The sequence below is a fragment of the Apus apus genome, chromosome 3 (genome assembly GCF_020740795.1).
Source record: "Apus apus isolate bApuApu2 chromosome 3, bApuApu2.pri.cur, whole genome shotgun sequence".
NCBI lineage: Eukaryota > Metazoa > Chordata > Aves > Apodiformes > Apodidae > Apus > Apus apus.
The window spans coordinates 43,032,935-43,276,727 of NC_067284.1; the positions used below are offsets into that span (position 1 = coordinate 43,032,935).

Here is a 243,793-nt window from a genome sequence, read left to right on the forward strand (position 1 = left end):
ACAGCCAGGATTAGAGCACAAACTTCCTCATTCCCCCTCTATGTTTTGCCACAAGACCATTCAACGCTTGTTAAACAACAGACTTGTAACTCAGCCATGGAGAAAATACTGCAGTGAAGTGCTTTGTTTTAATTTAAGAATTCATAAACTCTGAAGGTAGAGCTCGCATTGCTTAGGTTGGCCTGAATTATTGCAAAAGTGAAACATTAAGCCTAAAAATCTTAGGGTCTTTGCAGTATTTTTTTTTCCCCTGGCATACCAGTCTCTGATATTTCCCTTCAGGATGTCATAATATTTCTGTTAATTCATTCCCTTATTTAAATTATATAAGGTCCCCTCTGTAAAGTATGGTATTGCATCCCTCTTCTTGTCGAAGTAAAGAGAGACCATGCATATAATTTTACTCAAATGCCATCAGGAAAATGCTTTTTGATTGTGTGTTTGTTTTTTTTAATGTGCCGTCTAAACCAATGTCAAGATCCAAGTCTACACAGCATGCATACAGTATGCTCCAGACTTTTCCAAACTGCAATAAAAGCAAACATTCTCTAAAAAGAAAAAGCCCTAGTCTTTCGTTTAGAAAATAAATATTTTATGGGGAAAGAAAAAAAAAAGTGATACCATCAAATGCATTTCACAGATTCAACTTTTTTCCAATAATTTGCTTGTATATTATATCTGAATCACAATACAAGCTAATCTGGAGCCTAATTCTTCACTGCTCTGTGCTTTTTAAGTGAATTCTGACGCCCCTATATGGGAAAGCTACCAGGAGGAGGGAGGTTCTCTGAATTGGCAAATTATTTCCCACTGCAATCCTGGAGCCTGTCAGGAGCATTTCCAGGGAAAATCAGACATAATGGATTACAATGTGCTCTATACATGTAGGTAAATATTAAGGTGAGGTCTGTTTTCTATGCTGTATGAGAGAAACTGGTCTTCGGGCAGTCCTAAAGCTGGTGAGATATAAATGGAAACAAAAGGTTGATTTATGTTTGGTACCCACACCTTGCAAAGGCTTGCACGAAATGAACAGTTTGGAAAGGGTGAGTCAGGGACAATACAATTTCTGAGCATTTTTAAAAATAGTATTTATAACTAAACAAATTACAGAGAAGCTCAAATCAGATGACTTCAAACACCCTGAAAGAACACAGACTAAGCAAAAACATTTGGCTAGTGGTAGCTAGTACTGGTTTAAAATATAAATTAGAGAATTTACTGATTTTATGTTGCTTTGTGCTAAGAATGATAATGAGATGTTGAACTTACCAGCAAACCTTATACATGTGAAAATCTGTGGTATAAGAAAAAACTGTTATTAAAGTCTGAAGCTGCTAATAACTGTAAAACCAATTGAAGAAAGTATAAACAACAATTTCAGCAATTTGAAACTAAAAAAGTTTAAGAAAGTGAAGTGATTATTACATGTTTTCATTTAAAGTGCAATCTAAGCAAGAGTCTTGGTTGTTCTCCAGTGGGTTCCTTTCCTAGTGGTTAGTTACTGTGAGTTAGTCCAGCTGCATGCCATGAAGGTACTGAACTAACCAACAAACCAAGAACTTAATCTGAACAATTATTCCCAGACTTTCTGTTTCACTTATTTGTCACTTTAAGACATAATGTAACTCTAAAATAATGAAGTATAGCAGAGAGGAGATTTTCTTTAAGCAAATACTCTCCTACTCATCAGATCTTAATATCATGTGAGTGTTCAGAATGGAATGAAAGGCTTTAAAATAAAACTACACGGAGGGAAAAAGAATTAAAGGCATAAAATGCCATAAAACAGGCAGAACTTTACCAAACAGATTATGCTAAATTAATCTGATAAATTTTTTTGAAAATACGAACTATTTCTCTGAGATGTTCTTTTCAGCATTCTACATCATGCTTTGGGAGAACAAGTTGGCTGAAAGGAACAAGATTAGAGCAGAAGTTAAATGAAAAGAAAAGGAAACAAAGAAAACACCTGAACATGCTGAAGGAAGCTTATCAGTAAAGAAACTGTAGTGGGAGGTATATAATATTTTCTTTAGTGACCTTGGTGCAAAAAGAAAACTTGTTTTAATGGAATTTACTGATGCCACAAAGATGGGAAACATTACTAAAACAAGAGAAGTTTGAAAGACCAGATGACCTTGGGGATTTGTGTAGTAGTAATGAGATAAAAATCCAATAATGCAAAGGGCAATGTTATACACTTAGGGGCTAATACTAAGAATTTACGTTATAAGCTCAAACTATTAGAAAAGGAGAGGATCTGTTTGTATCAGTGATGCCTAGAAAATGTAAAGAATACCTGTATCAGGTGAGGTATTTCCAGGAGGAGCCACTGCATTTGAATAGCTTTACACGAGGTACTGTTACCCACTTTTGGTGAATTATGCAGTATTTAAGACCATTGAGCAAAGAACAGGGGGAGAAAAAGACTCTTAGAGTGATCAGAGAACTGTGAGTCCTAGAAGAAGAGCAAAACTAGGCTTGTTTGGGGTATTCTAAGAAAACGGAGGCTAAAAAGGTATTGAATTAGTATCTATAAATACACAAGAGGGAAAAACCAGGGTGAGAAGGTTCTATTTAAACTAAAGGATAGCATTGGCACAATAACAAATGGATAGAAACTAGCCATAAATAATTCTAGTGTATAAATCAGAAAGGAGGTTTCTTGTCAGTAGGAGAAAGATATTATCTGTAATATCTTTCCAGTAGACTTCTTGGCTCCCCCACTCCATAAGTTTATAAAAGAGATTACAAAGAATAACTGATTTCAGCAGCTAACATTTAGACCCAAAAATCCAGGAGCTCCGAATCTAGGTTAAATGCCCATTCTTATCTTCATAAATAAAGAAATTATGCAGTACTTGACATGTTATGCTGCAAAACAAGCAAACAAAAAAGTTGAATATCTGTCTTTGCTGGTTAATGGGTCAAGCTATGGGGTAAATGAAGTAAATAGAAAATGAAATCACAGAATCAAAGCATTGTCACAGTTGGAAAAGACGTCTAAGGTCACCAAGTCCAACCATTTGTTTTATGCAAGATAAAGATGCCTAACTGCAAATTGCTTTATTAAGCTGCTTCTTATTAAGAGAAATTACATGAAAGAGCAAATCTTGTGGCCTAGATTATAAAAAATATAATGATGTAAACTTACTACATGCCCCTTTTAAAGCTTACGGGAAAGTTGTGCTGGCCTTGGAAAGGACACTGTCTCAACCTTTAGACCATTATTTATTTATTTGTACTCAGACTTATGTCGAAGCAAGACAGGAAGAAACACTAAACTTTTTACTGTAATGAAGCTTGGCATTTGACTTCCATTATAAGCAATGGGAACTAAAAATGCCTGGAGGCACTATACCTTGTGCATCTGGCATTTATACAGCAGATTACCAGCACTCTCACTGACCTTGGTAGCACTGCAGGGGACACACTGTATTTTCATTTAGCTGAGCTCATTTAAAAAATCTCTTGTCTATGCACATCCATATCAGGGTGAAGCTCAACTTGCCTCCATCATTGTGTCAAAAAGATTCATCTGAACTTCTTCATACTTTCAGCAAAGCACATTTGTAAAGGTGTGAAATCATTTGACAAGTTGTCCTGGTTTGAGCCAAGATATAACCAATTTTCTTTCTAGCAATTTTACTTTTCAGTAAAGTCTCTTCTGAGTAGTTGCACTTGCTGAAATTAACAGCATTTTTTTCAGTCAGTATGTACCTGTCATCTGTTACAAACCTCTCAAGCTCTTTCATGTGCTTGTAACCCACTGGTTACAACTGTGGAAGTTGTTACACTCAAGACCGCAGCAGTCCAGAGGATGTAAACATTAAAGGTCAAGCTTTCCCTAGGCTCTTCTGCAACTGTGGGGAACAGCTGAACGGAAGAAGTTCTATGTCTACCCACATCTTTTATGTAAAAATTGTCTCTAAAGCTTCAAAGAAATAAAATTTGAAAAGTAGGCCACTTCCATCAGACTTGCTGGACAGTAACAGAAGACCAACTGATGTGAAAGGTTCAGGAGAAGAAATGCAGCCCTCAAAAGCAGAGACTGCTTTCACTTTCTTTTCTTATCAGGTCACTGTACCTTTAGAAATCAGGTCTCCAAATATTCCCAACAGACGTAACACCTCTGGGCCATCCAATTTCAGAAAGACTTGAAAACTAGTCTGGCTTTTGCTGCAATGCACTGCTTTACTTGAGGTTACAGTGATAGCTGTAGCAATATTTCTAGTCTCAATTGCCCTTGCACTTAAATTCTACATATAAGAAGACTTCAAATACTAAAAATGCAAGGAATGAAAATGAGTTATTCTGCAATAGTATGTGTGTGTTTACTTCCATCACAGTTTTCATTGTAATGGAAACTTAGTGGGTAGTTACAATCCAAACCCTTTGGATTTTCTGAGAAATAAAAAAGCCAAGACAGTGAATATTGTGCTCAATAAGGATTTGTTTCTGAACAACATATATGATTACATATGGATGTATTAATATATATGTACAACATTATATCCATATTAACTTCAAAGCCTCTTAAAAGGTCTGTTTCACTACCAAGTAAAATGGATATCTACCAACACATGCTATTTAGACATAACAGAGTCTATAACACTCTTCTGAATGTAGCATTTACCCTTCTAAGAACAAGTCTGGTAATTGTATGTAACGAGTTTCCGAAGAGCTTTGTTTCATCCATTTGCCAAATAGAAGCATCTTTTCCTTCATAGAGTAATATAATGCTCCAAAGAACATGTTAAGTCAGATATAGGTGTCTAAAATGTCTTCTAAGGATTACTAAAAAAATTATATAGCCACATTTTGAAGTACACGTTTTCTAAGAAGTTTTTAGCAAATAATGAGTCTTATTTTTCCATATATGTTTTCCAGAATTTTTCATAGATATTTTTATAAGAAGTAGAAATAACCAAAGCCACCATGCAGTAACATTGTTCTTGCAGTAGAAAAACAGAAACTAAGCCCTTCTTCAGTCCCAGCAGTCTTAACAAGAAAAAAAATTGAGATAATTTTGGCTTTGCATTTTCAAAATTTTCATAATTTTCACCAGTCAAAAACACTGACCAAAATATTCCCTAGAAATAATTAACCAATTGCAAGCAATAGCAGCCTCAGTATTTCAGTCATTTGAGAAGGTTTTGTTCTTTAGACACATCTAATTTTGGCCACCAAGCACAGAATGAGCTTTCTAGTCATTTAATTACCTGAAATTATGAGTATCTTTCTGATAAAGAATGTCATGGTCACACTTAGATAGTCAGGGCAGAACTCTTGGCTTTTGTTCCAATCTTTATGTTGCTGATGCAGTGAAAAGCTAACCCACTTGCTTCAGTTCCCAGTCCCCAGTCCTTCATAGAATTGTTATTGAGGAAGGAAGTGTAGGGGCAAAGTTGGGATGAGAAAAGGTAGAATGGTGTGTCCAGTGCTCTATTGGATCCTTGGCCATGAGTAGCATGGGAAGCATTGTAAACTAGAGTATCCTAATGTCCTGGTTTGAGCCAGGATTAAGCCAATTTTCCTTTTACTCATTTTTTTTTCCTTCAGTAAGCTTTCTTTTAACTAGTAGCAGAGTGTTCTAGCTAGGAGTGATAAAAAACGGTGGAATGTTTTTTAACTGCTGGGTCTTCAAGGTCACATCTTTACTCTGCTGGCTCAGATACTATGGGGAGATCTATGACCTCCCCATAGAGGCTGAGTTAGACAGACAGCAAAACTGGCCAGAGATATTCCATTCCATATATCTATGTAAGCTCAGAGGAAGGTCAGAGATCACAGAAGACAACTTCCTTCCTGCTTCTCCTTCCCTTCTCTTCCGTCCATGGCCGGCGTTCAGGGAGGACTCTGTCCATCCATCACCATTGACCCCCAGGCTTGAGCTCTCCTGACCCTCTTCACTCTGTGCTCTCTTCAGCACCAGTCTGGAACTTTTCGGGACTGTTTGCAGCTAGGGAGAGTGCTGTGGGAGTTGCTGGAAGTGGGGGAAGTCAATAGGGGTTTTGTACATTTCCTGGACACATTTGTATATAATTGTATATATTTTCTTATATCATTAGTGTTTAATTAAAGCTGTGTAGTTTAGTTTTCAATCCAGCAAAGTCTCTCTCTTTTTCTCTCTCTCCTTTCCTACCTGGGTGGGAGGGGGAGGGGATCGAGAGCATTGTTGTCAGACCTGAGTCAAACCTTGACACCTAAAAATAATCTTAAATTCTTCAGCAGGTTTTCTTGACTAGGCAAGCATTGTAAAAGCATAGGGGAAAGTCTGAGAGGCACCTTCTCCCTAGGCACTTCTCCAGGTACATTGAAATAATGAATTCTCTACTGACACCAGTATAAGCATCCAAAATATCATTTTTCCCATATTCTAAGAGCATGAAACAATGAATGTCTGCTTTTTAAAATTCTTTACTGTTTAATGGCAACCAGGGTAGGGCTATTTGAAGCAAATGTATGTTTCAGTTCTCCCTTTGGAGTAATATTTTCTGCTAACTTAGCAGGTCAAGTAATCTTCTATTTCTCTGCTAAAACCTGCTCTGTCATGCTTATTGATATGAAGGAATTAGAGACTGGGGAGGGGGAAACTGTAGAAGATAGCAATGGCAATTAGAATGTATATTAACATTTGAAGAGTGTTATGTGCCTACGTAATAAATGAGACATAATTTGCTATATTGGTGCTATTTCTATACTGCAAGAACTCCTTCTGGTCACATAGAGAGGCATCATCTCATATAAAATGCAAGAAGGAAGAAGGAGACATTCTTTCCATCTATCTTGTTTTGAAAAATGATCTTAGTGCTGGGAAGTAAATTTATATGGTTTCATTTATCTCTCCAACATATGAAATTTCAAGAGATGCCAATTTATTTTTCATACATACTTTTAAGTGCATTCATTCTGAGTACTGGTTTTCATGTTTTTGCAAGTTCAGAGTGCCTGTCTCACACAACTTGTGATATAATTAATCACACAGGAGTAGGATTATATGTTTAACACTTTGCCTCTATTTTGAAAAAATCAAACTCTCCACAGGCTGTTGCACTTTCAATGATGTGAATAAGGATCTTTCTATCAGCAGACATGTTTGGGCTGATATACATAGCTTTAAAGTTCCTCATTGGCTTCAGAACACAGAAAAAATTGACAGGCTTGGTTACACAAATGAAACATGTAATTTACTTAAAGAAAGTTTTTGATAAGGGGAAAAAAGTGAATGAATGAGTGTTTGGTAAAATCTCTTCATGATTAAGCTATGTTTTAATTCAGTATGACTGACACAAGTATATTCACAGCATGAATATAATAGAAAAACTAACGAATATTAGGAAGAAAAAAAATTGTAATTAAAACTCTTGGAGATTATTTATTTGTTGTGGAGAAATTCCAAGCATCAGCTACCGCTCAGGGAAGTTCTACAGCAAATCAGGGTGAAAAAACCTATCAGTGTTGTGCTCTGACAGGCTATCTGCATGGGATTCATCTGAGCAAGCACAGATTTCTACATCTGAGCCAGGCTTGCTTTTTAGTCCCCATAGAGAAACAAATATTTCTATGCTAAAACTTCTCTCATTTTTAACTAAACATCTACACGTGGTCAGATGAATCATGCAACAAAAAACCCTTTCTCTCTCCACTGTGCTGCTCTCTCTCACAGTTAAAAATGACCAGCTCAGATGTAGACGTCCTTCTTGTACTTTCTGACCTTCAGGTGATGACGATCCCAACCTAAGCCTCGGCATTAGTGGCTAACTACATCTGCAGTTGCTTACAGCTCCGTCTTGCCCCCATAGTAGTCCACCTTTATCTCCTTGGGCAGCTATGCATAAAAAGTACATTCTGCAATGACCAGCCTTAGATGAGTACTATTGCTGTCCTACTCTCAATTGTCAGGTAAATCTTATAAGACTCAAAAAGTCATATGGGAGGAGCACTGACTGACTGGATAATGGTACTTTATTTCCAGTATAGTAAAATAAGAGCAATGACAAGTTAAGGTCATAAGGAAAAACAGACAGGGGAATTCAGTAAAAAGAATAAAACTACATCTAAAACAGAAAGCTGAAAAAAACCCTTTTCAACAAAGTTCATAGCAAATGGCAGAAAATTATGTTGTAAGGTGAAAAACTATAAATAATTTTGATGATTGTTATAAACCACAGTCGTTCTCCTTTATACTCTGAGCAAAAGTCATCACAAAGCTAGCCTGTACAATCCTTCTAAGGGCACCCTGAGCTTTCACTCCTCACTGTGTTTCTATAACTATTAACTACACTTCTCATATTCTTCTTTGAACTCTGTCTTCACCATGATAGTCCTTGGTCCTTTTTTGAAATTATTTTTCACACACTTCACTCAATCCTCTTTCTCTCTCAGAAACTGATAAAAATGATAAACTGGTATTTTTCTTGGACTCAAAGGAGGGAACTTCCCAATACTGCCGATGCAGCCCTCTGTCTTGTCTCCTGTTTTCTGTTCCACCTGTGCTGTGGACACTAATTGAGAGGAAAGAGCACAGCTGTTCATTAAAACAAAACACGTGCAGCAGCTTAGTCTCCTAAAGGGGTCATTCATTCAATCTGTTTCAATATCTATTCCTCTGTGTTTAAAGACAGACAGACAGACAGATAGATAGATAGAAACAGAAACAGAAAAAGAAAAAAGTAAGAGCACAAGTCTAAGGGTACTAAATTATTGTAGGGAAAGGATATTAATTTATAAATGCTATCCCATTATTTATAACAAAATTACTCTGAAAAGTGCTTTTCTATATAACAATGATAGCTCAGAAGAGAAATATGTATCAATAGCTGCAAGTAGTGGGTATGTCTAGAAACGGCAGTTAAGGAGAATCAAAATCAACCATGAATCCATACTGGGATAAAGGTATTTTCTGGAGAGTGGCTTGCATTGACAGAACCCAAAAGAGGAACAGAACACTTGAGGTGTCTCCAGCCCAGTATGGTGCCTCCAGCACTGACCTAAAGCAGATTTTAGCAGGAAAATAAGAACTAGTAATAATTGCTTTTCCCAATTAATCCACTAGACTTCGTTTTCAGCTCAGGTCGTTCCCTAACCAGAGAGGGTTTGTCTGTTTAGTAACCCCTCCAGAATACCTCTTCCAAGAGTTTATCCAGTCTCCCTTTAACCCATGCAACCACAACATCTTTTGGTGAGGAGCTTGTCGGGTCTACTACCTGAAAATTACATAATTCTAAATGCACCAGTTGTGAGGTAAAATCAGAACAGAATAGCAATACAAAACTAAGAGCCATCCATCTTTAATTCTTATAGCATATAGCCAGAATAAATACTGAGAATTTTCACAAACCTGTTGTACTTTCAAATACAACCCTTACATTTATAAAATATTTATTTGTTCTGCAGCAATATTTAGGTTATTGAAAATTTCCTGCTACTCTGTCCAAATAGCTCCTTTGCATTACTACTAATGGCCATTCTCTAAGGCTTTGACTCCTTCTGTGTAGATGTAATTAATTTGATATTAGAGTTAATGCCACTTGCCCATGAATTTACAAGGCTGTTGTCACTATGACTCTTCTTGGTTTGTTTGCTTGGTTTTACCAGAACAGTGTAGGTAGAGCTTTAATTTTTGCTGACTCATCCCTAATTCACTGATGATAGAAAACTGGGAGGGGTGGCTGACACACCAGAAAGCTGTTCTGTCATCCAATGAGATCTAGACAGGCAAGAGAGTTGGGTGAAGGTGAACCTCATTAAGTTCAATAAGGACAAATGTAGAGACCTGCATCTGGGGAGGAATAACATCAAGGCCCAGTAAAGATTAGGGGTGGTCCTGCTGGAAAGCAGCTCCATGGAGAAAGACCTTTGCATCCTAGTACACAGTACGTTATCCCTGGGACAACAATATGTCCTTGTGACCAGGAGGGCCAATGGTATCCTGGGGTGCACTAAGAAAAGTGTGCCCAGCAGGTCTAGTGAGGTTCTTCTCCCCCTCTGCTCTACCCTGGTGAGACCACACCTGGAATACTGTATCCAGTTTTGGCCTCCAAAATTCAAGAGAGGCAGTAATCTACTGCAGAGAGTCCAGTGGAGAGCTGCAAAGATGACTAAGGGACATGAACATCTCTTCTATGAAGAAAGGCTGAGAGAAGTGGGGCTGTTTAGTCTTAAGAGATGACTGAGAAGGTATCTTATTAATGCCTATATCTGACAGGTGGGTGTCTAGAGGAAGGGGCCAGTCTCTCCAGTAGTGCACAGTAGTAAGACAAGGGCAATGAATATAAGCTGTCACACAGGAAGTTCACCTCAACATAAGAATAAAACTTCTTTAATATGAGAGTGACAGAGCACTGGAAGAGGCTGCCCAAAGAGGTTGTGGAGTCTCCTTCCCTGGAGACTTTCAAAACCCTCCTGGCTGTGTTCCCATGTGGCCTGCCTTAGGTGATCCTGCTTTGTCAGGGGGGTTGGACTAGATGATCTCTAGAGGTCCCTTCCAACCCCTAACATTCTGTAATTCTATGATTCTGGTAAACTACTAGCCCCGTCCTATCTCTGGCCTTCTCAAGTGAGAGTATTTATTTTTCTTTGAAGAAAAATCAAATTGAATTTGTAATTCAACAATTGTAATTTCAACAATTTGTTAAGCTGCATGAGGGACAACCTACTAAACTGAAGTTTTAGGCCTGAACTTCACCTTCTTAGATCAGCTTTGTAATTTGCTGTAATCCATTTTCATTTTGAATCCCTTACTTTTAAGAAAGTCTACAGCCTATAAATCACTCTTCAGATATATCCATGGTGGTATGTGACAAGAAAATAGTAAGCTTTTTGTTCGAATCTTGAAAGGAAACATTTTTGGAAGGACAGTATAGGAGCTAGTAGAAGAAATGATGAATCACTTCAAATTATTTTATTCACAAAAAATAGCTTAATAAAGATTTTCTGAGAAACGATGAGAATATAATGTTCTGATTTCCTGAGTAAGCTGTAAATTATCAACAAGTCTTGCCTTAATAAATATTATTCTTCCTTGCATTAAGTTTTTTTAAGCCTCAGATGCCTGGGTTTCAAGGACTAAAGATATAGGTAGTATAGGAAAGAACACAGAGTCAGCATCTTTGCATCTTAATTATAGCAATCCTCTTCTTTCCAATACTGAACTAAGCTACACCCTGAGCATGGGGAGATAAATGTGGGAGCTGTAAGCTTGACGTCTAATATCTGCTACTGAAGATTTGGGATTTGATTTAGTGCCTCTATTGGAAGGTTTGAAAAAAACAGGTCTTCCATCTTCTTTTAATAAATTCATTTTCAGACCTGCAATTTACCTTTTTGGCAGTTTTACGATCAGAACAATGGGCCTTTTTTCAGGTGTGTAGTTTTTTTTGGCTGTTTCCTTTTTCTCTCACATTTATAAGCAGAAAGGTGGTGTTCAGTAATTTGCAGAATAGGGAAGCTGGAGACATTCATAGCTCCCCAGCTGGAAAAACCTCACCATGATTCCTGATTGCAGAAAATGTTGGAGGACTATTTGACATTTTTTTAATAGTGACAAACTGATACTTCCACATTACCAGGCCACATTATATTAACTCCATAAATGCCTGCTATATTGGAATTTCTAAAAAGTAACAGATTTGGAAGTGACATAATACAGACAGCACCCAGCAGAAGAGAAAAGAGATTTTCTGGAATTATTAAAAGAATCCCACAATAGTATGACTTTGCTTTTATTTCCCAGTATTATAAAACCAAAAATATATCAGGGCAGGGAGGAAGGGAGGCAGGAGATGTTTAAGAGGGTAATCTGTGGAGACTAGAGAGACTGATGGATCTGAGACCTGATAAACTCAGGACACCAAGACCTGGCCAAATTTGTGCAAGGCCACCAACACACAACAACAGGTTGTGTGATGACTCAGTCCACGTGAAAGAATGTGTTGGCTGCTATGGTCAGAGAAAGCAAGAGGACCACATGTTCACAAATTCTTGGTGGAGTTTCTGAACTTGCACCTAGATGCTATGAGTGCATCAGTGTGACCTTCCATTCTGATTGGACTTCTCAATTGGCCTCAGAGTGACACAGTTGTTGGGCCACAACAGAGCAGTTTTTCTATTGCACTGACCTTTTATAAACCTGGATGTCTTGAGCACATGGTTCAACCAGTTTTTAAATAGATTTTAATTGCTTTTAAATAAACTGTAAAGGAGGAAGAAAATATTCTGTATTCTACATAGACAAAGATAGCATCATGTAATCTGTCATAAAATCATAGAATCATAGAACTCTCTTGGCTGGAAAAGACCTGTAAGATCATCAAGTCCAGCCATGAACCCAACATTGCTAAGTCCAACACTAAACCATGTTTCTTAGCTCCACATGTATACATCTTTTAAATACCTCCAAGGATGGTGACTCCCCTACTATCCTGGGCAGCCTCCTCCAGTGCCTTACAGCCCTTTCGGAGAGGAAATTTTTTCTCATATCCAATGTAAACCTCTTGTGGTTTGACGACATTTCTTCTCATCCTATCCCTTGTTATTCAGTGTATATGAGGTTGTTTCTATAGGGAAAATATGATCTATGCATCAGGACCAGGAACAAGAAAAAGTGCTATGTTCTTATTCAGGTTGCTTGTTGTTCAATGTAAAGAATGTGTTGCTAGATATAGCATGGCTTTATTTTCATTCAGATCCTTTACCACAGAATGTGGGAAGAATCTTGGAATGCTTAGTGTTTATCTAAGAAATTAAATCACAGCTTTAATCATGCAATAAAAAAATTGTCTTCACTTTCTCCAGATTTCCACAACAGCTTCCTGTGTTATTATAAGGGAAACACAACTGCTTTTGTATTTCTATTAAATTTTATTGATTAAGAGTAAAAGTCAGGATTGTATACTTTGATTCTTGTAGGCAGCATCCATCCTTTTCAGTAAAAGAAAGTCCCATAGGGCATCTTTGCCCTTCCTTTTTAACTCTTTGTATAAACCAAGTAAGACTGGAAGAAACACTTAGGCTTTCAAAGCAAAACAAAACACAAAACAAAGCAAAACAAAACAACAAAACCAAACCAAACAAAAAAAGCAAACAAAAAACCAACAAAAAACACACACAAAAACAACCCCAGAAAAAAACAGAAACACACAAAAACAAACAAACAAAAACAAACACAAAAAAAACCTCACTCCAAATAATATAATTAGAACAATTAAAGATCTAATCTCCACTCACTACATACATAATTCTGATTCACATTATCAGGAAATACAGACTCACAGACTGGAGAATAGGTCCCTTAGCTCAGAAGAAAGCATTACTCTTGTATCTGAATGTGTACTTTAAAAAAATTACCTTTAAGTTTATCCCACAGCAACTATTTTCCCTTTTACTGCATATTTGAAACTATTTTAGTTTGAAGTGCTGTCAAGAAACTAAAATCTTGTTATAAAATTCCCTACAGAACTGGAACCACATGTTAAAAAATCACTTGATATTAATTGCAAGATATATGGAAATAAATTCTGCAATACCCATGTGGACCAGCTCACAGATGGCAAGGGGGCTATATGGATGTAACAGGGAAGAGTCAGTCCAATTTATGCTCCTTAATGCAACACCATACAGCAGTATACTTGGAAAAAGGAAACAGAGAATGAAAATGCATTAAAAACCAGTTTTGTCCACTTGTTTTTTTAAACGTCATGATGAGCAATAATCCATAGATTGTTTCCTGGTCTATACGCTACATTAACAATCACAAAAATGGAAACATCTAAATGCAGATATGGAGTCCAGTAAAAAAAATCTCTCAGACTATTGCACTATCTTTCTTCTGTTCCATTTTTCCACTTTGTAGAGGGAGGAAACCTATCTTTGCAAGCTATTTACTGAAACAGCTTCAAAACCTATTTCATTAACTCATGTTCCTCATATCAGCTGACAAGGAAAATATTCAAGGTTTTGCCTTCTCAGCTCTTTTGATGAGCAAAATATTACACCTCCCTCACAGATGTGCCATCAAACAAGGCTGCTTTCAAAACAGTTTAAACAAGAAATGCTGGACTGGCAATTAAATTCAATCTCTCTGTTTAGCTAACACATCCTGAACAACAATCTCTTCTTTTCACCAGTAGAATACAGATGTGTTTCTAACTTGCTGCATACACTTGAAGGCCATCAGGTCATTTCTACCTAGATATACCAGAGATAGTACATTGATACGGTACCAGGTGCCGTAATTCACTTGCGTATGTACAGTTCAATATCTATTGTATTCCTCTGTGTGAGCCCTGTTACCTCTTCACTAAAAAATAGTTGTGTTTAATCCTGGTAGAATGTGATTCCTGTGGAAAGCTTACTGAGAATGGAAAGTAATTAAATAATTGGTGTGTGGCCTAAGAAGGCTAATACTCATAGTAATCTTTACAGAAAAAACATCTACTGAGGTCAACTGGAGTCTTTCAGTTTGTTTCATAGACTTTTATGGCTAAAAGCTATCATTAAATCTTCCAGTCTGAACTCTTTCCTATTAAATTTCATCCAATTAGCTTTCCAGTGTGCTCACTAACTTGCTTTTGGCTAAAGTATGTCTTTTTAAAAGACATCCAACCTTGATTTTGGGACATCAGCAGCTGAAGGGCTGGCCACATTGATACATGTGTCGTTCCAGAGATGAAAATCTGTGAGAAAATAATATTTGCAAAATTGTGCTTTTCAAGCACTTGAATTTGCTTGATTTATGCTTCCCAAAATAGGCTGTTGTCCTTCCAAGCATTGATAAATTGTAGCTTTTTACCACCCATTATTTTCATCAGAAACCAAGTAATTTCTCTGTCCCTCTTCTAACACACAAAATACATTTGTCTGCCTTCAAAAAGTTTCATTCAATGCTACCTTGAACTAGTTTCTGTAGTTTAAAATCATCTGTCTATATCAGACATAAAATATAATCTCATTTTCTTCCACACTTTTTAACATATGTTTAGAAACAAGATTGCAAGAGTGGTTTGCGGCTAGAAGTCTGATTTAAGCCACATTAAAATGTAGGATTAACTAAATGTATCCTAAATATGAGTCATTGTGTCCTTATTTATAATTGTAAAAAATATTTTGTCCTTTTACTGTATCACAAGGGAAAGTTTCTTGTCTGCTATAAGCACTTCTCAGAGGCATCGCTTTCCAAAGTCGCAGCCACTCATTCTGTAATAACAGTTATTTACTTCAGTTTTAATTTTATAACTTAAACATATGCAAATATAAATCTAAATTATGCTACTTTTATACATGTCAGGCATTTTCTAATGATCTTAAGCTGTCCTCTCCTTCGTTTAGCAATAAACTTCTGTATTGGAAGCTAGAATGACAGTAATGCCCACAGTTAGCTTTTATCTCTGCACAAAGTTAAATCATAGAATCATAGAATGCCAGGTAGGAACAGGGTTTAGATGAGATGGCCCATCACCTTGTCAAACTGAGTTTTAAAAGTGTCCAGTGTAGAGGAAACCACCACTTCCTGGGGAGGTTATTCCAATGTCTGTTCTCATGGTGAAAATTTTTCTACTGATATCCAATTGAATCCTCCCAGGAGTAACTTGCACCCACTAGCCCTTGTTTTTTCCATGTTACTCCTTGAAAAAAAGGAGTCTCCACCTTCTTGGTAGCCACCCTTTAAGTACTGAAATGTGATGATGAGGTGACTCCTAAGCCTTCTTTTCACCTGGCTGAACAAACCAAATTCTCTCAGCCTTTCATCATAAGGAAGGCTTTCCATTCCTTTGATCATCTGTGTGGCCCTTCTCCGGACCCCCTCAAGCTGTTCCACATCTTCATTGCATAGCAGGGAACAGAAGTGAACACAGTACTTTAGGTGAGATCTGACAAGCACTGAGTAGAGTGGGATAATGACTTCTTTATCTCTGCTGGTGATGCCCTTGTTGATGTAACCCAGTATCCCATTGGCTTTCTTTACTGCTGCAGCACACTGTTCACTCATATTGAGCTTGTTGTCCGTCAGGACCCCCAGATCCTTTTCCATAGAATTGCTCTCCAGCCAGGCAGATCCATCTGTGCTTCACTCCTGGTTTATATTTTCCCATATGCAAGACCTTACACTTGTCCATGCTGAACTTCAAAAGGTTCTTGTTAGTCCACTCTTCCAGCCAGTCCAGGTCTTCCTGGAGAGGGGAATGTCTTCCTTCCGAAGTGTCTACTTCCCCACATAACTTGGTATCATCAGCAAACTTCATCAGGGTGCACTTGATCCCAGCATCTAGATCACTAAGGAAGATATTAAACAGCGTTAGCTCCAGTATCAATCCCGTGGGGACTGGTTGGCAGTTTGAAAAAGATATTTACCCACACCTTCTGGGTGCAGCCTGTCAGCAAGTTACCCACCCCACAGTCAACTTATATATTGCATCAGTTTCCCTAAGAGGAGGCTTTGGGATAGAGTATGAAAAACCAAAAAGAAAATTTAAAATAAATAAATATTGAAAATAATTGCTAGTGACTGGCATGGGTGAGTTTCAAGCTAGTGAGCTTGTACATTTGACTGAAAAGAGTAGGAAATGCTGCAATACAAGATATACTGCATCATTCTCAAATGCAGCAGTGCCAGCAACAGCAGCTGGGAAGAGTAGAAGAGTATGGGGTTCTGATTACAGATTGCATCAATCTCTGTGAACAGGAGCAGATCTCCTTCCTACGTTTCAGAATTGCAGCTTGCTTGGAGAGGGATAATGAGTTAGGATTAAATGTTCACTTACAATAGCATGACATTATAGGATGTAAGCAGATGTTGGATGTAAGCAGATGTATATTTCAGTGCACCAAAACTTTGAACTTCTAAATTAAGTCTTTATTAACCTAACTGTAGGTGTAAGGATCCCTGTCTTCATTCTGGGATGTAGAATCAGGGATTGGAACAATATTCTCTGTGCACATTAATCAAGATTATAAACCAGTTAGAAACATCTTAAAAAACATATTGGGAGAGGGTTTCCGTACAAGAATGAAACCATCAATATTGAATAGGAACAGAAATAATTAAAGTACAAAGTTAGAAGTCAAAGCTTACCAGGAGATAACTGAGGTAAGCATGTATTATTTTTCCCATCACACCATTAAGTCCCAAAGACCCCAAATGAATATAATAGTGTTCTAGTTCCTTCAGTTAGGAAATCTGTGATGCTAACAACATAACTGTAGTTCTGAGAGGTAATGAAATTGTATTCAATAATTCTAACCTCAAAGCACACACATTATAGTCCAAGAATTTGGTTCAGCCACATCTCCATTTTTTTTGCCTTTTATTCCTATTACTCTGGCTTCATTACTGCTGCTAGCTTAAAAAAGATAATAATTCCTAGTTTCTAAGGAAGTTTATTAAACAACAAAGAACCTCTTGAAATCCCCTTTAAAGGGTCTCTAAGAATCAGTAATAGGAGTTAGATGGATTTCCTCTGCATTGTCTGCACCATGAAACTGGATATACTGATGTACTTGTCCTCTCCTGTTGTTTAAAAGCCTACACCAAAACACTTAACCCTCCAGGTGTCTGGAAATCTAAGCAGAGTCTTAATTAATGGTGGCAAGGGAATAATTTAGAGACAGAAGACTAGATACCTAAGCCAGGCCTCTGTTTCAAATAGTTGCCAAACCTGAGGGATCCTTACATCAGAACATCATTAGATCCAATGCTTCTGAGCTTCTGCTGATCTGCAGGCATCACATCTTGCATGAGCATCCTCTCCTAGCAGGTCACACTGCTACACTACACCAGCCTTCTTCTGCTATAAGGACTCAGTGCTACAGGTGAAAGTTAAAACTGCCTGGCATTAACACTGGTCTTCACTATCAGATTGTTACAACTAGACAGTGGCAAACCCTCCCTCTCCTGTGCCAAGAAAAGATCTAGTGCAAGACTGTTGACAGCATCATTCACTCATAAAAACACTGTACGAATTGTCTGTTCCATTGATGCTACAATTAAAATAAAATAAAATAAAATAAAATAAAATAAAATAAAATAAAATAAAATAAAACAAGGAAAGGAACAAAATGAAATCTGAGAACATTTTAGTTTGATATTCCTAATCATTCTTCATATAGTAGATATTCATGAGCAGAAAATAATACTTTGCTTAATAAATGTTCTTGTTTATTAAAATAAAGAGAATCATGAACCTAAAAAATTTAAAAATGGCAAATACAATTTAAAAAATATTTTTAATTTAACTCGTTAGATAAATTTTATTGTAAACTCCACAGTGCTCTATAGAAGTAACCTTCAAATTAGAAGTGCAGATAAATAACGAGAACTGAAAGCTACTACTTTCTTCAGCAATTACAGTGCTTCAAAACAGAATATTATTTCCTCATTTCTCTTCAAGTAATACAACAGTCCATACATTCATCCTTATGAATGATCTGCCTTGTACACCATTCATATCAATACAGGTTTCATAGAGTGGGGGTGCCAGGGAGCAACAGGAGCTGCACTGTGAAGGCAAATGAGCAGCAGCCAAGGGTGACTTCAGGACAGGGCCTGTCCTCATCAACAGGCACCACCCTGGACTACCTGAGCAAGCAAACAAGGCAGGGTGATCACAGCAGTGGATACTATCAATAGGCCCATGAAAATGAGACAGAAGTGAGATGATGAACCTGGTCCAGGTCAAGTTAACCCAGGAAATTCAGCCAACATCACCTGGGGACGAGGCACGGATACATCTAAAACACTGCTCAGCAACAACTGCAGTCTGAGCTGGAATAGGGAACCCAGACCCATGTGTGGAGTGTGGGAGAAGGTCTTAGGTGAGGCTCGTCAGATCCACTAAGTCCTATTCATGCCTACAGGGCTTTGACACAGAGATTCTTTTTCTTTTTTTTTTTTTTTTTTTTTTTTTTTTTAATGTTAAGTACACTGTTTCTGGGATGTACTTATAATGAAATTAGTTTTCTTATATTTTGACAGACATGTACAGCTGTGCTCTTCAAGTACTTAAAATTCTTATTAACATTAGTTTATTCATTTCAATAAGAGCAATATGCAGTATCCTTAAATAAATATTAAATTGGGTCATATCAGTTCAGTGACAGTGGTTTATTTGTGCCTTAAAGTTTCCTATGCAAAATTACCCAGGAAATATGAGGGAAAATTCTCTCAGTGGTCTCATAGGATCTATGTACAGAACGTGGTGGGTTTGTCCAGCCACCCACTGCTGCAGCAATGAGACTGAACTGCTAAGCCAGACAATCTCCAGGACCCTTAAAAAGTCCACCACTCTCCAAGCGCTCCTCTCTCCCTGCTTGCCATTTGTATGCACATACCTGCTTCCAGCAGCATGGTTCCATCCCTACAGGCACTTTCCAGGCACAGTATGTTATTTTCATTGCTACGGCATGGAGGGCTTGAATTTAACACTGAGATTACTTTTATTTAAACACTGCACAGCTCAAGCAGCAAGATCTTGGCTTTGACTGCAGACCAGAGCCTCAGGCTTTGAAAATAAAAGCCAGACTTTGTTCTTTCTAGCTGCAACCCACTTCCTTGCTGAAAAACAATAACTACTCCATGCAGAGCCTGTGCAGAAGTTGTGCAGCTTCACAGTGATAGATTTTTGTTGAGATGAGTCCCTGCATGGAGATAGGCTTACTATTACTGATATATTGAATAAACATGGTGATAGAGAGTAAGGACAATTAGCTAAATTTAGAGCATAGATTCAAATTCCTTCACCTTACATTGTCCATTATGTCTGTTTCAGGAGCCTAATTGCCACCGGAGAAAGACATTTCCACAAATAAATTAGAACACTAGTGGCCTGGAAGTGCTATTTTTTCATCTACTGTCCATACGCAGTCTAAACAGCATTCCAGATTTAAGTGGTCCATTCTAGGTGATTTCATCCGAGCCTAGAATAGTAACTGGTAAAAATACTACTTCTGTAAATCTTTCTTCTTTTCAATCCATGTGTGCTTCAGTTTGGAATAAGGTCATCCATCCTTTTTTCAATTGGATGAGAGTACAAAGATTATTCTTTCCCTCGTGTAGGCTGCTCAGGAGTTTGTTTTCTGACCAACACGTGTTTCTATAAGCCTGAAACAGAAGTGGGAGAAGATGCTCTTGGTGGGATAGCCATGGTCTTGTTAGCCTAGTCCTGTTGTGATTGTCTTGGGTTTATTCTGCATTGTATGTTCTCTCTGCAAGGCAGTACCAAAATGCATAATTGTGATGGGTTTGGCTGGGATAAAGTTAATCTTTTTCAGAGTAGCTGGTATGGGGCTGTGATTTGGATTTGGGCTGAAAACAGTGTTGATGATGCAGGGATGTTTTGGTTATTGCTGAACAGAGAGTCACAGCCCTTTCCACTTCTTACACCACCCCACCAGCAAGTAGGCTGGGCTTGCACAAGAAGCTGGGAGGGAACACAGCTAGGACAGCTGACCACAACTGACCAAAGGGATATTCCATACCATATGGCGTCATGTTCTGCATAAAAAGCTCTGAAGTCCCCAACACAAGAAGGAATAGTCTCCCAAGGGCAGTGGTAGATTCCCTCACATTGGACAGTTTCGAGTTTCAGCTTGACAGGGTGCTGAGCCATCTCATATAAACTACAGCATTCATTAGAAAGGTTGGACCAGATGATACTTGAGGTCCCTTCCAACCTGGCATTCTATGATTCTGTAATTCTCTGGACCTGTTGGAGAGTGTCCAGAGGAGGGCCACAAAAATGATCAGAGGGCTGGGACACCTCTCTTATGAAGACAGGCTGAGGGAGTTGGAGTTGTTCATCCTGAAGAAGAGAATTCTCCAAGGGGGACCTTATAGTGACTTCCTACTACCTGAAAAAGGCCTATAAGAAGGCTGTTTCACAACCAAGTCCACCCTCTTTTGACATCTTTTTTACATGGCTACCCTTCTGGAAGACCACTTTTTCCCCTGCCATCCATCACTCCCTCCTTCCCTCCCTCCCTCTCTCCCTATATTTCCGTCTTGTCTCAGCAACCAGAATGTGTGCCTTTTTTCATGTTTGCTTTGACATATTTGCTTTTTAATTTTATGACTAAATTATTATTTTTTAACTTACTGAATGTCTTTCAGGATTCAGTTGACACAGCAAAAGCAGAAGGTTTATTATACTGGATTTTTAATACTACTTGTGAATGACATATATCAGACCGTGTCTTTTAAACCAGTTAATCCAATACCCCTCAAGTCAAGGAGGTTTGCTGTTCTCCTGAAGAACAGATTTTATCATCTTGCCAATTTCATAAATGTACTGTCTGGTTGCTCAGTCAACATCTCCATTAGAAATCCTATTCTTTTTTCAACTCAACCATTTTAAATTGTAATTAGACCAAAAGCTGGCCTACAAGTACTGGCCCACTTACATTGTTTTGTTCAAATCTGAAAAGGAAAAACAAAGGCCTTTTAAAGAGCTCTTATTATTTCAAATTCAAGTAAAAGACTGTCACGGCAATGGCTAGACAAAAACTATTGCCTACCCTGTCTTCCTTTCCCATTCCAAGGTAATTTTACTGCACATAACAAGTGCTGTTCTGATACTTCATCTTTAATTTAGACTTCCCAAGAATTTGTCAGCTTAAGCTGGAGACTTAACACTATTTTTATGCAGCTTTTTTGTACTTAATGACAATCAAGCCATTCTGCTGCGGAGCAGTAAACGAGCTCACTGCAAGATGCCAATTGGGAATCACAATGGGAAATAACTGATCTCCTGTGTGATATTAGCTAAAATGGTGTGTCCTACAGCCAACCTTGAGACTTTGTAAAACATTGTTTTGTGAGAGATTAACTCACACTTAATACAAACTGCAGCAAACCTCACACATTATCAGATAATACAGTGGCTTTTTTTAAATGTTATAGTTTATTGAGTGGTGATTAAAGGTAGCAATATTAATTATCTGTTAAGAGATTTCTGTGTATTTATACTTCATGTGTGCACACGCACGTGAATTAATGAAGTTAAAAGCAACTTTAAATCTGACCTCCGTTATTTTGTTGCCACTGTTACTGGCATAATAATGAGGTGCTCTTGATCAATTTGGGGACACATGAGAAAATGTAAAGGATCAAATTTACCTGTTTTCTCAGGTGAATATGAACTGCTGTTTATACCAAAACAAAATAACTGTAAATCTGAAATAACTGGCAAAGAGGAAAGTGTTGAGTTTCTGACTATTTTGCTTTAGAAAAACACTCCATAGCAGCTAAAATATGCTGGTGATGCTTGCAAGCAATCTTAAACAACAACAACAAAACCAAAACTAAACCAAACCAAAACAAACAAACAAAAAACAAACCACAAGCCCTGAGATCATATTAAAAACTCAAATCTAGGTCCAAATGAGAATTCTGTTTTGTTTTATGGTAAAAAGGGATAAGAAACAGAACTCACTTCAAACTTGACAAACTAAGGTTAATGTATCATCCTTGATTTACTTTTAGCTTATTTATGTCATGGAGAAGGTAAAACAAAAATTGGAGAAGAAGCTCAGGATGCCTGAAAAACACTTGTCTTAATTTAAACAGATTACTTGAGGCCACGCGATTCATAATCTAATGATTGTTCTTTGTGACCAGAGGAAAAGACTTGTTATTTTCAGTTGTTTCATCTCAAAGTTATCCTGAATGTTGCTGTGCAAAGCATGGTTACCTTCAGTGTGAAAGGATACTGTAAGGAAAATCAAGGAACTCCAATGGGGTAAAGTAAGAAGAATTAGCAGCATTAGCTGTCCAGGTCTCCCCCAATGTCCTATTTCATACAATCAGGAGGCTGTAACTGAAGACATATCAACTTACACCAGTCAGTGTTAACCCATTTTCTCTTGCCACCCACTGGCTGAGAATTTCTATCTTGTACTGTTCAAGTTGCTCTGCCACCTGTCAGTGTTATCTTGACAAGTACCTTGGCTTTCCCGGTTACAATGCATAGTAGGTCATGCATATGAAAAGCACTCCTATTTCTTGTAAGTTATCAGAGCACACATTATGTCCTGGGGTTATCAAAAAGCTCCTATGAGTATGTCAAACTGTTCCCCAGCTCAGGTGATGCCTAAAGTTGCACAGTACGGGCTTCAGGTATTGCTGCTATTAAATGCTTTGCTTTGACTGGAGAACTTTTATCAGAGAAAGCTACTATCTGCCTTACCTCCTGGACAACACCATAAGATTCTTTGCTGCTATTTCTACAAAGCACTTGCTACATTTTAGGTAGTTGTTCTTCCCTTTGTGTGTATGGTGAGATATATATATATAAGTTAAAGTTCCACCTTTTCAGCAATTACCTCAATTTCTTGCTTCATTGTGCTTGCAGGCACAGATTCCTTTTTAAATAACATCTAAACAAAATGTGCTAATGCACAGATATATACCGCCAAGACTCACTGTTACTTGAGGGAGAAAAAATGGCAGCAGAAGTAGTATTTCCATATGACAAATTCATGCACAATATTGTACTACAGTACAAACCAGGAACTTGACTCTTCTACTCTTCTTGCTTTAGAGGCTACCTGCAGCATAGGTTTCAGGATAGGTGAGACAGCAGCTTCAGTGTAAGGGCAGTACTACCTCCACGTGGCTGGAGAAGGGAACAGGCAGTGTCAACACAGAGAAGGCGGTGAGTATGTAGTGGACAGGCTTTCTTCTCTTTTGGGTTGATGAAGAAACAGCACCTGCTCCTAGAGATGGCTTAAAGAAGTGCTTCATGCTGGAGTTTATGGTAACTGCAGCTCAGGTCTCAGATGTGTTTCCAGGAGAACTTAAAATGCAGCAGATGCTGACAGATTGTGATAGGCTCATATTTTCTCATTTTAGTGTCAGACATGATTCCTTGTGTTGTAATGTAGGTAAGCAAATAAAAATAACAATATTCCTAGCATGCTGCAGCTTAGTCAGGCTCTACATCTAGACTAATTGAGGCAAAAGGGATGATTTGTCCCAAAGCCCATCATTTGGAAAGATTAGAGTCCAAATTTTTTACAGTAGAATATTTGATCAAAGAGACATAGAGAGAGCACATATATATGTATATGTGTTATGGAGTCAAAACTTTTGGCCTGGATCTCTTCGATACTTTGTATTTCATTACCCTTATGGGAAGTTTAGTTTTAGGAGATGTTTGTGCCTGACTATGTGGGTAGGTCCTGTTTAAAAGAACATATACACACTCAAAAACTCCACAAAAACCCCCAAGAAAAACAACAACAAAAACAAACACTTTTTTTTTTTGTTCATGTGTTGCATATTTGTAAGGGCAAAGCAAGGAGACTGCTTAATTTCCATCACTTTGCTTCATCAGGAAGTAAGAATGAATTCATTAACCTCTCCTGCATCTCCTATACTGAAATATGTCTGCTTCAGAATACACAGCCTAAGGAGTTTACACTCTATGTCCCTAATTTCCTAGAATGTTAACAGTGAAGCCTAAAGGAACTTGGCTTATATATAAACATGTTTACTTGCAATCCAAGACCCTAACCACCACCCCAAGGGGACTCTTTGAAATGAGAAATTCTTGGCAAAAAATGCAGACTTGTATTGTCCAAGTCAAGCCAACTAGCAAAATGAGGTCAAATAATGATAAGAACTCTGTTATTGACCTTCCTGTGGTTTCTCTGTGTAAGCACTGGGTAGCATAGCATTGCTGATAATTAAATTTTGTACATATTATACAGCTTTCCAGTATCAATATGATATTCTTTTTCCTTCAGATAAAGCTAGAATCAGCATGTTAAAGGCCATTTCCTACTTATAGTTGAAAATATCTGTAAATATTTGCCCTTGCACAGGTTACAAGCTCTTTAATAATGTTCTAGGTGGGGTTTTTTGTTTGTATTTTTCTCTTCATTGACTACAAGTCATGTGTGGTATAGAGGAACTGGCCAAATTAATTTTACTTTATCACTGTTATCTGATTCAAGGAATTATCTAACATGTGTTGCTTTAGCATTGGGCTTTTCAGTAAATATGCCAGAACTTGTAATTTTTCTGAAGTATTGCATGTGTATATGAAATTAAATACTTTGTACTTGTTTCTCCTCATTAGACCCTTGTCTCTTGAACTACTAAATAAAATGTCACTAAAATGCACAGTGGCAAAACCATGTTTGTCATCCCCAGCAGCAAGAGGTGTTGTTTCTTGCATGTAATAATGCATAAAAGTTCTGATCATGGAACAAATCAACAATCAAGTGTCAGGAGCGGAAGCATATGAAGTAAAGGCATCTTACATTTTAAGCAGAGTGAAGAAGGAAAAGCAGAATAAAAAGATACAAAAATAAGACAGTGGAAAAATCCCAGAAAGAAGTCAAGGCAACAGACGTGCCTGATAAGATCAGCAGCAGTCCTAGTACACTCCTTATCTAACCAAGTATATTTCCCCGGAATCCCAAATCATTAGATGAGCAAATATTTTGCCTTTAGAAAAACTCTGAATTATCTGATAACAGGCACATGTCACAGTATAATTGTCTCATGTTTTAATCCTGGCTTGTTTCACTGTATAGCTCAGGACGAATCACTTTTCACCCCTTACCATTTCCTAAGTGTGAATAATTATAGCTATCCTACTTCACAAAGATAGTATTAGGAACAATTTAATTGATGCCTCTGTAGTGTTTTAAGAAACTTGGGTGGGTAGATCAATGCTAAATTAGAGCAGGCAATTATATTCAGCCTGAGGGAGGGAAATCAATATCCATATGGCAAGGCAAGAGGGATACTTTCATGAGCCTGTTTTAAATCTCTGTTACTCCACTCTCACACCCCTATATTTTGTGAACTTCCTTGGAATAAGTTCTGAACAGCACGGTCAGACCTGGTAAGTCCATACGTGTGAGGAACAATGACCAAAATGCTTTGCATGGAACAGTAAGAGAAAGCAAAGAACCATAGTAGATAAAATTGTTACGTTAAACAGGCTTGCTTTTTTATCAAGTTCTACCTTCTAGGGAAATAATTTTATTACACTTCTAGAGGAAAACTAAAAATGCTGACACTGTGTTTTACCCATTTATGACAGAGACTTCTTTTCCTTCCTTTGGAAGAATGATTTTTATTCAGCTACTCTCAAGATAAAATTCTTTCTCATGCAAAGTGAGGTATGACCTGAACCTTCAAAATCAATTCACTGATTTTATCTTAGGGCGAAAAAGCTTCTAAAGGTTAGTTTTATGCCTAAATACATAAATTCCACTCATAAATATTTTCAAAATATTAGATCTACCTCAAAGTAATACTGAAACACGAAAACTTTGAAATAGGTTTCTGGAATACTTTTCTCATGAGCAATGTTGGGAAAAATCCTTACAAATTTTATGAAAAATCCCACTTTTTGTACAAATAAAATGCTATATAAACACAGTTACAATTAATTTTGGTTTGATTCACAGGATCCAGTTCTCTGATTGGTTGTGATCTCTGCACAACTCACTGTTTTATCCAGCAGGTGAGGACTGTTCTGGGCAGGGAAGCAAGCGAGGCGGGGAGGGAGTGATAACAAATGCAGTGATCCATAGTTATTAGGACAATTCCTTTGGGGAAAGGGGAGAAGTTGGCAGCTGGGATTACATTAGACTAGCCCTGAAGCCCTAGATCACCTCCACGTCTCAGATCCAGTGCCAGAATTAAACAGCAACTCAGATTTGGGCCTGGAGAGTACAGCACATTAATACTGACAGATGTCTTCCTGGAGAAAGCCTATACACAGGTGTACGTGTGTGCTGCTCTTCATGCTCCTGGGAACCCACAGAGAGTCTTTCAACTTAAGACTGAATTCGATTTGAATATTGGCCCTTTTTTTCTTTTGGTGTTTATTGCTAATGGAATGCATATTTTGCAAATTTTGTGTGAAACACATTGAATTTCCACAAAGCCAAAAAGCCCAGATCCTTTCACAAAAATGTGCTTCTACCTGAAATCTTTCTCTTCACTGCTACTGATAATACTGTCGTTGTTTGTGGGACTTGCAATTAAAAGTTAAGTGAGAGTTTTTGTTTATTTTGCAGTAGAATTCTTAAATATTTATGAAGGACCTTCAGTCTATCTTGCCTTGAGGAAATACAGATAAATTAATAATTTATGTAGTTGTTTTGCAGAAAATTAAAGGCTGGGAACAAGTGTTTAAAAATTAAATCATCCACAATCTAAGACAGCAGATGTTATTTTGTTAAAATCTTGCAAACAACAGAGTACAATGAGGTGTTGTCTTCTCGTTGGTCCAATTGAAATCTTAACGATTCATTACAATTGAGCAGATTCTAAAGCCTGAGGCTAGCTAATGTCAGAATAATGAAAAGGAACTTCAATTATGTCGCCTAGATTTTTTATTTGTTTTTGTTTTATTTTATTGCCTGCAGTGAGATTCTGTATCTGTATATTATGCAGTCATTTGTTAGATGTTGCACTCCCACAAAAATCACTTCAGATTTCATTAGTAACCCTATAATGGAATCCCCTGCAACTAAATTTTTTTTTTGCATCTACCTGTGTAAAAAAAACCCATATACTAAAAAGATTGTGGAGTTGTCTTCTCTAAAGATATTCAAAACCAGCCTGGATGCAGTCCTGTGTGATGTCTTCTGGGCGACTGTTCTTTAGCAGAGGGGTTCAACTAGATGATCTCTAGAGGTCCTTTCCAACTCCATTAATGCTGTGTTTCTCTGATTGTGAGACTATTTTAGATGGAAAAGGGATCCTGCAATTACATAGCTTAATAACTTAATGATTTTTATTATTTTTTTTCCAGCATAGCTCTTTTTCTTCTTTTTTTTTTCTTTTTTATTAATGATAGCTGTCTGTAACTCTCACTTACTCTGCATATCATATCTAGCCAATTTCTAGTTGACATCATAAGTCAATAGAATAGGAAAAATGGTATTCAGACTGGGTCTGTAAGGGGTTTCCTTCTTGGCTTCAGTTAACTACCCTGACAATACAGTTCCAAATTCTGCTTTTGTATGTTTAAATGCCTTCCATGATGATACCCGCATTGAGAAATTGAAGACAAATTGTCTTACTTGAAGTACGGACAGGCATGCTGTCTCTTGGTCATAAGATTTTACAGTAAAATTCTCTACAACTACAGTATTCCTGTTTGCACCAGGGGAGGTTTAGATTAGATAATAAGAAACAATTCTATACTGAAAAGGTTGTCAGGCACTGCAACAGTCTGCTCAGGGAAGTGGTGGAGTAACCACTTTTGGAGGTATTTAAAACATATGTAGGTGTGGTACTCAGGGACTTGGGTTAGTGCTGGGTTTGGCAGTGTGCTCAGTAAATATTTGGACTCTGAGATCTTAAAGGTCTTTTCTAACCTAAATGAGTCTAATATTCTATGTCCTAAACATGATCTGATGGTTAGTCATCCTTTTGGATCTGTTTCTAGTGCAAGGTTTCCAAGATCAAGACAAAACCCTAACAAAAAAAAAAAAAAAAAAGAAATGGTAACAGAATATGGGCAAATATTTACTCTATGAATGCAAATGCTATGAGGACTTTAAGTGCAGAACTTTAAAGCAAGACCAAATAAACTATATATTCATTTCTACTCTCATTTTTTGCCTGCTTGACTGTGACTCCAACTACATGTACAAAACTTGGTCGTTTTGGCAATGTAAAGACATGAGCATATCATTTTGTAATCACAACTTCAAATATAAAACTAATTTTTTACCCTTCAAATAAAAGATCTGTACAGTAGAGGAGAGGAGAGAATTTTGTACTTAGACTCCATCTAATAAGAACCCCAAGGATTTCACTGCTATTAAAAATGTAAGTTAAACAGAGACATTTTTATTTAAATAAAAGTATATGTAGGAAAAATACAGTCATAAAAGGGTGCTCTTTCAAGATACCATGTGAGAATTCAGCAATGTGATTCCCAAGATGTGAATAAAGGCAGAACAACTAAAAACTTGCCCATTGCTTGATAATATAATTCAGCTCAGCAATTTGGCATTTTCTGATCAGAGGAAGCCAAGGATTGGTGATTCATCTGCACTGATGTTAAATTATGGTTAGTTAGATATATAAGACTGTAATTGCAGAGTAATAATAAATGAGATAGTTTCACAAAAGCTACATACATAACAGTTCATAGACTCAGTCTGTTCTACTCTCCTTCAAAATGTCCATCTTCAATCAGCATTGCAAAAATCAGTCTATTTTTTTCTTGTGTGGTTTGTTTTGTTTGTTGTTGTGGGGTTTTTTCCCTGTTCTAAATATCAGTTGCTGTTTATGAGACTGAGTATTCCTAGTGATATCAGAGGAACCTAAGTTTGCCTGGCACACATATCTTAATAAAAAGGCAGCACTCTGAATAAACTGGAGTGCTTGAAAGTAGAATCATTTTTCTAAATATTAAATGTAAGGGACATAATTTGCAGATTGATTTGATTGCATTAGAAGCTTGCATCTCTTGACTTTCTCTAGATGTGCACTTCCGTATATGCAATTTTTCCTTTTTTTTAATGTTCATTTTACTGAGTGAATTAATCTCACATTCCCACTGCTGGGTTTTTTTCCTCATTTATTGTGTCAGTGTTAGTCAACATAGTCAAAATATGAATCTATTGCCTAGTTTTTAAGGGGCTATTATGAGATGCCAACCATTTTATTTAACTCTTTCCAGACACAAAACGCAATTTATGAATGTGATCAAGTTCTAGAGGCTTCCTGTGTGATGCAGAGCATTACTGTAACAAGCACTAATACTGTAAAGACAAAACACTAGAAATGCTCACATTTTGAATCAGCTGGTTTGCTTTGCTGTGAGATACGGTTGAAAACTTCAGTTGCCCAAAAACCACGGGGTGCCTGAAATTTATTCTTGTTTACTCGTGGTTGAAAGAGGAGAAGAAATAAAGTATTTTGTATTCTGCCATCAAGCAGAGGAGAACATCTAAGATGCCTCAAAATATCTGGCAACTCACTGGTCATAGAACACACCTCACACCTTAAAAGTTCAAGGGTCAGATCTTTACTCAGATCTTACTTCAAAATAAGCTGTAATAAAAATCTCTGCCTTCCTCTTTCCTGATACAATTTCTATGAAGACTTTCTATAAAATCTTTTAGTTGCAATGAAGCATTGTTTCATAACAAGGAAAGTAATTTTGGATCAACATTGTTAACTAATGCATTAAGTACTATTAAAATTCATGCAGCTGTGCCTCTGTAAAACATAGTGGATTTAAAACTGTTTAAATGTCTGCAGCTCTGTTGACTTAAGACCAAAACCCTTTAAAATAATCTGAAGTTTGGGCCCAAATGTAAGACAAACTGTCGAACATTAAATGAAAAGAAGTTATAATTGTGTTTCTCAAAAACCTCCTTCTATTTGGAAACCAAAAGTAACAGAAATGTTGTGAGAAGTTAATAGTATATTTGAAACTTCTTCTAATTTCCTGGAACTCACAAACAGCTGGTTTGCATAATATCTACAAGCATTGCAGATTAGATGCAGCTATCACTTGCAACAGGACTAACCAATCTGAAAGTGCACTCTCCTTTACATTTTAGCAGTCATGTCTCATTACACACCTAATGTTCTATTACTCTGTCTAATGTAACATGACATGACTGGTAAAATTTGAGGAAGCAAACAATTTTTCATATTAGAAACCCACTCTTCCTCTCTCTGAACTTGTTGTCGATTCCATTTTGAACGTACCAAACTGTAATCTTGCCTAAATCACCTATATAGGAGAGCTAGCTAATGTAGCAGCTATTTTACTACCAGAGGAATGAAAAGCCAAACTTGAACAGATTGACACATCACTAAAATAAATTAAAAAATAAAAATAAAAAATCCAAACCTGACATATGACATTTGTTTCCTTGAAATTGCTTTGAAAGCTTGTTATGGTTGAGTACAAGTTTTTCTCTTCTGTTTATGTATCCTACTACCCACACATTCAAAATAAAATCAAATTGTACTTTTTTAATTAAGAAAAATATCACATAGATAGATATTAGGGAAAGTATATTGCAAAGTTTTATTCTTTTTGGGACCTGAGTACTAAGACTTGAGAGCAGAGGGAAATATCTCAGTCCTGCACATATGACATATAAGTCCTTACAGAAATGCAATTCCCATTAACTTTGATAAGCGATCTCTTTCAGTAAAGCTTTTGAACTGCAATGAACAAACACTTACTTGTCACATCTATCTGGAGTATGAGAAGAAATGGCAGCTACAGCAGAGTCCTCAGGTTGATTGATGTGTCACAACCTGTTGAATTCAGCAGGGCTAAAAGTGATATAAGCTGTTACTTCAGTCTTAGGATTGAGGACCACTACACAGCCTTAGGTCGTTGAGATTTCCAATTGTCTGAATAAGCCTCTTTTCAATGTGAGGCTGGCATCCAGAGGAAAAAAAAACAAACTTTATGTCTGAACCTACTGAAATCTGATATAAGAAATATTTTAAATGAGACACAGTGAATCTCAAGAGGATTTTTCCTTAAGGAACATGGAAAAATAACCAGGTTCACCTAGAATATTTCTAATACCAACAGCCATTACCTAACACTGTATAGTCCTGAAATGAAAAGTCTCAAAACAGTCACCTTAAAAAACTGGACGTTGTGCTCTGTATGTGGGTGGGTGGGGTCCTCATTCGATAGACAGTTTTCACAAGTGAAATCTCCCATTCAGGAGGCACCCTGACAAATGGGACCCTGCCCTCATTCAACAAGGAACAGTGGCCAGCAAGAGGAGCCCAGCAGAGGCAGAGTGCCACCTTGCAAAAGACCCGCCGTCCTGTTTAAGGGCAAAATATGTGTGTGAAAATAAGACTCATTGCTCTGTCAATCCTGTTGGGGGAGTCAAACAACCACCTGGACTCTAGTTCCCCACCAACTCATTTCCAGAACATTCTTGAACCCAACAGTGAGCCTGGGCAAAATGGACCACAACATCATGCCAAGACGGCTGGTGGATCCAAGGGAGGTGATATCTTTCCTAGGCCCTTTCCTACCTCTCTCCCAACTTTTATCATCTTACTTGATTTTCAGTAAAGTTGTGTTTTGGATAAACCTCTTGTGCAATGGTCATTACCCTTAGAGTACCACACAGAGAATTCAAGAGATAATCTGACCAACTGGCTTGTTAAAATAAATTAACTAAGAGAGGGTTTACCTTGCCCCAGGGGCTGTTAGAAAAGGTTAACTCTTCCCGTACCCAACAGGCAGGACAGGTTAGAACTTTACCTTGGCCCAACTGAGCGAGCTGGGACAAACATTTCAGGACATTTTCATTATTTCAAAAGTGACCAGGTCTGATTAAGTCTTTGACAGTAACCAGAAGAGGACTACAGATTCAGTAATAAAAATTAGTCTGCTGAGTACCAACAAACTTACAAAAGCGGTTCTCCTAAGTTTGTGGTAATTATCTGTTTGGCTAGATCTTAGACATTCTAGTGCCTATATCCAGTCACACCAAGACCAGTACTTGCACATTGCTGTAAAAAAAACCCTGTTAATAAGATCATTTAGCAAAGCCCAATTGCATAAAGAGGGTCTTCATGAAAACCAATTTCTTCTTTATTCTCATGTCAAGGGCTTCTTTCATTCTCTATTTTTTTTGCTGTCAGTCAGTCAATGTCTTTGGAGACAAACTCCCTGTCTTGGTAGTAGTTGGGTTAAGTATTAATTGGGCAAAGGCATTTCATGCGATAGAACTCTTGGGTTTTGATGCATCAAATCTGTACTATCATGAAGAAGGGCTGTAACAGCTGTTTCTTTTTCTACCGAGATTTTGAAAAACTTCTGAAGTTTCTTAGAGGAAAAATAACAAAAGTTCATTATTTTCACTCAAAGACTTTAGATACATACTTAGTATGATAGCCATATTAGCATTTTCTTATTTTAAGTAAACATAAACTATATACAGAATATTTACACCTGGTACCAGGAAATTATTAGAAATAATTCAAGTTTTTATATAAAGTTTGTTGAAAAATAAATTTGGTTGTGCAGACCTCTTGTAAAAAAAGGCTATTTTTCAGTTTACAGAGGAATTTTCATGTTGTAATACTGAATACTCTAAATATACAGTATTGCAATAACCAGAACATTACAAACTTTCTTAAACTGTCAAGTTAAGTGTACTGTGCTTAAGCAAAATTAGTGCTAGTTTACATTTTATTGAGGTAACATAAATAGTAAGTGGTGGTTTAATCTGCAGAATAAAATCTCCTACATGTAAATATTTCTTCTTTTTTTTTTTTTTTTTTTCATTTGAAAGGCCATTTTGGAGCACTACCATTAGAGAATATTTATAGATTTTATCCCAGTGTAAATAAAACAGTTTTTATTGCAAGCTTTTCACAGAGGAAGGATACACATTTACACTATATGTTTTCAAATGTAAAGGAAAAAATAAAATTAAAAAAATAATTAAAAAAAAAAGGAAAATGAGAGAGCTATCCATTAAATATCTGATGTAGCCATGCAGAAAGCTTTACACAACCACTACAGCATATTCAAATTTTTTTTTTAATTCTGAAAATTTGGGACTGGAAAACATAAAAAATATATTGCCTTTCCAGCTCTTTTTTTCTGACTGACTAAATTTGTATCTTTCTCTAGATGTTGTTGCTGTTGTTGTTGTTATTATTATTATTAAGGTTTCCCATTTTTAAAAATAATGTGTTAAAAGAAAATGTCTGAATGTCAGAATCCATTAATTGGAATGTTTTGTGTTCTTTTTTATTTTATCCTCAACCCATATAATCAATATACACTCAGAATACACTATTTAATGTGCAACAAACCTGTCTTGAACAGCAACCATCAAGACTATGGACAGGTCCCAAAACATCCATTCTTGGACAACTAATTCCTTACAAATGACCATAAGGTGACATCACATAAACAGAGGCAGTAGCTATTGTGATGCTCTCAAAACAAAGTTTTTTTATTAATATCTCTCAGGTGCTTTTTGCTTACCAAATAGATCATATAGTGAGCTTAAAGAAAAAAAAAAAAAAAAAGGAAAGATCATAAAAAGTCATTCACTTTAACTACTACACAAAGCAGAATTAGCTATGCCAAATAAATTCCTGACAGTTATTACTCCACAACACTGCCCAAATTTCCAGTGAAAATTATTCCGTAACCACCACAAGAAATCTATGTCCCTATTTAACCAACAGAACTACACTTTTGCTCTCCTGGGTTGTAAGCCTTACAAAGGGATTGTTCCTTGCAGAAGAGAAAAAGAAAAGAAAATTGTCTTTTGAAAAGGTGTGTTTAAAGAAACGAAAAGCAAAAGCCCAAGCCACTCTCTGCTGTGGACTTCATCAGGAGAAACAGTGTTTTCTTCTGAAAAGTAGTTATTTACTATTCTGAGGGGGGTAATTTTTACCTCTGCTTTTCTCCAGCAATATAATCCCCAAAATAGTCCTTGTTTTCAGTAGTTGTCTCATTTTTTAAGTCTCAGATTTACTGTCTTCCTAGCTATACATATAGATGCGTGTATATGCGTTCCTGTACTTCTATATATAGATAGATAGATATTTGCACTCCAATCCGAGACATATTTTAACTCTATGAAAGAACACATCTTTGCAATCATGACAGTGTGCCAGCTGAATCGGTATCCTTTTCTCTTTGTTGCCAGGACTATTACAATGAAATTGTCTCCATTTGTGATCTCATATTATAAAGATTCCCAAAGCTCTGACAGCTCAAGGCACTATGATATACTTCTCTTATACACTGTTAAAGCAGATGTAGGGAGCATAGTTCTCTGTAGAGCATAAGAAAAGATTTATAGACATGGTGAAAGAACACTTTCCCTACTGCCCTCTTAAAATAATTATGACTTTCCATTAATCTCTTTCTAAATCAAGTGCAGAATGACAAAAGCATAAGGAAACAAGACACAAAAATACCATTTACAATAAGTTCTAGTGGACTATTTCAGCAACTTGTCACATCCTTGGGTGAAAAACATATATCATTGTCTCAAGAAGACATATCATAGAACCATAGAATCATAGAACTATTCAGGTTGGAAAAGACCCTTGGGATCACCGAGTCCAACCATCATCCCTACTCTACTCTATCTCCCCTAAGCCTTACTATGTGTACCTTAATAAGGTACTATATGTACCTTACTATGCAAAATAAGTATTTATTTTGCCTAAAACTGTTTCAAAAACTTTTTTCTTCCTTGATTGTGGTGCTACTATAGTACTTTCATACACTGCTATACACTGAAGGAGTGAACAGATACAAAGTGAGAGACACATAAAAGGTCACTATATGACATGAGAGAAACATAATAGATTGACCAGCTCTAGCAGTTCTGAAGAAATATTCTTATTTAGAAAAACAAAGGACCACTGAAATTAAATCAGCCCTTAATTTTAAAGAGACCATAGCTGTTCTTCATTCAGGTTGTTAGAGGCAACTCTGATTTGTCTGATCTACCAGTAGCAGCTCCATGGACTCACTGATACATGGGATTAGGTAGCTGCCGTGTGTTCAAGGGTGTCTGTGACTTTCCACACTGCCATTTCTGCCTAAGCCTAATATATCTTACTGTAGCAGTACACACTGCTGAATTAATAGCCTTCATCCTCCGTGTTAATTACACTGAATAAAACCATTCAAGATTAGTTGTTAACTTGTCAAGAAAAGGTTGGGACAAAACCAGCCTTCTGTTACATGGATCGTAAATGCAGAATTCCTCTCTCAGGTGTTCCCTGACTGCCTCTCTCAGCTTAACAGTGCCTTGACAGGCTGTAAAACCATCCACACGTCTGGCTGTTGAAGTGCTTCAGCTCACCCACTCAGCCCCTCACCCTGCTGGCAAGGTTGCCCCTCAGTCTCACAGACACCGGGCAACACACACAAAGCCTTCACAACAACAGGGTTATTTCAAATGGGGAAGGACAACCTGCTCATAAGATGTGGCCAGCAACCCTTTCGAAGAGCAGGCTTAATTCACAATCCAAACCAAATATTTTGCTCCTGGCTGACCTGTCCATGGCTGCTGTGCTGTGTCTGCTCAGTGGCTCCACACAGGTATGCAGGCTGGGTTATCCCCTTCTCGTGGGTTTGTAACCCTAATTTTTTTGAACTTAAAACTTCCAATGCTGCCTGTGGTTTCATGGCATGAACCCTACACCTGCATTTTAGAGAGAGATTGCTAAATATATTCTGATAGACTCCTGCTGTTATGTAGCAGTACATTCAGCTAACACTGTCATCCAGTGAAAACCACTAAATGGAGGCACTAAAAGATGATCTGGACACATAAAAGAAGTGAATAACTAGTGATTGAAAGGATTTGTATTATGAAAGTGCACTAAACGAAAATATACCAATTTGTGTGATGACTTCAAAGAAAATTATAACATAAATCCAAATGGTTTACGAACTACAAGGAGTCAGCACTCAGAGGATCTTTTAGCAGAAATTACAAAGAACTTTAAATAAAAGACCTTGTACAGTAAAATGCAAAAAAAATCTGCAAAGAAACAGAAATAACTTCTGAAAGAAAAGTTACTTTAGACCCATTAGGCTTGCTTATTTTGTTTAGCCAAACCTTCCACACTCTGATAAATTCCTGTGCCAGTGGATCTTGGTGGATGGTGAAGCTTGATTCTTTGAGATCAAGTACTTTCATTACTTAAAACAAAACATTTCTGTAATCTGTGTACTTGGAAGAGAGGTACCCAGGTACTTCTTTAAACTCAGTGTAATCTTATGCATGCAAGGAGTGAAAATAAAAGGTATGAAATGACACTTAGCTTGCAAGTGTGGTGGTGCAGAAATTTCCTACCAGTGTAGTAGTGGCCTGTAAATGTTAAAAATATTTATATTATTTAATCTAAAGAAGACAAAGCAGAGGGAAGGAGCACGATGGAAAAGAAAAATGTCCTAGCAACAGGCTTCAGATACACTTTCGTCGAGACCTGTGGATTAAAGGCAGCATTAGTTGTTGTGCTCATGTGTTTCTGATGCTTTCATTGCAGTACAGATTCTTCTCCTTTGCCAAGGAAGCAATATATAAGAAATAGCTAGAAATAACCTGAAAGAGTAAAAACTCCTGAATCTGGAGCAAAAACCCCCTGGTAAAATAGGTCATTAATGATCCCTGCACACTAGTAAAATTTGTCCCTACAAACAACTGGCCTAAGGTGGTCTTAGACTCGGTGGATCTTCAGTGAGCTCACCAACTTACATGTAGGGATGTTTTTTAAAGTCCCAGGAGCCTTTACAAAAACCTTTGGCTGAACAAAGAAGAAAAACAACCAGTCAGCCAAATAAACAACCAATAGATTTTGTTTTCTTATTCTCCGATATGTAAAGAAGATCGAAAAAAAATAATAAAATTGAAACATATTGAAATGTTTTAATGCAGAAATATATGAATATATTTACTTTATTTTGTATTCAGTTTTTTTCCAAGACTGCACTTATTTCTAGGTTCACAGATATCTAGCTTTGTTGCATTATGTATGTTAATTCGCACTTCCTCTTGGACTTAAATACAATAAAAATTGTATCATGCTCAGCAAAATCAAATAAGAAAATGCTTGAATTAACAACACTAACCATGCTTTAATTATTGAAATCTTGCCTATATTTGTACTGTTTCCCTTAAGCTAGCTGATAAAAGTTATATACCAAATACCGGTAACTGCATAGAGCATGAAAAAATTATGCTTCCTTTTTTGCTATAATATATTAATATGAAGATGTGTATAGAGACATTTTTTACTGAATGAGCAATGCTAATGATTATCACTTTCCTTTTAGACAAGTTGCATGGTAAATCATGAAGTTTCATAGTGAGCTCCCTGACAAGGAATTAAAATGAACAAGGTTAAATTCATGTCCATTTCGCTTTCATCAAATTCAGTGAAGATTTGAATGAGATAACCTTTACGATGTGTTTATTAATATGTGTGCATTTTTATGGACATATATAGAGAACAATGAATAGGTATATTATCAGCTGAGCATATATTGTTATTAGTATTCTATTATGGGGAACGTATTATTGTTTATATTAAGTAGGGATATTTCAATGAACCAATCTCTAATTTGTAATGGCAGCAACAAGTCCAATCCTACAGGATAGAAGATTAGCTCAAGACAAAGTCTTTATATAACTTTTCCACTGCTACATTTGACAAGAAAAAACTTTTTTTTTTCAATGAGTTCAAACATTGCAGGGGCTTGCTTTGAAAGTGTAGACCTCTGTTACCCTTGTAATACTTTACTCAGCAATATATAGAATATTTTCCCTTTTGCTCCACATTACACTCATGACACATGATGCCTGGCTTTTGTGTAATTAAATGTTGGACTCTTGACACTTGTACAGAAAAAAATCACATTTTGATGGGTAGCGCATTGTGAGTGAAAAAAAAAAAGACCTGTTTGTCATCCTGCATTATGTCAAATCACCACAATAAATTAACAGAGAAGAAATATTCTTGATATTTCCACTGTGCATTCTAGAGCTCTTCCCCTTCAGCGTGTTAAGAGACCAATCTCTTTAGGGAAATAGTGCAGGAGTACTTAGAAGCACTTTGCAATCTGGTGTCTGAATTACATTCTTGTAAACTCTGTTTGGCATTGGATTAATATCTAATTTAGCTCTGACAAGAATACGCAAAAGTTATGCCTGCTAAAATGCTTGTTTAGGCCTAATATGAGAACATTTGTTTCTCTCTGGGAAATATACATACAAAGCTACAGAAGAGAGGCCCGAGCTATGGAAAATAAAGCAACAAACCTCTTCAAGACTTGCTAACACTGGCAGTTTATGTAGCTGTGTACAAAAGAAATTATATAACATACACAAATGTTTTAATAATCCATTTCAAACTCCATGCAATATATATGATCAGTCACAAAAGAAAAACACATATATGAATTATGTTGACAGAAAATGTAATGGAAATGGGTAAGAAACAACATACTCCCTACATTATATGAAAAGTGTGTTCAGAGTTACATAGTTAATTAGTAAAATGATTTTACAGGAACATTGTATAATCGTTGCCATCATAGTAATCCTACCTACAGGACTTCATAGAAAATTAATGAAATTATTGTATATTGTAGATTATTCTTGGTTAGGTCATGACCTACTTCTGTGTCTTTTTTACTCTTTCTATCACAGCTGCTTTAGAATTTTTTTACTTTTTTTTTTTAAAAAAGTCATTTGGTCTTTTTGCTAAATTTCTTGGGAAATTAATCATTTCCCTGAGTCCTCTGTCTCCTCTTATGACAAAAGACTTAGTATAATATAGTCCACTTTTTAAAAAAAGTGACTTACTTATTACTACTAGTTAACCTTGATTCCACTTTAAACAGTGAAAACATCACCCTTGGGTTTTAGCCAAGAACCATGAGTTCACCTAACTCATTTAAAAATTCAGCTCAAAAGGTAAGTTTTTCACAAAGCTACAGTTGTCCACAGATAGAAAACTAGAAAGAATTAGCTTGATTTCATAGAATCCACCCATATAATTTAGTAGTTAACTATTTCAGGATCAAAATCAGAAATTTTGTTTTACTTGAATAACTAAGCAGTCACAAATACGCTTGGTGTTTTGGTGTTTAGCTTTGTGGGTTTTTTATTGTTGTGTTTATTGTTGTTTTTTTAAAACAAAGAAGCATCTTAACTGCAATAAAAACCATGTAACAACTGCCCCTTCTCTCCTTGAAGACTATTGGGAGATTTTCCTGATCCTGTCCTTTGACACAACAGCTTTTTTTTCCCAGGCAATGTGATGGATTTTTTAGTCATTGGATAATTATATTTGACATAGAAGCATTTGATATACTATTAATTTACTTATATTTTCCTTATAATATTTTCCTTATATTTTCCTATTTTACTTGTATTTTCCACTCGTATAAGTGGAAAAAAAGATTAGAATTACTAGAGAAATTGTAAGATTGTCAAGGATGCATTTTTTAGGGAGAGCATCACACAGAGGATTCAAGCAGTTATATCAAGGTGGTTCTCAATTAAGTTCCTCAGAACACATGATCTGTGAACTCACCTATTTTATTGCTTTCAATCTGGCACAATTTTAGATCCATAAAGTCTGCCCATGCCATGATGTGAAAGGTAGGTCAGAGGAGATCAGAACTGAATACCAAAGGATCTGGATGAACAGATATAGGACTAGATTGAAATGCAAGGTCACGCACCTGAAGCTAATAATAAAAAGTTCTCCAGTGTGCTGAAGGCTTATCAGCTAGAAATGTTTTGTAGGAATGGGGTGTAACAGTCAGTCTCTGAATGAGTGAACTGCCAGTATGATACAGCATAAAAAATGGATGGCAAATGCAAACTGAAAATGGATTGCAAAAGAAGGATCCAGGCAAGCACCAGCACCATTAGACTAGGTCCTGGTCAAACCTCGCCTGCAATACAATATTGAATTTTCTGGTCTAGAAAGGTAACCTTGGAATAGAACAGGTGCAGAGAAGGCTGTGGAAGAAAACAACAGTAGAGACCAAATTTTCAGGTTGAGTCTAAAGTTCTTTTGCTGGTACAAAAATGTGTAGAAAAATTAAGCAGAGAGGGAAATTATTGAAGTCCACAAATACATCAGTGAATAAATAAAAAAACAGAAGAACTCATTAAATTACACTGTGGAAAGAAAAAGTGTTCTGAATGGACATAAAGATAATGAAGTGGAAATTAAAGTCTTCTAGCCATGATATCAAGAAAATTTTGCAGTGGTATTCCAGTTTGATTACATGGGAATAAAGCTTTTAAAGAGATCTTGGCAGATCTAATCCCATTGTGAATGGGATTATTTGGCATATGCCTGATCCAGGAGGGAAATGGGACACATGACACAAGCCCATTCCATTTCCACCAGCAGCAAGATCCCAGGGGTATCAGTGCTCCTATGTTACTCCAAAAGGGTAATATATGGTTCTGTGATACCTAAATGTAGAGACTGAACCTATGTATTCAGTGTTGTGTGTCTCTTAAGGGAAAACTGAACAATACCAGATTCCCAAAGATTAATTTGTACACCAGCTTCTAAATATGGCATTTAGAAGGACGATGTACATTTTACAGGGCATCACCTGCAATGCAAGTGCACTTATATCTCTATTTCTGCCAGCTACATGTGTCATGAAATGCAAATTTACTAAGCATGTGATGCTGAGTGTTTGGATTGGTTACCAAAAAAATCTGTTAAATATGAAAGTAATATAAACAGTCACACTCCCAGGCAGCTCTTGAAATACATTATTCAACACATACTTTATATATTTTCTGTATTTTTCCATAAACCTAGACTCTGAGTAAAAGAAATTCAGCTGTTTCCATTGTCCAGAGCTTGTTGTGGATTGACAGTTTAAGGAGGAAAATACATCAGCAAGGAGAGGGTGTTGAGATGTGCATGATGATTTTTCTGAGTTCCGCAGAGAAGAGCTGAGGGCTCAGCTCTGGAGTATGTCTCCACTCTGATTGAGATCTGTGGATTCAAGCAGGCACATGGTTCAGTCAAAGTTCAGAGCAGCAGTCTGCAGTGTGGCTCGGACAGAACCAGTAAACTTAGAAAACTGCTGGTGGGTACAGAAATAACAAAAAAAACCCCCACAGTTATTCCCCACACACCTCAGATTAACTAAATTGGTCTGGGAATACTACAAATGAATGAGGTGACTGTCTATCATGGCCTGGCAAAACAAGGCTGGCCAACAAGATCCTTAACAACAGGAGATCAGTTCAGAGGAAATATTTATTTTGTGATTCTTACAAACCTTGCCACAGATAAAAGTCCCCACCAGTCAGTTTTGGAAGAGAAAACTGAGGCCCCGCTTTCCATTGTATATCAATCAGTCTTTGTTAATCTAAAGAGGTTTGGTTTCCAGGTGCAGTGGAAAAAGAATATCAAAATAACTATAACATTTTGTGTCCCACTGAAATTGTCTGAAGATGTAGTTTAGCAAAAGAAGTTTATTGTTGTGGACAGTAAAGGAAGAAATGGTAATATTTCTTTTTTTTCTTCAATGTTTCCTTCAAATCAGAAAAGAGGAAAGGTTATCCTGGCATCCCTGTTGTTCAAAAACTTGGAGAGAGAAGCAAAGGCTTCCAGTCCCCAGCAATTCCAAGCAACTTCTCTCTCTGTCTAGCTGTGCTTGGATCCTTTATCCCCCTGTAAGTGCATTATTTTAAGGGCTCAAAATAATGTGATAACAGCATCAAAAGTGAGGTAACCTGTTGACTGCAAATCTGGATATTTTCTGGGCACTTCTAGACAGTAGACAAACTCTTCCAGTTCAGCTCCAAAATGCATGTTCAGCAAACTTTTCAGCAGCAGATTGTTCTGGGACTTAGATTCTTACTATGTTTGAAGAACTAATACTCAGTTATAATCTAAGTCTAAAGCATAGATGGGTTCTAGTTAACCTCATACATCTTTTCTGTTCCTACAGGAGCTCCCCTTATCAGTACATAGGATAACTTATCTCTGGGGATAAAGTGAAATGTGTCTTATAACAATGCTATCATCTGTTTTCTCTCCTTCTTTTTCCTTTTTTTAATTTTTTTAAAATTTCAGAATGTATGCATTGAAATAAGTTTCAGTATGCATTCAAATAAAGGTTTCCTTTTAAAACCATTTGAAAGGTGACATAAAGAGTAGGATACTATTATTCCCTTGCATTGCTGGGAAGTGCCAGCAGGATCCTGGAAAAGCCACCAAAACTGAACTGTTCACATACATGTCCTATGCTGATGTAAGAAAAAAATAGTGCATGCTTTCATAATTTTAAACTGTTATAATGTATATCCATGAGTAGAGAAGGAGAAAATGAACAGAGTTAGTAAAGGCAATCAGTTTAAATATTGCCTAATAGATGACAGCAACACTTCATTGTAATAAGAATTAGAGGGTCTCCCTCTTCCCTTTCCTTTTCCTTCCTCTATCTCTCTTTCTCTTCCATTTTAAATGCCTTTTCTATTCTTCAAAGAAGAATTAATATACATATTTTTTTAAAATGGCCTAATACCAACAAGATTAATCACTGAAATCAGGAAGCTAGACCTACAGGATATATTTCTGCCAGTAAAGCCTGTGTCACATTTGACAATGGTAACAGATGGTCACCCCTTGTGTAGAGCAGTACCAGAGGAGAGTGAGGAGCACACTTTGCCAACAGGTTTCACAGGTATTTATTGGTAACAGCACAGTGCTGGGCTTTGGGATGGTTGGTTCGTTTCCAATATCTCCATAGCAGTGTGCTCAAGTATTACAGATTTTTCTGTTTCTTTTTCTGCCTTCATATCTTATTTGAGTTCTCTCACTCTCTCCCCCACTTCTGGGACTTCATTCTCATCTTCACATCTTCACTGGCTTGTTTCCAGCTGACTTTTTTCACTTAGCCAACTGCAATCTTCAGTATTTGGATTTCCTTTTCCTTATCATCATATCCAAAACTACAAACTTCTCACATAGTTTTCCCATCTGAGTGCCACACAAACAGATCCATCGTCTCTTCCCAAGCTCCTTTCCTGCAACTCATACCAAGTCATCTGAGTTCAGTCTCTTCCTTATCCATTCCTCACAGGTCTCAGATTTTTCTCCCATACTTTTTGCCATTGAAATCCCTGACACTTCACCTTTGCCAGCTCCCTGGTCCCAAGAAATCCAGGCAAGACTTCTTGCACTGCTGTGTTCTTCTCAGTGCAGTTTTGACTCTAACCAAATGAAAAGAATGAGAGGAAAGACAGACCCTCTTGCTTAAGAACTGCAGCATTGGGTAAGACAAAACCAGGCAACATTTGAATATACCTGGCTGGTGAACAGCTGAACATACACAGCTGCAGAACAAACTGCTATTTAGCATGTGTGGACTGAACTTCCAAATTTTCATGAACTGGAAAAATTAACTTGAATTTTTAGAAATATTCCAAGGACTCCTCAACTAAACTAATGTTTATCACTGTGCCAAATTACAAGTCTCTTCTTCATTACACACAGGTTCTGGAGTTCTTAAAAAAGCAAGTCTTACAAGGAATGCATTAGCAAGAAATAAAGCAAAATAATGTCCCTCAATCTCATTCTCAGGTATAATTGAGCCATTTTTTTGGATATGCTGGAAACACTCAGCCTGAGGCAGAGCTCCAGCACACAGAATTTCAGGTTGTATCGCTGAAGTTCAGCCAACTTCTGAAAAGCTAAAATCAGTGTAACTTAACGGCAGTGTCAGGAAGAAACATGGAAGGGGGAGTAAAATAGCTGAGAGTGTAATGCTAACTTCCTGATATTTTGTCAACGCTTATCTGAATAGAAAACAAGTCAGTAGGCCTCATATATTAGTTAGTTAACTGAACAGAGCAGTAAAAACTTTATAAACCTGTGAAAAGTATTGCTAGTATGGGTGCCCAATGGCCAAATAACTCTGCACATATATCCATTGATCTTGTATTAAAATTAATCTTAGATATTTGGACTTAATGTTTTTTTTCTTCCTAAAGGGAGTCATGCATGGATATTTCATGGCAGAATTTGAATCTAAGCCTGTTATCCTTGGATTATTTTTTCCCCAACATGAAAGTCTCTCTTTAACATGCTAGTCACATTTCACTACATTATTATTTTTATTATTATTTTAAATTTAATTTAAATTTTATTTAAATTAATTTATTTAATTTAAATTTAATTTAAATTTTAAATTTAAATAATATTTATTATTATTTTAAATAAGCTGCCTCTCAACTTGTTATGGTTTAGTATGTTCTCCTGTACATTTAGAAAGAGTTGTCAAGACTCTCAGGCTCTGGAGATAAGCCTGCAAAGCAGAGGTTCAACAAAATTAATGAAGGAGATGGTATAAATTCTGAAATATATCAAGGTTCGATTACCTTTGCTGTTTTGTATACCTAAGATTTGAATTGATTTTTCTGGTATGAAAACAATGGGGGAAGGGACTTCTGATGTAAAGCTTTGCAGAAACCAGGAAAGTCAATAATATGCTGACAGCTCAAAAATATAGTATTTACTGATTCAATGAAACAAGGTTTTAGTGGGTTATGACTGCAAGTTTCAACCTAACAAAACTGTATTTGTTAGTTTTTTTAAAAAATTATATCTATTCTTGTAATACAGGAGTTTACATGAACCTGTGAGATCCTTATACATCTTAACTTTTTACCAATTTCTTGAAGGGCACACATTTTTTTTTTTTTTTAAAAAAAAGGCCACCTGCCATAAATTAATAAAAAGTTAGGATATAAGACACTTCACATGGAACACAATGCAAGTTTGAAAAATTGGGATATAATTTCATAAAACATACCTTTATGGGAGACCAGATGTTTAACAAACAGAGCAAAACTCTGTTCTAATTGCCAGAACTATTACTGAAACATGAATTTGCAGGCAGAATATATTCCTATTACTATTAGTTACAATATTTTTGACAATTGAGGCCATGTATCTCTGTGTAACAAAACAGCTTTGCTTATTATTTTATTATCAAAGCCTGTTTATAACAAATTATACATACTTCTTTGAGTTACAGTACTGAAGAGTACAGTTACAGTCCAGAGGAAGGCCACAAATATGATCAGAGGGCTGGAGTACGTCTCCTGTGAAGACGGGCTGAGAGAATTGGGGCTGTTGAGCCTGGAGAAGAGAAGGCTCTGGGGAGACCTTGTAGTGGCCTTTCAGTGTCTGAAGGGGGTCTACAGGAAAGCTGGGGAGGGACTTTTACAAAAGTGATAGGATGAGGGGGGAATACACCTCTAAAGCTGTCCTCCTTGAGGAAAACAATTAGATAAAGATCCTCCAGGAAGCAGGTGATTCCCGTGAACTTACACTTTTTAACATGCCCCACAGTTTCATGTTTAGGTTTTTTGGGAGGACTTTCCCCAAGCCACAGAAGATTTAGAAGCAATGTGTGGAGGTCTTGTGAGAATGTAGGTGTTTTCCTACTCTCCTCATCCCCTAATGAGCAGTAGGATGTGTTTTCCAGCACAACCACAGGAAAGCAGATTCAGGTCTTCTTCCTTCTTGCCACCTCCTCCACATGAGATGGCTTTTTTTTTCCAGGCCCAGTTTCCCCAGTATTCATGATCATCACCCAACTAGCCCTACTCCCCATCCCCGCTGCCTTTTCCATTCCTTTTCCCCAGATCCTCATGGCATCAGTTGGTTTTTTGCACATACTATCTTCCACATCCAGATCAGATAGCTCAACTAAGCAGCAACAGATCTGAACTTCTCTGAATGCAGACTTTCCAAAACAAATATCTTGGCACATGGCAATTAGGACCACAGCCTAATGTCAGTGTCCTATGCCAAAAAAACACCATAAAACATTGTACTTACATCCTCCCACACGTGTATTTCTGTTCACTGAGTTGCTTGTGTAAAGAATAAGGTAGAATAAGAATAGCTTTCATATTCCTTCTGTATCTGAGATTCTATGGTTTCTCCTCCAAGTGGCAGGATTTTTTATAGCTCTCAGCAGGGGGCTGAGAGCTGAATTCTTAGCATTGCTTCTTTCTATACTCATTTTCTATACTAACTATTGAAATTAATTTTAAATAAGTTATTTATATAATAGATGTTTATATCAATATATAGCATGTACACGTGCACACATATTTATGTATGAATATGTAACTTCTGACAGAATGTATTTGGACTATAGATCATATGCATATATGTGAATACCCATCAATAACATATATGGAAGAAAAAAAGGGCTCTATATATACTTTTTTCATACTCCAATTTTGATTAGGTTGCGTTTTGCTTGGTTTCTCTCTGTAAAAGTTTAAATGGCACACAGTCTAAATAATACGTTATTAAATGCTGAAGGTACAGTTATCCAAAATCCTTACTATAAAGCAAGATTTTTTCATATGTTTCTGTCCACTTTTGTATGTATTACCTACATATACATTTTGCTTAACTTGTCTTTACTTATAGAACTAATGGGAAGTAGAAAAAAAAAAACCCAAACCCACAATATATTTATTTATATATTATTACTTTTTTTATTAAAGAGATCCTCTTTTTGTAACATAAGAGAGTGGAGTTTACTATGAAAAGAAAATGGCTTGTCTTTAAAATATAAAATGTTGTTGCATACCAACAATGAGCTAAAGAGGTTAATGGATCACAGGGCTGGCAAAGAGCCACACTACCTCCGGCTCGATACATTCAATTGCATAATCGGGGTTAAGGTTTGGGTTTGGTTTTTTGGGGGGTTGTTTGTTTATTTGTTTTTGGTTTTGTTTTTTTTCATGAGAGACGAATTGTTGGTAAATAAAAGTTGGATTCTATCCCATCTATTTTTTCTGTTTGCTTGGGTTTTTTCCCAATACCAGCAGCATTTTCATCGATCTTGATTTCCACAGCGGGAGGAGCGAGGGGAAGCAGGCGGCTGCCTCCCGCTCTCCCTGGACCTGGCAGCGCCCGCCGGACGGCGCAACCTGCGCGGGGGTCACTGCGCGCCCGCTTGGCGGGGTGCAAGCAGCTCCGGCCCTCCGCGGGTATCCCCACGGTGCTGGTACCCCGCTCCTCCTCCGCTGGGCACTATCTGGCCCCGGGAGCCTCGGGCGGGCACCAGCTTTAGTTGCCTCCTCCCCCGCGGTGCCAAACGTGAAAGCGCCAAACCAGGGGAACGCTCTTCTACACACACACACACCCCCACCCCAGTTCCACAATTCCACTTGTAACTCAGAAACCACCACCTGAAGCCACTTCTCCAGCAAGTTGGGGGTGGGGTAAGGGGCGGGAGGGGGATGTGCGCGTGTGAACGGTTTTGGGGGTTAGGGTGCTTTTTTTAGAGATGGAGAGAGAGAACTTCTGTCAGAGGGAAAGCACACAAAAAGTGTGCAGCTCCCCCTCTCCCATCTTGCATGTTCCTTGGGTGCGCTGTTGGAGGAGACAGGCAGCAGCAGCGTTATAATGCAAATCACAAAGCAAGCAACTTTCAATGCTGTTGTGGCTATTTTTGATTTCTCTCCCGAGAACAGGCTTTTTCGGTGTGCGTGATGCTTTTTTTTTTTTTTTTGCTTTTTTTTTTTTCTCCCCTTTCCGTGTGATTGTTATAATTATGCGCTCCCTCCCTCCTCCGCCTGCTGCCCCCCCACCCCCCACGAAAGCAGGCCGTAAGGATGCCCTGTCCTCTGTCCTCCCCAGCGGGTCACGCCGCTCAGGCAGAAGGTGAGCCGGGAGGGAGGGGGGAGCAGCGGCCGCGGGCGTGCGGTGGGGCACCGCACTGCTGCCCGCCACAGGCGGGTCCTCCCCGCCGCTTCCTCGTTCCCCAGCCGTAGCCGAGGGATCCTGCCGGCAGCTCTCGGGGCCAGCCGGCTTCCCCCCTCCGCCCGGCGCTTCCCCTCCTCCAGCCGGATCCCGGCATGGGCAGCCTCCCAGTGCCTGCGGGAGCCCGGCCGCCGCCCGCGGAGGGCCCGCCGCGACCCGCGCAGCCCCGGCGGAGGGCCTCGCCCTGCCCTGGGCCGCCGGACGAGCCGACAGCACCTGCCTGCGCTGCCCGCCTCAGCGGGCTGGGAAGGAGGGAAGGAGGGAGGGATGGAGGGAGGGAGAGAAGGAAGGAGGGAGGCTCCAGCATGCGCGGGGAGAGGCTCCAGCTCAGCTGGGCGCTATCGGCAGCGGCAGCTGCTGCCGTGCTGCACCGCGGGCGGTGGTGGCTCCCGGAGCGCGGCTGCCGCGGGACCGCAGCTACTGGGCGAGGGGCTCGAACCTCAGCCAGGAAGTAGAGATAGAGTTTGCTGTTTTGTTTTTTTTTTTCATTTTCTTTCCTAGTGACTGAGCTTTTTTATTATCATTATATTTAATCCCCCCCCGCCCCCCGCTTCCATCGCCCGCGGTGCGTGTGCCACCAAGGAGGATGCACGCCTCCCCCAGCCCCTTCCCCGGCAGCTCCCGCCGCGGCGGCGGGGCGCGGGGGGCCGCGGGGCCCGGGGACGCTGGGCCGCACCTGGCCGCGCCGCGCCGCACGGGCTGCGCCCCCTGAGCTCCCGCGCTGCTTCTCGCCGCCCCTCCGCGCCTGAGCCTCCGCTCGCCTGTCTGGCAGCGCGCACCGCACACGGGCACGGAGGCACTCACTCACTGACTCGCAGCACTCTGCCCAGCTGCCCAGGCTGCCGAGCAGCGCCGCGCCGCGCCGCGCAGCCCGCCGAGAGCGCCCTCCCTCCTCCCCTCCCTCTCCCTCCTCCGCCTCCCTCCCTTGCTCCTGCCCGCCCGCCGCTCTGAAGGATGCCCGGTGAGTAGCGGCGAGGACCGGCACCTCTGCCGGTGCGTGATCTGACGGGTTAGGCACCGCTTTATAATGCTGCTGCCCGCCGGGGGAGGGCGCGGGGCGGGGGAGGAGGGCGAGGGGAGGGGAGGTGACAGCGATCCGAGGCAGGAGGCGGTGGGGCTCGCTGGGTACTCCTCAGAAGGACTTTTAGCTGCACGGTCGGGGCTTGGATGTGGGCGCCGAGGGAAGGGGTGCGTGCACCGCAGCGGGCACCGGCCGGGGCGGGGGCGCTTCGCCGGCGCTGCGGGTTGCTGCCTGCAGCACCGCGGTGAGTAGGGGGCTCCGCGCCGCGCCGGGCTCCCTCGGGGACGGGGAAGGTGCGGAGGGGGCACTGCCCGTGCTGGGGGCTCCCTCCTCGGCGCCTCCGCTCCGCGCCTTGCTGAGGCCGGGGCGCGAAAGCCAGGGTGTCCCCGGCGCGCCCTGGGGACAGTGCCCTGCTTGAATCCCCCCCAGTTTTGGCGAGGTCCCAAGGGGCTGCCGGCGCAGTCCGGTGTTTTGGGAATCGCGGTATCGCCGTCCGGGCAGAGAGGGAGCTCCGCCGGGCGCCTCACCTGCGGAGGGGAGAGCCCAGGTAGTGCGCGGCGAGAAGAGCGGAGCCCCGGCCGGTGCCTGGCTCCGCGGGGAGAGGCTGCCCGCACCTCCCCTGCCCGCTCCCCGTCCCGGCTGCTCTCTCCTGTGCGCTACGGTGGGCTCCAGGGGCAAAAAGCTCGTCCCTTAGGGAAGGCTTAATGTTTGCAGAATGTTTGCTGTCAAATCAGTGCGTGGCTCTGCGTGGCTCGGGTTTGCGCGCGGGTAACCCCTCAAGCTGGGGTGCCACCCTGGCTACCAGATACCGGGGACACCGGGCAAGAGCGTTTTTGTTCACCTAGATTGTCTGATGCGATTTGTGGGAAACATGCGTAAAAGCTGACAGTTGCTGGAGACTTATAAGTGGATTTTGCTAAGTATTTTTTCTTACTTTTACAATGTCTACTTTGACAATTTATCTTTTCTCACTGTGTTTTGCATCCTGGCTATGAGAACTCTCCCCATTGAAGTCAGTGGCAAAACTCTCAACTGACTTCTAGGAAGAAGGCTCTGGCCAGTACCGAATACTTTTCAAATTAAAGGGAATGGGCGGAAGGCTGAGAGATGGCAAAGTGAGAGGCGTGTAAAAGAAACTTCATTTTTAAACCACAGCTTTTAAGCCAAATATTTATCTGCACTGTGTCAGAAATACCTTCTAGATTTTCATTTTCGCTTTGCAGTGGAGAAATATGAGAATGATTTCTTAACATGCTTGATATCAAGATGGACTGAAGTCCACTGTTTTATGCAGATGTTGTAAAGTATCATTAGATTAGCATCTTATACTTTTCTGGTGCTGTCTATCCTTTTTTTCTACAAAAAAAGTTGAAAGCAGAGGGAGACCAGTGAAACAATTGCATGGGCTCCCATTGACTTCAGTGGCCTGTGTCAGGCACAGAAAGGTTCAACAGAGAAGTAACAAGAGAAATGTAGTACATTTTGCAAGGAAAGGTGTTGCATAAGCGTTTAACTCATGAGCAGCCTCCCTCTAGGAAGGAGAATAATATAAAGATACATGAAATTCTTATCCCATTTTTAAGAACTCTTTCATAGCACAAATAAGAAAGAATGTTTCTGATTAATAATTAAAATACCCATATTCATATGGACTACAAGGAAGATTTTATGCAGAAAAATCCATTAGCAAATGGAAGTTCTAGTTCACAGAACATCCTCTGTTCAGTGCAGTATTTAGATTGGGAGCAGTCAGATATATAATGAAATACCAAATAAAAACATTGCCATTAAAATGGCAAAGCCTAGTCTTATTCCTGTAACCCGACTAACCACTTTCAGCTGCTTGGAATGCTGCCTGATAGTGTGAAAGCAGACTTTTAATTTTTTTCCAAATCTGAGTGTTGAAAGAACCATGAAATAGCTGCATGTGGTCAACAACTTGTCAAATATCAGCATTATGCCCACACTCCATGAAGAACATGACCATTGCCATGTTAAGAAAATTAACGTTTCTCAATCATGGTCCAATAATAATGTTTCCCTTTTAAGCACAAGTGTGTTAGTAGGCAAGTATAAAAAAAGTTTGAGGTGCTGCAGCAGCTTTATTTGTAGACATCTGGTAGAATTGTCATTGAATGGAACTGAATGTGCCACTGATATTTAACTGTGCAGAGTTTAAGATGTTCATGTTACAATGGGAAAAAAACCCCACCAAAACACTTGCGAAATGGACAGATGCCTCACTGGTTATCTTCTGTCCTTGTAATTACATAGGGAATACAGGAACTTCATTTTTTAAATGTTGTATTACAGGCCCCTTTCTACTTGCCCTGTGAATTCAAATGTTTCTTTTATCATGTGCCATATATGGAGGTAAAGGATACATATTTTATGGGACATTACATGAAGAAAAATTTTCTTTGAGTTGCTTTGTTGCTTTGTATGTTCTCTATCTGCTGTTAACGAACACATTGTAATACTACAATCTATTATTGTTGTTAATACTTCCATTTCAAGTCAAATGGGATGAAGATGGTGATTATTTCCATATTAAGAGTTTTGGACTGTTTTGTGGGGGGAGAGGTGGGTGGTGGTGTTTTTTTAAGGTCCAGAGCAATGCTTAATCTGCTTTTGTTTGTTTGTTTGGATGAAGAGAGTCAGCAGTTCTAAAAATGAGAATATATATTTGCATAAATCTTCAGTTTTGTCCTGAGAGACATCAGTTTGAAATGTTGTGTTCATTTTGGTGTTATAATGCTTATTCTTTATATGTGCTTATGGAAATGCAGCCAGATGTTCTTGTGGACAGCATGTCCAAAGTAGAAAGTTAGTTTTTTTAGGCTTACCTGTAAGAGAAAAGTAAGTTTTGAATACTTAATATGGGGTTGAAAGAAGCCAGATAATGAAGTACCAGGAAACTCCAGGAGATGGTTCTGGGTAACCATTATTCACTTTTAGCATTTTTATAGACCTCATCATGTTTTCAGGAATAAATGCTGCCTATCGTTATTCAGGTTTGTTTTTTTTTTCTAGACTACTACAATTTTACTGTTCCATGACTGACTCTGAGGTGTGTTTATATAATTGTATTGCTGTGGTTGTTAAGCAAATGGTAGGAAGTGTTCACAGGTCTCTGAGTGTCTGACTCTAGGAAGCAATATTAGTGGGATTGTGGAGAGTCACCTAAATTTTGTGATTATTATACCTTTAAAAACTTTTTTTCAAAATAAATTTGAAGGGTTGTTAATCCTAGAAAACATTTCTCAGGTTATTTAGTTAGGACTGTATTCTTCTATCCAGCAATTTAAGAACAAGAGCCTCAAATGTAAGTCAAATCAATCAAAATATTGGGTTTAGATTATACATTGTACATATGGAACCTGGCATGTAAAGCAGATGGTACATAAAATTATGCATAGCATGTCTGGAGAGCCATACAATATCTAAATGCAGTGCAAGAGAACAGGGGAAGAGTGTTACATGCAACTTAAAATATGAATTACTGGTCTATGTCTAGTCTCAACTGTGCATTGTTTTCATGTGTGTGTGTATGTGTGTTCTGTTTTCTCTTACTTCAATAAGGACGTTCCCTTGATAATATGATATTCCCTAGAAAAGCATGCAGAGTGGTATGATATGCTAATGGCTAAATTAAATAGAAGATGGATATACAAGAAAATCAAGTTTAGTTGGGTTCAGAATACAAAGCCACACAAATAAAAATAAATAATCAAGAACAGAACTTTTAATCCCTTAAGGAAAATGGCCATACACCATTAGCTCCCCAGATTGTGTTTTTCTGTATTATTTATGCACTTAGTTTGCCCAACCCAGCTATAGTTTTTAATAGTACTTCTATCCTGTTGCATGAATACTGTTAGCTCCACACATTCTCTCTCTCAAGTATTTTAAGTCTGTAAGCACATCATTTCTTCCTGAACAAACAAGCATTACTGCGCATTGTTAACACAATCAGATTAAATGGTAATTGTAGAAAGATTCACATCAGCAAAACCCTGAAATAAATATTAGTCTTTAAGCATGTGCTGACCTCAAAGGGTCCTAGTCACGTGCTTTGTTGAGCAAAGATGCTTTTGTGATCAATGACCATGAAAAGTAATAATTTTCCCAAGTTTTTTCAAGTGTCTAAATCTGTGGGTTTAAAATAGAGTCAGCATCAGGCAACTTTAATTTTTAACTTCTGAGGAAAAGCTTTAAATATTTATCCTTTTTTTTTTTTTTTTAATATTCTATATACTTTAGAAATACTGCAACCAATTAACTGTTTTTAAAAGAGTTGCACAGCTGTACTCTTTGATATTTCTAATCAAAATGAACTTTTATAAATAAGACGTGAAGAATGAAGTTTATAATGAAGGACTACCACAAAGTGAACTCTAAATATAATAATCAGGAACTAGCATAATGTAGACTTTAGTAGCCAATTTTCTAAGATCCAGCCATTTTTTCAAGGAGGCAAGTTGAAGGAACGCTCCCATGTTTAAATTGTTGAATATCCCCAAATATTTTATGTTTTTTTAAGGTACCTTAGCTGACGTAGAGTGTTTCACACCACCAAAAGAAAATGGAAATTCCTGTGCTTTTTGTGCACAAGCACCTTTAGACCTTGTGCATCTTATTTTTTGCAACAGTGTTGCTTGAGCAAATACAGCTTTCTGTCTGGGGGATTAAAGTAACACATTTGTCCTGGTATGTTACAGAACGGTGTTTATAATTTCTCTTTTGGAGATGAAAGAACTTTTATCAATTCAAATCACTGTAATGCACTCTTGTGTTATAATGGCTTGAACAATCTTGATTGTGCACAGTTGCTGGAGTCTCCAAAGGACTGTCATAAATAAAACTATTAGACTGTATTATAGCACACACATATTCAGAGTCTACCAAGGAATGACAGGTTTTTACATTATGGCACAAAGTGCTAAAAAATGTCTGTGAATACAAAAAATGTTAGGTAGAAGGACCTCATGAACCAATTTATAATTACATATATGCTATTTTTCTTTAAATTTGTAAAGGAAATATGTATTAATATATCATATTATTAATGTATTATACAATACATTATAACAGAATAGACTAATGTAATAGATACATATATATGTAATGTATTCTATATAATGCCTATTAACATTATATATAATAATATAATATATTAATAAATTAATTGATTTATTCCATGTAGAATTAATTGGAAACTGAGCCACAAATAAGGGATTTGACCTCTACAACAGGTACTTAACCTTGCTCAGCAGCATATAAACTTTCTGCACAAGCTGATGGACTTTCAACCTACATCAAAAACTCCCTTTGCAACCTGGCATTGCTACTGTTAGAAAACTGGCATCTCATGGGAGACAAGTCAGCAGTGGAAATGAATTTACACTGCATCCTGGATTGTGTACAGATAGGTTTGGTTTTATTTTTTTCTCTTAGCAGATACTGTTATAGAAGGTAAGACTTTTTACCAGATTTACAGACACAACTGAGTTTGACAAAGTTGGAAATGGTGGAGAAATGGCAAAGTGAAGTAAAAATATGTAAGGATGTGTTTTGTTGAGTGTTTGTTGGGTTTTTTTTTAAGAGAGGAAAAAATGCACTCTCTTATGAAAAATCCTTAAGACAGAAATAAAACATAAAAATAAATGCAACTGAAATTTAAAATAAAATAATGAAAGTTGAGTTACCTAACTTATTGTGGCCATAGGAGAAGAAACCAAAGTTGATGTACTGATAGGATGGGATCTTCAAAAGAAGATGAAAGCCAAAAGATAACTATTTCCCATGTTGGAAATCCAGATGTTGAGGGTATTTGTATACACATTTATCTGTATGTATACATGTGCATACACATATATTTTTTCTTTTAATACAAAAAATTGTATCATGCCCTACTTTGTTACTTGTCAAGTTTGCTCACACCAGAAAACTGGTTGTTCTTTTCTTCCTTTCTCACCATGAAGATACAGAGGAAGATGTGACACGATAAATAGCTGAGTAGTTAAACTGTTCCCTGGCGGTACAACAGCAGAATCCAGTGGCTCTCCTGCAGAATGTTTTAAACCCAAGGCTAAAATAATAGACAGTTCTGGAAAAGTAAATAAATAAATAAGTGAATTCTGAAATAAGACAAAGCAAAAGGAATTTTCATTTCAGTGTCTGAAACCAGTGTTACATTATGTCCTGAAAAACATGAATCTGAAAGATATTTAGCCAGCTACAGGCTAGTGTCATCTGCAGTCACAGTCAAGATCTTCCCATTAAGACTTGCAAAAGCAACTACAGTCTTACATTGAAGAACCGGGAAAGATTATCAATGAATGTAACATGAAGCTTTAGGAGAGCAGAAGATAACAATAGAACAGAGGAGTATTTAATACAACACTGTATTTAATACAGTAAATATAATATTTTTAATATCAACTTTTGATGGTGCAAAGACAGTTGACTGGATTGAGTACAGCTAACAGTGGCATAATGTCAAAATTAAGATTTGGGGAAAATTACTGTAGATAATAGATAGATTACTTCTGGGGATGGAGCATCCAGAATTTCCCTGGGAAGCCTGTGCCAGTGTCTCACCACCCTCACAATAAATAGTTTATTCCTAATGTTTAATCAAAATCTACCCTTTTTTATCTTAAAGCCCTTACCCCTTGCCCTATTGCCGCATGTTTTTGTAAAAAGGCCCTCCCTAGCATTCCTGTAGGCCCCCTTCAGGTACTGGAAGGCCTCTACAAGCTTTCAAAATTCAAGGTCTCTCCATTTCTGTGCTTGCTTTCAGAGCAGTTCCTTCAGGACTCCTCCCTCTCTGCTAGTGAGGTACATCCAGGAGAACACAATTCAACAGGTCTTTTCTTCTTTTAATATCAGACCTTCAGTGTTTTGACTGCCTTTGCTTTTCTCCTGGTGGCCAGCAAAGAGACTGTTTATGGAGAAGATGATTCAGAAATGTCTCAACCTTACACAATTTAATAGCAAGAAACAACAAAGGATTAATTTCATTACATAAGCTTTACTTACCAACATTACCCCTGAACAGAAAGTATTTTCTTTTAAAAAAGACAAAACCAAACTAGAAATGTTTGGGTTTGTTGTTTGTTTGTTTGTTTTCCAGAGACAAATAACACAATAACTCATCATTTTCTTCAAGTTATCTGTGTAATTTTTCTTTTTGCTTCTTTTTGGGGGAAAATGGGGAACAATTTCAGTGAGAAAAAGAAGAAAAAAAAGAAAAAGGGATAAAACTATTTTTACACAAAGTAAATATATATGATTCATGCCTCTTCATTATTCATCACCTTGAAAATATCCTGTATTAAATTTTAAAAATCATTTTTTTAATGTCAGATCAGAATGAATCAAATCTTTTACTATAAAAATCTTGTCTTTGAAGATATTGTAGTAAGCTCTCATGAAAAACTTGAAGCTGGTTGAAATTTCTTTGAAATTTCTGTTTTTGAGATGTATGTTTCTTGAAACCAAAGCTCTCTGTAGAAAAGACATATTTTCATACCTTTTCTGAGTGCTGTGATCATATATCAATTAAATGGTATGTTTTTACTTTTTTTTTTATCTATAAGGTGATTTTATATAAAAATGGGGAAAAATAAAAAAATAGTAAGTCCACAAAATATTGTCACAAGATTCTGAATTTTTCCCTAATAAAAACAATTTTCTTTCCAAACTTGTAAGATTTTTAACTTCCTTTACAACTTCCAAAAAGAATTTCAAAAGCTCCAAATATTTTTCCTGACAGGGAGAGTACTTCTTGCCCAGTTCTAGAGCATACACTGTTGGGTAGATAGAGTTTTCAGTCCAATGGATAAAGTGGAAGTATTGGAAAGGTAACCAGGTGCTTTCTTGGAAAAGCAGTTACATAGTGGAAGGCTGCTTATTGTTTTATTCCTGTATACAGCTCATGCATTGAGGATGAATTAAGGTGATAGTAGAAAGAGGAAAGTAAGCGTGTCTTTGCCTTAACCAAAGAAAACAGTGAGTGGGAAACCAGGCATATCTTTTTAACAACTTTAGGGGGAAAATGTACTCTGACTGAACTGTATTTAGGCTCAGGATGTAGGCTTAAAGGACGTTTGATAGCCAGCTGGAAAGAAATCTCATTTACTTAACCTACCATTTCAGGAATTTAAGTTGAATATGTGTTGTTTATGTGACTTGACATATATCAGTATGCAGTGCTTATGGACCAGACAGCTTGCCTCTAGACTGGGATGTATATCAGCACCAGTTCACTGGATCAATATGGGAAGCTCAGCATGGAGAAACAGTGTAAATCCCCAGCACAGTGGTAGGCAAAAGCTGGCCAGTCACTTCTGTTTATCCCCCGGGGACATAAGAGAACAGATTTGTCAGGGTTTGTCTCTTTCATTCCAGTAATAATGAGAGATTGATTGGGAGTGTTTACTGTTGGGAGACTAATTGGGGATGTTTGTTGGTTAGATATTTTTTTTCGTATTACAGCTACATTTCTGCTCCTTGCCTGTATTTTTTATGAATAAACTGAATGATGCAAGGCCTCCCTGGAGCCTGGAGGCGAGATAAGGATGGCCACTTCCATATGGTTAAGCTCCCTTAGCCTCCCAAGCACAGACTGCAGCTATCCTGCCTCTTGGGGACAGTCACCAGGCTGGGATCGTGCCCTAGCTGTGCCCAGAAACCCTTTGGAGACGTCTGGTCAAGTAGCCAAGATCAAAAGAGTGTCAGAGAGTGCCCTGAGATTTTATGCTTTAGAAAAAAAAATAAGAAATGGTTTCAGGACATAGATTCAAGCCCTAGTACTATTTCGTTCACTTGCATAGATGTAGTCTTAGTATTATTTAGGTCAGTATGACTCCAAATACATATACATTTTTAAATTCAGTTTTCTCGTTAAGAATAAAGCTCACTGATTTAAGTAGTGTTACTGCAAAACAGCATGATGTTTTTACAAATAGTGCAAAAGGAGCTTAATATTTGTTTTGTAAGCAGTCGTTGACTGTGGTATATGAAATAATGTTCTGAAAGCAGTGGAAGATTTAAATACGGTAAAATGTTTTAGGAAATGGTAGCTACTTTTCTGTGTACTTCTCATTGTTTATTGTTCAGTTTCTCATTGAATGCTGGTGTGAGCATATCCAGAAATCACTGTCATAGGAAAGTGAGTATCTTTTTACAGTGCATTTGTTTTCAGAATTTTATGAAATATTGAAAACATCTGGTTTAGAAAATTAGGGTACAAGCACTTCTTCTAAAGGATACATTACTAACTTTTGTCAGAAAATGCAAATGAAGACAAAAATCTTTGTGTGGTAGAATACTCAATATTCTATGTGTCAGAAAAAAATAATTACAAACCTTTTAGGTTGTGGTTTCAGAAATCAAACTCTGCTAAGATCTAAAATGCAAACCTTCTCAGCTAACTCAATAGTATGCTTATACAGGACAGCTGGATAAAATTTTAGATGTGATTTTATGACTGAATAGTTGCATAACAAAAATTAGTTGTGGAGGAAAAATACATTAATTTATAGTGGTTCTCATCACAGATTTCTAATTCTTGTTATTCAGCATCACTCTTCAATGTTTTGTAGTATCTACAAGTCATCTTTTCCACACTTCATCTTTTCCTGGTGAGCTCTTGCAAGGTGTTATGATTCTTTACCAATGCATGATAGCACAACCTCAAAAACAGTGAAAATTAATCTGGACATTAGTAAATAAAAATATTGCTGAGGAGAAATTCTACATCTTACTGTAATCCCTTAGTACCAGTTTTGTGGTTCCTGGCTTGCATACATACATTATGGTACTCTTGGGGGAAAGCCACCTAGCAGAGAGATAATTCTTTCCTACCAGTGGTAAAATAATTGCCTCCCAAAACCGTGACCCCAGGTGTGTGGCAAGACTGAATTTCAGGGGAAAGGTCTGACTCTGATAAATAGGTAAGAGCCAAACATCAATGTCATTATTCAGTATGAGTTATTTGGCTTGACCAACAAAGAAGTGAAATTTTTTTGTAGAAAATTGAAACTTAATTAAGCAGATCAAGATTTTGAGCTTACCTTTTGTTTGGAAGTTGGGATGATAAATCAGTCATCTATTTTGCCTTCATGTTGGAAACACCAAGCTCCCTAAAATTGTTCACACTTGGAAAACCATGTGTAATATGCAAATCTGCAAATATATTTTAAAACAATCAGATAGTAACAGATATTGAAAGGCTCCTGGTAAAAATCTGAGGAAGGTGCTGTATGATTATGTATGATATACTTTTAAATATTGATTTTTAATTCTTAAATATATATTGTACACATGCCAAAATAGAAATGCATTTTGTCTCTAGGTATAAGGTGTAATGATTAAGGAGAACTGAGTTTGTTCTAGAAAGTTTAACTTCTCTATCAGTGATACTTAAGGAATAGTTAAATAAGTAGATCTAAAGATGGTCTGGAGCTTCTTTGTTGTGTGGCTGAAGCATGTCTACTAACTACTACCATAATTCATTTTCTAAAGAGCATCTGCTCCTAGCATCCTGCTGTAATGCCTCTGGTGACTGCCTTTGCCTGTTCTCTCCCTTCAGTTTGGTCTGCAGGGATGGTAGCTTTCAACTGGTGAAAATAGTAATCAGCCCAGAAGAAGAGGAACTTTTACCACACAGTTGCAAATGGATAGTGAACTAGTAGTCAGTCTCAAATTGGGGCAGACACAGAATTTACCAGAACTTCAAGATTGCTTTAGGTGTCTTTCTTTTGAAGATGGCGCATTTTTGTTCAGCCTGTTTCTTGGAAAAAGCCTCCAAATTATGACATAGCCCTTCAAATATCTTTGCAGACTGCCTTAATAACAAAACATCATGGTTTGTGGCTAAAAAGGTCTATTAAATAGTTCAGCCTATGTAATAAAACTACTTTGAACAGATGTTAGACTGAGCCATCCAGGGAGAAAGATCATGACATGTTTGGTGAAAATGTAGTACAGGTGCCAATAGTTTCCTCTAAACTATGAAAAAGCAGCTGTTACCCTGGCCTAAATTGTGCCTTCCTGTTGCCTGCTTTCAGCAGGCAGCAGGTCTGACTCCGACCCCCGCAGCCTAACCTTGAAGCTGCTCTTACAGTAATGGAGACCTCTCTATTAGCCTGGTCCTGCACCCATTTGGCACATGCCCTATAGCAAAATTGTTCTAGCCTAACTATGTCAGCTGCTGCCTCAAAAGTGATACTGTCTGCTTATAACTCAGAGTATAACTCTGTCATACATACACTTAGTGCAGTATGGTTCTTAAAAGGCATTTTAATCTGCTGGCATTTTAGTTCGTAGGCCTCTGGGGTCAGGTTGAAAAATTACACTAATGCTGAACTTACTCTGATATTCTGGGCAGCCTTCTGAATTTTAAATAACTATCCTCAGAAGGCCATGCTTTTCAAAAATTATCTTTAAGACTGCACATGGAATTTTAAGCTCAGTTCGGTTAATAGCACACTGATATACAGGCTTAAATTTATAAAACTCCAGGTTAAGAATCTCTGAATTTATAGATACTTGCAGTTATTTTAGTTTTTATTATCTGAGTATCTGGCCCATAGACTGCTAACTGTAAGAGTTCTCTGTTACTGTAATTGTTAATAGCTGAATTACCTGTTCTGCATTTTTAGTTTTGTAGTTGACTGCCTAGTCAAATATGTGTGATTATTTTGAAACTTACACAGAAAATTATCCTTTTATTATCTGGAATTAGGCAAGGTGAAAGACACAGGTCTTTATTTCTCTGATCCATTCCCTTCTATATATAAAGACAAAACATAATTACCGCCTTTGTCTTGAGGAAGTAATTTCTGATTTATGTAATTATTTCTTATGTAGCTTATCTAGTATTTGTTGCTTCTCTTGGTGCTCTACTGGCATTTTTACTGATTCTCATCACACAGTGGTCCTCATGCCCCAGTAAAACACATCCCATGTTTTACAGCTTCCCCTTAGGCTGTGGCTTCTTCTATTACAGAACTGGATATTTTTCAGCTCAACCCACTGGGCTCCTCCTCTGGTCCTCTACCCTACCACTTCCTCCAGTCTGACCCTTTCCTTGCCCTCAGACTTTGTAAATCACAGATTGCTGTGGGCATCCAGCCATGGAATGTGACCAGATTTTGGGCACAAAATAAACCCCATTGCTTCTAGGCAGGGACCCGTTAACCATCTGTTCTGCTGGGTTGTTAGTGATAAAGGCTACCCAGAGGTAGTTTTTAGCAAAGCCTTGAGCAAGTGTACCTTTCTGGTTTATCTGAACCCTCTCTTGCTAACAACCTTAGAGGCATGATAGATCTAACCTTCTCTGTATTGAAATAAAATTTGGAAAAGCTGAAAACAGTTCCCAGCTCACAGAACATCTTCTTAGCTTGACTGGAGCTGTTTTCCTTTGGGAGGAGGTCTTTTTGAGCCAGAGGCAAAGGAAGGATAAGTTCAATATATTCCTTGTTCAACCAGCTGCCACCAAACATATTCATCTTTCTTCCAAAGAACTGTGAGTCCAGATCCATTCACACTGTGCAACCTGATGAGGCAGAGTGACATCTTACATGATAGGTGATGAGGCTGTGGTTCCAACTTCTTTTTATTAGTTTTGTCACAACTAATGAAGAATGCCAAAACAGATGTGTTTCACAGTTGTGCTTTCAGGAGAAGAATGAAGTAAAAAGCCTAGATGGCTGCTACAGTGAAATCTTACAGCATGCTGTGTGCCTGGACTGTGAGAAAAATGTGTTCTTTGGCTTCTCAGATAAGCCCCAGACATTTCTGAGCACTCCAGCAAGCTCCAGGAGGAAGGTTTAACAACTACTGATCTGTCCTGTGTTGGAAAAGACTTACTAATTTCGGCATGTGTCCAGCCCTTTGCTAGTTAGCAAAGAGTTTCTGGAATGCTCCTTCTGCTCCTTCTAAGATTGTGTATCTTATTTTTAGATTGACAGCAAACTGTGCCTGGCAGTGACATCTGCAAGCTATTCTTTCTGGGTCTGAATGGTTGCTTTTGTGCTAGAGTGTGATGCATAATACAACAGTTCTGTTCTTTGAGTAGAAGGAGGGCAGGGTTTGCTTCATAGGGTTTATTTTATCCTTGTCCTGGTCTAAAATCATTGGCTTCTTAGGAACTGGGTGACTTTTTTTGGTTATTATTTAAGGTAGATAATGGCTCTGATTCTCCACAGGAGCCTTTTGGTACACACATAATGCAAATAAGAAAGTAATGATAATGCTTTAGGTAAGTTATAAAACAAAACAGAAGGAAAAATAAGATCATACAACTCCACAAATAATCCATTACTTGAGTATAAAAACTGTATTGCCTTTTTCTTCCTCTTGGGAAATACACATAGAGTTGCCTCTCTTTTTCTGAACTGCAGTTGTGATTGTTATCCAACAGATTTGGGTCTTGAATAATGAAATACTGCATTACCTGCTTTCATAATGTTAAGTAATCCATCTCAGTTCTTCACTTACATGAAGAATGACCTATGCTTTCTTATCCTTTCCTCTCTCCCGGAGTTTGACACAGAATTTCAATGTCACAGGAAGAAAATAACAACATTACATGTATGCAAAAATAATCTACTTTATCATACATTATTCTCAGTAGCATCACACTTTCACCTTTTTCAAAATTAGATGATGGACTAATACATTGCTGTTTCTTCCAATTATAATGGAAAACTGTGACTACTTAACATGCTAGTGCCCTCCCTGTAATTGAAATTTGCAAATATTAATGAGATTATACCACTCTTCTGTCAATACTTGTTCTCAAATGAGTTCATTTATGTGGAAGTCTTGGGATTTCTGCAGAAGGATTTTGGATTGTCTCTCCAAAGATTTCATTCTAAATCTAAGAATTCCTGACTACCTTTTATAATTAACTCATGTCCTCTCAAACTTTATGTAACAGGTCGCTGCATGTAAAGTATACAGCTCTTGCTCATATGAGCAGACAGGGAGAATGCACACTGATGTGACTGTTGCTTATGAAGAGTTACAATCATTTGGAGCCCTGCAATTGCTTCCCTAGCTGCACATAAGTGAATGACAGATAATCTAGATCTATTCCACATGTAACTTGTTCCTAAACAAACATATGTCTCTCCTGGGCAAAAAAAAACCCCAGCATTGCCTCTGGGAGACACAGCCCAAAGCTCTTACCTAGTTCCTATGGGCAGCTTTGCAATCAGAAGTGACCCTGCAGTTAACAAACTCCTTAGTTACTTATGCAAAGCCACTGCAAAAAGATTATTGCCTTTACACAGAGCCCAGTATAACCAAGGCTAAACACTTGTACACACACAGACAATAGAAACACTGTATGTAATAGTACTAACTGGTGACAGCTGCCACAAAATAATCATAATTGTGGTGGTTCTAACTACCTTGGTTATGGTTAATAACTGTGAGGAGTCAGTGCTCTGTTCTGAAGAGGATCATAAGTATCAGAAAATGTCCCTGAACTGAAGTTTCCAAGATGGGCCTATTGCTGTAGGTACATGGAAAATTTGAGGAAAATGGTTTCTCATTTTACTTTTAAGAAAAACTCCACAATCATGCTAATCATTAAAAAGTGAAAAACTTTAATATTTTTAATGCCTGTGAAAACTGAAACTTCCAGGTTTGGAAAACTGAAAAAGCTAAAACCAAAACCATTGCCCAAATAAATCCTTCTTAAAATGTATTTGGTCATTCCAGTGACATCTGACTGAGGTTCATCTTTTCAAGAAGTGTATGGTGAAAGATTTTTTTCTAAACATAAATAAATGTAGTTCTGTATATATGTTTGTAATTATTTGAAATATGTCGAGCATATTTCATATAATTACATGACCATATCATAGGAATAAGAGAGATCTCTTGTCCTTTGCAATTGGTATGAAGGGTCTTCCAATGCCTACTTTTCACCTTCTCATTGAAGAAGAATGCTAGCCTGTGGATTGTTTGAGACAAGCAGTCAAATGACATTGTGTGATACACAATGTATTTCAAAGTAAGAAATATTTTTTCTCTTGTTACCTTCCTCTCTTGTTATCTATCTCTTTCCTTGAAGACAAGCCATCAGATAAACTTGGAAAAATCCTACTAAAAGTCCATCTAGTGAGGCAAAATTAAAGCCATCCTTTTGCAAAAATATACACATAGTAAAAATAGCTTGTTCTGTCCCTGGATGCCACTAAGAAGAATCTGGCCCCATCCTCCTGACACCCACCCTTCATATACTTATAAGCATTACTGATATCCCCCCTCAGCCTCCTATTCTCTAAGCTAAACAGACCCAGCTCTCTCAGCCTTTCCAGGCAGTTGCATCTTAGTGGCTCCATCCTGGACTCTATCCAGTAGTTCCCTGTCCTTCCTGCACTGGGAAGCCCAGAACTGCACACAGTGCTCCAGGTGAGGCCCCACCAGGGCAAAGTAGGTGGGGAGGATAACATCCCATGACCTGCTGACCACACTGTTTAAAAGCACCTCAGGATGCAAGCGCAAGTTGTTGGCTCCTGGTCAACCTCTTGTCCACCACGACTCTCTGGTCTTCTTTCCCAGAGCTGCTTTCCAGCAGGCCAGCCCCAAACTTGTACTGGCACATGGGGTTGTTCTTCCCCAAATGGAATACTCTATGCTTGCCCTTGTTGAGCTGCATTAGGTTTCTTCCTACGCAACTCTCCAGCCTGTCCAGATCAATACATATATATAAATATATATATATACACACATCGTCACCTTCATTGCATTGTTTTCAGAAAAATAAGTAGGTCATTAATTGATAAAATACATTCAAGAAATGCTTGCTGTAACCATTGCAACTGATTTCTCTGCCTATTCCAGGACCACTTCTACTTTTTTTTTTTATTTTTTTTTTTTTTTTAATAAATAGCCTTATATTCTAGTGTAATTATTCTATAGATTACCAAACCTATTGCAAGTTTCAATGCAGTATCAGAACAGGGGAGAAGGTAAGGCTCTCTCCAAACTGCATCTGCACATCTTCATTTTTAATTGATCATGTAATCAGAAAATTATCACATCTGTGTTTTTCATAGGACCATGTCCATGGGCTCTGCCAGTACATAAATCCTTACATGAAATTAAATGTTTAGTTGCATATTTCAGTCTTTTCCTTTACAAATACAAACCAATTCATGTACATGTTATATTTCAAAGTCAGTTGAGTTTTGGAAAAATATTCATCTACTGCTACTGTAATACTAGTTTTTAAAATTTTATCTTTAGGTATTTGCAGTGTATGAACTGCAATAAAATTCTTTAGACTTTTCTGTAATTAAAACTCATTACTTGGTATATTCCTGTAGAATGCACATTTGAGCAAACTAGGCTTTCATCTATCTGAGTTGTTGAATTTATTTTCCTCCCTTTTATATAACTGTATTTTCATTTTTCAAAATGAGATATTCCAGATAATTTTAAGGAGACATAAAATACGTAATGGAACTGAAAACGTTGAAATATTCAGTAAAAAAGAAGACTGCTCCTCTAGGAGGGAGATGTCTGTGTTAGAAATGGTCAACAGCTCCCGTAATTTTTTAATATGATTGAAATCACAAGTTTCTCTCTGATAAGACATCCACTGTTTCATAAATTTCTCTCATCTCTTAGCTCACACACCTACCAATTGAATATGTGACCAGTGACTGGAGCAAATTAATTTTATTGGACTTCATGCCACAGTATTTGCTTGGTCCAGATGGGGTTAAAAAGAGCATGGTGGCATGTCCAAAGAAGGGCAACAAAGCTCGTGAATGTTCTAAAGCACAAGTTTTATGAGGGGAGACTGAGGGAACTGGGATTGTTTAGCCTGGAGAAAAGGTGGCTGAGAGGAGACCTTATCACTAGCTCTACAACTAACTGTTGTAGTGATGTGGGTGTTTCTCACTTCTCCCAAGTAACAAGTGATAGAACAAGAGGAAAAAGCCTCAAGTTGCACCAGAGGAGGTTTTAGTTTGTGTATTAGGAAAAATTTCTTTAGCATAAGGGCTGTCAGGCACTGGAACAGGCTGCTCAGGGAAGTGGTGGAGTCACCATCCCCGGTATTTATGTGTTTAAATGTATTTAAAAGATCTGTAGATGTAGTGCTTAGATACATAGTTTAGTGAGGGACTTGGCATTGTTAGGTTAATGGCTGGTCTTGAGATCATAAAGGACTTTTCTAACTAAAATATTTCTGTGATTCTATGTTCATATATCCCATTCCCAGTGTAGTAAGAGGAGCATGGTCCCGTGATCAGAGCATTACTATTGCTAAACATAGAAGCTTTGCCTTGCTTTTGGAGGACATTGAGATCTAAAAATCTAATCTATCATATAGAAAGTTAAGTACAGCTTCTGCAGCATCAGTAGCAGTAATTCCACATATAGGAAAAATCTAGGGCAATATGTATAGGCTTCTTTATAAGTTTTTGGAATAATCTGATCCCATACTAAAGTTTTAAGTCTGACTACATTGAAAAGTGAAATATGGGGGGAAGGGGCATAGCTACAATAATGTCCATATTCATAATTCAGAAGTGATGTCCAGGTACCTTCAAGTGAAGCCATTGTTGTCATGCTTATGAAGGTTGTCTGGGACAAAGCACATCCTGAGTAGTAATCCATGCCTGTGCTCACTGTCTGTAAGGACACCACCAAAAAAGTGTATCCGTATGTAGACAGGCAATTACTAACAACAACCCATACACATAATTTCTTACTGCTTTCTGTCTTCTCAAACCTGCTAGTTCATATGTGTTAGCACAGCATCTAAACCCTCAGGTGCTCAGGTTATGCATCCACCCCCTCTGCCCAGTTTTGCAGACAATCAGGATGACCGTCGTGGCTGTGGCTCAGAGAGGAGAATGTCCTGTGTCAGCACAGAAGCATTCATAATCAGGGAAGGAGGCAAGACCCGTGGTGAACACTCTTCTCTGGAGCACCTCTCCTATGAAGACAAGCTGGGACTGTTGGGGTTGTTCAGCCTGAAGAAGACAAGGTTCCGGGTAGACCCTATAGTGGCCTTCTAGTACCTGAAGGGGCCCTACAGGAAAGCTGGAGAGGGACTTCTTACAAAGGCATGTAGCAGTAGGACAAGGGCTAATGGTTTCAAACTGAAGGAGGGTAGATTTAGATTACATATTAAGAGGAAAGTAGTTAGTGTGAGTGTGGGGGAACACTGGAACAGCTTGCCTGGAGAAGCTGTGGATAGCCCTTCCTGGAAGTGTTCAAGGCCAGGTTGGATGGGACTTTAGAACAACCTGGTCTAGTGGGAGGTGTCCCTGCCCACACAGGGGGGCTGGAACTTTAGATGATCTTTAAGGTCCTTTCCTACCCAAACCATTCTATGATTCAATGATTCTATAAATGTGAACATGAGTGATTGAGAAAAAAGGTGGAAGTGCTCTGAGGATGTCGGGAGGAGCAGACAATAGGTCAGGGTGTCAACTCAAAGAAACAGGTAATGAGTCTTTTGGTTCAAAACTGGCTTTTGTGGCTAGCTGAGCCTGTAGATACTAATTGACTAAGTGCAATTTTCCAAGCACAGTTTGAAGCTGGGTTTCAAAAGAGGCATAGGAACAGAAATCAGATTTGCAATCTGCTAATGATTTCTCAAGAGAACTTGTGGCATAACAGGGCAGGAGTTTTGATGTAGAACCAACCAGTAAACCCAGCTTGAGAGTGCAATATCCCCCATGCCAGTAATTACAACTACCTTTGATGACAGGCTTCCCTCTGCCCCTAGCTCCTGGTCTCTGTGATCTGAGATAGGTCCCACCTTGGGTGAAAACTCAGGAAGACAGTGGGCTCTCTGCAGTGGCTGCTCTCCTGTACGTGAACTGGTGTCACAAGAGCTGCACTCCCAGGATGACTGCAGTGTAGACACCCCTTTGAGATTTCCAGGTAGGACAAATTTTCAACAGCTGCCATAGCTGCTAATTAGCCCTATCTATGCTTTGATATGTGGTTCAGTCACTACATGATGAAAAGTCTTATTTACATATTTCCACCTATAGGCTGTTTTTCTATCAGCCTAGGGTTTCTGAAAGTATAATATAATGCCAGGCTTTCCCAGAGTGATAGTGTGTTTGAACTGGTACTATTTAAAGGACTCCAATTTTATTCTATTAAGACCCAAACCAGATGCCTCCCAATTTTTTATTTTTTAACTGTATTAAGTTTTCACCTTGCTTTTCCTTGAGTCTTCTTTCCCAGGAGGAATTCCTAGTAGTCCAGTGTAATAGAAGAAATAAAAGCATATCAGCCTGATGGAAGTGACTTTTTCTTTCTACTGACATTGAATATAATGAGGAGATATTAGTTCTTTGTCTAATAAATAAATAAATAAATAAATAAATAAATGGAAAATAAAAGCACTGGGAAAGTCAATATGTTTCTCATTCTCCTGATGTCATTTATACTAGGTTGTTACTCTGAGGTCTTAAACACAGAAAATAGCCAGGACAGCCAGAGGTCTAGCTGAGTCCTTCCTTGCTTTGGAAAACTTTGGACTTTAACTTCCTTAGCATATTTATAACTTTTCTACAACTGTATGCAAGTGACAGACATTTCTGCTAAGTCCTTGCAGTAAAGAGGTTTGCATCATAAGGTGGTACTTTAATTTGTGAAGGAAAAAAACAAGAAGGAGGAAAAGACAGGAAATAGATTTTTCATGTGTTAAAGTGTTCTAAAATCATCCAAAATCAAACCATCCCCACAACAGGGGTGTTGCTCATAGTCAGCTACACATTGTGGTATTGCCGTGTGACAGGGGGCTGTCATTTGCCACAGAAGCTTAACCTGTTATGCATTTATTTAAAAAATCATAGAATATACTTTAGTTCTTCCTCATCCACCATAATAACTGCTGGACTTCCTTGTTTCCTGTACTGAGTCTGCTAAGAGGGCTGATAGTTATGTCACTGGGAAGAAATAAAACCCCTGCTTGTCCCTACAGATGCATTTTGCACATTGCTGCACAGTTCATAGTGTCATATGCCACTGACCCTATGACTGACTGCAGCTTGCAAAGTGACTGTCACCATTATGTTGTTGACATACTCACTTCTTCTGTCACGAAAAATGTGTACTAGCTGCATTTAAAATCGGAAATCTGATAAATTTTTCTAGCTCAGAAGTTAGAAGTGAAAAATCTTCTCCTGGCCAAATACTGGAGGCAGACAGCCCATGTCACTTAGCCCTTCACCACAGTATAACTTTTTCTTCCCATCAGCAGCAGCACAACATTTTCTGCTGACCAGATACCATAAACTCATCTGCTATGGGACTGCAGCAGGCCAGAATAGTCCATTTCCATGTAGTTACTAGCATCTTCTTTCTGTATTGGAATGGCCTTTTTTGCTTGGCTGTCCTAGGAAATCTTGAAAGTATCTCTTTTCTTTGGCTGTGGAGTACTTGGCAGTTAATCTACACCTGTAAGAAGATGGTGTGATGAGACATGTGGTTGTGCACCACAGGAGCCTGAGTTTGTCTCTCAAACATCCAGACACTCTTGGTTCTACTTCTATCTGGATTGCACAGTGAGCGCACCGAGGGAATGGGGGAGATTCCTGCCTTGGTGCCTGTGAATGTGTACCTGGAGAAAGAGATGAGTGAGATAGCTAGGGAATCCCTGGGTTGTTTCAAGTTAAACTATGACTGAGTTTCTTACAAATGAATAACTACTTTCTTATCAATTAAGTATTTTACTTTTATAATGTCTATAGTAGAGCATAGTTCCCCAAGAAGGCCATGAGTTAAATTTAAATATCTAAACATATATTTTAATAATTTTGTTTGTCTACAGTTCTGCTTAGACATAGGCAGAAGAGGTTTTTTTAAACATTAAGAACTAATTCTGTAATTCATATATAACTTTCCATAATCACGTAAACGTACATTCTAATTAACAGTGTAGAAATCAAATTATCCTGTTAATCCGTGACATACCATTAAATCTGATATTTTAACCACGATGAACTACAATTAGATTAAATATAATTAGATCAAAGTACTCTCCTGAACATTTGGTATAAAAGGAAAAATACATGGCTGCTTACATATGCACTATTTTGATAAATTTATTACAAAAGGACAGGAGCTAGTGTACTCTAAGTTGGGTTAGTGGTCTTATTCAGAACATGGCAGGAGTAATTTAAAAGGAGGTCTCTATCTGCTTTATACATAATTAGACTGTCAAACTGAATCATCAGTATACTAATTTTGGCTCTCTTAATAACCCTTTTTGTATTGTGTAATCTTACACAATCTTACAATGATGGGGAATATATATAATTGTTGGTTGCCCTAACAGCTTGTCTGTTTAAAAAGGAAAAGATTTCAAAAATAGCCACTGCTTTCAGTTGTGCAGTTTGAGAAACCCTATTTAGTCATCCAAAGCCAGATGAAACCAAAATCAAGGATCATAATGTCAAACTAGTAACTTGTCTTTTAACCAAGCTGTATGCAAGTAAGCAGCCATATAACAAACACTTAAAATGCTAGGAAGGTTTCAGAATCAAGAACTCAAGTGTGACAAAAGGTCACTTCACTTTCAGCGAAGGCTGAAAAAGGCACTTTGCTTTTAGCTCTCTTATAGGGATGCATTATGATTCAGACTTCAGGTACATGAGTGCTTAGTATTTTTTCCAAAGATATCTTGACTCATTTGGTATGCTGATTAGAATGGGCTCTCCAGTAAGCAACATTTATTTTTTTATTTTTATTGTTTACTGAGTGAACCTGTGCTTCATTCACTTCCTGCTGTCAAGGCCTTATTTGAAGACAGAAATCCTGATTTTGTCATTTGCTTTTTCCAGTGTTCATTGCTGTCATTTGCAAGGGTTGTTAAGGTAATTGTTAATTTTCATAAATCCTGAAGAGGAAACAGGTTATCATTTGTTTGTTTTCATAGTTCAGAACTGAATTTCAAATGAAGGTTAAGATAAAAACTCCTTTTTGCTGTTCGACTTGAAAATATAAGAATGTAGACCTCAAAGGGAAAAAGAAAGGAGGAGGTAGAGAAGATGGCTGGTTTCTTTCATATAAAAAAATAAAATCTCCTGAAGGAACATACTGGCTGTTCAAATGTTCAGTTCCAGAATATGACTCATTCAAGCTTATTTCTCCTGTTTAAAACCCAAAATCAAAGCATTTATTTTTCTTGCCTAAAAAAACCAAACAACCTCCCCCAGTTCCCCCCCCAAAAAAAAACAAACAAGAAAACAAACAACAAAAAACCACCACAAGCAACCAACCAAGACAAAACAATACAAAACAACAACCAACCAACCAAATAAATCTGAGAGCTTTACTTAGTGAAATAAGGAATTCTGATAGTGTGTTGGGAGAGTGCAGTGGTATCTCTATACTACATGAAGGAGTAATCAACTCAGAAAATGTATGAGAGTAAATGGGGCAATATGTTCTACTAGTAAAATGGTAGTCTATGTGTTTTTAAATGTAGATTGACTAGTTTATTTAATTATATGATTTGGTAGAATCCATGAAAGTCCTAACAAAGAACAGATCTAGAGACTGATCTGAGGTCCATATTAAACATCAATTATAGCTTCAAAATGTCTGGAAATTAAAATGCTGGCATTTTTTTCTGTATATTTGAAAGGTGTATTTAATTGTTATGCTGGATGTATATAATACTTGTTTTCGGTAATTATTTTCAATTTCCTTGTTTCCACATACATCATATTAGAAATAGCTATTGTATAAGCCTTTTCCCTTGCCATAAATTCTCTGTTTGAAAGGAGTCTTTTGTTTTATTAATTCATTATCAATTTCAAATTATTACTCAATTTTGATGCCATTAAAGAGGACAAAATTGTTTCTAGTAGTGAATCTTTGAAGGTCTGCTTGTTTGGTTGCTTTTTTCCTTTCATAAGGAACTAATGAAGCAATGCCTTAATATGACGCTTTGTTTTGTATTGGCATTATTCTGCAAGGTCCTCAACCTTTTGTGTCATAAGAATATTATACTATGGTACTTTTTACAAGAGCAAGGATGTTAAACTCTGATGTCCTGGTCCTGTTCCAAGTTGATTAATTAATATTCTGCATAGTTTCTCTAATATTGCAAATGAAAAGATTATTCTTTATTTAGACTTGTAGCAAATATAGTATCACATGTACATTACCCTCCAGAAAAGACTGCATTTCTTACTGCAGTTTTATCTTATATAACCTTTTAAATTTTGAAGAAAAATAATTGTAGAAATATTAGTGTGTCAGAAGAAACTAAGGATGACTATTCAGAGAAATGCTTACCTGTTACAGGATATCAGATCTCTTGTGGTTAATTCAACCTCATTTAAAAGACCAAGATTTAAATGAGAGATGGGGGGTACATGTGGTAGAGTTGCATGGCAATGTTATCACATAAATATGGACTCAAGTCAAGGTTCCTGTGACCTTACTGACTCCTGTGAGGACAGGAGCAGAGTCCTTGAGCACAGATGTGCCCAAAGTTGTTAAGTGGCACTCTCAATTTGGAGGGAAACAGTGTGTTGCTCACACTTTCCTTTCTATTGAACGGCACAGCTGGTCTGTGCAGATCAGAGCATCTGCTGCTCCCTCTGAGACTCTGCTGTTGCAGTCCCCTTACCACCAGCTCTGCATTCTGCTTGATTCCCACACCTGCCACTTGGATACTAAAACTGAGAATTACCCCAGTGCAATACAGAAACTACATGATGCAATCTGTAACAGCAAGCTTACAGCTTTAAGATCCAACAGTATAATTGTATAAATAGAGCTGGAACTAAAAATACAGCAATAGAGATGTGTTTCATCTCATGTTTTAGGATAAGGATGCACTCAATGAATGAGTTCTCTCTCTTCTGCTTTCTTTTATTTTACAAAATAGAAATACTCAGTAGTCCAACTGTAAGAGATGCTGGAGATCAAAATCTTTATATTCAAATTCCTTAGGTCTTCTTATAGTATGAGTAGGAAATGGGAATTTGTGGAAGAACCAAAGGGTCTTTAGCCAAAAAAGTGATGGATTCATGTGAGTTTGGTTATCATGATGTGATTTTGAAAGAAATTCTGATGTCTCAAGACTGCAGAATTCCAACCAGACCAACCTGTGGGCATATTGCATACTTCTGAATTACATAGGCATTCAAATTAAGATAACTAAGCACTACCTGAAAACAGAGGCCAAGCACTTGACTTTTTATGAATTCTGAAAGGGCTTTGGCTGAGAGCTTGCATCCAGTCTTTGGAAGACATCTGGTTCCTCCACTCCTCTGTGCTGCCAGGGTTTAGTCAGCCCAGATTACTGTATCGTTCATGGTTATACTGGAGCCAGAAGAATCAGTTATGACTGAGAGATCTGAAAGGTCTTCCTGGTGATTTGTGCTGCTAGCCAATTGGTGCCTGAATTTTCAAAGCTACCAATAGACTAATTTTGTCTGAGTCAGTCTCCAAACAGCAAGACCTAGTGATAGATTAGCATTGCAAAATCCTGGGGAATCTCAGTGCCTCAGCTGCTTTAGCACAGACAATTAGATGGCTTGGTCCTCATCAGTCACCTCTCCTTCACAAAGCACCCTGAGGAGGCAGTGATTTGAGGACAGATTCTTGCTGGGAGATAGGGTTTGAAGATGGGTCCATGTTATAAAACAAAAAAGTAAGGTAAGAAAGGTAGGAGGCGATTGTGTGGCAGGGCAGCACAGCTCAGCACAAGCTAAAGCTTTTCTCTTTGGAGAATGAAAACGAGCAGGAAATAAAATCACTCAGAGATGTAAAATAGCACTTTTCCGAGCTGGTAGTGTTTTTTTGGCTATGAAGCAAACAGGTGTAAACCCCTGATGGCTGGAGGAAAAATAGTCAACCTGATGCCACGTCATGCTGCAGCCTATTCCAGTCCTAGCCTACAGCAAGTCAGGGTTATCAGCAGGTCAGAAGGTTAATGGAGCAAGGATATACCCCTGGCCCTGTTTCCCCAAAATCTAAATGACAGTTGTCCAAAATTGTTAATACTGTCATAATCGCTGATAATATTATGCCTTTCTTTAATACCAGGGTTTTGAGACACTCAGGTGCATTACAAATTATTACCCATTGGTCCTAACTGTTGACTTAAAGTCCACAAGAAAATGCTCAGACTTTGAAAAGCTGGGAAAAAAAATTGCTATGGTATGTTGTCCTTTAGAAGAGTGATCCATTCAGTGCAAGTGCCATGGTTCTTTATCTTGCTCTAGCCTCACTGTCAGGATAGCAGCAGAATATATTCCTCCAGCATAGACATAAGGACCTTGTGTCATCAAGCAGTCTCTTGAAAACACCATCTTCTTGGCAGGATTAATTATTGAGAGGGTATAGCAGGAATTCTTTTGTGCATATACATCTTGTCTGCTATCTTGCCCTGTTCAGGACAAAAGAGTCTGATCCAGAGCAGTGGAGGCTTTGCAGAGAGCCCTGCTGCAGAAGACCGCGCACAGGGAAGCTTGGGTACGCAGCAGCACTGTGGCTGCACAGGGGCCTCTCAGTCGGGTCACAGAGCCCGTATGACTGACAGGAGAAATAATCTACCAGAGCAGGACTCTCCTACCAGAATCCCACTCTGCCAGAGTCCCTGGTGGGTCCAAAGCCAGCTGCACAACTTAGGGATGTCTGTCACAAGGTATAACATTCAAAAGGACTGGTACCAGCCCTCTGACACACCTCACTCCTCTCCCGTCTGTTTAGGAGAGGATATAATTATCTGGGTCATATGCTACCATCCTGTATAGGAACAGAGCTGTGATGGTTAGATTTTTCTGTTATATCCCCAGTGTCTGACCCTATCTAGGGTTTTGAGCATTTTCCCTTTAATTTGTAACTCTTCACTCTGAATATAGAGATTGTGGTTGGTGAATGACAGTGCTATGCAGTCCTGCTATCTTTTTCAGGCCAGAAGAAGAAAAGACAGATATTCAATATTTTTAGGTGGCATAACTAATAATTTATATTACTGTAAATATAGATATAAATAAGTATACAGTAACAGAAATATTTGTAAATAAACACTGAAAATTAATATCACCCTCTAGAACTTCTATGGGCTAACTTCGCTTTTGTACCATCCATTACCAGTGTCCTGTTTTCTGAAGTCCCTGTAAGCATATGGCTGTTCATTAGAAAAAAATGGATATATTCCTTGACAACAAGGTAAATTATCTTAATCTGGAAAAGCTCACATTTTTATATCATAAGTCTCTCCATGAAACTGATTTGTTATCATAAAGAAAGCACTGTAGACTAATGTCTTAGGAAAATGTAAAAAAAAAAATAATCTACAGTTTTGAAAGTTTTGTAAAAGTAATTCACATTCTTTTTTGAATGATGGCAACTCTGTAAGAATTTTGCAATTTGCTTTAATGATAACTGTGGTCATTCTATTACATTATGTATTCTGTAACAGTAGCAGAATATTGTGTATTAGTCTGAGTAACTGGAAGCTGGAAGAGACATTTATGCAGTCCACAAATGCATTATGAAAGTACTTAATTTGAAGCGAACACCATTGTATGTGCTTTTGTTACATGCTCTTTTGGATTTAGCTAGGAAAGACTACCTTACAGAGCATTCTAAGATATTAGACAAAATTGAATATATTACATAGTTCATCCTAATTTTAAGTAGATATGTCTTGGAGTTTTTTTAAGAAAACTTTTCCCAGTGAATGCAAAAACTGTCATGAGGTGGTACACCATGCTACTGTTTCTTTTAGGCAAATAGCTGCTTTCTGAATGGCAATTTATTTTTCCCCTCTGAGTTTGCTTAATAATGTTATTCATAGAGTGATAATGTGTCACAGTGTGAGGCCGCCTGTTCCAGAGGAGCTCAGCAGGGGCTGGAAGCTGCTGCTGCCTCTCAGGTCTCTCCACGGTGAGGCAACAGCTTGTATGCCTATAGGAACTCACAAACATCTACCCTCCTCCCCAAAGAAATATCAGCCCTTAGTTTCTCAACCTTTTTTTTTTTTTTTTTTCCCCCAATACTGGGTATCATCTCAAAAAACCCACAAGAAAAAGGAAATAAAATTATACACATGGATATCTCTGACCAGATATGGATTTTGTGAGTGGAGAGAATGCTTTCTATTCTTTTTGAATGCGTGAAGTGTTTTTTTGACATTTTAATCTAATCTGTTAATAGTTAACCAAAATATTAAAAGGACACTTATATTACCAAGCTGTCAGTTTAAAATTCAGAAGTGATTACTGTTATTATGGAACTAAGGAAGTCTGTTGTCTGCAAAATAAATAAATAGATAAATTAAAAGCTTTCAGTGTCTTTTAACATGTCTTTTCCATGTCTACCTCACTTATCTAGATGCAGTGACTGCATATTTGGGACTACTATTTGACACTGACATGAATATTACTTGAAGTGCTACATCCAAACACATCTTTGGCACATCTACATTTTCACTTAATTCTTCAAATTTCTCTGTTGACTCTTGGAGCTTTATTTTAGTGGCCCTTGTTAAAAATAGGTGGGAGCTATTAACTTGTTTTCACTGTGTTTTATCATCCACAGGTATCAACAGATTATTAAAGGATTAGATTAGTGTTTCCTTCACCATTATAGAATAAATTGTCCTTGGCTCAGTGGTTCATTTTGTATAGTGGACATTGTAATATGTTCATTAAATAGTTCCTAATGACATTGGAGAGCTCACAAACCTAGTATTTTATTAGGAGGGACTGCAATTAGATGTGAAATGCAAAACTTAAAAACCTAGTTGCGAAAGATAAAAATGTCTTTCAAACTCTTCTGCCTTGCACAGCCTTTTGGAATTTAACACCTGGGTGTAACCCTCCTTCTTTCCTGCCTGCTTTAATTAGTGTACCTACAGAAATCTTCAGCAATAAAAAAAAAACATTGATTTGTGCAGAAGTACACAACTACCTCAGCAACAGGGTTATTCTTTCTTAAACTATATTTCAGGATCATTGTGTATTTGGATTTCCTAAAGGCCAAAAAGTTGATAATTTCAGTGGAAATGATATAGATTTTCATAGAGAGGTGAGGGGACTAGGTCATGGGCAGTGTTCTGTAAGCAAGGAATCAGGAGATACTCTAGACCTATGGCTTTGCCTGTGGTTGTGTTACTCTGTTAAGATGAATGGGAGATGTATAAGTTCAGTGACTTTGAAAATGGGGTTATATAAACTCTGTAGGGATCCTAGCTTTCTTTCATGCCCTCATCCCTAATGCCATGCAGAAGCCACTTGTGTCAAAGAGATTATAGTTTCCTGACTCCTAATACTTTGTGACTTCCATCCTTTCTTATCTTGAAATCTGGAGTTCACCCACTGTCTTGAACCAGATTCTTCACACACACCTCACAGTGTTGATTACACAGCTAAACTTAAACAGAAGCATGAACTTATTTTTTGAGGGAGGAGGGAGTACTGTGAACTGTAGTCTGTGCTCTTCAGAACTGAAGTTGTCAATAGCTTTACCTGCTATAGTGCAATTTTTTTGTTGTTGTTCCAGAAAGCCATATTTTTTTCTCCCCTCTCTATCTGAAAAAAAGTGTCAAATTTTATTTTTTGTAGCACTGAGCTGTTGGGAGAGGTGACTTTATTGGTTTATTTCAGGGCATTTCTGCAAGAATCAATAATTTAGAGTCATTTTAATTTGATGCTTAAAACTGAATGTAATTTCTCTCTATCACAATAATTACACAAAATAATAGAAATTTCACAGTGAATCTTAAGGCTCATTATATGTCATGGATATGTGTATATATGGATGCATTGTTACATGTGGAAAACTAAGTTCTTATATGAATTATTTCAGTGTGGTTGTATACATTTATATTTAACAGTGATAGTCCAATAAAGAAGTCTTAATAATTAAAGAAAACATTTGAAGACTTAAAATCTAAGCTTATTTTAATTCTGGTAGTACAGTAGACCAATTTAGGTAATATGGAGGGAGCTGAGTCTACCTCTTTTTTCTTCCCTAGGAGAATTATTTACTTAAGTTCCAGACAATTACACCTATGCAATTCTATTGCAGGCCTAATCTAAAGACAGTGGGGTAGTCTCTTCTTGGGGTTTAATTTTGCCTTCAGAATCTTTATTACTGGTGGTGATGTGTGAAAAGGAAAGAGCACAGCTTGACTTTCAGAAGCCTGAGTGAGTTTGTTTGGCTGGTGCTTAGGAACAATAACAAAAAAAGCCTTTGTAAACTGTTCACAGATGATGTGTAAGTCCCTAGAAAACAATAAAATTTACAGTATTCCATTTTAGAAAGTAACCCTAGTTTAATTTGTAGGTGCTGCAGAGTTTGTATTGTGAAGCGATTTTAAAATACATATTTACATGCCCTAAGCTAAAAAAAGTTTATGGTTGCAAAAGTCTAAATCATATTTTAAAAAACCATGCACACAGACCACATTGTTCCTCACTGAACTTAGCGGTAAAACCCCAAATGAGCATTAGACCCACAACGAATAATTTTGGAGAGGCAATTTTCTAGGAAGAGATTAGTTAATTTTCAAAAAAAAATAGCAATCCTTAAACTAAAGCTGAAGTTCTACTCTACTGAGGTTGCACCAACATATTTTATGTCCACTTAAATAACACCTTTAGCTACTGTAAGGACACTGCAGTTGACACTGATGATATGTGGGATTTTATTAGATCTCCGTAGATCTTGTCAAAATATACAAAAAAATAGTGTTAATTAATATTTGTAAAGATACATATGCTAGAGTTAAATTAACCACTTGATATCCCACTAAAGATTTAACAATCGATGTGTCTTATGGAAACTCTGAGTCAAGACAGAAGTGCATGCACTCCTCAAATTCTACTGGTTTGTAAAGCACTTCAGCCATAGACTTCATGATCTGTCCCTAACTCACATGAGTCCTGTGTATCAACTGACCTCTCCCTTCTATTTCAGGGACTCTTGTAGTCCATGCATAATTGTTTGTTTGTTTGTTTGTTTTGTTTACCTGGAGGCATGGATTGCACTTTGCTTCTCATTTCTTCCCATCCAAGCTCCCCACTTTTCATTTTTTTGTGTGATTCCCTACACATTCTGGCTCCCCTTCTCTTCCCAGACCCCCTTTCCCTATACTAATAGGCCCAATTTCCTTTTACTCAGTGTGTCTCTGTTCTGCTTTCCTTTCATCAAAATGCATCATACATCTAGAGCTTTGGGTCCCCATGGCCAGCCATGCTGGGTTCTCTGTTTTTCTCAGTTCCATGGAAGGTGCAATTTCTACTGCTGGCTAAATATTCTCCCCTCTGCTGTGGCTCTGGCAGCTCCCCTTTCCTCTCTGTAAATTGTGTCATTCAGAGCATCAGTCTATAGATATCAGTTTATGTTATCAGCCCTGTTCTTTGAGCTGCAGATAATTGGAAAGGTGCTTGTAGCTGCCTAGGTAAATGTGTGATTGTCTCAAACTGGGTAGGGCAACCCAGGGAGATTAAGATTTGGACCCCCTTGCTTTCCAAACTCCTTCTTAGAGGAGCCTAGGTTTGGCTGGATCCAGCCTTAGTCTCAGACTTGGCCCTTCCAGGGAGAGTGGTTAAAATGTTGCAATCCAAGGAAATTCTTGACCATCCAATATCCCTTGATGGGATTAAGGTGAAACAAGTACTGTGTCCAGCCCTGGGCCCCTCACTTTGAGAAAGATATTGAGGTGCTGGAGCAGGGCCAGAGGAGAGCAACGAGGCTGGTGAAGCGACTAGAGGGAAAGTCTTATGACGAGAGGCTGAGCGAGCTCGGGTTGTTTAGCCTGGAGAAGAGGAGACTCAAGGGGGTACCTTGTGGCTCTCTTCAACTACCTGAAGAGAGGTTGCAGTCAGCTGGGAGTCGGGCTCTTCTCCCTGGCAACTAGTGACAGGACAAGAGGGCATGGCCTGAAGCTGCACCAGGGGACGTTTAAGTTGGATATTAGTAAGCACTTCCTCACAGAGTGGTTGATCAGACACTGGAATGGACTTCCCAGGGAAGTGGTGGAGACACTGCCCTGGAGGTGTTTAAGGAAACACTGGATGTGGCACTTAGTGCCATGGTCTAGCCAATGTGATGGTGTTAGGACATAGGTTGGACTTGATGACCTCAGGGTTTTTTTCCAGCCTCAATAATTCTGTGATTCTGTGACGTTCAAGGTCTGTATTTGAGTATTAGGTTTAATTAAAACTGTAGAAGGAATATTGATACTTCAAGTATTTTATCAGGCTGCACGATCATAAATGCTGAATATTTAGATCACAGGAGTCACAATACGTACGTGTTCAAGCTGCTCTGTTTTATAGGCCTAGTTTCCTTATTTCACAAGGATAAGTAAACGTGATTGAGTCATGAGACTGAGCAGCTGGAGTGGACCTCCTCCCCCTCTGGCCCTCGTCATCATTATCTCTGTCCTTTTACATGTAGGTCATAGGCCATATGCAGGCCAGTTGTCCTCATCCTCTCAGGAAGACTTTTTGGGATGAAAATGAGGCTTTGTTTGAGGGGTTATAATGGGATTTAAACACCACTTCCTAAAAATGTGGGTTTGAAGGCTAGCCCCTCACAGTGATACGATTTGCTTTTTCATTTTTACAACTTTTTTTTTTTTTTCTCTGAAAAATCAATACCTTTTTGTGCATCAAGTATTTCCTGAAATTTGGAACACTGAACACATGCAATATGCAACAGTGTTATGGACAAAGAAATGTATATTACATGGACCAGAGGTCTTATAAGTATCACTGCTCAGTAAGCAAAGGTAAATCTTCCTATTTCATGAGTAAGTAGTTGCAAGGGAGTTGCAAATGATTATATTCTCCTTAGTTCTTATAGATAGTTATGGTTATCAGCTGAGCCTTGGTTCTCTTAGGGGGATTTTTGAAGCTTGCTCAGATTACCTTTTCGGTCTCCATGAGCAGTCTGTCTTTCCATTTACTGTTACCTTATATCTTGTGATGGTTATATACAGTAGACTTCAATTCATCTCACCTAACTTTACAGTATTTCACTTAGATCACCTGTATAATAGATGAAAAGAAAGAGATATTTTTAGGGTGTAATTCATTTTCACTCTTTCAAATGTCTACCTTAGGAGTAGATGAAACATGCAATGCAAGTACCTCTTGCTCTCCACTAACTACAGTGAAAAACTAGAGGCACCAGATCAAATGTAAACCTCTTATTGTTCAATTTACATTTACTCAAATTAGGAATCTCGATTTAGTGACTGGAGTTAATGATTGGCATCCACTTCAGTACAGAGTTGGTATATAAATCCTTTTATCACTTATCTTAATTTGAGAGTAAGTTTTTTCTCTCTGGTTTGGCTAGAAGGGATCTTAAAGATCATCTACTCTGACTCCTCTGTCATGGACAGGGATACCTTTCACTAGATTGTGGTGCTCAGATCCCTGACCATAAACACTTCCAGGGATGAGGCACCCAGAACATCTGGGCAACCTGTTCCAGCATCCCACCACCCTCACACCAAAGAATTTCCTCCTGTCCAATCTAAATCTACCTTCTTTCAATTTAAAAACGCTGACCCTTGTCATAGCACTACAAGCCTTGACAGAGTGTCTTTTTTGATCTTTCTTTAAAGCCTCCTTTATGTATTGAAAAGCCACAATAAGGTCTCCCCGGAGCCTTCTCTTCACCAGGCTGAACAACCACAACTCTCTCAGCCTTTCTTCATAGGAGAGGTGCTCCAGTCCTCTGCTAATTTTCATAGCCCTTCTCTGGACATGCTCCAACAGCTGCATGTCTTTCCAATGCTGAGGGCCTCAGAACTGAGCACAGTACTCCAGGTGGAATCTCACCAGAGCAGAATAGAGGGGGAGAATCACCTCACTTGGCCTGCTGGCCGCAATTCTTTTGATGCTGCCTAAGATATTGTTGGCTTTCTTATGCAATGTCAATCACTGTTATTTGTGTCTTTTGCCACAAATTAACCCTGCCTTCAGGGATAGCATGCTGTTATTGAGGGGGTAGAAAAAAGAAGAGTGACAAGATATAGCAGAAGGACAGTAGTGGGAATTGCTTGAAATCCAAAGTATGATTTAACATGACACCTTGCAAACAAAATCTAATGCAACAAAGCTTAAATAATTTCCAGCTTTTTTTTAGTAAAACAAGCAGACCTTAAAAAAGGTCTCTGACAGTTTCTTTACTTAGACCATGTTTGCCCTTGAAACAATTTACTGACGTAGCTGGGCTGGGGAAGGGTGAGAAGTTTTCACCATCCTGACTTACATAAGTATGATAGCAACTCCCTGGATGCAGAAATGCTTCTAAAACAGCAAAAAGTCCATTTTGCAAGTACAGATTATTCTATTCCTGGAAAGAAATTCCTTTGTTGGTGCTCTGTCTCCATGGTTAGGATTTACCAATGTAACTGTAGCATAAACCTTTTTCAGCAAACCCTTGTAAATCTGCAGAAGACCTGTCCCTTGGAAGACTCAGCCCATATATTCTTGCTTTTTGATAACCTTATGAATCACCTCCAATGAACAACCTTTTCTTAAGTGACCACATAAGAATATCCCCGTGCGGTCTTTGAAACAAGTTCATTTGACCTTTTGTTGAGGTCTTTGCTGCTATACAGCAAATTTATACTGGTCTCTTGAGCAGTAACTTACCAGGTAGGTATATTCATTCAATGAAGATGTGCTGCCAAGCTGAATGTGTGTCAGAATTTTATGACTTCCTCTCTTCATTTCTGCCAAACAATATGAAACTACTTAATAATCTTTGTCATGTTGTGTTTTGTCACTATATAAGACCTGAACATATCCAGACATATGTTATGCAGAACCTTTATTTCTTCCTTTTCCATGGGTGGGAGAAAGTCAATTACTTATCAGAAAACTGCCGTGTTTAATTCTTAAGGGCATTTAGTTCCAGAATATAGTAGGATTTGCATATTCAATACATTCATTTTATGCCATCCAGGCAGTACCTGTTCTGTAGCCTCATATAAAGATCACAGAAGTTGTTTGTTGTATTGAGGGAGGAAGGCACATGCTGCTCTGTGCATTGCAGAAGAGGCAGGTCCAAATCCCTCAGAGCAGCATATGTCTCATAGTGTTTTGAGTATACCAGCTCTGACTAGAGTCAGAGCATGGTGGAGTTGTTTAGCATTATGGTCTCAGCTTAGGGAAAGTAAGCCAGTGTAATCAAAGTAAGGGCTTTAAATTATGTAAGTCTACAGGTCTAAATCAAATTTGTAAATTCTCTCATTTTCATAGTTTTAAGGCAGATTTTTTTTGTGGTTTTTTTTTTTCCCCCAGTTTAAACAGAAAATACAAAACTACAAGAAAAACCCAAAGCAACCATTCTTACTGCACCATGAGAGCATTCATATGAGGAGTTATACCTTTAAGACTCATATGTTGTAAGTAAAAATATCTGTGTTCAGACAAGCCTGAGGAAGGAATATTTTATAGCTCACCAAGCGTCCCCTGCTCTTCCAAGTGTGGCAACACTCTGCTGCTGTGCTCAGGGGGATCCTGATTTGTACTCTGTGTCAGCATAATGTCCTACTGGGGATGTGGCTATACCAGGATTTCCTGTGCATGAACTTGTCTCAATGACTGCCTTTACTCTATCAGTCCAACAAATATCTCTGCTGGTGAAACAACCTCCCTGCTTTTAATTTATTTATGGGCTGTCTAAAGCAAAACAATAAGCTTGCTCCCAGCTGCCTGGACTCTCTCTTCCACCAGATTACACAGTCTCCTCAATTGCCCCAGCATGACCGTTTTACTGCTTTCTACATTAAATCTATAAAAATTATCCAGGCTAAAGTCAGAGGACAGCATGTGTTTCTGTGGGACAGAAACATGACACTATTTCAGCTGACCTGGCATTTCCCTAATATTAATGCATTTCAATATGAAGTTACTAAGCTTTTGGTGGACCACAGCACAAGGTGGAGCAAAAACTTGCTCCACAAAAAATGTGATAAGAGTGTAGCCTAGTAAAAAACAAATGAGATCTCATTCAGTTGTGTCTAATAGATTTTTTTATGAGAGGTGTGCAGAAAATCTCATCTTCTGCCAAGCTCTTAATGGTGTTTGCTCTTATTACTAAATATTGCAAAATTCCTTTGGGGCATCTCTCATACATTGCCAACATAACATCACATGCATTATCGTGAGATTCACTGTAACTTGCTGCCCCTGTTCTTTTCCTTATGCTTTCTAACTGAGTTAACTCTTTCATAGACAGCAAAACATCAAGAAAAACAAATGTATTACACTCTTATAATATTAGGTTACTGACAGCTGTCAAGTGCTGTGTCATTTAGGTCTAAAAGTATAATCCACACTACTACTGTTACAAACCAGGGTCCAAACAGAAAGGAAGAAGTTTCTGCACAAATTGAGAGTTTCTTTAGGGAATGCAAATGGCAGGAACTAGAAATATGCCATGCCACTTATGCTGATTCAACTGGAAGGTTTAATTGCCTCTAATTTTGTTATACTGTAGAACAGCAATGGAAAGAAGTATCTGCTGTATTGCTGTTAGCTAGAAGAGCTGAGGAACAGACCGAAACAAGATAAGATATTGCAAACAAGGTTCTGTCTGGCATCCGAGGCTCTTTAATTAGCCATGGGACCAAATTCTAATGAGAACGAATCACTAGAGAGAGTATTCTGGTTTTTCTTGCTTCTTGCTGTGCAAGGCTATGGTGAATAAAAGATAGAAAAGTTCAGATAGGAGTTTGAGATTTTTCCATAACAATAGGAACTATGTTTTGGTTTTCTTTCCTTTTCTCTGATCTCTGAGGTGCTGGAACCTTTAGGCCTGAAATAAGTGAAGCGGCAGCCAGGTTCTTCCTGGTTAACACTTTGCAGCTCTCGCTGCTCCAGGTTTGTCACTGCCATGCTGACTGGTGTGCATGTGAGAATTCCCTCACCAGCTTCCAGGGCAGAGTGTAACAGGCTATTTAAACAGCTTAAACTGATAGTCTGAACTAAGATGATTTTATTGTCAGTGGATTAGACAGCAGTTGTATGATCTGTGCTGTTGGCTCCACAACAGAAGCAGAATCTTGGGCTGAAGTTGAAAAAGCTGCAAAAAGTAGCAGGGCTTTTGAGTTGCTCTACAGAGCCCATCACATAACTTTTCCTCCGAGTATGTTTCATGGCTGAGTTGTGGACTACTTCTGCCTCCTTTGGTTAGCACTTAGTAAACATGACAGATCCAAAATATGTGTAAGAAGAGCCAGTCCCACATACAGCCAGTGATTTTGGGAAGTACTAACCAAAGGCTAATCTCAGACACATCCAAGCTGGTCTACAGTCAGTGGAAGAGGGAGAGTGATCTCCCAGCAGCTCCCCCAACATAAATTTCTGATTTGAGTCACCATCTAAGGCAATCACTTAACGAGGAATCCCAGTGAATCCGGGTACTCAATCGTACTGCTCTTTTTTGGTGGGGCTGAAATACCTTTGCACCACAGATCAGACACTGACTAAACTGGATTTAGAACTGTATTTGTGCTGAGTTTGTTCCAGCTAAGGTAATTGCTCTTCTCTCTGGTGGCAATCAAATGTCCACACTGACATTAAGGTGTCCACTATGAGATACTTACAGTTCTGAAAAGATATGGGTGCATCACTGAATGATTGTTCCTTCTAGCTATTGCACACACAGGAACAGAACAATTGGAGAGATCAGTGTGTCTCTATTCCCTCCCATTCATATTTTTTCATGCAACAGTGAATTGTTGAAAAAAAGCCATGTTTGGTCCCTGTTCTGGATTTATTTCATTACTGGACAGCAATTCAGGTTAGCCAAAATAAGAGCAAAAGAGCTTGTAAAGTACTATAATGATGTACTTTTCAGCCACTGCCTCAGTACAAATAATTGTATGAAAGACAGAGTAAGGACAGCAGGGTGAGCCCAACAGTGAGTCAAAAAACCTACAGGTGCTTAAGCTGTGCGTCCACTGTGTGCATCCTAGCCATATAGGTCAGGTAAAACAGTGCTGTTCAGATAATTTCTTCTCCAGTACATTCCTGCAACTCAGCTCTACAGAAGATCTTTGTGCCTGAGGCAGCATGACTTCAAAATCCTTCTTTGTATAACTTTCATCTTTAAAATGGGATTTTAGTGCTGATGGCCAAAAAGCTTTCCTCTTGGAGGATCAGAAGCAGTTGCACTCCTCTGCAGGTTCAAGGACATCAGCCTCAGCTCACTCTATTGGAAGGGCAAGAGAAAAAATTCACCATTCCCACAGCATGCTTAAGAAAAAAAAAAAATCCTCTCAAGAAAAAGCTAAAATAATGGTCTAGATTTGTTCTTCTGAGCTTAGTGTATTTGAGCAAGTTTTCCTTATGCTTTGAGAATGATTTGACCCAAAGTGATTGCATACAGTTTGGCTTCCTTTTCCATTTCGGAATTTCAGTCCAGTGAGAAAGGTAACTTTATTACTGGGGAAAGACCACATCAGTTCCACTCATGAATTATTCAATTAGCTCTTTACAGAAAGTAATGCATTCATAATATGGTTGCTTTGATAGATCAAAACCCCATAAAAGGCTAATTTTTTTCTTAAATATTTACTTTATAAATACATTAGTGCCAGTGTTCAGACATGGAAGCTTGGTCCAGGTTTCTGTGCCTGAAATTCAAATGCAAGCAGTATTTAGTTATTCTAATATTTATTTAACATTCAATTAGCTGGAGTTTTAAATAAGGACTGAATACAAGAAAGTATTTTTGTGAAACAGACCATCCTTCTTTATCTTATCAGTAATTATCAGCCAAGGTGTTCCATTTTGGACTGCATGCAGTGTGCTAGTTATTCACTGCTTGAGTTTTACACCTAGTTTTGACTGAAACCATGAGTAGAATTATCTTAATTGATTTGGATTGTAGTAAGTATTTATCTGTATGACAAGACTACCAGAGACCTAGGCATAATTTGCAGCACTTCCCAAGGTAGCACATGTAAAACTGCAAAGGTGTTGATAGACCCATTTTAAGTCTTCCAGCAGTCTTTTATGAGGAAACTTGCAATGTTGTGCCTACATTATGTTATTCTCACATCTAGTTAATTGGTTTCTCACTACTACTAAAAGGACATCTAAGAACTCCATAAAAGTCTCCAAATTCACTCAAAAATCCAAGTTTATAAATAATATTAAACTAAAAAGAGGGAAAGTCAAGGCAATAAACTGCCTTGTTTTGTCTTTTAAATAAAAACTAGTAACAATTTAAAATAAACTAGAGCAACATTGGTACAGACTCCAGAATTTGTCTGTCTCATCTAAGTTGTTTTTTTTTTAATATGAATATTATTATTACAGAATCACAGAATCATCAAGGTTGGAAAAGACCTTCAAAATCATCAAGTCCAACCGTCTGCTCTACAACCCCTAACCACTAAACCATCTCCTGAAACACCACATCTACCCATTTTTGGAACTCCTCCAAGGACTGTGCCTCTACCACCTCCCTGGGCAGCCTTATAGATTCTTCATTCTTAGGGTCATTGACCACTGTATTTTACTACTTCAGTAGTAAGCTCTGCAGTAGACCTGTCAAGAAATTAAGTCTATTTTGGCAGATTCTCTCTTCTCACATTTTTTATTTGAATTTGTGTCTTAACAAAATTTTAAACAATTTCTGAGATTAAAGGAATCCTGAAAACTTGAGAATGCCCCAAACTGAAAATAGTTCAGCTTGAAAACGGACTAATTTGCCTTTTAGCAGTGTAAGCCAGCACTGTATGTATTTATTCCAAACAACACAGGCATTGGAGACACATGATGACCCAGTTTTAAAATGCATATTGTTGATTAGAATGGTCATTTCATTTTGATGGCAGAATGAACAATACTGGACCACGTCCAGGCCCTTAAAAGAGTAAATGGTTTCCCTCCACCAACAGATGGCCACTGTGTTTGGTTTATGGGACAGTTTGGATCCATGCAGTTTACTGCATCACCGGCTTATTGCAACTAGCCCTGCCACAGTTGGAAGACCCACTTCCACAAGCAGATGACATGATGGTGTAATTTATACAAATAATTATCAGCACACAGTCAAACCACTGTAATGAAAGAATTAATTTCTAGTGACTTGAAGAAAGGGTTGGAGTTGAGGGGTCAGTTATTACCAGTTGTTCATTCACTGATGGCCTAATTTATTTTGTATTACAATAAATTTGGTAATTGTTGATAGATAAAGTCATACACACATGCCTGCTTTGATTTGTCTTAATGGTAGGGCAACATTACATTGCAGCATGAATGAAAAGCTGGTGTGTTTCAACGACTTGGCAGCCTGCAGTGACCTTCAGGAGAAGTGAAATGCTCTGTTGGCTAGAGAAACAATTGAGCTGAAACCAGTCAGGCGCAGTAAACTCAGAGGGAGTCTCTCCAAATTAAAAGCTGTTAGTAGCAGGTCAAAACAAGGCAAAAAAGTGACAGTATAACATCTTTCTGCAAGGTGATTTTATGTGCAGATTAAAACAGAAGGAAAAAAGGCGAAGTGCAGATCTAAAGGAATTCCCATTAACTTGAAGAATTTGGAGATTAGATTGAACATTCGCATCTAGAGGTAGCTGATGTATGAACACACTGTGGAAGCCATAACCTGTTGAAAAGTGCTGAGATAAATTTAGGCTACTGACCTTTTAGCACATTAGGGCATGAAATAAATCACTGGCTGCAAGTAGTAAATTTGCTGCAATCAAAATGCTTTCCAAGCACTTCTAGCTATAGAATTTTGCAGTCAAGAGCACTACGTATCTGGAATTACCTTTTAATATTTCAGTTATGCCTGTGTATTATGGACCCAATCCTGCATTGTTACATACCCAAAATTCCTATTAATGTCAATGAGTATTTCAGAGGATCAGAAAGAAAAGGTCAGACTGTAAATCAGTGAGCAATGTCCTCATAAATTAGTATTTGCAAACTGATAAAGAGCCCATATTAATACATTTCCACAGATTTCACTTGCAATGCTTAGAAATACATTATTTGGTTTGAACATACACCTCACCAGGATGCCTTTATTTATTGCACAAGTGTTGCTTCACTGGTGGGTACAGGGGAAGCCAGCCCATAGCGTGGGAACTAACTAGCAACTGCTGCAAGTTCTAGTCAGTACTTCAAATGTAAAAGTGTTTCAGAAATACATTTTGTAGCCCGGTTTGTTGGGGCTACTGACGAACACAGTTGTATTTTCATCTACTCTAGCAACACAGCTATAACAAGAACTCACATCAAGTGCAGACAATGCTTTCATCTTCTTTCTATCCTTTCCAGAGCCTTTATACAGATGATATACAAGTACTTAGAGTTTTAAAGGAAAAGAGAGTATTGATGGCTTGTATTTAGGGGAAGTAATTATATCTTCTTTTATCCTTGTGCATTTGCATGTCTCTAATGTGACTTAAGACGTATCTTTGCAGAAAAAAATAATAAAATAATCCTTACAACACATATTAATCTGTAAAGGTCCATGTACATTCCTCAAGGTGGCAAAAGCTTTATTCTTTCCCTTATAATTGGAGGACACAGAGCATTGGCTGGACAAGCGTGGGCTTTTTTAGAGGTCTTCGGTAACCACTGTTCTCTTGAAAACTCAGACAAGTTACTGGAATTCAGCATCTCCCAAGATCAAACTTTGGTAGACAGGGAGAAGAGCAGTTCCACTGCAGTGTGAGATGTTGGTTTTATTCTACTAATTCTTGTCACAGTGTCTTTGTGAGGGGAATTGAAAAAGTGTATGGAAGGAAAAGAGGTGATCTGCTAGAGAGCAGCTCCTTGGAGAAGGACCTTGGAGTCTTGGTAGACAACAAGTTATCCATGGGAAAACAATGTGCCCTTGTGGCCAAGAAGGCCAATGGTATCTTGGGGTGCATTAAGAGGAATGTCTCCTGCTGATCGAGGGAGGTTCTTCTCTCCCTCTACTTGGCCCTGGTGAGACCTCACTTTGAGTATTGTGTTCAGTTCTGGGCTCCCCAGTTCAAAAGGGGCAGGGATCTACTTGAGAGAGTGCAATGGAGGGCTATGAGGATGATGAAGGGACTGGAACACCTGCCTTATGAGGAAAGGCTTTTCAGCCTAGAGAGCAAAAGACTGAGGTAGGATCTATTTACTGTCTATAAATACAGGAGGGCTGGGCATCAAGAAGGCAGGGACAAGCTCTTTTTGCTTGTGCCCTGTGATGGGATGAGGGGCAATGGACTCAAACTTGAGGAAGTTCCACCTCAACATGAGAAAGAACTTCTTTACTGTGAGGGTTACAGAGCACTGGAGCAGGCTTCCCAGAGTGGTTGTGGAATCTCCTTCTCTGGGGACTTTCAAGACCTGTCTGGATGCCTTTCTGAGTGATTTGCCCTAGTTGTTTGTTTGTTTGGTGGTTGTTGTTTTGTTGGTGGTGGTGGGGATTTGTGTTTGTTTCGTTTTGTCTTGGTGGGTTTTTTTCCTGCTCTGGCAGGGGGGTTGGACTTGATGATCTTTGGAGGTCCCTTCTAACTCCCAGTATTCAGTGATTCTGTGATATATTGTCAGCTGAAACTCAAAGCTGAGTCACTTCTCCAGGTATGCAGCATTTCCTGATGACAGCAACTCTGCCCTGGGCCTCTCATTGGCTGGATAAGTGAATGGTCTCCTTTCTCTTCCAACTGATTGTTGGAGATTGTAGCAGGTGGTTGATTAGCTTGTAATAAAAGTAACTGATTTATTAAGTGCTATCCTGGGCAAGGTCCTGTATATTAAAGATCTAAAGAAATAACAGCAATTATTTATCAAATCATGGTTATAGGTAGTTTCTTTCAATTTAGTATCCAAGGGATCTACCTAGTCATGCCTGATTTGCACTTTTACGTATTCAAGGCATATCCTTTTAAAGGGCTCAGAGGAATGCTTCTCCCCAGACAACCCTCTTGTGAGATTTTCAGGGAATAGCATATAGGAAGTGATTTTCTGCACAAAGGTCTTAGCAAACTCAGAAGGCTGAAATTTGTGGGTTTCCTTTAATTCTGGGGTTGTAGTAGCATCAGAAGAGACAAGGAGAGGTCAGGAGCCATACAGTAGTTGATCCTTAAAAATAACTATATGCACATTAAGCTCTAGGAGTTGAATTCATACTCATAGTTTCCTGCTGCTCAGTTTAACAACATTAGGGATAATTCCAATTATTACACATGCTCCGAGATCTGCCCTTTTTTCCCTGCTTGCAGTTGAGATGCCATCTTCTGCTAGACCTGTTTCCATCCAGGGAGACCTCTTTAACTTTACACTAAGATAGCATGTGCAAGGGAAATTGCTTTATTCCACTTCATCAGTTCAGAAAAAGAAGAAAGAAAAAAAGCACCAACCCCAAAACACCCTTTCTCTCTCTATTTTCTAATTGACTACCTGGCAATTTATGAGCAACCTTTTAAATTACTTTTCAAATTTATAAAATCTGTTCATCAAGCTCCTTTATTTGACCTTTCTTCAGAGTTTGACTTACACTATGTCCACAAAAAATTTAAATACAAAAACATCATGCACCTGCACTCTCAGCATGTTGCTGGAGTTCAGAAGTCTGTACAGCTTACTTGGCTTTCTGAGTAATGCACTGTTTGGCAAAGATATTCAGATAGTATGTACCAGTTATAGTCTTCTCAAAGTTTGCTGAAGTACAGAGTGGGAGGATTTAAAAAGACACTGTGATAACACTTGACCTTGCATGCAGTGATTAAGGACATAAGTTGCAAGAATTGTGAGGTACACAGAAAAGGCAATACAAAAGAAAAGAGGGGAAGTTAAAACAAAAGGAGGCACTGGAAAGGGGAAAAAATGAAGATTTTTCACACTGAATATGATCACTGAACATATATATGCCTTCTATTTGAAACTAATTTTTACAGAGATCAAAGAAGAATTTTTTCATCTTAGCCTCCCCATCTTTTACTGTTTTAGTTCTTTGTTTGTTTTTGTTTTGGTTTGGGTTGGGTTTTTTTGTTGTGTTTTTTTTTTTCTCCAGCACTCTTCTCATCTTTTGATCTGCTTCATTGTTTTTCATCTTTCTGCTCCTCAGCATTTGGGGATATTTTTGAAGCTGCATGTAACGTGATACTTCCACATTTGTCTGTCCAACTTGGTAGCCTGCGCACAGTCAAAATTTAACCAAGATTTAAGATTACCAGGTGTTGCTTTTATATGAGTATATCATTACAGGGAAAGCAAGGGGTTTATATGTACATTTTCAGAAATATTTGTATCATTATCTAGCAACGAGTGAGAAAGAAGTAAGTGGTTGCCTGCTTATAATGTCCTCACAAACAGTAGGCTTCATAGTTAATATCTTTTTTTGGGAGGATGAGCACATCACTAAGCATGCAGGATTTGCCATAGAAAGAAAGACAATGCTCTTCATGTTATTTAGTTTCTCTTGAGTGTGTTGACAAATAGTGTCCTGAAGAACCCAGGGTACAGATGAGAAAAGGTGACCACAAACTGAAAGTCCACTAAATGTTCAAAAGAACATTTTTCCCCAACACACATGTCAAGCATCCATATTTTTGTGTTACATTGAGAATGACAAAACCATTCACAGAAGCTGGAAAAACAACACCTGAATAGGAACTCAGATGTATTCTTCATGCTTTCTTTATGGAAATATCCATAAAAGTCCAATTTTAAAGAAATCCTGAGCACAGGCCTTGCAGAATCAATTTCTTGATGTGTTCCAGTTTAGGCAAAGAAAAATTTGGGTACAAATTTGGGTTTGAAAATCTGCATAGAGACGTTTCTGTTATAATCTTGAATAGCTTTCTAAAGCAGATCACTAACACGAACACTGACTCTGTCTTTTTCCTTGCACATGTACAGTAAATTACTTACGTGAAGGTCCAAGGGGACATTAAATGTATATGATATGCCTTTGAAATTCCTGCTTTATTCATTTATTGATGCAAATGCCAAGTTTTTATAATGGTGCTTATTAATTTAAAGCAAAGTGCTTCCATGTATGTGTCGCAAGTGTCTTTTTGGAATCCCAGCAGAAGCTGCAGCACACTCCATTATTTAAACCTGCTCTACTTCTGCTCTGGGGCTCCTGTTATCTTCCATTAATTCATTCTCCATCTAAAATCTGTTGTGGGTTTTTTTTTGTTTGTTTGTTTGTTTTTGTTTTCGTGTGTGTGTGTGTGGTTTTTTTTTCCCCTGGAGGAAAACTGTCTCTTTGCTCTTACTGCTCTGGAAATGAGGAATCAGTAGCACAAAATCAAGAAGCTCAATTAAAATCAAGGCACTTTGCATGGCTAGGCTGACTGTACACTGCTATTTGCTCTTGGAAGTAAAGCATGACTGGGCCCATTTAGCAATGAGAAAGGAAACATGAGGAGCCTATTTTAGTATGAGGCAAGGAATTATGGTAGAACAGTTGGTAGAAGGCAGTCTTCAAAAACTGGAGTAGCAGAAAGGCTTCATTTAGTCTCTTTGCCATTATTAAATAAATATTTGGATTCCAAGCAAAAATCAGCCACCTTCAACCGAGACCATCCTTTCACTTTAGAAGAAGAGAACGAGAAGATACCATCTTCTCCCATGTCAGCCAGAACCTTTCCTCAGAATTTCCCAAGTTCTTCCCACCCCTGCCTATTGCTCATCCTCCCACTGAGCCTTCTTTTCCATATTGATATTCTTGAAAGTCACAGATGTGACCTTTGAAGCTCTAGCTCACTATAGCAGAGAGCTAATTTATTTATTTTTCATTTCCAGTTGTTTAAGCTCTGACATTGTTTTAGGTGTAGTATTTAAAAACCTAAATTTTCCTGAATCCAAAATGAGCAGTGGGCAGCATCTGAAAGGGTTCTAAATATGAAAAGAAAATTGAATTCATCATATAGCAGCACTAATTAAAATTTTTGTGTGTTCAGTGCCTTCATTGTTTATTTTAATATCAATATTTTATTAGGCATTGAGAAAAAAACTGCAGTTCTGGGTAAAATGCAAATTAACTTTTGTTGCTTTAAATAAAAATGCAAATTCCTTCTTTCCACTTATCTCTTCAAAAAGAGCACACAGCAATAAAAAAAAGGAAAAAAAAAATCTTTCCACCACCTGCATTTCCTTCTCTAGCCTTGGCCACATAAGAATGTTACAGAGGTATAAACCAAAAAGATGAACTAAAATGACCTTTCTAAATAGGTGACAATCTTTCTATGGACACTGGTTTCATTTTAACAGGATATTTTATGGGTCATCTGAGACCTTGCACTGATACAAAGTTGTGGACATATGAACACAGACATAGAGGTCAAGGCATAAACCAAACCACTGCACAGTAACTTCATGCATCTAAAATAAATAAATAGTAATTTCTAAAAATCCCATATGAACACTCATTTAGGGCCGTGTGGATGCCTACCCCTTCAAGAAGCTGCTTCTTGACTCCAAAGAGTGTGAAGCTCTTCAGGCTAAGGATGTAATCCCTTGCCAGAAAATAATGTATTCTTATGCTTTAAGTTTATAGGATATGTCCATAGCGTAGCTCCAGAGGCAATTTCAGTGTAATGTGGAGACACAGATCTAGAATTAAACTATATTGACTACTTGCTAAATTCTATTTATATGGCAACACAAAATTTGGGATATATTAATTTACCCTACTTCCTTTCAACCCTAATGGTCAGAGAGTTGTGGTCAATGGGACAAAATCTAGTTGGAGGTCTGTGACTAGTGGAGTCCCTCAGAGGCCAGTACTAGGACCAGTACGGTACTGTTCAATATTTTCATCAACAAGCTGTATGAGGGAACAGAGTGTGCCCTCAGCAAGTTTGCTGAGGACACTAAACTGGGAGGAGTGGCTGGCACACCAGAAGGCTGTGGTGCCATTCAGTGAGACCTAGACAGGCTGGAGAGTTGGGCAGGGAGAAACTTGATGAAATTCAACAGGGGCAAGTGTAGAGTCTTGCATCTGGGGAAAAACAACCCCATGTACCAGTACAGGTTGGGGGCTGACCTGCTGGAGAGCAGTGTAGGAGAAAGGGACCTGGGGGTCCTGGTGGACAGTAGGATGACCACGAGCCAGCAATGTGCCCTTGTGGCCAAGAAAGCCAATGGCATCCTGGGGTGTATTAGAAAGGGTGTGGTTAGTAGGTCAAGGGAGGTTCTCCTCTCCCTCTGTTTTCCCTTGGTGAGGCCACATCTGGAGTATTGTGTCCGGTTCTGGGCCCCTCAGTTCAAGAAGGACAGGGAACTGCTTGAAAGAGTCCAGCGCAGAGCCACAAAGATGATTAAGGTAGCGAAACATCTCCCCTATGACGAAAGGCTGAGGGAGCTGGGTCTCTTTAGCTTGGAGAAGAGGAAACTGAGGGGCAACCTGATCAATGTTTACAAATATGTTAAGGGCGAGTGTCTGGAGAACAGAGCCAGGCTTTTTTCAGTGATGTCTAGTGATAGGACAAGGGGCAATGGGTGCAAACTGGAGCATAGGAGGTTCCACGTAAACATCAGAAAAACTTTTTTACTGTGAGAGTGACAGAGCACTGGAACAGGCTGCCCAGAGAGGTTGTGGAGTCTCCTTCACTGGAGACACACAGGACAAGTTCCTGTGTGATGTACTCTAGGTAATCCTGCCTGGCAGGGGGGTTGGACTAGATGATCTTTCAAGGTCTCTTCCAACCCCTAAGATTCTGTGATTCTGTAATTCTGTGATTAAGTGAAATATTTAGACATATTGAGGGGTTTGGGTTTTTTGTTTTGGTTTGGTTTGGTTTTTTTAACCTCCATGCAGGTGTCTATCACAGTATAACTATCAGCTTTGACATATTAGGAAGTGACCAGGTGACAATATGTTACCAGGCATCAGCAACTCCATCATAACTGTGCATTGTGCACACTCCATTTCCTCATGATAAATGTGAAATATTTCATATGGGTTACCCTTTGTAAGGAGGGTTAGCTTCTTGACGTGTACAGAGGATGCTGCAGAGTAAGATTATGTGTAAGAACATCAGGGAAGCTGATTCCCACATTTCTGTGTTAAAGCTTTATTCCAGATTGAAAACCCATTTAAGCTAAACCAGTGCAATTCTGCCCTGCAGGTGGGACATTACGATTAGTGCATTAGTACGCACTGAAAGCTATATTGGTACAATACATGATTTAAACAGTCACCCAGTATAAGTGGGCATATATTAGTTCAATCCTATAAGGAAAAGGAATAAGTTACACCAGTCTAAGGCCAAATTGGCATTACAGGTTTTCCTGATGTAGCTATATTAGCCAAAAGCCTAACAGTGCACACTCTGGTTGACACATAGGAGTAAAATCACTTAAAAGCATATAAAGAAGCAGTGAGGCTGAGAGTATTAAGCTTTTGACAGCAGTATTCTACATTCAAAGATGCAGCGTTTCTGGTCACTCCAGATATAACATCCCTAAGTGAAACAGTAATGGAGACAGAAGTGCTAGATCAAGAGCCAGGAAAAAAAAAAAAAATATAGTATATGTTATTCTATTCAAGCTCCTGACTTAAGCTGTACCTGCAAAGAAAGCTGTTTTATCAGAGTGATCTATTTCTCTACTGCAGCAGAGTGGCTGGTGTAACTCTATCAGTGTAGCTCTTATCACCAAACCTGTTAAGTACAACCAGGCTCTCAAGATAAATAAGTTATCATAGAAAGAGGAAATGTGTGCTGGAGTATACTGGCTGAAAGTACAGGTTTGCTGATTTAAGTTGTCTTCTCAAGAGGAGCATTTTGCTTGTCATATTCCAGCACAAAATGCTCCTATAATGGCCCGGACCCTAGAAAACTTTTTAGTGTGTACATGATCTTATCAGGGGTTATACAAATATATTGCTCTCACTAAAAAAAGTTAAAGTAATTACTACAGTGGTTATATAAAATTGTAATGAAAAATCTCTGTGTAAAGCAATCTTTAGCCTCCAAATATTTTTTTTAGTTATAGCAGAATTTTTTTTGTAGATTGCCACTTAAGTGTTCTGGTCTGGTCTTGATGGTTAGCTTCCGATGTCATATAGGCTATTTGTAACTCATTCTTTACTGGAATAAATAGAGATTTTATTTTGATTACACCTGAGCTGTATCCTACTTTGCCTGAGGTCATACTCATGTACTGAGAATTACAAATTTCTGTTCACATTCTCTCCAAGACAAGTTTCACATAGAAACTTTTATATATGTACGTAAGGCTTGTCTACTTGAAGAAAAGGAGGCTGAGGGGTGACCTCATCACTCTCTACAGCCTCCTTAGGAGGGGAAAGTCCTTTCCAACCATAACTATTCTGTGATTCTGTGATTCTGTGATTCTGTGAAGTGTAGAGGGAGGTGCTCAGCTCCTATCCCTGTTGTCTACTCATAGGACACATGAGAATGGCTCAAAGCTGCACAAGGCGAGGTTCAGACTGGACATTAGGAAGCATTTCTTTAATGAGAGGGTGGTGAAGCACCGGAGCAGGCTTCTTACAGAGGTGGTAGATGCACCAAGCTTTTCAGTGTTCAAAAGACATTTGGACAATGGCCTTAATGACTTGTAGTCAGCCTTTAATTGGTCAGGCAGTTGGACTACATGATCATTGTAGGTTCTTTCCAATGAAAATACAGAATCATAAAATCATCCTGGTTGGAAAAGACCTTTCATATTATTGAGTCCAAACATTAATCTAACTGTACCAAGTCCAGTGCTGAACCATGTCCCTAAGCACCACATCCAGACATCCTTTAAACACCTCCAGGGATGGTAATTCTATCATCTCCCTGGGCAGCCTGTTCCAGTGTCCATATACGATGCTGTCCTACGCTATGCTATTCTGTACTTCATTGCGCTGTGTGTTATGAGCACTGTAGTATGATTAACAGAGCATGCCATACTTGCTCAGCTCTCAGTAATTGTTAGGTTTTGAGACATGGTGATGCCCCAGTTTTCTGCCTCACCCACAACAGATTAATCACTTGCAGATTAAAACTAACTAAATAAATAAAGTCCAGTAGTCCAGTTAAAATATTAGGTTATAAACTGGCAAATGGGTGACATTTAATAAGCTGCAATATGCAGGAGGTCAGACTTGATGATCAAATGTTCTTTCTGGCATTAAATTGCCCGAAACCAATGACACATGAGGAAGCAGTGATGGTAAAGTGAGTTAGACATACTTTGCATAAAACAATGCTGAAGTCCCATATATTGTCCAGAGTCCCTCAGTTCAAGAAGAGGAAATACAGGCTACTTAAAACATATGTGAGAATTAAAAAGTGTAATTTTTCATTCAAGTTCCATAGAATTAAACTGCAGCATACTTTATGCGAGCACAATTAAAGTTAAAATATAACTCTTAATCTAGGAATGTTTTTAACAGTCCAGAAATCTTAATTATACCAGTTCCCCTCAGCTACATTTGCTCAACCAAATGCTTAGCATGTTTTTGGCTGTACAACTCAATTTTACATTAATGACAATGTGGAGACATAAATGCCCTATAATTATAGGGCACTGTAATATTAATATTGTAAAAAGCCAAGATGCCACTAATAGAAAGAATTTTGGCAGTCTACATTAGCTGGGAAAAAGCCTAATTTTATCTGAACCTGCTGACTGTCTGTAAGATCAGCCTTCAAAGTAATTCTAAGTCAATGTCTCCCAGTTGTGACTGAAAGCAAATGTGTGAAAATGTAGTAATCATACAACCTGTTCAAAACAAGGACAACTTCTTGTGAATTGCAAAACTGAAGATAATGCATAGAAATCAGGGATCAGATAAGTAGATTTTTAGCAAGTCCTGTGTGTATATTGCTGTCATTTTTATTATATGCTCAATTGAAAATAAACTTTTTTGCTTTATAGAGACATCCAACTATTTTGAGCTGCAAAATGAATAAATTACTCAACATTAAATTGTTTTTGAAGCTGCAGGCAGTTTTTAATCTACCTCTCTACTATATAAAGTTCATGTTGTTCAATGAATTCAAGGAAGGCACAAGGGAAAACTCAAATAGTTAAGAGGCTAAAGAAGATCGTTCTTCCTCATGGGTACTACTACTCAGCTGTATGAAGGACAGAAATTAACTTGTAAGATAAGTTCAAGGGTATCCTCATTCTCTGAGCCTCAGCAAGCCTAGCTTGTTTTATCCCATAATGGGGAACTGTCATTGTGCTAGCAGTGTAACTGCTGCCAGACACTATGCACTTGGCAGGGGAGCCTCACTTGAACTTCTCAAAGTTGCAAGACAGTCTCCCTTGATTAAATCAGCTTGATTTGGGGGCTACTTAATTCCTCAGGTATGCCAGTCAAAAATTTCTGTAGATCTTCTAGTAACATCCAGTCACTTAGTTTCCGGTTAAGATTTTGACAGCACCACTTTGCAGGGTGGCCACTGCACACAATGTATTCCTACAATGAATTCCTGTTATCATGTCCTAAAATAACTTCAAAGCTCTATGTTGCTAGATGGCTTTGCTCTCTACTGAAAATACTGAATTTTAGAGTGAAGGTGGTTAATAATGGACTCCATGAGGACCACTGAATATTGGAAATGTGTTTCTTCAAATGGAGGAGAGGGACTTATCAGCACATAGTAGCAGTCTCTTCCTAAATTCTGTTCTGAAGTGTCATTTGTCTTATCAATAAAGTCTGAACAGGAGACTAGAAATATATACATCTTAGTTATTACACTTGTACATAAACACAAGCTCAGACATTTACACGTACAGTCGTATTATACAGAAACACACACACAACTATACACACACAAATTGCCCTTACACAGAAGACTGATATTCCAGGAAATGCCAAAATTACAGTGTTTGTGACATCTCAATTTCATTCCTTGGGGTGTTATCAGGATACAAGGACACACAGTCACAGCCTGTTTTCCATGCACTCTTCCAGTGCACAGAAGAACATCTATATGCAGCTGTATACTGTAGTTCTTTGTCCTCACGGTTTGGTATGTCTTTACCCACTATTAACTGTGTACTAGCTATGCTTATTCTGAATATTGTGATGTGTTTTTCCTTGCATTTATCTCTCCTCCAGTGTCCATTACTGAGTGATTCACAAATACCGGTGCTTCTTTTTTATAGAGTCCTGTGAGAACTGAGTATTAGTTCCCTTTTACAGTTTGGTAAATGATAGATATGGAAATTAAAATTAAAAGTGTCCACTGATTCTGGAAGTCAAGTTTGAAATGTTGAAAGACTAGGTCTTTTGCAATATTATACAAAGTTTAAGTCATCAGTCTTCTCCTCTGTATCTTCCATAGTCATTTGTATAGCAGGTCTGTAGCTAAACCAGACCAGGCTCCTATTAAAAAAAGAAAGCAGAAATAAAATGTAAAGATAATATGTTGCATCCTTCAAAAGTTTATTTTGTAGCATGAGATGGATACTTGAGAATACTGCAGCAGGGCAGGCACACTCCAGATTCCCTTCCAAATGTTTCTTACTTGAGGAAATGGTTCTATAGACCAGATAGTGAGTACTGCAGTGCTATACAACTGATAGAGAAGGTGAGTCGTTATCATCAGTATGGATCGACATTACAGGAGAAAAAAGCACAGATTGCCAGGTGATTTCACAGATACTTTGACAGTCATTTCAGGCTCTTCCCCTGACTTCTTGATGTTATTCCCTGGACTATTTGAGTTTCTTGCCTCTCATCCAATTTGTTAGTCTCTGTTATCTTGATTTATATTCATGTCCCATCATACTGTGAAATGTCTTTCCAGCCATCTCCAGCAGCATTTTCCCTGACTGCTTGCCTTTTAACCACCGCTTCACCCACCCAGTCTCTGTTTTTCTTGTCATAGTTTGCCTTTGATAGAAAACGTTAGAAAACTTTGCATTTCTTGTGACTGAAGCAAAGTTCAGACTATCACCTGATTAGTAGCTGTAGAGTTCGTGAGTATGCAGAAGACATAAAAATAATCAATCTCTCCATAGACTCTTTTTAAATGTAGGTTTGGCACAAATTATAATATGCTGTTGCTTTTAGAAATGCTGTATGCATGAGAGAAGGCAGGGGCAATGATCCTGCCCCACTATCATTTATTCTTTTTTTCTTTTTTTTTTTCTTTTTCTTTTTTTTTTTTTTTTCTTTTGCCTTGGCATCTAATGCCTCAAGAGGATTATCCAGGTTTTTTGGACTTTTTGTGCTTCTGTTAGGCTTTCGATCCTTCAGTCTCTAACATTGTACAAACCGCTTCGGTAAACAAGAATATGATACTGCAAATGGAGCCTGCATTTTTGGGTAAGATTTAAACAATGTAAAAAATGGAGCACAAGGAGTCATACACAGATCTAAAATATGGAGAGTGTTGGTTTTTTTAATCACCTATATTCTCAATAATATCCAACTGCTTTTTGTGCTGATATTCTTAATATCTAAAATAGTATGAAATTGCATCCATTATTCAAATGCAAGCCCAAATTTTATAACTAACTAGTTTAGCATTCATGTATGACTCTTAAATATCTAGCACTCCTGAAACTGTGACATAACAATTCAAAGGAGCCTCAAGTAACCAGATCTGTTTCACTTGCAAAATAAGTTCTTTTTAAAAAAAAAAAAAAAATTAAAAAAAATTAAAAAAATTGATGATGTAAGGAATTGGTCTCTAGAAAAATGAATTAATGGCAACAGGATTAACCTTTTTAAAAAGACACTCTCCTGTGCATCATAAACTCCTATATGAGAGCTGTGAAATGTAGAGTGTATGTCCAAATTAGTTCTAACCTCTTCTGGTGAAACACTAAAGTGGCTAACACTGTCCTACTCTATTTTGAGTATTTCAAGTATATGTGGGACTCTCCAAAGTAGCTTGAATTTTCAAGAACTGCCTGTCTCCCCTTGGACCCTGAAATTCAGCTGCAAGCCACCTGAAATGAATACCAAATATCACATTTAACAGTTGCAATGTGGTCAACTCTATAAAGCTGTCTTTTTCACAGTGTATGAAAATTATCTCTAATTACAATAGGTTTCTACAGTTTAACACTACTGACATTGGCATAAGCCAAGTACATGTAAATGTGAATATTCAAGTTTAAAATGTTTTGCTTCAAGATGAAGTAGGTATTGCTTTGTGGCTTTATTATCCCTTTGCTAAAAGAAATCTTCATGGAGATACAGGACCAATAAAATAGTACACCACTGAGGCACATTTTTGCTACTTCAGACAAAACTGCATGAATAAAGTTTTTTTAAAAAATGGAAATTATATAGGAAATATAGCAATAGCAAATATGGACAATATTTCAGAACACTCTACCAACTGGTAGAAAATAAGGGTATAACATCCTAACTCCTAAGTTCAGAAAAGCTATACACATCCTGACAGGCTTATGTTTAATCTTTTCTTAGAATTCTTCAGCAAGGAAGACTTTGCAACATCCCTAAGCAGTCTAATCTGCTGCCTGTCTATAGTGTTCACAAGTTTAAACTAATGCCTGAATTAAGCCTTAGTTTCTTCATGCTCCTGTTCTGTCAGGAGCCTATCACATGTAAAATGTGTCCTCCCCTTCCCCATGAGTGGCAATGTATTCCTTCCTCCCTTTGAGCCCTGATGGTTATTTATGCCAACTCAGCATTTTTTTCTCCTGACTGTAAATCAGATTAGTGAAATGGCATGTTTTTATTTAAAGGCAAGACCTTTATTTATTTATTTATTCATTCATTTTAGCACTTAGTTTCTCAGGTCCAGTTTAGCACACAGCCATGTGAAGAGCTGAATCAACATCACTCAGAGGAGAGAAATCTCCAAGGGGAAACTGGAATCAGTGGCTAAAAGTAGAGAAGGTGACTAGCACTTGGGCTATTATAAATGGCATGGTTACTGTTAATCCACCATCTGCAGGTCCCTCATTACAAAATTAGCACCTTACTTGTTTCTGTGTTCCCAGTGGATTCCTGATTAGAAGTTAAATTTCAAATAGAAAGTAAAAAGGATGAAGCGACATGATGGATGAAAGATGGCAGAAATATGATGGAACTGAACCAGTGTCATCACATAGATGTCATGAAAGATGTAGTTCCCAAACTGTCTACCTGCTCTGGTTTTCCTCTTTCTTGCCCCATCCTGAGCTGCTCCCTACCCCTTTTCCTTTTTATCTTGCTCCTTCCCCTGTACGAGCTCTGGCACACCTCCAAACTTATAGTAGTTTTAGTCAGCTCACTAATATGGTAGAAATGCACTCACACTTTTTCCTCAGTCTGAGCCATAAGGGGAGCATGAATGGGAAGCTGTGCTGTCGCTCTGTGCAGCTGCCCCATCAGAGAGGTCTTGAACTTTCTTAGATCATAAGTAACAGCAAGGTATTATTCATTCCTTGTACTAAATAAGGCTGCAAAAGGCCCTATAGATAAGACAGCATCACTGGCACATGCCTTTTGCAAGCAAAACCCAAAGACTTGTAATGCTCTAACTGCTGAGGTTGAAGCCACGCTTCATTCTCATTTGTGTGACTTGGCTTCAAGTAAACTCAGCCAGTTAATAAGTACTCACACTGGAAAAAAGGACTAGAGAAAGTTTCATTATTTTAATCAATAGAATTAACTGAATTTTCTTTAAATCAAACAGAAGCACGGTAACTGCAAAACAAGCCAATAAAAAAACAGAATCCCACAAACAAATAAATGAAGAAAAACAACCCAGAATAAAAGAGGAAACATAAGGGATGCACAGAAGCAAAATACTGGGCAAATATTTGCCTTGTATCTTTCCCTGAAGGCAGTAAGTGACTTGAGTTTGAGTCCAAGTCTCTCCCTGAGATGAGGGTCAGCATGTTCCAGCAGTCCACTTAGAGTCTTGGGAGGTGGTTGGCCTCCATCATACTGCTAGACCTGTTCAGCTATGAGGGAGATGGCAGAAGTCATTGGGGAAGGACAAGTACCAAGAATAAATCCTCACTCTGTAGTGTAATAAGGGTATCCTACTGTAAGGATGCCTTAACAAGGTAGATCTGGATGCTGATGCTGGCATTTTTATACAGAATCGTAGAATGGTTTGGGTTGGAATAATGAAATGGAAATATATTGCAGAGACCAATACCTGAAATCCTCCTTTCACCTGAATTCAAGTTTTTATTATAAACATTGGTGCTCTTTTCTCCACTTTTCATCTACAGTTTTAATTCTTATATTCCTAAATATCTGAAAGTCTAATCTTTGTCCTAGTGTTTAGGCTACTTAATTTTAGTCATAATGAATGCATATACAGGAAGATACATATAAATTCATATCAGATATAATCTTAAATGAATTATTAACAAAGTGCTCTTTTTTCTTATCATTTGTTTCATGTTGCTGGCAATCTCAACAGCTAAAGTTAGGATCGTTATTTATATGGTTGTTATTTCAAATTTACCCTCAAGTCTGATTTGCTTGGGAGAAGTAGATTGTACATATGGAAAGCAATAGCTAGTCTTAGTCACTGATTTACTATTTCTCTCCTTTGAAGTTTTTGCTAAAATTAGATTGGTTAGCTCATCCTACACAGTTACTGCCTTCTCTAAAACTAATTATGCATACAGTAAGATTTTTTAAAAGTCTAACTTGTTGAAATATAGAGGATGTAGATTTTTTTGCTGAACCAACAAAAAGGGATTTGTATTTACATTGTATATTTCTCTGGCGATGTTGCAGAGTGTAATAAGAGAAAAAAAAGTTTCAAGTCCAGATACACATTCTTATAGTATTATTACTAGGAGGTTCTATACTTCAATGAAAATATTGCTTCCATAGTAAAGAGTTGCTCATTTAGCATTCCCCTGTCAGCTTATAGCTTTCAGAATCCAAGTCCAGTTCTGCTTAGGGTTCTTATTATAACTAAATTTGAAGAGTGAATTTTACCACTAAAACTTGTTCACAAAGTTATTATTTGTTCCATTGACTTAATTACTTTTAAATATCCTAAAATACTAATCAAAGGAAGATCATTCCTACTAAAAATGCTCTCATTTATATTTTTATTTATAACAACTACCCACAAGTTTCCAAAACATGTCCTTCAGTACAAGTATACACCCCTGTCATTTCTTCAAACTACCCTTCCTGGTATATTTGTAGAGAAACTGTAGCAGAGTAGTAACAAGGACTCCTTCCTAGTTGCTAGTATAGAACTGTTGAAAAAAAATGCAGAAACAGATGGTAGTCATTGTGATTGCTTGCTAATAAAAGTGGATTCCTACTTGACCTGTGCAACCAAAGAAATTTAGCATAATGTTTCAAATCTAGCATGTTATACCATAAAACACCTATCATGTGACAATATGAACTTATTTAAATATTGAATGGATATACAACACCTATATCCTAGTAGGTAAGCAGGGTTTCTGAGGGCTGACTCAGTATCAGTATATAAAGGGTAGTTTAAAGCATCTTTTCTTTATTTTGCTGTCTTATGTGATTAGGTTCTTCTTAATACAGGTCCAGCTTTGCATAAAGTTCAGGGTGAAAAGTGCAGTTTGCAGAGTGTGTTTAAAATCATCCTTTAATGATGTTTTCATAATTGTATCTGGAAGGAATATTTGAATCTTCCCTTCCAAGTCTAATCAATTGCTAATTCTTCCGAGCCTATGAAGAGAACAATAGCAAAGTATTTGTCATCTTACGTCCCCAGCATGATATACAGCAGTTATTGTTTTTGGCGCAGTGAACACTTTTTAAAGTTTATTTATGCAGTGTTTAACACATCATTCTAAACTGCTTTTTGAATGTCAATTAGATAGAAGCTGAAAATGTAATAGCAATAGCTAACTACAGGAGTGGATTTGTCTTACGTCAACTTGTTGATGTCGTACAAATATATAAAAGGGAGAAGAGAAGGAAGGTTAAAAGGAAGTGTGACTCACAATTACCTACTGGATTTTAGTAATAAATAAGGGTAAACTGGAAACCTGCACCACCACAGAGAGGCTTCAGTAATTTATGCAATCAGGAAAACTGTCAAGAAATGTGCCATTTATCTTTTTTAACAGAAGTTGATCCTTGCTGCTTTAAAGTGAAAGCTAGATTCTGAATAAAAAACTGGAACAAAAAGTAAAGGAGTAGATAAATTTTGAACATTGGAAAACGATTGAAAGCTGGGCAAAATATGTGTAGATTTAATTTGTAGTCCATTTTAACCTCATATGTCTTGCATTCACTGCAGCAGAGACAAGTTGCTACTTACAGCGGAGATCATTTTATTATATATACCCTGAAGAGGTCTGCAACAAGACTCAGCTATGCTGTCTGAAGGAAGAAGGCCTTTCTGAGATTAAGAGTTCCTTTGTAAGATGTTCTTGCTCTTTTTCCTCTGTATTTAGATCAGGGAAATGGTCCTTTGCTGGTGCCAATCGCTGTACTGCACATAGTTCTTTTGGTAGGCAGAGCACAGGCTCCTACAAGTAGAAATGTGGACATAAACTTAGAAATTACGCTGTAAATTGTCAGAAACTCTCTCTACTAGCTGAATTTTCAAAATGCCTTAAGGTATATCCCCATATAGAATAAGTAGCAATTTTTAAGGGCAGAGAATTTTGTTTGAATCAAATGCAAGTTTGATTTACTTATTCAAATTGTGTATTCTTGATCTTTATAATTATTTTCTAGTATAGCTGAAATTAAAAACCAAAACACCTCACAGCAGTCTGAGAGTGAAGAATACCTACAGGGGTATACAGAGAATCAAGAAACTTCAGATATTTTGCAGATAGAAGGAAGAAAGTGTATTCTCTGAATTAATAATTCTTACTCCAAAGACTCTCACAGTAACCTAATATTTAATTCTCTATTCTAGTTTCTCTTAAAAGTTTAAGGAACAGACCAAGCCTCACAGGTACACTATATCTAACATTGCAATTTTACTGTTGAACTGGATTCTGAACTCAGTATCTGTCCTTAAAACCAAGTTTAGAATTTAAAATTTTATCTATGCTTAATCAAAAAAAATGTCATCTTTGGGATGGCAATTATTGTTTCCATCTTGTTAAGTGATGGATAAACTACATTAAAATCACCAAAACTGTACAGCTATTTCTGGGAATCCTCATCATAATTTCTTATGACTATGCGGTACCTTTCAGTTTTAGAATGGGCATGTATTTTAGCATTTCAAACCATAAATACTAGGCCTAGAAACACTGATTTTATTTTATTTTTTAACTGATGATCTGATGACTAGTCAGTTGACTTTGGATCTTCTGATAAAACGCATTGTTGTGATTATCTCAGAGTTGAGAAGACTGTGAGAATGTCAACCAAAGACAGATGTAATCAAATGTAAAGGTCATAAAGGCCTGATGATATGACAGTGTCTGGAACATTTGTCTAGTGTGTAAACATATGAGTCCATTCTGACTATGGAGCAGGTTAAAATCAAACTATAGATTGTGCTTTTCTCTAAGTAATTGCATTTTGGTTATCTCATCTCAGAAATGAAATATTGAAGTGGGGCAGAAAACTAAAATATTTTCTAAGCAAAACTAAGTAATGGAAGCAACCTGTAAGGGAAAATGATGACTTCCCATGCAAGGAGACACAACAGTCTAGGACTGTAAAAGCTGATATGATAATTTAACTATATGTAGTGGATGATGTTCAAATTCCAAGTAGCCATCAGACTGGCTGCATTCTGGAGACAGGTGTGTGGCTACAAAATGATGCTACTAAGAGGGCTTCAGTTCGCTCTATCTGAGATGCATTTCTGTGAGCAGCAGGGCAGGGATTAAAAAATAGAAAAGAATATACTTATCAAGCTTGTGAAAAGTGTACAGGTAGAAAATTGACAGAACTGAGAAACGAAAGCCCAAAGGTAATGATAAGCAACATAAACCTGCACAAAACCACAAGAAATAGGAAAGAAAAACACAATAAGAGGGTCATATGAGGAACATGAAGGATGATAATAGATCAGTCTACTGAAAATCTAAGATGCTTAAAAATATACTAATGCAGAAAATTCAGGAATAAAGAACAAGACCTGGAAATCCCACTACAAGATGAAAATTTCATTTAATTGGTATGAGAGACATAATACTTACCCCTCTTAGTTCATATGGCATAAATTTTACAATAAAAGGTTACAGTCTTCCAAGGACAGCAGAACAAGGGAAATATTCTTTGTCTAGTTCATCCCAAATGCTTCCTTTTGACTTCAGACTTGGATTACTAGAAGACAATAGACTCAGAACAGATCAGGTGGATGAGACTTTCTGTATTTTTCATGAGTATGTGACAGAATTACCAAGTGGAAATTGGGGATTTTGACTGTGGATAGAAAAAACTGCAGGGATATGATATCCAGCATTTTCTAAGAAGGTGGTCATACAGAAGATTTGGGTACAAATTTCAAGAAAGCATTTAGAGGCAGACATTTCTCTGAACTGATTCCAGCCAACAGAAAGATATTCACTGATGTTGTGAAAGCTGAAGACAACTTGGATGAGAATGACACTGAACTGACAGAGTTCACAGCTTTTTGGAAGAGAGTCCAGGGAGCAGAACAGCAAAAAAAATAAGCAGGCAAATTCAGCAAACACTGAGACTTGAGCAGTAAGCTTAAGGGAAAAGGAGTTAAGCAGAACAGACAGTTCCTTTAAGAATCCATTTCAAAAGTAGTGGCTTTAATTTTTCCATTCTTACAGAAATATAAAAATGGGACAAATTTGGCTAAATTACAGGCTGTTGAATGACTTTCCAATAAGCAGAAAAGCTAAGGAAAGGGAAAACTAGGTTGGCTGATGATGAATAAAACTGTAGGAACAAAGCAAAAATCAGAGATATACAGTACACAGAGCTACACTAGAGGGACACCAAAGCCTCTGTCTCTCTAAGAAAAAAGAGCCATTAAGTACATTTGTAATAAGATTGACAAGTAATAGCTGATATTAAAAAGATGATTCTAGGAAGAAAAAAAAGTTTAATATTTTCATAAAAATATTGACTTTAATACATTGGATATCATTGACAAAGGTGAGTGTAGAAAAGAAAAAGAAAAAAAAAAGTCGTTTAGAATATTAAAATAGTGGCATATGATAGCTTATTAATGCTTATAAATTAGCCAACCATAAAGTCTTTAGGAACCAGTTGATGAAAAGCTGACATTATTCATAGCTTTGAGAACTTGTAGAAGACAGGTATGAAACTGGGAACCTGGAGGAATGATGGATGCCCCTCTGTAATGAGGGGGAAAAAAGGAGGAATTTATTAAAAATTATAAACCTGCCCGTTCACATTAAAATTCTAAATCTAAACCCCAAACCTAGCTATTTACAAATGTCAGGCCGATAACAGTAATAGTAGAAATCAGTACAGATTTGTGAAGAATATATTGTATTTAATTTTATTCTTACAGAATAACAGCGGAAAATGATTTAGTAAAGTCCATGACATGATCTCATATGATGTTTTTAAAAAATCAGACTTTTTCTTATAAAGCCATAATAAAGTTACATGAAATACAAGAGTACATCTGGATATTTCTATTTGTCTTTGGTTGCAAGATGAGAAGTAAATACTTTGCAAACAGAATGCCTAAAAAAAAAGGACTAATTTCCAAATTTATAAGTGAGATTCAAATAAATATAGTTAGCTAAAATTAATTTGTTAATAATTTGCCTGCTTGCAGAGATCTTCCAATTTAAGCTGAGGACAGAGGAAATGTACTTTTGCTTTATTGCTCATGCATGAATGTGTGTTCATATGAAGCTGCAGTGGATTGCATTCTTCCAAAACCTTTATTTTATTTCATCTAGTACTGTGTGGGAAAGAGTAATCTCAAATACTGAGATGGTTTATTTTTGAGAGAGCTGCTACATCACTTATCTTTCTTGGTACCAGAGATACCTGCTACCATTTAGAACTTGTCTAAAAGAATATAGCACCAAACTCAGGTGGCCTTTAATATGTTTCACAGGCAGACCACTCAATCTCTGTTTTTTGTGAATCAGATACATATCCCATTCCCCAGAGGTGAGATGCAAGTAAGTCTGCATTGGACCATGTAATTGACTTGTTGTTGATGCAGGCGAAGTCCAGCCGTGACAAGATCTTAAAAACCTTCTCCCCACTTTTTTTTCTATCATCTGCTCTCTAAGTCGTTACTCTAATATCTTTGTATCTTCGATAACATAAAGTGTAAGACAGAATAAATTGAGCTAAACTGTTGGTCACAGTAGAAAATGTTTTCACCATCTAAAAGATAACTTTTGTTAGGATAATTCACTGGAGGTCATTTTTTATTATTATTATTTTATTTGACTTTACCTTAACTTTAAGACCGCAATTCTCAGGAAAAAAAATCAACACCAACAGCATCCAAACAAAAACTGAATGCCTTGTCAATGTCTTTGTCAGTTGAATATGCATTAGCAAACTGTATTCACTCTGCCTCTAGTTGCTTACCAAACCCATAGCAAGCATTAATGAATCACAGTGACATGTGAAAGACAGATTGTTCTGTGTTGCACTTGGAAAGAATAAAATAAAAAAAAATGGGGCAGATAAATCCCACAAGAACATATCTGACTTTCCTGTTCACCCTGTTCACTTGTTACAACTTATTTAATTTGGTATATACAAATGAGATTTAAATTATATTAGCTATAAGCCTAAAGCAATAGGCATTTATTTTAATTTGCAAAAGGGTAAACCGTATTTTGCTGTCTGTTTAGTTTTCTGTTATCTAATTTTTTGGCAAATATTGACTAAAAAAGATTCTTTCTACTTCCATTCTTCTTCAACATACTTCTCTTCTGACAAGAATACAGATGAAAGAGTATTAATCTTTTAATCTTTTCTTCTAAGTCCAGTGTATGGTCAAAATCTAGTCTAGGACTCAGAGCATGCATTTCAGTTTTCTGGTTTTATCTGGAAAATGAATAGTGTATTTCTTTTGTAATTTTGCTTCTACACAAATAAGTCTCTTTTTGCAACTGTCAGTGTTATAGATTTATGTTCCCACAGAATTGATTTGAGTATGTTTTACTTTCTTTTTTTCAAAAAATCAATAAAATAGTTATGATCAAGGAGTCACTAATTGTGAAGAAAGCTGCATTTTTCTTTCAGTGAAAGACAGTAGAAACAATGGTGCATTGCAGAGATTGTAGGTTCCAGGTGATCTCTATGATTAATGCTCTCCATTCCAAGCAAGAATATGGTGGTTGTCATAATATTTAAACCATACTTTTTTAACAGGAAAAATATTTAAATGTTCAATGTGGTCCTAACACACCAGGTGCCATAAAGTTGCAATACAGTTGAATCATCCAAAAAGGAAATACAGTGTAGAAAACAAGAAAGCTTTAAAAAAGTTCTAAGAAAGACAAGAGAAGAGCAAAAGCCTCATGTTCTAAAACAATTTATTAAGTGGCTTAATTCTGTGAAATATTTGATTCAGGCAATCCTAATTTGAGTGATTTTGTTGCTATGAATTTTGTATTGCAGTGTACCAACAGAAGGGCAAGAATAATACTTGCAGCTTCCAGCACATGGATAAACCTCTAAAACTAATTGAGTGGTTCATGAAACATGCCCAGCTACCATACTGCCTGTATAACCTGGGCTATCTTGAGTTATTCTACTCCTCTCATTCTTAAACCATCAGTATTCTTACTATTACAGAGCTTTCCTTACCCTAGTGCACATAATGCTGAAATAGCAATAAGAGAAAGGAGAGATTTTTCTTCTTAGCAAGGTCATCACCACTAGATAGAAATAATAAATTTTTATTCCTTGAAGATACTGGCATTATGCCTAAAATGCCTGATATTACTTTGATCAATATTTTTTTTCCAAATCATGAAAGAAATGGAAATCCAAACTTTTTCAGTCTTCTGGTTTTATGTAAAGTTGCATAAATGTTATTGCAACATCTGTTCAAAACTAGCCACCTTTCCTCCCCAAACCATAGGAAAACTTTACCATATTGGTCTTTAAAAAAAAACAGATGTAGATTATCCAATTGCATTTAGAAAAAAAAAAGAATAATTAAAAAAAAGAATAATAAAAAAAAATTCAGTGATCTCCAATTAAATCTCAGTGTGGCACTAAATTCTGTAAAACTCTACACTCTGAATGATTTATTTTCTGGTATGTTTGTTTTCTGGATGCATTGAATTTGTAGGTGTTGTGAAATCTGTTAGATGTGTGAAAATTTCACAGCTTAGAATGGCACCAAACCAGGGAAGGCTGCCTAAGGCAGAAACCATAAATTAAGGGGTCAAATAATACTGGCATTGGCCTATGTGTCAGTCTCTAACAGGAGAAAGTAGTCCCTTATTTCATTTAAAATCACACTTAAAACTACTTGAAAAAGACTAAAACAGCAGTTTTGTATTTTTAAATGTTGCTGGAAATATTTAGTCTATTATTAGAACATATACTTATTATTAAAAAAAATCCCAAACTGTAAAATCAAATAAATAAAAAAACACCAAAAACAAACAAACAAACAAAAAACAACCTAAGAAAACCCTGCACCCTGCACTAGAGAATCTACATACCTATACATTTTACTGAGGGCTCAAAAATCCCCAGTATTATAAGGTCTAGAATACCATCCATCTATTGTGTGTTCAGACTAGTATCCATCACATCAGCTCCTGTTTTCATAGCTTTCCCTTCCACTGTCTTAAAGAACACCATGCATGTGGTGTTTATATACAACAACACTGACCACTAATTTGAAATTAAAGAACAGACCTCCCCAGCATGTTTAGTCTTTGGCCAAAGCTTGGAATATCTCATAAATGATGTTACAAAATCATGCCCTACCCTGGAGATCACATAATATTATATACCTCTGTGCAAACCTTTAACAAGGTTTCAGAGTCAGGAGACTATGGACATTGAATCAAATTTCTGTTTACTCTCCCTGGGGTCAGTGACAAATCAACAGCTGCTTGTTTTCATGAATAATAGTAGCCCTTCTGCTGAAAATAAATAAATAAATAAATAAATAAATAAATAATTGCTGGACACGTCTGAATTCTTGTGACTTAGCTCAGGTGAGACAGTGGGGTGAATGACTGGATTTATAGATTTTTTTACCAGGTGCCTTGCTGTCAGCTAAGCAGAATAGATAGTGCTGATTCTCAATTACTGTGTACCTGTGTAAGTCACGGATCACACAGCACAAAGAGGAAGAAAGATTTGCAAGGTAAGTCATTCTGTTTAAAATGATATATGTAATAGCGATATTGTCTTGAGATTAGAAAGTTTAAAAAAATATACTAGATTTGTGCTTCCTGGTGAGAACTGTCTTTTATCTACTGCAGCATCTGATTTTTTCTATGATTTTCTGCAATGTGGTTGCATTTCTAGAAGGTATTAGGTCACCAGTCCAGGTAAAGACTTATGCAGTAAAAATTTCCATTGGTGATGAGAATGAAGTTCACTGATATCTCCTGTTTCTTCTTTGGGGAGTGAAATAGTGGGAGCTTTCAGAAACCTAGTTATAGTCCTCCAAATTTCAAGGTCCACCTCCAGTTTTAATAACTTATAACAATGTAAAGAGTAGCCTGTCCTTTGAACATTTACCTGCTGAGAGCTGTCAGAAGCGGTTCTTGTTCCCTGAGATTCTGCTGTAACTGTGAACTTTCTGCATGGAGAGCCCATAGTGAGTATACTAACTCTAAAATACTCCAACAGAGCAAATAATAGCCTTCTGCTGATATTTAACATACTTCAAATGTCTGGGACACATTAAAAGGATGCTGCATACAATGCTTTTCTTATATATGCTATGTCATATTACAAATATATCACTGTAAACACTAAAAAAGTTAGCATCTTTTATAAGGCCTAGCTAAAGCCTACTCAACAAGATGTCTTCAAAGTTTCAAAATAAGAAGTTTAGTGAGCTTTAGATCAGGTTATGAATTTCACCCTGCTTTCCACTATCAACTAACATTTGGTCTTTCAGACAGGTCTATCCACCAGCCTTTTGTAAATGTTTGTCATACCACCAGAGGTGTTTCTGAGCTGACTAAATCACTCTTAAAGTTATTTAGAATCTAATAATGATTATAGGTTTATAAAGAAAGGCTTTTGGAAAAAAAAAAAAAAAAAAAAGTAAAAAACCAAGTAATTAAGTGTTTGAAAAATAGAAGGCAAGAGATTAGGTCAACTCAACATCATACAGATTGGCTTGCTCAAAAATTTCCAAAGTGTGTCATAATTTATATCTTTGATATTTATGTTGTTTTAAAAAATACATAATTTTAAGGGTGAAAAAAACCCAAAAAACTTAGTAGCATAAATCTGAATAATGAGCCCAAGACCTGACCAGTCCTAAATACAGAATCTGCAAAGCTATAATTCAGTTTAAGCTGACCCAAACCCTAAATCTATGCAAACTATGGAGAAAAAGACAGCTTCTCTGGGTCTGAATAATTAGTGAATTAAAGTTCAAAAGAGTCTCTTAAATTAACAGCCAGCATAGCCTCTGAACTGTTGTATCTGTGTGTTCACAATAGGATTTGCCACATAATATTCAGAAAACAGCATTCGCAACTTGCTTTAGATTTGAAATGTTCTCACAAGTACGTGATTTCACACAGCCTGTATTTTGGCAGCCTTGTCTCAGGACGATATAGGCATAGATAACAGAATCAGTGCTCCCATCTGAAAGAAAAGTTTTTATCTCACCATACAAAGCTGAAAGAACTCACTGGTTCTTAGCTGCTATGTGAACACTGAAGAGTAATAAAAAAATGTGAAAAGCTGCAAAAAAATTGAGTCTGCATCACTTTAGGAGGCATGTACAGATGTGTCATAATCTACATTCCCAACTTGTTTGTTTCACTTCATTAATATCAGTGCTCACCCAAGTTCCAGTGTCCATATGAGTGTCCTGCACATATTGCAGACAACACACACCCTTTTTCCTATCCCTTTGAGAAATCTCATCCACCATACGATGGATAGGAAAGCAAGTTATTGCAGAATTATTTATCTGTGTTTGTCTTACAGTTTAACCTTCCACATCCTTTAAAACACAGCTGTATCTCAAAAGCTTTTGCATACCCATCTTTTTCTTTTACAATCACAGCAAAAGCTGAAAACTCAGCTAAGCAAACTCAGTAATGGACATCCATCTTCTCTTGAAGCATCAGCACCCTCATGAGTGGAATGGCTGACTGGGGGTGAGCTGGAACCTGGAAGTCAGGCATTTTTCTAAGCCTCACGTACAGACCCTGCAAGGAGAAGCCTTAAATACCATCCTTGACACTAAAGATTGGATCTGGGTTATGTCTGAGCATGGTGAGCAGTGTACTTCTTGAGTCAGCTGTATGCTCCGGCAGCAATGAAGGCTAATTACAGACCAGACTCTGTTGCCGAGTTATTGGCAGTCATTCCTTATTTCCTTAGCATTGTCACTTATGAGACTTCATCTGGAAAAACATGTCCCCTGATACATGAAAGACGTTGACCTGGTAGAGCAAGTCTAGAAGATGGCCACCAGAATAATAAAAAGGGTGGAGCACAAGAGGTGCACAGAAGAGCTGATAGTAGGAAAGGTGGAGCCAGGTTCCTCTGAAAGGTGCAAAACAAAGAGGACATGAGTTATAATGACTGAAATTCCAGTAAAATATTGGGGAAAACTTTTTTTTGATTCTTTCAAAGTAAGGGTGGTCAAACACTGCACAGGTTGCGCAGGGAGGCTGAGGAATATTTCTTCTTTGGAGATATTAAAAACTTGACTGCATCTTACCCTTAGTAACTTGATCAAAACTCAAAGTAATATCTAACTTTAAAGGTGACCCTGCTTTGAGCAGGAAGCTGAACCAGAGGATCTTTGTCTGTCCTTTCAAATCTAAATTATTCTATGATTCTGATGTAGAACTGCATACCTCCCAGCACCCTCTTTCTCTACCAGCACACTCAAATCTTTCTTCTCTGTAGATTTATGGAAGACCTCTTGGTTTCCTACCACAATAATTCATAACAATCAAAAATTTCGCATCTTACCTCTCAAAAAAATATTCCCAAATTGCTTTATTTAATACCTACAGATTTATTAAAATATGGACATAACTGAAATTTTCAGTCACCTTCTCTTGTCAATGAAAGTGTCTGCAAGCTATATTCAATGTGTTTTACCAAGAAGCTCTTTGATTCCAGACAAGCCAGCTATCTAGGCTGCCTTTTTGACCTAATTATATGCTCTAAAATCCAGAGTGCATCTTTTTCTAAAGCACACTTGATGTGATATGGATTTATTATCTGCTTCACATACAGAACAGCAGGAAATCAATGTGCACACAACTTACTTTTCTTCTAATAGATTATAATAATTAAAAAAAAAAAAAGAAAAAAGAAAAATAAAAATCAAAGTACCAACTGTGAATTCATATTTATGGTTCAAAATGTGGTCTCTGCAGTGTGGAAGAGTAATAAAAAGTAACTGAAAATTGTTTGTGAATTTTTAAGGTAAATCATCTACTAGTATAAATTATTTAAACATTTTCCAAGTCAATAGAGCTATGAAAATTTACAGCAGCTACAAACCTGTCCTTTCCAAGACTTTATTTTCTTCATTTTAGACAGAATTTGAATCAAAACACTATAATAATTTCCATTGGAGCTCAGCCAAAGCTCACTGAGGTCAATGAAAATGTTTTCAGCAAAGGCAAGGGTCTTTTGATCAGAACTATTGCATTTAAGTTACTTGCTTGCAGTTGTTACCTCAGTTCTGTCAAAATGGCTTTATTTATCTGGGGAAAAAATTAAGGAGCTCTGGAATATGCAGATAAATTATTCTAATATATATTAACAAAAGGAATGTATAAGATGTATTAAAATGTCTTTGCATCCTAAAGAATGAGATGTAATTTTAAAGCTTTCATGCTTTCTGGAAATAATTTCTATGGAAGATACCTCTTTTATCTCCTTTGTTTATATTATGCCAATATCTCTTTCTTTTTGTCTTCCACCCCACCTTTAAGGTTTAAACACACACACGCCCATAAAGTTTAGTTCTAATGAAGGTATCTTTTGATGCAATGCTGTCAGGTAGGTGACATATTGGTAGCTGAGAGGCAGTTCTAGGGTCTTCCTGCAAACAGTATCTCAGAGAGGGAGAAAAGGAAATTTCCATTAGATAAGTCATCATGTTTTGGATATGTATAATGGGAGAAATACCCCATTAAAAATCTGCATGTCACTTGTCCTGCTGCAGCAAGTTATACCTAAAAGCCTATCTTGTTCCTTTCTCTTTTTTTTTTTTTTTTTTTTTTTTTTAATCGAACTTGATCAGGTTTCCAGGTAGCTGTAAGGGAAGGAAGGATGGGATCACAGAATAGAGAGTACTTCTAATTTTTTTGTTTTTTTCAAGACCAATTACCTTTTTGATCTTAATATTTTAAAATGTTAAGTAATAAAACGGCCACATGAAATTTTGACATGATACTACACAGAAGCTTCTTGAACAAAATCTTAATTTTTACTGTAACCTAAACACTTAAGATTAATTTCACATTAAAAGCTGGGTCATGAAAGAATTGGAATTTATGTTCAATTCATACTCTGCTGCTGTGTAAATGTTAAGAGAATGATAGGCACATAAACAGCATAAAGGGAAAATTACATATATTTTTTTAAATATTTTTTCTATCTAGTTCTGTATAAATATTTAAACTAGTAGCATATGCTACGTAAGTGAAAGTATTTTTTTAGACTTCAAAAGGCAGCATTTAAATACCCTTTTCTTTTAGAGGGAATCTCATATGGAAGCAATGATTGTGCCCCCTACAATGGCTTTAGATATTGGAATTATTTCAAAGTTTTTATTCTAAAAAAAGTACTCTTTAAACATAATGAAAAAAAAAACATTTGAAGGTTTTTTTATTTCAATGGGACTATTCTCAAGGACTAATATCTACAGCATTGGGGTGACAGTTTATTAGCCCACGGTGTAGGACTGTGAAAGTCTCTTGGCTGTTAGACTTCTTCCTGCTGGTAAAATGTAACTGCAATAGATAATAGGTATTATTATTAGCCACTTGTGTTGTCCATGTTTCTGTAGTCTTGCATTACAGTCCTGAATAATGATACAGTTTGTAATTAACATCTTAAACAAGAGATATAATTCCCTTTGCATGTATCTTATTTGTCTTCTAGCTGTAATATTAATATGTATTTAATTTATAAAATTAATTAAATTAATTAACAAAAGTATGAATTTGGGATGTTTACAACAAAGAAGAAAGTAACATCTTTGGGGTTTTTTGACAATTTACTTCATTACAACTTTTAAGGTAGAGCACAGGTTCTTCAGATGTCATTTCAGGTAGATTTTGTTAATGGAGAATCTTGTAGGGATATTGATCCAGTCTGTTGTCAGCATTCAGTACTGCCAGTGGAAGAAGAGGCTGAACTTTACTGACTTGGTCTTTTTGCTAGGGAAGTTCAGTTATCCCAAGTTTGTAAGGATTCAGCTATATTTTTAATGGTTTTCTTCTTTAGCAGATTAGGACAGATTAGGACAGATCCCCTTTGAAGGGTTTTTAAGTCAGTTTCCTCTGCTAGAAGGATGATGAAAATGGGAAGGTGATGCTGAGTGACTGGTGTTACAATGGATAATGTATTTTAGGTATAGAAGTGTGTGTGGCAAAGTCTGCCTGGTACAGGAGCACAGTAACCAACAGAGTTATGGGTCTGATTTGTACACATTGATCCAGAGAAAGATTTGAATCTGCCTATTGAAACTAATGCCAGCTGTCTGCAACACCCCTGGGACAAATACACCAGATGGAGGTTGCCAGAACAGTATCACCATGTCTCTTCCCTGCCAATATGTTCCTTTACACCAGTGGGACTTGGAGAAAGCACTTGAGCTAACTATGTCACAAGGGAACTCCTCGACTGGGGCTTTCCTCTTCCTTTGTCCAGGGCATGTAACGGAAAAATAAATAAATAAATAAATAAACACTAAAAAAAGGCAGGGATTGTATCTCTGCATCTTCTTGATCATATTGAAGTTTTTATCATAATCAGAACAACGGTGCAATAGCATTGCCAATGGTATTGTAGAGCTGCAAATAAGTTTCTCCTTTGTTCTTACTCTGACAGTATTTTTCTTAGTATGTTATCAGTTAATATAGCTTTTCAGTATGGTTTCTCTGTGTTGTTTGCTTTGCCAATAAATAAGATTCCATTATAGTCTCAGTACCACAGCCTGTTATTTGATTCCTGTTTAAATTCTTTATGTGTGATTTTTCTCAGGACTTAGTTTTCTGAATTCCAGAATTACTGCACTTGAATTGCACTTGATTTCCAACTCATCAGGCAGTGGATTGTGTAAATTTGCTGCTAAATATGGCCATTCCCTTCTTTTCACTTGCATGTACAGCACTCATTCCTATTTAAGGGTAGGGGAGCACTGTGGGCTGAAGAGCTAAGGATATCCAGGTCTCTTTATTCTTAACCAGTGATGGGGTAGTGCTATACTGATGGTCATTTGGTCTGATGTAATAGAATCAGTTGTTAACACAGCCAGGCTTAAATCAGGTTAAAAATGCTTAGTACAAGCTCTGTTCTACTTTGCCCTTCTGGGACCTTGGCTTTCTGCTTTTCTACAAAGGTTTTTCTGAGTTTGCAGCTATTTAGAAAGCACAGATGTTGTTTCTTCTTGTCCCTGTCATGGGTGTATGGGAAGTGGTAATCTAACAGTGAGTTGTTATGCTAAAAAATTCTGTTGTCTGCTTCTCAGGTGCACATCACAAAAAGACTAATCTTTTATGGATTTTCCTGTTTGTTATCAGAGGCAAAATGGGACTCTGATATTCAGGTATATAAAAGTAGTTTTTCTCTTCTTTTCTTTCCTTCATTATTACAGTGAGAGAGATGGATAGATGCAATTCTTTATAGCTATCAGGAAAGACTTGTTATATTACCCTGATTGTAAGTCAATAATTTAAACTCAATACATTTGCTTTTCAATAGAGGAGTTACCTGGCTTCCAACTTAACTGTGCCATGAGTAAGGTGATGTTCTGTATGATAATGCCTCCAAAGCAAGCTTCCATTGCCATACCACTTAGGATATCTGTGGCCTGCAGTCCGTACTGTGGTGTTTTCTTTTCTCACTTACTTTGTAACGATATATCCTTACAATTACATATGCTCTGTGTTATCCATATTTTCACACTGTCTGAGGCCCTCCATTATTCCAGCAGATCAGAACCTGACTATAACTAGTCTGTGCAGATGTTCTTACAGGAGGTTAGAGCAGCAAACAGCAATACATTTCTAGTACTCAAACACTTAACTAGTGAAACCGCCTTCAATCCCATGCTATTGTGAGGAGGGCTCAAATCCACAAAGAGCAGAGGCCACTACGAGGAGAATATGTTCCCACTGCCCCATTCGCGGTGAAAACCAAGCTGGGAGCCTCCTGTACAAAGCAAAGCTGCAAGGCTTCTTGGGGACCCACAGCTGCCAATTGACCTCAATACAGCAAAGATTGTCCACAGACCACATATTTATCATATCATATCATATATCATAGAATGATTTGGGTTGGAAGGAAGTTTAAAGATATGTAGTTCCAACCCCTTGGCATGGGCATGGATATATTGCACAAGACCAGAGTGCTCAAAGTCCTGTTTAACCTGGCCTTGAACAGGGAAGGGACATCCACAGCCTCCCTGGGCAACCTATTAGAGTGTCTCACCATCCTCATAATGAAGAATTTCTTCCTAATGTCTAACCTAAATCTCCCCTCTTCCAGTTTAAAACCATTACCCCTTGTCCTGTTGCTACATGCCCTTATAAAAAGCCACTCCCTATCTTTCCTCTAGGCCCCCTGGAAGGCCACTGTAAGGTCTCCTCAGAGCCTTCTCTTCTCCAGGCTGAACAATCCCGACTCCCTCATCCTGTCTTCATAACAAAGGTGTTCCAGCCCTCTGATCTTTGGGGCCCTCCTCTTGACTTGTTCCAACAGCTCCATGTCTTTCTTATGTTGAGAGCTCCAGAACTGGACACAGTACTCCAGGTGGGGTCTCACAAGAGGAGAGTAGAGAGTGAGAATCACCTTCCTCGACCTGCTGGCCGTGCTACTTTTGATGCAGCCCAGGACACAGTTGGCTTTCTGGGCTGCAGGCGCACATTGCCGTCTCGTGTTGAGATTCTCATCAACCATAACCCGCAAGTCCTTCTCCTCAGGGCTGTTCTCAGTCCAATCTCCACTCCAACACGTATTTGTGTTTGTGATTGTCCCGACTCAGGATCAGAACCTTGCACTTGGCCATATATTTGTATATTTTGGGGTTTTTGTTTGTTTGGTTTTGTGTATTTGTATGTAACTTTGACAAATACACTTGTATATTTGCCTGTACCTATCCTTTTTCACCTTCATATGAAAGACTCTGCTGAAGTTCTGCAGTCTCAAAATACTCCCAGCTGCTGTTTCAAGGCAAGAGGCTGCATGAAAATCTCACTCCCTGCTGCAGGCTCCTTTTAACTGATTAGTCATTGCTGAAAGCAGCATTCAGTTGCTCAGCTCGTGCATCTCGCCATGCCACAATGAACTTTTCTTCCTTCTTGTAAAGAAATATAAGCAATCTCAAAGTCAAATACTAAAGTGTATTGTAGTGACTTCAGATTTGCACACTGTTGCGTTTTTTCCTCCCTGCCCTCCTCCTCCCTGTCTGGCAAGCTACTGGTGAGCTTTCTGGATTGTCTGGCTGTCTGCAGGCTATTTCCTATTGCTTCACTTTGCATTTTGAGAAATATGCAACTTCCATCTGTTTCTTTAATACAGTACTTCTGAGATCTAGGTATGTATGAGCTTTTTGTGCTGAAGAGGCAGGATTTTGACTTGTCGTTTTATGAAAGTGCATTTTGACATTAGTTTTCTGCATGCACAGATGCGTCCTACCTGCCTACTGTGTTTTAGGTGTCACTCAAGGTAATCACCAAACTTCTGTAGTGTTTGCAGTGCAACTGAGCAGCAGTGTTAAGTACAAGTGAAAGCAGAGCTGATCAAGAGTAAAATCTCAGGTTTCTGTTTTTAGCCAGGGTGTATGTGCTTGAGCTCTACAGCAGATGTTTCTGCCTTTGAGGCAATTTCAATGCTGAGCTATTTTAAAGACAGATTATTCTACATGAACAAGTAAATTCATAATTAATTCTACTTTCAACTTTTCAAGACTATTTTTTCCACTGAGAGAAAATGTGTTACTGCCTAAAATGTACACTCTGAGAGTTTATATAACTCTTGCTTCATCAGATGATGTTCAGTGGCAAAGGATAATGCATTCTGACCAGAGATGGCTTTGATTCATACCTAATGCTGAGAGGTAGGATGTGAATCGGATAACTAAAGGCTGTCATTATATAACTGAAGAGATGCGTGTCAACCAGACCCTATTAGAGCACGTTGCCTAAAAATTCTTTCTCTCTCTGAGACAAGTTATGTTGATGGCACTTTTTGCCCATACAAACTGTGTTTATTATTTAAGCCTGGGACAAGACTCACTTAGTTTGAAGACCCTGACTATGGAACCTCTCCTCAGAACTATCTGCCAACTTTGCTACAGTTTCAGAGTACCCTCTTTAGGGTAAGCGGTGCCATTTTACTGAGCAGAAATAAGCAATGTCAACATCTCTCTGCATGCACCCATACATCTCCTGGAAGAATATTTTTTACGGCTTCTTGTGGTGTGGTAAACATGACTTGCTGTGGTGACTTGTGATTACACTTTACAGTTCTGGCCTCCTGGAATGAAGTTGGGTGAAACTGGAACTGCAAAAGGTGTTATCAATGGTTTAGCCTGTGTCCTCAAAGCAAAATGTGAGAAGTGGTAGTCCAAATGAAACTCTCTAGATTTTAGGCAGTCTCTTTTAGTCATCCAGAAAGCACAGATTTAAACACCAGCAGATTTGGTTGAGCTGTTCTGGATAGACACAAAGGGAAGGGAAAAGCCACCTGAGTTGCCTTTTCAACAAAAACTGCTGAGATGCAACCCAGGTGAGCTGAAATGTCTCTATTGCTCTGTGCAGGGTTGTATCCCAGGGGAGGTACAGTTGCACCTGAGTGGCACAGCGACACATAGGACAGCTGCCATCAGTGTCCTGTCCTACTGACTCAACTACAACTTCTCCAAAGGTGTAGGTCTTTCTTAGTTCAGGTACCTGACTGGAGCTGCACAACACTACACAAATACACCTTTGAGGTTAGACACTGTTCACATCCTTACAACTCTCATTGCTTTGACTTTGCTGTTTTCTTTACCTCTTCAATGGCTGAGGTTTTGTGTATGTTTTTTTGTCCAGTGATTAAAATTATGTTATTGTGTTGGTTTTCCTTTCAAGAGTTGTTGGTGTCCAGATTACAGTATTTTGGAATAATTATTACATTGCAAAAGTTATCAGAAAACATTTACTCTGAAGAATGTAATCTTGTGGATACAAACACACCTCTGAATGGGGCAAAGTAAGATTTGGGTCTTGGAATAGCTTCTTCTTTCACTACATCAACTGAAGCTAGGCATTGTGTACAGTGTTAGCAATCAGATGTTAGAAAAGAAAGGAAAAATCACTAATGTTGACAGCAGGAGCAGTTGATCTGAATGGCCTTATGGATTAAAAATTCTTTTTTGTTTCTCCAGTGTGTTTATTTACTGTGTGTGTATTCTTGAGAGTTTGTGTTTTGGAGTTCAAATGCAACTTCAGATAGTACAGCGACATTTTCTGATCATCTCTCTCTTCCTAAAGTATAAAAGATTCTGTGCTTAATATCATATTTTATTTTCCTATAATCTTCCAAAACTTCTATATTCTACAAAGAGCAGAAGAGGGGAGAATTTGGACTTTAGAGCCTGTCATCACAGGTTCTTTTTCAAATGGATATATCATTATCTTCCATAAATATTAAGGCAATGTTGGTCCTAATAGTCAAATAAAAGTTATATCAACTAATTTAGGCTCAGTGCTGGAGCTTTGCTGCCACTATTTCCCTCCTGAGTGCCATTCTTCTGGTAGAATAAAAATTAGCAAATGAGTGGAAGATGGAGGATGGTGGCATAAAGAAGCAGGAGTATTTTTGGAAAACAGAAACTGTGTGTCACTTGGCTAAAGTAGGAAGTTACAATCAATCATATTTTACTAAATGGAAATGGAAAAGAACAAACCTGTAGATGCTGTGTCCGCATAACCCCATGTCAATGAAAGACTCGGTATCAAAGATTGTTTTTCATTTCACATACTGGTGTCTCAGACACAGGCTAATTCCTGGAGGCAGCCATTCATCCAAATGGAACTTGTAGATCTAATTGAATGGGGTTTAGTCCTTAACAGGAAAGGAAAAAAAAGAAAAAGAAAAAAAACACAACCAACCAACAAACCAAACACAAAACACAAAAACTGTGTGAAAATAGAAGATTCTTTCTCTTTCCATCCTCCTTTAAGAAAAAGTTTCACTTTGAATTGCCTTTATTAATTTTATGTTGAATGAAGTTTACTGTCAAACTTCTTGTCCAGATTTCTCAAAACAGTATTTGGCCAAGTTGACAGCTATTACAAAAGCCTTTGCTTGAGCCCAAATAATCTTTTCATTGCTGCTGAAGTGATGAAGTGAATATGAAACAAAATTGAATAGGTTGCATTTTATAACTATTAATGAGCCTTCTTTCTGGGTATATAAACTGTCAAAAATAGAAAAACATTATAAAAAATCTCTTGCCTATTTAACATTTCCTAACATTGCCAGATCCCAGCAGTTTTTGACAATCATTCATGTTATGTCAGTTTTAATACAGTTGAACATGGTATAGGATTTCCCTTGGCTTTAACCTACTTATACTCTTCATGTGAAGTAACTTTTCTTTAATATAAATGAAAGCTACTTTTTTCTTATATATTTCACAGCTTACTTTTATTTTTCAGACACATGCTACATTGGAACATTGTTTCATTTTATTTCTTGACTTATTCAGTAATTACTTTTGAACAATTGGAATAAATTAATGTGTGGCTGAGTTGTATTTTAGTGGAGTCTAAATTAGCTTGTGCAAAAGACAGACCAAGTCCCAATTCCAGAAAGTCCTTGAGAATGTCTTTAGTTTTCAGTCCTTAATCCTACTTGAGTCATACTCACTCCATTTCACTTACCTGGTTTACACCAGATTTCAGCTCAGATTTAGCAAAGCACAAGCACGTGCTTAAGCTTTGTTGTTCAAAAAACATTATAAAAAAAATTGTAAAAACAAGCCAACAACCTTTTTACTTTTGTTGCCTTCTTTACAAATTCTGATAATATTTTCAAATTTTAATATAGCTATTGAGGCCAGCAATATGCTTAACAATTATAATTCAACAATTAAGTAAAAATAGCTCCCAGAAGCTAATTATTTAAGAAAAGCACATCAGGAGACTCACAAAAAGTTATGAGCACTCTCAACATTGAATTGTCTCAAACAAACTACTTAATGCTGAATTATGGATTACATCTAATAGCAAAATGAGTAAGCAAATGTTTTAACAGGCTACTTCTACCAGGCTAGTTTTTTTCTCCAGGCTTCTCTTAGGCTGGATATGAATCAACTCCGGTCCAGAAATGACATAACTATGTCTGTATGTTGCTAATTTGCTCTGCTGTCTCACTGTCTTCCTTGTTTGGGATTCTGGTGGGTCAGCTCCCTTTCTAAACTGCCAAACTGCAGGCTTTTGTGTTTTGCATACTTAAGCTGAAACTTTTTGTATTTCACATTTCTTTCTTATTATTTTTAAAATGTTCTGTTTCTCATTAAAATCTGTACCCTATGCTGCAGTCAGTATTTTTGCAGCAGTGACTGTTTTGAACAGGCTTCCTTTCCATTAGATAACAGGTAACAAATCACTGTGCTGAAGAGACTCACCAACAGTTAATGTTTTATAAATATATGGCTATTATGTATTGCAGCATGCTACTTTAAAAATAGCTCTTTTCGTATCATCCTTATGGTACCAAAAGGAGAATAAAAGGTAATTATGCGATGCTTCACAAATCTGTATTTAAAATTATTAAAAATTTGGATGATGTTTTCCTTTGTGAATCTTCTTAGGAATGACAAATGATAATGAAAACACAAAAAGAAATTGAATTAAGTATTCCACATTCTTGTGCATATCCTGTTTTTTTCAATTGTCTAAATAGTAACTTCATTTATCAGTAACTGCTTATTTATTTATTTATTTATTTATTTATTGTGTTGTGGCTAATTATTTTTACAATGATCAAAGAAGCCTAGAAATCTTGATTTACAAGTGCGAAACTAGAGAGTTTACTTTTCACAGTTCCAATTCTGTGATTATGGTCTATTAATGTTACCAAAGACTTAAAAGTGCTTGTGAGGCTGAGACTTACTTTTAAGCAGAATGGAAGCTGTGGGAAATACTGGAAAGGCTGAGCATGAACAATTAAGTTATTCCACCAGCATAGACTGTAATCCTATTTCTACTGTGTATTGGTTACAGTCTTCAGGACTGTGCACATCAGCTAAGTATTTCAAAGTCAGATGTTAGAAATGGGCTTCTGCCAGCTGCCTCCATCTCAGCGCTGCCTGAGGGTGGGATTTGTTTGACCCAACTTCAACTGTCAGAAAAGTAGGTGTGTAAAAAATATCAGTCATCTGTTTTGGCACAAAGGAGACAGATTCACATGCATAGAGATTTATCTGGTGGGGTCTGTAGCTAGTGGCACACATTGACAGCTAAAATAGCTTTTGGGGAAAGATAAAAAACAGAAGAGGACAGAGAGAAAAGTAAAAGTGAAAACTATCCCTGGTGGCCATCAGGTGGGAGAATTGACAAGGTGCACAGCTGAGCACCCCCAGGCCCTGCTCCCATCCGCAGCAGGCGGTTTACCAACACGCACACACACACACACACAAGGACTTCTGTAGCAACTATATGGCTGTCTTCACGACCTCCTCAAACTGTCAATTGTTTATGGGCACAACATTTTTAGTGCTTCTGGAAGCACTCTTTGGGGGCAGGTGCTGCAACTGGCTAAGTCACATACATGTGGTTTATTTGGTGCACTGAGTTACCAAAGCGTAGGGAAAGGATGGAACAAGGGTGACTTCGCACTGGTGGGCCATCGTTTCCCATAGGTACATGCCATAACAACAACTTCGAGGTTTGCAGATGCAAGGATCTAAGAATAACAATGAACACATACTGCCATAAGGTTTTGGATGCCATGGTGACTTTGAAGAGAGATTTGAGCTGTGAGTGAAAGACTCTTGGTGATAGAAAACACAAAGACACTGTGCAACAGTACTTTGGGAAGGGATGGACCACTCCAGGAAGATGCCTGTCTACTGTTCCCAGAGGGATTCCCATTGAAGTTTGTTGCTTAGCTTTCAGTTAGTGCAAGTTGAATCCTACTCCATATACACACATATACAGCATGATAATTTTAGTGTGAAGTTTTATATCTGCTTTCAGGAATCCTCATAGGCCATGGTCCTGGTAATGCTATATTCTTCTTGGTATACTTATATCTGTCTTTAGCTTATAAGCTTTTAGTAGAATACTTTTATTTATGTAAAATTGATATATTGTGTAAGGAGTTAACACTTTTCTAAAATGACCTGAGAAAATGGCCTTGTCCACACACAGCAGTTGCAGCACTTCAGCTGTGCCAGGAAGCTGAAAAAGGCCAGTATGCAATAACTGAAAATTATGTGTAAATATTTCAGTAGCTCATGTTGTTATGTCATCAGTTATATCTTGCTTATCTGGGCTTATTCCCATAGGGTTTAATGAACTGCTTAGAGTGGTAGTACTTCAGTCCCATTAGCAGCTGGAGAGGTAAAACTATTTCAGTAGAAAGAATCCCTTCCATCACTGAAATAGTTACACAGGCACAATACGTCATGTAGAGCGGGGCTGAGAAACCATTGTAAGATGATTTACTGACTACAGCACTGGATTTTTTATTCTCTTCCTTGCTTTCTACCACCTGCTGTATCCAGTTTTTAAGTTGGATTCATACTTTGACAGAACATCACTCATGCAGATCACTGTCCTGTTAAGGTTATTCTGATATATTCCCTTTGTCTGTCTCCCTTTCTGAAGATCAGGCCCTTCACCCAAGTCTACAAGGCTGAAGAAGTGCCTACTGTTCTATGATCTCTAGTTCAGCAGTGAAAGGACTAGCAGGAACAAAACTAGTCCTCAGGCTCTAACAGACAGTACCTCAAGTATAGTGAACTGGTTTATCTGATGCCAGTTCTTGTACTGCTCATCTCTGCTTCATTGAAGGGACTACTCTCATCTTTTGGCAGGTGCTACATTAATCTGTATTTCATGCTACCCCATCACAGACCTACAAATACACACATGCCAACATGCAGTTGCATGAAGAAATGAAGCTCTGATGGTCAGATTGACATGATGAATAATCTAGATATCAATCATTTTTCTGTGATTTGGTGGGAGCTTCTGTTCCCAAGGAGTACAGATATTCATTATTTCTAACAACAGTAAGACATGTGCTTGATGATCAGCAATGTGCTTGGCTGGTTTGTCTGAAATGTGTAGGTATCTTCAGCAGTCACATAGTACCATTTTTTAAAAAGTCTTTTCAAATAGTTACCAGTTTTGCAGGTATAAGCATTTAACAGAATGTTTTTTGACAGCTTAACTAAGTTTGAAAGTATCAAGCATCGGAACTTAGATAAAGACACTGGCAGGAATGCTTTTACTGTGTTAGATGCCAATTAAATTACTGATTTCATAATTATAAATCAGCATGTTACAGTGAATGATTAATGTTGTCACACTCAAGCTGAAATACTGCATATAAGCATAAGCCTTTCCTCTGTTGATTTGCTAATTCAAGAACCAGAAAATATTGCATATCATCTTTTAATATTTGAATACATATCTTCTGGGATTCCTGTTTCTGCCTGCAGCCATAGCAGCTAGTTGTGCTATATAATGGCTCAAATTAATGAGTGTGGACAGTGTTCAGAAGGGATGTAATGATCTCCAGGGAGACAACTGTTCATATAAAATTAAGACTAGATTTGGAGTAGAAAAAACCCAAAACACTTAAAAATAATTGCCAGATTTATCATTTTACTAATAAGAAAACCTGTTGGAAAGAAAGGTGGTCGATAGTAATAAGGACCTGGTGCAGAAAGTTTTGTTTGTTAATGTGGAGTTGCTCTAAGTTATAAAAGAGATAATGGAGAGCTAATCCTAGAATTACATCTTCAGTCTCACAATAATGAAGCATAATGTCCCCAATCTTCTCCACAAACTGAACTTTACTGTGGCCAAGCTGATTTATTTTCCATTGGTAAGTCACACTAATGAATGTATAGAGAACCTGACCATAAAACACAGGGCAAACTATGGATTAAAACGTAATTGTCCATCCTTGAGCAGAAAATGAAGTTGATAATATATCTACTTTTTACTCAAACATAAAAAACTCATGTGAGTTGACCATGTATCAACACAATGATTCGACTTGTAACTTTAAATGTGTTCTATTGATTTGGTCTAGGAAATGGCAGGCCAAATCCTAAGGTCATTCCCATCTTCAGGGATCTTAAAATTACAGCTTCCTCCACCAGAAGAACACTATCAGACTAATGGACTTTCTTTATGAAAGCATATTCCAGCTCTCTCTTGTACTAGGGACACACTGAAACTAGGAATGCAAAAGTGGTGGGGTTAGAAGAACAAATACGAGAGACCCATATCTGGTTTAATATTGCAGACACTCTTGCTATTAGCCAGATAAGGGGTTCCAGCCTCTGCTCTCAAAGCTCTTTATACCTCTGTTATTCAATATTGTAGTATTAAAAATCGACCACAGTTCCTCTCAGCATGGTCATAAAAAATAATGAACCTTACATGGGCCTATCCAAAACTGCACATTTTGGTGTGTAAGGGGATCAGGCATGCATGGGAGAAAAATATAATCAGAAGTTGCTTTGGGACCCCATTTGTCTTCACCATCTACAGCTTCCAAGTCAGCCGCCCTGCAGCATGCCCGTCAGTGTTGCTTTACCTTCCCTGCTCTTTAATTTCTTTAGTTTTCATTCTTCACCAAATCTCAAAATTCTGATCATAATGTAGAACCACTTTCCTGACTGCTCAATAGGATCTTGAACCCTCTAAACATTAGGTTTGAAATGTGGAGCCAAGATACTGCCCAGGGTACATGGCAGTGAGAGTGCCATCTGCTGACCCAATCATCCATATTTACATGAAAGAAATTAAATAGTTGACTATGTTATAGATACAAAAAGATATAAATTCATCAGTTTATGACTTTATGATAAAGTGTTTGACTTCCAAGAGATAAAAAGTGAAAATAAAACTAGTCTATTTTAATGTAATCTTTCAGCACTAAAAGAAGGATAAAGTCATATTCTTGCACAATGTGTCTATTTTCTTTATCAAATATAGTGGAAAGGTAATTGTGATGCTTTTATGAGTACACAGGAATGATACAATGACTAATTATTCCCAGTTTTCTACAGACAAGTACATTCTCTCTTTTTGATATTAATACAACTTTGAAATATTTACTTGAATGTATTAGTTCCAGGGGTTTTTTAATGCCATTAATAATTTTGTACTTCACAACATTTAAAATTGGAAATTAAACCTATCTCTGATAATTGAGAAAAAAAAACAACACTCTCTCTATAAATATGTATGTACACCCAAAGTTAATCAGTTCACTGTTCTGGAATTAGCTGACTTGTTTGCCTTGGTGTGTCGCCAATTAGCAGGAACCCAGGGATACTGTCAGCTGACAGCTGGAAAGAGGTCCCAAGCTCTGCAGCATACGGTTTGTTATGTTGTACAAAACCCTGAGCTCATGGTATTAATGCTTTAATATTACTTCCTAGAATTTCATCAGCAATCTGTCTGCTTCTTTTTAATGAGTAAAATATACTGCTAGAATCCTCTGAGAAGCTGTTTGCCTCAAAGTCATGCTTACTTTGGTGTTTGAAAAAGCAGCTTTTTGTTTGGTATTTCTAAAAGGGGTTACTGAGAAGAAAAACAAAACAAGAAAACAGTAACAGATAAAGAGAATGGGGGTAAAGGAGGAGAAGAAGGAAGGCCTTTTACTGTCCAGAAAGCTGCATAATTCAAAATAATTTCTGAATAGAACACCTTTAGAAGACTGTTAAAAGGGTGTTCATGGAAATCTAGATTAAAAGGAAAAAATATACTTTAAGAACTAAATATTTATTATTAATTAATGGGGTTGTACTTTTGAGGTTCAGGAGTGTATTTAAAAAATTTTTTTCAATAAATAGTTGTAAATGGTTCACTTTTTTCTAGCATAGAACACACACGCACAAAAGCAGTCAACTGACAGAACAGGTACAATATGGAAATGAAGTTTCCTTCTTTTAAGTTTTAGAATAAATCATAGTGTTTTCCTACTCTGCTTTTGCTTTAAAACCTGGATAAATAAAACCGAATCACCTAATAGAATAAGAAAGCTAGCTCCATAAGAATCAGCAACACTGAAAGTACGTTATATATTTTCCATCCTTAACTTTATTCTTCTCTAGAGAAGAATATATTCTAGAGAATATATCTTCTATATGTTCTTATCTATAAGGAGAGAATGCAGTTCTCCCTTTCTTTCATATGTGATCTATAAGAGCAACACTGATGTTGCACACTCCTGAAGTCCCTGTCACGACTGGGAGAGTGCAGCCAGGCAGAACCTACAGCATGGGATATGGCTGGAGTCATAAATATAAAAGCTCCGTGAGAATTACACGTAAACAATTCAAGATTAGTATTGATCTACTTTTGCCATTATTTACAGTTGCCCTTGAGTCCATGTGCATAGTTTTAATGGAGTTTAGCTGCATTAGGATTCAAGCTAAACATCACATTAGGAGCCCCTCCCCAGGGAGAAAAGCTTTCTGAGTACAGTAATAATGGAAAACATATCTGTGGATTGGTAAATATGAGTGTATGACCTCCTGTGTTGGTTGCTACATGGATTAACGCATGACTGTGCAAAGTAATAGATACTTGTTGATAAGGTAGAGGCAATATGTGTAGTTAATGGGCTAAAATTAAAATTGCCACTTCTCTGCCTTTGTCTGGAGAAGTTTCATCACTGAATTAAAATATTAGGAGAACATAATAGAAGTGAAAAAAACTTTTTTCCCCCAGAGAAATCTGAGAACGAAACTGTAATGGTAGCGAATTACCTTCCATGTTTCACGAGCTTGAACAGGCTCCCGCTGGCAGCGCGCTGTGAAAGAGCAGGTAACAATCCTGCTGTTTGCATCAGGGATTGACTGCAATCACTGTCACAGAGCTTGTTGTGTGCTGTCTGTGGGAGCAGCAGCAGAGAAGAGTGCAGATTTGAAATCAGTGTTGTTTTCAAGAAAGATACTTCTCTGTGAGGGAGGGTATTTTGAAATGTACACATCCCTCTTTCGGGTTTTGGCAGGTTGAGCAGATCCACAAACAGAACTGCTGCATCAGCACTTTCTCTGAAAAAGCTACACAAAGATGTAGCTTTAGGAAAGATGTAGTATTAGGAAAAATGTATCTCTCCTGAGCAAGGAGGAAATGACCAGGTGCATGGATGCAGACAGTGTTCCACAGAGAAAAAAGTGTGTGTAGCAGCAGTTTAAGGCAGTGTCAGCCACTCTTCTGGATGGGGCAACTGGAGATGTGGTGCTGGTGCTCCATTGTATCACTTCTTTCCAGGCCTGATCTCCTTTTCTGTATGTGAGCTGCAACAATAGCACTTGGCAGAACAGCCTGACTCATTACCATATGATGCTCTCCCTTACTTGGGATAATTTTCTTTCTCAAGTTCTGTTGGCTTCAGGGTGCAATATGTTGCAGTATAACTAAGAGCAGGTCCAGCTTCCTGGGGAATCTAATACCCTGAGTTACAGATACAGGAAAAAGGCAAGTTCATTACAGGATAAGAACACTGGGCTTGCTAGCATGACATTCATTCATATATTTTAATAACAGATTCCTACTGAGCATTTGTAATGCAAAACAGTGAAATTATTAGCTCTGCATTTATAATATCATAACTGAAGAAAAAAAAAAAAAGTAGAAGACAGTAAGCTCTACAGATCTGTGATTTTACCACTAACATGAAGTAATCTATATGAGTGTTCAGATAATGGCCTCCCTTGCTTAAACCAGAGTGCTCTGTCTTTCTAGCCCTCTTTGTTTGCCCTACCTTTTCCAATCCTTGTAGCCCGAGACCTTACCCCTTCCCAATCATAGACCTTGATGCATTTATACTGTCAAAAGATTAGAGAGTAAGGAGAAAGTTGAGTGTTTCAGAATTGTTTTTAACACAAAGTTAATGGTTACATGTAAATGTAGAGTTTAGGTATGTTTGAGACTTGAAGCTATTTATTACATGTGGATATTCATTATAATATTTTGAATTAAGATCAAATAGGTGTTTGTTTCCAGCTGTCAAAAGCATCAGCACTGGTATGAATATCATCTCCCTGCCTCTTCTAATACTGTGTATTAAAGATTTCCCACAAGACTTCCCCTGGAACCGAAGTCCAGAGGATGTAGCCCTTCTTTTTTAGGGCTACAGAGTTGGAATTTTTGCCAGAGCCAATAGAAATTACTAATAAAACTCAGCCTTCTTAAACAGAAGTTATTAGGTGTCAGTTTGTGAGATGAGCTATACGATTGAGATACACTGTTGAGGATGAAACAAAAAAAACCCAACAAAACAAAACAAAAAAAAAGCATGACATCTTAAGGGGTCTAGAAAAATAGCCCTTTATTCTAAATAAAATTATCTAGTTGAAAAATCACAGTTTTGTCCATATTAAAAATTCACTAAGGCTTGATCACATTTTGTGAGGTTTGAGTGTTCTCTGATTTGCAAATCTTCAGCATTTAGTCTTCAAAGAATGTGGATGTCATGTCATCCAGTATTTGGGCAGCAAGAGCACTGGGACAAAATGTGCTGGGTGCCTGTGTTCCTGGGGGGTGGTAGAGGAAAGAAAGGAGAGACATGATAGGAAATGCAGTTGAAAGGTTGCCTGTTAGTTTTAGGTAAGAGTGTCCTGTTCTGTTTGGCTTAATTCTGATCACAAGTGCCTGAAAAACAGTTGAAGTATAAAAAAAGCAACAGAACTTGTATATGATGGTGATATCCTTGACTTGAGGTCGTGCATTCACTTTCAGCAAGTTGGAGGTCCTGAAGGGGAACAGCACAATTTTGCCTAAGTGAATAGGTTCTGCTGAGAAAGTCTGAAAGCATGGCTATGGATCTCCTGCTCCTTGAGCCAACTCAAATATTTCTACATCATGTTGTCCAACACATACAACTCCAAAATTGTCTTTTGGCAGGAAGTGGAGCAAAGGAGGTGTCTATCTCTGCTTACACAAACTCCTTTATGCAAGTTCTCCTTCCTGAAAGCCACATCAGCATTTTATTGGTTTCTCTATCCTGGAGAGATGTGGCAATGGAATCAGCTAAAAGTATCTAGAAAGTCAGAGGAAGATCCTGAGGGTATAACAGAGGTCCCATCATTAACAACACTGTTAAGTAAGAGAGTGGAGACTGATTTCTGCTGAGCAGACTATTCTACCAGGCAGTGAAGTCTGCCAGACTTCAGGAGTCTGGCAAGGTTTGGCCCTCACACACCTCCCAGAGCACGTGCTTATCATCAGCATCATTTCCCTGAATGTGATGTGGAACCTGAGCTGAGGTTCAGACTGCCCTCATCAAGCTGAGGAGCCACAGTACCAAGAAATCAAAAGAATATAGCTGTGCATGGTGGAAAAATAAAAGTATTTCACAGATACAGGAGACTAGTTCTTCTTTAGAAAGAATGATCAAGGAAAATACTCAATAGGGAGTTAATTTCAGTTCAGAAATATGTTAAGAGTTAGCTATGATTTGCGATGGAAAATACTGTAAAATTAATTTTAGCTACTCAGCCTATGCAGATACTAGTTTCATTTTCTGTTTTGTTTTTCCAACCTCAAGGCATTTTTCCAGCTTCTTTTTTGTTTGATCATACCTGGTCAACTTCATTTCCCCTTCTTCCTAAGTGCTCACTTCCTCATAGGTTTGTTGTAGTTTATTGCTTATATGACTGAGCTGTGCACATCTGTGCCCACTGTAGGAGCTTCTCGGTATGGACATTGACCACAGACTACATTCAGGCGGTTAATACTTTGACTCCAAACATTTTTTTTCACCAGTGGGCAGTACTGAAGAGCAGGTCTTTCTTTTTCTCTGTTTAATCTTTGGTGCTTTGTGTAAGAATGTTGTTACGTGTCTTCTGAAAATGGGTATCACTGACTTCTCTGTTACTGGAAGAACTCACACTTACCAGTCAACAGTTAAAGAGCAATTTTTGTGCTGATACTAACTTACAATTAAGCACATGTACAGAAACAATATTAATTCTTACAGTGAGCGATATTTTTATCTAAGAATACATAGGAAAACACCCAAAAAGTGTACTTTGAGGCCTTCACAGCTGGCTTTTCACAGTGTATTTATTCTTTTGTAAATACGCAATTACACTTGCCAAGTATTGCATAAGAAGCCATGAGGGACCTGAAAGATGTGTCATTCTCATCAAAATCATCTTTCACTGAGATAATTTTTTTAATTGGTCATTACTGCTCTAAGCTTAAAGCTTGATGACACAATTCAGTGCAGGGAGGTGCCTTGTTCAGAAAATGGACTCCCTTATTTTAGATGAGTAAATGTCATTATCTATTTTGAGTTCTTACACTTATCGTATTCCAAGCTCCATGGAAATTATTTTAAGAATTTGTCTTAATATGTTTTCAGATTGCATTGGAAACCTGTAATGTTACCTTCTGTCTTTAAAAGCCATCAGGTTATGGATTCTTTTCTATGAATTTTTGACATGGTGGTCCAAAACAAGGGAAAGAAGAAATAGGTAACTGCCAACTAATCCCATGAAGTCGGTATTCACTTTTTAAATGCCTGCTTTATAGGACTAAAGCAGATCATGCAAAAATTCCCAGCAGATCCATGAATATGAAATTTTTTTTTTGCTTATATATTATTTATTGCTGCAAAGCTTTTGCACTTTTTATGAGAAAATAGATTCTAGTTTATTAAAAGAAGAAAAATTCAATACTGGAAATTTTTTCATTACTTAGTTTCATCATTCAGTTGTGTCCTGTATTCAAGTGTCATATTAGACAAAGCAAACTTGAAAATGGCACGTTTCTAGCAGCTGGTCTTAGAACTGAGGTTTCCCTTGGGACCATGGGGAAGAAATCCTTGGGGTCCTGCATGCAATTATAGATGCACCTGCTGGATCAGTTGGGCTCCCCTGATCCATGGACCGTCTGTGCATACTGCCATGTAGCTCTGCCTCATGCCACCCAGCCGCTTTGGGGCCTCATCTCCTTTTTGAAAATATGAATGTGTATAAAACAGTTCCCTGTTTAGTGCAGCCTGAGTGGTGGGCAAAGCAGAAGATTGCATATGGGTACACAGCATAGACTTTACCTGATTTATCTGTACAAGTCACATTTCACTTCTCCATGGTAAGCCTGATATGCTGTATTTCTGAAGCCTACCCATTCCACATAAGAGTGTCAGCTTTCTTCCTTATGAGTAAAGCTGAAACAACTACAATACTGTTTCCCTAGTGTTTGTCTGCCCTCTGAAGATATGAAAGCATGTTAAGAGAATATTAAAAAAAAAAAGAAAAAAAAAAGGTAGATAAAATGCAAGTGGTATTATGGAACTATCACCAAAAAAAAAAAAGGTAGAAACAATTCAATGAATGCTAATCTTTAAATCAAATAAATCCAGCAATAATAGTGAAAGAAATGCTGGGCTTTTTTAGTCTTAATATTTTATCAGAGATTCATAGCAACCTTAAAGGAAAAGGAAACAGTTATTGTTCTTTTGAGGACATGTACAACAGGGCACTAAAATGTTGTGTAATATTATTTTGACAGAGGAAAAAAACAGTTAAAAGGAGTTAAATAGTTAGGGTTTTGGTTGTTGGGCGGTTTTAAACCTATGATTCACTACAGAATGTCTTGCAAAGTCTTGTATTACTTGTTACAGCCACTTTATGATTCATAGCTGTGGCAATTCAGCCTATTGATATAAAAATCACTTTGCACGGATGCTCTGTGCTGCTTTGTTTCAATGACAATATACAAAACCCTTCTTATATCACTTGGGGTGTTCCAGTATTTGAACCTCAAAATTTCCTAGCTTCAGTCATCTGTTTAATCAAGGCATTTTATAAAATAACACTGCTTAAGGATTGTTTTCTGCTGTTCCAGGTACTACTAGCATAAGCAATGACATTTTTTAATGACTTCAAGTTCAAAACAGTGTTATTACTAGTTGTTGTGGAAAACTACAATTACATTTCATTAGCGTTTACATTCAGAATATGTTCCAAAATAACTATAATTATATAGAACAGAAAGTGATGGTTATATGGTCGGCTTTTTACTTTTCAAAACTATAAAAATATTACTATAACATTACATTTCTGAGTTGCTCTCTAGAAAAGTGAAGTGTATGAGTTTCCTTCTGGCCTTAGATCAGGTTGTTTGTGGTATATTGCAGGTCAGCTTCTGTAGGTTGTAACCACTGCTTACTTGGATAATAAAAGTTTTGTACCTGTAACACTGGTGAAAGAATTTTTTAAATTTTGACTTGACCAGGTTCTAGTTCTGTCGGCGTGCAAGAGTATGATCAAGTATAGAAACATGGTACAATGCTTTCTTTAAATAAAGCCATAGCTGTGACTGCCAGCCCTGGTAGATTTTCAGCTTCTAACGAAACAAAGTGAATACTTCTGACAGGTGACAGGCAGGTACAGTGGGTGCCTGGGGCTTTGCTCTCTTCAATGGGGAGAATGAGTGTCCTACTTAAAATCACTGCAACTTAAGGAGACTCACTCCGCTTAAATTTTGAGTCCTAGATAAGGGGATAATGTCAAATAAGTCACCCAACAAGTGCTTTGTTTGGGAAATAGAACCCAAAAGGAAATTTCAGAAACTTGTATCTTTAAAAGGGTTTGTTTTCATGGAACTCTTGCATGAAACCTTTTTTTTCTTCTCTCTTATCAGCTTAGTTCTTCCTGTAAGCATAGAGTTCAAAATTTAACTGGGGAAAAAATACAGAAAAGCTTCTTTCCTAATGTCAAGATAATCTTTTAAACATAAAACCCAGAGGATAATGATATGAATGCTACCTCAAAAACTGGGTCACTCGTCACTCTTCTTAAGAAAAGTTATATTCCTTTCTCACAGTATATCAGAAAAAACATAGTACTTTGATAGGAGTGGAATAAAACCCTGTTAAAACAGCAGGACAGATTTCAAATTATTTTTATTATTCAAATCCACCTTGTTTCTCTGAAGTTTTCTTCTGGAAAGCTTTTTTGAAGAATGAGACAAGGAAACTCTTTTCCACTATTCTGTCTTCCTAAGTGCTAATATTTTTTTTTTCTATCTGGAGTCATAAAACTACCTAACTTGTTTCCCGATTTCTGCCATGGCTTTTGTAGGCAACAGAAACCCTTTCCATAACACCTTCTGTGGTGTTTCTTCATCTCTGTGCAATGCTTATCTCAATCTATAATAAGTAGAGGCACAGCAGTGAATTTCTTGTGCCCTCCTTGCACTTATGGTCTGTCTGGCTCAGGGTTTAGATGCTGAACGTACTTAACACACTAATTCAGCACTTCTGCTCCCCTGGAGAAAATCTAAATAAAGTTTGAAAGTGTGGGTAAAACCAGCATATCTTTGTTAAATGAATGCAGCATTTTTTAGGTCAGATACTCATTAGTGGAAATCAATGTATCATCATTGACTTTCATGGAGCTGTGACAAATTACATCATCTTGGAGTCTATACACAGGGATGATATTTGCATTTGTTGAGGCTTTGAACAAGAGCTGTAAAGCTTTCATATGGAACAGATTTGTTGCACTGGGAGTTCTTAAGACGTTCTGTTTGGAGTGTTTGAATTTGCTGGGTTTTAGATTTTCAGTAGTGCTGTAAACTATCATATTACTTTTTCTGCTGGGATTTCCTAATTAGCAATGCTGAGCAAAAATTGTCTTGAATGTAGTGTGATCTGCTGCACTACTGTCCATTTTGCACATTTTTAAATTAATTGGTCTGATCAGAAATATATTTATAGAAATTAATTAAATGTCCACAGCTGTTATACCTAAGTCCTTGAACCTGAAATTTGTCTATGCAAGAACTCATTTGAGAGATGTAATTCATCTGCTTAAACATATTTTCCAATAAGATTATTCTTTTGCCTTCCAGCAAATCTAGTTTGAAAAGTATAAAATTTTTATACCAAAAATACTGGAAAATATTTTTCCTAAATTGTTTTCCTTTTATTGGCTATCTCTAATTTTAAGATTATTTGATGACAAATCATCATCTACATGAGTCACAACAAGTGCAAGGGCACAGCTTTCCATTCTGGAGAAATAAGATCTAGATCCTTTGAACCATGTATCCCACAGCTCTCTAGAGAAGTGTGAAAAACGAAGTACTTTCTGGACACAGATCTTCTCAGGCATTGATTTAAGAATAGTTTTTTTCTGTGGACTCCTGGAAGTAGTCCTTCTAAATGGAATAAGCTCAATAGATTTAATCCTTTTCTCAGGCATCCATCAGTCCCTTCCTACACTGAGACCATACCTGCTCAGGGCAGGGTTAGATGACACTGAAGGGGACCTACAGAAAAGCTGGGGAGTGACCTTCTAGAAGGGCATGTAGTGATAGCACAAGGGAGGGGACAGTTTCAACCTGGAAGAGGGGAGTTTTAGGTTAGACAATTGGAAGAAATTCCTGACTGTGAGGATGCTGAGACACTGGAACAGGTTGCCCAGGAAAGTTGTGGATGACCCCTCTCTGGAAGTGTTCAAGGCCAGCTTGGATGGGGCTTTGAGCAACCTGGTCTAGTGGGAGAAGTTGCTACCCATGCAGGGGGGTTGGAAGCAGATGATCTGTAAGGTCCCTTGCAACCCAAACTATTCTATGATTCCATGACACAGATGCAAATATCTCTATGACTAGTCAGAGTTTAATTCAGCTCTGCCAGTTGCCTTTCTCATTGCCTTTATCTTGATGTTTCAAGAACATCAGAAGTAGAAATGGAAGATTTGCTGAACATCAGTAGTGTCACTTCTGCCAAAATGAAAGCAAGCATGAGAACCAGACCTGAAGTTAGCATTTTGGTAGGCACACACAACTTTTTCATTTTTCTGACATCCAGCTGCCTCTGACATCCACTGAAGTATCTGCTGCTTTATGCAGAGTGGACCTTACAATCTGGAGAATGGCTGTTGATCTTTTGGGGTCACATACTCTGACAGATCAACCCAATCTGCCAGTAATCCATAGCTAGTGTGTAACGCAAAATTGTAAGAAAACAAGAGATTGCTCTCCCCATAAGCACCTGTTTCGAAAATATAACTCTTAGCTGACAGGTATTTTGCTTTGTGTTTTTTTCAGTGTTACCAGTGTTCTTCATATTATGTGATTTTTTGTAAAGCCCAGAGTCGACTGAGCACATAAGAACCTCAGTTTTCATTGAAGAATGAATTAAAATAAGCCTCATGTTGTAGAAAAACTAAAACCTAGAAAGCATGCCCTGATTGCATAGGGAAGGCTTCATCACCAGAAAAGGAAAGAAAATAATGTCTTTTACATCATTGGGGGGGAAGGGGGGGGGAAATCCTCTAGTCTTTTTTTTAATTCAGAAGAGGTTTTTCAGCTGCAGATGTTTTTTGTGCTACAGCAGTGATGAGATATCCTAAGAAAATTCATATTCCGCATCTCTCTAAAGCTCATGGGTGAAGTAGTACACGTGTAGCTAAATCAGTGCTTTTTAGGTCCAGCTTGTTAAACTGGGATGACAGGCTAGCAGAGTCTCTTCTTAACTTCTTGCACCCCAATTGCAAGCTCTCTGTGCAAAGTATTCATATTAATGTAAGCTGAAGTCTTTTGCTGGGAAAGGCCTGGTAGGGTTGCCTTTAAGGCTTTTTAACTCCATCATGTAACATGTAGTTTCACAGATTAATTAAGAGATGGTATGACTACAAACTGGAGCTGAAAGAGCCTATCTGTTTGCCAAGTTTTGTGGCTAAACAAACCTTTTTTGCATGCACAGGAGCTCCACCATTCTCCTGCACAGCCTGCTGAAACATTATCACAAGTGGCATTATTTTGGTATGCTTACAGTTTCTGCTCATTTCAAGTTCTTACCACCCCTGTGCTCTTACCACCTAAAGATGTACTCTTAATTTCCAAAACTGATGTGTATGAGAAGTAATGTGGTTTCTCAGTAATGCTAATTGGCTTCTAACACCCAAAAAGTTTTTCAGATTTTGATAGCTTTAAAAGAAATAGCAGAAGATATTCACCAAAGTGCAAAGAAAGTCTTTTCAAGTACTCATCTTCCTTTCTCAGGGAAGCAGCTTCTGTAACTCACTCACCTATCCCTGACAATCTTCATTTATCATATGCCTCTTTTTCAGTAGATTTCCCTAGCCTGCTTATCAGTTCCAGCTGATGAAACACCACAAGCCAAAGACAGCAATTCTTCGGGGCATGTTCTAGAGGATCTGCCAGGTTTTTACCAGAGCTGGTAAACACGTGTGTAGAAATAATATAGGAAGTGAGAACAGGTTAAAATGACCCTGTTCTCATTTAAATTGCTTTCTCAATTTTTAATGAAAGCTACACCCTCTTTTTTTGAAGAAATTGTTTCCAAAACCTTTTAGTTCTTAAGCAGCTTTGGATAAAGAAGATCATATATACATGTAAAACTGAACATCAGAGTTAACTCTGTGTTTTGCTGGATTGAGACTGTTATCATTCTTCCAGGTAACTACAAAGACCAGCAGATCACTTTAGAGTAGATTTAATTTATTATTATTTTTTTTCCCCATGAGAAAGGAGGGTATATTGAAACAGTCTGAGCAATATTTTTTTTTTTGTAGTCTTAAGTAAAGTAAATATGACCATAGGGAGCAACTGTCTTATCCCAATAGGCCTTATGCTGATCTCTTTTGTGCCAAAGTAAATCAAGAATAATTTTACCAATGTCAGTACAGCCACATCTGTAAAATTCTAGTGGGAGCATGGAATATGGCACAGTATCTCTGTAAAGAATAATGAAAGATTGCAGTGGGAATTGTTGTGCCTGTGTATCTCTGCAGGAAATCAGTGGAATTTGGTATTGTAGATAGTTGAATAAAAGAAACTTCTAGTTTTAATTAATCAGGGCCAAGTTAATTAATCTGCCAAGTGACAGGAGAACACTGTGAAACTTCAACCATGTCATCTGAGACTGGACTGAATACCTCTGGTCTGGCAAGGAAAACTGCTTTTCAAATCTGCTGTTAATATGATAATGGTTGGCAGCATTTGGGGAGGATGGGAATCGACATAAAAGCAAATTGGAAATAAAGGTTGCTGCTCTCTCTCAAATGGGGCTGTTATGTGGTGCAGAGCAATTCTTCCTCTGTTTATGAAGGAAACCAGGAAACAGCAAGGTAATTTTGTTAGCACAGGCAACTTTTTTCCATTCTTCATGCCTGACAGAGTCTTCACTCTAAGTGCAGAACTGATTTCTGAAAAAATGGCCATTTAGGCTGTTTAAACAACTGACTGGGTAGTGATAGGCTGCTTTTATGGGCTGTACAAATAGATGGTGCATCCATACCCACAGCACTACCTCCTGCACCTTGGCAGCCATGCCTTGGCATGCCAGTGGAAAACCCACATTCCCACCAGCTTCAGGTGTTGGATGCAGCTGCTGCAACAACCAGGAGAGAGGAGGGGTGGGTAGGCAGGCTACTGAGATCAAAGGATTCTGCCTCTGAGGCAGGGAGGTTAAATCAGATCCCAGGAGATTCAGTGCAGGATTACACATACTAAAAACCTTCACATTGAGATGTGAAACGGTTGAAAACACAGGTGAAACAAACAAGCCATCCAGTCAGAGAACTTAGAATTGGAAAATGATAATTATTTTATATTCTTATCAGTTTGAGGAGAGGAAGTGGTCCAGGAGAGACATTTGCCTCATTTTCTAATTGGTCTGTGCTTCATTCCCAAATGAGAAATAAACTTACTTTAATAGTCAAAGGTAACAGATACTTACATTGAGAATGTATATACTGCTCTCTGCAGCCTGTGCATCTTCAGCTCAGTCTGTGAAGTTAAGTTTGTATGAGGCTGCACTTCCTCTGGAAAGCTGACGGGACTGAGACTCTTTGGGTGATGAGCATACAATCTGGTTTGGGATTTGAAGTACTGCTGTGTGGATTTCACTCAGAAGGATAAGAAACTCTTTCCTCCTTACAATATCCAGTGTTTTGTGAGAAACAGGTCTGCGAGCAGTGTTTGAACTATCAGAGGAACCAGAATCTCAGCAGAGTCACCTGAGGGGTGAGGAGCCTTGAGGTGCCCCTTGTCTGACCTCCTGCTGAAATCAGGCCTGTCACATAGCAGGTAGCTCAACCTCATCCTCTTGAGTTTAGAATATCTCCAAGGATGGAGATTCCACAACCTCTCTAGGCCTTTTCACCTTCAAAGTGAAATTTTCTTTCTTTACTTTGTTCAGAATTTCTTGCTGTGACCTGTGTTTCTCACTCTGCCACTGTGCACCATAGAGGAGAGTATGGTTCCATCTTCTCCACACCTTTCTCTTAGGTGACTGCAAACCACAGCAAGGTCTGTCATTAGCCTTCCCTTCTTAAGGCTGAATAAATCCAGTTCTCTCGTCCTCTCCTTGTATGTTGTATGCTTCAGTAATGGGTTTTCTGGTGTTTTTTCTCACCTCTTTTGAAAAAATCCAGATATCTGGAATATTTGGAAGCTGCAGTTAAGAGAATAAGACATAGGACCAAATATGCAGCTATCCTCACACTACATAACATTAAATTAAAGAAGAACTTGCCTGTGAACTTGAGCTCAAAGATCAGGAAAGACAGAGCACTCATGACATAAAAGAATCCGTTATGGTGGTTTTTCAGCTCTTTTCTCCCACTTAGAGATTGTATCAGGCACTACATGATAAGATGTAGTAAACAGCTCTGAAGAGACGGAGCAGCTGATATTCATGTATATTCAGGATTTGAAGCAAAGAACTTCCATCACACTTATCATACTATATGCTGATTTTGTTCTCTTCCTTCTGCCCAGAAATTATTAGTGTTAGGAATACCTGTATTTAAATACATGTGAACAAAAAATACACATTTTATGAGAAATATATTCATAATAAATGCCTCCTTTTAAATACAGGTACTTTCAATGCATTCAAAAAATCTTTGGACAGGACTGTGAGTTTGCAATGTGCTGATGAGCATGGACAAGTCTTACTGGCCCTCCTTGTCTTCTCACTGTCAGGGAAAGCTGCCAAGGGTCAGCATGTGTTGCAGCCTTCCTTTCCCTGTGAGCACGGTGTGCCCCTGCTGCAGGGCTGTGACTGTAGTGTCATAGCTCCAGCCACTCTTTGTACCCCTTTTCACTGTCTCTCATGTTAGTGTGGTAGAGGAGCATCTCTCTGCACACAGGCATGGATGCTGGCCCAGTGGCTGTTCTTTCTTCTGGCTCTCATGGAAAACAGATCTCCCACTGAGAAAATTCACACTGATCTTGTGTCTGCTGGAAGGGGTCTCTCCTCAAGAGGAAGGTCACTATTTACTTCCTCTAAGAACTAGTGATTTCCTCATTAAGCTGACCCATTTCTGTATATCATGTGCCAGAGCTTCAGCTTCTTTAACTGGCTGGATGGTTGTGCTAATATGTTAAATTTACATTAGTAGAGCAGTGACTCTTGTCCCAGGTAGCAATTTGTATTGAACTATTGCAGAGTTGGTGCATAAGGACTCATATAAATTGTATGTGATGCATACATATGGCATATACTGTGTATCTGTGGAATGCGATGGATTAGAGGTATATACATGCTCTTTTGTGGCACTTTGAATAGTACTCAGGTATAAATGAGGTTTTGTTTGTTATACATACCACTGTTAATGGATAATTTGAGAAAGTTTGCTCATGACTATTTTATTCCTGTTTTTCATTTTAAACATTTATTACAGCAGAACCATGTTATTTCAGACTACTGTCTCAAGAGATTCACTGCACATTTCACATTTCATTTTAGTATGAGAATTTTTTTAACTTGCTGTAACTTTCTTAGTGTAGACACACTACACTAGCTTGACACCGTAGTAACACGTTATTCAGCATGAAATGCTGATGACATTTTTTGCCTGACAGTTAACTTAAAAGGCATTTTGTTTAGACTTATGTGGTGAAGAACCATTTCCTACAAGGACGTTTGTTCTTACTTTGAAATCTGGACACACTAACACAGTATGTTTACCAGCCAATATTACACATTGATGCAAATAGTCCAAGTTGCTTTTTATCACACTCAAATTTGAGTTGAAAAGGAAAAAGGTCTCTTTTTTTAAAATACAGGTTGCTTGTATTCAGCTTTTTGGTGGCAATTTTTTGAGCTGTTTGAAAATGCATTCCATCATGCAACCAGGGTTTAACATGGAACTGAAAAGCTGCAGATGTACACAGCAGTGCAGTGGTCATGACATGTCATGTCATCGTGACACGTTTTCACGTCTCCCATATTTTGAATAACAGCTGAATAGGTAATAAGTGGCATGTCAAAATTTGCAAGAATGGAGGGTTGTTTCCCTGAGGGTAATTGTGCTTCATACATATGTGGCAGGTCGAAGAAGCAATCTATAGAAATTCCTCCCAGATTTCATCAAGAGTTCCTGGAATGTGTGGTCAGCTCTGCAGGTCTGTGCTGGAGGGCTTCCCAATGCTACTGCCCTAAGGCAATCTGTCAGAAAGGTTTACCCCAGAGACACAAATACTAGAAGCTTTGGCTTCTTAGAAGTTGGGGCAGTCTGATTGGCAGGGTTGGACAGATGCCATAGACTCCGAAATTTTAAGCTATTTTGAAAACTCTTTTCATGGAGCAGAGGGAAGTCAAGAGGTGGAAATGTCTGCAAGTGAGAACCCCAGGTATTGCAGGTGTTTCTTTTTTCTTCTTCTCTGTCCCCAGTCACATGATTATGAATTATAATTATAATGTCTTTTCATAGCATTCATGGCAAATTCATTGTTTTAGTAAAGAACCGCTTTGACTCTGACTAGGAATTGCCAGAGCAGCCCTGACACTTGCTGTCAGGACAGCCACGGAAGCAGCTAAAGCTGCTCTCTATGCTGGCTTCACAGCAGTCTTTAGAAGGAAATGCAGCCAATTGGCTTCTTCTTATTCACCTTAACTTTTACATAGGTTTCTTTCAAAATACTGAGATGTGAAATGCTCAGAAGAATGCACATTAACTATTTTATTATTAATTTATAGTATCTGGATGTGGGCTCAAAATAGCACTAAAACCAAGCAATGAAGTATTTTTCATCAGGTCTTAGTCTGAAAGATATTTGATGTTTAGAATTACCTTGGGTAGTTACTATTGGAAGAGGTCACAGTGATAAGTAAAAGAGAAAAAAACTTCTACGCTTTGAGATACAGAGTCTTCTGTCTCACTCTGTTGAATCAGCAAATGTGATTTAGATGTCATGGTTTAATCTAACTCATGATATTTTACATTTCAACAGCCCAGGTGTATGCACGTGAGCAGTTTCTGTGTGTTATTTGAGAGAAACTTTCATGTGTGAAGAAAGAGGAGGTCACTTCTTAAAATGTACAAGTGTTTAGTTGCTTGCTATTTTCTGAACTAAAAAAAATAATTTAAACTTGAATATTTCTTTTCAAATTCTGCCTTTCTAGAATCAGGACACTCTTGTAGTTTCTTTTTTTTTTTTCAAGGTTTTCTCACATTGTATTTGAAACACAAAAAATTATGCATTGAGCAGATTCAGAGAATGAAACCAGTAAGCCAACTGAAGTTCATTATTAAAAAACACAAATGTAAGGTTCAGCAAATCTTACTTTTTTTTATGCCTTGACTTATAATTTTTATCCATTGGAGTCCACAATACTGGACAGTGGTGCAGCCACACAGCTGTGCAGTGTCCAGCTGCTCTTGCTCGAAGTGGGAACCGGCTCAGCCTGGAACAGTACAAACCTTTATGCAGTGCAGGTGACTCCTCTTGAAGAGTGTCTCAGGAGAGACAATATCCTTCGCTTTGAATTCAATCAGCTTTCATCAAGTGGCTGAGTAAGGAGTTTGCTCTCTTACTTGAGAGGAACATCTACATCAATTGGTTACTCTCTTGTTGTGTAGTCCTTGTGTCTCTACTGACTAAATGGAGAAAAGGCAGGAGATGCACTGTAAGGGCACGTGAGAGTATGTGAAGACCACAGCTGGCTGAGTTACACTCAAATTGTAGGTCAGGAGGTGTTAAGCCTGGCAAGGCCTAGTCCCTACCACACATGGGGGGTGATGTCCATGTGAACTATGGCCACGGGGATGCCCAGGACATGTAGAGAATCAACCAGCTCATTTCAAAAGGGAGCCCAAGTGCAAACATAAGGCAAGTGGGAAGACTCAGATGACCAGCACCCAGCAGCAATTCATGGACCGTAACAAGTAGCTTTACATGCAGGATCTGATTGGATGCCTAAAATTTTTGCTTCTTTTCTATTGATAAAGTCCCTGGATATGTCTGAGTGTGTCTAGCTTGTGAAGAAAGCAGCTAAAAGTGGGGGGGTTTGTGCAAAAAGAGTGATTATTGGCTAATAGTGTTGATACTAGCACCCTTACAAGAAAAGCAATCAGTCTGTTGAAAGGAATCCTACTCCATGAAAGAACTAAATATCATGAGATCTAGCATGTCTTTTTGCCTTCTTGTGGGGCATGGAGACCCCTATGGAGCCTGGATGTGGAGTCTGAAAGGAGACATTGGCTGAAGAATCTAATCTACCTGAGGATAGAGCAGGTAAATGCGCATTGAAAATGGACACTCACTGAGCAAAAATCCACAGTGTTCTCATTAACACAAGAAGGAGTTCAATTAGAAATGAAATAAGAAAAACAATCATTACATTACCGCACTTAATTTGATTTTTCACTTCATATGTCTTCATTTAGTCTGTTCACAGTAAATAAATTTATGACAGTTGTGATCATTATATATAATTACATATATTGATAGTTACATCTATTCCATGTTGAATTGTGGCTTTTATTGGTAGATCTGTCATTCCTGAAAATTATTGTTTATAATCAATATGATATTTCAACAAATAACAAAAGAGAAATGGTATCTATTATTAAGTTTGAAAATAATCTATTCTTAGCAGAATATGTGTGCACATTTACGCTGAGTAATATCCATTTTGTAAGTAAATTTACATACTGTCAACATGTTATTGACTAGTCTTCTTAAGCCTGCTGGCAAACCACTCCATTCTGCAATTGTAGAATGCTTATAAAATTATAGGATTTTCAGCAAGATTATTCTTCAGGAGCTTGAGTCCTGCACTTACTGCCCTGGAAAGTTTTAAGTTCTTTAATTCATGTAATGCACTTATAGGAAGAGGGAAAATGTATATATGTAGCTTTCCTCCAAAAGCGTTTTCAGTTCTCCCTTCTTTTGTCTAAAACCTCAAAGGTAGTGAGTGAAGATTGTCAAGATACAGCCTTTAGAATACATTTCATTTTCCTGTGATCAGCTTAGCGGAAAACTCTGTAACTCAAAGCATGACTCATTTGTGATACGTCCAGAGCCTTTGAGAGCTCTCTTGTCAGGGACTTACTGCATTTGCTTCCCTCGCTCTCTATGTCACACACACGAGTAATGGCAAACACTGTTTGGATCTAATGCTACAATCTGTATCTCTAAGTATCACTGATATGAAAGGAACTGGACCCTTCTGATTTCCAAAGTCCCATTCACATATCTGAGAAAAGAGTTTGTTTGTCTGCTTCATGTGACTATTAATCTGATTTCCAGGAAGAGGTTGTATACCTGCAGAGAAGTTTTGTAGAGATTGTTTCTCTGTTTGTTTTCTGGACCCAACCTATTCAGTTTCAAATAAACTGGTTGTGGCACTAGCATGATTTCACAGAGCAGTAGTTGAGATGTTTTATTGGTTATTTCAACTGAGCATTTACTCTATGAAACTGAGCTATCAAAAGAGGGCTTTCGGGACATTATCAGTTCAGTCTAATGTATGAGCTCAAATTCTTCTGTCATTATAATATGCTGCTCTTGTGCCACTGATTTGCCTACATGTTTTAAGTTGCTCAATCAGAAGCCATTTATCTGATAAATTATTAAGAAATAAATGTTTCTGATGGAACAACAAATAATTGTAAATCATGTATCGTACAGGTGACAGCAGTCAGAAATAACCTGCTCTTGAGCCAAGTAAGTGGTTTATGTAATATAGATGAAAATTAAGTAATGAAATAAGCACTTCACTGCAAGGAGAGGATGGCTGTTATTTTCCTGGGCTTATATCAGATTCTGCAGTTTCTGTGTTGTACATTTCTACATTCTTCTATTGGTGCCTCAGACATACAACAAAACAATCTATTTGCAAGTATGTAGAGGCATCTGCAGTTGTTAGACTCAGACCATAATGTAACATGCTCAAGCCAGTCGTTATTTGTAGTATTTCTGTAGAAACATTTTTATTTAATTCTGCTTCTCCACTCAGAAGTATTTTTTTTCTGAATAATTGCAGAGTTGATCTCTTTTGGCAGGTCACATTGGTATTGATGATTTTGAGGGCTTAACTGTATTCCAAATTCCTTGGGGCTTGGTTTACTTTGAAAGAAAGTAGATATGTTCATGTCTAAAGCTAGAAAGTGTAGTACAGGGTTTGCTATTAAATACTATTTTCACAGTTGTGTCTGTGTCGTATTTCTTCAACATGGAAGCATAGATAGATTCTGAAAAAAAAACATAAAATAAAATAGAAAAATAGCAAGAACAGTCAAGCAGTTCTCACTAAATACTATTAGCATTTTCTCTGGATGGCAATGTTCTCAGTATAAAAGTAGTTTTTCCAGTGGTTTACAAAATAGCTGTAAAATACATTTCTGGTCAATGTCAAGCATAAAAGGCAGTGGAGTAGCAAGTAGCATGTGTAGCATCACCTCTTGCCAGTAAAGATCTAACATGCTTTTTCCTGGAGCCTACTTAAAATACGTGTAATTAGCAATTTTCTGTTATTTTGGATTGGTTGTGTTTGGGGCTTACTAAGGTGAAACAGATTTTCCTTCCCCTTCCTTTACCTGTGCTCCAGATCCCAGGCTGCCAATGTTTACAAGATACTGAGACAGCACTTCCAAAATCTTGAGCTGGCAAGTACTACTTCTGGGGCCCTACTGCACAAAAATTTCTTTTCAGTCTTAAAGAGAGAAACTTGAGTGTTCATTTTATTGTTGTGTTTTGGGGGTTTTGTTTGCATTTTTGGGGTTTATTTGTTTTTCAAATATGCAGCAAATGTCTTCTCTTTTCAAACAGGCTCAGTGAATTACACACCATTTCAGCAGAGATGTCTGATCTTTCCACCTGCATACCTGGAGTTGCTTTATGCCTCAACTCATCTTTTCAGTAAACTCTGAAGACTTCCTGAGACTGAACACTGGAACAGATGAGCTAAATTCTTCCTGAATGTTCTTCATCAAAAGTAGATGTACTGGGCTTTCTGGATGTGCATAAGGACCCAAAGGTTAGTGCATTCCTTAAAAGCCTGAAGTTTCAGAACTGTTTCATTCAACCATTAGAAGTGCAGAATATGTTTCAATTTGTTGCTTAAACATAGCCATGGCTGGATAAAATGGTGCTTGACACCAAATATGTAGTTGAGATCACACTTTTAACTTCCACAGAATAAATTTACTTAGTGATCTGAGGCAAACTAAAGCCCTCTGAATGACTTGCTGGGCAACAAGAGCAAGGCACTACATTTACTCTGAGCTTGATTGCCTTTGGCCACTTTTGTGGTGTCTCTTCTAAGCTTGATTTTACTGCATTTCAATCACACTCATCTGATTTATGACTGATACAAATTCTAGCTCTGTTCACGAGGTGGTTCTCATTTTTAGTCAGTGGGGATGAGGGGGTAGGTGTTTGTCCACATGTGTGCTTAGTTGTTCTGGATTGTATGCAGGCATCAGGGGAATGCTGAAGACATGCATAACGTGTTGGAAAATATTAATTTCTTCTTAATGTCAGCTATTCACTTCCTGGAAGCTCTGAGATTTTCATAAAATGCTTTTACTATGCCTTGATTTCTGTTAAAATGTCATATAGTCAATGGATATTTGTCTGTCACCACCCTGCCATCTCAGGAAATCACCATTGATAAGGAGGTCAACTCACTGACATAATTGTTCTGTGGTATGATAGAAAATGTAGAAGAAACAGTTCTGCAAACAGATACATGGTCAGAAAGGTGGTGGAATTTGTGTGGGCATATGTGCACATTGAGCCATGTCTCAAACACGTAACTGACAAGGAAAGTAGCAAGATCAAAAAGATACATCAGGATTTTCGGCATTAATCATAACATTATGAAAAAAAATTATGTTTGTAATTATGTGGATAACTTTATGTGCTGTAGAGAAGTGAACAGTCATGTAACCTTGATTTTACTATGATTGCCATCTGTTTTTCATTTTTTGCAGAATATTCTTCATTATCATTGCTCTGTCTGGGTTTGGAGGAGGAGAGGGCAAAAATATTTTCAGTTTTACTCTGTCAACCTCATTTGATTTGGCCATTAAAATAAAATAATTAGTTTTACAAATACTATTTGTTCTTCCTAAACTTCTCCACAACTTATTAAAATGGTTGCAGGAAACCAATTGGCTAAAACAGATGGAGCTCAAACATGATGCAATTAGAACCACATAAATAGAGTTCTGCTGTCTCATTTTTGTGGAGGGATTCTAGTGATGTCATCTGAATAATAGCTTTACAATCAATCTCTCTCTGTCTGCTACTCTAGCTCACATTTCTGTTTCATTCTAAATGCCTATTCCCTGTATAAAATAAATAGAAGACAAAAATATCTACCATCCTCAAAAGGAATTGTTTCCCCATTGGCACCAAATGTCTACTCCAGATAGGAGGTGAGAAAAAAAGAAGTAACAATACAGCTTTGTTTCATATAAGTTCTGTTGAAGTCACTGAGAGTTTTTTTAATATAGTTCAGCAGGAGCAAGAACATAAATATAAATATACAGACTCCATTTAAAAGAAGAAGTTTAGAGTAGTTGCAATAATTCCATGTGGAGGAGAGCTCATTACTTTTGTGGGGTGTCCTCACTGTAATGCCTAAATATCTTCCAAGAAAGTAAAATTCATATTAGGGCATATATTTTAGCTTTAATGTGTAGACTGTGGTTTTTTTTTTTTTAATAATATTACATCTTTTATACATGTGTATATACTAAGAGGTGAATAATCTCACATGGTTGCTGAGCTCAAATGTCAAAAATATTGTGAACTCCATATCCTTGCACTGCATGCCTGTGTGCATGCTTGGGGCATTTCTGTAATATGTGTTTGTGTGGACTGTTAAATATATATAACATATAGGGTGTGGGTTCTGCAAACTCAGTATAAGTTTTAACAGTCTTGCTATATTAGGATATATAATGCTAGAAGATCCTATATATCTTTCTTTTTTGTTACAGTATTGTTAGTAAAGCACACATTCGTTATTATCAATATATAAATATGGGAGGAAAATTACGCAAAAAAAAAATTTTGGTTTTTGTAGTTTATGCCACAACAAATGTTACAACCGTTATTTGATAGACTGGAAAACAAACTTCATTTGGTAGATAATGGATATGTAAATGTAAACAGTGCCAATCAAAAAGATTGAGCTAAATTATCTGACTGGCTACAAATCCAGTGTAGCTGTCCAGATTTTCCATGACAAATTTTGCTACTGCTGACTTTTACCTTTTGCAGGAACACAAGTGCAGCCAGGTTTACCCACAAGGCTGGCAGAAGCTTAAGCAGTGTAAGTAAGAAATTACCCTGATACAAAGCATATTAAGTAAAAAGAAATGCTGTGCATTTAATGAAGAAGTACCAAAACCAAAAAAAAAACAGCAACCAAAAAAACAGCAACAACAGAAAAAAAAACAAACACCAAAACAACACCAGTTACAACTTCCTCCCAGAGGTTTGGAGGAGAGTCTCCTAACAGCGGGAACACTGAATTCTGCCTTTGCGTGTCTTGGAGGTTGATTTAATATGTGGGGAAAAAATGTGTCATCTGTCAGATGTATTTTGTGAGAAGGAAAAACAGAAGTGACCTATCCACCATTTCAGAAGTAGGTCAGAGTTGTGAATCCTAATGCAAAGCAACAGAACTGCAACTCAGAACCCTTAAGTTCCAGTAAAACAGGTTGTCTTTAAAATGTGTCTCTGCCCTTGTCATCACCTTTGCCTGACTTGCTAGGTCTCCTGAGAATCATTTTTTACACAAGAGTAACCACATCTTCCTCTCAACTATTACACCTCATCAGCAGACCAAAAGCTGTATCTACCTATTGCAGCAAAATAGGGCCTGAGCATGAGTTTGATCTGTGGCTCCAGCTCATCCATCACATCTGTTCACATGATCCCTAGCATGGTTTTGCCTTACAATCCCAAACAGTGCCAGGATAGAGCAGTATGGGGCAGGGACAGTTTCCAGGAAGCAGCTAAAAATATGGCCACCTTGTTTTGGGATGGAGAGACTGGGTCACCCACACTCTGGGCAAAAGAATTAGCCCTGCTCTGTTTAACTTGCAAACATGCACACAGCCAAGTGTTGCAAAGATGGGGTCTCTTCTGACTCTATTTGTGGAGTGCTGATATTCATAAAAGTTGTTCCATCATCTTCCTTTAACTTTTTCCCTGGTCACTACTAAAAGGACACAGAATTCGAGTAGGGTAAGCTGAGCCATCTCTTCTTCCAATCTGGACTTTCAGGCAGGATGCAACACAAAGTATTTACAGTACAGTTGTTCAAATTACAATGACCTCCAATATTATCCCCAGGCCTTTTTTTTTTATCATTTCTAGCTTTAATGCGGTAAAGAATTTACATGAATAGAGTTATGTTTTCCATGCCACTCTTGTGGGAGAAGTTTACTCCCCTTGCCTGCTTGCTAGCTGCGATGTAAACTGGCAGACAGCTAAAACAACCACGCAGCCGTTTGCCCACTGCCCCCCAGTGGGATGGGGGAGAGAATCAGAAAAAAAGAAAAAGGTAAAACTCATGGGTTGAGATAAAGGGAATTTAATAAAACAGAAAAGGAAGATGGTGATGATTATGACTATGATAATGATAATAATAATGACAAATTACTCTAAAAAAAATAGAGATGCACAGCACAGTTGCTTACTACACACTGATGGATGTTCAGGTAGTTCCTAAGCTGTGGCAGCCCCTGGTCAACTTCCCACATCTTATATTCTGAGCATAACATCTATATGGTATGGAATATCCTTTTGGCTAGTCTGGGTCAGCTGTCCTGGCTGTGCCCCCTCCCAGCTTCTCTCTGGTAGGGAATGAGAAGCTGAAAAATCCTTGACTGGTGTAAACACTACTTAGCAACATCAGCATGTTATCAGCATTGTTCCCATAATACACCCAAAACACAGGACTATAGTAGCTACTAGGTTAACTCTTTCCCGCCTAAAACCAGCACACTGGTTCACAGTCTTTTGCTCATTTTTGTATAGTTTTCTTCTGGATACTTTGCATATGAGTTTTAGCTTACTAGTATGTTGAGCATCACATCTGTCAGTTGATTCTGACAAAATTCTTCTGTACAAAATATGAAACTTGTAAACATTTTTTTTTTCAGTAATAAAGTGATGAGGGTGATATGATAATAAGCTTTATCAATCTTATATTTAAATATTTAAAATAAAAGTATAAAATCATGAATTCTAGACACTTTGTCCCTGATATCAAAAATTTAAATATCAATCAGTTTTTTACAAGAGGAATTGAGTGATATATAAGGACTTTCCCTTTCTCAATAATTTTACTCCCATAATATTTAAAACATATTTTCTTTAAGAAAATGGGGGCACTTTTACTCACTTTGAAAAAATGCATTTTGAACAGCAGGATGTAATTTCAGACTATTTGCAGTCAAGAAGCCTCTGCTGAGCAAAATACTCATTCAATTTAGGAATGCAGATTATAATAATTTTCCTATCTGCCTCACAGCAGGATTCCTGCCATAGTTTTGCAAACTCATAGGCTGCAGTGTTGAGTGACTAGCTAACTTCTGTTCCAGGTAACACACGCTTCAAGCACATTCTCATTAGCTCAACTTAGTTATAATGCAAAGCTGCTTAGTTTCACCAAGTGAAATAGGATACACTTAAATTGCCTCATCTAATATAATGCTGCTTCTTAATACATGCAAAGTGGTTTATGATGGCAAAGCTTGTAGAGCATGAAAATCAGCAGGGAAAGTAAGGGTTTCTGACTAAAACTGTCAAAAAGAAGTCCTGTTTTATATAATTTCACTTTAAAGAGGTTAAGAATAAGGAAGGAGAGATTGGAGAAAGAAATAATCAGTGTCAAAAAATGTAAATTTAGTACATTAACCTTTTTTAATACATCAGCTCTACCAAACAAGAAAATTATCAAGTAAAGCTGTTCTTTCGGTAATGTGTTCTGCACCAGAAAATTAAATGTAAAATACATAGTGGCCAAAATATATGACAGTAAGGAACAATAGCCCTTATTCTATCTGTTTTATCCAGAGTTTTATATTGCACACCATGTTTCCACTTGTTACCATTATTAATCCAGCTTCCTGTGGCTGTATTAATTTGCAAGGATGCTTTAATTTCAGATATGAATAAGGAATTATTTATTTGTCTTCTTCCTTTAAATGCTAAGTGAATATATCCCAATCTTGTATACTTAGCAGACAAAAAAAGTGGTTTCAAAAAGACCCCAAAACAACACTAGTAAAATAATGGGGTTTTTTCCCCAGTATCTTGCACCTGCAGTCTGCCCATAGGGCTATAAATCCTCTCTCTACATCCCTCTCCAATACTTCCAGAAAACTGTTCAGAGAGAGTCTAAGCTGCTACAAGCTTTGCAGATGACACCCAAGTGTATATCTCATTTTCCACAGATGTAACCAGAGCCATCACAAAGATGTTGCACTGCCTAGAGGAAAGGGGCTCCTGGAGAAGAGCATCTGGCTGAGATTCAACTTGGATGGGAGCCAGACAATACTGGTTGAAAGACAGAAATTATCCAGACAGCCAGTTGAGCTAGATTCCTGGGTGCATGCCTTTAAACATTAGTTTGCAATGAGGCTGTTCATATCCTTGGAAAAAGGCAGGGATAAGCATGTTGTTCAGCCATGGCCCCAGATAATGAACCAAGAACTCTTCCGACTCCAATTAAAAGCATCTGCAACACGTTTTTTCAGTCTTAGCTTTTCATGGAGCTTAGAAAATGAGGCAGTAAAAAATGAAATAAAGTCTAGACAACTCTTCCATGCTACCCAGCAAAAGGCCCAGAGATCTCTGCGTACATTTTAAGGACCTAACTCATTGTACCCAGGGCATTACTCCTGAACTGCTCTTCTTTGCATTTGGATAGGAAGCACTAATCATGTTCTCAAAGGTACAGTTGTTTTGGATCTCTTGGTATCCATGATTACTTTGTCATTTTCCACAAATGGACAGCTTCTACAAGTAAGAATTTGAAACCCTCTGAACTAAGAAGGCATCTGAGAGTGGCACAATGCAGCTCTTCTGTTTATGCGGTGAGTTGTTAGGGTCTGCACACACTGCAGAATCCTTTCAAAAAAGAGTTTGACTTTCACAGGTTCTGTACATCTGCTGAAATTAAGACTTCTACTTTCAATAGGGGAAAGGTGAAAGACAGGAGATTTAAACTCTGGGAGGTCATACTAACCTCCCTCATCTGTGAAGTGTCATGACACAATAGTATTATGCTATAGGAATGAATAACTGGTGGGTAGGGATGAAAGCATATGTGACACGTCATGAAAGTACAGCAACACTTCTTGGGGAACCTGGAGTCCAATTTCAGGATGGAACAGGTCTTCAAGCCTGGTCCCAAACATTAATGAAAAGTTACAAGCACCTTTATGGAGGAGAAACAGCTGTAAAACTCCTGGTATTCAATGTCAAAATCCTGGACCTTCTTCCTGGCAGCATTTGTTTTCTTTTCTCAGTTCCTTCAACAGGGAGGAAGAAAAAGACAAAGACAAAGAAAAAGACAAAGACAAAGAAAAAGAAAAAGAAAAAGAAAAAGAAAAAGAAAAAGAAAAAGAAAAAGAAAAAGAAAAAGAAAAAGAAAAAGAAAAAGAAAAAGAAAAGGAAAAAGAAAAAGAAAAGAAAAAGAAAAAGAAAAAAGAAGAAGAAAAAAAAAAGGCATCCTGAGGCCTCAATCATGAGGCTTTTGCTGGTGTAACCAGTCAACTGCAGTTTATTCCCCTGAATTTTCTGAGGTCACAACATGACCCAAGTAAGACATGCTCCTATAACTATTTCTCTTGGGCATCCTCCAGTTCACATTCAATAGTAAGTAAGAATAAAATGATAACACAGATCTTTATCTTTTTCTTTTCTTACTGGTGATTTTTGGTACATACTTGTCAGAGAAATTGCTATCTCAAAAGCAAAGATGTTTTCAGACAGTACTCATGTCACACTGTTTATTTTCTATTTATATTCTGCATATATGAACTGAAGGACTAATCTTAATTGGTTAATCTCTAGTCCTCATAAGGAAAACACATTCCTAGAACATTTTTCTCCTCATAATTCCTCCCTTGTAGTCTCTTCACTGGCTCACCAGCTGTGCTGCTTATCACAACTTCATTCACTTAATGAAAACTATTTAAAATGTTCTCCATTAAAAGCTGTGTAGAAAACTCAGTGCATGTTTGTGAGGCACTTGTAGGAACATGTAGTTATTGGGAGGAATGAAATAAAAAATGCAAAACTACTACTCGGTATGTGTACAGCCATGCTGTACTTATTGCTATCATGAATAAAGCATTTGTTTTTCTAAATTGTGTGTATATTCCTAGCGGGGTACTTAAAAGAAAGAGCTTGTTAGAGAAGGCATGGGAACAATTCAGAATTTCTCCATTTTCAGTACTCAAATCATAAGACAGAATCATAAATCCTGACTGCAGTCTGACCAGCTAAAAGGGCACAGGGGAATCCTCCAGAAATCTGGGAATTTCTTTTGTTTGATTGTTTGTGTAATCCATCTCCTTTGAGGAATGACTGGCCAGGCAGTCCAGTTTAGGATCTACTTGTGCTGTCCCCACAGAAAATGCTCAGTTACTATGGGCAGCCCCAGTGCAGCTGGGGGCAGTTAACACCCCAAAATACTTTCCTGGTCAGCCTCTGCCTCCTGGAGTATGCAAACCAAAAGCTGCAGTGTGAACACTTTGCTCTCAAGAAGGTGTAGTGAAAGCTGGCATACTTTGATCTGCTAGGACACTCTCAGGAAATATGGCCTTAAAAACACTGGATTACTTGGGAAATTTATGCTTGTTGGTTTGGTTAGCATATTTTCTAGATTTTTAACTGTTGCTTTCAAGCCTAAAATTTCCTCCCTTCCCTAACATAGAATTACAAACTCAGCTGCAAGATGTGTATACTAAAGGATGCCAAATGCTTTCTGTGTGCTTCCTCATTGTCCTGAAGGAGGGTGGCATTTCCCCTCCTTTATTAATATGCTGGGATCTTGATTGAGATCAAGGAAGCTGTTGTCTTGCTGGGTCTAGCAAAGTGATCCCCGCTTTAACAGCTATTGCATAATGCTTCAAATACCTTGTAGTATTTCAAACATATAAAAATTTATGTACACACTGGTTACAAAAATTTAGTCACAAGTTTCTTTTTGAATTAGTAATTTAATAACCTTAGTTGGAAGTTTTTGATTTATTGTTCTAGCTGACTTTCTTATTGAGTAGCACGAATAACATACGTCAAAATGAAATAGCAATAGTATTTTATTTCCATAAAGCACTTCCTTTTAAAGCTGTATGTATTATGTAATTCCTTCTAATGGCAATATACACATATTGCTAAGGAAAATCTGTTACAACTTGTTTGAAAGAGTCAGCTGTGCCCCCATACAGTCATAAGGCTTGCCATAAACAAAACTTGGATAGCTGCTCTTTTAATATCTTGTAGATGTAGCATTCTAAAACTATGTAAAAATATAGTATAGATATAACTTTCTGATGCAATTTTGCTGTCCAGTGTCATGTAAGATTAAGTTATTCCTAAATTATGTCCCTAAGAATAAAAGTCAGTGTCTTTACATATGTTTCTGGATAATCAGCATGGTCCTAGAAGACTGTAAATATCTGAAACATAACTCAAGCAGAATTTGGATAAAAAGTAATTAAAAAAAAATAATCTTTATTGTTTATTTAGTATTTGAGGATTCACAAGTATCTTAGCTTGCAAGAGACTGTCACTTGAAGTCCTGTGATCACACAGCCCAGAAATACTGTATTGGCTGAGCTGTGTATTCAGCTCACTCTCATATTCCACAGGCAGTTCAGATCTCACAAGTCAGGTACCTCCAAAAACTTGTGTTCTGCATTTACCAGGCACTGAAAGTTTCTCAGCAATATTGTACTTCTCATCTGAGAACATGGGCAAGTTTGGAAATGGTATTCAACGGTAAATAGAAGAAAAACATGAAAAATAAATGGGCCACGTACTTTATCCAGCTCTACTTCCTGTCTCATATCACAGATTCTTATTTAGCATTTCAGATCTCTGAACAGCTCAGATCTGTTGATTTATTTATTTAAATGTTTTTTTACTTTTTTTTCCCATTTTGCAAAATTCAAAATGTCACATGAACGTCACCCATTTGTGGCCCAGCTGAAAAGATTAATTTTGTTTCTTTGCCATTTCATGTTCTCAAAAATGATCTGGATCTGAATTTTATTTTCTTAATATATTCTCTTAAAAAAAATTCTGAAAAGATAGGTTTACTCCACATAAATAGCTATTTCTTTCATAAAATATATCACAGAAATCCTAAATAATTTTCAGAAGATATTATGTCTTCATCTGATCCTCTTATTCACAGTAACTCTTGGAACCTGGCAGCTCAGTCAAGTGTGAAAGATAATCTCATTTTTATAAGCACTCCAAATATGCTGGAGTTTGTTTTTTCAGTAAATAGATGACATGAAATGCTTCTTTTTTTTTTTTTTTTTTCCTTAAATCAGTATTCATTCCAAGGGAGCTGCATTGCTTACAAATAACAGTGAACTAACTCAGAGGAATGTAGCATTTCTGTGCTTATAGAAACTGCGGTAGAGTCTTAAAAACATGCGTTTGGATTCTTTGCCCCTGTTGCTGAATACCATAACTTCTTTATTTAGAATATGACTATATCTCAAATATAAGCTAAAAATAAAATAAGGAAATGTTTTCCCCCTCCAAATCTGTAGATGTCACAGGCCCAAACTTGAACTGTGCAATCCATTCCTCAGCCTCATTGGAGGGACTGAAGAGTTTTCCTGCCTGGAAGCATAAGCACGTAGCAGAAGTCTCTAAATTGAGAACTTGCTCATTTTAAGCTGATTCTGTAATCAGCAGCCCAGATCTGAATCACACTCTGGAAGCATTCATCTCTTGGCATTGATTATAGAGAGATTTTAAGGTGACTTCAGCTCCCAACTTAGGCACTTAGCTGAGAAAGCTGTCACGATGGAGGGTGAATCCAGATCCTAATGTTGCTACAATCCTACTCTGGGTTCTACATGAACTCCTGGTATAGCTGAAGCTGATGGGAGTTGTGTCATTGACCCCAGGCAGCTAGAAGCTCTCTTCAGACCTTGATTCAAAACTTGCTAGAATGTTTAACCTTGGAAAATAAGGACATATGGAAATATTGACGCAACCATGAAAGCTGTAACTCAAGTGTGTCTGCAGTAAAATGCATCAAGCTTGTAGCTTTGACACAGGAATGGGATGATGCATAACTCAATGAATACAAGAGGTCTTTTCCTTTGAGACTCCAAACAGCAGTGCTCTCTCAGCAAAGCTTAACAATATATAAATATCTCTTTGTCACTCTCATGAATGCTTGTTTACAAACCACTCAAGCTCGTAGAGTGCAAGTAAAAATGGGCAAGTAACATTATAATTGGAGGTGCATGTTTATATGCTGCAGAGGTTTTTATGTGTGCAATGTTGTGTTGGGCTGTGCCAAACACACTGACGAAAAGGGATCATTTTTGCAATTATTTTAACAAGTTGTTCGGCTGCGTGTATGATGTGATTTACTTCTGAGTCTTGTGAATGCATTCAGCTTTATTTGTTAACCTAGCAGAACATTATTTATTAATGAGTTCTTCATGCTTTATTAAGCCTAATGTCAAAACACCTCTGTGGGACTCTAGACATGTTCTCTCTTTGTGTTAAAGCCTTCTAAAGAAAATGAAAAATTATGCAGCAAAGCTGTAGATAAAGCCCAATAGATATCAGTTCAATTACTCTTGATCCTGGCAGATGATGTTTCTGAGTATTTGCAAAAGCACAGCATCTGATTGTGTGCTGGCTTAAATTAAAGCATTCTGCAATCTCAAATGTATGTAATTAGGGCGCCTTAGAAACCTAACAAGGCTACTGTTGTGTCCAAAGCTGAGTGGAGTTCTTAGATGGCAAAAACTGACAAGTTCACCATGGAAGTAGAATTGTGCTTTTTTTCTATGGACTGATGTTTCATATCAGGGGGGAAAACTTCTTCACAGGAACATTAAAATTATTCGAAGTACTAACAGGGTGGATTATATGCGTTTTTCTGTAATTTGAGAGGGCTATTATGGCTCAGAAGACTAACACTGGAGTTTCACCCTTGATCTGACTGAACATCTTGTTTTCTAGCACTGACATGAGATTCAAATCCAGCAGTTCTGCACATCTTAACCTGTAAGAATATCCTGGGGCACTTCTTGTGATTCTTCTGCATGTGTTGGTATATAACACCAGTTAAGAAAAACCACATTTATACTGCAGAAACATAGGCAGAATGGGATAAACATGTCATTTTATGTAATTGGAAAAATGGCAATTCCCAGAGAGTCAATGTGTTAAAAAAGTTTTGCATGAAATAGATATAAATTTTCTTATGCAAGAAGCCTTCAGATAAAGTTTGTAGTTTGCTGTCGTCTTAGGTTTGAAAAGCAACCTTTTAAACATGTGCTTTCTAAACTGATTTTGGTTAGCAGACTTAACAATGGCCAATCAGAATAATGTGTGTTCTAATCAGCAGAAATAATATAAAAAATTAATCTATAAGAAAGAAAAAAAAATTAGAGCTCAGTTCCTTATATGAACGCACAGAAGACATCTGACATCTGAAGGAACAGTCACAACAGTCTAGTTGTTGAAATCTAAGTTTTGCACTGTGGAGATGCCATCTTGGCTTTTACTGAAGACAGAGTTTCATTAAAGGTTTTAGTGATGAGTAGAAATAAGGCTTAGAGCTTACCTTTACCCCCATTTCATCACATTAGCCTTCTTCTATGTTTCAGATAAATAAACTACCAAATCTGACCAAAGATACAGGCCAAAAAGACTGCTCATTTTCCAGCTTCAGCAACATAAATCTATGGAGAAATATTCCTGGAAGCAGCTGCAGATAAATTATTTGGACACAGCATAATCACTACTGCTTTTTTTTTTTTCTTTAATTACTGCCAGTTATTAATATTTAATATAAGCTTGTTTTGAGTTTTTCCTTTACCTTTCATCTTGCTACTTTCATCATCTTTCATAACATCTGAGAGATCAATGTAAAGCAATGGGATGTTACAGGAACATCCCATATCGTTACCATATCACAGCAAACAGATAACTGGGGGGAACAAACCCCCAGCCACTGCCTGTGAAAGAAGCTCCTCTGTTTTCTGTAGAAGCTGGCCAGTTACAGGCTGTCACACTGAGACCTCCTGGCATAGAGATTTTGGAAACATAAACCAAAGACTTTCAAGGCCCTCCTGCTGGAGTGTTTTGTCCCATTTTCTGCCAGCTAGTCACTGGAACCTTTTTTGCTTCTTTCCAAATGGGTGCCTAATCATCAGAGAAAGAGAACTGCTTGCTTGGTGCATGCTTTTTGTCTGGCACTAGCTATAAAGCTGTGAAATAAGCCAGGGATGATAGAGGAGGGCTCTGCTCTTTCTCCTCTGGTTATCTTTTGTGATAAATAATTGATCTTGCTACAGATGTTAGTCTGTAAATCCCAAAGGGACAGAAGCACCCCCTGCTAGCCCAGGAAAAAAATCTGGAATGACACAGAGGCAGGATCAAAATTTAAGCTACATCTTTTCCATTGGTGCTTCCTGTTTTTAGTTTGGATGACTGCAGAGGTTTTCTCCTACAGGGTTTGGCGGTTTTTTTCCCATGTTATTTGGCTGCCACAGTTATGGATTTCTCTCTTCCCAGTCTTCCTCATGCATTGCCTATGTCATATGTAGAACAGACAATGCAGATGACGAAAGGGTGTAAAGCACAGCATTGCAGTGCTGTGCCCTGCTTCCTCCCCTGGAACTGAAGAAGCCTTGGACTATACAAAGACCAAAGAAAATGAGTAACCTGTCTTCCTGAGAGTTGCAAGGCAGTGCAGGCTGGTCACAGACCCACTGTAGTCAGGCACATTGCAGGTTATGTTATTTAATGGCCATAATTTGCTAGTTTTGAACTGCTGCTTGCATATGCTCAGAGACTTATAAAAAAGTAGAGCCAGAAGAAGCTGTCACATTAAACCCTTTATATATATGTTTAATTTCATTTTTGTGTAAAAAATACATCAGTAAAACTGCATTTGTTTCAGATCCAGCTAAACATAATTTGTCAGTAAGACTTAACTGGAGTCCAGAAACTCAACAGTAACACATATTAGAACAAAGGGAATCTGTTGAGAGTTTGTTAGGTCCCTCTAGACTATAAGGGAGGCAAGCAAGTCTGCCTTGAACAGTTTTCCCAAGAGGACACAATTAAAAATCATCCTGTTCAGGAACTACTTTATATGCTTTTGTTTTTAATAAAGCCCTTTGCGACCAGCAGCAGTGTGCAATAGTCATCCTGCTTTTGGTCTGAGTATTGGTCTTTATGCTGCTCATCGACAGTCTACCACACTTTCTTCTCAACTGTTTGCTGTCTAATGAGCAAACTCATTATTAAATGGAAGGTCACTTGCTTCTTTACACAACTTCAGTACACACATAACACGGAGAAATGCTGCTTTATTTTTCTGATTTTCAGAAGTACAACTTCAGCTGATTAATGTGACTTTGTGATATGCACATTCTTTTGAATACATAATTTCTTCAAAACGCAGTTGTCTCCTTACAACTTCAGCTGAAGAGCCAAGTGAGCTTCCCTGGCCTCAGCCATGAGCTGACTTTGGTACAGGCTGTCACTGACATGGTGCCTGTCACATCTCCCCATGCAGTGAGAGAACTCATGGGGAATGGTGAGGCACATTCTTGCCCATGGTGTTGTTCAGAGGAGCCTACTATGGTAGGAACCATCAGCTGAGACAGGGATCTGGTGAAATTAGGGTTCAGTCCACCCCTGTGAGCTTGCAGAGCTGAAGACATATAAATCCTTTCATCTTAAATCAATGTTTGCTCTGGGAATCAGGAAGAGAACAAATACACTCAAAGAGGCTGAATTGTGTGCAGTATTATCATATAGAATTTTACTTAGTCACATAATTTTTACCCTGTGTTGTATACATGTGCAGCCTGTCATTCTGTATCACACAGTATAATATGACCACTTACATTTGCAGAAATTGGAAGGGAGAAACTGCCCAATCATGTAAAATTAATGCTGCGATGATTGGACTTTTGCTGTGTTTTGCTTATGGCTGGGGGAGAAGCATATTTGGAAAGCTCTTCTCTATCCTCAATTACTGCTGCTCCAGGCTATTTATGCTGTTGTAGCAGTTCTGATAAACTCACAGAAGAGAATTGCCTTTTCTGTTGACAGCACATTTGCTGGTATTTCTGCAGCAGTACAGTAATGTCTTTATTGTGCAACACTGTATTTTAATAGTCAATTAAAATTCCCATTGAATTGACAAAATGGACTTAGGAACTTCTGAGGATTATTTGGCTAAAAATAGTCATGAGACAGTTCTGATAGTCACTGCCATGGCACTGTTCAGAATTACTCAAAAGCCTCACTTTATCACAACAGCAAAAATAGTGAGGCAAGCGAAAACACACTTTTATAAAGGAAGCCTGTTGTTTAATTGAGTCTTATTGCCCTGTTGTGCCCATGTCTCCTCTTTTTTCTTTGTCCTCCAGCACCACCATCATGTCTCTGCTGCCTTTTGTCCATTTTCCCAACTCCATTCTGTGTTGTGTCTCTCTTTTTTTCCTCCCTGTTTTCCTCTCTTTCTCATGTTATCTAATAGTAACAAATGGTGCAGTGCCTTTGTGATGACAACAGGAAGGTGATGAATACTCCTGTAGCAAGATTTCAGGGGCTTCACACAGAGTTTGTGTAATTCTATTCTTTTCATAACAAATGTGTTTACAGCCTGCAGGTTAAAATGAACGAAAATAACAAAGAATACGTAAGAGAAACTCTGTATGAGTAAGAGCTGCACTAACAGGGAACAGGGCTTGCAAACACATGAGTCATTCCAACTCATCCATTGCTCACTTCTCCCATCTCCATAATGTTATCTTCAGTCCCATGATACCTGATGCATTTCTTAACCCTCCAGCTGTTAGAATTGCTTATTGCATTAAGACTTTTGCTTCTATTCAGTATGTTTCTCACTTTTTCATTAGAGGACTGGTGTGGGTTTTTTTTTGCGGGTGTCATCGGTAGATATTCTTTTGGCACTTTTATCATAATTTCCTCAGGGCTTCCCCATACAAAGAAGCAACAAGCTTACACAGTGTAAGTGTAAGTGCCAGATTTGTTGTGGGATCATGTTCATAATATTTAGTAACTCTTGTAATTGCTCCACAGAGGGAGCATACTGCAGCTTTTGCAATCAGACTCTGCAAAGGAGGCAAATGACAAAACTCAGGAAAAGCCAAAAATAGGAAGCTCACAATTCAGGACACAAACAAATCCATCATGTGAGAGAATAATAATCATAATTTTAGCCTTTTGAAATGACAAGGGCAGACTGAACTGCAAACAAAATTTCAGTCTTGTTCTATTGCCTCTGGCCTTTTCCTTCTCTGGTGTGCAAATAAAAGTGAATTGGCACTTTCAGATGTACTTCTGCAACCCTACAGATGTGTTATTAATGTGGATTTTTCAAGTTTCACAGAGCAAAAGGACTGTGACTAAATTATACAGAAACATAAATAGAATGGGCATCTGCTTATGGAGCATTTTTCCCTTCACTATTTACTACAGATTGTGAAGAATCATTTTGAACAGAGATGAATGTTGGAGGAGTCCTCAAACAAACTTTCTCAGGGAACAAAATCTGGGGCACGATGGGCAGGGGAGAGTGAAAAGGGTAGATTTTTTAAATGGCAGAAGCAGTGAAGCCCATGAGAGAACTGCTGCAGGGTGAGGCAAGGGCTTGATGAAGGCAAATGTAGGGGGCCTCAGCAGAAGGATAATCAGCAAGAACTGGAGCCAGCATTTTCTTGCCTGGCATTTTCTAGTCCAGCATTTCTTTTTAGTTTCATAATTTGTTCTACCCAGTGAAGCGTTTTCTTTCTCTTCCCTGGTAGGACCTACATGAGGTAGTGCACAATCTGGTTTCAGTTATACCCTTAGAGGAAGAAAAGACTTATGCCACTTGAGGAGCCAGCCCAGGTGCTCCTTTGCTGCAGTGACCCAGAGATGCTCCAGTGCACCTCTCTGCATTCCCACACAGAAAGGAGAATGCTACAGAATGCTTCTTACCTACAAGCCCAAGCTTTCTGTCACAAAAAGCTGGGATGCATGGAGAAATGACAGGTTTTTTTTTTCCTGAAAGGTGAGCACCCAGGGACTAGGGTGACCTAATGCAGCACTAATTTATTCCCTTTGTATGCACTGTAGCACAGTCTTTAGTTCATGATTACATACTATTTTTTCCAGACCTCTGCTTCATTCACTGCACAGGAGGGACTATGCACTGAGAACAAACCAGCAATACACAGAAAAAAGTATGCTAATCTCTGTAGGACGCCTGTCTCATATGTGATAAAAATGGAAGTTATTTGACAGCTAAGGCAGAAAAATGCAGGAAGGAAAAAATAAAGCACCTGAGGCTTCAAAAGTCAGTATAGCAATTTTAGCAGTTACTACCCACCAGCTGTTCATTACTATCCTTAGCTGGAGGTTTCTGCCTCCACAACTGAGTTCCATTCACTATTGATAGTTTAAAACATGTTCACTGACTTTGTGCTGAAACAGACTCTTGGTGAGGGCATTAAAACAGTGTAGCTGTGGATGTTGTAGCAGCAGGAGAGGGCAACTCCTTAAATTACTTCTACTCTACCCTGAAGAAGATGGTACCTAGACAGAAGACTTAGGCTTCTCCTGCCCTTTGCCACATGCTTCCTGGTGATGGTGAGCAGGTGACCATAATTTAAGTTTTCACAGTTGTTCACTAAGTGCATTTTTCTCCCAATTCACTTCTTTTGGCTAAGAAAAAAGAAATAACTTGGGATGAGGTGATGTAGGTGAAGTTCATGGCTACCCTCCGAGGAGGAGACCAGCAGAATAGGGCCAGGTTGCAGCCTTCTTGCACTGACTTACAAGTGAGCTGATACTTTTGACAATTTATCTTGAACCTCTGGAGGTCGATTCCCTGTCTTGTGGGAACATTAGCAATAGTCTCATCTCACATGGGCATTTTTAAGATACATGTATTTGGTTTTGTAAAGAACTTTATTGCAGAAAGTCTTCTTTTAAGGAAACTGTCATTCCTATTAGATGAATAAAGTGAAATTCATCCCATCTGTTGTGTACCACTGTCCGATTTCAGCTTTTTTCTCTCATACTTGTAATATTCTTGGATGTGACAAAAAAGAGACAACTTTTTTTAAAAGTTCCTCTTCAGAGCATGTGGCAAATGATGCTTGGATATCTTTTTCACACTTGCCATGTGTGAATGAAAAGATTTACAGAGACACTTGTCTGCCTTTCTCCTCTCCTCTCCTCTCCTCTCCTCTCCTCTCCTCTCCTCTCCTCTCCTCTCCTCTCCTCTCCTCTCCTCTCCTCTCTTCTTCTTCCCATTCCCATTCTCCTTCTTCTGAGTGTAGGATGCCTCCTTTCCCAATATTACAGAGTGACTTTTTGTGTGTGCCCTCTTTTCTGCATTGCTTAGCATTATTCTGTCGGATCTAAGCAGTGTTGATTAGGGAATTGATACAGTTATTGATAAGCTGTATTTCATGTGTTGATTTCAGGCAGCAAGACACTTTTTTTTTATACTAGTTAAGGTGATAATGTAGTAAAATGCATGGCTGATTTATTTTTTGGACATTTGCCTTACATCATCACTAAATGTAACAATTGTTTATATTGTTATGATCTAATCATCATACAGTGAACCAAGCAAGATTTATTGGCTCAGTTATCTTCCTGGGTGCTGTTTAATAATGACTTGCATTTGTGATGATAAAATAACATTTTGAAATATCCCCTGCCAATAATGCCAGAAGAAAACTGGAAAATTTCCAGAACTCTCTCATTTTAAAAACATTGCTGAATTTCTTTCTGAATATATGAATATCCATATCTTGCTTATTTGAGCAACAAGATTTTTTTTCTTCTCACTTGACTACTTTCTTCTTGTAGTACATATTGGTTCAGAAAGAGATTAGCTCTTACTCCATGCTTCAAGGAGAGAGAGAGATAGGAATTTTAGTGTTATGCATATTAAAATTAGGATTATTTTTTCTATATAATATTTTGTAAATAAGGGGAAAATTGGAGAAAAGCACACAAAATATTAAGCATGACTGAATTGCTACTGTAACAGAATAGTTTCAGAATTGGAGGAGAGTTGTTTAAACAAGGATACTGATTAGAAAACAGAGTAACAAGTCAGTAAAATTAAAGGCCTTATTGCTACAAGAATAGAAACAGAAAAAAAAAAAAAAAAAAAAACACCACAAAACAAACAGATTAAGAAACACACTTTTGTAGGCAGTCACATGTAGAGGAATGTCTATATTCTTCTTTATTTTAGGTGACATTCTGTATTTCTTCTTCTGATGGTGTAAGGCAAGCACAGAGACACACCAACCTTTGGGAAGCAAATGTCAGCCTCTTGGATCCTGCCACCACCCTCCACCAAGAAGTGGGAGAAGCAGGTACCCCTCTGAGCAGGATCCAACCTGGCCTTAACCCTGCCTGTGGGTTAGTTTCAACCCTTGTCATTGCTCAGGAATAGTAATCAGGACCAAAATTACGGAAGAACTGAAAGGGAGAAAATCTTGAAGATGACAGAGAGTTTGTCAGATGGTTAGAATGGAAGGAAAGAATGGAAGGATGGATGGATGGATGGATGGATGGATGGATGGATGGAGAAAACCTTCCTCTTTTTCCTCCCCTGCTGAGATGTCAGCCAGCCAAAAGAAATTAGAAAGTAAAAGTTATGGGCCACATGAAACCAAGAGAAGGAAGTACATTAAAATGCCCCCTGACTGCAAACCCAGGTGAACTTGATGCAAATTTAACAATGTTATTGCTCATTGAGGAGGATTTCTTGGGGATAAAAGGCAATAAGCACAGAAATATCTTTGGGCAAGTGTTAGTCTCTAGTGTGACCTGAACAAACTCAATTTTATTGTGAGCCATGTTAACAAGGAGCTGAGCATATAAGCCTTGTAATAATAACAAAAAAAAGCAATTTATGCAAAATGGGGGCAATCCTCATTTCATAGTATCTAGAGAATATGCAGTTTTATAGGTGATTAATTTAAAAAAAAAAAAAAAAAAAAAAAAAAGAGGAAAGAAAAAAAGGCTGGCTTGGTTATTTAAAAGCCCTTTCGTAGGCTGCTACTGGGGAAGTATTAAGAAAAATAGAAAGTGTATGGCACTTGAGGCAAGGCATTGTGGGAATATAGTATGAAAGAAAGAAGGATTCATTTATGTAATTATTACAGAGACTCAGTAGTCTTACAATGGTTAAAAGCTATGCCATAATTCCCCAAAATAAACTTAACTTTGTAGAAGTTTGTTTCTTCATCTCTTCTACATGGTCTTAATTGAAAGTAGAATAAATCTAAACATAAAAAGAATTAATTGCTATTTTTAAAACACTCTTCCAGGTTTAGAGTTCGTTTTCCTCTACTTTTGTTATTTGTTTTGGTTTTTTTCTTTATAACATCTTCAAAATTTTTTAATCTAGGCATTGCAAGCATAGCAACTCTTAAATAAAATGCATACTGCTGCCTTTATGCATACTAATTAGGGAGTTGAAAGACAGATAGGTTTACATTTTCAAAAGCAGTCAGTAATTCACACTGTGAGTGCTCCATTCGATATGCATAGGAAGAAAACACTGAGTATTAAATCAGTATTTAATACCAGGTTTCTTTAAGTGTGTAAGCTTAGCTACCTGACATCATTGATCAATTTTGGTATATTAGGCCATAAATATTTACATTTGTTTTGAAAATAATAGTCACATTTGCTGTTACTGTGCAAAATATTAATTATGGTTGAGACTTTCAAAAGAGGGAAAGGATAATAGATACCCTGGGTTAAATCAGCTCAGTCAGTACAGCTGGAAACAATAAAGGACTTGGAATGAATTTTAGAAAGCAGACATGAGCATTTCCACACCAATTTTTTTTAAAAAAATAAATTAAAAAATCTGCATACATTTTGCCAGTTCTGAGGTGCTGAAAGTTTTTCAGTGGCTGTTGTTTATTTCTGTTTTTAAAGTCCTTGATCCGTTTCCTGTGTTTCTGCACAGGTTCCAAAGTCCTTTGGCCTTAGAGAATTTAAATATTTCCTCTACACAGGAAAGTGCATTAACCACCAGCCTCTAGTTTTATTTTGCTGTAGCCACAACAGGGTCAGCACAAGCTTCTGCTCATATGTCATTCACCAACTCTTCAAATCACTAAAATTAGAAAAGCCACCTTCAGGTCTGAAGTAAAGCAGCACCTTTCAAAACTATTAGCAAATTCAGACCTAATTGATACAGCTTGGTTATCAGTAAATAACTCATAAACTCTGAGTAATTTTTCTTTGTTTTGGTTTCTTAGTCCAAGGCTCATGGAGGTACCTGTACATTGCATGAGTCAGGCCACTAACCCTGGGCTGGAGCAGAGATTTTGCACCTACTCCTGTGCTTGGTGTTTCCTTTTGTTTTGCTCAAGCAACCCCTTCTTCGTATGCTACCACCCCCAGGCACACAACTCTGTCTCTATATTTCATTACACATTAGATCATACATGGTATTTCTGATTGTATTATGGGCCCAGCATTTAAATTCCTAAAGAAGCTATTCCTTGCCCATGGCAGTGCTGCCACAGTTGCCTATCCCCAACAGGAAAACCTCAAAGCACCAACTTTGACTGGTAAAATGATAATTTAACCTTAACTTAGAAGGACTTGAGCCTAACTGTCAGCATTTGAAGCCCCAAGGTACTGCAGCTTCTGCTTTTGCAAACCCCACAGACGCCTAAAGGTTTTCTAGGTGGATGTTTAAACCCTCCTTTAGGCAACTCTTGGGCCACAGGGAAGTCATTAACAGGCATATTTAGAGCAAGGGCACAACCTAGGGGAGAGCCAGCAAGAGCCCTGGCTGTGGTGCGGTGATGTGTTGGCCAGTGCAATGAGAACCAAGTGGCACATCCTTCAGCCAGGAGAGGCTCCTGTCATGAGAAAAAATGTACTGACTGCTTTAGAAGTTCATGGCATGTGATAAAAAAGGGAGAGGAAAAGGGTGTGAAAAAGGCCTGCAGCTGTTGAGGCAAAACTCTGCTGCCCTCAGCTCCACTGTGGGATGTGGAAGCAGTTTTAGTCCTTAGAGAAGTAGCAACTGGAGAATTGTCTGCTGTGTTTCAATACTGAGAAAACAACCACTGTTTTTTTAACTGATCCCTCAGATTTATCCCTGATTAGCGAGACACTTGATAGGATGATTAAATACTTTTAGAATATATGTGTAATCAACTTTTCACTCGAATTTTATAGTTTGCAAGGGAAGTGGTAATTGGATAGTGTTAGGAATGTTCCTTCAAAGCATGGCTATCAGTGAATTAAATAGCATCAGCTTTTTAAAAGCCTGCTTATGGTTTAAAGGCATTTTTTTTCAGTCTAAAATATTTATTCCAGACTACAGTTTTAGAACAAGAGCAAATTATTTCTGCCACTAAGTAGTTAGTACTTTAATTTATTCCGTCTCTGTCATTATATTGTCCTTGAAACTATTTTCTGTCACTGTCAAACATGTTAGCCTCAGGACAGAAATGAAAGTGAGATAGTATATCTCCATGAGCTTTTCTGGTGAAATGTTTTTAAAAGTTTTCAAATGCAGACATTTGGATTTAAGAAGAAGATGAAAGGACAATGAAACTAGGAGATTAAAGGAACAAAAGCAATTATTTTAAATGTTATCATTCTAAATGTTCCAATATTAAACCTTGAACACCATTATAATTGCACCAAATGAGTTATATAAGTAACAGAGAAATTATTTTGTCGCTTCTCCTAGTCCTCTATTGAGAATATCGTCTCCTCTGTCAGTCTCTTTTCTCTTAATTATGATTCCCAGAAATGTGTCACCGTGACATTTTTCTAAATACAGTCTTAATAAGAGGCTTAGCTTTAATGGTTTAGTGCCTTGAAAACTTTCATAAGATTATCAAACCATTTCTAAAAACATATAATACATTCATTTTCAGAACCCTATGTAAGTTCAATGTGTGCTATTTTTCCATTTCAGAGATAACCTAAGTAGAACAAGCAAATCCAAAAAGTAAGATTTTCTTTGTTGAAATCATGTGAGAGGAAGTGTGAGGGGGCAGAGATTAGAAGATTTATGCATTTCCTCTATTTCTTCAGTGCTTGTTATAGAATTCATCAATTGTTTATTTCTCATATACTAGGATTTTAAGAGATTAATTTTTTAATAACTTTTTACTCTGCTTAGCTACTATTACATTTTCTAAACTGGAACGTCTGCCATTCAAGCTTTAAATTTCCACAGACTGACATGCTTACAGGTAGACTGACTGGCTGGCTGAAGGAAGCCATGTCTTATGCTTCAAGGAATGGGATTCAGACCTCCTTGCATTGCTTTGAGTTTTGCAGTGTTTTCTTTGCACAGATATACTCTTGCATATATGTTTGCCTTTTTGTTTTCTCTGTGCTTAGTGTGGTTCCTCCTTCAAAGGGTCCATAAAACACACATAAAGAAGAGACAGTTCAATTAAGAGACATGGGAGATGATATGCAGATGTTTTACTGCTTTATCTCACTTCCAGTTGTTCCCTGAACCAAGGCCTTTCTGCATCCCTGTTATTTTGATACCATTTCTGATGAACCAGAAATGAATACATGGTAAATGGTTTCCATAATGTTGGTACATTTGTGCAGGATCCGAGTGCACAAGCCCTTACCTCCAACCTTTAAAAAATACGAAAATTCTAGTGCTCAAAATTGTTCAGACAGTGCTGGTTTGCTTGCCTTCCACAAACACATGGACATGCAAACATCAAAATCAACCTTAATATTAATACATATATTTGCATATTCGTACAAAGACACTTCTTTTTGTAAATATTCATAAAAAGGTTTTTTAACTCCAAATGCATACATTTAAAATTTTAATTAACTGCCATACCATTAAACTGATTGAAACGGCATAAAATGTAATCTTGAAAGCAACTACTGTCTGCAAATACAGTTCTGTTATGCCAGCATGCCTTTTTCAACATTTTTTTTTACTGTCACAAGATTTTATAAATTACTGGCACCAAGAGTGCATGTTCTGTATCCCCAAACCTTTACCCACACAGTTGGATGCACGTGTATGATGACACTGAATCACAGTGGAATAAAATACTTTTCATGAAGGAAATTGTAAAAACTAGCTAGTATTTCTCAAACACTTTTTTTTTACACCAACAAAAAGTAATAATAATAATTTTAAAATATATTTTGGAAAGAAAGAAATTCAGGTGAAAACATCTTTTATAAAGCGCCTCTTACATTTGGATCACTCGGCAGTTGAGCATCAAGTTGGGGAAATGCTGCCTTTTACTAAGAACTACCTATAAATATGGTCGACCTTAGCAGGTACTGGGGGTGTTTATTGTCACTGTGAGAAACACTGGAGAGGCCGCGAAAATGTTTAAAAAGTTCCAGCAGGTGGCACGCAGGAGTCCACAGCAGTGTTCTGGTGGGGTTTCTTTTCATGTGTGTGGGGAAGAGTTTTGAAACAACGTAACTTCCTTGAGTTCCCCAGAGGACTCACTGTGCACAACTTTAGAACAATACTCTGAAAACCGAGATTTGTGATATTCTGGTAGGTAGGCAGGGAAAAATCAATCAATCAATCAATCAATCAATCAAATTGATAAATACATGCAGGAAAGGATTTGCCTGAGTCATTAAAAACAAAAAAAGTAATCTGCATTTCTGAGAAAGCTCAGTTCCTTTTGCAGATATAGATTAAAGACACCATTTCTATGCACTTTTTCTTGATCTTCACACTGGTCTTCTTTGTTGGAGTTTTAGAAAAACACATTTAAAAACATTAGTGTTGCAAAAAAGGATTTAAAAGCAACTTGTCTTACGTAAAATGTTTGTTTCATAGATGTCTGAGCTTGCACAGAAGTAGTAGAAACTGCTTCTCTGATCACTGAAAAATGGATTCTTGTCAAAGACACTAAGTGTCCTACTAGTGTGATGCTATGGCTTGCTCTATCTCACTGTCAGGCTCAGCTACAGAAACAGCGTAATTATATGAGTAGCAACAATTCCCTTATCTAATATGAACACTTGCTACTGCTAACTGCATTTCAATGTGCTTAAGATGAAGCAGAGAATTAAAATTTAAGCTGAGTTTGTTGAATCTTTCAATCCAGAGGAGTTTGTTTCTCTGTCAGGTTGTTGGTGTTTGGTTTGTTGTTGTTGCTTTTCTTTTAATTTTACACTTTTCAAAATGTGCCAGCCAGCCCCACAGCAGGTGATGATAGCAGAGCTAGGAGTTGCTGCTGCCCAGGGCACTCTGCCTGCCCTCCTCCGGGTACTCTTTGCTTCCCTGCAAAAGTCTCTTCTGGATCTGCTAAATTTCTCTTCTGCCTGACTTCTCGTGCCACTTCCATTACCATGACCTTGGTAGTGTGGCATTAGAGAACTAATTGTTTTCAGATAAACTTAGCAGAAAATCCTCAGTTTCTGTCTCCAGCTGCCCTATAATTTTATTTTCTAAATACATTACAAGTAAATCAGTCCTGATATCACCATGCTGTCCTTAAAGATAGTCAACTAATGGCCCGAAATTCATGATCCAAAACTTATTAATGTCAATGAAAGCTCTTCAAGAGAAAACTCTGAATGCAACCAGAATAAGTGTATTCTAATCCAACAAACACATGAAACCCATGTGATTTGAACATCCATATAGTGAAACAGCTGTAATTAAATTAAGAATTAGTGAACTTTTGACATTAGAATATTTGCTGTTTGAGTATGAGTAGCAGTTATTTCCAGAACACCTCACAGAATCACTGAAAGAATAAAGATATCTGTAGAAGGCACAAAAAAAATACATTTCAGAGTAGGGGGAACTGGAGAAAATCCAGCTAAGAATAATATGTTGAAATTCATTGTGTATTCAACAACCTAATTAAAGTGATTATGTTTTTTGTCATCACAGAGTTGATGAATATTATCCAGAGCAAATGGAAATTTCCATCCCACAGTCACTGCTGTTGTCTAATATTGCTGTACATTATGTACCTTAGGGCACTTTTACAGTGTCAGATATAAACAGATTACTGTAGACAATCACCAGCCTAAAACAACAAAGAGGCCTGATTATATCTAGGCCTTCAGATGATCAAAGATTTAATATACTTTATATGCTGTTTCATAAATTATGAATGTGAAATGTTTGTGGCAGTAACATCAAGGCTTACATGTTTTTGTACTAATTATTTCAAAATTAAATATGAGTAACATATTTAAAATTACTGTACTTATTAAATATAAAGCCCAAAGAGCCAAACACAAAGAAACAGCTAGGAGGAGACTTATCATCTGTAGGTCACTTGTATCCTATTTGTAATGATTCCTTTCCTGAACTAAAGAGAAAAGCTGAAACAATTTCATAAAATTGTCATCTAGTAAAAGATAAGCCTTTATTTGGAATTATTTCTAATTTGTTGCAGAGCTTCAGAAGGAAATATGCCAGCACCAGCATTTATTTTCCATTTTTATTTCGTACATGCTGATTTACATGTTATGTTGGTCTTGTTTAAATAGCATACCAGCTTCTGTGAACTAAAGAGACTTTATAAACACCAATGACAATGACTGTCCAAATTGGAATATATTAAAAGTCCTTACTATTTCACATCACAAAATAGGCACACTTATCTCTATAAACTATAGAGGTAAACAACATCTGTTTGGGCAGTCAATTTGCCAGCACTATCTTTACCTAGACTTTTACAGAAATTAGAAGAAAATTAATATATATTTTCAATATTCTACCAAAGGAATTCAGGTGAACGGTCAATAAAATTAATCATCCTCTCCACAATAATGAGGAATTAATACTCAGATCATCTATATTTGATACACTTTATATTCAGCAATGTCATTTAAACCCTAAAACCACAAGAATTATGGGAGCTCTCAAGCTAATATTGATCTAATGTCCTTAGCTCCATGGCAATGTCAATTGCTTCATTTTCTATTTTAATTTTTTTTAGATAATATGGGAAGTACCCATGCTGTTAGAAACAGTACATGACAGAAAGGACCTCCTTCCAAAATTGAAAAAAATTAATACCCTGATTTCTTTTAATTGCAGCTGATTCAGATTTTAACTCAAAACTTTTATAGGTTTTCCCTAAGGAAAATTAAGAAACAGCTTACATGTGTAAACTTCAGGCTATTTAAAGAAGTTGGTTTTGGCTTTAATTAAAAATCCATTATAAGTTACTTTTTATTTTATGGTTGAAACTATTGTTCCTTTCCCAACTGTTTCCCTGTTAGGATACTACAACTTACCTACCACTGGCCAGTGCAATGTCTGCATTGTTCCATTTGAATTCAATGCCTGAAAATGCTTATTATTTTTATTCCTTCTTTCAGTCCTTGCAAAGAAATGAAAAAACCCAGGATTGCTTTCATTGCTTTATATTATTTTATCTCTTTATTTAATACCTGCTTGCTATTTTATGTCAGGCCTTTGCTAAACAAAACTATCTCTGGGTGTAGACCACATACTTACCATTTTATCACGTGAAAGTTTTGGGGAATAACTGTATGACACTGATCTAATAAAGACACACAGGTCACTTCAGCTGCCTCTATCTAAGGCTACAATATACAGGTTCTTTGCAAAAAATATGGGTCAACACAGCATATGTGAAAGATGTAGCAGGGGTCTGCCAGAGCAGCCCTGTATGGCACTTGTCTTCTGCTTTCTCAGCAACTTCCTGAGTGCTCCACAGGGCAGGTCAGATGCCTTCTACTGGTCTGTCAGTGCCCAGACCATTCTGGGTATTACTAGATACTAGATTACTGTATATTAGCAGTCTGTTTACAAGTTGGCAGACCAGCCGCAGGAAACAGGTTTTAATTTCCAGGTGTCCATTGCAACAGAGCAAAAAGGTGTTGGTTGACTCCAGCCTGTTTCCTCAGGGCCAAGAAAATTCTGAGAGTGATGTCTAAAACGAGTCTTCTAGGCTGCAACTGTTTCAAAATGGTTACACATTTATTAATAACATACTCATAGCAGTAACGTGAAGCCTGAACCAAAGGACAGCTTAAAAGATATTTTTTCCTCAAACCTAAACTGAATCTCAGTCTCTCATTCTCAACAAGAATCAGAAAAGAAACAAAAGATGTTGCCTGGGTCTGATGTGAAAAATTTTTCAGTGTGAAGGTCGGAAAAGTTTTCTGGTGTGGGGAGTGGCTGGTGCCACAAGGATGTGCCTCAGTAGCTCTGTCCTGGCTTCCAGCTCTGAAAGGATTTCTCATGGTGGCCCACAGAGTATCACCCAGGTTACTGCTCCCAATGGCCCTTTATATCAACTTCTGATCTCTTGTGTTGAGTTATTCTGTGCCCTGGGAGTGCCTCCAGAGATAATGTGTCCACACCCTGGCCAAAACTTCTTCCTTTAGGCCTATAAGATGGCATCTTCTGGTTTGAAGTCTTGTATTTTTTAATGAGAATCACTGAAGCACAACACCAGGCCTGTCTTCGCATCCTAGGAAATGATGATTGAAATAAGAGACTGTACATCACAGTCTCTGAGGCAACCTATGAACATTTAAAGATGTTTCTCCCAGAAATGTGGGCCCTTCTTGGAGGGAGAGTTTGGACATGCTGGTTCTAACTGACAGCAGGGTTGAAAGAAGGTGGCTGTTCCTTGTTGCCTGTTCATTGGCAATATGGGGTATATGTGGAACTAGCTTTGTATTTCTGCGTTTCTGTCATTGGCTTTCTTTTACAGAGATGTGCATATTTATTTTAAAACTTCACAGCTGTTGGTTCCCTGTGATGCATTACCCATCAGCCCAGGGAAGATCAGCTCTAACCAAAATGAAAATGATAATACATTGAGAAATGTCACAAACAAGAGACACTTCTCTAGAGGACTCTTGCTAAAATTTGTTCCAAAAACATACCAGTGCAACAAGAACAGAAGATGCCTCTCACAAGACAGCTAAGCAGAGCATACAGAGCATAATGACACCTTTAAAGGGACAACTTAGTTATTCAAACTGAAGTCCTTACAATCTCACATAGTAAGTACTGCTGTCAGGGTACAACTGGGTATATTCCTCCTAAGCTAAGTACTTTTATCTGGTTGTTTGACCTATACAGAATGTCTATTTCTAAATTAACTTATACATTAGAAAAAATGTAGCCTACTGTCACCTCTACTAGGGAAAACCTGTATCCAGTATTGGCAACTGCCACAACATTTCTGGTTTGCCTTCTGACAATCTTGGATTTCTACTAGTGCAAAACTATTATTGGTGACTTTGCTGATACTGCTACAAATATTTTTCATTCTGATTGACTTCCAAGATTTCTCAGTGTCTTTTCTAAATTTTAAATACTGACATAAATACTCCTCACAACAGTTTTTCAGTACTTTATGTCCCTGAGAAGTAATATGTAAATTACCCTCTCCTTTTCATGCACTGAGTCCTGCGCCTATACGTAAATGAATTCACATGGAGTTTCTGTCTCCTAACTTTTATCCCAGCATGCTAATTCATTTACATTTGTTTTACGTCTTCCTCTGGATCATGGTACTTGTATTAGCAACACATTTCTACACAATTCTCTAGTCACTTCATTGCAAGCACTGGCTTTGTTCACCTCCTTTGGAAATGCTTCCTGAGTTGAATCTACAATAACATGAGCAGCTACATTCTCTTTTTGTCAAGTATTACATGTAATTATCAATTAAAAATACCTTGTGTTCTTTTTTATCTGATGGGTCACACAGCTGCTTTATCCAAGATTGCAAAAATCTGGACAGCAGTTAATTATGGGCCAAACTTCAGAAGCCATACTTTGCAGTAAGCTTCTTTATCACATAGAGAAGAAATCAGTTCTGTCTAGCTGTAGAAGAGCAAGACAGACTTGGTTCTGTATTCTATGCTTCATTATTTTGTAAGATCATCTGTACATAAGGTGCACCTAATGCTTTTTAAGTTTGTTTTTTTTTTTTAGCTGAGTAGGTAATACATGAGAGATTGAAAGTGCAGCAAGTATTCCTGAATCTACTGAGTCTGTGATATTATCTTCTGTAAGACATTATCCAGAAAACTGCCCTGATCTATGAAATATACATTTGTGTCCTTTTATTGTGCTGTTTCGCTTACTATGTTTTAGTAGAAATGGAATACAGAAATCCATCTCTGACATTACCTGTTAAATGAATTTATGACCTAGACATGCTCCAAAATTGATTTATAGTCATGTAATGTTTTTTATCCTATTGTCCTTAAGTAAAGCCTCATAGATGGGTAAGCAGGGTATCTCGCTTCAGCTTCTTCAGAGAAAGTGCAGGTGGGTCTTTTTGAGAATAACAGTAAGTGCAATTTCTCTAAAGAGAAGGTGCGTGTCGTGCACGCTGTTTCACATGGAAGGATGTGGATGCTCAGTCAAAGCTTAATACAATTCACCTTCTTGTGTAAAAAACTCTTCCTGTTACCATTAAATCACTCCTGAAAAATCTTGGCCAGCCAGTGTCTTCTTGCGTTGCTCTTATTTGCAAAATTCTGCCCAATCCCCCCTTCTCACATCCTACCCAACACGTTGTGTGCCCCTTGCCACAGACTGACCCTTCTTTCAGATCTCACTTTTTCCCCTTTGGATGTTGCAGTGTTCTACGTAGGGGTTTTTATTAGCTCTTTTGTAGAAGAATGCTGAGAATTTACTGCTTCACTGATGTTCTCTTCTTTGCATATATATTATACCTAAGCTCACTAATTCATGGGTATCACCAACACATACATCAGCCTCGCAGGGAGTTTTGTTTTCTCCCAAATGCTGTGTTTCCCTATATCATTCTTTCTGTACCATTAAGTGTATTGACTTCCTCTTATGCCTGAAAGCTGGTCTGCTTCTTCTAGCAATATCAGCTGGTTTTAAAATAGATCTTACACTCCCTAAAAACTTTCTCTTTTCTTTAACCAGCAATGTTAATTATGCCAGAGATTGTTTGGATGAACCATTTAAATGTAAAATCTTTGGGAAGATGTATGTACCAAACCTTTTTAAATAGGTCCTACATCTTTGGAGTATTACAAGTTCTGTACCTTTCCCTGCCTCTGAGACTAGCATTTTTCTTCCTATTTTTAGGGATATTTTTGGAGAGCGGAGGGCCTTCACAATGACCTTAATATTTTAACTTCTTCCTTTAGCAGTGCAATAAGTACTGGAAATGCTGAATTCCCACAGACGTGTTAATTGTTATCGGTGCTGTAATTTCATCTCTCCTACAGACATGAGATTTTGTCTTTCTGGCACTTTCTTTCTCTCTTCTAATTTTCCATTTTCTTCTAACCTGGAATTCCGTGGCTTTTCAGTGGAATGTATTCAGTGCTGCAGAAAGAAAAAGCTATATTCTATATTATATTGCAACCTCAGCTCCTTTCACTAGCAGGGAATGTAATTTTCATAACATTTCAACACTTGCAATGTACAAGTATGCTTAGCGTATTTCGTTTGGGAGGTTTCTTTATTTTATAGATGAAAGAAAAGAGGAGAGATGGAAGTGCTGCTTCATGCAATATGGTCTGTGAAGCTGAACTGTTGTCATAGCTGGTATCTCATTTTAACTTTGCAGGTCTTGATGAAAAAGGATCTGAGTTCAGGCAGCTATTGAGCGTATGCTCCAGTGACTGCCAGATTGATGTTTCTGTCATACAAAAATGTGACAGTAGTTGCTATGGGTTTCCTGATTCACTTAATTAGATCTTTCTCTGTATAATTAGCACATCTTTGGTCTGAACTTCAAACTATATCACCAATTTATTTTGAAATTATAGAAAGTGTTGGGGAGGATTTTATTCCTTCCATTTCTTGTAAATGTCTGTGCTACGACCCACTAGGAATATCACAGAGCAAAATTGTTAAGAGGTCAGTGTGTGATGTGGAAAAAGGCAGTTTGACCTAGTTTTGGCTGTGGCTCAGACATCTGAGCTCACTGAAAAGCAGCTGTGAGGAGAATCTTTGTTTCATTTCTCAGGATTGAGGTGAAACTAGTAGGAAAGAGTGGGATAGCTTTGCAATTATATGAAATAGCTATTCAGTTCTAGAGGTCATTGCAGACACAAAAGTATTATCATAGCACAGGAAGGACTGGCTCACCATATAGAGAGGGAAGAAGGAAGCCAACACTGCAGAGCAAAGAAAGATACATACACAGTATGAAACTTTCTAGGTCATTTTATTTATACAGGTAACCACAGAAATTCAAAAACCCTTGCTTTGTCCAGTAAAGTTTCTGTCCTTTCATGGACTCTTACAGAACTGTTGTAAAACTATCAAAAGTCTACTTAAAGAAAAAGTCCTGCTTTCATGCAACACAATATACTACACAGCTGTGACAAGGGTGCTGTTGGGGATGCTTGGCTGAGGCGGTGAAGTTAGGCTGGAGTTCACTCCATAAATCCCCAGACCTCTACTTTGATTTATTTTTAAAATAAAATCTGTTGCTGCTGTAAGGCTAAAGAGTATAACATATGCAAAGGGAAATTTGTCATTTTGAGAGGCTTCTGAAAAACATGTCAGTGCTTTGCATTAGCTGAGGCTTTGCTCTACACACTGCAGCAGCTCCTTAAAGATTTCCAATAGGCTGCTGCATGCCAATACCTGACTACAGAATTGTTTAAAAGCACATTAGCATGAGGATACATTTCAGTGGAGTGGGAAGGGGCCAGGAGGGGTTAAATGGGATTGTGACATGCCTATGCATGACCTGAACCAATACACATCAAAGGTTGAAGAAGCATTCTCAGCACTCCCTCTGGTACCCTTGGGTACCAGGCTCCGGTGGGCTCACCAGTGTTCTGCTGCCCTATGCCACTCAATTCAGCTTCCTCACACCCTCCTGCTTTCCCTTCCTTTATTCCCAGGGAATGATTTTTCCTCTACCTTTAGGCAGCCTGTGGGAGGGTGCTCCATTGGCCTGCATTCACCTGTCAGAGGAAGCGACAGAGAACTCTGCTTGAATGTGGATTCCACAAAACAGTCTGGGTCAAAAAATTTGCCTATATTTTGTCTTATCTTCCTTTTTTTTTTTTATGTGAATTAACATTTTTTACCCTTGGAACACAGCTCCTACACTAGAGAAAAAGGGATGGCAATAAAGAACTTTCTGATTTGTTCAGATTGTTTATAACCCTTTCTCATCTCTCATAGAAAAATGCACTTAAATCACTTTTGTGTCACAGGTTTATGCCACTGCTGGCAGCTTTCAGAAGCACCACTGACTAAACTTTCATTAATCCAGAACTATGATTTCAAAGCAGAAGGACTGGAACTAACAATGCTTAGGTAAACACAGATAAGCTTGAAAATCATAGAGTCATAGAATATGCTGAGTTGGAAGGCACCCATCAGGATCATTGAGTCCAACTCCTGTCCCTGTGTAGAGCACCCCAATAATCACACCATATGCCTGAGAACATCATCCAAACACTTCTTGAACTCAGGCAGGCTTGGTGCTGTGGCCACTTCCCTGGGGAGCTTGTTCCAGTGTTCAACCACCCTCTGGGTGAAAAACCTTTTCCTGATACCTGACTTAAAACTCCCCCTGATCCAGCTTCGTGTCATTTTCCTGAGTCCTGTCATAGGTCATAGAAGCGAAGAGATCAGTACCTGCCCCACCTCTTCCCCTCATGAAGAACCCATAGACTGCAATGAGGTCACCCCTCAGCCTTCTCATCTCCAAGCTGAATAATCCAAGTGACCTTAGCCGCTCCTCAAAAGTCATCCCATCCAGACCCTTCACCATCCTTGTGGCTCTCCTTTAGACACTGTCCAATACCTTGATGTCCTTTTTATATCGTGGTGCCCAAAACTGCATGCAGTACTCAAGGTGAGGCCGTACCAGTGCAGAGGTGAGCAGGACAATCACCTCCTTTGACTGGCTGGCAACGCTGTGCTTGATGCACCCCAGGACACTGTTGGCCCTCCCGGCTGCCAGGGCACACGGCTGAGAATGTTTCTTCAATTTGCCATCAACCAGGACCCCCAGGTCCTTCTCTGCTCTGCTCTCCAGCCACTCATTCCCTAGTCTGTACTTACCACCAGGGTTGCCCTGTCCCAGGTGCAGAATCTGGCATTTGCCTTTGTTAAAATTCACGTGGCTAGTGACTGCCCACCTCTTCAAGTTTTCGAGGTCTCTTTGCAGGGCCTGCCTGCCCTCGAGGAAGCAGAAAGCTCCTCCTAGTTTTGTATCATCACCATCCTTTGGAGAAAAAATGCCAAGAGATTTTGTGGAAGGCAAATGGTAAACTAAGTTGACCAACTTAGGATGTCTTTTCTTTAGGAAATTCCTTTGCATATGTGCCTTGAAACATAATGGTATCTTCAATTCTAATGATATTGATTTAGTATCATTGCACATACTGCCACTTAACAGGGAGCAACTGGTGTTAGTCCTCCTTCCTGTGAACTACAACTCCCAGTTGTACTCTTCAGCTATTTAGTTCCCAATAATATCTTCAAAGTTTGATAATAACTTATGTTGTCAGTCTATTAAGTAAATTTTATGGCATGCAACACAACCAAAGCCTGCTTATGTGAGGCCTGAAGACTACTTTGGGTCTTTGTGAATCTGACTGCTTTTATGGCTGACCTTGAAGGACAGTTCAGTTTGGTAGTTTATGGCAAACAGCATCCAGGAAGACTCATTTGCAAGATTCACTGTCACTTAGTGCTAAACGATCGCTCCTGACTCTGAAGACAATCTGAGAGCCTGACAGGGCAATCCCATAAAAAATATTGCCTGGCCACCCAGGTGTCTTTTCCAATTATCTGGAGTAGAAATTAATACTTTTAAAAGCTGCTAGTTTTTGAAAGGTTACTACAATTTATTCCAGTAGTTTATTTTACACATTATGATGAATTGGTTTATTACACTGTTATTTTCCATGTCAGCTTTTTAGAAGATTGAATCATAATGTTGAAACATTATGCTGAATGGCAAACATATTATTTTACAGCTGAGTAATGTATTTCCTCTAAAAAAAATTATGTTCTGTTTTTTAATAACAGGTAATTTTATTATTATATTGCTTAATGTTGCTTTCCCACATTATTTACTTCTATGTAGTAAGGGCTGGAGGACTTTCTTTTAAGATGTCAGCTTGAACAAGACAAAAAATATATGAAAGTAAAATAATCCAAACTGTGAACTGTGTTTGGAAGCACAGCAATTCATGACTCTTCAATATCAGTTTAATATGTGGGGCAGCTCCAGTGAGAATAAATTGTTAGCTTCACTTTAGTGGGCTTCTAAATTTAGAAGCAAGTTTTTTTTAATGTCATGTTTTCTTCTTTGAATTTTTTCTTTCTATGATAATCTCTGGGTGCTATTTTTGTTCCCCAAATCCTCTCCAACTGATCTATAAAAGGGTGGTAATTAGCATTTTAATGGGAATAGTTGAATCTCACTGTTTCCCTGCAGTGAGCATATTCGTATTTATGTAGAGCTCAGCAATACTCAAAGACATAAGAAATTCATCATTTCATTTCTTCTTTTTTTTTTTTTTTTTTGAAAGGTAGGAGAGGGGGAGCAGGGAGGAAGAAAAAAAGTGAAGCTAAAACTCTTTTTTGACACTGTATCTGCATGTAGAATAGTTTCTTTTTCCAGCATGAACTACAAATTTTGGCTCTCTATCATCAGTTCTGCAGGTGGCTGAATACTTTGAACTTCCATTGACTTCTTTCACAGCACAATAAAGTCTCCACCCTGAGGCTCACAGCAATGCCCCATGTATTTTTTAATTGGAACAATTATCTCAGAATGGTTTACTACAAAGTACTATTTCAAAAAGACAATTTCCTGTGGGTAAATGGTGTCAATTTCAAAAGTTGTAGGTTCCTGCTAATGAGTGTCTGCCACTATTTTTCAAGCAAGCACCTGTATAGCGAAAGATTTGAAACTCAGCCCAAATGTTTAGAGAGTAAGACACTTACAGCTCAAATAGTTAGATAATGGCATAAAAAATCATTTTCCCTCAAAACCAGAACTTCTTCCCCTTCACCATCAGACACCTTTCTTCTGTCAACTGTGCGAAGGACAAGCTCCTGGACAATCTGAGCACCTCACAGATATTACTGATTTTCATCCTCTGTTTCATTAGATTGATTTGCTTTGCAGCATGGAAGAGAAGGGCATAAAGTATTTCTCTTCTGTGTGAGGTAGATAAATAACTTCAGTTTACAATACGTAATGTTTAGGTTCCTGCTTCATGCCTTAGCCACAGGCCTTACAGAATGCAATTGTTCACAAAAGGCAGTGTGGTTTCATGGATAAGAAGCAGACTACATTGCTGGACAACAGGACATGGTTCCTGGTCCTGATGGGACAATCTTGTGGTCCTGTGTAGGACACTGTGGACATGGTTTGCCACTGGGGGCCACAATGAGGTGTGTGCCCCAGCATTACTCAGACTCCCCTGTGCCACCCCCTTCACCCTCCATGAGGTTCAGGTGTGGCCTTTGTGAATGTCCACACAATGTTGCTGAACAGCACTGAGTTGTGTGCACAACATGAGGTTCCTGGTTTTACCAGACCACAAATCAAGTAAATCTATGGCTATGTTGACCAATCTGTTCATTCCTAAATGTAAATGCTTTCTGACTCCATTCAGTGCATTTCCTAGACATGCTTGTGGAGATGAGTTAGGAAAGATGTTTTTTCCCAGTTCTGTAATTATTCTTCCCACTTTGTCATATTAATAGCAATGACAAAGGTCACACAGTTGAAATTATCTACATAGCAGCCTCTTTTGATTTTTTTTTTTTTTCTGAATATCAAGATTTATTTCCTCTCAAGATAAATATTGACCTTGGCTTTAAACTGGTCAGAATTAATCTTTCTGGTCAATAAATCTTGGTATTCCTTTCCATAGAAATCAATATCTGCTTAGTATATCAGATTATTGAACGAAATTAATAAATTTAGCTCCAGATGAAGAATTTCATAAACAATGAACAATCCAAGTTCAGGAGGCTTCAAAAAGGTTCATAGCATACTATATGGACTATTTCAGTTTAATGTTCAGAAACTGCTGAACTGTGCATTAGATAAATTACTGTATTGCTCAGAGAGTTACGATAATGTCTATTAAGTACTTATTTAAAGACTCGGCAACACTGAGCAACAATAAATAATTCAAGTAGCACCTCTAATCTTGTTTTCCTTCTCCTTAATTGGTTTTACAGCATTGTTATGACATTTACCCTCGAATTAAAAAAAAAAACAAAAAAAACAAAAAACAAAAAAAACCCAAACAAACAAACAAAAAAACCCCCACACCTCACAAAGAAAATGTGTGATGTGCTCTAATCCAGCTGCCAATTGAGTACTTACATACTGATGCATCAGAACAGCTCCACTTTGTCTTCAGAGATTGGCAAAGCCTGTTATTGGTGGGAAGCAGGATTACCTGAATCAAAGAATTGTCTGTTCATACAGATACACATATTCAAGCACAGATTTATTTATAGTGCATCATCATCTTAGTGAGACTCCAGAGCAAATACATAGGAGATTAGGTCTGACCTGTCACCCAGGGAGGCATCTAGAAGCCAAAAAATTGCCAAGGAGGACAGACAGATCCAGAAGAGCTCAAGAGCTAGAAAACTCAGAAATTGAAGAAAGAGACACGACACCTTTATTGTCCAGGTTTCCCCAGCCTATTGAGAACTCAGGAGTGATTCTAGCCTTCATGTTTTAAATTCAAATGGACTGTGTCCAGTGAACTCAGCTTTTAGAAGTGGAAAAATTGTTGTTTGATTTAATTTTAATTAGGTTTACAGAAAATGAGACACAATTTTGTTTCTGCAAAAATTTTTCAAAATTTTGTGTCTAAAACACTATGTGCTAATTGGCCTCAAAATTATAGTTTTATAGACAAGATTTATTTCAAATTTTTTTTCCTGAAAAGAGAAAAGTATGGAAAGAAAACCCACATTTCCTTTTTTGTGTGTTTTATTTTTGTGTTGTTTTTTTTTGGGGGGGGTGAGACTATGTGTGTGTAGGTAAATAAAAGCACATAAAGATACGAGAAAATGGATGATAGTCGTCTGTTTCGAGCAATTATATTAATATATTCAAAGCATACATTTAGTGATCCTCAAATTGGTAAAAATATGGCACATACTGCTTTTAGAGATCATATTAACACCTCATGGAACTTCAGATGGGAGTATTAACACTTTTGTCATGTACATATCACCTCCATGCATATTCATATTGAGACTTCTATGCATAGTAAGCAATTTTTTCTCTAACATACACTCTTTTGTGTCTATTCACTGCTTTAAAAAATTACATTTTCTGACACATATTTATCTTTCTTTAGTTCTAAAAACAAAATAAATATTTTTTATTTAAAACAATATTCTTACTGCATCCTAAAACATAAAAGTTAAAGAAAAAGCAACCATTAATCAATTTAAAACTGAAGAATATATTTTTGTTACCCTGAGAAAAGTGGAAATACTCTTCTCACTTACCTCTAAATTCTCAGGCTCCCAGTCTTCATTTTAACAGGATGTAATAAAATAAAAATTAATTTAAAAAAAAAAAAAATCCTGTTTCTTTTGTACCTAGTCCATCCAGGTGTTCCCAGTGTGCAGAAGCCCTGCAATACCTCCCTAGAGATATATTCTACTAAATAGTGGAAGACTGCAATAAAGTCAATATATTCCCTTCACACATTAATGAATCTCTTCCCTCTTCATTGTGATATTTGGTTGAGCTTATACCTATTCAGACCTTCTCACTAAGTCCAGACACTAAAGGTAAAACTTTCTGTTCTTATTTCCCCTTTGACTTCCTGCATAAGTCCATCAGTAAACATCCTTGTGAATCTTTATGTTTGTACCATATTGGTTTGTTCACTATAGTAGTTAATATTTTACTCACCTAATTAGTTCCATCTTTGTTTCCAGGCAGGTTATTAACAATTCATCATTTGGTTAAAGGAGCTTTTATGTACCATAGTTAGCTATCCACAAGCAAGGACGGCACTGCTAGTTCTGCTGACAGCCTGCCGAGGTGAAATGTGTTAAGTCACTTCACTCCTCTTACTCCATTCCTTCACCATGAAAGGGAAACATTTAACATTTCCTTTTTAGAGCTTGTTCTGAGCTCTGGGGAACAAAAACCCTATGCACTGTTAATATTTGTGTAGCAACAGTGTAACAGTCCCCTGGTAAAATAACTGGATGGGATTCATCTCACTTCACACTGACTGAAGAACTGAGAGTCAAGCTGTGGTCTACACAGAAGGGCAACCTTCCACAAGTGACAGGTACTATCTATCTCAAAATGTTATCGTAGGTGGCATAACTGCCTTATTTCTGTCCATCTAGAGTGCCTCCATAGCCTGCTTAAAGTTGAAATCCACAAAATTTATCAATTATCTAAAGATACATTCCTAATGCATTTTGAGGTGCACCAGAGTATCACACCTCTGAAAGGTGATAGTCCTCCATCAGTCCTGTGTCATGTCTCCTAGCTACATGCACATGAATTATCTCAGAGCATCTCAACAGGCATTAATTGCCTATGTCTAGCTGCTGGAATTATTCTTCAAAGTTTTAGGGCACTGCAATTGAAGGGATTCATCCCTGTCCCCATGTAGTATACAGTAAGTCTGATGTGTAAAGCACAGTGCTACAGTGCTTAGACAAGAGTTGCTTTGAGAACATGCTTTCACATGCAAAAGCACCATTTCCTGGAAATCAAAAACATTGGTCATGTAAATAAATCATTTTTATCAGTCAATATTATGTTTATCCATCCTACTGCACCACTGGTGCTTAGCTTGCCTTGGGTAACAAACTTAAACATGGTAGTAGACTAAAGCAATAATTGTGGTTTACACTCTTAAAATAATTATTCTGGTCTGGTTTTATTTCCTTTCTTTTTTAAGAACATGTTGTGTCTGCAAGCACACAGCTTGTTGTCTAAAAGATTTCTTTCTCTAAAAGAAAAGAAAATCAAATAGTATTGATCTAATTGTGCACTTACTAAGGAGTGTCTCAGGAAAGCAAATAATTTGGGAAAAGGAGGTGTCACGTTTGTAGTCTGGCCATATCTATTACCATCTTAATTTCATAAAACTGTAGACTGACCTCAAATTGACCATGCTATATATAAGCTCATATGGGCAGTTGCACAAACAGATCAGCTACCACTAAAGAGAGAGCAAAAGCAGTCAGCTGACCAGTAACTTAAATTCAAGTATAGATAAATCATGAACCTATAGATTTTGCATTAGTTTGTTAAAATAAGTGCCTACAGTGGTTTTGCTTTGCAACTACATTGCAGGCATTATGTGGTTTGGGCAACTTTGTCATTTCTTTTGAATTTACATTTACCAATCTAACAAGTTTAGCTTTCATATCCTTTGCAAAATATCATATTGGGAAGCTTATTCTCTCAGACAGTCTAGTTCAGCTCCCATTAAAATCAATGAAACTACCTCGTTGGCTTAAGTGAAAGCTGGGTTACATACTACACAGAGAACAGCTGTGCAGGTTAAGCTCAGAAGTGCATTTACTCCAGTAGCTCATTTCTGACAAGAATAAATAAAGTGTGCTCATGGAATAAGCTGAAGAAACAGGGCAAATACAGAATGATGCTTTAACTTGCACCCTTGCTACTCCCAGTAATTTGCATTTCAGAGACTTTGTGAGCGGTATGTTGTAATCACTTCACTGTGGTTAATAGCTTTTGATGGATCTTTCATTGAAAGTCTTCAATCTGCTTGAATCCACTTATACTGTTGACATTCACAAAGACTTCCACAACTGAATTATGCCTTTTTTGAAAAAGTACTTCCTTTTGTTTGTTCTAAACCACCTAATGATAATCTCATTTGGTTCTTCCTAGTTCTTACATCCTGAAAAATAATGGACAATCAGACTCTTCTTCAGTATCTCCATGCAATTTGTAATTTTTATAGACTTAAATCATATTTTCTTTCTACCAATATTAATTTTTGAACCTGAAGAGTTCCAGCTTATGTAATTACCCTTCACAGGCAGGCCATTGCCAACCTTATTGTTCTTTGAAGAATTTGTAATTCTATTTTGTCCCTTTTGAAGTGACACAACCAGAACTATCTGCCGAAATCAAGATGTGGGCACACCAGGACTGCACTCAATAACCTGATGATGTTTCCTTTCCTATTATCCCTTCCTTTTCTACCTTTTTTTTTTGTTATTTCAGCTACCCTGAGCACTACGCTGACATTTTGCACAGAGCTATTTGTATCCACTTCTCCAGATAAGCGGGAGCTGGTTTTCATGACCATGCTTTAGTGTGCACATATATTTAAGGTTCTTCCTACCGACATCCATTAGATTGCCTTTTTTGACACTGAATTCTGTCTACCATCTCATTTTCTTGTCGTTTAGTATCATAAAATTCCTTCTGTAACTCTTCTGAATCAGATTCAGGGGTTTTTTTGGACTAACAAGAAATGTTTGTAATACCAACTATTTCACTATTCAACTCAGTTTCCAAGTTAGTTTTCTTTCTGTCTAATGACAAATCACAACAAAAACTCTGTAGAGAGATGGATATTGCTCACTAGTGATTAAATCTGTTCATTAGAAGAACCAGAATTTTAAGGTAGTCCTTGAGATGAAGTTTTACAGTGTCCTTGCCTTCCCCTTGTCTGTGAAGACTGATCCTCTGAGATAGGTCTCTGTGTGAGTCACAACTCCTCAAAGTTTCCTTTCTCTGATATATCCTCACCCATTCTCTCCCCTCAGACAGGTGAATATGCCTTCACAATTTTAATTTGGGAATAAACCAGTGTTCACTTCTTTCAATGACCATTGTGAGCATTCAAGAGTGATGTCCTCCAGCCAGTTCAACCACCCTTAATCTAAGTCTTCCAAGTGACCACCCAAGCTCCCTCCTGCAGTGAAGCCGGACTCTGTTCTCTGCACTGAGCAAGCAGATTTTAGAGCCTCTGAGAGACCTACTAGAACTGACAACAGAGCTTATCTGAGCAAGTAATTTGCCACATTAAGTCTGGGTGGTACATTTTTGGATTTTTGAAAAGCTGTTTTTGGTAACCTGTTTGAACAAAAGCTTCTTCTCTGCCAGATCTATAGGTACTCATATGTTCTATAAGTACTCATATGATCTATAAGTATATTAACTAAGGGGTTTGTTGCAAATCAACACCTGGATTATTCAAGAATACTTTCCTTGCATAGGCAAAGCCTAAAAGGTAGATGCACAGCCAAGAGACAATAATTTTTCTGCATCTATCTACAGAACAGTCCAAATAGTTCCTAATACAGGCCACAGAGAAACCCATGCAGCAATGTAAGTGTGTAAAGGAAATGAAATGTGTCAGTAATCAGAGGGTAAGGTGAGGGCAAATCTTGCTGCACAAGAAGGATTTCTCCACATTCCAAGAAGAATTGTGGAGCTGAATCTGTTGAGTTAAGGAGTTGTGAAATAAGCAGTAGGCAAAATCAGTTTGGGGGCTTTCCAAAATATTTTAAAGCTTTGGATAAGACTCCAGATGTGAATACCAAATCATCAAGGGATTTGAATAGAAAAAGATATATGAAAAGTAACAGCAAGAGAGTTAACATACCATACACATTACTTGGTGAAAAAGCTCAGATACATTAGGTGCATCCCTGCAGGGAGCTGTGACAACAACAAAACCCTTGAAGTTAAAATACTGTTTAACATGCTTTAATCAAAAGCCATGTGTACCTTTTGGATGCTGTCTTCCATCACAGCCGTGATTAGCATCATCTGTTCTTTCTGGCAAGCAAATAAATAGATAACTAAAACATGCTCAGATGCTCTTGTCTGAAATATGACAAATATGCCTTGCCAGCAGATGAGAAGCATCTCTTTTCCAGGGATGGACCAAAATCAAAAGTTGTGAGGCTTTTTGAGTGTATATATGCATGCGAAATTTGGGAGTGGTACACTTCTTGAGTAAAAAAACATCATGCATGTAAGTCTGTCTCTTGAGTGAGAACTGATACCAAATACATCAGGCTATGTGAATTACTTGATGAGATGAATGAAACAATCTGCTTACTTAAACGTGCTGTCCATATTTGTCTGTTAGGCTCTTTTACCTTCCTATTAATTTTTGAACCCATTAACCAAACAACAGAAGTTACAGTGACAACTCTAAAGAGAAAATTAATACTTTGATTCATATTTTGTTACACTCTTTATTTTGGTAAATAAAGTGGCTATTTGCATGATTAGAATATTTGCTTCTACTATGTGGAAGTGTTGTGTAACTAGATTAAAATGGAAAGTCTTAGAAATCATAGTTATAATGAAAATATCAAGGTTTAATTAAATTTTGTCTCTGCTTTATTATCTGCTTTGTAATGGTATTTAGACTGCTGTATTTAAAAAACAAAACCAAAACCCAACAACTAACAAACAGTAGCTTAAAATCTTTTTCAAAACAAATCTCTCTGTATGTGGAGGTGGACATGAAAAGCCCAGTGCAGGCTGCATGTGCTGTAGGGTCTCTGTGAAATTTTTACATCTAAAGAACAGCTGGATGTCCCAGGTCTGTTGTACTATTTCCTTTACAGAACAGCCACAAAAAAAAAAAAAAAAAAAAAAAAAAAAAAAAAAAAAAAAAGCAGGGCTTATTAAAGGCTTGCACTTAATTTCTTACTGAAACACTGTCAATTTAATACTGTGTTTCCTGGTAGATCAGGACATATTTTGAATTTGCTTCCATGTAAACTATGAAAAACAACTAACATACTATATGTCAAAAAAGAGCTCTCACTTTCTTGGTAGTATGTAGCATGATGTGTGTGAGGTTTTGATTAAATAATGAAAACTGTCTTTCAAGCAGCTAGATACTGACACTTTTAAATATGTAATTATTTCATCGTAACATCCCCCCAAAGAATACTGTTTATTGTCATTTCAAGGGAAGAGGTCACAATTCTCTTGATTCAATTTGTTTCACAAGCTAGATCTCAGACTTCAACTTTCCATGGAGGAAAAGTTACATAAAGATTGTAATTATCTAATACTGGTGGTTTTCTTGCAGGTAATGAATTACAAAGACCTCTGATTTAATCTACCTTGGCAATTCCTATGCCCCTGTTTTTTTTCTAATCCCTTAAACATAGCATCATATGTGTAGAAATCCTGAAAGTGTTCTCGCTACTTGCTTTACACAAGAAAAGCACATTTATAATTTAAGGATGACTGACTAACACAGCAACAGTGAAGGTGAAGGAAGAACAGTTTCTTCTAACTATAGGTGTGTGTGTGTGCTGCCCATGACTATGGAGCACATTAACAACATAGTTAACAATATCCAATTCATTCTCTGCTTTCACAGGTGTTTTTACAGTTGCTTTCACAGCAATCCTTTCAGATACCCTTTCAGATAACCTTCATTCTTTTAAAATGCTTTTCCTTAAAAGCAAATATTCAGATAATTTTCCTTCTCAGAAAGTGAACACTGAAGGAAAATTACTTTGTTCAATGCCATGAGGGATTAAAAACAGGAGTTTGCTTCATGCTAAAAGATACAATTTTTTGCTAAGAACTCAGAAAAATACTCCAATGCCAGTAAAATACAATGGAGATAAACAAAGGGAGTTCACTCTGTGTTGAGGGAAGGGACTCAGCTTCCGCTACCCATGCAAGTGCAAACATCTTAGTTTGTTGGTCACATAAAATAGAATAGTAAAAGAAAAAAAGAGAAAAAAAAATAAATACATTTCTCTATAAAACTGCTTTTGAAAGTTAGCAAAATTACATTGTGGAGTAAAACTGGGTAAAAGGTTTCTGGTGAAAATTCTGTGCTTAATATTTGGGGTAATTGCAAATAATTTTAAAAATAAAGTAAGTTTTTTCCAGTCAGGAAAAAAAATATATATATCCACAATTTCTCTTTAACACTTTTTAAACAGAATATTTCAATCTTCCATATGATTGTTCCCTATTTTTCCAACCTTAATACTAGAAAGTCAGTTCATGGTTTGGAGGCTGGGAGTGGTCTGCTTATTTGGAGTTCTCCCCAGGATATGTGAAGTCATTCTGAAACCAAATGAATGGTTTGCACAACTATAATGACTTTTTTTTTTTTTCAGAAGTAGGTAATCATTTCCACTTCAACAGACTTGATAAAGTGAACAGATTTAGAGACATGTTTTACAAGTAAAAGAAACAATTCTTTAATGTTCACTCCAATGTAACCAGGAAGAGATTACAATGAGACAACACTGCCTGCTTGCCTACCCCTTTGTGGCTGCAAGTCACCTTGCACAAATTTGATAAAAGACTGCACGAAATAACTCCTAGACATATACTACAGTCTGAAAATGGCAACATGGTTAATTTTCATTTTATGAGCATCCTCACTCTCAATTCAGATCCTATCATCTGCCTCTGTGCATGCTTATTTCTTTAATACTCACTCAGCTACTCTCCTTGCTGCCTTTTAAACGTCCGCCCCTTTCTCTGCTCTCTCCATCAAAAATTCCTTGTGAATTTTTTCAGTTTATTTTTTATAAAAAAACATAGTTCATTACTGGTTCTTTTCTTCTTCTCTGAAACAGCTGAATAATTTTGACTATGAAATTAGTCCAAAATTTGCTTGAAACTGACACCAGACATAGAAAACTCAAGCCACTGTCTGCAAAACCTGAGAAAGTTTGAAGCCACAAAAAATGCTCTAGCACTAAGAAACATCAGGAACATTTTACTGAGGTCAGCAATATCTACCCCACCTTTCAGTCCTTCCTTTCTAGTGGAGCAGAGTACATGCCTGAAGAGGTGAGAGAAGAGAAGGGTCATGTACAGGTCATAAAATCATGCATCTGTTGGAAGAAAGACCAAATAACAACCCTTTCATCTCATTGCCTGACTGATGCCAGGATTTCACTCAAAATCATTTCAGGCTTGTGATGCTGAATTATTTGTATTCATACGGAGTTCAAAGGGAGCTAATTATTGTCAGCCCCTTCCACAAGTGAGCATTAACAAATAAGTTGGCCAGGCACAGATAGGACCTACAGGAGAAATCCCTCTAGACAGGGTATCCAACTCTGTAGAGAGGAGAGGTTTGCCTCAGGGTTGGCACTCTGGAAAACAGCTGTGCTGGAAAGCTGAAAACTCTTTTGTAAACACAGGTGTTGGCATCAGGCCAGCCTTGGGGCTTTGAGTAGCTTTACCTTTACCAGCAGTTTCCCTGAGCTGTTGAGGGCTTCCTTCAGGTCCTCTGGATCCCACTGTACACCTCTCTGGCTCTCATTCCCCACCACCTTCATGAGCCACTTATTGTGAAAACCCACACTACCAAGCAGGAGGAGAGACATGCTTCTGGTGGAAAAAAAGACCAGGTCCCTTGCCCCAATCTGGGCAATGTGTTTCCTCACAAGACATTACTGGTCTGTGCTACAGCACCACAACCATATCCCTTCCTGCAGCGCTCAGCGCAGCCATCTGCAATAGACTGCCTGGGCAACGCCTGGGGCAGCCACGATGCTCTGCAGGAATGTGTGCCATGGGGCAGGCTGGACGCACCAGGCTTCAGTCTCAGGTGTCACGAGCGAATGTACCTCGACAGGACTGATGCTGATGCAGATGTGTCATTTTGTGTATGCACACAACAAGGTAACACATGCTCTCACTGCAATATAATTTGCTGGATTCATTACCTGGATAAATTCAGAAATATTTTTTTCCTTATGTCTAGCAGGAAACATGTTTTGTTATGGCAAACACTGAATCACTTTAACTTGCTGGAGGGAAAAAAAAATAAAGGAAAAAAAATTCTCCAGTAGCAGTAGTTCTCCATTTTTGAAAAATTTTTAGTAGTTTAAAGCCCTGAATTGTCTGTCTTATCAGTCAGCTGTAAAAGGCAATTTGAAACAGAAAGTTTCATGCATTATTTAAAGCCTTGTAGATTTGCTATTTCCTGAAGGCCATTGTAATCTCATGATGTTGTTCTGTTACTTAGAATTTTCTCAGCATAGCTGTCCCAAATATTCAGGTTAAAAATAATACACATATCATACAAATAAGAAAAATGTCAGAAATTGGTTGAGGAAATTCAGAAGATTCTTAAATGTTAAAAGTGATGAAGTAAAACAGAGATAGTTTTTAGTTTCCAGAGACTTCAAAAGTGGGTTTCCCTGGTTTGGGTTACTGGTATTATTCTGAAAGGAGTGCCTTGTCAATCAAGTGTTAATTTTTAAACCTTCCTTGGATAGACTTGTAAGACCATGGCCCTTGAATTCTTTACACAACATCTTTTTGCATGAAATCAAAGAAGCAGCATCCCTGTTATATTCCAGATTTCCACGAGAGTAATTGCTTTTCCCTTAACAAAGGGCCTTGGACCTCCCAGAAGGGTGCTGCAGAGCTGGAATGGATCCCCATCACCACCCTGCAGCACCACAGCCTTCTGCACAGCAGGAAGAGCAGGAGGGCTCCCACACTTTGCTGCACTGAGCGCTGCAGGCAGGCTCCCCCCATCCTGAAAGGCACATTGCATCAAGCAAGGCAGATAACCACAGCTACAGGTTGTCATTTCTCATGTAAGATTCTGGTCCTGTAGGCAGGGAATTGGATGTGGGTTTTTTTCATGGAAATTCTCATGCTGCAGTCTTTATAGGACCTAGGCTTGCCTTGTATGAAAATAATAATAATAATAATAATAATAATAATAATAATAATAATAATAATAATAATAATAATATCCCACTTTATAAGTAAGGCATCTTATACTCCAAGTAACAACAACATAGTTAAAAGAGCCAGGAAAGGAAGCTAGTAATTGTGCTGTCTAATGCACTTTAACCTTAAATTAAAAACAAAACAAAAGAAAAACAACAGTAAACCACTATCTCTACCTTGATGCAAGGCAAGTGAAAAGCAATACCCTTCAAGCCACTGCTGGCTACAAATGTCAACTTCTTGGGAAATGAGAGGTACAGTCAGAGCCGCTGTGGTCCCTGCTGCCACTAGGAAAGAGCAGCCAGTCAAGAACTCCCTGCAGACATCAGAAGTAGTCAGTGACACAAAAAGGAGCTTCCAAGCATGAGTTCCATCACCTGCTCCCTGTGCTGGGGCTCTTCCTTCCTTTGAGCTCTTCTTTTTGGTCTATATATAGAAGAAATGCAGATGTCTGCTGTGAGGGGGTGGAAGGCGTTGAGGAATAGTTGCTTTCCAAAGCTACAGAAGCTGAGGCGCCTGCACTTGGCTTATCCTGTGCTTGGCACAGAGTCAGTGTCTTAAGAGCAGAGGAAAGATTGCGTGCAGCAAGGTCATATGCAACCAGTGACAATCACCCTCGCAGCACTAAGAAGCAAGCCCAGCTTATGTGAGTCACTTTAATAAAATCATTATGGGAAAAAGGTTACCAAGGACTAAAAGGATTCTAAACACTCTTCCATTATCAAATTAATGTCATGGAATGGGAAGAGTTTGAAGAACAGGCTGCAAGCTGAAACATATTCCTCAACATTGTGCCTGAATCCTGCTCTTGCTGCCATGGCTTGCCCTGTAGATGCCCGCCAGATCTCCACCACACACCTCTGTGTTGGTGGTGATACCTGACCATGATGAGCATACCAGAGACGGTGTGCTCACTGGTGAACTGCCTGTGTGTCCATGCATGAGGGAAAGGGATCTCCTCCCACCACTTGTTTCTGGCATACTACTCAGCCTTGCCTTGGTGAGGATGTTATCGTTGGTAGGGGTATGAGAAGCCTTATGTCTTCCTTATGGACTCTCTTGTCAGCTCTTATCAGGGGGGATATTTTAAAAATTATTAGTTCAACTTTACTTCCTTCCTCACTCATATCCATACAAACCTGAATTTTTATTTGACTTGTACATTGGAAGACTTTTCATAAATGTTTATCACTATGGAGAAAGTTTCCTATGCTAACCCCAAAGCAGATGTAGAAGCACACAGCAAACTCCCAGCTCTCCAATCAGTTTATTTTTATGCAAGGTGACTGGAGTTCATCAAAAATCGCTTCACCAGCTTGCAGGCAGAATCAGGCTTTCAATATTATATTTAGAGTTTGCAGGAAAATTTTCACCTGAAAAGACTTTCAGTACAAAACAGGGATGTTATTGATGAAAATGTTTGTAATTATAAACTACATTATGAACTGCCTCTTGAAATGATTATTTGTTTGTTTTTGCTGGTATCTGTCCAGCTGGCTAGAGAAAAATAAGCATCTTGCAGATTTTCTTTCTTCCTTCCTTTTTTTTTTTCTTTTTCTTTGTCAGTCTTCTGTGGAAAATGTTGAGAGGGAAAATGGCAACAATGCGAAACAGAGCAGCATTCTTCAAAATACTGTTTGTTTAGAAAAATGCCTGTTTCTCACAGTTTGAAATTTTAAGAGCTCTAATTCTTATGTACACATGAAAGGAAGAGAAGAATTGTTCCACTAACTTGTCCCCTTAAGCAGAAAAGCTTGTCCATATGTCTTGCTTACTCATGGCTCTTAGCCATTTTTCATCATTTTTTGCCCATTTACATTCTTTCTCCACCCCCTCCATAGCCCCATGCCATTTGCAGAACACTTGCAGGTGCTGTATTTCACCAGTGGTCCCCAGGCTGCTCCCACACCAGGGTGACTGCTTAATGCAGCCTGCTGGCAGGGCTCCACGTGGAGCCTTCGCCAAGATTTCCCCTCTCCCCATTGGTACATGAATGAGTGCAAAATAAATTCAGCAGAAATTTACATTCAGGCTTACAAGGACTGAGCACAGAGTTTTGATGGACTGACCAAGCTTATAATAAGTTTTCACTTTCAGTCATGGGTAGAAAGGTCACCACGTTTCCAGCTCACTCTATATAAGAAGAAAACTGCATACAGTTAATGAAAGTCATAGGAGCAGTTCAACTGTGCTGTTAGGTTCAGAGCATGAAAGATCATATATCACTGTAACCTACCTAACCTTCCCTGTACTAAATGACAAACTGCTGGAAACAGCCTTTGGGTCAGGTCTCACATTCACTAAAATACTTGTCCTTCAGCTGAGGACTCTGTTGAACTCATCTATCATTCAGCATCTTAAATCACACCGACTTGCATAAATGCTAAATAGTAATTTAGATTTTAAAAAATTACTAAAAGACAAAGTCCATGAAACAGGTCAAATCGAGGCTTAATTATATTTAGAGTTTATCTTTTTAGGTGACCTGAGGAAAATATAAGACTGCAGTTTTCCAAGTTTATTAGTTTTCTACTGTATTTCATGCTGCAACTCATACCACTTTCAGAAGCCATTGAGACTGCAGCTTGTACTCCTACAGAAATGGATTTTCAGTTGAATGCTTGAAGAAGCAGGACGTGGTAACATTGCTGAGCTCACAGGGGCTTGGCTGCTGTTGAGAAGCTCTTAAAATTTTCTTTACATAGTTGGAAAAGTGGATCTGAATTAGTAGTTTTGAGAAGTTCACATGCATTTCATCACTTCCTGGGGGAGGAGGGGGAAAAAAGGTGTTGTTATTTGAAACATTTCGAACACAGATACAGAAATGCATTTTGGAATAAAGCAGGAGCTCTAAGTAGTGGTTTGTGCAGTTAGGTGCACAATGGAGTTAGTAATTATTACTTAAGCACACCTCCATGCATGCTAAGCACTTTCTGAGCAGTGTTTCTGCCCTGAGGAGCAAACACACTAAGAGAAGACAACTAAATCATCAGCAAACACTGAAAAAGGGAAGACAAGAGACAATTTATATATCAAATCAGTCAATTCCCTGCAAGTAGAAGTGTTGGGGTTTTTTATGTGGCATAAGGCAGGAAAGTAGCAGATATGCTCAGGGAGGTCGGGCAGTAAATATAGAGTTTTTAGGTGATGGAGAAGCTGACAAATTGGTGGCTTTGATGTGAATAGAATTGCACCCAGGTTTTCAGAATTGAGTAACACGACTTTGTGTAGGGCACATGGTATAAATAATGAAAAAGAGAAGGAGCCAGTGTACTGAGTCATATGTTTAGAGATAAGATGCCAGTTGCTGGCAGGGAGATACAGGACCTATTCTGAGCACAGCTGCAGAAGAGACGACTCTCAGAAGAGAGAGGTGATGAGGGAAGGGAGAAAGATATACAGTGAAGGAGGTCAGGAGGAGTTGCATACATGACGAGCACTTTTCTTCTGCATTTCAAAATATGATGTTAACACAGTGAACATATTTTAAAATAACAATATAAAAAAGTTTGTTCCAGCTCTCTCCCCATTCTTACAAATAGCACACAAAGGAAAGCTCTGCTCTACCTCAGTTTACTGTCTGTCGTATTTCTTTCCTGTACCTGAGCTGCTGCAAGTGTGTTATTATTGCTGACCTCTGAGTCTAATTCAGCAGCTCCTGATGCAGAGTTGTAATCTGTGCTGTGATGTTGTAGTCAGCAGTCTGGGGGTAGTCTCTACAAAACTATTACCAGGAATTCAGAGAAGCCCCAAAGCTGCTTTGAATTAAACCCCAGCTATGATTAATGCAGGATCATTGTGCAAAGTGAGCTCTATAAACTGCAAGGCAATGTTGTGCAAGGCAAGGAAGGAAAGAACCCAGGGTAATTTTTCCCCTCAATTGTTTAAGAATTCACAATATATCTGCAGTTTTTGAAATGACATTTAGAAGGGATTCAGATACAATTGTGATTCTTAGGCATTTGATATGTCTTCTGATTAGTCTTTGATGGAACTATCTGTACTGCAGAATAATTATCAATACACAATTCCTTGTATTAGCATTATAACCTAATCACATCTATATAGATTTCTGTATGACTTTTTTAATTGGTTCTGTAATAGTCTCAGTGCAAAACAGTAACCTGAAGTGATTAGTCATTCATTATTTTCCCTGTCCCTGAGTAAAAAAAAAAAAAAGAGAGATGAGCTAATCAAATCCATACCGCTACCCAGTCTTTTCCAGAAGTAGCTGGAAGTAACAGAAGTTGCTTTTACAGGGCAGAAAATCACTTCTATTCTTTCACCAAATAACTGCACAAAGTTCAATGTGGAGTTTTTGCAATACCTTCATCGAAACTATTGTGGGTTTATTTACACAGGAGAGCAAATTAACGTAATTTTATGTAAGTCAAAGCCTTATTTAACAAAAAGGAGAAACATATTATTTTATGTCCAGCGCTATCTTTTTACATTAAGTTTTTTTAACTAGATTAATAAATATTAAAGGTCAAATGCAGTACAAGCCAACCCATATAAAAGAAAATAACATTAGTAGTATTTACAATATGCAGTTAACTACCTTGGCTTATATTCTGGAGTGATATAAATTGACACCGTCATAAAATTAGAAGCAACATTGCTAAGCAGCTAGCTCTCTGAATCTTGAGCCAGAAAAAAAGAGATTATATGTAATATATACTGTTTCATATCTTAACTTGATGTACAAATTTATACATCTGAATAATATGTAATTAATTCAGTGCAGAAAAATGTATCAGTATAATATACACACCTATGACCATATTTCATATGATATATAATTTATGCATATTGTGACAACATAGTTTTATGTTAAGCATTATTTAAAGGTATGGGTGACCATTATTAAAGGTTAATTTTATTGAAGGTATATATATCACTATTTAATTTGTTACTACTTTATCCCAGCTAAAACAAGCACAGCAATCCACTCAATGCAGTATGTTAATCACTGTACGTAGCCAGAGAAAGTCCCTAACTTGAACAGTTTGAATCTAATTAGATGAGATGGAAAAAAAAATATTTTAGGATGTGGTGCTGAGGCACAGATACTCTTAATCACTTCCCCAATCACTTGATAATCATTAGATGAAAGGGAAACTGGACTTGGATGCCCTGAGTCCTAACGAAGTGTCTTAAATTCAATGACCATCCTTCTCTGCTAATGTCCATCCTGTTCTGTTATTCCCCTTTTTATCTTATTTTACACAGTGCTGTACTTCCTTTTCCAGCCAGAGGATATAATGGTCAAAGATAACACTGGTGCCAGAGGATATAACTTCCATTAACAAGCTGATGATGTCAGATGTTGTTAGCAATTTATTTATTGAAAACTGCAGATCTTTCAACAGAAAACTAAAAGGGAACTTTTATTTCCCTGAGTCATCCCCAAAAGATATAATAACTAGGCCAAGGACATCAAGCTCGACTGAAGTTACACAAAGGCTAAAGAGCTATTGCTCAGCATCTTCATGGCCCCAGTGCTCTGCAAGTTTCTCTCTTGCGGAATCCCTCCCAACAGTCTGCTCTGTCGTCTCCCCTGTCCTGGTGGTTGTGCACCCTTGGACACCAGGACCAAGGAAGAGGCTTTACAGTGTTCTCACGCCCAGCTGAATAGCTGCCTTCTGACATTGGATTTACTTGGACTCAGCATGATCAGCCAGAGTATCTACTGAGGTACCACAAATCAAGATATTGCTAGAAGTTATTGAAAAACATTGGCTTTCTTTCAAGCTTGAGCTCTAGATTTTGGACAACACTTCAATAATCTTTGCCAGCTATTCTCCATGGCCATTAAAGCTGGTTAATTGGCTGCTGATACATTGACCAGGTGCCTTTTATTCTCTTTCTCCTCTTTAATCACATGAAGCTAGGAAATGAGGCTTTATTAAAAAAGAAAAAGAAAAATCACTGAATATTATCAGATGCAGAGTAAAAAGATGAAGATGGGATAGAGAGAGAAAAAAAAAAACAGCAGTCCTTACTGAGAGCAACAGAAGTTTTATGCTTGTAAGGGCAGCAGGTATGATTTAAATGGAGCTGTACCTTCACAAATATCTTTTTTCAACAGAATTTATTAAAAGACCTTATCTCCAACTATGTCTTACCCAAATACTATTAATCTGTTCCATCCAAATGGTCACAATACTAACAGATCAGAACAAGATTTCCACATCCATTTATTAAAACACTTTTTTATCTCCCTTGTCTGCACAACTTTTTGTCATTTCAGCTAGTAACATTTGGCAATTTTTACAGATAGAGCCTACAAATTTTTCACTGTGATTTAAATGTTCAATTAGTGTAAGCACATGCCATATCAGGAAGTACAGGGGAAAATAATTACAAGAAGAAGGCAGAAGAAAAAAAAGTGAGCAGTATGTGTGAACCTGAAGACTGATAGGAGAAAACAGAATTCCTCTTGTCATTGTGTTACCAGAAGCGAAAGCTCTGCTACATTATTTTCTAGTAAGATATATCTTTTTAAAGATGTGCTATTTGAAATTACATGAGAGATGAAGAGGAAAATAGCACAGGTTGAAATCTTTTAGCAGGAATTCAGCAGAGCTATTCAGTTAAAACTAAATGTAGGAGCATTTTTCTTATATTCCCAAATACTGCAACCTGCTAAAAATGTTATTAAATATCCAGGTTAAAATAAACTGTTACAAAAGATTTTATTGTGAAGTAGGAATGAGGTATCTTCAGAATTCAATAGAAGCAGATACAATTTTCCAAGCAGAGAGTCACTGAGCCATTGGGGTTGGAAGGGACCTCTGAAGATCATCTAGTTGAAACCTCTGCTAGAGCAGGATCACCAACAGTAGATAATAGATACAAATATTTATTTACATATGCATTAACATATTTGAACTCCTTTGTGATCACCTAACTCTTAATAGAGAAAAAACTCTGGGAATTTGACCCATTATAAATGCCTATTCTCATTCTCACACTGCAAACTAGTTTATTGAAACATTTTTCCTAGTAATCTGTCTTCTGAATGTTAAAAGCTATGAACTACAGTCTGCATTGGCACATGTGAGCCTGGCTGTTCCAATTGCCTTTAAGGTGGGCTGCAAGGCAAGCACAGCAGGGACTCACTGACATTCTGGCTTTTCAAACACAGATCTCTCCTGCCTGCCTTTTCCATGCACAAAGCAACAAGGAGTCTCATCATAGGGCACACTGCTCACAGGTGGAAAGCGAGATGTCGCTGAGTAGCAAGCCTGCTGCTAGGCTTCTGTGAGCTTGCACTTCTGAGCAGCAAAGGATGACAACCTTTCTCCTGGTCCAGGACACTGTGTGTCAAAGGCAGGTTGGTGGTGTTTGAGGCCTGAAACATGGGGCCATAAAGCAGGGGAGGAGCTGTAGCATAGTGCTGCAAAAGGGTGACATGCCAGCCTGGCTGGAGAGAAACAAGTGACAGACATCTGTGACAGCAACCAGACACTCAGGCCAGTACAAGTGCCAAATACCCAAAATTGCCTAAGCCTTAAAGTGTCTGTGGCTTCACACAAAATATTCCTCTTTCTAACACCTATATAAGATAATGTAGCCAACTGCAAAACTTTGAAAGATGAGATTTGTTTAATAATATTAAAGAAAGGAAAAAGAAGATGCTCCCCAAATACTTTTATTCTAGCTGCATCTTTATTGCCTTTGGATTCTACAGTTGCAGGATTGAAGTTGTTGTATTTCTGAACTTCAGACAATGCCAAACCAGAGCACATGTCATGGAGCAGGGTTTTGTTCTCGGTTCTCTGACATTCCCACTGAGGCCAGAAGTGTTCAGCTCTGTGGAGGTCTCAGTTCAAACTACATTCACATTTGTACTGAGATCAGACTGGTTGAGACGGAGAGATTTTTTTCAGTTGTATTTCACCATTAATAAATGCAAAACCTGATCTGATTAATAATCAGTGTGTTGCAAACCCCAACTGACTCAGGAATAAATGATTAGCCAATGGAGCTTGCTGTCAAGAGAAACGATTGAGGACATTAACTGAATAGGATTAAATACCTTTGACATCAGAATTTTAAAGCAGAACCGAATCACTGACTGAGATGGTTAAGGACTATCTTCCCCATTAAGAAGGTTCTTCTACAAGTGTACACTTTGATTATATTTCACTGTGTTGTTTCATATTAATTTTGTACCATTCCATTACAGGGAGAGACAGAAGGAGTAGAGAGAAAAAAAAACAGTAGACTTTGGAGTTCATTGGAAATTGCTAGGAATAACTTGTTCAGATTCAGTATAAGGGGAAATAATAGTCCTGAAAACAGGGTCTTACCCTGCATGCCCCAAGGCAGCAGATTGAGCACTCCATCAGGCATTGTACCTGTGAAGGGGCGATGGCCTCAGGGACCAGGAGGTATCAGAGGTAGGTTTTGTTGGGCAGTTTGGACACTGTTTGGGGTGCTGGCAGCTGCTGGGGCTGACCTTTCCAACCTGCCCACAGCACAGCTCTACCCTGACCACTGAAAGGGAACCACTATGTAGGCAAGTTGTCAGCCTGACTTACTCTGCTAACATTCCTTCCTAGCAGCAATTTCTAGGATTTTCAACAATGTAATCAATCTTGATAATATCAATTCATTTACAGATTCTTTACTTAAAAATTATTCAATTTTTGTGCATGTAAACAGGTGTAAAAAAACCCCAAATTACTAAGAAAACCAACTGATGTAAATTATTTTTTTGTGTTATATCAGTCTTTAATCTTTCAGAAAACATGCTGTGAAAGAACCAGACAATCTATAGTGGAGCATTGTATTGGAAATTAGCCTAAGTACAACACTGGGTCTGGTCATTTGCAAGTATTGTGCCAAATATACTGCGTCAAATGTTTTAAACTAAATGGCAACTAATTCCAAGAGTTGTGCCATGCACAGAAATCATCTGCCTCTGTGTGTGATTGTACAGCATTAAAAATAATATAATACTTGAGTCCTGGAAGTAAACCCTGGAATTGCAACCCCAAGAGAGAATAATCTTTTACAGATTGTGTGCCAGGCCTTTTCTGAATTATTGTCACAGATGGTGAAAAATTCCCATGGCCTATCCTCATGTTCTTTTTCATTCCAAATTGAGTCCTTTGTGCAATACCAGCATGACTGCATATGTTTGAACTCTGACTGTCCACTTAAACGTATGCTGCACTTCAGTGGTGTGGTCTCTGAGAGAGAGTGTTAGACTCTGTTTCAGAAGGTTTAGAACAATTTATTTTCACCCCAAGGCCACTGAAACCTTGCCTAATATTATCTCTGCTAGACTACACTGCTAAACTAGAACAGCCAGAGCTGAAATACAGTCCATCGTGCTGTCCTTAATCCAGTAGAGATGCATGCTTCAAAAAGACATCTCTCCAGTGTCTCCCTGTCCTGTACACCCAGCTCCACTCACCTGTCACTTCCCTCTGCCTTCCCTTGTTATCTTTCAGCTGCAGTTAGTAGAATCTGCTCACTGATCCAGTGGAAAATGATGTGTGACTGGCCCTGTGATCTACTGGTCATTGGTCTGATGGATGATCTCAGACAAGATGCTTCAGCTTCCTCCCCTTCCCACTTATGCCTCTATAAAATGGAGAACTTATAATAGTGAGGTCCCTGTGACAGATCTTCAATAATGGTCCATTTCTCAGTAATAAGATCAGTGAGCTTATTTAACTGAGAGGAAAGCCAAATTTAAAAGTACTTGGGTAACTGTGCGTCTTGACCTCAGATTTTATTATGTTTTTACTAACAACTATGTAATACCCATTTGTTACTTGTTATAAAAAGTATTCAGAATTTTGGAAGTACATTCTGCCAGATATCTATAAAAGAAATCACAGGAGCTGCAAGTATTCTTTCAGTGAGTGTGAAATTTTATATCTGCTATAAATTTGGGAATGAATGTACTGCTCATATTTTGCAGCTAAGGAGAGGGTGAATGTCAGAAGGGGTTAGGAGGGAGCTGGGCGGAGCAAGTGCAACCTTTCTGGTGTGCCTGCTGTTTGTCACCTGATAGGGGCAGAGCGAACTGCTCAGCAGTCCTGCCCTCATCCCTCACTGTCCCACTGCCACATAGTCCTGGCCTCAGTGTCTGTGTACTGCCCACTCTCGTACCCCTGGGTGATAGCCCATCACCCTGGATGGGAGTACTTTACCCCAACTCCTGTTGGTGGAGCAGTATAGAACAGCTGGAGTGTGCTTATGGACTTGGCATTTAACAGGCTTTTTGGTGAGTAGTGGTACAAGCCTTGTGTGTCTGGTACTGGTACGTGGTGTACAAGTCATATTGAAATGGATCCGTTCCACAGGAAATATGATTTTACGCTTCCTAATTAAGCAATTAATTTGAGTTTTGCCTACTATTTTGCAAATGTCAGGGGACAAAGTTGCGAACAAGTGTATGCTGTATTTGCATCAGAAATTGAGGGCTAAAGAACTGGGCAAAACTGATAGAATGCCAGATTGATTTCCAGATTAATGTCTGGATGCAGTGAACAGGAAGTTAATTTCACTTTTTTCTTCACTGATTTGATATAACCTGGTTTGAATCTCCCTAACAGAGTAAGAATACAGATTTAAAGAAAGTCTTGACTCACTCTATGAGTGTCCTTGAAAGACCTTCTTTTTTCTTGTTACAGCTGTTCTTTTCCACTGGGAAACACATGTTGTCCTGTAACTCTAGACTCATAGGAGGCAAATGTCAAGAAAACTTGGATGGTTAAATAAAAATTGATTTGCATGGCCTGAGATTGACAGCTGTTTCATACAGTTCGGGCCAGTCTATGGAAATTTTGAAAGATTAATAACCACAAAAATCTGTCTCAAGTAAAATATGCTCAGTGTGTTTCATCCAAATAATGCTGATTTTATCCACTGAAAACAGAGTCTCAGGTAAGACTTCATTAATTCAAGAAAAGAAACCAACACTTTCTTTACAACGTGGTAGCAAACTTGTTTACTCTGAGCATGTATTCATTTACCATACATTATTTTATTATTACATGGATATATGTATGTAGATAATTAGAGATCTAATACAGAAAAGACCATAGAGGGAGACTCAACAGTGTTCTCGGTGTTCCATCAGTTCTGCACCACTGAGGAATCCACTTTATTTATGGAGAATCCCCAGGAAAGCAATGAAGGCAGTCAACAAGCTGCTTTATACAAGTGGGAAGAATCTGGTCATGCATGCCTAAAATGTGCCATTGAAAAAGAGGTGATTGCCCATTTTATGGTGTGTTGGACTTCACACAGAGTCTGCCTCCAGCAAAGAACATTTCTAAGGTATTGCATGCAATAAGTCAATCCTCTAGGCTTTTGTTTTCAATGTTGCATGAACTTCTTTAGTGTGAAAGCTTCTGTGTAAGCTCCATGAGATAAAAATTATCTAATGTGAAGTGTTGAGACTAGGAAAAAAAAAAAAAGAACTGTTAATGTTGTGCCTTTGGGCATCTATACTGCTGCTTTTTATATTCAAAAATCATTGTATGACAAAGGCATGGTCTTAGAAGACCAACTGTATGCAAGTGACTATTAAAATGGTAGTAATAGTATCTTAGGCAAACTGGCATTTGTTAAGCATATGGGTAGTATTATTAGCATGACATATGCCTGGCATCTGAGTAACAGTCACCAGTATATCTGAAACAGAAAGTGCCTGCTTCATGGGTCAGTTCTCTGCTGAAATCTGGAGAGAACTGAATTGAAACTAAATAGTTATTGAGCCCAGTGCAATTCAGAGAAACTACCTGGTCCCTACATCTCCCATGTAAACCTGAGATTGAAGAAAAAGCTGCAGTTGACTGAGGAGGCTTATTAAACAAAAACAACTGAGGTGATGCAGATGCCTTCATTATGCAAAGAAAAATATGTAATAGCAGTGCACCTATAATGTGATAACGTGCACGGTGTGTATGTGGCAGCAGCTCCACAGGCTGTGTACTGTGTGTTTTGAAACTAAACCTTTCTTCTTCCTATTGACTTCTTGCCCTCTGGTACACTGACTTGGCTGCTTGAGATGCTTTCACTAAGTACAAAGTCAATTGACTGTAAGTGGTGATGAAGAAAACGCTGTGTGATTAATATTACAGTTCAAGCTCTTCTGATCAGTCACAGAAAGAGCAGTCAAATAAACTCAACTTCATTTCAAAGAATCACACACTGTTAATGGTGGAGAGTCTTCCTGATGCCCAAAGGAAAAAAACAAACCACTTGAGGGAAATCTCTCTTCCTTTACATAGAACAAACTAGTTGAGCAGTGTTAAAAGCTGCCTATTGATTTGTGCCCAGACTGAAAGCCATGCAGTGATGTAAATGAAAATGTGTCAAGAGTCGATATTGATTCTTTTTTCCTTTTCTTCTTCCCTTTTTTTAAAGCAAGGCCATCCCCCCTGGGAAATACTGTTAGCTATACCACTAGGCTTGTCAGAGAGTGAAGTAAGACCTTTTTTCCACGAGACTACATATGTCCAGACATCAAATTTTCTTCTTTTACTGAGGAAATATGGACAGCATGCTGAGAGCAGCTATATTGACGAAGTTTCTTTTTTGAGAAAATCGTTAGGTGAAGAAGAAATGGCAAAGAGGAGAAATCCAGTGTTAGAGAAGATAAATTTTGTAGGCTGAGCTTGCAAGTCTAATACTTGCAGAGCAAACCAAATTAAAATATATATATATATAAATATTTAATTAATTAATTAATTAATTAATCTTTGCTTGTAATATATTTGTTTAACAATATAAATTATATTCAGCAAGAGCAAAGGACAAGGTAAGGGTAGATAGGGAGTCCTGCTGGAGTAGAGCTTCAGAAAGATGGAGGCCACAGCAAGAAGACCTACCAGGGTCTCTCTTTTGAGTGAAGGCTAGCAGAAAATGAATGAGTGATCCCTGAAGAGTAACCCAAATATATTATTTGTTGAGTTTGCATCATCCTCAGCTAGGAATATACAAAAGAGTTTAGGAAAATACAGGTAGCAAATGCCTGTTTTTCCCCCCTGAAGAATCAGATGCAAGGTGTGATAACCACTACTCTCAAAAACAATGTTCTCACTTTTTCTATTAGATGACAAACTACAGCCAGGCTCTTTAAACCAAAATTTCTATCATCCTACCTCTTAGAATGTAATATTTTTCCAGGCCTTTGACAAAGACTCCTTCTCTGTAGCCAAAATAAGCTCTTATCAAGCTGTGCCATCACATTTGGAAATAATTGTCTACACCTCACTTAGAGGTGACAACATGATGTGGCAGACAGCCCATTGGATTCTAAGAATGAATGAAAGCCTGCAAGGGAGGGTGGTATTTAGTGTGGAGACAGCCTTGTGAGAGATGCTTTTTACTTTATTGGCACGTAAGGCTTTGGATACTACCTCAGCTCTCAGCTTTGACTCCTGGACAGGAAAAACACTGCTCCATCTACGGTGGTGGCTTCCTTCTCTCCATTCATTCATCTCTACTGGCCTCTCTCCCTGAAAGAAAAACAGTTCTCTTGACTCTATATTTTACCCCAAGATATCCTCACCTCAACAGAATGACAAAAGAACTATTTCAAATTGAACAAAAATTAATGGAGAAATCACATTCTAAATTGTGTAGGGAACCAGACCAGGTACCACAACAGCAAACTGGCAGTCTTCTAGCAACTGGCAGAAAAAGGTGCCCCAAACCAGGAAAATGATGTGTCGAATCAAAAGTGCAACTCCAAATACACTAATTGTGTGGGAAAACTCCTATCGATTTCATGCTGATGAGGTTCAGGCTCCAGCTGATTAAAATAAAAGTTCATTCTTAAGACTCCAGCAAATTCAATTTGGCCTTCTATTAAAGGCTGCAACTGAGTTATAAATGGACGTCTGGTTATTTGGGCTGATCAACTGAAAGCAGTTAAATGAAAGATGTTCAAATGGCTGTCTTTTTATTTTTCATTATCTTAGAGAGGTTTTTGACCCTTTTTTTTTTTTAACTCTTTGTTGCCAAGCCAAGTGAGAACCATAAATGCAGTTACATTTTTTTTTTTTTTTTAAGGGAAGAAACAGAAAATAATAGCACCTTCTGTGTAAACTAGACGTAACTTGTCACAAATCAGGGAAGTAAGGTAATATTCAGCCTGTTCATGTATTCTGCCTGGTTTGTCAGGCAGGTTGCTTTCAATTTTGTGCCATAAACTTTCATACTTATTACTAGAACTCAAACAGAGGGAGACAGAAGAACATATAAAATTATTCTACTGCTAGGTTGTGTACAAAATGTGCAGAGATATTCCCTCAATTAAATTATACAGTAATAGAAATTATCCAGAAATATGAAAGGCAAAACACTTATTAATTGGATGCATTTTGCAAATCTGTTTTTAAATGTATGAATGAGGAACAATCTGACATTAACTACTTCCCAAACATTTTACTCATCTCACAGAAACATTCTTTGCACACATGGTTTTATTTTGTCAATACCATGATTTCCAGTGCTGTCTCACACTTTTCTGGAACAACAACTGAAAATAATATGAGTGATTTCAGCCTACCTTGGAAACACCTATTTCATCTTAAGAACTAAACAGGAGAAAGTTTGTAGGTTAGACACACTTAGCTACTCAGGCATGTAGAAGACAACCACTGACATGTAGAGGATTTCACCAATATCTCTTGGACTCCTCAGTCCCTGGTGTGGTGCTCTGCCTTGGAACTGCACAAGAAATCACCTGAAGTAACCAGGAATGAAACAAAGGGCAAAAAATCATCTACTGCTGGCCAGAAATATATCTCCTTTTCTTGATACTTTTGGCTGAAAATTCTGCCCTACAGCTAGGTGCCAAAGTTTTATCTCTGTATTTGATGAAGCAGACACAATAGTGTTTCACATTTTTCCTTGCTCTTTCTTTCATCCATGGATTCTTTCATTCAGACACTGTGAATAGAGACTTGTGATTAATTATTCATTCTGGAGCAAGGACTTAAATCCTGATAACTCAGCTGAGTGACCTAGTTGTTGGTAATGCTTAATCCTGTAACTCTTAACACCAGCCTTAGGCATGTTCTGAAGGCACCTCTGTGATCCAGCACAGCTAGAAAAATCAGTGGAGCAGTGCGTTGTTTGAGAATTCAGCTTTAGGAACTTGAAATTTTGTTGTATGGTAGGACTCCTATGTGGCATGCCATCATTTCTCTTTAAGTCTATCCAGACGTTCTGCTGTACCTGACCAGTCACCTGGAAGGTGAGGGCTCACACACTTCACCTGCCAGGGCAGAGGGAAGGGCTTAATTACATGTTTCATTCAGAGTAGTCACTGGTTTAAGTAATAAGCAGTCTCTGAAGCAAAGAGCAGAAAACAGGTCTCTTTCCCAGCTGAGTGTCCTAATTGCTGCCCTATGGTCATGTTCTGTCCTGCTCTGTAGCCCAAAGAATCCTTGGTGGGAATGTTGATCTGCTGAAGGTAGAAAGGCACTGCAGAGGGATCTGGACAGTCTGGATCAATGGGCCATGGATGATTGTATGAGGTTGGACACCAGGCCAAGTGTTGTGTCCTGCACTTGGGTCAGAACAAGCTCATGCAGTGCTACAGGCTTGGGGAAAAGTAGCTGGAAAAGTGCCAATGGAAAAGGACCTACCAGTATTGGTCAACAGCTGGCTAAACTTGAGCCAGCAGTGTGCCCATGTGGCCAAGAAGGCCAGCAGCATCCTGGCCTGGATAACAAATAATGTGGTCAGCAGGACTAGGGTAGGGGTCATCTCGCCATACTCAGCACTGCTGAGGCTGCACCTTGAATCAGGTGTTCAGTTCTAGGCCCTTCACTAGAGGAAGGACATTGAGGTGCTGAAGTGTGTCCAGAGAAGGGTAACAAAGCTGGTGAAGGGTCTGGAGAACAAGTCTTATGCGGAGTGTCTGAGGGAACTGGGATTATTTAGTCTGGTGAAAATGAGGCTGGGGGAAGACCTCATCCCTCTCTACAAATACCTGAAAGGAGGTTGTAATGAGGTGGGGTTTTGTCCCTTTTCCCGAATAATAAGTGATAGAACAAGACAAAATTGCCCCGAGTTGTGCCAGGAGAGATTTAGCTTGGATATTGAGAAAATTTTCTTACTGAAATGGTTGTCAGGCACTGGAACAGGCTGCTCAGGGAAGTGGTGGAGTCACCATTCCTGGAGGTATTTAAAACACATGTACATGTGGTGCTTAGGGACATGGTTTAGTGGTGGACTTGGCAGTGCTGGGTTAACAATTGGACTCAATGATCTTAGAGGTCTTTTCCAAGTGAAATGATTCCAGGATTCTATGATCCTTAATTATTTAATGTAAAATAAAACAGCTTCCTTGGAGGCAGCACAGAGCTCTCTGTCCATCTCTCTGTCTCTGGGTATTTGCGTATGCATGTACCTACATAAAGACACCAGTCCACAGATGGAGAGGTTGCAGTTCTCTTGGGAGATGAGATATGTGAGTTTGAATCCTCTTAGGCTGCAGGGCATGGGAGGATTAATTTTGTTTTGTTCATATACTTATACCACAGGAGGGTTTTAATGGGAGGCTTGAAGGAGTATAGTAGAGTGACCTTGGGAATGGTGTATGGCTGGTAGTATTTGGTTGAATACTAGTTTTTTGAAGGAGACAGAGGATGGTAAGCAAAGGAAAAGAGACAATTCAATGTATCTCAAAGTTGTATTTGTTATATTAATCATTTAAATTATCCAATATGGGCACTTTATAAGATGCAGACCTTTATGTGTAAGTTACTTGGTTTTTTTTAAAGATTAAATGCTTTAAAATCCCTATAATGATATGTCCCATTTCTCAGCACAGGACACAGAAGGTAGACATAATAGCTTATCAGGTTTCATTTTAAAATTAATCTATTTTAAATATCTTCAAGATGCAGCAAAAAACCCCAAATAATAATATAGATGCAATAGCAGCTCTATGCAAAAACTGTCCAACCACTCCACTTTGTCAGAGAAGTCTTTATGAAAAAAAATATTACAAAATTGTGTTGTTTAATGTTTTCTTTGTTTGTTCAGGTGTTACATTCAGGAGTGAATTCAGAGTGTAAAAGAAGAGGCTGTGCCTGAGTTTCAGAAAATTACATGATAATGTGACACATTCTGGAGAAAAGAGAAGGAAAAAACATTACTCATTTTTCTCTCCTCTAACCCAACTATTTAACTGTCTTTTAAGACTTGTCTTATTTCAAGCACATGCTTTCATCCTCTTGAATCCAATGCAGAGTCCTTAGTCTCTCACCCCTGGAAAAGGGAAGAATTGTATAAGCCCCATTTCTTTGGGAGTGTGACTGAGTGGTAAAAGGGAAAGCAGAGGTTTGTGCTTTGTTTAGGAGACAGACATGGAGAAGGAAATATTGTGTGAAGAGGAAAAAATAAATGCATTTAAAAAAAAAGCCTTTCAGAAATCCAGCCCACCTTCCTTTTTCCCTGTACCCATCCCATGAAATTATTCTGGCTTTGATCTCATCTCCCTCTCTCCCTTTGTTCAGTGACACACAAGTATGTGACCCATGCCCTCCAACGTATCAATTCCCATTTCCTTTCCTGCTTAACTCAGATCAGGAGAAGAACAGTTGAAAAATGATGGTTATTAAATGGATTTTTAATGTGTGCTCAGTACTTTTTGTGAGTGTTCATGCCAACAGAATTTAACCTGCCTGATTACTTAGAAATAAAAACAAAAGCAAATACAAATAAACGGGGAACACAGTTAAAATGTGTTTTCTAATTTATTGTAGTGGCTAGGAGCATATTTTAACTCAATGCACCATACTCTCCATGATTATTGTAGGCTTGTGAATGGGGAAAACTCCTTGCAGTGAAATATCTGGGTCCTTGCCCTTAAATAAAACAGTATTGTTTATGTCTACTAATCAAGGATATTGTTTACAGGGCAGATAACTGTGAAGTGTTCTTTCCATTATTGACTACATGATTTATTTCCTTTTGCAACTGCATTTAGATGTGTTAAAACCCCTCTTGACTATTTATTATCTTCTCAGAGAAGCTTTGCTTCAGTATGTGAATGCAGCACAGTTGTATCAAAGTAGATAAGTATAAAACAGGGTCCAAGCTACTGGTCACCTGCATTGAATAGCTGTAGCAGTCTTATTACTGTTTGTTTTCTCCTCTGTAAGAGGATGTAGACGCTCAGGGAATAGTGTATTATTGAACATGGGTATAAAGACTTCATCAGCCTAATGGAACAATTAACTCAACCATTCTGCTCTCCTTGATCTGCAGAATTTTGCTTCAAGATTAGAGTGATAAGGTGAAGATTAACCCCTCTGGGTCAGTGGGGCTGATGAGACATGATTTATTAATCCTCAAAGAAAACCTTAATTGGACACTGGAGCCCTCTTTCCTTCATTGTTAAACACTGCCAGTTCCCCGGATAATTAGGGTAGATCGTGACTATGATAGAGACTTACTGTAATTAGATGCACCAAAACCAAGGTAATTATTTTTTCCCCTGAGAACACTGTGTTATTTTCTCCAAATAAATCAGTGCCAATGTTTGCGAACAACCAAAAAGCATCCCCTACAAATGGACATTGACTACCCAAACATAACTTATAGGTGAGACCTGGAGAACAGGATTTGTAAGAATCCTTTGGTTTAGAGGAACTGTCTTAAATCCTGGCCTTCAGAGCACGAAGAATTTACTCTGCAAGCAGGTTAATGAGCAGGTTGATTTATTCTTATTTTTTTACCTATCATTACTCATTCTTTCATCAGGTTCTTTCCATGAAGAGGCACTGATTTATAGGAAGAAGTGCTCCTCTGAGGAGTTTGGTAGGTTTTGAAACCAAATCTTGGAAGTACTTTCTTTTCCAAGGAAATATCTTTTTTTGCAGGCAGTATAATAAATGTGGTCATTATAAAGCAACATGCAGCTAAAGATGGGAGAAAAGTCAGTAGGCATACAATTCTAGCTACTGTACCCCAGGCTCAAGAAACTGAGCTCTGAGACCTCAGTATTCATTAAGACACTTGGTGTAGCACAGCCCTAATGAAATAAGTTAACATTCTCATTAGGGGGTTGGAGCAATCATTTGGAAAAACCCTCCTTTGCTACATTTGTTTACTGTGTCACAGGAAGCATGTCCTCAGTCAACTGGGATAATCATTGTCAGTGTTTTGCATAGTTACAAAGCAAACTAATAAGGCAGATTGTCAAATTATGTCAATCATGTCTAAACATCAACAAGGAAATTGCTGTATGCAGATGGGAAATCTGTGAAAAGCCTAGATATTCAGTGCACTGTGAACAGTGCACATTGTGAGATTGTGACTTAAGACTGCTATCTGGGGGAATGTGGCTTTCTACCATGTGGCTCTGAAGCCAGGTTGCTATCTCTATTGAATTGTCTGGTGAGACTTTCGACATTTAAGACACTGACCAAGGATAACCTGTATCATTAAGCATTATGTCCTACTTCTCCTACCCTGTCACTTTACCTACCATGTTATCACACTGGTATATTAGTTGTTTTCTTGTTGCCTCTGCTGGCGTCTTCAGGATTTATTGCAACTTCACACCCAGACTGACTTCCCAAGGCTCTAGCTGGAGGAGAGATGAGAATCAAGAAGTGTCAGAATTTTTTCTGCTTGAGACGGAAGAAAATTATATATATTCCTGCCCAGCCCTGTTGGGGAATAGAGTCAACTTTTAGCCCAGCAATCCTGATGTCAGCTTTCTGAGTGACAAATCCTTTTGGCATGTGTCAGCTTTGCACCAGACACTGCCACAGGGAGAAAAGACATGTTTGTGGCTGGGAGCTGCTGAGTGCTTGTGTGATTTCACCCCTGACCAGGCTAATACATAAGGGACAAAAGAATGAAGAGATTAAAAAATGCTACAAAGCTTTCAGAATGCTTAAGCAGACTGAAGTGAAGATTGCACAGGAAGTTAAGATAAAAAGTAAGACATTAATCTGTAGGAAGAACAAAAGATCTATTAATCAATAGGTCTTTTACAGTGGCAAATATAACTTAGTTAAAGAAAACATAGACAGTGCAAGAAGAATATAATGAGTTTTTAACCTCTCCTCAAAGCAAGGATTGAGATGAGCAGTTATTGACTGACAGGCACATGCTTCAGAGAGGAAAAACATGCTCTGAAGGGTGGGTCTCAGAGCTGTGCTGAAGTTACAGAACACCCTATACCATACTGTCCCACAGGAACAGGACCTTCAACTCGCAGCAGAGAGATGTCACTTCATCAGGAACACCAGAGCATAACACACATCACAGCCAGTTTCAGTCTTCCCTCATATTTAGATGGGAATAGCAAGGAAGAGATATATATTCATTTCCCAGCAACTTTAACTGTTCTTTGGGAACATGATGAAATTATAGGAGAAAAAAAAATGCACATTGTAAACAGAGACAACTGTCTAGGGCTCCAGATAATGGGAAGACCTCTCTGTTATTGTAGGTATCAGTGGAAGTCAATCCCTCCATTAGATAAGTCGAGGAGTGTTTGATGTTGGTTCTGTCCAAGACATAAACTGGATTGTTCAGTCTCAATGACATGTAGACTTGCTTTTTTCCACTGTGAAGAATATAGTGGTTTTTTATCTTCAGTTTTTATATTTTGAAACTGAAACAACATAATTTTGATGGTGATACCATAATGATGAACGTCTAGTTTAATGCTGATTTGTTTTCCCAAGAATCCACTTGCTACCAAGTGTCCTGCATCACTGCTGCGTGTCTTATTGTATAGGTGTTCTTTGATCTGTGGTCATTCTCATTCGGGTTTCCTTTATTCATCCTGCATAATGCGGAGTGTTTGGTCCATATTGGGGTTTTTCTTTGTTAGTCTCTCTTTGAAACACGGCCATGAGATACCCAGAGCCCAGGTATTTGAAGACTCTGACTTTTCCAATAGCTCTCCCCTGTAGCATCAAAAGACAGCTCCAATATTATTAGTTACACTATTACAGTGTCCCAAGAGTTTGTCACAACCTGAAACAAGATGCACTGCAGTCTGTCCCTCCTAATTCTGAACACTCATGGCCAAATGCAGGCACCAGCTATTCAACAACAGTTCCCTGAAATGTGGGCAAGAGGGAAGCCAGAAGCACTAAATTAAACTATTAGTGTAACACACAGAAGGGATGGGAGTGAACAAACTTAACAACTGTATCATACCCCATCTGACTAGAGCACTGATGTTATTAATTTAAAGCTGAACCAGCCATCTGGGCTCTTTAGCATCCATATATGTTGTGTTGGAGCCTGATCCTCAGTAAGAGGGAACTAGGGAAAACTTAATCTGCCATTCTGAAGAAAAGCGATGATACTTCCTTTTCTCTGTGTGAAGCAGCCTTTGCTGAGCAGGAATTTAAGAGGCCCATGGGGTCTGTATGTGCTAGCAGGCACAGAGGTTCATTTTAACTTTTTCTGACCCTTTGGGAGTGAGTAAACACATAGAGCATCTTGCTTTCCACACAGCTTCATAATAAATTTCCAGAGGAGCATGAGCTTGACAAATCTTACCATGCAATTCTAATTAAAATAGATCTTCCTTTAAAGAAATCAATTCCATTAAAAAAAAATCCCACAGTTCTGCTTCAATCTCAGTCTCACTAGAAAGACAAGCATCAGTATATCAGTAAACTGATGGGTCTTGTGAAAAAAAACAAAATAAACAAAACAAAACAAAAAACATACACAACCTGACCAATTCATGTTAAAATTCAATCAATTAGAAATCACACTTGAATTTTTTGATTGGAATTTAATTTGATTTGGAATGGGTTTGTGTCCTTGTCTACTATTAATTAGCAATAATAATAGTATTGTTCTCCTACAGGAATTTCAAACAGATCTGCCTTCCTATAAGGCAGATGGTTGGTACAGCTCAAAGCACTCTCAGTCACAGCAGAGATCTCGGCTCCATTACTTCTGCTAGCTGGCAAGGGAAGGCTTTGGTGGAAAAAATGGTAACCTTTAACACAGGAAGAAGTTGTCCATGGAATTAATTTATCTTTTCCAAGCTACAACCTGAGGGACAGCTACTACAAGCAGGAGGGGCTGTGGCGTTCTCACAGCATTGCAGCCATCCAGACTTGGGTGCTGGGGCACCGCAGGGATACGTGCAGCAATGCAGTAAGGTAGTGGGTAGAGCCTGCTTGAGGATTCCAGGTATTAAACTGGTGTCAAACAATTTGATCCACACTTTTATATAAAGCATTAGACCATACCTTCCTTGGCCAAAAGCAAACTCAATTGCGTTATATTGCGTTTATTCAAGGGATAAGTCTAGCAGCTGTTCTTGTTGTGTAATGCTTATATCTTTACAGAGGCTGCAATAACAAGGGAAGCTCCATATGTGGGGGCTGACCCCTTCGGTGACCTCAGAAGGAGCAGGACACACAGACCTGTGCAGAGCAGTCTCTCACTGACAGGACACAATTGGGCGGATGGCTTAATTTTCTTTTTTTTTTTTTTTTTACCATTACACTGCAGACTAAATGCTAGCCTGCAGAAGGGTTTCTCATTGATATTCAGCCGATAGACTTAATTTCAAAGCAAATATTGTTATTTTCATAGATGGAAAGAAGCTGTTAATATTCTAAGAGATAAAAGACATCTAATTTTTCTCCTTGTTTTGCCTGGTGCATCAAAGGGTACAAACATGTTCAAAGTTCTATGGCTGCTTTATCCAACATAGAGGATTTAGGACAAGGAGTGTGAATTTATGTGGAGTGTTGGTGGTTTTTTAATCAGCTCTGTTCTTCATGCAGCAGTGTGAATGAAGCCTGAAGCTGGGCACTGTGGAAAATGATGTGGAGTGGCACCTTGGTGGTAAGCTAAGCAGAACGATGCTTAGTACCAGTTATTACATAGTGCTAGCCTAAGTACCCACACAAGCATCCAAGACCTGCATACATAAAAAAACAAAAAGGTGGGAAGGTGCAGGAAAACACTTCTCACTGGGTCTTACTAGGCTGCACTGGGTAGCAAGGGGAACCAGCTACAGGGCTTGTCCGTGGTGACCTTGGTGTGTGGGCAGATTGGGTAGGAGCCCAGCTGCTTCTCCCTAGGAGAGGCTTCTTACCAACAGGCACTGGGGAGAAGCAGAGACAGAAGGAAAGCAGTGGCCTCACAGCAGGGAAACATTGCCTAGGATACATGCTCTTGCCTTAAAACTACTTCTAGAGTCTCAGCAGGACCATGGGAATGGTTCCTCTGACGTGGTACTTTGAGAAGCCTACTGTTGCTGAGGATATTCTGGCATCTTTTCTGCAAGTATCTTTAGCTGGCATGGACACTGAACCACCACCTTTCAGAGACAAAAAAAGTACACCTACAGATACAAAAGGGGAAAGAGAGACACGTGTTGCCATGGAAAGCAAGGTCTTCTGAATCTATAAAACTTGAACACTGTGATACCTTTATACCCACTACATAGCTATGTTTTACAAAACAGAAGTTAACATCTTCCTTACAACATAAAGACATCTCTACAACTACATAGTCTGTTAGGCAATTAAAAATTGACAGCACTAGGACCATTAACTTGGAGGTCAGATGTTTCCTACCTCATACCCAACTCTCCAGATCTCTGATTCTGTTGATAAGAACAACATGGCCAATGACATCCTCCCACCTTCTTGCATTTGTATTTGTGAACAGTCCACAGAACTACTAAATAAATCTAATTTAATCAAACACAATATATTTAATGCTAAGAGTAAATATGCCTGCCGTTCTCAAGATTGACATTTTCTCAAGGAAGTAATATGGGACATTAGTATATTAAGGCACACAAACCCCACAAATATTTCTAGAGAAAAATAAGTTGGTTAGTTAGCAGCAAGAGTGTTCAGAGTCACCAGAGAACCGTCTTCAAAGACTGAAGGATTAAAGTGAACCTGTAGATAGGGCAGAGTGCCACTTGAAAGAAATCAGTGAATTAATCCATATCTGGTACTAGAAAAATAATCTTAGGTAAGACTGTAATATTGTTTCCTTATTCTAGGCTGTGATCTTGCATTTGCAGAGAACGGGGCCTGTTGCAGAGATGCCAGGAGGCAAATCATTCACCTCAGTGGCTGTCAGCACAAGGGAAGGAGTGTGGCATTGTCATCCATTCTCTGTCCTGACAGGGGCCTCAGGTGGGGACGTGCCGCTGCTCTGCAGCAGAGGCAGCTCCATCACTGTCTCTCACAGCCGGCTGTTCCACATGGTTACCAACCCACAGACACGGATTTTTAAGCAGATAGCACTGAGTCTTCTTTGCATAAAGGGAATCACAGCTGGACAGAAGTGGCCACAAACACTCTCCCACCAGACCCTCTTCTCCATCCTCCTCTTTTGCAAGAAGTCTTCAGTCAAGGAGTCCTAGAAAGGGGCAGGAAATGGATAAGCCACAGGGGCACAAGGGGACATTATTTTGGATCAGTGTAATTGAGTCTTCTCTTGTACCGAATAGTGAGGATAAAGTTTTCCTTCAGGCTAAGCTATGATCTGACTCCAGTTTATCAGCAAGTTGGTTTAGGTGTAAAGCTATCAATATATATTTTTAAGTGGAAATCTTCTGCCTGGTTGCCTGGATCAGCAAAGCAGGGTGATGGATGGTAGGAAAGGATGTAAGCATGTTATAGGAATAAAATAGAAGGAAGTGAATCATAATAAACATTTGCTTAAGAATATATTACATGTTCTGTCATGGAAAGAGACTAGTGAATCCTTTAACACTCTGTAAGGTGAAGTAATTGAGAAGCTCTTCCATTCAGATGCTATTGCAACCAGGAAGCTATGAGATGAACTGCCTCAAAAATTAACTTCAAGGAGACAGACTTAAAGAATATAAAAGAGGATCCTTCTCTGAACTTAACCAGCATAGCATGTAGTTCACTGAGCTTTAATGGTGAATTTATGATCTGGAAAAATTTATCTCCCATCTCATCTTCCCACCTAAAAAAAATAATTTAAATAAAAAAAAGAAAAAGAAAAAAAAAAAAAAGAGAGAGGAAAAAGGAAAGTACAAACATTTATTACATAAACTTTAGTTACATCTTCTGGTGAAATGGCAGGATGAAAGGGTATTTAGGGTTCAAGGTCAAAATTAAATTCTGTTCACATCTCAGTCCTTCACACCAGTCTGTGAAACAAGAGCTGAACAGAGGGAGAATTAACTGATTTCTTTTAAGTTCAGTAATTGCAAATGCAAAATTAATATAATTCTGCAGACATGATGCCAGAGGACAACGAAAGCTAACGAAATAATGGCGGCCCTGATAAATAATTTATGCACCATATCAAAAGCTGAATGAGATAAAGAAATGGAGAACCCATTTGAAAATTTGGAAATCGCTCAAAGCTCTTCCTCCAGTGACTCCCAAGAGAAGGAGCATGGCACACTAATAAACTCTGTGACCGTGTGTAATTCATAAACTTTCCCTCATTTTTTGATTTTCAGTGCTTCCAGTTTATAGTTGACAAAAGAACAAAGAGTGGAAAAATCCTGGTAGCAGTTGAGAGGAGAATATAAGCCAGCTGATTCCTCCACTTAGTCTATTCATAAAGGGCATCTGTTTTCGTCCCAAACTGCACATATATCTGCCATTAAACTTAGCACTTGAAAACAGGAAAATACCCCTTCTGCTCACATCTCCATGCCTACTTTATATTTTTTATTTTTATGACAGCTATGACAATGTGAGATTATAACACAACAAAAGCCGTTCCGGCATGATTTTTATTAACAGTATTCTGTTGCACCTCTTGGTTAGCATTCAGACTGGATTTGTTATGGATTCATTCAATGGCAGCAGAGGAAACCAACAGATGCTATCTGAAGGCAGTGGGGTGTTTCTGAATGCTTTACATAGCAAGAAAAATCCTCCCTCACACAGACACATTGGAAGGATACTTCTACATTAAACAAATCTAAACATTACATTTTCCTTTAAATTATTTTCATGGTCCCAGTAACAAGCCTGTGAAGTCATACTCTGAAAAGACAAGGTGGGCCAGAGGGTTATTTTTAATTCCTTGCACATCAGCAATTTGTTACCTGATTTCAGGCATGGCACAATGCAGTTGCCCAACCAGACTTTTGTAATCTAGCATGTGTCTGAGTAGCTTGGTGATTTGTCCTTTAAGGATGCAACATGAAATATTTGAAGGTGTTACAATTTGTTTTCTCCAAAGATGCCTTGGAGCTTTAATTTTTGTTTTCTAGTCTATCTAGAAATGGAACAGTGTCCAGTGGCTTTCTGATGGAAACCCTCCACTGCCTACACTGAATACACAAGCAGAGCGCAGCGCACTTCTCTCCCAGCTGTGTGACAAGTTTCAAGCTGCTGAAAGGCTGCGATGGCACCTGCAGCCTCTGCTGCCACATGTCAGGGCCAGCAGTGCCTGGTGTGAGCGATCGTGGTAGAAGCTGGGGGAACACGAGAGGAGGAATCTCCAATCAGCTTCCCATGGTCATCAAAGACATAAATCACACAAGGGCTCTCAGGGCACTGATCTATTGTCCTCGGTGGGTTGATGGGAAAGAAGGTGACTACTATCAACAAGCTACAGAAGTGGCTCCAGGGCAGCTGCTCATTGATGATCCCCAATGCTAGTGCACAGGCTGTCATAAGGCTGGCAAAAGGGATCCATTCCCTCAGCTCCTCCCTGGCTGTCCTGCCTGCCTCTGAGAGCCTGTTGAGTGTTATTTGAATATTGTTTACTTCATTAATTTCCTCCTACAACCAATAGAGGAATAAATTATTCATAAATAAATTTATAAATTATTCTACCAGTTCTATTGACGATTGAATAATATTGATCAAATAAATTATTCACTCTTCTTTTCCCCCCACCAAATTATGAATAAATTATTTGTGAGCATTCTTTTTTCATTATTAGATCAACCCTTCCATCTGTTGAGGCATATAAGATGTCACTCACTGATAGCTACACAGTTTGTAAGCAGAACTCTTTAGGACCTGTGTTTTCACAGACACACAGAACTAGCTTAACTTTATTGTATGTTTATATGGCAGTTGCTTTAAAACTGAGGTCCTTTTGAACATGAGTTGGCACGTGGAGGTGTTTTTATACATTTCAAAGCTAATTAAACAAAACATTGAGGTATTCTGAGATTAATTCTCACTAAAAAATATGAATTGTCTAGATAATTTTACAGTTTTCTGTGTTTGTACAAAATAGTCAGCATTGAGGTGGCAGCCAGCCCACGATCCTAAAAGGTGTTAGGATAAAGGTTCTACAAATGAGCATCATGTGCAAAGCCAAACCAGACACATCCAGTAACTAGTGGCCACTACAAACGTGAACTGCATGTGAAAGGCCAGAGGTTATTTTAGTTCCTGAACAAATTACATGAGCTTTGTCTCTAGCTAGATCCATAGCTTCACGCTCTTCTTTCACTGATTCACTACCAACTTTGAGGCAGACAAGTGATGGCTCCTTTCTAGTGGCATAATTTCTGGCATATTTTAGCATGCAGGCAAAATGTGTCTACATCTAAAAAAAATGTGGTGACTGCCATTGTGACAGGTCAAGAAAAAAAAGTGAGCCCAAAATTAAGATTAGTAAATACATGTATTTCTAGGAAAGTGATACTAAGTCATAAGCACCCACAGAGAAAAGTTTAGATTCTCCCTGTTCTGTGGAGCTCAGGTCAGATGAAGTCCACCAGGTCAACCAAGTTGCATTAGTGTGTAGTTAGTATAACGACTGTGAAAAGTAAATGGAAAAGTATTCTCTAAAGTTGCTCTAAAAAAGATAGAAAGAAGGCATCTCATGCTACCAGAGGAGAAACCCTTCTGCAATTTTTCAGAAAGTGAAAGGTGTGGATCAGAATCACATACCTCTCTCTTTGCTGGCATATTTCTTGCCTCAGAAACCCACCAGTAAAACATGTTCAAAGAGGTCTTGGTTGACATTTATGTTTTTAATTTATTTAATTTAAAACCATGGAATAGGCATATTTGCCAAGTTGGGTACACGTAAGAGTGAATACAGCCCCAAGACAGCAGATACTTCTGCAGCTCATCCTGCCCAATGGGAGGAAGATGAATGGGCTGTGCAAGGGAAGCAGGACTGAAGAGCTCATTTATGGGAGACTTTCTGGCAACGTGCAGCTCTGTAACACCTGGCTGCTGCAGGCATGAGCTGTCTTTCCTGGATTTCCCTTTCGTTTCGATCCAGATGAGGGCTGTGAGCTGTCACTGAGGCCTATGTAGCAGTGTAATATTTGCCTTTAAAACACATGCACAGAAGACAATCACAGCTCTTCCATTTTCTGAGAAAACTGTGAATGGGTCTCCCTCTCTCATGGGGGCATTGTAGCCAGTCCATGGTTAAAATGGCATTGAACTTTTCACTTAGATTTCCACATTAAAATAGGCAGCACTACCTAGGGAAGTGTTGTCATCAGGACTTACAGGGGAGTACTTCAACTTGGCATTCTGAAAAATAACTCAGTGGCCTTTGGGGTCAAGTTTTTAAACTCCCTTTCTACCCCTGTTCCCCCAGGAATACCCAGACACAGAACTACACAAAAAGGTATGATAGAGAAAGTGGGAAGACAATAAAAAAGTGTCTTGACAGATGTGGTGTGGTCAGGGAGACAGTCTTTGCAGCGGTGTTCAGAAGGGATGCAAATGGAGCAAAGTTACACTGGTCAAGGCCACAGAAAAAAACCCTGCAGTAGTTAAAAAAATGGTGAAAGGAACCTATAGGAAGCTTTGCATCAATAGTAGGAGAAAGGACTTTTTGTCACTGCTTCTTTTGCCCTTATTTCAAGAGCTTGTAGTGAGAGGACAAGAGGTAATGGATCAAAACAGGAAGAGGGGAGATTTAAGTTAGACATTAGGAGGAAATTCTTTAGTGTGGGGGTGGTGAGACACTGGAATAGGTTGCCCAGAGAAGCTCTGGATTCCCCCTCCCTGCAAGTGTTCAAGGTTGGATGGGGCTCTGAACAACCTGATCTAGTGTGAGGTGTTCCTGCCCATGCAAGGGGGTTGGAAGTGGATGATCTTTAAGGTCCCTTCCAACTAAAACCATTCTATAATTCATACTCCAGTTTAGCAGCCAGAGCAAGAGACAGCTGTGCAGTGGTAGGTGTTACTGCAGCACACATAGCATGGGGGTTGGCAGCAGTGTAGTTAGGCCAGCGTTTCTGGCCTGAGAAGCAAGGACTAAGATTAGGCTGCAAAAAAATTTTCAGACTTACCCAAATTATTGTTTATAACATGTCCATATATGCACAGAAGGGTGCGTGTGTTATCTTAAACATTGGAATTTTTTCTTAGTGGGGAGTAAAAGCCAGGAGCAAAAATCTAGGTGTTTCTTACTGTAAATACAGTCTAACAGCAAAATTATATTTGAAGCATGGTTAAGTTTTTGCTGTTAGTTTTCCCATCAATGCTTTTGACTCCTAGTAATGTTTTGCATTTAAGTCGGTTTTGCTGCTTTTCTAAAGGAAAGTCACAGAAAACAGACCTGTAAGGAGGTGCAGGAGGCCATGTAGATTTTGCCACCACAATAACAAAGCGGAGAATTAAATTCAATTGTTTGTCAGTTTTAATTAATTAAAGAACCTTCAAACAGTCTTTCATATGTCTTATTTCAGGTATGAAATTATCTGGGCAAGGGAGATTTTTCACCGGGGGAAAAAAAAAACAAAAAACAAAAAACAAAACAGGGAGCAATAGTCTGGAAGTATAACTCTAAGACATGGAAAAGAACATTTTAAAATTACAAGGATGTGAAAAGATGTACTTTTATGCTGAATTGTGCGAAGCGGTACTTCACTGCCTTCATATCCTACTCAATACCGTGAAACTGTTCATTACAAAAATTGAACCCTAAATGAAGGACAGAAAAATAAAGCTCTGGATATCTACCTGTTTATCTTTCTCTCTGAGGACTCATAATCTTCCTGTTTAAATCTCTCCCAGAGTTAAAAAAAAAAATAATTTACTCCTAATGTGACAGTGCTATTTGTCTTCCTTCATGATTTCTTTCTTGACTTTTGCAGTCCTTCCTCCGCTCTTCTAATTCACTGCATTTTGTTCCTCAACCTCCTTTTTCCTTTTTGATTGCTATTTTTCGTTGCAGCTGTTGTAATGCCAGCTAGAAAAAGAGGCTGGTATTCTCCTCTTAAGACTGTGAAATTAGTATCTATTATAAACTTTCTACAGTCAGACCTGCTGTTCCACAGGTTTTCTTGGTGTCATCAGCTCCACCATTCCTGAGAAATGAAGCAGACAAGGAAGGTGATCATTTCAGAAGGAGGGAAGGTGCTGGGGAATCACTATTAATTTGAAAAAAAAAAGGGGGCAACCCTATCTGATTAATCTGGTGCTCTATGAAGAACAGTGCAGGGTAATATACTCAGGATGCTGGCAAGAAGACAGGCATCTGTATTTTGGACTAATGAAGTCCTATTAAGATCTATGCACTTGGACGTGTTCCTGGAGCACTGTAGCTAAGCGTGGATCGTGGCAACCCAGTCATCACTCAGCAGGACGCGGCTGCCTGCCTCGCCGGCTCCAATGCAATAAGGCAGTTTTCCTAAGCAGATGCGTCTGAGACCTCAAGGGCATCAAAGCATCTGAGATTCCTAACTACTCTGACAATCTGGCAGCAGATCTGTTTGGCACAGGGCACTGCGCAGGCAGTAGTGAGCTTTGGAGTTGTTTCTCTCTTTCCAACACCATCTTGCTCCATGTCTTTCAGTAAGATGCAAAAAAAAAAGGAAAAAAAAAGGAAAAAAAAGGGGTCAGGCTGAGAAAGGAATGTGATAACGAGTTGGTTATGGCCTTCTGTACTGTTGTCACTTGTCACAGCAGCTACCTAGAGATTATAAAAGTATGGATAGATGAGCCTTGAGGGTGTCTGGAGTCAAATATTCTGTGGGCAATGGACTAAATAAGTAACAATTACTACTCTCTGTAAGTTGGAGAGAACCCAGATATCTGGGGGTTACACCCAAGCCAGCCATATTAGTCTTGTGATTATGAATCATAAATGCTCTTTCAGCAACGGTAATGTCCTAACTTCTGTGAAATCAGCATACAGTTTTCTTACCTAGTATCCACATACAGACGCTGATTTGGTGGGTGATCTCCCAGAGTAAAGCAGCCTTTCTGGAGAAAGTCTTCCCACTTATTTACACAAAGAAGCGGTTTCAAGGGCAGCTTAAAGGCAGTCCTAAACATCAGACTCTACAACAGTAGACAAAATAAAGGTGTTTCTAAGTTATTGTCACAGCTGTGGCATAAGACTATAGGAAATCTTTATGTTGGAGTTTATCTGCATCATTTATCCCCAATAATTTTGCTGCCATTTTCCTTTCTACTGTTTCAGTTAATATGAGTCAAGAGGAGAAAAGGACATCTTTAGTACACAGGGACATTTCCCTGAATCTGTGATTGTGTTCCATATTGTGGAAATATTTCCTTCTTTTCCTCCTTCACAATATTAATTGAGCAAGTGTGCATTAAGCTTATTTCATCCCATCTCACTCTTATGCTAAAGAGAGAAAAATTGAAACACTGTAGTTACTCATGAGAATCAAATTTCTTTTTGATATTGAAAATACAAACCATTATGGAAAATAAAATAAAATAAATAATCCAAATTCCATTTCTGCATGCAAAACATTTTGCCATTCCCTCAGATAAACTGTGTTTTCAAAGCTTTCAGTTGGTATTATCTATTTCATTTCACTGTGTCAAAAAAGGGGAAAAATTTTTTCTGTTATTAGGCTATTCAATGCTATTAGGAATGAAAAATCGTCTCTGTAATGAAAAATCATGTTCTGCTTTATCATGATTACTCTTTACTCTTTAACACAGTCCATGTGATGTTGTAGTACTGTTGCAATTAGGGCATTGAAGTGAAGGGTATTGGGGAATAAGTACAGTGGGACTGTATCGTTTCCTTGTCACTAGTCTAGACTTTCACCAGTGGTGAGATAGCACAAGGGGAAGGGAAGGAGGCTAAAGAAGGAGCAGGAGCATGACCAGCTATTCCAGCCAGACCATGAAGAAGATCATTAGCTGAAGAGCTGATGCATGCAATTTGAGGAATAAATTCCCTCCTATCTCAAACGCCATGTGATTTCCTACCCGAGAAAATCTGTAAGTGCATGATTTGTATGAATTTGACTCACAGTGACAAATGCAAGAATCTGTAGTTAGCGTCAAAGAGACATCATGCAAAAGCAAGATAAATGGAAGCTTGCCAAGTGATTAGTTCCCTGACTTGTTTTCCCAGTCACTGTATTTAAATCTCACAAAAACTCAAAGATCTTTTTGCAGTACATGAAGACAAAGATTTGTTGGTCAACAGATGACCCCTGCTGGCATGCAAAATAATAATAATAAAAAAAAAATCTATGCTAACTGGTTGATAGATTAAACTTTAAAAATCACCTCTTTTTTTTTTTCCAGTCTCCTTTGTGCATATTTGCCTCTGGTTTGTACTTCTCTTGGATTAATCACATCACTCTTCAGTCTGTTTACCAAAGAATTCTATGTTACCTTCCTTTGTTACACTTCTCTCCATAATCAACCATATGCTATTCATTTATTAATAGCACCTTCTTATCTCCCCTCCATGTGTCCAAAAATTTCCCTCTGATCATTTTCAAATAACTTCCTGGTGATCTTCTTGTCTCATTGTCGGTTTATTTGGAATGTGTGATTGTAACAACAGCTTCTGTTTTCAGTGCTTCTGCACCATTTGGGATGTTACCAAAATCAGATTTTATCAGTGATATAATCATTATGGATATGGTGGGGTTTTTTTCTGTTCTCTCCTACTCATTTGACTTTGACTTAACTTTTATGAGAGTTCACTGAAACTTCACATTATTTGGCCAGCACACATAATATCTTCCTTTCCCCATGGTCACTTCATCTTGTCAGGAACAATCCATCTGCTTTTCAAAATGTTATTGTCATCAGAGTTCTACATAGCTGTACTTTCCTCTTTTGGTAATTCACCCAATAACCCCAGTCATCTCACCAGCGGAGGTGGGAATGTGGAGTTTGGGGTTGGGGGAGGCATTCACATCAGGCTACTTTCTAGTGCTAAATGAAGGTTCTTTATTTAATTTTACCATGTTGATCTAACAAGTTAGATCAGCTGTACATCTGAAATCACACATAATATGAAAAGCATGTTACATTATTTTCTCTACATGACATTGCACACACTTTTATTTCTATGCATTCCATGTTGTGGATTGTGTTATTCTTTGTACATCGTGACTCTTGGATACCCAGAAGGAAATTTCCTTGTATGCATGTTTAACTAGATTGTTCAAGATAGATATTTCTGATGCAAGGTTACTGGAGATGTGTAGTACACTACTATCTCTTTAGGTGGAAGTTTCCATGCTCAGCATCCAGCTACTGGGAAAGTTCTATATGCAGTTTTCCTCCTCCTACTGGTCAGTAGCTTGTGTGCCAGTTCAGCCATCCTCCCTAAGAGAGAGCAAATTTTTTTAAAAAAAACACTTTTAGCTGCCTCAAATAACTGCTAAAACCCTGTCACTTTGGATTACATTTTATCTTGCCTTCCAGCCTCTTGTTCAGTTTAAAAGTGTGCTTTCCTTATAAAAAACTTCATGCAGCATATCATGTGTGCCAGAATTTTCATTTCCTCCTTTTCATTTCTTCTTTCCATTTCATTTAATACTGCCATGTTAGTCTCCAGCAACATTTCCGCCTTAGGGACCTTCACCTTAATCACATTTTGGTTGTATTAACTGTGTGGCTTAAATAGAAGTATTTCATCAGTCCTCTCCCCTGTCATGCAGAGCTATCTCAGTCCATCCATTGCAAGATGTAGCCTTTTCTGAAGTTGAGATATTATTTCTCTACATTCCTTTTCATGAAATAACCTAACAACTGCAGAAAGTTTTATAGAGGTCACAGTATCTCTGAAATGAAACCCCTTTCATGGACTTTAGATTAGATGCTGAAAGTGATAACAAAAGTGAAACAAGTAAATGAATAATGTTATATTTGCACTTCTAGTAGGTGTTTAGTACTTGTGATTCTGTGGAAAAGTTTTCTGTACTCAGCTACATGCAAACACAAAGCAAATGGACCTGGTCTGGATTTGGGGTTTTTTTGTTTGCTGGCTTGGTTTGGTTATTTTGCATTGAACCTAACTACAAACATGAATGCTGAGGGCATGAGGCCTTGTGGAAAAGAGCTTGTCAATAATTTGATTTCATTATGGCCTGATGACCTCCACAGCCTTAGTGAGGCCCACAGGCAGGATTTCACTGGGATGTATATGGGAGAACATGTGGGCAACACTTCAGTTTCATGTACAGAGGGCTACATACATAGTTGTTTCTTGAGAGAATACATTCAGAACCAATTGTAATGCTGAAGTGATACTTCTATTTAGGGAGAGCAGCACTTAAGAATTTAAAACTGGAAACCTGTGAAATTTTGCTATCATCATCATCATCATCATCATCCTCATGTCCTCTTTTTTAATTAAGTAACTCAGTTAAAAGAGTAATCAGCAGTAGCATACCACCACAGAGACACAGTATCTGTGCATTTTTTTTAATAATTAAGCTTCAGCTATTGTTTTCTGCTTTACTGAATGTCTGGAATACCTCATTTTTATGTTTATTTTTCAGTGTTAAGAAAAAGTATGTTACAAAAAGACAAAAATATTTATTATGTAGTTAAGGCACTAGATAAGAAGTCAGATTTCTTTGTGACCTTGAGCGAATCACTTCATCTCTCTGTATCTCCCATCCTCATTTATTTTTTAAAGGATGGTAATACTTCTTCTGTCTTTGTATTTACACTACAAACTCTTTTTACTTCATGTTTTATATAATTCTTGTTATATAATTCTTGTTGCAATAAGGATCTTACCTTGGAATTCTTACTATAGAGTTGCTTTTATCTATATAAAAAGAGATATTTTCTGTATGATAGGTTATCCTGTATGATAACAGGATATCATACTGAGCTATAACCAGGCTGCATTATGAGTTACTATTATATTAGCACACCAGAAGTGTATTAGAGACTCAGGCAGACTCAGAGCTTCAGTGTTGCATGGCTCTTTTATCAAGAGATGATGGGCTGGTCTTACAAAGGCTTTCTCTATAGCCGTAAAATAAATGTGCTTGGGAATGACTATTACACCCTTGAAGACAACCAGTATGGAGTGACATGCATCCATCCTATTAAACTCAGCCAGCACTAAAGGAGGCAGGCTGCATGCATGCTGCCTACTGGGTAAGGTCTCTGGCTTGTAGTAGCTCCCAAAACTGTATCCTGGAGCCTTACGAAAGCTTTCTGGGCCCAAATTTTAACACTATGGGCAGGACAAAGAAACATTTGCAGGCTCTGTTTAATATAGGATGCTCTGGTGTCAAAAAATCATTGTTATGCCCACTCCAGCTACATGCTTCTCAAGTCTGTCTTCCTGATCTTGCTGGCAGAGATCAAGAAACTTACTGGTTTAGGTTTTTCTCCAGCTCACACTATTAATAATAATAGAGACACAGTAAACATACCCCATACACTGTGTGGACAGGATCTGCAAGCCTAACTCTTGGTTACTGTTGCCTCACTTGGCAGCAGAGCATCATCTTTGTTGAGATCTAGCGCAAGCTGATTCTGAAGGACTTAAAGCCTAAACATATCTACCTAACAGGAAATCCTATAGCAATACTAGCCTGTACAAAGTCAAGACCCACAGTGTGGCTACCAGAAAACCCTAGTAATGGTGTGCTGTCCTTGTCTGAGCCAGGATGAAGCCAATTTTCTTTTTTTTGTCCTTCAGGGAGCTCTCTTTTAAACAGCATACTTGCTGAAACTAGCAGCAAGTTTACCAGTCAGTGGACTGATGAGGCCCAAATGTTTATAGATACTACTGAGAAATCAAGAACATTTTGCTGCACTTGTTGAATCTGTGCTTTGGACACTAAAGGAGCAGAAGAAACATATCTACAACCCTCCCATAGGAAAGAGTGGGCTAGACAGACAGCAAAATTGGCAAAATTAATTATTTCATCTATATATTTACATGGCACTTGGTATAAACTCAGGAATCACGGATGTCAGACCCTCCTTTTTTTCCCCTCTTCCATCCATGGCCAGCATCCAGGAAGGACTCTATCTGTCCATCACCATCTATCTGTCCCTAGGCCCATATGTTTCTGACCCTCATAACTCTCCCCTCATCTCCTGTCTGCTCTGCCACTCTGTCCGTCAGCGCTCCAGGAATTTTTGGAACTGCTCACAGCTCAGGAGATGCCATGGGAGTTGCTGGGGATGGGAGGACATGATAGGGGTTTTGCACATTCCTGCACATATTTGTATATATTTATACATATTATTTTATACCATTAGTATTCAACTAAAGTTGTTGAGTTTAGTTTTCAATCCAGAAAGCCTCTCTCCTTATTCTGTCTCACCTTTCCCTACCTGGGTGGGTGGGGGAGGGGATCGAGAGCATTGTTGTAATTGATTTAATTGCCAATCCTGAGTCAATCCGTGACATGAGTGTGGCTGAACTGTCACTTCCAGAATTATCACATATCCCAGATATATTGCCTGGTGTTAACTCATGAGACAGAAAAACAGTAGCAAATAAAAAAGTTTTAACTAATTATTTTGAAGTTTGAAAAGACTTTGCAAGTGTGGCTTAATCATTTGCAACAAATAATTAAACATTACCCAGTGTATGGCTTTCTGATGTTTTATGTGTTCTTGTCTCTGCAGACCGAAGAAGTCCTGAAGATTGATGGAGGGCCATGCTATTCAAACAGCAGGCGTTGCTGAGACAGAAGCTCTTTGTACTAGGCAGCCTTGCTATTGGAAGTCTCCTATATCTAGTTGCCAGAGTTGGGAGCTTGGATAGGTAAGTCATTAAGTAGCTGCTCTCTTACTCATAAATGGGCACAAATTGTCTGAGTTTTTGTTTCAAGGATCTGATGATTTTTTTAATTTTTTTAATTTTTTTTAGGTTGGTTTTTAATGTCTACTCATGTATAGAAAGACTGTCCATTCTAGTAGTGGTTTTCATTGTTCATTCCTCCCCTTTGGATAAGAGAATAAGAAAACAGAGTCTTGGGTCATCCCTGTGAAAGTATTTCTGTCTATTTGTATTCTAAACATATTGGCGCTTGTTTTCAGAGAAGAAATAAAACAGCATCCAGTAAAAATGTGATTACAGTAGCTCATTTTTGTCCATGTGCATCTGTGTCTTGACCTCTAGTTTCAGCAAAACAGCTATGATGTATTTATATATCGTATTTTCTAAATTTATAAGCAAGCAATTAATGTGCTACAGTGATAGTTAAAAATAACTATGAGCCTGTAGAGTAGCTTGTCAAATTTTGAATACTATTTCACTTTAAAGATTGCTTCAGGGCTTGAGAATTTTAACTATGTTAATTACAGAATCACTGAATCGTTCTGGTTGGAAAAGAGCTTTAAGATCATTGAGTCCAACCACAACCTAACCCTACCAACCATTAACCTAACTCTACCAAGTCCAATGCTTAAAATATGTTCTTAAGAACCACATCTACATGTCTCTCAAATACCTCCAGGAATGAAGACTCAAACACCTCCCTGGGCAGCCCACTCCAGTGCTTAATTACCCTTTCAGTGAATAATTTTTTACTAAAATCTAATCTAAACCTCCCCTGGCACAACTTCAGCCTTTTTCTTTTTGTCCTATCTCTTGTTACTAGGGAGAAAAGACCAGCCCCCACCTCAGCCTCCTTTTCTCCAGGCTAAACAACACCAGTTCCTTCAGACACTAGTATTATTGGACACTAGCATGATATTAGCTCAAAATTGTGACACAATGCTGGGTGAATACGCAATTAATTGAGAACAGAGCTACCTAGCATCAGTTGCTAAGTAATGGACAGCTCCATCTGAGGTCACTGGGTGCCTTCTTCAGCTGCTTAAATCCACTTCAGAAGAAGAGGGAGACCATGTGCTCAGCTAGGACCAAGTGCACTGCAAATTAAGACCCAGAATTTTTATCTTCTTTCCTCTGGTGATCAAAGCATCTCTGATGCTTCAGATAAAACTTCACCGAGACTAATGTGATTCTGTAAATGGAGACAGAATTCCTTACTGGTCCCTGCAAAAGTATATTGCATGCTCAGAGGTATGAAATCTAATTAACCTTATGCTATTATCTATGCTTGCACATCTTCAGAATTTATTAATGACTATAAAATTATCTTGCCACAATATTTGACTTTCCGACCTCCTGCGACAGTGAATTCCACCAGTTTCATATATAATGTTGCCAATGGCAGTAAAATTCAGTTTAATTCTCTTGCATTACCCAGTGTGAAATATACAACACTGATAAAAAGTGCCCCTTTATTTGGACTGGTTATGAAAGAGAGAGAGAAGGAAGCATTAGAAAGGATGAGACACCGCTGAATTAACTGGAAGTGTTCTTCTACCTCAGCAGTAGGGCAGAGCATGAACTTGTTGAATCAGTCAGCAAAAGGCTTTGATAGACTATGGGATAACTAACTGTTCAGGAAGAAATCCAGATTAATTTATGTGTAATTTATGCTGATCCAATTTGAACAAGAGAGCTGGGGATTGCCCATATTTAATAGCCTCAGATTAGGCTCTTCAACAGGAGTGTTTTGAGTTTTCTTAGGCCTGAAGGGAAATTACTTCTAGTCTATCTGATTCATTGAGTCATAAAGTCCAATAATCTGAGCACCTCCCTTCAGAGGAGGCTGCCATCCTTCAGATCCTAAGCACATGGAGCTGTTTTACATATGGAAGCAGAAACAGATTCTACACCTGGCAATTTTGAGAAAATCTGGACCAGTCTTTGAGTTGCCCGACTCTGTCATTCACAGTACAGAGAACCTATGCACCTGATTTTCATGTTCTGAACTGCTCCTGCTGGAACCAGGCTCATAATGTTTTGCCATCTTGATGCCTACCTTAGAATATTCTTAGTCAGGAGAGACAGCACTGCTACTTGTCATTAAGATCACCCAGAGATACTTTATCTCTTTTGAAATTAGGCAAAAATATAGTTCCCTGAGATGAACTGCTTTACGGTGGGTTTTGTCAAGAAGAATATGTGTGGATTTTGCCACAGTGGATAGAAAAATTGCTTGTTCTGAGAGAGCAACTTCAGTGATATAATAAATGCCATCCACTCTTTCTTTGCAAAGGACTGTTGTTTTAACGGAAAAAAGAAATTAGTCAGACAATCAAATATACTAACGTGTTGTGATAAAACAGTAAATACTTATGTCTGGAGATCCATCTATCATGATCTGACAGCCTGTTAATACCACCACAGCCAAGATATTATAAATTATATTTTTTATTGTTTAGAGAGAGGAGAAAAAAGCAGAAAGAGTTAAAAAAATCCTACATGTAAATTGTTGAGGGAGGACTTCTAATGACATCGAGTCTTTTCCCTTAGACTAGAGAGGATATGTCAAATATTTATTTACTTTTAAAGGAAACCACCTTGTTTGACAAGCTGTTGTGTTACACTGAAGGCAGTGCTAACTGTCTTTTTGAGCAAAAGAGATGAAATTAGTTGAGATGGGTCTGGAACTGCTGTTGTGGAATCCTCTTTGCTTGAAAACAAATAACAAATACACAGAAGGAGAGGGAAGAGAAGAACAGAGATGGCAATTGCAACTTCTGTTTCTTATGCTTTTAACTGCCACCTCACTGGTGCAGAAAGACTGTCTTACCAGCCACACCACAGTCTCACCACATGGTACCACTCTTAACTCAAGACATCACTTTCTGCTTGTTTTGTTTGGTTGGTTGGTTTAGGGTGGGTTTTGTTTGTTTGATAGTTTAATTGGCAAGTTTGCACCAGCATTTCAATAATCCAGTCTTTGCCACCAAGTCAGGCTCTTATTCCGAAAAAATTTTTTTACTGTAAGAGTGACAGAGCACTGGAACAGGCTGCCCAGGGAGGTTGTGGAGTCTCCTTCACTGGAGACATTCAAAACCCACCTGGATGCGTTCCTATTTGATGTACTCTAGGTGACCCTGCTCTGGCAGGGGGGGTTGGACTAGATGATCTTTCGAGGTCCCTTCCAACCCCTAGGATTCTATGATTCTATGATTATTCAGTGGATGGCAGAGAGCAAAGGAAAAGCAGAGACTAGAAACTTCAGAAAAGAAGTAACAGGATCTCACTTCACATCACATGTTCTGATTAGTCTGCAGGACTTAGCTAGAGCTCATGTGAACCCAGCAATGTCATCTGGGTTGTTTCTTCAGCTTTGTCTGGACAGGCTGTATCTCTCAGCATCTGGATAATGAAGGAAACGGCTAACGGGTCAGGCAAGTGAATCAAACTTACTTTATCCCAGCCATTCAATGTCCTAAGATCAGTGTCAAATTAGACACCCCAACAAGCAGTGATATATGGAAAAAACATAAAGAAATAAATAATTCTGTCCTGAAAGCAGGGTTTGAGTAATATACAGTAAATGAGTGAGGGGCCACATGCTGAGAAACCAGAATAAATATGGAATACCTAAACAGCTATTAATGAGCATTGCCCATCTGGTACCCCAGCTGAGGCAGGGGTCCAGTGAAAAATAATAGCATGTGGACATGTAATTTAAAAAAAACATATCATAATATATGTGCACAGCAAGCTCATATTAAGATTGCCTAGGCAACCTTTGTTCTTACATATCCTTAATTTTGGAGTGCATTGCTCCATAAAGTAATTAATGATATTTTTCAGTAGGAGTTTTGAAGCTGTCTCTACACAACAATTTCATCTTCAGTGCAATATTGGCTTGTATAATGACCAAAACACTCATTTGAGAGTGGAGGTGAGGGCTTATTCAAGGTTCTGTAGTAGCAAAATGTTAACGTTTTTCTTACTGAATCATTTCTTTGATTGAATGACATCAAATACAAAAAGGTAGCATTAGAAAAAAAAGACAAAGGTAAAATAATTGCAGGTGAACATACAAAGAACATACAAAAATGCAGGGGCAAAAGAAGAAACTGTAAGGCATGAAATTAGGTTCAGTGGGAGGATACAGAAGTGATTATAAGAAAATCATTGATGTAATTATGCAATAAATGCATTTTTTAAATATTTTCTTGCCATTCTTTCTGTGCCTTGCTAATCATGTCTGCTTCAGAACCTTGGTCTTTCTGATTCTGATTTGCATCTTCCAAAGAGAAGGGAAAATACTGAAAAGTGATGCCTAGAAAGCTGCTTTTCATCCCTTTCATTCCTCTTCAATAAAGAAGCCAACTCTGGATCAGCAGGTAACAAAGTCAACACAATGGGAAGCACAGGAAGGTATTCAGGCTAGAAGAGGAAACTTGTTGGAAAGAGACAACTTCAGTGAACTGGATTTTCACATCAAAATAACCAAATAAGATTCCTCTTAGAATGCTTTAAAAACTGCCAAAGCAACCACAAAGTAATGAGGAATGTGAGAGGTGAGACAAGGTTCAAGAAGTCCTGAGACCGGTAATCATAGTGCCTATGCTTGCAAAGAGCAGAAGGGTGAAGTCAGGAGTTACTCAGCTGAGTCACAGAAAAATACCAGAATAAATAATCCATCAGTTTGCAAAAGATTTAATCGCTGGCAGAACAAAATAAAGTTGAAAGATGCTCACATCACATCACAAAAGGTTTCCAGGAGTATGACTGCCTTATACAGAAAACCTTCTTTAAGAGATACCCTCTTTTTACAAATATCTCTTCTTTTCCTTGCAGACTGCAGCCCCTTTGCCCCATGGACGGCCGATTTGGACCCCGCAGCCAGGACGAAATCCCATTGCGAGCCCTGCAGTTCAAGCGAGGGCTGCTCCACGAGTTCCGAAAGGGCAATGCCACCAAGGAGCAAATACGACTGCACAATCTGGTTCAGCAGCTTCCCAAGGCCATTATCATTGGGGTGCGGAAAGGAGGCACCCGAGCACTGCTGGAAATGCTGAACCTTCACCCTGCAGTCGTTAAAGCTTCTCAAGAGATTCATTTCTTCGACAATGACGAGAACTATGCCAAGGGGATTGAGTGGTACCGGAAAAAAATGCCTTTTTCTTACCCTCATCAAATAACAATTGAGAAAAGCCCTGCATATTTTATCACCGAGGAAGTACCTGAAAGGATTTACAAAATGAACTCATCTATCAAATTATTGATCATTGTCAGGGAACCTACCACAAGAGCTATTTCGGATTACACTCAGGTGCTGGAAGGTAAGGAAAGAAAGAACAAAACTTACTACAAATTTGAGAAGCTGGCTATTGATCCTAATACCTGTGAAGTGAACACAAAGTATAAAGCAGTGAGAACCAGCATCTACACCAAACATCTGGAGAGATGGTTAAAATACTTCCCAATCGAGCAGTTTCATATTGTGGACGGAGACCGGCTCATCACAGAACCACTGCCAGAACTCCAGCTGGTCGAGAAGTTCCTTAATCTTCCTCCGAGGATAAGTCAGTACAACTTATACTTCAATGTCACCAGAGGGTTTTACTGCTTGCGATTTAACATCATCTTTAACAAGTGCCTGGCGGGTAGCAAGGGACGCATCCATCCAGAGGTGGATACTTCTGTCATTACCAAATTGCGCAAGTTCTTTCACCCTTTTAATCAAAAATTTTACCAGATCACTGGGAGGACATTTAACTGGCCCTAAACTAAGCTTCATACAACACTTTCTGTTGCACCTGAGACATGCAATAAGTGTCTCTCCTAAAATATGCACTTTTCAATAGACACGGCTATCGAAGTGACTTTTTTCATGCATACATGTACATATGCAGTGTGTGACCAAATATACGATGGGATCAATTTTTTCTACAGAGTAGTAACTAACATAAATCTCCTGTCAGCATACGTGCATCTTTTCGGATATAATAACAAAGGGAAAGAAGGTATTTAGGGACATAAAGTCAGACACCGTTAAAAGGGTCAGTTTTCCTCTCGCTTAGTGAAGTGTTTATGTGACATACTTGTTGATCTAAGCAGAACATTAGCTTATGCCATAAAAATTCATGTCTAAAGTCTGTGACGCTGTGAGAAAACATAACCTTCAGGCTATATTTGGTATGTATATTGCTAAAGGAATACTGACACTTTAAACAGAGTGCTGAATTTTTACAATGAGATTGGATAGTACTATTTTCTTATTATTTGAAATTAATATCTTATCTCATACAGATGACATTGTTTCAGAGTTCCTGTGGTGAGTTTGCACTATTGTTTTATTGTATGGACCATAGTGTCACTTCTAGCATGTCAATCATGTGTCAAAAAATGATCAAATAATTTTTTCTTCTATGCTTGTGTGTCAACAAATCTAAACATCATGTACATAGTGTACAATGTTTGTAAATACTGGTTTCACACTAAGTAATTCTATTTTGTAAACTGAATATGGCTATTTAATTTATTGTGAAAATTAAATTTATTGTGGTATTTAAAAATGGAATGGATTAAAATTACCATATGTGCAACAGCTTTTCACCTTTGCTTGATGTATATCAGTGTGGTACCTCAGTTCAGACAAGTCATGTGCAAGTGTTTGAGAGAAAGCTGCACATGTAACCTCAGTTTCCAGGCAGTTGAGACAACTGATACAAAGGGTGAAGCTAAATTTATTAAAAAAAAACCATCCACCTGGGAATCTGGTGTAATACACACCTCAAAGACCATTATTGCTGTTGTGTTGCAGCACTTTGCTATAACAAATTTGGTTGTAGCAGCCTGTGAAGCTAAAGAATTACTGTATAACGGTCTGTAACCAGGTATATCAGAAAAATAGAGCTGCCATTAAAACTGAAATGAGAGACAGACAAGCAAGATGAGAAGAATTATAGAGATTTCCTCACTGAAAGCTGGTGGTGTTTCAGAAGTCAAGGAAAAGGGAAGGAAGGAAGGAAGGAAGGAAGGAAGGAAGGAAGGAAGGAAGGAAGGAAGGAAGGAAGGAAGGAAGGAAGGAAGGAAGGAAGGAAGGAAGGAAGGAAGGAAGGAAGGAAGGAAGGAAGGAAGGAAGGAAGGAAGGAAGGAAGGAAGGAAGGAAGGAAGGAAGGAAGGAAGGAAGGAAGGAAGGAAGGAAGGAAGGAAGGAAGGAAGGAAGGAAGGGAGGAAGGCTACCACAAACTACCAACCACTTTAAAACCAATATCTAAAGATTGATGGGGGCACAGCTTTTGGAAGGTATCCAGAACATTTGAATATTCTGAGCTATGGTTGCAGAATAGCTGGACGTTAGATTATAATAAGATCAAGTTTTCCCTGTGGGCTGTTTATCTTGCTCAGTGATTTGGAAGCATCGGTTTTCTAAATAAGTGATTTTTCAATCTCTTGCGAGAGGTTGCTACTTGTCTTGCTGTATCTTTAATCATATGTGCTAGCACTGTGAGCAGTGTGCCCTTTCTTCATGCCATTTCAGAGCCTTGCCAACACAACATGGTGCAGCATATGTGAAATTTTCTGCAGCAGCTACAATACTACTCACTGTTTTCCTGTATGAGAGCCATTCATGCTGCCCACAGCCAGACATAAAGGCCAAGACATTTAATTCACCTAATAGTGTTCAACAAGGAGGTTTCATCCAATTCAATATTTTCATGATCTTCAGGTGAGCAGAGAGACTCCAGGTGGCTTTGGGTGAGATTTACTGGCTTCTAATAGTCCTGGTTACTAACTACAACTGAAGGCCTAGGTATAATTTCAATGAAAGAGACTGATTAGGACAAAGTTACCTCCAAGCATGAAATATGCAAGTGAAATCAGTATCTCACTGCACTGATCAGAAAAATCACAGATGCTGTGATCTAACAGGCATGACTACATACATTCCTGTTCAAGTCAGCTGGCTTAACTCTAGTTTATCATTTGCAATTTTGGAGACACATGGGTAAATTTAAGTGATATCTTAGACAAATTTGGTTCCAAAAAGCATAGAGGAATACTAAGGAATACCAGAGAAGGAAAGAAAGTTCAGATGCATTTCAATGTATCAAAATCAGGAGACTGATACTGATTCACTTTCACTGAGCCTTGAGTGCAACATCTTTTCAACATTACCTAGTAAAGGGAAAAATTCAAAACTGGTTCTTAATACACAGATCCAACACACCACCCAAGGCACATTCCTAGGTTAATGGGGATTTTGCAGCAGTATTCAAAACTGGTTTGAGAAGTTATGACCTTATGGTATTTACCTCTTCAGGAGCAATTTGTGAATAACTCATTTCAGCCTCTTTGCTTTGCTTCCGAAATCCTCAGTGAATCATTTCTATTCAAATTGACCATGAGTGTTCAGACTGGAAAGAGTGTTCATAGCTTGAGTTTATAATTGCAGAGTGATGCACAGTTATATGAAGTTGCAGCTGTTAACTTATGGCATTCAAGTTCTGTAAAGATGTTGCATCTTTCATATTTTCTGTACCGTAAAATTGCAGGCTTCACAGCTCTGATGAATGTTTGGATTAAAACTGCTAATATTTCTATGCATTTTTATCAGATTGTCCCAGCTGCTGTTTAAACTACACAGAACAACAATTTGCAGCACAATAGAATATCAGAGATGAATTTTAAATTGTATTTTCAGAAATCACTATATAGGTAGATAAAGGACTGACATTTGGAGATCAGTGATTCACTTACTATTAACCCACTGACTGCCTTTTCTTAAGGGAAGCAGAATAAGCATGATGAAAATATTTTTGCCATATTTTAATGGATTTAAATTTTTTTGCCATGATGTGTAAGAATACAACACAGACAACATTTTTAGCCACATATTTCAGTACACTAC

At 38.1% G+C, this 243,793-nt stretch overlaps 1 protein-coding gene across 8 annotated transcripts; it reads left to right on the forward strand.

The window, feature by feature from the left end:
- Positions 1–49,246: 49,246 nt before the first annotated feature.
- On the forward strand, positions 49,247–241,484 carry HS3ST5 (heparan sulfate-glucosamine 3-sulfotransferase 5). Of its 8 annotated transcripts, none has more exons than XM_051614136.1 (5): positions 208,034–208,204; positions 208,614–208,866; positions 209,063–209,262; positions 234,735–234,873; positions 239,734–241,484. In XM_051614136.1, exons 4-5 carry the CDS (start codon positions 234,767–234,769, stop codon positions 240,662–240,664), a joined length of 1,038 nt encoding a protein of 345 aa, XP_051470096.1. In that variant the 5' UTR covers positions 208,034–208,204; positions 208,614–208,866; positions 209,063–209,262; positions 234,735–234,766; the 3' UTR covers positions 240,665–241,484. The 8 variants fall into 8 exon arrangements, with proteins under 8 accessions (XP_051470094.1, XP_051470097.1, XP_051470100.1 ...); XM_051614135.1 differs by lacking the exon at positions 208,614–208,866 and adding an exon at positions 216,715–216,771; XM_051614134.1 differs by lacking the exons at positions 208,034–208,204; positions 208,614–208,866; positions 209,063–209,262 and adding exons at positions 49,247–49,283; positions 150,800–151,007.
- Positions 241,485–243,793: the final 2,309 nt, after the last annotated feature.

What these genes read in the sequence shown, in the direction of transcription:
- HS3ST5 (XM_051614134.1), top strand. Translation starts at nt 234,767, where the DNA reads ATGCTATTCAAACAGCAGGCGTTGCTGAGACAGAAGCTCTTTGTACTA. An exon ending in AGAGTTGGGAGCTTGGATAG is followed by an intron (nt 234,874 to 239,733) that starts GTAAGTCATTAA and finishes TTTTCCTTGCAG; the next exon opens with ACTGCAGCCCCTTTGCCCCA.